The sequence below is a fragment of the Leucoraja erinacea genome, chromosome 29 (genome assembly GCF_028641065.1).
Source record: "Leucoraja erinacea ecotype New England chromosome 29, Leri_hhj_1, whole genome shotgun sequence".
NCBI lineage: Eukaryota > Metazoa > Chordata > Chondrichthyes > Rajiformes > Rajidae > Leucoraja > Leucoraja erinaceus.
In genome coordinates, this window is record NC_073405.1 from 26,918,441 (window position 1) to 27,173,866 (window position 255,426).

At 45.1% G+C, this 255,426-nt stretch overlaps 2 protein-coding genes across 6 annotated transcripts; both read right to left on the minus strand.

Annotated features, from left to right (window-relative positions):
* Window positions 1–4,069: 4,069 nt before the first annotated feature.
* LOC129711357 (PWWP domain-containing DNA repair factor 3B-like) lies at window positions 4,070–66,577 on the minus strand. Of its 5 annotated transcripts, none has more exons than XM_055658963.1 (14): window positions 66,317–66,577; window positions 49,725–49,839; window positions 36,915–37,003; window positions 36,060–36,130; window positions 31,428–32,675; window positions 27,662–27,790; window positions 25,600–25,670; window positions 24,365–24,450; window positions 22,974–23,034; window positions 21,518–21,593; window positions 20,879–20,929; window positions 17,038–17,483; window positions 10,047–10,135; window positions 4,070–5,107 (listed from the first exon to the last, which is right to left on the minus strand). In XM_055658963.1, exons 2-14 carry the CDS (start codon window positions 49,779–49,781, stop codon window positions 5,023–5,025), a joined length of 2,559 nt encoding a protein of 852 aa, XP_055514938.1. In that variant the 5' UTR covers window positions 49,782–49,839; window positions 66,317–66,577; the 3' UTR covers window positions 4,070–5,022. The 5 variants fall into 5 exon arrangements, with proteins under 5 accessions (XP_055514938.1, XP_055514940.1, XP_055514939.1 ...); XM_055658965.1 differs by having other exon boundaries at window positions 27,662–27,760; window positions 49,725–49,842; XM_055658964.1 differs by having other exon boundaries at window positions 27,662–27,763; window positions 49,725–49,842.
* A 12,670-nt stretch (window positions 66,578–79,247) lies between these two features.
* On the minus strand, window positions 79,248–221,420 carry LOC129711359 (calcium/calmodulin-dependent protein kinase type IV-like). The gene is made up of 11 exons (XM_055658966.1): window positions 220,578–221,420; window positions 169,830–169,908; window positions 152,644–152,706; window positions 133,060–133,142; window positions 130,770–130,842; window positions 113,113–113,203; window positions 108,895–108,969; window positions 90,112–90,187; window positions 86,070–86,196; window positions 84,419–84,571; window positions 79,248–82,728 (listed from the first exon to the last, which is right to left on the minus strand). Exons 1-11 carry the CDS (start codon window positions 220,697–220,699, stop codon window positions 82,582–82,584), a joined length of 1,089 nt encoding a protein of 362 aa, XP_055514941.1. The 5' UTR covers window positions 220,700–221,420; the 3' UTR covers window positions 79,248–82,581.
* Window positions 221,421–255,426: the final 34,006 nt, after the last annotated feature.

The following is a 255,426-nucleotide window of genomic DNA, read 5'->3' on the forward strand; positions in this document are numbered from 1 at the left end:
GACATAGACTGGAAAGCTTTGGCTGATTACAAAGAGTAGGACAAGGACAATGGTGTTAAGTAAATAGATTCATCAAATACAAAGGTATTGAGGGGAGGACGACTCAGTTGATTACATGAGATTATCTTGGGATAAAATATGTTACCCCAAATGTGGAAAATCATCTAGTTTTAAACAGTTGATGACCCGAGAAAGAAAGTTATGAAGGACCCAAAGGCAATAACTTTGGACTTTCAATATTATGTTGAAGGACATCCATTACAGAATGTGTGATGAGGAATCTAGGCGAGAACGAGAAGCTGGTGCGATTTGTGTGGGGGAGGGATGGAGAGAGGGGGAATGCAGGATTACTTGAAGTTGGAGAAATCAATATTCATACCACTGGGTTCTCATTCTCACCTAGCAAACAGCTAACAATGACCCATTTTCTTTATCATCGTTGCTTTCTTGCATATCTTTAATTCATTTGTTCAGTTAAGGGTCTGCCCCACTTGCATGAGATTGCGTGTGTTTGGGGCGACCAACCGGAAGCGGAGTTCACGCAAACTTCGCTTGTGACGTAATTTACGGCATGCTTACCAATCAGCTGGGCAGGAGGCTGGGCCGACTGAATTTGGGCGTCGGGCGGTGACGTCATCACGCAACGCCACGCGCTAGGCGTACGCGTAAAGATGCTGCGTACGACCGCAATGAGCCTGCGTGCCAACACACTGCATGTTGGCGCGCGAAGATTTCGGCTACTGCAAGAATTTGAGCCCCGCGCGATGTCGGGACCAGCCCCGCAAAACTCCGCGCTTCTAAGTGGGACCGGCCCCGCGCGGCCATAAAGTGCCCATACGCCTCAAGCGACCACGAGGTCGTGTAAGTGGGACAGGCCGTTGAATGTCACACCTGAGAATCCACATTAGTGTCAATTTGATGAAATTTGGAAGCAGGCTTGTGCAGCTATCGAAATGTTACCAAATTGAGCGGTCTCCTTGTAACATGCAGTCTTCATTGAAACTATGGCAAACTGAACATTAGTCAGCAATCAACACTTGAAAACAGAATGGGGTATGCATTTTCGAAACGTTACTCAAATACAACATGCATTGCTTCTCGTTAACATTTTGACAACTCAAAACATTAGCAACCAACAAAGAAATAACGTTGTTCAAGATGGAACTGCAGATGCTGGAAAATCGAAGTTAGACAAAAGTACTGGAGAAACTCAGTGGGTGCGGCATCGGAAATGTCCTAATTCTTCTGGGAACGGGTGCTCCCCTCCCCTACTATCTCACCAGGGTCTCTTCAATACCCCCGTAACACTGCACTCTCCCCATCCCCCCCACTCAGAACAAGGGCAGACTACCCCTAGTCCTCACATTCCCCTCCACTAGGCGTCACATACAACAAATAGTCCTCCGTCATTTTCGCCACCTCCAACGTGACCCCCAGCACTCGCCACATCTTCTCATCCCCCCCACCCTCCCCGTCTGCTTTCCGCAAAGACCTCTCCCTCCGTAACTGCCTGGTCAATTCTTCCCTTCCCACCCCGCACCACCCCCTCCCCGGGCACTTTCCCTTGCAACCGCAGATGCTACACTTGTCGCTTTACCTACCCCCTCGACTCCATTCAAGGACCCAAGCAGTTGTTCCAGGTGCGACAGAGGTTCACCTGCACCCCCTCCAACCTCATCTATTGCATCCGCTGCTCTAGATGTTGGCTGATCTACATCGGTGAGACCAAGCGTAGGCTTGGCGATCGTTTCGCCGAACACCTCAGCTTGGTCCGCATTAACCAACCTGATCTCCCTGCGGCTCAGCACTTTTCAACTCCCCCTCCCATTCTGAATCCGACCTTTCTGTCCTGGGCCTCCTCCATGGCCAGAGTGAGCACCACCGGAAATTGGAGGAGCAGCACCTCATATTCCGCTTGGGCAGTCTGCACCCCAGCGGCTTGAACATTGACTTCTCTAATTCCTGGTAGCCCTTGCTGTTTCCTTCCCTTTTCAGCTCTCTGTCTCCTCTTCCTTTTTTCTTAAATTTAATTGTAATGTGCCTCTGAAAAGATTGAAAAGATGGCTGTAGCATTCCCCCAGTGTGGCATTGGAGTGTCTGTAAAAACTTAGGGCCCACTCTTTGGATTGGCACTTCAATAAATAATCTTCCAACTCGGGTTCAGTTTAAACTTCCATTTAAACCAGCATCTGCTGTTACTTCTTAAACCAAAGTTTACATTCACTGCCTAAAAGATATTAACCTCTCCACAAAATTCTATTTGAAGAAGGGTTCAACCCGAAACGTTGCCTATTTCCTTTGTTCCATAGATGCTGCCTCACTCGCTGAGTTTCTCCAGCATTTTTGTCTACCTTCAATTTTCCAGCATCTGCAGTTCCTTCTTAAACATTCTATTTACATTCATCACTCCACCTCACTTATGTTCACTGTCGATTTAAGAGACAAATTAACCAGGATTTCTTTGACATTTTGCATCTTGGCTACATATTTTTATCTTAAGCTAAATTTGGAACAGTTTGCCTCTTTGCTAAGATCATCCATTTCATCAACAGACTCCCACTGGATAGCTCCGTATTTTGATTAATCCAATGGGTCATGACCATCTTGTTCTATTCCCTGTTGCTCATTCCTTCTCTCCAGAGATGCGGCCTGTTCCACTGAGTTACTCCAGCATTTTGTCTTCCTTGTTCAGTATTTGGTAATGGGCCAAGGCTCCCCGACTTTACCCCTGCATCAGTGTAAATCACTTTACCAGGATTTAGCATTCTCCTCTTTTAAAAAAAAATCTTTATTTATAGCTGTGCTGCTTTTCCGTCTCACGGGGAGGTGTGCAATCTGTTCTGAAACATTTATTGTTGCTCGCTATTTATTTAATCTGCCGCCTGGTGATTTTAAATTCATATGTGGCAGAGCTACTGTTACATCCAAGGCTTTACCCAAACCCAGAACTACAGCTGTGCTTCAAATGGACAGACACAGCTGCTTTGTTTCATTCCCAATTACTTTAATTTTCTTGTTTTAATAAAATTGCAGAATATGTATATTTGTGCAACAGAAGGTAAACTTCAGTAGAAACAAAGGAACTTCAGATGGTGGTTAATAAATAGAAGGACAAAGTGCTGGAGTAACTCTGCAGGTCAGGCGACATCTCTGGTTGACCTGCTGAGTTACTGCTGCAAATTGCATCCATTTGAAGGTTAACTTTAATTTGCGCTCTATCTTTCCTGAACTTGTGATACCTCGATTTATCTCCTGGTAACCAAACCCTTTCCCTTTATTCAGTTGCTTCTATTGTGTTTCCAATTGGGAACAAATGCAGAAGACCAGATCCACCCGCCCTAACACCAAGGCTCACTGAAAACACACATTTCAAATGTGTCAAATTGGGCATGTCAATAAGATTATTAATTTGCTCAGGTTGTTCACCACACTTAAGTCCCACCACATCCTGAACAATAACATTCAAGCCACATATTTATAATACCAGCAATGGCTCTATTTGGATTTTCATAATCACATGTTGGGAATGTTCTTAAATTTGCCATATATCTTCCTTTCTGTTGGGACATACTAATAATTGTGAAGAGGGCCAGAAGTTCATATTATGAAGGGGCTAATTGTGCAGTAACACAAATCGAGAAAACAAGTTAGAAATTTTAGACATCAAGGTTGTCTTGGCTACTCCAATTTTTGTCCCAATTAATGGCAGTCTGCAATAATACATTTGTGTAACATGTACAACAAAAATCAAAATCAATGCTTATTTTTCAGAGTAGTTTCTGTTCGGAGTTCCCATTGCTGATCTGATGTAATAGTCAATGGTCACTCTTGCTGTTCTCACCAGATATAATTCCAAATATCACGTAAGCTAGCAAAGAAATCCTGGCTCAGAAATCTACGATGGCCAGAAGCATAGCCAGCAACTAGGCATTCTAAATGTATATATTAGACAACCCATTCCTGTATATGGTCAGTAGAATGTCAGGCCTATGGAAATTTCATAATTAATTTCAGAAGTAGTTCTGTATAGATCCCATAGATCACATCACAAATTAAAACACAGTCAATGCAGAATTTAGATTTTTCTTAAAACATTGCATGTTGACGGATCCAGACAGATTATGAAATACAATTTCAAATAATCAGGAATCCATTTGACTTAAAAAAAAAACTTTACATGGCTAAAGAAAACTTTACATGAACAAAGAAAATTGTTGCAATCTCAAGATTAAAACGTTCAGTTGATGTCACACCTGCGAATCCACATAAGAGTGTCAATTTGATAAAGTTTGGATGCAGGCTTGTGCAAATATCGAATTGTTACCAAATTGAGCTGTCGGTCTCTGTGTAACATGCAGTCTTAATTTGAAACTGTGGTAAACTGAACGTTAGTTAAAAACTGAATGGGGTATGCATTTTCGAAACGTTACTCAAATCTAACATGCATTACTTCTCGTTAACATTTTGACAACTCAAAACATTAGCAACCAACAAAGAAATAACAGTTCAACTATCACTGTGCTGAGATGACAAAGTACCAGACGTGTCTCCAAATGCAAGATTATTGCCTGTGCGCTGCCTTCCTATAGTAGCATTTGCATTTCACGATTGATTAAAACCTTCTAAAATCAATGTTTCAGTCCAGGAGGAAATATTAATACTGCTCAAAAGCAGACACATCAACAATTCATTAATACTGAGCATAAGAGAATGGAAACAAAAATGATTTCAATTTATGCTGCACTTGCAAGAACATCAAGTTTTGTGAAATGTTATGGCTTGTCACTCAAAATTTAGAAAAAAATATAAAATCTTCAGGTTTAATTGAAGTCTTTTCTCATTACTAATCCTCCTCTGATAGGATATTTACAAGACTTTAGCCCCCAAGTTAGTTGTACAACCTTGATTTCAACAATTTATAACACAAATCTTGCTATCAAAAATCACATGACTTTGTTGCACAAAAATATGGATTTCATTCCCTTTTTATGTACAAATATTTTCATTTTAAGAATAAAAGCTTTAGCTTGTGGATTCCTCCTCATTCAAATGGCGTTGCTTCAGCTTCATTTCTTTCTCAATCTCCTTGTTAAAATGCTCAACTTCCCTGCAAAATAAGTGAAAAGGTTTACAATGTTATTTTCTTAACCCAGGAAAGTTCAAGGTACATGGCAAATAGATTTGATCATTTTTACCAGACAATGCATATACACCAGACTGCATCAGAGGAAGGGTACCAGGGAATGTGGGATTGCCCATATCTGTCATAGATGGGGTCCGCACGTGTAGGAAGGAACTGCAGATGCTGGTTTAAACCGAAGATACACAAAATGCTGGAGTAACTCAGCAGGGCAGGCAGCATCTCTGGAGAGAAGGAATGGGTGATATTTCAGGTTGAGACCCTTCTTCAGATGGAAATTCTACTCCAGCATTTTGGGTCCTCAAACGCGTTTTCTCTGTGCCTCATAGTTCTGCTCTCACTCCCTGTCCCCCCTGCAGACACAAGGACAGAGCTCCCCTGGTCCTCACCTTTCACTCCACCAGCCTCCGCATCCAACACATTATCCTCCGACATTTCCGTAACCTCCTATGGGATCCCACCACTAATCACATCTTCCCATCTCCACCCCTTTCCCGCCTTCTGCAGAGACTGCTCTCTCCTCCACTCCTTGGTTCACTCATCCCTTCCCACCCAAACTACCACCTCCTCGGATACTTTTCCCTGCAACCGCAGAAGATGCAACGCCTGTGGTTATACTTCCTCCCTCAACTTCTTCCAGGGACCCCAACAGTTCTTTCATGTGAGGCAGAGAGGATCACATGTAACTCTAATCTCATCTGCTGGCTCCGCTGTTCCCAATGTAGACTCCTGTACATCTGTGGGACTAAACTTAGACTGGGCGACTGCTTCGCTGGTCCATTGAGGCCTATAGGATGTCCCGATTGCCAAACATTTCAACTCCCCTCGCCATAGTGACCTTTCTGGCCTGGGCCTCCACCATTGTCAGAGTGAGGCCACATGCAAATTGGAGGAACAGAGCCTCATATGTTTAGGATACAGTCCTATAGGACATGTGAATGCATTAGGAAACATGTATAAAATACCAGACAAGGTGGTGCCGATGATGGCTGCCTCTCCAATGGTTTGTCTCATCTTTTTCCTTCTTTGTTGTATTTAGCTTGTTGTAAAACATGTGTTTGAGTGTACTTTTAGTTTTGTGTTATGTGGGGGGTGGGGGAAGCTTTTTAAATCTCTTTCCTCCACGGAGATGCAACTTTTTCCATGTCGTATAATCCATCCGCCTGCGGCCTAACATTGTGGAGCTGACGGCCTCTTGCTGGGGACCGACTTTGGGATCTTCAACCGCGGGAGCCTGCGGACTTTAACAATAGACAATAGGTGCAGGAGTAGGCCATTCCGCCCTTCGAGCCAGCACCGCCATTCACTGTGATCATGGCTGGATCATCCACAATCAGTACCCCGTTCCTGCTATCTCGGAGTGGCGGCGCGGCTCTGGCTGCAGCGGCTTACCGGCGGTCCCGTTGTCTTTGTGTTTTTTATGTTGTTTATTTTGTTTGTTTAGTCTAGTTTTTTGGTTTTAGCTTGCGTTTTGGGGGGGGGGGGGGTTGTTGAAAAACGGGGTTTGCAGTCTCTCCCATGCGGGGGGAATACAACCTTTTTGTCGTATTCCCCTTCTCTGCCTCCGTCTGCGCTGAGGCCTAATGGAGCTGACGACCTCGAGGCTCCGGAGGCAGAACCCGCCAGGACTCGCCCTGAGCTCGCTCCCGTGAGGGTGGTCCGGCTCAGGGCTGGAAGAGGCTGGGACGCTCCCGTGAGGGCGGCCAGTCCGAGTGTGGAACGAGGCTCCCGTCGGAGCGGCCAAGCTCGGGAAGGTGCGGCGCTAGCAGCCCGAGGGAGGTTCGGCGCCCAAGTCGGGGCGGCCCGGTCCGGGGGAGAAGCGACGCCCATGTCGGGGCGGCCCGGTCCGGGGGAGGTTCGGCGCCCAAGTCGGGGCGGCCCAGCCCGAGGCTGAAGACGGCGCAGTACTCACGTGAGGATGGCTGGGACGGTGTTCTGGCGGTGGTGGCCTGAGTCCGGGGTTCGGCCACGGACCAGCGGCTGCGTCTGCAGGACTGGTGGGCGGCAGCTTCAACCACCCCGGGCCGCGGTGTTTGAGCCACGGGACTGTTCTTAACATCGCCCGGGGGGGGGGGGTATCGCCCCAGCGCAGAGGGAGAAGAGGAGGGAAGAGACTGCAGACCTAAGACTTTTGCCTCCATCACAGTGAGGAGATGCTGGGTGGACTCACTGTGGTGGATGTTAATATGTGTTTATTGTTGTTTTATTGTATTGTATTATATGTATGACTGCTGCAATTTCGTTCAGACTTCGGTCTGAATGACAATAAAAGGCTATCTATCTATCTCCCCATATCCCCTCGACTCCGCTATCTTTAAGAGCTCTATCTAAGTCTCCCTTGAAAGCATCCAGAGAATTGGCCTCCACTGCCTTTTGAGGCAGAGAATTCCTCAGATGCACAACTCTGTGAAAGTTTTTCCTCATCTCAGTTCTAAATGGCTTACCCTTGGTTCTGGACTCCCCCAACATCGGGAACATGTTTCCTGCTTCTAGCGTGTCCAAATCCTTAATAATCTTATGTGTTTCAATAAGATATCCTCTCATCCTTCTAAATTCCAGAGTATACAACCCCAGCCACTCCATTCTATCAACATATGACACTCCCGCCATCCCGGGAATTAACCTGATGCACCTATGCTGCACTCCCTCAATAGCAAGAATGTCCTTCCTCAAATTTGGAAACCAAAACTGCACATAATGCTCCAGGCGTGGTCTCACTAGGGCCCTGTACAACTGCAGAAGGACATCTTTACTCCTATACTCAGCTCCTCTTGTTATGAAGGCCAACATGCCAATTATTCTTTACTGCCTGCTGTACCTGCATGCTTACTTTCCGTGACTGATGAACAAGGATCCCCAGATCTTGTTGTACTTCCCCTTTTCCCAACTTGACTCCATTCAGATAATAATCTGCGTTCCTGTTTTTGCCACCAAAGTGGATAACTTCACATTTATCCACATTAAACTGCATCTTCCATGCATCTGCCCACTCACCCAACCTGTCCAGGTCACCCTGCATCCTCCTCACAGTTCACACTGCCACCCAGCTTTGTGTCCTCTGCAAATTTTACTTTTAATCCCTTCATCTAAATCATTAATCTATATTGTAAATAGCTGCCGTCCCAGCATCGAACCTTGCTGTACCCCACTGGTCACTGTCTGCCAACCAATTTTCTATCCATATCAGCCCTCTACTCCTAATACCATGTGCTCTTATTTTGCCCACTAATCTCCTATGCGGGACCTTATCAAATGCTTTCTGAAAATACAGGTACACTAGATCCACTGGCTCTCCCTTGTCCATTTTCCTAGTTACAGCCTCAAGAAATTCCAGAAGATTAGTAAAGCATCATTCCCCCTTTGTAAATCCATCCTACCTCAGACCGATCCTGCTACTGCTATCCAAATGTGCCGCTGTTTCATCTTTGACTTCAGCATCTTCCCCACCACCGATGTCAGGCTAACTGGTTTATAATTCCCTGTTTCCTCTCTCCCGCCTTTCTTAAAAAGTGAGATAACATTAGCTACCCTCCAATCCACAGGAACTGATCCGGAATCCATAGAACATTGGAAAATGATCACCAATGTGTCCACGATTTCTAGAGCCACTTCCTTAAGTACCCTGGGATGCAGACCATCAGGCCCTGGGGATATATCAGCTTTCAGTCCCATCAATCTTTCCTGCCTAATGTGGATTTCCTTCAGTTCCTCCTTCACTGTAGATCCTCTGGCCACTAGTACATCAGGGAGATTGTTTGTGTCTTCCTTAGTGAAGACGGATCCAAAGTACCTGTTCAACTCGTCTGCCATTTCCTTGTTCTCCATAATAAATTCACCTGTTTCAGTCGACAAGGGTCCAACTTTGGCCTTAATTAATTTTTTCCTCTTCACATACCTGAAGCAGCTTTTACTATCCTCCTTCATATTCTTGGCGAGTTTACCTTTGTACCTCATCTTTTCATCCCGTATTGCCTTTTTAGTTATCTTCTATTGCTCTTTAAAAGTTCCCCAATCCTCTGGCTTCCCGCTCATCTTTGCTATGTTATAATTCTCTTATTTTTATACTGTCCCTGACTTCTCTTGTCAGCCACGGTCGCCTCTTACTCCCCCTGGAATCTTTCTTCCTCTTTGGAATGAACTGATCCTGCACCTTCTGTATTATTCCCGGGGACTGTGAATGAACACCGTGGAGCTTGCGATCCCGTTGTCAGGGATCGACTTCCGGAGCTCCAGCCGCGGGAGCCTGTGGACTTTAACATCGTGGAGCTCGCAGTGCCTGGTTAGGGACCGACTTTATGAGCTTTGATCGCCCCGACTGCAGATGGTTCAACTCCCCCGACCGTGGGATAAAAAGGAGGAAAGAACTTAAGACTTTATTGCTTTCCATCAGAGTGAGGTGGATGTTCATGTAAAATTTTGTGTAGTTGTGTATCTTGTTGCTTTTTTGATATGACTGTATGGCAAATCAAATTCCTGGTATGCTACAAAACATGCTTGGCTAATAAATTACGATGATAAGTCTTAGCTTCTCATCCATGATCGAAGAAATCTTTCATTTCATCGCTATTTCCATTTGAGAGTCTTATAAAGTTTCCCTGATTGATCAACCTCATTTTTTAAAGCCTTAGTATCATTGAAGTTTTAAATTAATGCTTAAATAATGTTATAAATATCTTTTCTCTTAATTAGCACCAAGCAGCTCTCAACTTCACGAGTTCCTGCTCTTTCGACTCAGTACAACCACACTTCATAAAACATAATGGACTTGTTGGGCCACTGATTTATGTCTGAAGAGATCAAATTGGGCACGTGGGCTGATGAAAACTAAGTGTCTTCTCTGTGAAGAACTCATTAGATAAAGTAATTAACATTTCACACGTGCTTGAATTACACAAGTGGCTCCTACCTTTCGCTGTGAAGAGGTCCTTTCATATATTTTTCCTCTGCTTTCTTAATGCTTATTTGTTCCACCTCTGCAATTGCACAAATAATGGCCTGTATTGAAAGATAACAGTGTTTTAGTTCCATGATGGTGCTTGGCAGTGGAGAAGTTGGTGATCGTAGAATAGGGGCGAATCAAACCGGACCATTAACCTAGATTACAGGAATGATTATCTAGAGGTACAAGATCAAAGTGCATCAAGGTAATTGGGACATTTTATTCCAGTTCAGTAAATACGTTCAGTAATACAAAACGCGGTGCCAGTAATTGAGATGAAGTTGATGCAATGGAACACAAATGAATCATTAATATTCTTTAAGACAGAATGAATAATGCAGCCATCTTTGAAAGTTAAAAACTGTGGAAAGCAGATAATGGTTTCTCAGCAGGTAAGGCAGCATCTGTGGAAAGGGAATCAGTAATGTTTCAGTTTCATGAACCTTTATCAGAAACAGGAAAGAGAAGACAAGTAGTTTTCAGCTGTGCAGGTGATGGAGAAGGCAAGAACGGAAAGAACAAAGATAATATCTTCCAGCACTTTTTTTATTAAGCCATCCTTATTCGTTCTGGGCTATATTTGTGACCTTTAAGTGATTCAGTGGAGAAAAGGTTGTCAAGCCACCTAGTACATTTGGGGATAGGGAATAAATGTTAATCTTAACCTAAACTCCTGCATCCTGTGAAGAAAATAAATCAAAATAGACACATTTCTGCTGTGCTGAGGAAGGGGTGGGGAGAGACTCAATGAGCACCAGTATCATAGAAAAGTGTGAGACTTTAGATTACATCATCTGAGACAATGATAAGGTAGATCTTAAGAGACACAGCGAGGAAACTGGCCCTTCGGCCCACCGAGTCTGTGCCGACCAGCGATCACCCTGCACACTAGCACTATCCTACACACACGAGGGACACTTTACAATTGTTACGGAAGCTAATTAACCTACAAACCTGAACGTCTTTCGGATAAGAGAGGAACTGGAACACCTGGGGAAAACCCACGTGGTCACAGGGAGAACGTACAAACTCCATACTGACAGCACCCGCAGTCAGAATCTAACCCACGTCTCGCCGTCAGGCAGCAACTTTGTGTCGCTCCTTACCATCTGGCTCTGTATGCTTGTTCGAGGTTGTGGGACAAGCAGAGACGGTACTAGATAAAAGTTTCAGGCGGCTGACAAATGCTATCAAAATTCACGCAAGATTCCCGGAAATTACCACCCATGACAGCAAAAGTAGTTAACTCAAAAGACAAAATTATTAAAGGAATCTACAGTTTTGCCTCATTACATCCAGACATTAAGAAATAAAACTTCAAATTGTACTAGAGTTCTACATTGCAATTACCGCATTTCCCACGGTACATAGTCTATAATTCCTCCACATGGTTCTGCTTTCATTCAAATTGTTTCCCTAGTCTTTATGGAAATAATTTGAATGAAAGCAGAACCAGGTAGAGGAATTCACATGCAACTAGTAAATATTTCTAAGAATATTAAATAATTTCATAATTTTTTTCAGAAACAGGAATTTTAATCTGGCTTGCCGGGTACTGATACGATTTGGTTCATATTCTGAACAGCAGCCCATTCGCAGTGCCTCATGGGAGTTTATGAATGACAATGGTTACCAACTGCATTATATAAACTGGACAGTGTTTCCCCCATCCATCTACAATGTTGAATAAGAAGGGGGAACAGGAAAAGGAAATGTGAAGGACTGGGAAAAAAAAGTGAAAATCAATGTTGTTGTGAAACAATTTTCACATAAAATCCAAACTTTAGAGCTCTTATCAGGTAAATGTTGAGAAGTGTCTGGCAATGCATACAGTGAAGTGTGATAATCTTTATCTTTATAATCTGCTTTATAGGGCTGATTTTCCTTAAAGAGATGAAAGGCTTGTATCTCAGGGCCATTGCTAGTGCAAAATGCAAGGGAATTATGAAAAACATGATAGAGTTGTGTCTCTTTTCTCAAGGACAGTTTACTTGCTTTTGAGATGCGGTACGTCTTGAAGACCAAGCCAACAGAAATCGGGCAATATGATGGCAGAGGAATTTTATGAAACATTTAAGAATTTAGTTAGTGAACACGACCTGACTGATGAGCAAATCTGTAACCCTGCTGCAAAACCCTGTGTTTCCGCCTTCCAAACAACTTTAGTTGAAGTGAACAAAATAGTTCTGTCCTGGGTTAAACAAATCAAAGATCGCTTGACCACGTGTGTGAATGTCACAGGAAGCATCTGAGTGAAATCAGTTGTCGTTGGGAAGTATTCAAAACAAATGTATTTCAAAAGGCACCACCTATTTCCTTGCTGATCATAAATCACAACGTGATGTCTGGATGGAAGCAGAAACTTGTTTGGCAGTTTTATGATATATTTGTACTAAGCATAAAAGAACATTTATTTAAAGGGGACTGCCTGAAGATAAATGTAGAAGCTAGGAACTGCAGATGCTGGTTTACAAAGTAAAGACATAATGCTGGAGTAACTTAGCAGGTCAGGCAGTATCCCTAGAGAACATGGATAGGTGCCGTTTTGTATCTGGGCTCTTCTTCAATCTGAAGGATGCGCACCTGAAGCGTCACCTACTGGTGGTCTCCAGGGATGCTGCCCGATCTACCATTACTCCAGCATCTTGTCTCTTTCCTGTCTGAAGATATAGCGGTTGTGTTGGCTGTGCAAACCCTCCTGCATAATAACTTGGGAATGGAAATATTTGTTACTTTTCTCTCTGCCAATGTGACAAGATTAATTCAGTCTGTGGATTAAAAAGCTCTATTGTTGGAATATTTTGACTGAAAATCTTGAATGTGTTTGTTATTTTTCATAAGGTATGATACAATGCTAAAAAGGAGTACCAGATGCTCTTCAAGGCTGACTGATCAAAGGGTAATTCAAGATTGTCGGTCAAAATATTCCATTGACAAAACAACTTTTTAAATGTGTCATTTGCATGAAAGCAGGTGAAGAGTGAAAATGGCAAAAATGGTGGTGAAAACTGCTCCTTGTTTAAGAAGGAACTGCAGATGCTGGAAAATCGAAGGTAGACAAAAATGCTGGAGAAACTCAGCGGGTGAGGCAGCATCTATGGAGCGAAGGAAATAGGCAACGTTTCTGAAGAAGGGTTTCAGCCCGAAACGTTGCCTATTTCCTTCGCTCCATTGATGCTGCCTCACCTGCTCTGAAAACTACTCGGCCATGTTTGAAGGGCCATGTGAGGTAACTTTAAGGATTTTGTGTGCGTAAAGATGGTGACTGTGATGAAATTATGGAATTATTGGATTACGGTTGTACTGAAAATCTAGTGAAAACTTTCGAGAAGTGAATGGCAGAACGTTGGCATGGAGGTCTCTGTTAGTGACATTAAATTCCGATGCCGTCATAGAAAATGTCCTGAATTGCAATAAACCTAAAATCAAAAGGAGGGATGAAGGGGAGCAGAGGGGAAACATCTCCTGGAACATTGCTGCTGGAGGACTCACTAACATTTTGAAACTTGAACAATAAAATTGCCGTACTACTCTAGCAGTAAAGCAGTTTCACCTTCATTCACACTTTTTGTCCGAGAGTGGAAGGTATGAAAGCAGAGATCTAATGAAGTAGGCCAGTAAATAGAAATCGCCTCAGCCTTTCGTCTCCAAAGGTTCTGTTGAACCTAATGAGATTCTTGGCTATCCAGAACAGAGATGTTAGTGAAAACGAATTGAATTGGGTTTTTTTCATGTTTAGAATAGTCATTTCTGTTTAAATGGTAGCCTAGACTAAAATTCTATGAAAAACCCATTTAAGGTTGTTTTGCTTTTAAGGAAAAAAAAGCCCCAACAGTAAATTCTATTTCAAGCACTATGTAAGATGTATGAAAAAAATGAGTTTATTTATGTCTATACACAAGGGACATACAGGCGAATTAGCAGTAACATCCTCTTTAAAGATTTGGTACATTATGTTGAGCAGTCACTTATTTTTGCAGAATTTTGCTTGGATTCTGTTTATAGTTTAGTTTAGTGTCAAGGTACAGTGAAAAGCTTTTGTTACGTGCTAACCAGTCAGCGGAAAGGCAATACATGATTACAATCGAGCCATTCACAATGTACATACCTTACACAATTGCAGTGTCAAATATTGTTAATTAAGGTGGCAAGTCTGTTTTCGCTAAGGAGACCACACCTGAAGTACTGTGTGCAGTTTGTCTCCCAAATTGAGGAAGGACATCCTTGCTATTGAGGGAGTGTAGTATAGGTTCACCAGGTTAATTCCCGGGATGGCGAGACTGTCACATGTTGATGGAATGGAGCGGCTGGGCTTTTGTATACTCTGGAATTCAGAATGATGAGAGGGAATCTTTTTGAAACGTATAAGATTATTAAGGGTTTGGACACGCTAGAGGCAGGAAACATGTTCCCAATGTTGGGGGAGTCCAGAACCAGAGGCCTTTAAGTATAAGGGGCAAGCCATTTAGAACGGAGATGAGGAAAAACGTTTTCACACAGTTGTGAGTCTATGGAATTCTCTGCCTCAGAGGGCGGTGGAGGCTGGATCTCTGGATGCTTTCAAGAGAGAGCTAGACAGAGCTCTTAAAGATAGCAGAGTCAAGGGATATGAGGAGAAGGCAGGAACGGGGTACTGATTGTGGATGACCAGCCATGATCACATTGAATGGCGGTGCTGGCTCGAAGAGCCGAATGACCTACTCCTGCACCTCTATTGTCTATTGAAATGACATGTGTAGTGGCCATTTGGCCTGTTTTGCATGTATTTGATGATGGCATGTGCCTTTAAATTTTACTGCCCGTTATATTGTGGGTGGGATTTATGACATGTTTTGGGGCGTGTTAGGAGCTTCGATGCTTGCGCAGAAGTTTAGTTTTTAGATTAGTTTGGAGAGACGATGGGGAGGGTTACCCCTTCGACCATGCGGGGTCCATGCAAGATCTAAAGGAGATCGTTCCAGTGTTACGGAGACACGAGGAGTTTTCTAATGTTTAAAGTAATAAGCTGGAGTTCGATGAAGATTGTAGTAATGTCGGAAGAAATTTGGATGTATCTTACAGTTTTCTATCAACAATAAAGCATTTATTCATCAAAAGACTGTGTTTTGAAGCTATATATGTGAAGAAGCTCTGAAGGTCTCAGTGAGTGAGCTCGCATGCTAATTTCCTGAAAGATATGAAAATCTGCTGCTACAACATGTAGTTCAGCAATTTAAAGATATGTAGAGTACTATTATACTATTGTATCCCACCCCCACTCGACATCAGTCTGAAGAAGGGTCTCGACCCGAAACGTCGCCTATTCCTTCGCTCTATAGATGCTGCCTCACCCGCTGAGTTTCTCCAGCATCTGCAGTTCTTTCTTAAACATTGTATGATGGTCAGTAATTTTCTTTGTGTAATTTTTATGTAAAAGCCTCCGCTTCCTGTGAAAGTTTCAAAGACTCAATTCTCAGAAGAATTAAGTTAGCGGGAGAAGGCAGGAGAATGCAGCTGAGAGGAAAATATAAATCAACCATGATTGAATGGCGGAGTAGACTTGATGGGTCGTAAAGCCTAATTCTGCCCCAATAACATGAACTTTTCTTCTCATCCGATTGCAATGCTTCTGCCTGCCACAGAGCTCCAGTTAATAAAGCCACGACTACACTATCTTTTCAGTATGTTTTTTAAAGTTAAACATTTTAGTTCTCTGCTTAGCACAAGTTATATGATCTCACTTTTCCATCCAGTGTGATGAGTAGCTGGAACACACTGCCCAACAAAGCGATGGAAGATGAGTAATTGATAGCATTTAAGAAGTGTTTAGATGAGCACCTGCATTGCCCATAGACCATGTGCTAGATAATGGGATGAATACTGCTGGTCAGCATTGACCTGGTGGGCAGAATTAAAAAAATATTTCAGCAAACAGCTTTTGAGTGCATTTCAGAACCTCCATTACCATGTGTGAAAAAATGCCTCCTGCAGTCAAATTGTCCCGCTATAAATTTCCTCTAGAAATAGCTTCTCCATATAAACCATATCAGTTTTTATCATTTTAACTGTACCACATGGATGCCTGAATTAGGAAATATTAGCTACAGGGAAAGGTTGAACAGACTTGATTTTGTTTGCTCTGGAATGCCAGAGGTTGTGGGGAGAACTAATAGAAGTGCATAACATTTATGAGGAGCATAGATAGGGTAGACAGTCAGACCCCCCCCCCCCCCAGATAGAAAAAAATAAATACTTGAAGTCATAGGTTTAAGGTGAGGGGGCGCAAAGTTTAAAGGAGATGTGTGGGGCACGTTTTCTTTTAAAAACCCAAGTGGTGGTGAATGCCTGGAACCCTTAGTTGGGAACCCTTAGTAGTACAGGCAGATATGATAGTGGCATTTAAGATACTTTTTGATAGGCATATGGATATGCAGGGAATGGAGGGATATGGATTAGGTTCAGGCAGGCAAGTGCTGGTCTTGGCATCATGTTCAAACATGAGAACAAGTGAACGTAATTGTAAATTAACCCAAGCATCAGCTTACTGAAATTAATGATAAAGTCTGGTCATATTCAAGAACCAGAGGACATAGGTTTAAGGTGACAGGGAAAGATTTAACAGGAACCTGAGGGGCAACCTTTTCCACACAAAGGGGTGGTTGGGTGCCTGGAACGAGCTGCCATAGGAGGTAGTTGAGGCAGGTACTATCACAAAGTTTAAGCATTTAGACGGGTACATGGATAGAACAGGTTTAGAGGGATGTGGGCCAAACGCAAGCAAGTGGGACTAGTGTTGGGCTGATAGGCCTGTTTCAACTGTGTATAACTATACAGCTGAGACTGTAAATCAATTTTCCTTTATTCTGAATGCTTCAGTAGTTTTTTTTTAACAGAGTGCTTTATAGTTTTATTTCCTTTCCATCAAGGCAAATCAATGAGGCTCGAACAATGCAGTTCATATAATTCAGTTAGAACTCACCTCTGGTAAGAGGACATCCAGGATAAAGCGGGACCTCTCGCAATCCACCAACAGCTCTGTGCCCACACTCATTTCATAGACGCTTTTTAAATAGTTGATCACTTTGTCCACCTGCCAGTCGTCTTCAAGGTAGGTGTCAATAACACTTGAGTTGCGGGTACGGGTTTTGAACTCCTCAAGCCACTTGGAGTGCTTTTTCCCTTTAATTATAGCTTGAAGGTGCTTCTCCACTCCCCTGGCCTTGACAATGAACTGCACTAGTTTTTCATTTGCTCGATCCCTGGCAGCTTTCTTCCTGTCTGGGAGCAGTTTCTTGGTAGGCTGTTGTCTGGTTGGTGTGATGTCGTATTCTGGATCAGAATGGCCTTCCACCTGACTTGCAATCGAACTGGATGGAAAAGTCATTAATGAAGGATCTTGTTCAAATGATTTTCGTACAGGGATACCTGCAAAATGTCAGAACGAGTTAAGCTTGGATAATTCTAAGCACAAAGACATTGCTATTATCAGGCAATTGAACCATCCTATCAACAACTAGCGAGTGGTCATGAGCTACTATCTACCTCATTGAAGACCCTCGGATTTTCTTTAATCGGACTTTTCCTTGCATTAAATATTATTCCTTTTATCCGGTATCTGTACACTGTGGATGGCTCGATTGTAATCACGTATAGTCTTTCTGCTGACTGTTTAGCACGCAACAAAAGCTTTTCACTGTACCTCAGGACATGTGACAATATACAGAGAGTAGGGATTAGCGGGTCCCTTTCAGAATGGCAGGCAGTGACTAGTGGGGTACCTACCGCAAAGCTCCATGCTGGGACCGCAGCTATTTACAATATACATTAATGATTTCGATGAAGGGATTAAAAGTAACATTAGCAAATTTGCAGATGACACAAAGCTGGGTGGCAGTGTGAACTGTGAAGAGGATGTTACGAGGATGCAGGGTGACTTGGACAGGTTGGATGAGGGGGGCAGATGCAGTTTAAGTGTGGGGGATAAATGGGAAGGTGATCCACTTTGGTGGCGGCAGGCAAAAACAGGAAGGCAGATTGGCCTTCATATCTAATATGGAGCAAAGAGGTCCTTCTGCAGTTGTACATGGCCCTAGTGAGACCACACCTGGAGTATTGTGGGCATTTTTGGTCTCCCAATTTGAGGAAGGACGCTCTTGCTATTGAGAGAGTGCATCATAGGTTCACCAGGTTACTTCCCGGGGGGTGCCTCATAGGTTCCCAGGTTAATTCCCGGGATGGGGAAGTACACCGGATATCTGGGGGCTCCTTGTTCATTAGTCAAGAATAAGTAACCACGTTAAGCAGGTACGGCAGGCAGTAAATGAAGCAAATGGCATGTGGCCTTCATAACAAGAGGAGTTGAATATAGGAGCAAAGAGGTCCTTCTGCAGTTGTACAGGGCCTTAATGAGACCACGCCTGGAGTATTGCGCGCAGTTTTGGTCTCCCAATTTGAGGAAGGACGCTCTTGCTATTGAGAGAGTGCATCATAGGTTCACCAGGTTAATTCCCGGGATGGCAGTACTGTCATATTTTGATATAATGGAGTGGCTGGGCTTGTATACTCTGGAATTTAGAAGGATGAGAGGGCATCTTATTGAAACATAAGATTAAGGGTTTGGACACGTTAAGAGGCAGGATGTTCCTGATGCTTGGGGAGTCCAGAACCAGGGACCACAGTTTAATAATAAGGGGTAAGCCATTTATAACGGAGATGAGGAAAAACTTTTCCACACAGAGAGTTGCAAGTCTGTGAAATTTTCTGCCTCAGAGGGCAGTGGAGGCTGGTTCTCTGGATGCTTTCAAGCGAGAGCTGAACAGAGGTCTTAAAGATAGCGGCGTCAAGGGGTATGGGGAGAGGGCAGGAACGGGGTACTGATTGTGAATGATCAGCCATGATCACATTGAATGGCGGTGCTGGCTCGAGGGGCCGAATGGCCTGCACCTATTGTCTTTTAAAATAATGTTATTGGAAAGAGCAATATTCACTTTCTCTTGACTGTAAAAAGCAGGTGGAGCAAGTGCTTGCTGGGTAACAATGCAATTTACAATTCTTTTTTCTATTTTGGTAATGAGCGAACTCCACTGAACTCCCAGTTTCACTCTCCTTTCTGCTCCAAGTAAAAATCTTTCCATTAATTGCATTTCCTTATATGCAAAGCATAGTGATTCTTTATTGGATTCTGTCTTAAAGTAATCTCACTGGGGAAGATCTGTCTATGTTAGATGAGAACCAAGTTTTATTCAGGCGAGAACCAGCAGGTGGATCCAGTGGCACTCTGCAAAATCCACACAAGCACTGCCATCTGGATAAGGCAGTTTGTGCTTAAATTGTGCTTAAATTTCTAAGTGCAGCTGACGGCAGGGGATTTGTGTGCTTCTTACTGGTTGCATACCTGTATCAAAAACAACCTACTCTTTAACCGTTATGCCTCTGAAATCCAATCACCACTGTCTATAAATCCCTTATAAATATAAATTCCTTAGACAGAATTACAGTAAACGAAAAAATCAAAAAACTGTAGATGATGTAAATCTGAAATAAATACAAAATGCAAAGAACAGCAGGACCAGCTAGAATCTGAGAAGAGGGATCTGCCCTGACAAAAGATCTAGGTCTCATAACATTAACTGCTCCACTTTGGAGGCAAGAACAGGAAGACAGATTATCTGAATGGTGTCAGATTAGGAAACGGGGAGGTACAACAAGACCTGGGTGTGCTTGTACATCAGTCACTGAAAGTAAGCATGCAGGTACAGCAGGCAGTGTAGAAAGCTAATGGCATGTTTGCCTTCATTGCGAGAGGAATCTGAGAAGAGGGATCTGCCCTGACAAAAGATCTAGGTCTCATAACATTAACTGCTCCACTTTGGTGGCAAGAACAGGAAGACAGATTATCTGAATGGTGTCAGATTAGGAAACGGGGAGGTACAACAAGCAAGGGCAGGGCAATCCTACTGCAAGGATTGTAGGACATGGCCCTGGTAAAACTGCTGGTAACTGCACTGGAATATTGTGTGCAATTTTGGTCTCCTAATTTGAGGAAGGACATTATTGCTATTGAGGGAGTGCAGTGTCGGTTCACCAGGTTAATTTCCAGGATGGCATATGATGAAAGAATGGGTCGACTGGACTTGTATTCACTGGAATTTAGAAGGATAAGAGGGGATCTTATCGAAACACCTACAGTTCTTAAAGGATTGGACAGGCTAGATGCAGGAAAATTGTTCCCCATTTTGGGGGAGTCCAGAACCAGGGGTCACAGTTTAAGAATATGGGGTAGGCCATTTAGGACTGAGATGAGGAAACACGAGGGGTACTGATTTTGCTTTCGCCATGATCAGTCATGGCTAAATCAGCTATGATCATATTGAATGGCAGTGCTGGCTCGAATGGCCAATTAGCCTACTCCTGCACCTATTTTTGTATGTTTCTATGTGCAGGCAGATGAGATCAGTTTAACTTGGCATGTTCACCACAAACATTGTGGACCGAAGGGCCTGTCCCAATGCTTATTTTCTATGCTCTATAATGCTCTAGCTATTTAATCATGACCTGGTAGATATCAGCAGGCTTTGGATTATATTTGGTCCTTTGTCTTGTTTGCTCCCAAGATGGTGAACTTAGATCTAAGCCAAAGAAAACTAAAATACTAATCATCTAAAGTCTAGAGAAAAATGGTTTACAAACTTCCCATTAATTATAAACAAAACAAAATCCTATTAACATGAGGTGATGTTCAATTCAACTCACCACATTGTAGAATATATTGAACCTTGGGTCACTTAAAACAGTAAAATTCCAAAGTCAAAAATACTTACTGAGCTCAGCTGTACAATATTCAACAAAGGAACCTGTGAAGGACCCACAACCTGCCAAGAAAGTTCAATACATAGTCAAGTGGACACATTTAAAAAAAAAAAAAAGTATTCAAGTTACTTCAACTGAATAACATTGCATTTTAAATTTCGTTGTACATGGCTCATGTTACAATGACAATAAAGAAACTATTCTATTACAGACACCTTCACTCGTTTCCTCTCTGATCATTCGGCAGACGGCCATCAGGGACAAGGGTGTTGCGACCATACAACTAGCATTCCTTCTTGTCAACCTCAATGGATTGGCAATCACATTCAAAACCAAATTAATATAAATGAAAAAACTTGTATTTTGGAAAATGCTGATATACATCCACAAGATACTACTCGGGATCAACTGGCAAGCATTTGGATGACAATAGAAGATAGCCTTCACAAAAAAAAAGCCAATTTTCATTTAGACAATTGTGTTACTGTTAATTTTAAATGTTATCTCCAAACTAGTATCTTTAATGAAAGTAGTACAAATTTGACAGTGTTTAATTACATCTAGAAATATTTATAGTTCCGAGCAATTGGATTGAAGGAAAAAAGACCACAATAACACTTCAAAACCTTTTTCAAAACCCTTCAACTCACCTCTTCTAATTCGATAGTCATCAATTAGAGCCACACACCAATCAATTGCATTCTTGTAAACGTGCCTTGCTGCAGCCTGCAAGAAGGTGGTCAGCAATTACAAAATGGTCAAATATTAAGCAAATCAAATCAAACTTTGATAGGTGGATGCTTGCCTAATCGGCTGCAATAGCAGTTAAAACTGGCATGTTCCTGTTAAATGCAAAAGGTGTTGGCACACATATTGATAATTGTGCTTGTTATATTGGAATTGTCTATATCAATACAACATCCTTGCTCTTAATATTTGTTTCCATGTGGTCACAATTTCCTATTATAGATACATACATAGACAATAAGTGCAGGAGTAGGCCTTTCAGCCCTTTGAGCCAGCACCGCCATTCAATGTGATCATAGCTGATCATCCCCAATCAGTACCCCGTTCCTGCCTTCTCTCCATATCCCTTGATTCCGCTAGCCCTAAGAACTCTATCTATTTCTCTTTTGAATGCATCCGTGATTCTCCACAGCATTCTCCACTGCCTTCTGAGACAGAGAATTCCACAAATCCACAACTCCGTGAAAACGTTTTTCCTCACCTCAGCTCTAAATGGCCAACCCCTTATTCTTAAACTGTGGCCTCTGGTTCTGGACTCCCCTGCATCTAACATGTCCAATCCCTCAATAATTTTATATGTTTCTATAAAATCCCCTCTCATCCTTCTAAATTCCAGTGAATACAAGCCCCATTCCTCCATCATATGACAGTCCCGCCATCCCGGGAATTAACCTTGTGAACCTACGCTGCCTCCATCAATAGCAAAAATGTCCTTCCTCAAATTAGGATGCTGCAACAGATTTTTCTTTATTCATCAGTTGTGACAAGATATTCCATGTTTTAGCATCACCTTGCTTTAAACCAATTCATCCAACTTCTTGACTCATTCACTAAAGCAGATATTAAATCAATACTTCAATACTTCAACTTGTCCCCATGTAACAATGGCACCAGGGGTTCCCAAGTTATATTATACATGATAGCTGCATCGATTTCTAAGTAAACTAGAAAACTATAACAGTCCTGTCCCTTCATTTCTTGAAGCTGCTAAATCATTGCTTCATGAGCACTGGCCTTTATGTGAACTATAAGCAGCAAACGTTAACATTTTATACGCAGTTAACGTTATCAGAACCCACTTCTTACCACTGTGCCAACTCATTTGCAATTTGTAGCAATGTAATTAACTGTAGTCAAAAACAAAAATCCTGGCTGCTTGCCAACAAGACTCTCATCATATGATAAATGTTTTTTTAGTGCACAGATCGGCCATCAAAATTTAAGGTTAAAACCCACAAGATCTAATTCATCCAGGAAGAGATCATAGAAACATAGATCAGTAGAACTATGAACATATTTAATTAGCTGGTTTAGATTAAATGTGGGAACAGAAGCAAAGTGAGATTTGTAAACACTTACTGTAAATTGATGTCGTTCCTCACAATCAAAGGGCTTTAATGTTCTTATGGACACGCAAAAGCTGTAGTATATAGAAAATAACAGGTATAATTCATTGCACTGTTACAATAAAGCTGCCCAATGTGTATTAGAAGACATGAACTCTCAAGCATCAAGCTTGGATCCAAACATGACCGTTAGTTTATGGGGAAACTATTACCAAGGTTCTACCAAGGTTCGTGGCGTTTTTCAGGTAAATCCTCTTTCCTACTATCCGTTTAATTAATTTGATCTTCTTGGATGTAGTGCCGTCCTTTTGGATTTTGTCCATATCATCTCAACTATTAATACTCTGGAATACTTGCCTGTCTACCAGAGATGCATGTTCTCAGTGTACTTCTCTACTTATCATATCACATTATGATAGATCCCCTGTTACTTTTCTACATTCTTCCCAATGTATGGACAAACCTTTTTGAATGATTGACTTTTTATTCTCCTTGATTATCTTCTACTCAAACTGTTTCCGTACTGATTTTCCAATGACTTTTTAAAGTTAGTGCTGTTATCTCCAAGCTTTGTCACGTGGATCAACAGTGACAGTTTGAGTGGTAGAGAGGGAGGAGTGCGCAGGAACTGATTTTGCACCTGGCCTGACTCAATACGGGGGGATGAATGCAGACTGCAATTCTACAGATGCGAGTTATGTTTATGCTGAGAACCAAGAGATTGACTCAACGGCCACACACACAAGCCAAGTATTTAAGCTTTTTCACAATTTTTCATTATTATAGGTCAGCCGATTTAAGCTTAGATTTAGCATGTACACTACTAGTAATTGTGGCATTAGTTAAGATGCCACCTAAAAGGTTACTAAATATATTGTCATGAATAGGGTATTGGTCATGAATAGATAAGAGTTAGGTCATTTTCAATTGTCAATCTGTATATAATGAGGCAGAGTGGGGCTTCACAGGGAAAAAGTGCTGGGGCCACAATTACTTATATGCCATATTAGTGATTTAACTGAAGGAATCACACACGCTGCTGCAATTCGATCTATGGATGGTAGAAACAGCTGGATTAACAACATAAGAGGATACAGAGCATGCAGAGATACAGATGGGACTAGTGAGTGGATAAAAAGCTGTCCGATGGAGTATGATGTGGGATAGGGAGAGGTTCTCAACTGACATGGTGAAAATAAGTGATTACAAATAATTAAAATAAGAGTGAGACTGCTAAGGCATCTGGTGATCTTTGTATACGAGACACTTAGTTAATGCGGGTACAGCAAATAATTAGGCACTAATGGAATATTTGACTTTAAAGTGCTGGAATATTAAAGTAGAGACATGTTTCTCAAAATAGCATCAATGAATCTCAAGCAAAAAATGTTGATATTCACTTACCCTTTTTTATTCCTTTCAACATCTATTATATTTTCATCCACAAACAATATGCTGGCCTTTTTGATCCTACTCTTTACACTTCTTACCTGTTGAAGTAAATGTTAAAATTAAAATTCATTGAAAATGCGAAAGTATGTTTTGCTGCACTTATGTGCGAAAAAATGCCATGAAAACAAGGGCAATAATTGTGTGAAATGTTTCCTTTCAATGAGTTGACTTTGGGCCAATCTGATCTGGAATTAAATGGTTGCCTATTACCACCACGCCCCCATATAACATTGCAAGCATTCCAATTTACCCTAAACAAAAATTATACAAGACAAGGGCAGCACAAATGATAATAGAACTGTTGCCTCTCATCACCAGTGAATTGGGTCAATCCCAATCTCTGACACGGTCTGTGGGAGTTTGCACGCTCTCTCCGTCACTGCATGTGTTTCCTCTAGATGCTCCATCTTCCTCCCACCTCTCAACCCACCATGCTGCATGTCTTCAATTGGCCATTGCAAATTGCCCTTGGATTACAGCTGAGGGATAGAACCTGGGAGGGAGGGAGGGGGGGAGAGGAAGTTGGATCTTCAAGGAGAATAACATGTGTTTGGGTATTAAAATGAGCACTTGGTGGCATGGACTCACTGGGCCAACAGGCTTGTTCCCATGTTCTGTGTTTAATATGATTTTTATTCATTTTCAACTTTAAAGGAACAACAGAAATTAGTCTTTAGAACACAATCTGTCTGTTGTCCACTTTCCCTCTTAATCCCTTTATCTTCATTCCTCTAATGCCCAAGGTTGGCCTCTTAATTCTAACGGTCCACATCTTTAAAAAAAAATTCTCAGCTCAGGACAAAATATCTAAAATCTTTCCTGAGACTACATCATCTGGTTCAGGACTCTCCAGCCATGAGAAACATTTATGGTCAAGCCCCCCTCAAAATATTGGGGATCTTAAGCCTGAACTGACTCTGAGGTTAAGTGGAGTGAAGAATTCCAATTCCAGGTAATTCTCACTAATCATCTCATGGCGAGACCAGAGTTGAAATACTTGGTATCAACTTTACAGCAAAGTGATTCACAAAAGCCTTCAATTCCACAGTAATCTGGTGCAAAGTCATAATTTGACACTATTTCAATGCAACTATTGACACATGCGGCACCTATTTCCAGAATAAGCAAAGATTTCGAATGCAAGACCAGAACATGAATTTGTTGCTGCGATTTCATTTCTCCCTCACCATTGCAGGCCAATATGGGTACTTTCGGAATTTACACCACACCAACATTCCTTCAGCGACAGACCACTGATCTGCAGAAGTAAACACAAGATAAATTAATTGGCTTTGAATTTGGCAGCGATTGAAAATGTCATGGAAATAATAATTAAACTCCATCAACTTCATTTCTTTTTGTTTTAAAAAGAGAAAGCATTTAAATTATTTGTTTTTCTTCCAAATCTTAATCTCGATGCATCTCAAGTATTTTTATTTCGGGATTTTATTGTTCAAAAAGTTAATATTTTTAGGACACTTAAAGATGCACTAACCAGATTCGGCATAGGCGTCACTACTCTATTGCAAACAGTTATCAGACTTACCTGTAACCTGAGAGTAGCAAACACAGCTTGGGAAATATGATATCAAGCTGGAGGAAACTGTGGTTGGTGAGGAGGATGCTGATGGACTTCTGGAGATGCAGACAGACTGTGTGAACAGGAGAATGTGGAAAATGGAATATAATGTGGAAAATAAGAATCCAATTTGGTCAAACCTTTTATAGTAGTGAGAGACTGAAAGGAGTTGGTGTTTAGGGGTTGTCTGCACATAATATGTCTAATATGTCTGCACATAAAATCACTGAAAGCTAACAGAAGGTATAACAAGCAATCGGGAAGGTAAATATTATGTAATCCATTATTGCAAGAGGATAGAGTACAAGTTTAAACACTTCTCGCTGTAATTATGGATCCCTGGGAGAACCACGCCAGGAATTTGTGTATTCTATTTCATATTTTCTTATACTGTTCTTTTGTTCTCCAACACGGCCAGGGGAACATATGAAAAACAAAAACAAGTCCCGGGGGTGATTGAACTGCATCTGACTGCGATATTGTTTATCCACAATTTTCATAACTTTAGCTTTCATCCCTGGGAATATAGATAATTGATGGCAAGAAATTCGTATTTTGGAAGGAATTGATGTTGGTGGAGAAAAACCTTTTCATTGACCAGAGTCACTCAAAGATTCAGACATCTTAAAAGCAGAAGTAGGCCAGAGACATGGCCGACCCGTGGTAGATGAGAACGTGGGGGAACTGCTGAGAGGGAAGAAGAAGGGGAATAACAATGGACCCGGAGTGGGGGGACCGTTGTGAGGGAGGGGTAGTGGGAGAATAAAGAGGGACCCGGTGTGGAGGAGGGGAACAAAGGAGGAGCCGGCAGGGGTCCTTCATAACTTGGTCATCGCCGTAGGTAGCTGCTATTTGCCCAACTTGGGTATACAAGCAAAGAATTTCACTGTGACTTGTCACATGTGACAATAAAGTATTCCAATCCAAATATTACGCTTTGTTGTAGTCATAAACAAGACTCTTTCAAGTTTAAATTAAATCTTGAACAATACCAAGAAATGATTAAAAAAAAACTACATTTGGTATTAAGGAACATGGAACAAAGGCAGGTTAATAAATAGTGGCTGAAGAAGAGCCCCAATGCAAAAAGTCACCTATCCATGTCTTCCAGAGATGCTGCCTGACCTGCTGAACAATATATTTTTTGAGTTAGTAAGAGTCAAGGTACAAATTAGTCATGATCTTAATGTATTGTGGACTTGCATATGATTCTACTAAGAGTGCAACACCAATTTAGCAGCCTGATTAATATAGAAAAACTCTTCATTTAAAAAAAATAAAAGATGTGACTATTGCACAAAAATACTTGTTCCATGAAACTGGGATGATATTAAACAGCAGGTAGTTTAAATTTGACATTAACAGGATGTCAGGGGTTATGGAAATAAGGCAGGAAAGGGTTGGGAGGGAAAGGTAGATGTCATGATTGAAGGCAGAGTAGACTTCATAGGCCAAATTTGGCCTAATTCTGCTCCTAGAACTTATGAAATTATAACAGTAGTTATTGCTTAGATATCACTTTTCCATCATATAAAATATGCCTTGCAACTTTAATATATTGAACAACAAATTATACTGTCAGCCCCAAGGCCATGGTGAACTGTGAGAGATGAGAGAAAAAGTTGAAATTATGATTTTTATACACAAAGAAATGGAGTTACAAATCTCACCTTGGTGCACCAGTATGCTTGGAAGGTTCTCGTCATCTTCTTCCTCCATAACCTCTTCTGTGAATTGGCTTGTTGAAAGGCAGTCTGGTGAACTAAACTCTACTGACAATAAAGAGGATGATTGTACTCCTGCAGAAAGTCCAAATATTTACATACTTAAAGATGATACTAGCAATGGACTGCCATGTGAAGTGCTATTTGGGCTATTTTCTTGAACTTGTACAACCTACCCTGAAGCACGTTTGTCATTTAATTCACCTTAAACTTTGAGTGAATATAGGCTGGTACTTTTGCAACATTTAATAAACGTTTAGACATTAGGACTAGCATTGATAGGGCATGTTGGTTGGCATGGGCAAGTTAGGCTGAAAGGATGACTCTAAAAGGATGACAATAATGACTAAACCCAATTGTTAGTTTATTATTTATGATTGATCAATTAATGATCTTAGTTCACCACATGCAGAGCTCTGATGTCATTTGAGAAAAGGTAGTTGCTTTAAGAAATAGCGCAGCAAAGGTTCAGGCAATTAATTCCAGGATCCTGAGGAGACACTATTATGAGGAAAGAATGCACAAGAGTGTATGGTTTCTGGAGTTCAGAAGAATAAGTAATTAGATGCAAGATTCTGAAGTGACCCAACAGCATAGCTGCTGCAAAGATGTTTCTTTAGTGGGAAAATCTGCAATCAGGTGGCAAAGACTCAGAATAAGGCTTTATCCACTTAAGTCTGAGAGAAGCAGGAACATTCGTAGTTTTTCCTCAGAGATCTTCGGTTTCCTCCCGCACTCCAAAGACGTACAGGTTTGCAGGTTAATTGGCTTAGTAAATGTAAAAATTGTCCCTAGTGTGTTGGATAGTGTTAATGTGCGGGGATCGTTGGTCGGCGCAGACCCGGTGGGCCGAAGGGCCTGTTTTCACGCTGTATCTCTAGACTAAAAATTAACAATAAAGATGCTGTTGATTGTCATGACTTTTTTGAATGGTCACATCTGTCATGCCTGATCCTATCTGAACGTTTGTGTACTTCCATGGCTGTGACATTCATTGAACCAAGATGGGTCGTGTGGTCCCAATTACTAACTGGAAACTAACACAAAGTCATGTAGATGGATGGCAGATGCCTGTGCCATTCTCTCTGCAGAGAATCGCTGCAAATTTAAAAAACAAGTAGACATTCAAGTTAACATAAGTCACTGGAACCATAGCTCTGTGCTAACTGGCACCTTAAGGTGGGGAAGATGACACTGAAAAAAGTCATATGTGCCTTTAAAGACCTCTGCATATTCCAGTTGAATGGATTCTTCACATAGTTTTACCACTAATTCCATCTACCATTAGTATTGCACTAATAGAGCCCACAGCAACATTGGCATGACACGACCATGCAAAACAGGTAGTATTACAGGTAGACAGGGTGGTGAAGGCAATTTTTGGCATGCTGGCCTTCATTAGTTGGGAAATGGAGCATAGAAGTTGGGACACTATGTTACAGTTTTACAAGCTGATGATGAGGCTGCTCTTGAAGCATTGATTTCAGCTTTGGTCACCCTGCTGTAGGAAAGATGGCATTAGGCTGGAAAGAGTGTAGAAAAGATTTGAGGATGTTGCCAGGAATTGAGGGCCTGAGCCATGGGGAGAGGCTGGGCAAACCAAAACTTTATTTCTTGGAGCGCAGGAGGCCGAGTGGTGAACTTAGAGATGTATAAAATCATGAAGGGAATAGATGGGGCAAAGAGTTGTTTCTCCTCCAGAGTTGGCAAATGAAGAATGAGAGGGCGTTGATTTAAGCTGAGAGGGGAAAGATTTAACAGAAAGCTGAAGGGCCACGATTTCACACTGATCTTGAGAGCCAGGTCTTACAAACATTTTAAATTTCTCTCATAACCTATAATTTGCTTTATATATCATAAATGTTGAACACGTCAGTTATGTAAATCTGCACTGTTACATCATTTAGAGGAAGTAATTGTTAAAGTTCTTTAACCCTTCACAGACAACCAAACACAAAGTAAAGCAAGATTCTTCTATTTCAACGTCAGGCGGAAGTTGGCAGTAGCTTCAGGATGACAGATTACATTCCCTCAGGGTCCAACTCACCGAGACAAAGGAGAGATAGTATAGTTATACAAATATCTTATCAGTAAACACTCCTACCATATCCATATATGGCATGATCGAAAGGTACTGCAGCTCTTTCGAACACTAGAAAAACTATGCCCACATCAGGCATATCCAATAACAAGTTATTACTTATCTCTACAATTTTGCACGGTTTTCCACAAACTCGGCAGTTTCCTTCTTTTAGCCTTGGACAAGCTCACGTTTTCTGCAGCAACGTTCCATTTCAATTAGTAAAAACAACTACAAAGACTCCCATTTTGTGTACTGCATTACTTATCTTTGTAATGTCAGTTATATACTACAACCTTGCCACGGTGTCCTTCTTTTCTCTGTACTTGCAAACACAATGCTGTTAAAAGGTTATTAATGGTCATCATGTAGGCTAGCCGTAAGCAAAACAAGTTCAAATTAAGGATGTTTAAGAAGGAACTGCAGATGCTAGAAAATCGAAGGTACACAAAAATGCTGGAGAAATTCAGCAGGTGCAGCAGTATCCATGGAGTGAAGGAAATAGGCAACGTTTCAGGCCGAAACCCTTCATTATGTCACCTATGCCAGAAATTAAAATTTGTGGTGATCTGTTGTGGAACAACCCCATTGAGGAAGACAATAGTGGTTTCCCAGACCTCGTTGCTGGTTGCGAAGGGACCGCACCATAACAGTTCAAGCTTCAGGGCCACAAAAATGTAGATCTGCCACAGCATATCAATAGTTTCAGGCATTGAGTCAGTCGGGGGTCGTCAGGGTACAGAGCCTCAGCATCATGTTTTTTTTCCCTTTTCAGTCTTTTGATTTGAATCAGTCCTTTGATTTGAATCCTGTCTCTCTGGTGCTCTGCATTAACTCTCGCACTGCTGGAGTCAATACTGCCCATCCTTCCTCTTCTGCCTCAGCCCTTTGTCTTCTTTCTCATCTTCCTTTTCAGTCTCCGAGTCACTATCAGTATATTTTCAGTCTCCGAGTCGCATATCAGTATCATTTTCTTCTGGGGATGCCCTTCCCTGTAGGGGTGCTGGAGACCCTCTCCCTACGGGATCTTAGTGGGGTAGCTATGGAGTCTATAGGTTTATAGGATGGAGTCGAGGTACGTAGAAATCATTTCCGTTGGACATTGGGTCTGCCAGGGCAGTTGTGTCTACAGATTTTGAGGAGAAGGTAACAACGGGCTGTGCGGCTGTGTAGATCTACTTATTTATGTTCTCCAGAGATGCTACTTGACCCACTGAGTTATTCCAGCATTGTTCCTTTTTGAGTATTAACCAGCATCTGGAGTTCCTTGTTTCTAGTGCTTTGCAAAGATGTACTTACATTTCCTAATTCCCAAAGCACATTTTACCAGCTCTGTGATGCTCAATGATTATTAGTGACTAACGATTAGCAGTCTACTTTAAAAAAAAAATCCAACAGTTAAACCAATTTGTTTGCTATCGATGGTGTAAATGGATCGGAGACACTGCATTTCAATAAGCAATTTTACTATTCTAATCCACATCAATATAATTTCTAAAGGTAATTTTACTTCAAGTAAAAAGAGGCAAAACATCCTTAAAAAAATCGTAATTTTTAGTCAAACATTCGGATTTTCATGTTGCTTTTGAGTATAAACAAGATTAATGTCACAATAGAAAGAGATAACCTTACCCACTTCATCGATTTCAAACAATGATGACCCAAGATGAGTTTGCAGCAATGTGCTAGATAAAGTTCCTTCTTCTTTGGTAATGGTTGAAGCATTGAATGTTCCCTCCTTACTTATTTCAGCAGCAGGACAGTTCGTCTGAGGGCTGTCCACATTAGTATGTTTCTGGTTACATCCATTAATAGGGCTCACTTGCCCATCCAAAGGCAACCCAAAAATAGTACTCATAAAATGCTGTTCTGGACTCCCTTCTTCTGCAGAGTCTACATTTGACCTGTTGCTTGATTTCACATTCGCATCCAAATCAGCTGAAGTCTTGCTGGCATTAAGGCACTCCTTAGATTCTGCACACTTTTTCCCTCGTTTCCTTTTCTGGTTTATTTCCCTGGTTTGGCTCAAATCATTTTTATTTTCAAACGGAATATTTCTTTGGCTGCTTAAAACGAGCGGGAATTTGTATGATCCAACGTGGCCGCATGTCCCACGTTTCGGAGTAGATTCTAAATAGCTACAAGAAATATCAGACCCCCAAACTTCCTCAGATTTACAGTTGGATGGGAAATAATCTGTATTTCCTTCACAGGTAGATTTACAAAACTTTGATTTCTGTCTGCCCTTTTTAACTTTTCCATTTTGATCTTTCTTTACTCCAGAGACTGTCGAACTACAGGCATGGATTGAAGACTCTTCCTCTTTTCGTAACCTTCCACATTTTTTCCCCAAAGATCTATTTTTTTCAGGTGTTGATTTCATAGGTTGTAGTGGCTGTTCATATTGTGGGGAGCTATTTGTTGAAGTATCTATCTGGGGATGGCAGATATCTGTTTTCACCCTTCCTCTTTTTCTTTTCCCCACACGACCACCTTCTGCCTTTTCGGCAATGTTTCTCGGAATTGAAGACTGGTTTAACGTGTATGATCGAGTCCACGTTCTCGTCTGTTCATTTTCTGGCGTATTTTTAACACAAGATGCTCTCCTGCTACTTTGCCGAGTGCATATGCTCCCCTGTTCCTGAAGCAAATGCATTCCATTTGGCTTCAAAGCTGTTTGTGTTCCATTAGAATTGAAAGCACATGCATTATTTTTAAGCTTCTCCGAATTAAACTCAGTCTTTGCCAATACAGGTTCTTTTATCGTCATTGGAGGCAAATAGGAGTCATTGCCAGCTAAAATGTTCAAGGCAATTCGAAGTGCCTTCCTGTAAGTCAATTCCTCCAAAGCTTCTTCATGAGTGAAGTGTTCTCTACACACTGTGTTTTGAAAAGGAAAAAGTGATATTGATCAGAAAAGGGGAAATAAAGCTACAAAACATATCATTTCCTCTAAAACAAATGTAATTAAAATCTTTGATGGCGTCTGTTGAAAAACGCACACATTTGGGAAGAAACATTGGTCCTTTGTACAGAACAAGTTAGGAATTAGAATCTGTCTTGAGATAAAAGATATTTATAATTTTATAATAATGATATTTAAACTTGAATTTAAGTGCAGTAAAGCCTCGCAATCACAGAGCTCTATACGACAGGGGGGGAAAGGGGGAAACTGCCTTTCAGGGTCCCTACCTGTTCGGAGAGGCAGCTTTTCTCCAGGCTGCAGCTTCGACCCGTCCTTGCGGCCTACCAGCGGGCCTGGAGCGGCGTTTCCTGTCGCGGACCGCCCAGAACCTCGGCTTCGGCGGCGGCACAGCGCTGGAGCGCTATCGTGGAGCGGGCGATGCCTTGCCTGGGTCGCCGCGCTGGAGCTCCGGTGAGCTGAGACCGCCGGGAACAACATCGCGGAGCTGCGGGACTGTGGAGCGGCCAGCTGCGCCGAACTTTACACCGGGAGCCTGGGATCTCGCAACGTGATCGCCAGTTGTGGAGCTCCATCCGACGCGGCCTTGTCAGCTTCGGAAGCCGCGGCCTCCAGTACGGAGGCGGCCGTTCCAGGGTTCCCATGCCGCTGTGAGGACTCTCCCGACTCCGGAGCACCACCACCCGGCGAAAACAGCCAGGAACATCGGGCCTCCGTAGAGGCAACTGTGGAGGCCTCAATAGGCCCGACTGTGGGTGAACTGGGGTTGGGGACTGGACTTTGTGCCTTCCCTCATGGTGGGAGCCATTGTGGGGGGATGTTCTTTGTGTTTAAGACTCTCATCTTGTGTTATGTCTGTATTCTTTTGTGTACTGCAAAATGGCAAAAAGCATTTCACTTCATTACACCTCAGTGTATATGAATGTGACTAATAAAAACCTTTGAAACCTTTGACAGATTTTGGTTATAGCAGACTGGGGTGTCCATTCATGGTGGTGGCTGTCGAGCAGCGCGCGGCAGAAAGACAGTGGTAGGGGAGGGAGCGAGCAGAAGAACACACTTGAACAGTGTTGCATTGGGCACGAGTTTACAGCGGCTGCCACAAAACGAGGTCCTGAGGTTTCAGGTGCAGAGCGTTGCACAGCACCCGTGTCGCCTTGCAATGCGTGCCTCCATCAACTGGTAACACAGCGAAACTCCCATTGCACACCACAGGCACCACGAGGTGGAGAGCGAGCAGCATGAAGGCGGCGTTAGTACCAGGACCGTCCCTGGCGCACCGTGAGCAAGGTCCAGGGCTCCACAGCTCTCTATCTTGAGAATTCCCCTTGGTTTAACCCCATCCTCAATGCTGCTTTTCTTCCCAACCAGCCTTAAGCTAGTTAAGATTCACCCACTTCACTTGTTTATAATAGACAATCGGCAATACTGGACACCACCTCCTCTCAAAAAAAGATTCAAAAGGTTATTTTATTGGTCACATACACCTAGGTGTAGTGAAATGCTTCTTGCCGTGCAGCACATAAAGAAAGAATACAGACATAACAGTAATAAAGAAATTTAAACATAAAAACATCCCCCCCACAATGGTTCCCATTATGAGGGAAGGCACAATGTCCAGTCCCCATCCCCAGTTCACACATAGTCGGGCCTATTGAGGCCTCCACAGTTGCCTCCATGGAGGCCCGATGTTCCAGGCCGTTCTCGCCGGGCGATGGTGCTCCGGCGTCGGGAGAATCCTCACAGCAGCATGGGACACCTGGAACGGCCGCTTCCGTACTGGACGCAGTGGCTTCCGAGCCAACAAGGCCGTGCCGGATGGAGCTCCGCTACTGGTGATCTCGTTGCGAGATCCCATGCTCCCGATGAAAAGTCAGCGCCGCCACCACCCTCAGACCCGCAGCTCCGCAATGTTTTTATCGGCGGTCTCAGCTCACTGTAGTTCCAGCGCGGCGACCCGGGTAGGGCATCGCCCGCTCCGCGATAGCGCTCCAGCGCTGTGCCGCTGCCGAAGCCGAGGTTCTGGGCGGTCCCCGACAGGAAACGCCACTCCAGGCCCGCTGATAGGCCGCGAGGACGGGTCGACGGTGCAGCCCGGAGAAAAGCTGCCTCTCCGACCAGGTAGGGACCCTAGAAAAGCAATTTCCCCCTTCCCCCACATAGAAAAGGCTAGAACTACAGAACAAAAAACTCAACTAACTAAAAATAAAAAATAAATAAAAAAGAGAGAAAAAAAACAGACAGCTGCAGGGTGGGCAGCCATACCATACAGGACAGTGCTCTCCTCTCCTCCCTTGGTCCATAATAACAAGGGTGTATTGTATGCTTAACAGGGTCGGAAATCCTGGTGGGGCGGGATATACACATGCCTCCAACATGCTTTGAGAGGTGGGGACAATCCCCCCCCCCATGTTTTGTAATCCGGAATTTATCAGACATTTTCTATGGACTGAATCGGCGCCCGGCGCGGCTTAAAATCAAACTGCTGCATCGAGGCGATCAAGGATCCCGATGTTGAAGCCCCCGCCGGCCGATGAAAGGCCCCGTGAACGGGCCGATTCAAGCCCCACGATTCGGGGCGGATGCAGCTGCTATTGCTGGTGCTCGGAGTCAGTCACCAACCAGTTCAGCTCCCGATGTTACCGTCCACGGCCGAAGGCTCTCGTGATAGAAATTGTGTGTCCCCCAAGTTTTGATAGCGATTTCCGTGCCTGATGTTCAAGATTATTAATTCCACAAATTGAATGTTGCTTTCTTCATTTGTACATATTAATAAAATGTTACTCCTCATAAGCACATTGGAGCATTGCATTGCAAGGTTTTAAATTTGAAAGTTTTTTGCAGCCATTTTGGCAACATTCTCATGCCAAAGACTTTCAATAAACAGTAAATTAATGTAAAAAGGTGATTGAATCGTCAGTGTGAACTGGCTGGGCTTGTTTCCATGCTGCATCTATCACCCCAAGACTGAACCCAAAGAGCTACATTGACACAACAGTGCAGATACCTTTCAAATGAAACATGAAACTGAAGGCTTTATGCTTTCAAGTGGGGGTAAAGTATCCCATTTTCATATCTTTGAGAGAGCTTGATGTGAACAAAGTGAATTAATGGAAGGAATATGAATAAGCATATCTCAAAAGAACTTTGATGGCTGCAAAGCACTTTGGGTCATCCAAACGTTGTGAGTGAGAAATGCAAATCTTTTCAAAACAAAAACATGCAAAACAATAATAGGAAAATAAAGCTTCAAAATTCAGTCAGTTGCATGTATATTCTAAATAATAAATTATAATTACGGCACTCCCTATGGTAACATCATTTCGAGAACAAGGACTCACCTAATCCACTGCTAATGGTTTTGGCTTGTTCTTCCTCAAATGGTCTTGTGTCTGTGCGATTAACTCTTAATCTAAAATACAAAATTAATGTTATACTCCATGGTTTTGTACGGTTAACATAGCGACAAATGAGCACCAAACTCAGGATAACCAATTTGCCATTAGGAATTTCAGTGAAGCTTTGTGGCGGTAAAAATTAAATTCTGTTTTTCCACGTGAAGTAACACGATTAGAGATTTCATCCTTCCAATGCCTGTGACTTTGGAAATAATCTTCCAAATTGATCATATGATTTGAACGATCAAGTAGGAATATTGCACGTGTGAAAAAGTTGCCTATGAATTGGTAAAAATCATATTAGCTTAGTAGCATCACCACATATATGCAACATTTTAAAATATCTATCCCAAATTGAAATCCGACTATCACAAATACATATTGCTCCTTCTCCTTTAATCAGTGCATGATGAGAACCCTTGTCACTATGAAAACGAATAAAATCAGATAATTCACCAGACAGTTTTTTCCTATTTTTTGCATTATTCTATTGTCCATTAACAAAGAACAAAAGTATCTAAAAATTCAATAATGATATACCCATCACCCATACTCTAATGCATAAGCTTTTTACAAAACTTTACATCAGGAGAATATTTGCTCCACAATCTATTTAATGTCAGAGCACAATACTATAGTTGAGAAATAAACACAACTTTGTCATATTGGGAAGAAAACAAGGTGCAATGATAAAAAAAATCCTGACGATTATCACATTTTCTAAACAAGCAGCATAATTAAATGGCCATGTCCATGACATTTGCATTGATAAAATCAAATTTAATTTTCAATACTTGCCTTTTATCCAAGCATATTATTTGGACATCTAAACAATCTGAATTTGTCTCGGGTGTTTCAGTGGGAGAAATGCCAGACTTCAGCAGTATCTTTTGTTAAAAAGGAAAACAAAATATGGGCAACATTATACATTTATCAACAGCACTCAAAATGTCATGCTTGAAAGACAAGTTCTAAAATTGAGCAAAAGCCATTACTGTAGTCTTGAACAATCAATATGGTGGTTAAGTCGGTTTGTCAAGGAAGACTCTCTCTAATTTCTACAAGTGCACAGTAGAGAGCATGCTGACCGGTTGCATCGTGGCTTGGTTCGGCAATTTGAGCACCATGGAGAGGAAAAGACTACAAAAATTAGTAAACACTGCCCAGTCCATCATCGGCTCTGACCTTCCTTCCATCGATAGGATTTATCGCAATCGCTGCCTCAAAAAGGCTGGCAGTATCTTCAAAGACCCACACCATCCTGGCCACACACTCATCTCCCTGCTACCTTCAGGTAGAAGGTACACGAGCCTGAAGACTGCAACAACCAGGTTCAGGAATAGCTACTTCCCCACAGCCACCAGGCTATTAAACCTGGCTCGGACAAAACTCTGATTATTAATAACCACTTTCTGCTATTTGCACTTTACCAGTTTATTTATTCATGTGTGTATATATTTATATCATGGTATATGGACACATTTATCTGTTTTGTAGTAAATGCCTACTATTTTCTGTATGCTTAAGCAAAGCAAGAATTTCATTGTCCTATACAGGGACACATGACAATAAACTCACTTGAACTTGAACTTAAGTTACTAGAAAGAATTCTGACCCACTGATCAAGGAATGAGTTTGGATACCACGTTGAGTGGTGTAATCTGCATACAGACAGCACCTGTAGTCAGGTTTGAACCTAGATGTCTGGCGCTGTACGGCAATAAATTCACCGCTTCGCCACTGTGCCATTTGCTTACATTGTTTTTGTTTGGGGGAAAGGAATCACAGCCAAAAATAATTAGTTCTATATTTAGCATAACTCCACAAAATTCCTCCCCGTTTCTTCACAAATCTGCAAGTTATATGAGAATCACAATTGTAGGTTACACTGGGTTAAGTTAGGAATGGTCTCAATTCACTCTTCCTTAATAAAAAGGCACCTCGGTACAGAAGCTAGAATGGCACGGAATTGGTACAATATACATTAAACACTACTGCTTTTTTTTTTTTTTTTTTTTTTTTTTTTTAAAGTACACTGCTGGTTAGAAATAGGAAGCCCTCATCTTCTGTTCCTTTGGAAACTAGTTCATCCCTTCAAACAGTAGCAGCAGCAATACCTGCCACTAATGAAATAATAGTAATGGTCCAAAATATACTTTGCTAAAGTAACCTCAACATTAGTGAAAGAGTTAATGTCTATTAACTCAGCTTGACCATTTTCTGCAAACCTGCATGTATGTGGGTATAACCGAACCTGGCAATTCTTGGAAAATCCATAAACATAACATTTACTGGAATAAGCTAACTGTAAGAGACACAGGCAGTTGTGACACAGAAAAATTATGTGACTTGAACAATATATAATAAATTGTAAAATGCTGCATCTTTGAGTGGAAGCACAGGGAGCGCTGAGTATAGTTGTATACTCTTTGCACAAGTCCTCCCGCTCCCGTCTGACGATCTATTAAAGCTCGTCTTGGTTTACCTTTAACCATTCGTGTTGTTGTCTGTTTTAAGCAGCAAACTTTATCATTGGGGTAGTCGGCAGGATCTCGCTGGGACCATCAACCGACGACTGAGTAAGAGGCCGCAGTTTGACCGGGACCGGATGGGGAGAAAAAGTGCACTAGTCGGACCCCTTGAGGACCGACCTCCCGCAAACCATCAGAGGTCCCCCATCAGATGATCTGGTTCCCTGCCAAGATACTTAGAGACAGACAATGAAGCTAAGACCAATTGTGTATGCTTTTGCTACCGAGTAAGTAGTCGGCAATTGGATAGAGCAAGCTAAAAAGGTTTGTCGTTAATTAATATGTTTTTACTATTGAGTAAGTAGTCAGCAATTAGATAGAGCAAGCTAAAAAGGTATGTCGTTAATTAAGAGGCCGGGTTGAGAGAAGCTCACGACTAAAAGTAAACATGGGGAGTCTCAGGGGAACACCCGTACAACACGTGTGTTATTTGAATCCTAAAAATAACAAAGATTATAGAATATTGTCATAAGTTAACCAAACGTTTGGGAGATGAATCTTGGCCAGGAGGAACAAGAGAAAATATACAGCGCGAGAGAGAAAAGATCTCAAGCGGAAAAAGAAAGCGCTGATAAAAAGAGCGAGGAACAAAAACAATTCGTAGTTAAGAAAAAAAACAGGTACAGGTGCACAACCTTTTATCCGGTGTTCCAGAAACCGAAAAGCTCCGAAAACCGGCCATGTTTTCCAGATGTCGTCTGCGCACCAAAGCTCGCGTTTGGCGCCAAACTTGACCCAAAACGACCCACGGTCAACCCAGGTCTGTACTACTGTAGCGGCTGCCTCCTCCCTGGAGACCGGGAGACGCTTAAACATCTGTAAATCATTGCTTAAATGTTAGTCAGTTAGTTTGGAGGGCTTTTATGTGAAGGGGGGGTGAAGGGGTAAACTTTAATTCTTAGTCCCCTACCTGGTCGGAGAGGCGGGGAGCGGTCAATGCCTTACCGGGTCGCCGTGCAGTAAGCTCCGCAGCGCTGTGGCCGTTGGGGCTGCGGGCGGCGCCAGTTGTAGCTCCGACCCCGGCAACTCTACCCCTGGCTGCGAGGCGCTCCAAATCCAGCGCGGCCCGCGGCCGGACACCCCAGCTCCGCAAATGTCGGGAGTCGGCAGCGTCGCAGCGCTGGGAAACCAGCGGGGAGCGGGCAATGCCTTACCGGGTCGCCGTGCGGCAAGCTCCGGAGCGCTGTGGCCGCCGACACACAACATCGCGGAGCGTCGCTGGATTTGGAGCCGCGCAGCCAGGGGTAGAGTTGCCGGGGTTGGAGCTCCAACCGGCGCCGCCCGCGGCCGGACGGAGCCCCCAACTCCGCGGCTCCAAATCCAGCGACGCTCCGCGATGTTGTGTGTCGGCGGCCACAGCGTTCCGGAGCTTGCCGCACGGCGACCCGGTAAGGCATTGCCCGCTCCCCGCTGGTATCCCAGCGCTGCGACGCTGCCGACTCCCGACATTCCCGGAGCTGGGACGTCCGACCGCGGGCGGCGCTGGATTTGGAGCGCCTCGCAGCCAGGGGTAGAGTTGCCGGGGTCGGAGCTCCAACCGGCGCCGCCCACGGCCGGACGGAGCCCCCAGCTCCGCGAGGTTGGGAGTCGCCGACCAGGTAGGGGACTAAGAATTAAAGTTTCCCCCTTCACCCCGACTCCACCACCACCACATAAAATCCCTCCAAACTAACTGACTAACATTTATGCAATGAGTCTCCCGGTCACCCGGGAGGAGGCAGCAGCTCCAGACTTTTCAAGCCGCCCGCGCTACCTACCTAATCTACGCTAAAAATCTTCCATTCTGAAATCCGAAAATGTCCGAAATCCGACAAGTGTCTGGTCCCAAGGCTTTCGGATAAAAGGTTGTGCACCTGTACCAGTAAATCCTCCAGAAACCCTAGGTCTGGCATGGATGAGGAACAAATTCGGGAATAGTGTAGACCAGCTCCCCCATATGCCCTGGCCACCAGTCCCTATAAGACCCCGTAGCGAGGGGTCTCCGGCCTCCCTACAGGGAAAGGCAACCCCAGAAGAAAATGATACTGATAGCGATACTGATAGGAAGATGATAAAGAAGGAAAAGGGCTGAGCAAGAAGAGGAAGGAGGAGCAGTATTGAATCCAGTAGTGAGAGAGCTAAACAAAGCAGAGCACCAGAGAGACAGGATATAAATCAACGAAGACTGAAAAGGAAAAAAGCATGATGCCGAGAATCAATGCTATGCTCAGGTAAATGCAGACCTTTTACGATGCAGAACTTTAACTAACAGTCTGCGCAGGGTCTGTACAGGCTGCCCCACAGCTCAGCAGTAACAGTGTACTGATGACCTTCTGTTTGCAAGTACAGAGATAAAGAAAATTGCTGAGAACATCGATGAGCTACTAAAATAAAGTACTGTCACTCTTGCCTCTGCCAAGGCACCGCGGCAATTCAATCCACTCTCATTCCAACAAGACGACTTTCACAATTTAAAAACAGTGCTGGCTACTGCACCAGCTACTCTATGTGACCTACTGCAAGCATTAATCCTCCCAGTCCACGTGGCCATTATTAAGTGCAATACCCATATGAGTGGCCGCAACAAAGCAGTCAACCATGAGAATGCCCTAGCTGTCATTACTGCCCACACAGCAGCTTGCGAATTCTGCCAGACAATGGAAGGTAAAGTTAATACAGAGGGACACCTCTGCCCATGAGAAACAACTATGGAAACAAGAGGGCTGAGCTATTGACTCCACAACGGGTCTTTGCCTAATTCCCCTTGGACAAGTTTGTGTACCTGATGCATTCTTACCCACCCTTCGAACCTATATCCACTCCCTTACACATGCTGGAAAGGAGGGAATGATTAGGATGATGGAGACATGGTGGCATCCAAAAATTCGGCAGGAGGCCCTAAAACAAGTCTACGATTGCAGGATTTGCTAGAAATCCAACCCAGGCAAACCTATTAAATTACCCCCCGCGGTAACACCGATGCCAGCACGATCATTTGAATGCATTCAGATTGATTTTATTGAAACGCCAAGGGCCCATTCCTATAAATATTGCTTAGATTTGTTTTAGATTAGATTAGTTTAGTCTGTGGTTTGAAGCCTTACCAACCACCAATAATACTGCTGAAACCACTGTGACGTTACTATTAAGAGATGGGCTACCTACAGTTATAAGTTCCGATAACGGCTCACACTTTATTGCTACTGAACAAAGAACCATGTGCATATTTTAATATCCAACAACAATTTCACTGTGTCCATCACCCACAGACTTCCGACAGGGTGGAAAGAGCTAATGGAGTCCTCAAGAATAAAATTACAAAGTCAATGGGAGAAATGGGACAAACTTGGATTAAGGCGTTGCCTTTAGACCTATTAGAAATGCGAGTAACCCCCCACAGTGCTACGAAACTATCACCTACAGAGATTATCTATGGTATACCCTTAAGGACTCCATGGGAGCTAGTAGACCCCATGAAGGTACTTTAGATTTACATGCACTGGGTGATGATATAATAACCTATGTTCATCAAACTAACCAATAATCTGTCAGCATAACATTTACAGGTGAAAGAATCAGAGCCGTTACCTGATGGAGACTCTGGAGAAAAGATCCAGAAAGTAGGAACTGATATGCACAGGTATAACCAGGGAGGTGGAGGATGGTGGCCATTTAACATGGGGAATCTGGGGAATGATAGTTCACTATGGGTCTATCATACTGCTTATCATTGTATTGATTTATGTACTGAAATGTTTGAAGCCTCTGCTATGCACAAATTGGGTACTGTAATGTTATCATGTTATGATAATCGTGACCCTTGCAATTCTTGGAAAAACCACAGAACATAACATTTACTGGAATAATTTTTAAGAAGGAACTGCAATGCCAGAAAATCGAAGGTAGACAAAAATGCTGGAGAAACTCAGCGGGTGAGGCAGCATCTATGGAGCGAAGGAAATAGGCGACATTTCGGACCGAGACCCTTCCTTCAGTCTGAGGAAGGGCCTCGACCCGAAACGTCGCTATTTCCTTCGCTCAATAGATGCTGCCTCACCCGCTGAGTTTCTCCAGCATTTACTGGAATAATCTTACTGTAAGACACAGGCAACTGCTTTTTGGAAAAATAACTAAGGCTATTATGTGACTTGAACAATATATAAGAAATTATAAAATGCTGTACCTGAAGTGGGGAGCGCTGAGCATAGTTGTATACTCTTTGCACTAGTGACCCCACTCCCGTATAACGATCGATTAAAGCTTGGCTTGGTTTACTTGTAACCAGTTGTGTTGTTGTCTGTTTTATGCTGTGAACAAACATTAGTACAGAGGCAAATATAATGGCCATGACAAATTCGAGCAGAGCCAGGTTACAATTGTTCTTTTGTTTCCTATCCGGAATCCAGTTTAATTTACAGGTTGTCAGCCAGGACAAATAATGGTATGTTCTCACAGCCTGAGATAGTTTTGATTTGTCCCCAGCAATCACAATGAAGGGAGGTCAGGGAATGAATACAAGTGAGGTTACTGGTTATCAATAACCAGAAGGGACACCAAAAACTGCACGGGTCTACCAGAACTACCCGCTGCACTACGTTTCAAAATTGCTATATTCAAAAATTTGTAGCTCTGGAGCTGACCATCTTCACTTTCATTTAGTTTCCATATTTCCCGAGCTCTGTAAAACCAGACTGACTATGGTTACATTCAAACACCAGCCTCCAATTTACAGCTTGAGAATCCGAGTCAACTATGATGCCACCTCTCCCTGACAGCATACAGGTCTCACTGCCCACTGCAGTAAAGATAATAATACGCATGAGTGTTGAAACTGGAGATGCGTTTTAGAGAAGTTCTTTTTGGCACACATTCTGAGGATGTTAACAATGTGGACCACATCCTTGGCATACAACCATTTTCTAGTGTCAACAGGAGCAGGAGATTCTCTGGAATATAAATTAATAAAACAATGTACAGACTCGTGTTAACTATGAAAAGATGAGCAAGTCTAGTGGGTCCAGAAAAGGCAGCTGCACCTGAGCATTTATACCCCAGGATGTCTCAAAACATTGCGTTTTCGTCATAGTTTCTTATTGCAACAATTATATAGCAAAACAGAAAGTTAATTTTTCATCCGGTGGGCGGCGCGACTCACGTCGCAGCAGCCTCTGCAGTGCGTTTGCCTTTTGGCTATACCGTTTTTATGGGGGGGGGGGGGGGGGGGGTGTGTGTGGTGGTGTGTGGTGGTGTGTGTGTGTGTTTGTGTGCGCGTGTGTGTGTGCGTGTGTGTGTGCGTGTGTGTGTGTGCGTGTGCGTGTGCGTGGACTTTTAAAATCTTTCCCCTGCACGGAGACACACACCATCATGGAGCTGGCCGAGTTCGGAGCGGGTCGAGCTGTGGTGGCGCTCGGCTGTGACCTGACCCCCAGGGATTCGGAGGCTTACCGCAGGTCTGGCAGACAGTAATATCGGGAGCACGGGTCCCTGGTGGTAGACCGCTTTTCTAGGCTTCTGCAACGGCGACTTCTCCCGCCCGAGTCTCGGGGTCGAGGATGACCTGGAGCGGGGCATTACATCATCGCCCCGCACGGCTTCAACGTCTGCGGGACTTTGCTAGCGCCCGCCGGGGGCTCCAACAAGACCCGGAGTGTGGCCTTGCATCACCCGGCGTGGCTTTAATGGCCGCGGGACAATTGCCATCGCCCGCCGGGGGCTTTGACTGACATCGGGAGGGGAATGGGGAGCAGGGGTGAGATATATGTGAGGGTTAAAAAGTTGCATATTACAAGGAGTAAATATGCATGCTACAATGTGAATCTTACCTTTTATGTATTTGTTAATCTTCCCCATGAAGCATGCAACTTCTATAGCACAACAGTTACAATATAAAAAGAAAGTTTAAGACAATGTTCCAAAAAAAAACAATGATTAAATAAAGAAAATGATGGAAACTAGAAATAAAAAACAATCTAATGGAAGATTTCCATAAATAATTTTCTTAGGTGATAACCCAGAATTGAAATTGAGTCACCTTGGCCTTTTGGATAACAGAATGCCATAAGTCACTCACTGGCTATTCATGGCATCTTCTATAAAGTGAGACTTGGGTTATCCACTTTGTGTGCTCATCTCAAACATGCTATTTTGATCAGTGCAAGTGACCTTGGGCTAGTATTCTCATTTGTATTGGTGATCTTCACAAAATGGAAGTGGCTTTGAGGCAAAGGCGATGAAGTAATCAAAAATCACCCAAATAAAATAAATCAAAGCTAATTATTCAAATAAACCATACATACATAGCATATTAGGCTTTGCTGGTTGAGTGGTAATTACATCCTAAGGTAAGTTGGACAACTATGGTTAAACCTATCTCCGTAGGACACGCTTACGTTAAGGGAATCCATGTTTCGAACAAAATAGGGCACTCTCAAAAACAAGGTGAGGCAACGCCATATTTTTCCTGCATAATTCTGCATCCTCACACCTCAATCTACTGAATTTTACTCAAAATGAAAACATTTTTAAAACTATTTACGCTTAAAATGACTACAGCAAATCCATGACTAGAACTACATAGTACACAAGAATCATATCTTAAGTCTGAAGAAGGGTCCCGACCCCAAACAGCACCCATTCCTTCTCTACAGAGGTGCTGCCTGCCCTGCTGAGTTACTCCAGCATTTTGTGTCTATCTTCGATCACATCTTAAGGAACCAAGATCAAAATTGCAGGGAAATCTGCACTTTTACAATCTTCACAAAATTAAATCATCCAATTCAAAATTTATATAATTCAACCGCACAACTACCCACACAAAATAAAAAGATCACAGTCACACACATGGCAACGTCACACATATTAAGTCACAAAATGTACATTATGAAACATTTGAAATTAGGGTCCAAGATATTTTTGTTATTCCCACGTGCTGAACAAAACTGTGCACATGGTATACGATGCGCAGTTGATTGAAGAACAAAACCCTAAAAAGACAGTGAGTGATAACAAAGTACTTGAAGAGGAGGCAATATACGTTTAAAGAAAACAAATGTAGGTACCTTTCATGAACATGGTGCCTCTCAGGACGGGGATGCTGCCATGTATTAATAAAAAGCCATCACTATTCCCAGGGATAATGTCTTTTTGAGTATTGGACATATTTAAGGAAAGGTGAAAAAGGACAAGAGAATTGAGAATGATACGAGGTAAAACTTATGTAGTGTGTGGTTGGAAGCTGGATAAGGGGAAGACAGATTTCACTGTGGCTTTCAAGAGGAACTTGGTGGGATGTCAATTGCCTACTTGCATTTGATGGACAGTGAAACTCTGATAACGCAGGCATCAGATTGGTCAGGAATCCTAACAGTACAGATTTTTTCTATTCCCTTTAAACTTATCAAATTCATTGAATCAAATCATTCATATTGTGTAACATGCAAAAATAAAGTAAAAGCCTGGTTTCAATAGGAGTAACATCTGAGGTTTGGCAATAAGCCCAGACTGCCAAAACGACAAAGGTGCCAGATTTTCAGAATTTTATTGCGGTTTAATACGACTTAAAAACATGAATGGCTTGAAAGAATATCTCTTTAGTATTTGAGCTACAGATACCGATGCTGTGCTAAGTTAGCCCATCTTAGTTGAATTTCGAATTAGGGGGCAATTCTTAGGCTTGTAGAGCGACTTCAACTGAATGGCAGCAGACTCATTTTAAAATGAAGGATGCAGAAGTTCAAGTGTAGCTCCAGGCAATGAAGCACAAACTAGACCAACACTTCAAAGACTGAAGAATCAATTGCACAAAATGCTTTCTTTTCAATGAGATATTAAAACCAGCTGAAACTATGCATGCAGCTATAAATACTGAGGAAATATGAGTGTAATAGGCGATGTGGCTTAGTCTAACTTACTCTATCATTCTATAAGATAACAATAAATCCCTGCATGGTCTCAGCTTCATTTGCCTATCCGTTTTTCATCAACAAACCATTTGCTCAATAAACTCTTATCAGCCTTGCGTGTAAGCGATAGTTCAGCTTAACAGTTCTCTGGGTAATGAGTTAGAAAGATTTAGGATCCCCGAAAGAAGAATTTCCTTTGTCTATCCGTCTCTACAATGCCTCTACTACCTACATGGAAGTAGTCTTCCAGCTTCTATCTGATCAATCCCCTTCACAATTGTATATTTCAATATCACTAGTCATCCTTCTACACTCTTGTCTGCAGTCTCAATCCACGCATCCCAGAAAAATTCATTCATCTCAGGAATAAACCAAGCAAAATAAGCGCTCAACACTAGTTTCTCCTTCCGTAAGAAAGATTAGAACTGTGCCCTGCACTCCATGATTCCTCTCACTGAGACATATTGGAAGAGATTCCTTGTTTTGCTTCCTGTTAATATCTTCCCAATCAAAATACTGATAGATTTATCTGACAAATTTTAGCTTTGCAAACCACCAAGAACTCTATCACATTCAATAGTGCTTAGAACAGAGTGGACGAGTGTGGTGCATGATGCTTTCGAATATACATAGGCAGTACACAAGAATCGCCGCCATAGTTACAAAAAATCAATGGATTGGAATGTTCTGTGAACTTTTGTAAATGTCAATGCCAAAATGTGGTGCCTTGGTGAGGTCAGCTGTACGATTTTACAGGGTTGTATGTAAAGCAAAGCATTTCACCATACCTAGGTACATGAGACAATAAAGTATCAGTAAATCCACAACTTGCATTATCAAATTCAGAGCAGTGGTTAGTACAAGAGTCAGAAAAATCTAGTCGGAGAAGATTACACCAAAACCAATCAGGAGGAGCAAGAAGATAAAGTTGCGAAATCAGAATTCTATCTGAGCAACTGATAATGAAACATATCTGGAAAGACGGAAAGGCGCAAAGAAGATTTACGAGGATGTTGCCAGGACTCTGCTTGAGCTACAGGGAGAGGATGGGGAGGCTAGGATTCTATTTCATTAAGTGTTTAGTTTTAGAAATACAGCACGGAAATAGGCCCTTCGGCCCACCACCGATCCCGCACACCAGCATTATCCTACACAGTAGGGGCAATTTAGTTCTACCGAAGCTAAATTAACTTAACCTGTACGTCTTTGGAATGTGGGAGAAACCAGAGCACCCGGGGAAAACCCACACGGTGACGGGGATAATGTACACGCTCCGTACACACAGCACCCGTCGTCAGGATTGAAACCGGGTCTCTGGTGCTGTAAGGCAGCAACTCAACGTGCGCTATCAGACTGTCCAATGTGCCACAAATCTCAGGAGGCTCATGAATCTTTTTGTAGACATGTATAAAATCACCATGGGAAATAGATGGGGCAAAAAGTATTTTTCCACCAAAGTAAGGGAATCAGGAACCAGAAGGTTTAGATTTAAGGTTAAAGGGGGAAGATTTACTAGAAACCAGAGGGGTTAATTTTTTCCCCACACAGGGTGGCAAGTATATGAAATGAGCTGCTAAAGCAAGAGGTTGAAGAAAGTACAATGACATAATTTAAAATACATTTGCACTGGTGTTAAAGTTCTATTCGCGCAAACCACATTAGTCACTTTAAGAATGTAACAATTCCTTTTCATTACATATATGCAGGAGTGGGAGAGAACACGCGAGTATGGCTACAAACTCGTATGGAAACAAAGCCATCCATTTAAACAATGGGATCAGGTGCAATTATGACCTTGCTCTAGTATCTTTGATGATGTTAACAGTCAGGCTGAAGAAAGCAATTTGATCTTGTCACATGATCATAATGGAGAAAGGAGACAAGCTGTGCATATCCAAAAAATGAATTGATGCTTGCAAAGCCTAATGTTTTTTAACCCTCAAAGTTTAAAGTCCAGCAACATGCATAGTGTTGTTGTGTAAAGTTACAAAATCTCTAATGCTTCATTTGGTTGATAGGGCACAGAGATAAGAATACAGGATCTCAGTTATCGTTTTGAGTGTGTCCAACATCCATTGAAATCATGTTTTGTTTCTTAATTTCACATTTATCTACATTATACTGCTATGCCCATTTCCTTCACCTGGACCCTACCCCTGATCCCTGCAGTACATTAGTCACAACCTGCAACTTGCAAACAGACCATCATATTCCGCTTAAGTAGTCCTCCTCCATCTGCTCATCACCCACAGCTCCCTACTTCAGCCCTCCATTTTTCATCCTAACCCCTCCCATTCCATCCACCCACCCACCACATTCCTCCCTCCGCTTCTACAGTTTATTCCCCACCTTCCTTGCTGATCAGATCTACCATTTGCATCCTTGTCTTCTCCACTTACCACCCTTGGTTAATATCGCCACCGTTCTCTCCCCACCTAACTCATCTGCCAATCAACCCATCCTTACCATAAATCACCAATCAGTTTAAAGAGTTCTTACCCAAAACATTCAGTACATTCCAGTCACAGATGCTGCCGGACTCACTGTTACTCGAGCACTTTGTATTTTGGTTCCAACATCTGCAATGTCAACACCTACACCTTGCCAGCTATGATCCAGCTTCCCAACAACCATTCCAGTAAGCCATCTTTTCCCACAACTCCAGTCTGAGGGTCAAGAGCCAAAATTGTTACATGTCCATTTTCCTCCATCGATGCCGCCTGATCAGCCGAGTTCCTCCAGAACTGATTTTCTAAAATGATTCCAGCATCTGCAGTCTCCTGTGCCTCCATTTATTCAAAGATGTTTCTGTCTGCCAACATCCACAATCTCATGTACTTTAATTTTCCATGTTCGCCTCACCCGGAGACCTTTGCAAGATCTTTCTGAAAGTCAAAACACTCCACATCCTCCAGTTCTCCCTTTAGCCTAATAGGAATCAGCAAAACATTTTTGACTGTTTTGGTGTACCAATTATGTTTCACTGAGAAGTACTGAGGAGTGAAAATATTAGGCAAGAGAAATGAATTAGAAAACGTATTTTCATAGGTATGCCAAGTGAAACGGGCAAAAGGATGACATAGAAAGTATTTTAGATATTTAGCATACAATGACTACGAGTATAAAATGTAAAGTCATTGTCAGCTTAATGGCACTACCTATAAGTAAATAAAATGCTGCATGAACAAGTTACTTACTCTTGCAGGCCACATTCGACCTTGCCAGCTGCAAAAGATGAACTCAAAGTCACTCATTGCTTATAATTTTTCAGAACACCATTTCCATGCAGTCAAAGGCTTGTTCCACCAACTGCTGCTGCTGCAAAAAAAAAAGATATAGAAACATTAAATATGATAGTCCCACAGTATTATTAATCCATTAAAATCCCAATTCATTCCCACATCAAAACATATTATATTGAGACACAAAATGCAAGGTGAATACTAAATTGGCAAGTTCTGACCAAAAATACCCACCGCTTTCAAAACCACGATCGCTCACAAAAGGTATAGAGGTATTTACACCAAACTCAATTGGTAAGCTTGGAAATTTTTAATTTTTTAAAAATATTTCCAGATCGCTTAGCCTAAAATAACAAGTGGAAAATGCCAGATTAAACAACACCAATTAGCAGTTAAAGATGGTCTCAAAAGAGAAGAGCCTTGAGCCATAGATCACAAATGACTGGAGATCAGATTATGCGGACAGGATATACTCTCAGAAAGGCCAACCCTTTTTCATATATATCACTGTATATTGGCAATCCTCATCAGGGCACTAAAGTTTGTTTATGTACACGACTTTCTATTCCACATCAGCACAAGTTCATTTTCAACTAATCTGTAAGGTAAAGCAATTTAAATGTTTCCTTTCATTCATGCTCACTATTCAAATTTAATTGTGGAACTCTGCAACCACATGTGTGCATTTCCTTGGGATGCTCCATTTTCATCCCACATTCTGAAGGACTACTTGTAGACCAATTGGTTGCTAATAAAAGATGGCTTTGGCCAATGTTAGCATATATATATACACACACACACACACACACACACACACAATATAACTCACAAAAGTAGCATCACAACTGCCTTAAATATCTACATTGTGACACGCCAAAACGAAAACCTGCAACTCAATGGCCAATCTGAAATTGGCAAAATCTGTGCGGTAAAATTGTTAAATCAAGGAGAAAAAAAATTGGAGACTAATTACATTGCTATGTTTCCTGGAACAATCGTTGTTTTAGTATTATTTCTGTCCAGTCCCTTGACTCTTTCGCCAATACATCAACAAATGTATTGTTGCTGCTTCCCGCACTAATTAAAATGTCAAGACTTTTGCAAACTATTTCTGCCCTGCTCTCATCTTCACAAGGTTCACCTCTGACTTGCCCCTTTACATTCTAGTCTTCTCCATCTCAGGAGACAAAGCAGCCGCCAACATCCAATACAAGCCCACAAGCTCCACAAACACCTTGATTATACTTCCTACCACTACTGGTAAAGTCCAATTTGCTTCAAGCAGATAATCATACAATAGAGTTAGTAATAAAGCAGTAACGTCTTTATTTCGCTCATGCGGGAGTGGGAGGTAACTCTGAGTATGATAACACAGATACAGAGTTCCTCGTGGTCCACACAAATATGTAATGTTCAAACACCGTCCTGAGATGCTGCCTGTCCCGCTGAGTTACTCCAGCATTTTGTGTCTATCTCCAACTTTAGACAACCTGTTACTTCCCGCTTTTGATACAAGCACTAATGACATATGGATATCAATTTTATGGCCACTATCTTCCACCCTGCCCTCAAATTCACCTGGACTATTTCTGGCACTTTTCATTTCCTGGATTTTCTAACCTAATAACGCCCCATTTCTCCTAAAAATGCATCAATTCCTTCTATAACTTGCATAAGTATATATCCCTTTAAATTTAAAACATCATTTTAGTAATGATTTAGTGACTTGCAATTCAAGACTTAATTATACAAAATATGCTCCTATAAATGTCCATTGCTGCAAAACCACAGAGCGTATTCACTGGAATTATTCCATTGCAAACAGCTGCAGGTGCAACTTCAGACAGTTCTGGTGAATCAAATTAACATTTTAAAGGCTAGTACATTCAAAATTCCAGATCATTCCACCTATCTGAATGGTGCCAGATTATTATATGAATGGTGTCAGATTAGGAAAAGGGGAAATACAATGAGACCTGGGTGTCCTTGTACATCAGTCACAGAAAGTAAGCATGCAGGTACAGCAGGCAGTGAAGAAAGCAAATGACATGTTGGCCTTCATAGCGAGAAGATTTGAGTATAGAAGGTCTGACTGCAGTTGTACAGGGCCCGGATGGGACCACACCTGGAGTATTTTGTGCAGTTTTGGTCTCCTGATTTGAGGAAGGACATTTTGTTGTTTAGGGAATGCTGCATAGGTTCACCACGGTCCTTGGTGAGTAAAATAGATGAACTAAGGCTGCGGATCACCACACACAGAAGGATCGCCGACTGCAACGCCATGGTATTCACGGAAACATGGCTCAAGGACAACATCCCAGACAACGCCATTGAGCTGGAGGGACGCACTGTCTTCAGGGCCGACAGATCAGTGGAGGACTCCGGTAAGACCAAGGGCGGCGGACTATGCATTTATGTGAATAATACATGGTGCACGGACACTGTTAAGATTGGTAGTCACTGCTCTGCTGACCTGGAATACCTGATGTTAAAGTGCAGGCCCTTCTATTTGCCCAGGGAATTCACATCAACTGTTATCACTGCAGTCTATGTTCCCCCGGACGCTAATGCCAGGCTAGCAATGGAAGAGCTGCAAGCTGCTATCAGCAAACATCAGTGAAGGTCTGGCCTGAGGGGGCTGTCTCTGACTTACAGGAGCAGTTTCAGCAGACAGACTGGAGTCTCTTTGCTACTCAGTCCACCTCCAATTCACAAGTGGACATCAACTCATACACCTCAACAGTTCTGGACTATATAAAATTCTGTACCGATAATGTCACTACCCACAAGGAGATAAAGACCTTCCCTAACCAGAAGCCGTGGATGAGCAGGGAGGTCAGACTCTTACTGAAGGCTCGCGATGCCGCTTTCAGATCTGGCGACGCTGAGGGATACAGCTCATCCAGGGCCAATCTGAAAATGGGAATTAGGACTGCTAAACTCAATCATAAACGGCGGATTGAGGAGCATTTCCACAACAACTCTGACCCCAGGCGCATGTGGCAAGGAATCAAATCCCTTGCCGATTATCAGAAAGTTAACACCCCTCCCCCAGACAACGCCACCCTGCCTGACGAGCTAAACCACTTCTATGCTCGCTTTGACCGGGACACCAAAACCCCAGCCATTAAAGTTGCTCCACCCCCGAATGAACAACCTCTCAGCCTCTCCACCTCTGCTGTACAAGATGCACTGAGCAAGGTGAATGAGCGCAAAGCTGCCGGCCCCGATGGCATCCCTGGCCGGGTGCTTAGGGCATGTGCTGGACAACTATCCCCAGTCCTCGCCGACATTTTCAATCTCTCACTGGCCCAGGGTGTTGTCCCCACTTGCCTCAAGACATCAACCATCGTGCCAGTGCCCAAACAGTCAGCTACAGGGAGTCTCAATGATTTCCGCCCAGTGGCACTCACCCCTGTCATTGCAAAGTGCTTTGAGCGGCTGATCTTGGCTCACCTCAAAGCCTGCCTCCCCCCCACACTGGACCCCCACCAGTTTGCCTACCGGACCAACAGGTCTACAGAGGACGCCATATCGGCGGCCCTACACTCTGCCCTGACCCACCTGGACTACAACAACTCCTACATCAGGCTGCTGTTCATTGATTTCAGCTCTGTCTTTAACACCGTCATCCCAGCCAGCTTGATCACCAAACTCAGTGGACTTGGCATCTCCACCTCCCTCTGCAACTGGACACTGGACTTCCTCACTAACAGACCACAGTTATTGACCACAGTCTGTTAGGGTCAATAACCTCACCTCCTCCACTATAACACTGAACACCGGAGTGCCACAGGGCTGTGTGCTCAGCCCTCTCCTCTACTCCCTCTTCACCCACAACTGCATCCCAAAGTACGGATCCAACGCCATTATTAAGTTTGCTGACAATACCACGGTAGTAGGACTGATCAGCGACAACGATGAGTCAGCCTACAGGGATGAGATCCAGCACCTGACCACCTGGTGTGCCAACAATAACCTTGTCCTCAACTCCAAAAAGACGAAGGAGATTATTGTTGACTTCAGGCAGACCAGAGGAGGCAGTCATACCGCCATCCATATAAACGGGACTGAGGTGGAGCGCGTCTCCAGCTATAAATTCCTCGGAGTACATATCTCGGAGGACTTGTCCTGGTCCCTCAACACCTCCAAGCTGATCAAAAAGGCACAGCAGCGCCTTTACTTCCTTAGGAGGCTCAAGAAAGCCCACCTGTCCCCCCAGATCCTGACCAACTTTTACCGCTGTACCATAGAGAGTATCCTGACCACCTGCTTCACGGTATGGTACAGCAGCTGCACTGCTGCGGACAGGAAGGCACTACAACGGGTGGTGAAAACCGCGCAGCACATCATCGGTGCCCCGCTCCCTGCCATGGATGCCCTCCACCGAAAACGGTGTCTGAGACGGGCTGGGAAGATCATCAAAGACCCCTCACACCCCAACCATGGACTGTTTGCCCTCCTCCCATCAGGGAGGCGGTACAGGAGCCTCAGGTCACGTACAGTAGGATGAGGAAAAGCTTCTATAACAACACAATCACACTGCTGAACTCGGAGTCCCGACGATAGATTTCTCTGGTCCCTCCGTCCCCTTTGTTTAATCATTCTGTATTTCCTGATTATTCTGTATCTTCCCTCTTTCTATTTTTTTTTTGTTTTTCTTTATGTACAACTACTACGGACTGACGCAAAACTGCATTTCGTTGTACTGATACTTGTATTTGTGCGATGACATTAAAGTTGAATTGAATTGAATTGAATAATTCCCAGTCTAGCGGTGATAAGGCTTTTCTTCAGTAGATTGATACAGAAAGGCAAGTCTAGGCTTGCCTCGGGTTGCTGTGCATTGAAATAATGACCAATGACTTTAAAATTTGTCTACCAGTTCACGAGGAAGCCCAGATTAATCCCAGTAAGGGTATTGAGATAATGTCCGATGCCTTTAATATGTAAAATACCGTGTACCAATGTCCGATGCCTTTGAGATGTAAAGTCCGGTACCACATGACAGGATGCCTTTGATGCAACTGATGTAAAGAGACAGCTCAGACGCATCCTCAGGGCTCTCGCTTAACATTTTTTCCCTGTTGCCAGCCGGGCAACCTTTGCAGCTTTTTAGGTTGCCAAATGACAGTTTAGTTGGTCATTTCAGATGGCTTGCATGACGCGTGCTCGGACGAAGTGCGTAGTTACCAGTCGGAATTATGCTCAATTAAGCATTCACATATTATTTCTGCTTCAAATAAAGTCACAAACTAACAAATTCACCAATCAAGACATGATATATACCACAATGACATGCAGCAAAATTATAATGCAGTATCTCAACTCTTTTTACACATTGCAATTAAAGCAATTTTTATTATATCTTTCCACTTCCAAACAAAAATGTGGTTGGATTATTCATCGTATGATCAACCTGTGTCAATAAATCCTGGACCTTGATAACATATATGCTTAACCATGCACACTGCAGATTGATGCAAGCATGCTTTCTGTGAAGGACCGAAAATTATGACATGGCCATAGCATGGGTCGTTATTGCTATTAGTATAGAAACACTCTCGCTTCCCACATAATTTACCCACAACAAAATATACAGGTTGCAAAGAATTTTCTAAAGGCATTTTATGATAATAGCTGTTAAAACTGACTATACCCATCTGAGAGGTTAAACATTACACTAACTAACAAGAGATGGCCAAAGGACATAAATGCAGCAAATGTTCTTTTGGTAATATATTTAAAGGTGTCAAGACACCACATTACCGGACATTCAGATTAGATGTATGTGTTGTGAACAGCAATGAAGATACTCAGTTTGTAAGGAACAATTTAAAAAAAAATTGTTGATAAACGCTTTTTCCATCATTCCCACTTCAGAATTAACTTTAAAATTTCAACTGAAATATCTCCTGACCAAATTTGTGATGTATATGACTGACTGTAGAAGTAAAACCTGGATAAATCCAACATATAATTGTGAATGTTGTTCAGTAAATAACTACAGTACTGATAATCCATATTAAGAGCATTGATTCGCCATTAAAATGAATTCTGTAATAACGTGTCAAGTGACAATCGAACACTGCGGTTTTAATGTGTCACGTGTTCACAATTTAATTAATCCATCTTTATGGATTAAAACAAATAATAACATCGGGAATTAAAACATATTTGATCGCATTCCGTTATCAAACACAGTCGATGTTAGCTCTGAAGACATTTCCAGCACAATAGGGTTGGGGGGGGGGGGTGGTGAATCAGTGCAGGATTGAAAGATGGCGGTGGGGGGGGGGGGGGGGGGGGGGGCGTGAGAAGGCAATCGGTGTAGATTGGGGCAGGGGAATTAGTGCGTGTTGGTTGGAGTAGGTAAAATTGTGAGGAGCGAGCGCGGGGATGACAGTGGATGGAATGGGGGGGGGGGGGAATCTGTGCGGGAGGGAGGGGGGGAGCAGTGCGGGATGAAGGGGAGGAACAGTGCAGGATGGATGGGAAGGGGGGTCAGTACAGGATCAATTGGGGGGACCAGTGTAAGATTGATGGGGAGTGGCAGGAGAATCAATGCGAGATGGATAGGGAGATCAGTGCAGGATGAATAGATGGGGCCAGATTATTATATGAATGGTGTCAGGTTAGGAAAAGGGGAAATACAATGAGACCTGGGTGTCCTTGTACATCAGTCACAGAAAGTAAGCATGCAGGTACAGCAGGCAGTGAAGAAAGCAAATGACATGTTGGCCTTCATAGCGAGAGGATTTGATTATAGAAGGTCTGACTGCAGTTGTACAGGGCCCTGATGGGACCACACCTGGAGTATTGTGTGCAGTTTTGGTCTCCTGATTTGAGGAAGGACATTTTGTTGTTTAGGGAATGCTGCATAGGTTCACCACGGTCCTTGGTGAGTAAAATAGATGAACTAAGGCTGCGGATCACCACACACAGAAGGATCGCCGACTGCAACGCCATGGTATTCACGGAAACATGGCTCAAGGACAACATCCCAGACAACGCCATTGAGCTGGAGGGACGCACTGTCTTCAGGGCCGACAGATCAGTGGAGGACTCCGGTAAGACCAAGGGCGGCGGACTATGCATTTATGTGAATAATACATGGTGCACAGACACTGTTAAGATTGGTAGTCACTGCTCTGCTGACCTGGAATACCTGATGTTAAAGTGCAGGCCCTTCTATTTGCCCAGGGAATTCACATCAACTGTTATCACTGCAGTCTATGTTCCCCCGGACGCTAATGCCAGGCTAGCAATGGAAGAGCTGCAAGCTGCTATCAGCAAACATCTATCTGCTCACCCAGAGGGGGCATTTATTGTTGCGGGTGATTTCAACCACTCCGACCTTAAAACTGTACTCCCCAGGTTCCATCAGCATGTTTCCTGCCCAACCAGAGGAAACAATGTTCTGGACTTAGTTTACACTAATATCACTGAAGCCTACAAAGCCCTCCTCCTCCCCCACCTTGGACAGTCCTTGGACAGTCTGACCACCTCTCCCTGTTCCTGCTCCCCAAATACACACCTGGAGTCTCTTGATCAGACCACCTCCAATTCACAAGTGAAACCTACCATGAGGACAGTGAAGGTCTGGCCTGAGGGGTCAGACTGTCTCTGACTTACAGGAGCAGCTCATCCAGGGCCAATCTGAAAATGGGAATTAGGACTGCTAAACTCAATCATAAACGGCGGATTGAGGAGCATTTCCACAACAACTCTGACCCCAGGCGCATGTGGCAAGGAATCAAATCCCTTGCCGATTATCAGAAAGTTAACACCCCTCCCCCAGACAACGCCACCCTGCCTGAGCAGATTCAGCAGACTGGGAGTCTCTTTGCTACTCAGTCCACCTCCAATTCACAAGTGGACATCAACTCGTACACCTCAACACAGTTCTGGACTATATAAAATTCTGTACCGATAATGTCACTACCCCCCACAGGAGATAAAGACCTTCCCTAACCAGAAGCCGTGGATGAGCAGGGAGGTCAGACTCCTACTGAAGGCTCGCGATGCCGCTTTCAGATCTGGCGACGCTGAGGGATACAGCTCATCCAGGGCCAATCTGAAAAGGGGAATTAGGACTGCTAAACTCAATCATAAACGGCGGATTGAGGAGCATTTCCACAACAACTCTGACCCCAGGCGCATGTGGCAAGGAATCAAATCCCTTGCCGATTATCAGAAAGTTAACACCCCCTCCCCCAGACAAAGGGCCACCCCTACCTGACGAGCTAAACCACTTCTATGCTCGCTTTGACCGGGACACCAAAACCCCAGCCATTAAAGTTGCTCCACCCCCGAATGAACAACCTCTCAGCCTCTCCACCTCTGCTGTACAAGATGCACTGAGCAAGGTGAATGAGCGCAAAGCTGCCGGCCCCGATGGCATCCCTGGCCGGGTGCTTAGGGCATGTGCTGGACAACTATCCCCAGTCCTCGCCGACATTTTCAATCTCTCACTGGCCCAGGGTGTTGTCCCCACTTGCCTCAAGACATCAACCATCGTGCCAGTGCCCAAACAGTCAGCTACAGGGAGTCTCAATGATTTCCGCCCAGTGGCACTCACCCCTGTCATTGCAAAGTGGACAGGAGGGAGAGGCCTCGGCGTGCAGGAGAGTTTGGTTTGAAAGCGTTTATCGCCGTTAGCTAGTTTGCAAGCAGCGGCCGCTATCAGGGAGGAGGAGATGGTTTCGCTGCTGCTGCTGTGCGGGACCCGTCATTTGCTCCGACACCTCTGAAGCAGCTGCACCATAGATCCTATAGCTATAGGATTGTTGAGCTGCACCGCTCGGCCCCGCACCTTGCTGTTGGCTGGCGGAGGAGGAGGGAGGCGGTGGCGAGGAGTTCCCAACAGCCAAGGCAGCGGCGCGACGTTGTCAGAGGAGCGCTGACCTTCCTCCCCACCTCGCCCCCCTCTCTCTCTCTCTCTCTATTGTATGCCCCCTCCCTCGTGGTGACCCCCCCCCCATTTGTTTTAGTCCATTATCCTGGGACCCCTCCTCTCCATCCTGCACTAATCCCCATTCCCGCCTCTATTCAGTCCTCATTGATATCCCCTGTGCTCCCCCAGCATCCCCATCCGCCCCCCCCCCCAATCTATTCATCCCGCGCTGATCACCCTATCCACCTCGCATTAAAAAAAAACCCTCCCGCCGCCGCCCTCCGCCCGCCACCCCCCCCAGCGGCCGCTATCCATCTTACACTGGTTCCCCAATTCACCCTGTAGTTACCCCTTTCCCCCAACGGCCAAGGCAGCGGCGCGACGTTGTCAGAGGAGCATTTGACCTTCCTCCCCACCTCGCCCCCCCCCATCCACCCTCTGGGGTCCTACACTTCTCCTCCATCCATCCTGTACTGATCTCCCATCCATCCTGTAATAATCCACGCATTCATCCCGTACTGACCCACCCTCCATTTACCCTGCACCTTGCCCTCATTCATCTCCTGCAGTGACCCCATTCATCCTGCACCGCCCCCCCCATCCTGATCCACACTCCCGTACTGCACTGACCCCCCTGCACCCCCCCCTCCATTCCTCCTGCGCCCATGATCTCCCCCCCCCCCCCCCCCCCCAGTACTGATCCTCTGATGGGGGGGGGGGGGGACAGTCTGAAGAAGGGTCTCAACCCGAAACGTTGCCTATTTCCTTCGCTCCATAGATGCTGCCTCACCCACTGAGTTTCTCCAGCACTTTTGTCTACCCCATCCATCCCGTACTGAACCCCCCCACTCAATACCACTGACATCCCCCGTGCTCTCCCCTCACAATTTTACCTACTCCAACCAACACGTACTAATTCACCTGCCTCAATCCATCCATTCTGCACCGACTGCCTTCTAACCCCCCCCCCCCCCCCCCCAATCTATCCACCCCGCACTGATTCACACACACCCCCCTCCCTGACCCTATTGTCTTGGAAATGTCTTCAGAGCAAACATTGACTATGTTTGATAACGGAATGCAATCAAATGCGTTTTAATTCCCATTGTTATTATTTGTTTTAATCCATAAAGATGGATTGATTAAATTGTAAACACGTGAAACATTAAAACTGCAGTGTTCGATTGTCACTGCTCCCGTTGACACGTTATTACAGAATTCATTTTAACGGCAAATCAATGCTTTTAATATGGAGTATCAGTACTGTAGTTACTTAATGAGCAACATTCACAACTATACGTATGCATATATGTTACCATGGTCCAGGATTTATTGACACAGGTTGAGTATACGCTGAATAATCCAACCACATTTTTGTTTGGAAGTGGAAAGAACTAATAGAAATTGCATTAATTGCAATGTGTAAAAAGAGTTGAGATATTGTATTATAATTTTGCTGCATGTCATTATGGTATATATCATGTCTTGATTGGTGAATACGTTTAGTTTGTGAGTTATTTGAAGCAGAAATAATATGTGTGTAGACATGTGTGCTGGTGAAACTCAGCGGATGCGGCAGCATATATGGAGCAAAGGAAATAGGCAATGTTTCGGGCCGAAACCCTTCTTCAGATGGGTTTCGTGATTTTGTCTACCTTCCAAAGACATGCAGGTTTGCTGGTTATGTGGTCTGTGTAAATTGCCCTGCTATGTATAGAGGGGATGTGAAAGTCGGATAATATAGAACTAGTGTGATCGATGTGGCCTCGATGGGCCTGGTTACATGCTCTAAAAAAACTAAAATGAAAACAGGCCCTCCCGCTCACCAAGTCATCACCATCACAACCCACCATCAGCATGATTGTCTATCACCCATTCACACTAGTTCTATGTTATCCCATTTCCTCATTTATTCCCTGCATATTAGGGGCAATTTACAGAAGCAAATTAACGAGACCCTTCTTCAGACTGAAACCCGAAACTTCACCCATTCCTTCTCGGTAGGCGGCGCGACTCTCGTCAGCAGCGGCCTCTGCAGCCCGTCTGCGTTTTTATTATTTTTTGTCTATGTTTTTATGTAGTTTTTGTTATTTTTTGTTGGGGTATGTGTGTGGGGGGGTAGGGGTGGGAGGGAGGGGGTAACTTTTAAATCTCTCCCTGCACGGGAGACCCGACCTTTTTGTCGGGTCTCCGTTGTCGTTGGGGCTGCAACGTGGAGCGGCCACCAACATGAAGACTGGGGGCTCTGGTGCCGACTACTCACCTCACCGTCGCGGAGCTGGCCGAGTCCAGTGCGGGTGGAGCGACGGTGGAGCGCTGCTGCGGCCCGACCTCCGGAGATTCGGAGGCTGCAACTGCGGGTCTAGCGGACGGCGGCACCGGGAGCCCGCGGGTCCCTGGAGGGAGACTGCTTTTCAGGGCTCCCGCAACGGCGACTTCTACCGCCCAAGTTGCGGGGTTGAAGATCTCCTGGAGCGGGGCCTTACAGCACCGCCCCGCGCGGCTTGGAATGGCCGCGGGACTCTGCTAGCGCACGCCGGGGGCTCCAACATCAAGAACCCGGTGTGCGACCTTGCATCAGCCGGCGTGGCTTTAATGGGCCGCGGGACAATCGCCATCGCCAGCCGGGGGCTTTGAGTTTGACATCGGGGGGGGGGGGGGGAAGTGCAGTGGAGAGATAAGTTTTTTTGGCCTTCCATCACAGCAATGTGATGGATGTTTATGTAAATTATGTTGTGTCTTGGGTCTATTTGTTTGTAATGTATGGCTGCAGAAACGTCATTTCGTTTGGACCTCAAGGGGTCCAAATGGTAAATAAATTGAATCTTGAATCTTGATCTTGATCTTCAGAGATGCTGCCTGTCTCGCTGAGTTACTCCAGCATCTTCGATCATGTCCTATTGTCTCTGTGGATTTTGCATATTTTCTCTGTGACCGTGTTTCCTACGAGTGCTCTGGATTCCTTCCATACCTCAAAGACATGTGGGCTTGAAGGTTAATTTTCCTCTGACGATACAACATATGTACAATTCCTTCCTGCACAGGACAAGATATAACCTGGGTCTCTGGCACTAAGGCAGTAGCTTTACAACCGCACCACTGTGTCGCACTGGTTTTAGTTACTTAAATAAATCAAGTGAAAAGGACAGCATCATCAAATGTGGTCATTAAACTACCAGACCACCACATATAGGAACAATCTGGCATACACATCTTTCCTTCAGATAAGGAAATTTTTTGCTTAGCAACTCTGACTGTATGTGACTATCAGCACACCAATACAACTGAATAAGCTTCTGAAATAGTCAGATACATAAGAAATTGCAGATGCTGGTATCTTGAGCAAACATTAGAGCACAAGAGGAACAGCGGTCAGGCAAAATTTGTGGAAGAAATGGAGTAGGCCAATTCTTTGGAAAATGAACCAAAACGTCACACACGTGGTCAGATGTCACCACAAAGTAATACATTCAAAAATTCGTGTAAGAGATTAATATTATTCATTGCTATTTTCCTACCTACAGAACTATAATACATGTCTGCTAAAGATATGAACATTTTAGCTTTTTAAAATTGTATAATGCTTCTGTGTGGCGTCACACATGTGACCAGTCCCATTTTATCTCTGACCCCAAACAAACATTGTCTGCATGCATCCATCCACCCATCCCTCTATGTCTCTATCTATCACTAAAACTCTCATATTGTTTGTTAGTGAGTCTGCGTGTGTCTGTCTGCGTGTCCGTCATGCCCTGAATTACACCAAAACAGTAGAAACATAGAAATTAGGTGCAGGAGTAGGCCATTCGGCCCTTCGAGCCTGCACCGCCATTCAATATGATCATGGCTGATCATCCAACTCAGTATCCCGTACCTGCCTTCTCTCCATACCCCCTGATTCCCTTAGCCACAAGGGCCACATCTAACTCCCTCTTAAATATAGCCAATGAACTGGCCTCAACTACTCTCTGTGGCAGAGAGTTCCAGAGATTCACCACTCTCTGTGTGAAAAAAGTTCTTCTCATCTCGGTTTTAAAGGATTTCCCCCTTATCCTTAAGCTGTGACCCCTTGTCCTGGACTTCCCTAACATCGGGAACAATCTTCCTGCATTTAGCCTGTCCAACCCCTTAAGAATTTTGTAAGTTTCTATAAGATCCCCTCTCAATCTACTAAATTCTAGAGAGTATAAACCAAGTCTATCCAGTCTTTCTTCATAAGACAGTCCTGCCATCCCAGGAATCAGTCTGGTGAACCGTCTCTGCACTCCCTCTATGGCAATAATGTCCTTCCCCAGATTTGGAGACCAAAACTGTACGCAATACTCCAGGTGTGGTCTCACCAAGACCCTGTACAACTGCAGTAGAACCTCCCTGCTCCTATACTCAAATCCTTTTGCAATGAAAGCTAACATACCATTCGCTTTCTTTACTGCCTGCTGCACCTGCATGCCTACCTTCAATGACTGGTGTACCATGACACCCAGGTCTCGCTGCATCTCCCCCTTTCCCAATCGGCCACCATTTAGTACACGATAGGTGGTCCAAACATTGTCGCGCTTTCTCACCATTGTCCTGTGGTGTGGTCTATCAAGTTTTGTTCAGATTGATGGCAAATTTTACAAGTTATTTACATTTAAAACTATTTTTTCTCACTGAGAAAAATCCAAATCAAATTCCTGGTCCTGCCCGCAACAATGTTGCAAATCACAGGCCATCGAGTCCTGGCAGCAAGTGCAATTTGATTTATTTTTCCAGGCAGCAAGTGCAATTTAATTTATTTTTCCTGGCAGCAAGTAAAATTGGATTTTTTTTAAAAGTTTATAATGTGGGTGGGTGAATAATGGGAAATGAGCCACCCCTGCGCAGTTGGGGGCCATGAGTGAGTGGTGGAATATTGCATTGGGTGAACGGGTGAATGGTGGAATATTGAGGAAGGGGTTGTGTTGGAGGACCAGGCTTCCCGTGAGGGCTATGGGCGAGTGGTGGAATATTGTGTTGGGGGGACCAGGCCTCCCATGTGACAGGTATCCAACGGGTCCCACTTGGTCTAGTAACATATAAAAATGTCACTTGATAAACTGAAAAAAATGAATCATGTATAAAGTACAAAACAATATACCTATAATGTTTTCAGAATTAGATGTATTCCACAATTTTTCATCTCTTTGGTCACACACGTGACTAAGAATGGGCCAGTATCAGGTTGGGACCCTTCTTCACATAAGGCTGAATGATCTTTAATATAAGAAAATATTAAATGGATTCCTGGGCCAGCTTACAACTTATATTTTAGTCTCTAAGCAGGCTATTCTCCAGGAGATCGATACAAAAAGACAAGTCTAGGCTTGCCTCAGGTTGCTGTGTATTGAGAATGACCAATGTCTTTAAAATTCATCTACCATTTAATACAATACCTTTTATTTGTCATTTGAACCTCACATGAGGTTCAAACAAAATTTGGGTTCTGCAGCCATACAAGAAAAGAACCAAGCCACACACCAACACAATTTACACAAACATCCATCACAGTGAGTCTCCTCCTCACTGTGATGGAAGGCAAAGTCTTGTCTCTCCCCTGCTCTCCACTCCTCTCCCGAAGTCGAGGTCAAAGCCCCTGGCGGGCGCTAGCAAGTCCGCGGCCACTCAAAGCCACGCCGGGCGATGTAAGGCCCTGCCCCGGGTCTTGGTGTTGGAGACCCCGTCGGGCGCTAGCAAGTCCACGGCAATGCATTTCGTTGTCAATGTATTTCGTTGTCTCTGTACTGTACACTGACAATGACAATTAAAATTGAATCTGAATCTAAAGCTGCGCCGGGCGTTGTAAGGCCCCACTCCAGGTCACTCTCAACCCCGCAATTCTGGCAGGAGAAGTCGCCGTTGCCGGTGCCCCGCAAAGCAGTCCCCCACCGGGGACCCGTGAGCTCCCGGTGTCACCATCCACCGGAATCGGGTCGCAGCAGCGCGCCGCCGCAGCTCTCCACGCTCCGAAGCTGGCCAGCTCCACGGAGGTAGGTCCGCAGCTCCACGGAGATGGGTCCGCAACTTCACAGGCTCCGTGACTTGAGCCGCCAGGTCATTCCGGTTGGAGGCCGCTCCATGGCGCTAGGCCGCAACGGCAACGGAGACCCGACAGGGAAAGGGTCGGGTCTCCATGCAGGATTCAGATTCAGATTGCAGGGAAGTGATTTAAATGTTTCCCCCACCCAGTCCCCACATATACATATTTAAAAACCCGCTACAAACAAAACCCTCAACAGGACAAAAAATTTGATGAGAGAGGAAGCCCAGATTAATCCCAGTAAGGGATATTGAGACAATATCCGATGGCTTTGAGATGTAAAGTCCGTGTACCACATGACAAGATGCCTTTGATGCAACTGATGTAACGAGACAGCTCGGAAGCATCCTGTAGTAACGTGTATTCTCTGTACCTCTGACCATGACTAATGTTTGTGGTGTGCTAAGGTGACAAAAAAAACTATATAATACCATGTAATTCTGTTGTTTGGGGAAGTGGACTGAGGACAGCCAAGTGTCTGTGTTGCTCACTTGGCTGGGGTTTCCTAACCACTTCCATCGGCCGATAATAAGTAAAGTTTTGAACTGGTCAACCAACCGTATTGTGAGTTGTCTGTTTATTAAAAAGCTAACCTGTTTGTTTAATTAAAAGTAACTTTTTCACACACTGATGGACTTGGGGAGGGGCGGAGAGAAAGAACGGAGAAATATGGAAGTGGCGGGAACAGGTCAAAGTCTGGCAAGTAATAAGTGGAAGATAGACAAAAATGCTGGAGTAACTCAGCATTTCTGGATAGAAGGGATAGGTAGAGTCTTGACCTGAAACATTATCCATTCCTTCTATCCAGAAATGTTGCCTGTCCCGCTGGTTTACTCCAGCATTTTGTGTCTATCTTCAGTTTAAACCAATTGAAGCACTGTAGTTCCTTCCAACACAAGTAATAGGTGGATACAGATGAGGGGGTGGATGGTCAGCAGATGGTTGAAGTGACAAAGGATAGAGATGCAAGTGTGACAATGGGGTGTCAGAACAGGGGAGGGTGAAGCATATAGGCAGAGGGAGGCTTTATTCAGTTTTTAAATAGCCATTTACCTCAGGGTGCAATCAAGAGATCAAATGGTCAAAACCAAAGTGCAGGGTGAACTCGCGGGAGGGCATGGAGAATGTTTGACCCTAAATGTTACCTACCCATTTCCTCCACAGATGCTGCTTGTTCACTTACTCCAGCACTTTGTGTTTTGCTAAAAGTTTCAGCATCGGCAGTTTCTTGTCAGGATAACAACATACACATCCTGCAAAAAAAACTTTTCCGTTCCAGTACTCGGGTACAGCAACATTTGACTGGTTACATGCAGAACAAACTTTTCATTGTATCTCAGTGTACATATGTCAATAAAACTCTAAACCTAGAACTTGGTAACAATGTAAACACACCCTTTATCATAAATTTACAAATGATTAATTTCTGACGAGAAAAGAGCCAGTTGTAAAGGGATGGGTTACTCCAGTATTTTATGGCTTTCTCTGGTAAACCCGAATCGAGATTTTTTCACATTAATAAACTGGATGAGAACGATAACCTGCAGCGAGCGAGTTGAGCAAAGTGAAAGTTGTGAGGAAGAGTTAGTTTACCCAGTGGCTCGCAGTCACCGAGGGAGGCCGAGCGGCTCAGCTCCAAGCCCTGGTCATCAACGCGCCGTCCTCGCACCACGGCCCGGCACAGCGCCCACAAACGCGGCAGCAGGACGACGCAGGCAAGGCCTCCTCTTCTGTGATCGGCGCGGCGCCAACAAGCGAGTCCCGGCCAAAGATACGGTCCCGGCCGCGGGGACGGAGTCATGGAGGAGGGAAGGGAAGGCGGAGCAGCCTTCCGGGTCACGAGGGCAACCGGGTCACACCCCCTCCCCCCCCCTCCCTCCTTTTCAAATTACGTCACCCAACGGCTGGCCCGCGGTACGTGACGTGACGTGACGGCCGCCTCCCACTCTCTCCCTCCCTCCCCACGTGACGGCAGTCTCGCTTTCTCTCTCCCCCACACACGTGACTGCCGCTGTCCCTCGCTCTCCCTCGTGACGCTCTCCCTTCCTTACCCACGTGACGCCCGCAGTGCCTTCCCGCTCCCTCAGCCCCCCCTCACGTGATAATGGCCAAAGATCTTTGATGATGACCGCCGCCGCCTCCTCTCTCCCCCCCTCCCCACCCACGTGACGGCCACTGCGCTCCCTCTCTCTCCCCCCCCGGCACGTGACAGCGCCTCCCGTCCCGCCCACCATCAAGCCCCCCCCCCCCCCCCCCCCCCAAGTCCGCGACTCCTGTTGGTCCGGCAACACGGATAATACGGCAATTAGACTGGAACCAAGGGTGGTGGGTCTGCAGTCTGAATCAAAATCTTTGGAAAACAAAATCCCAACACATTTTTGAGATTACAAAGGTGCAGTGTAAAAGCTTGTGTTAGTGTGCCATCCAGTCATATCAGATCATATTTTGTATAATGAATACCATCAAGCTGTACAGAGTGCAGAGAGAAAAGTAACAGTAGCAATGTTACAACATTTTGAGATTTTAAAAATCAAGTCTGAAATTTATCCCATCAGATAAAGCATAAAAAGAAGTTTAATTTGACACCTAATCCACTTTCATATCTTCAGTATTAAAAAGGTTATGGACATTTTCATACTCGGAAATTAGCATCTTGTTCCCTATTGATTTTCCATTGACTTAACACAAAAGCTGTGATCAAGAACAGTCTAAAGCCCATAACTTTATTAAAAATTAAGAGAACTGAAAGAAATTTTCAGTTATTATAGATTGAAGCATTCTGAAACAAATATTAAACAATCTTACCTGGATGACCTGAAATTAAAGCATATAATTAGTTAGTTACCCAATTGTAGCTAATCCCAAAATTCAATTACTAAAAATAAACAGCCTACCTTGCCTTGTCCTCTACATGAGATCCGTCCCATTGTCGGGTTTCGCGGCTTTAGAGGATGATTTTTAATATACTATAACAATTAAATAACCCAATTTAGTTTAAAAATACCTGCAGCGAATGAATTTCGCAGCGATTTTCGTCAGCAACTAAGTAGGCTGAAAAACATCGATTTCAACAGCCTAGAGAAAATCGCGTTTTAAACCCGCCCCCCTCTCAAAGGTGCCAAAGTCGCGCACACGGGCAGCGGCAGAACTGCAGCGCCGCTGAAGGTAAGTTTTGCAACATACCTAGTAACAAGTACAAGGATTATAGTATTACAGCATTGTAACGATACAGATATATGAAAAGGGTGGCACGGTGACGCAGCGGTAGATTTGCTGCCTTACAGCGTCGGAGACCCGGGTTCGATTCCGTCTACGGGTGCTGTCTGTACGGAGTTTGTATGTTCTCCCCGTGACCGTGTGGGTTTTCTCCGAGATCTTTGGTTTCCTCCCACACTCAAAAAGACGTACAGGTGTGAAGGTTAATTGACTTAGTAAATGTAAAAATTGTCCCTAGTCAATGTTCCCTCTAAGCTGTGCTCGTGTGGGTGCGCAGACGTTTTGCAACCAGCGCACAAAGAAAATTTATGTGCTCACAAAAAAATCTCCGCTATAAAATGTCTCCAAATTTCAAAATCCCCTGCCCAATCCGGCACCGGGGACAGCTGCAGCCCGCTCTGGTATCAACGGGGAAATCATCAATCCTTCCGAATCTTCTGAAATTGTAGTCGGCAGGGCAGTACTCTGCATATCGCCAACAATCGAACACTTTTGCGAGCCGCATCCGGTCCGCGGGCACCACAACCAATCCTCTGTGGATTAGAGAGAGGAGAGAGAGAGAGGGGGAGATAGAGTGAGATGGGGGGGGGGGGGGGGGGGGGGGGAGTTAGAGTGGGGTCCTGACCGAAGATCACCGAGCTCCGCACAATGATCATTGGTCTTGACTGGATGGGTAATGGGGGGCAGGGCAATGGGGGGTAGAGGGTGATGGGGAGGGAGACGGTGATGAAAGGGGGGTAGGGTGATTGGGGGGGTGGGGTGGGTGGAGAAGGTGATGGGATATAGGATCAAATCTTAACTGAATACACAACTTCCATCAAGTGTTTTTGTATTTCTACCAATATAATATTTGTATAACATGGCAATACAGTTTTATTAGCTATGAGAGAGAGGCTGTTGCAAAAATATCGTGAAACAATTTCAGGTTTATATTTGCACAAGAATTCAGTGCGCACACACATTTGTAACAGCATAAAAAATTGCACAATCCAAGGTTTCCGCGCACACGAGCAACTAAGAATTAGAGGGAACATTGTCCTTGTGTATGTAGGGTAATTTGTGGGGATTAGTTGGCGCGGACCCGGTGAGCTGAAGGACCTGTTTTAGGGTTGCCAACTTTCTCACTCCCAATTAAGGGACAAAAGGTCAAAATAAGGGAAAAATTCTCGACGTCAATTCTTTGACCGACTCGGCCGTGGCTGGGTGAATAATGAGATGGCCCGAGTGCTGGACTGCACACAAAGCCCAGCTGAGGAGCTTTGGCCAATATGGGACAAACTAATTTAACCCAATGTACGGGATGTCCCAGCCAATACGGGACAGTTGGCAACCCTAGACTGTTTCTGTGCCGTATCTCTAAGCTAAACTAAGCTTAACTAAAGAAAAGGTGTAAGGTTCGTGATGACGTAATTTGGAAAATCCGGATTGCACCTAAATTAAGTACCTAAGCACCTAATAAAGTAGACTGAACACAGAGGGGGAGCAGCTATTCCAGGGTATGGTAGTAAGCATTTTCAAGTCGGATGAGAGAAGAGGGAATGAACAGGGTGCGAGGGATAGACAAAATTCCAGAGTAACTTAGTTGGTCAGGCAGCATCTCTGGAGATAATGGATAAGTGTCATTTTGGGTCGGGACCCTTCTTCAGACCCATTTTTTAGACCTTTCGAGGGTGAACGGGATAATTGATTGCTTTTCTGAGGCAGTCTAGTGTGTGTGATAGACTGGGCTACATCCACAATTGCAATTTCATGGAGAAACAAGGAACAGCAGATGCTGGTTTACAACAAAAAAGAATGGAGTACTGGAGGGCTTCAGTAACTTTCAAGTCGGTTGAGCAAAGAGGGAATGAACAGGGTGAAAAGGGTAGACATAAAATTCCGGAGTAACTTAGTGGGCAGACAGCATCCCTGGAGAGCATGGATAGCTGACTTAATATCTTATTCTGCAATTTATTGGCATGATTCATGTTATTGGAGCAAAATAAACTTGGCATCACACCCTTTGACATTTTTTCATTTATTCACAAGGAGGGAAATGCAACAGAAATTGATATGGTGAATGCACAGACATTTTACAGTGCATTCAGAAAGTATTCAGACCCCTTCACTTTTTCCACATTTTGTTACGTTACAGCCTTATTCTAAAATGGATTAAATTCTTTTTTTTTATCAGCAATCTACACACAATAGCCCACAATAAAAAAGTGAAAACAGGTGTTTAGAAATTTTTGCAAAATAATTAAAAATAAATAACTGAAATATCACATTTACATAAGTATTCAGACCCTTTACTCAGTACTTTATTGAGGCACCTTTGGCAGTGATTACAACCTCAAGTCTTCTTGGGTATCACGCTACAAGCTTGGCACACCTGTATTTGGGTAATTTATCCCATTCTTCTCTGCAGATCCTCTCAAGCTCTCTCAGGTTGGATGGGGAGTGTTGATGCACAGCTATTTTCAGGTCCCTCCAGAGATGTTCGATCGGGTTCAAGTCCGGGCTCTGGCCGGGCCACTTACGGACATTCACAGACTTGTCACAAAGCCACTCTTGCGTTGTCTTGGACGTGAGCTTTAGGTCGTTGTCCTGTTGGAAGGTGAACGTCTGCCCCAGTCCGAGGTCCTGAACGCTCTGGAGCAGGTTTTCATCAAGGATCTCTCTATACTTTGCTCCGTTCACCTTTACCTCGATCCTGACTGGTCTCCCAGTTCCTACTGCTGAAAAACATCCCTACGGCATGATGCTGCCACCACCATGCTTCACCGTAGATATGATATTGGCCAGGTGCTGAGCAGTGCCTGTTTTCCTCCAGATGTGACACTTGGCATTCAGGCCAAACAGTTCAATCTTGGTTTCATCAGGCCTGGGAATCTTGTTTAGGTGCCTTTTGGCAAAATACAAGCGGGCTGTCATGTGCCTTTAACTGAGGAGTGACTTCTGTCTGGCCACTCTACAATAAAGGCCTGATTGGAGGAGTGCTGCAGATATAGTTGTCCTTCTGGAAGTTTCTCCCATCTCCACAGCGGAACTCTGGAGCTCTGTCAGAGTGACCATCGGGTTCTTGGCCACCTCCCTCAATATGTTAGTAAGTCTCTATCCTAAGGCCCTTCTCCCCTGATTGCTCAGTTTGGCCAGGCTCTATGAAGAGTCCTGGTGGTTTCAAAGTTCTATTTATGAATGACGGAGGTCACTGTGCTCTTCAGGACCTGCAATGCTCCAAAAAATGTTTTATACCCTTCCCCAGATCTGTGGCTCAACACAATCCTGTCTCGGAGGTCTACAGACAATTCCTTCATCTTCATGGCTTGTTTTTCACTCTGGCATGCACTGTCAACTGTGGGACCTAATATAGGCAGGTGTGTGCCTTTCCAAATCATGTACAATCAATTTAATTTATCACATGTAGATTCCTATCAAGTTGTAGAAACACCTCAAGGATAATCAATGGAAACACGATGCACCAAAGCTCAATTTTGAGAGTCACAGCAAAGGGTCTGAATACTTACGTAAATGTGATATTTCAATTTATTTATTTTTAATTATTTTGCAATAATTACTAGACACCTGTTTTCACTTTTATATTATGAGGTATTGTGCGTAGATTGATGATTAAAATTTTAGAATAAGGTTGTAATGTAACAAATGTGGAAAAAGTGAAGGGGTCTGAATACTTTCTCAATGCACTGTATGTCGTTTTATTTGATCACGTTCTGCACAATGATTCGATCTGTGGGATTAGTGGTTGAGAGTCTGGCTTACATGTTATTGCGGAGCCTGTGGCGGATACTGACAATTTTTGTAAGAGCAGCCAAATTAAAGAAGAATCCTCTATAATTCCTCCCAGTACTAAAGTTGAAGGATTTTGTGATGTCAATTCATTGAGGTCAATTAATGTGGAATCTCAACTACAGGATTGATACCACAATACAGCTCACCCCCTCCATGACACACGTCAATCTGAGGAATACTATAGCCTGGGACTGGATGTCAAGTATCCCGACAGTCTTTGGGAGGATGCTACTAGCTAGAGACAGACAGAGTGAAATGCTGGAGCCAGGAGAACAAAGGAGCGCAGTGAGAACGGTCTCGTCATTGGCATCTGGAGCAGAGCTGAATGTAACTTCAAGGCTATGGCAGTACAGCCTTGAGAAGATAAGGTGCCTGGAACGGATATTTTGCAAACTAACTCTATAATGAGAAGGAGAAATGAACAGGCAACATAATTAAGAACTCCCTAGCCTGATACAGAATGAAGATGTGTTTTGTTTATTCAGCCCTTGGAGGAGTGACAGCTTGAAAGGATTGACTGTAAAGCCACGAGAACCTTGAGTTAGAACAAAGATCTTCCTTTCCAAGATTCAAGGAAAATTAGTATAAAAGAGGGGCGGTCCGAGACATCGGCAGCGACAACCCAGGAATAACCATCACAAGAAGGAGGGACCTGAGTTAGAAGCTCAGAGAAGACTACCCCCTACCAACAGAGTGGAACTGGCCAATTCATTCATACAGTTTATATCTGACTACAAGTCATGAGTTTTATGTTTTAGTTTAAGAAGTGATAAGTTGAAATAGTAAAGTAAATGAGAAGTTATTAGAAGTCAATTGTTTGCATGCATGTTTAAAGTTTCTCGAATGTTAATAAAGATTAAGTTGTACTAAACTAAACTAAACCTTGGTTTAGAGTCTTTTGTTCGACACGTTAGTATGGAGTAGCGATGAAGAGGTGGGGCCTCGTGGACAGGGCGAGTGTGGGGACCCAACTTGGGCAATGGAGCACCAGTTGCCCCAAACACCGGCCACCGAATGGTGAATGAGGTCTAATTGACCTGGACGATGACACGTTGGCCTGGCCCGCCTCAATGGAGCTGTAGCTCTAAAAGACATAGGACAGAAGAGAAGAAGACACGTAAGTTGATACCGTATAGAGGTAATAGGGTCAACAGTACTTTCAGCAACAGACTGGTTTGACCAAGGTGACCAAGAACGCCACAGGAGATCTGTTGATACCCTATAGAGGTAATAGGGTCAACTGTACAACTCCTCCCCCTTGTGTCGTGGGGTAGACTGACCCCGGGCTTCCCCCCCTTCCCAAATTTTTGCACATCCCCAATCCTTTCCACTCATCACTTTAATTTCTTCCTCCTTCGCTGCTGATTAAATATGATTTTTATTACGTGCAATCAATTAAACCAAGATAATTTAGGATTTACGATGTGCAGATGTAATCAAGTTAGTGAACTTGGAGTTACCAACCCACATCGAAATGAAAATGTTATGACATTCAAACAAAGCAACCAAAAGCTGTTTTAGATTAAATCTGCAGATGCAATCAGTCTGAAGCCAATCAACTTGCAATCCGCTTCTTCCATTTTCTGACCCCTCAATTGCAAGCAAATAATGAAACTGAAGATGTGCTTAAGAACATGTAAATGTAATCAGAAACCAGTCAGCTTGGAGTCACCTTAGTTTAACTGTAAAAGTGTGCAGATCTCTCACATTCCAATCATTCACCCTGCATTTTAGTAATCGCTACCTTTGTTGCATTGAACCTAGCAATGATTGGGGTAACATAAAGTGAGCATTTGACGGCACTGGACCTGTACTCGCGTTTAGAAGGATGAGGGGAGGCCCTCATTGAAACTCACCGTATAGTGAAAGGCCTGGATAGAGTGGATGTGGGGAGGATGTTTCCACGAGTGGGAGAGTCTAAGATCAGAAGCCATAGCATCAGAATAATAGGACATACCTTTAGAAAAGAGATGAGAGGAATTTATTTAGTCAGAGGGTGTTGAATCTGTGGAATTCATTGGCACAGACAGCTGCGGAGGCCAAGATATTTTTAAGGCAAAGATTGACAGATTCTTGATTAGTCAGGGAGTCAGGGGTAATGGAGGGAAGGCAGGAGAATCGTATTGAGAAAGAAAGATAGATCAGCCATGATTGAATGGTGGAGAGGACTTGATGGGCCAAATGGCCTGATTATGCTCCTCGAACGTATGAACATGAATTGAAATGTTATTTTAATCTTACATATTTTAAAGATTGCTTTTTGTAGGGTTTTTTTTGATATTCTTCCAATCCAGCCAGCGTGCTTATACATAAGTAATTGCATTTATTTAAGTTTAAGACTCTATTTTCAGGTTTAATTTTGCCACCCTCAGACTGAATGAGGTTAGATTTTAACGAACAGGCCCGCTGCAGAAGTGATCGCATAGCCTCACAATGCTGCCTTTAGGCAAGATGAGAAGCATTTATTTACAGTGTTGAATCTGTGAATTCATTGGGACATACAGCTGCAGATGCCAAGAGAATTTTTAGGTTACACATTGAAAGCTTCTTGAGAAGTCTCAGCGGGGGTAAGCAGGGAAGGCATCTATCGAGCGAGAAAGAAATAGGCAACGTTTTGGGCCGAAAGGACTTCTTCAGACTGATCGGGGACTGGGGTCGGTGGTATGAACATGAATTGAAAAGTTAGGAGTAGCTTACATATTTTAAAGATTGCTGGTAGGGGATGGGAGGAGCCACTTAGCAGGTAATTGCTGATTTAAGTTTAAGACTCCATTTTCAGGTTTAATTTTGCCACCCTCAGACTGAATGAGGTTAGATTTTAACGAACAGGCCCGCTGCAGAAGTGATCGCATTGCACATTGCTGCCAGGCAAGGCTGCATCAACACTTTTCCTCAATCTTTCTTGCTGCAATGCTGCACTGAAGTGTGGCTGATTGAAAGGATAAATGGGATTAAGTTCCACCCAAGTGGCCTCCAGTGCAGGACTACGGTCACCTTAACTTCAGTCAGAGAGGTACACATTCAACGACGCAATCACTGAAGCTTGCAAGAGATTGGGCTTGCAAGAGATGTCTCGACCAACCTGCCCTATGACAGCAAAGATCTACAATCATCCTGGAAATGATTTTCAACCTGATATAATTATTCTTAGAATAATAAGCGCAAGTCCACCACAGTCAACCAATCTCTTCGGAAGGAACGAAGGATATTATAGGTCCAGGTACTGAGGCCCTATCCAAGAAGGGACAGAGCCAGCTGTACTTTTTGAAAAGGCTCTGCTCATTCAACGTCTTCAAGATTCTGCAGATGTACTACCAATCGGTGGTAGCCAGTGCCATCTTCTACGCTGTTGTGTGCTGGGGCAGCAGGGCGAAGGCCATGGGCACCAACAGGATTAACAAATCTGTGGCAATGAATTCCACAGTTCACCACCCTCTGGCTTATGAAATTCCTGCTCATCTCCTTCCTAATGGAATGTCTTTTAATTCTGAGGCTGTGGCCACTGGTCCTAGACTCTCCCACTAGTGTAAACAGCCTCTCCACATCCACTCCATCCAGGTTTTTACCAGGCTGGGACAGACGGCAACAGCTTCACACCTTGTCCCAAAGCTTGTGTCCTGTCCTGCATCACCCAAGGCAGCAGTGACGTTATAGGAGAGGGCAAGCACCGTAACAAAGTCGCTCACGATGGTTTGGGTAACATTCAGGAATGTCTATGCATGTCACATCATGAATATTACTGAAGAAAGGACTTGACCCGAAATATAATCTATACCTTTTCTTCAAAGATGCTGTCTGATCCACTGAGTTACTCCAGCACTCTGTGACATGTCTCCTATCCATGTTCTCCAGAGATGCTGCCTAACTCGCTGAGTTACTCCAGCACTGTGAAACGTCACCTATCCATGTTCTCCACAGATGCTGCCTGACCCACTGAGTTACTCCAGCACTTTGTGTATATTTTCCCTTCACCCATCTGCCCAAGCCCACCCTCCCCCCTCCTTTCCTGTTCCTTTCCACCCATAAACCTCTCTCTGCCTTTACATTTCACTGCTCTTTCAAATCTGCTCTACTTATCTACATGCATTTTTCTTCTTAACTTTTTAGTCATTGAGTGGAAACATGCAGTCATGCAGTGTGGAAACAGGCCCTTCAGCCCAACTTACCCACACCGACCAACATATCCCATCTACACTAGTCCCACTCACATGCGTTTGGCCCATATCCATCTAAACCTGTCCTATCCATGTACGTGTCCAAATGCCTCTTAATCATTAGGATAGTCCCAGCCTTAACTACCTCCTCTGGCAGCTCGTTCCATACATCCACCACCCTTTGTGTTAAAAAGCTACCTCTCAGATTCCTGTTAATTTCTGAAATATTGGTCATAAATTTGGTGCAAATGCTCCAAAATAAGGCTCAAAATGCATCTTAGAGCATCTAAAACCCCTGAGCTTCCAGGGCCCTGGACCCTGGCTTCAAGGGACTTCACACTTCTCACTCGTGATGTGCGCAACGCGCATATTATTTCACATTAACATTTTTGTAATCTTGTCATACCACCCTCCCTTTTTGAAAACCTTCGTACGGACCTGTATGGTGACATAGGTATAGGAACCTGAAAACTGTAATGTTCAGGTTCAGGAGCAGCTTCTTCCCAATAACCATCAGGCTATTAAACACTACGAACCCCAAAGTACGAACTGTCTTGATTGCTCTAGGGACTAGTGGCTTTGTTTTTTTCTTTGCACCATGTTGTCTTTTAAAAAATTTATTTGAACATAGTAGGCGACTTAAATAAGTTTGCCCTTACGTAAACAATTCTGCAGTCGGTCCCTAGTGCAATCAAGGCAGTTTGTAATTTCCACAACTGTAAGCATCACACAAGTTTACATCGGAAACAAGCCGTAAAATGGCGGTGTTGCCTACCCCAAATGCCGCACACTGCAGAAAGTGGCCCGGACGCCACTGAGAAAAGTTAATACTCTCAGTGAGTTATTTCTGGCAGGGGATGGGGGTATGGATTCTGATTTGTATAAAACCTGCCTTACGTAAGGGTTCACAGGAGGTGACCCTTACACAAACCGGGGAGTACCTGTACTACTAGTCTAACTCTTGTCGACACCTGCTCAGTAAACAAGACCAGCTGTATTTTTTGAGCTCCGCTCCTTCAACATCTGCAGTAAGATGCTGCAGATGTTCTATCAATCGGTGGTGGCCAGTGCCGTCTTCTTCACTGTTGTGTGCTGGGGTAGCAGGGTTAAGGTCGCGGACGCCAACAGGATTAACAAACTCATCAGGAAGGCTGGCTCCGTCCTGGGGGCAGAGTTGGATTCCATGGGAGGTGGTCTTGGAGAGGAGGATGTTCCTCAAACCGCGGAGCATCTTGGACATTACAGCTCGCCCCCTTCATGACACACTAGTCAAACTGAGGAGCACCTTCAGCAACAGACTGGCTCCACCAAGATGCAGTACAGAACGCCACATTCTTTCCTGTGGCTATCAAACTGTACAACTCCATGTGCCTATCCAAAAGCCTCTTAAACGTCACTATCGTACCTGCTTCCAGCGCCGTCCCTGGGCAGTACGTTCCATGCCCCCACTACTCTTTGTGTAAAATCAGATGTTGATACAGTATATCAAGTGCAATACTATTATATTTCAATGTAATCACTCCTCAGGCAAGTGTTCCATGAGTGTTTTTTATAACTGCAACTGCAAACAAATTTAGAGACCTGGAGTCATGAACAATCTTATTTTGCAGTTTTTATTTCTGATTATAGATAACATAATAATGCTTGTAGCTGCTTTCACGTTTCTGCAGCGAGCTCTTAATCCATGCATCAAAACAAGAACCACAAGACCATTATCTGGCATCCCTTGATATTCCATTTAACGAGTGCAGTTAGGTAGCCAGCATGGTGGCAGAATAAAAATAGATATTTCAGAGAAGGTGATCAATGCAATAAAAACATTAAATGCGTTAGAAAGCCCAAGAACAAAAGAAATATTTGAAGCACATTAAAAAATCTTGCAACTTGCACAAATCAAAGTAAAACATAACAAATTTTCAGCTGCATATATGCGTTATCAAATTTTAACAGTACCATATTATCCTCAAAATCCTGCCTCTAACTAAATTAAACAGTCACTATAAGATATCATCAACAGTATATTGCCTAAAGAAGATTGCAGTAAAAAGATGGTTGTATACAAGATATGTTCTACACAATACTGCTAGAAAGTCTTCAGTAAAAGCCAGGGAAAAATATTCTTCTCACACTGAAGTAATGCATTGTTCCATATGGATCATTCTCAGTTAAAAAGCCATTTCACTAATTATAAATATGCATAACATGCCAAAAATTAAAGTTGTTGATAGAAAGTCCATTAAAGACATGCAAATAATCAGTAATTAACACTACATTTCTGTCCGATATAGTTTTATTTCATTATTATATCATTATTGTGGCACAATAACAGAGAATGACCAATTTGACAAAATTATGTTAATGCATCATCACACTAATTTAATTTTCGCCTTACAGATTAAAATGCAACAATTAATATACTTAGAAAATCAATTTCTAAAACATTGGCATTATCTAGTTAAGAAGAAAAGCATTTGCAATCATTTATGTATTAACCAAAGATTTAGTTGTGGATTTTGTAAAACGACCAACATATAAAAGTGAATATTCTCACTCATTAATATTCTCTGCTAATACAATACGGTTTGAAATTTTGATAATTATTTACATGAACTACCTGTTTTTGCATAAAAGGCATACATTGTTAATGAAGAGAACCACATCTTATGGAACTTCAGTATATTCAAATAGGCGGGAATTTTTGTGAGAATTCCTTCATCTACTATAATCCAAGGAAACAGCCGTAAAAATTGAGTAAAATTGGGAATATTTTGGATTATTTGGCAAATGAATACAGAACATGTTTCCCCCTAAATCAAACATAAACTTCTGCTGGAGTTTTCAATGATTTAATTGTATTTTTAAGATGTTTTTTCAGCCTGAGGTTTTCATGGCTTTGATGTGCTTTGTGACATTTAGTTTATAGATAGTACGTGGAAACGGGCGCCTTGGCCTATCGAGTCCACGCCAACCATCAATCACCCATTCGCACTAGGTCAATGTTATCCCACTTTCGCATCTACTCCCTACACTCTAGAGCAGTGGTTCCCAATCTTTTTTAGCTCATGGCCCCCTTGGGATCTTTTAATTTTTCTGTGCCCCCCCCCCCCAACATTATTAGCGGAAAAAAAATACTTCAATATTATAATACCTTCCATAAAAATATCAGTCTACTAATTGCACATATATTCTCTTTTATTCTATTCCACAAACATTAAAAATATTTAAATTACATAGATTTAAATTTATTAGAACTGAAATTTAGGAGGCAACAGGATGGTAGCACTGTGGCCCCCTTCATTAAACCCGTAGCCCCCTAAATCCCAAAGTTTTTCTGTGGCCCCCTAAATCCCAAAATGTTTCTGTAATCTGCCATGGCCCCAGGTTGGGAATCACTGCTCTAGAGGGCCAATTATCATACAAACCTGCACATCTTTGGGATGTGGGAGGAAACCGGGGCATCAGAGTAATCCAACACGGTCATAGGGAGAACGTGCAAACTCCACCAAGGTCAGGATTGAACCTGGGTTTCTGGTGCTATGAGGCTGCAGCTCCATCAGTGCACCACTATTCTGGCCTTGTGCCATTGTGCTTCCATTTATAGAACAACATCTTACTGTTCACCACTAGGTTTAACAATGTGGAAAATATACTTTCTAGACTGCTGGCATTTTAGGATGTAATATGTTACCAAATTGTAATACATGAACCTTGACATTTTAAGGCAAATATTTGAGTGGCACATTCAATGGCTGCACAGGATCACTTACACTTTAGCCCAAGAAGACATGTACTATTGATTCCTGCCCCTACCGCCATTCATTTCTATTAATGTACAGGTAAATACTCTCAGGTAAGTATACGTAAATATGCAAGGGAAATACTCTCTCGCCTCTTCTGTTCTCACCTAATCCGTATCTGTAAACAGTCGAGTGTGAAGCCCTATGTGGTACGATTTATGTCTCATTGAGACTTTCTAACAGAATAACCTAGATATGTGGAAAGTTAATGGTACTTCACAAGTCTTAATAATATATTTTTTCTTATACAAATTTCTAATATATTGTCCAGAACTTGAAAAGAAGGAAAGAAGGTTGATTTAATAACTAGACTGTACAGAATTATAACAATAAATACACACTTGTGACAAACAAATTACACAAAAAGAATTAAGTTTCAATGATGCCCATAGGTGGAACAGAGTTATGCTAGCTTTGTATTTATTGATATGGAATGGAGATATTATTAACAGGATAGGTTATTAAAATGGGGTCTGACTGCAGTCGATACCTATTAGACTATCACTTTTAGCAACCAACTGTTATACTTACTCTAAATTTACAAATTTACTAAAATTTACTTTTTAAGACAACTTAAAGAAATTTAAAAAAAATCAACTCGAGAAGCATTTGTCTAAAACAGAGAAGTGGCTTCTCTTGAATTGGAGTTGATGGTGAAAACAAGCCTGACAAATCACTCCATCAACTTAATATCAATCTAACCATTCACTAAACATTATAAAATGAAAGCAGAACATTGTACTCATGCACTGGGTCAGACAGCAACCAAAAGACTGGTTATCTTTAGATGAAGAGTTTCTCATATATAATGTCAATATCTTCACTCATTTGGCTTGGAATAAGATTTGGGTTTAAGTTATAAAATGTTACATCGTGAAAGTCAAATTCAAAATAGGGATGGTTAATCCTTCGGCTTCAAGGAATTTCTTTCTTTGATTTTTTAAAGCAAAATACTGAAATGTTTCTGAACCAAAAAATGATTATTAATCAAGTAATTCCTTGATTTTTGAATATTCAACATAGTGTCTTCAATTTTTGAAGCTTTTTTTTGGCCACAACGAATAGCTTGTCAGAGCAACACACAGCACCAAAATGCCTAGAATGTATTTTGTTAAGCTTTCTTGATTTATAAAATTTCCCTCAAGTATTTTCATGGATAACATATTGGTCAGGTGGACGAATTGCTTACATATTCCAAAAACTCATGAGAGGAATAGACACAGGGTAGTTTCTTGCCCAGGGTAGGGGAATCGAGGACCAGAGGACATAGGTTAAAGTGAAAAGATATCTGAGAATAGGAATCTGAGGGGTAACTTTTTCACACAAAAGGTGGTGGGTGTATTGAACAAGTGGCCAGAGGAGGTAGTTGAGGCTGGGACTATCCCAATGTTTAAGCAACAGTAAGATAGGTACATGGATAGGACAGGTTTGGAGGGATATGGACCAAATGTGAGCAGGTGGGACTAGTGTAGCTGGGATATGTTGGTCGGTGAGGGCAAGTTGGGTCAAAGGGCCTGTTTCCATGCTGCGTTACTCTATGACTCCAGACATACCGTGTAATGTTAGATTTTATTTCTGAACCAGTGGCCCGCAAAGCAACCTAGCTGGAAGGGGAGCCACACCAATCAAGTATTATTGATTGAGAGCTGAATTAGCTAGACCGAGGCAGTTGGATAAAGAGGGTGTGCAAAGCTTTTGGAATTTCTTGTTTCTTTTTATGAGTAACAAGTGGAGGCCCAGAGCAATGTTTGAAATAATTAGGGGGCAGCTAAACCTTTCTAAGTTGGCACAATCATTTAGCACTGAAAAACAATGAAGTGAAGTATTGATCCTGCTGGAATCTTTATTTTAGTAATGCTGATTGGTAAATTAAAGGTTCACTCTTGATGTCACAAGGTGAGAAAATAATTAAATAAGATAATACCATATCAGTATTCTGATTGTCATATTTAATGTAACATCAAGCCGTTTGTTATTTTAGAATTGATCAGGTCATTATCACATCAGTCTCTGTAAGAAGACAGGAGAAATGAACATTGGTGTGTGTGATATTGCAGAATACAATACCCACAATAGGATGTACTGTGTCGAACCATGTGCCATGAGTATTATATAAATAGGTACAGAGCTGATAGTAAAATAATCAGGTTTTGCTTTGAGAAGTGGCAAGGAATGCTAAACCTGAGAGAATAGGGAAGACCTCGAATCTTCAAAGGTATATTTCCCTCTTTCAAGTGAGAGCTAATCTGCTGTGTACCCTCAACATTATTTGTTTTTATTCCAGATTTTTACTCTTATCTAATTTACCACTACTTTGTGGCTACTTAATGATTAAAATAATGTAAAGTACGTTTCGCAATATTTGCCTGTACAACTATTATTTTTAGTCTGCTTTCACTCCAAGTGCTCTCTGTTCAAACTAATCCTTTGGAGCAATTTGACATGGATAAACATTGCCATTGAAAGAATCCATAGTAGTTTTGCAGTAAAGCCCTTTCCTCCTTGCTTGTTTTAATCAATTAAATTAACAAATTCCATTTGCCTCGAGGACAAAATCTCTGCTATTAAAAATATTTTCATGGACATTGCATCCAGTAAACGAACTGTAAGATATTTGGATACTAAAATTGCAGTCATCTTATATTTATGTATTATACTATCGTGGATCTATATTAAGTACCATAGCATAAAATACTATAAATATATACACATCTTCGCTCATGATTTGAAAATCTGCCGTATTCATTCTACTAGAGGAAGATGCACTTTTTACATCATTCTTTTTTTTGCAAAATATGCCATTGATATTGATGTGGAGTACAGCTCCAGTGAACATTGCCAGCATTCTTTTCACAATTTCTCATGCGGCAGACAGTCCGTGAAAGTAATGTCGAGGGTTTGGCTATAAATTCTGCCCGTTTTCCTCGTTGGGACTTTGCTCCGGCTCAGAACTGGAAGTGTGCCTTTCTTTGGCGCTGTCATGATTGCTATGGCTGTGGTTGCTGGCATTTCCTAACCGGCTCGAGGCCACGACGGCCTTCACAGCTGCCTGCAATGATAAGAAAGGACAGATGCAGACTCAATGCAACTTTTCACCTAAAAGGCAACACCTACAGTTTTTTTTAATTAGAGATACAGTGTGGAAACAGGCCCTTCGGCCCACTGAGTTTGTGCTGACCAACAATCAACCGTACACTAGTTCTTATCCTACACACTAGGGACAGTGTACAGAAGCCAATTAACCTACAAACATGCACGTCTTTGGAGTGTGGGAGGAAACCAGAATACCCGGAGAAAATCCACATTATCACAGGGAGAATGTACCATCTCCGTGTAGACAGCACCTGTAATCAGGACCGAACCCCGGTCTCTGGCGCTGTGAGGCAGCAACTCTACCGCTGCGCCACCGTGCCGCTTAAAATGCAATATATCAGCAGTCCAATAATTCAGCAGTGCAATATACCCCAGTACTGCACTGGATTGATCTAAGGAGCATGATTTGAATGCCTGATCTTCTGGTTAAGAAATGAGAGTGCCACCAATTGAGCCATCTCTGACAATGTATTATGGAATTTACTCCCATTGATTGAACTTTATAGTTTCAGAATATTTTGGTCTTCAGAATACAGGTCCACCAACGATCTTCCGGCAACTGGTGGTCTGGCATCTCCTTTAATCATGGGACAAAATTACAAGAACGCACACGAAATCCCGCTTGTAAGTGTCCCCCCACCTAGGTTGGGTGAGGCGGCCGAACTCAACCTCATCGGAACCTCCGCGGCCGATCGGCGGGTCGAATCTGCCTCTTGCGGCCAGAGCTCTGGAACTCTGGACCGGCTGTCTCCAGCGGTTTCGTTCCCATAGCTGATTTAGGAGGCTGGCTATGCAAGACGGTATCTCGGTGCCTATGGCCGTGACTTCTTTTGGATGGGTCCACCAAGGCTTTGGAACCTTGCACGCCAGGAAATCGGTGTTGGAACTGTATTTTAATCCAATGCAACTCTGCAGCATCAGCAATGAACCATTCTGGAGTCAATTCAAATAATGTAGATAAGAGTCAGAGTGATAAGGTGTGGAAACAGGCCCTTCGGCCCAACTTGCCAACACCGGCCAACATGTCCCAGCTATACTAGCCCCACCTGCCCACGTTTGGTCCATACCCCTCTAAATGTGTCCTATCCATGTACCTGTTTAACTGTTTCTTTAATGTTGGGATAGTCCCTACCTCAACTACCTCCTCTGGCAGCTTGTTCCATACACCCACCACCACCCTTTGTGTGAAAAAGTTACCCCTCACATTACTATTAATTCCCCTTCGCTTTAAACCTATGTCCTCGATTCACCTACACTGGACAAGTCTTCTTCTTATCGAGTCCACACACAAGATTAGTAGTTGTTCAGCCAGAACTGAACACACGTCTTGGCATCTGCACACAATGGTGCTCTGGGCAAGCAATAGGGCATGAATGTTGAACAAAAGGCATAGAGAATAGTCCCTGGACACACAACAGTCAACGAAGTACAATGTTAGTACTTCAAATAAGAAGAGTAAGGTAACATTACAATTAATTCCTACTATGAGACTCTGTGTATGTGTGTGTGCGCGCTTGTGATGGTATGTGTGCGTGTGTGTTTCTTAGCGGGTGTGGTGCATAGGCATTTAGTCCAGGATGGAAGTGTGTACCTAACATTTTATAAAAAAGATATTTTATGGCCCCTTTTATTGTATATATACTCACTTTAAGCTTGCGCCTTGCATTAAATTCTTGCATTTTCTTCTGTGCATTGTCCATGTGAGCAACGTTGGCTGCCTTCCCAGTCACCCAGGGATGCTGGAGAGCCTGCTGAACAGTTTGTCGTTTCTGTGGATCTTGCACTATCAGTTTTCTGACCTGTGTATAAAGACCCAAGAGCTTAGAATCCCCACAGTTCCTGATTCAAAGCATGAGAACTTACACAACAAGCCGAGCAGTAATGATTTTCTTTAGTAGAAAGAACAAGGAGGCGGATGAACTCAGTGGTCAGGCCGTATTTTTGAAGGGAATGGACAGATGACGTGGTCGGGACCGTTCTTCTAACTTCAGAGTCTGAAGGAGGGTACCGACCCGAAATGTTGTCTGTCCATTTTCTCCACAGGTTTGTCTATAATGAAGACAGACACAAAGTGCTGGAGTAACTCAGTGGGTCAGGCAGCATCTCTGGAAAAAATGGATGGATGTGGCTTTTCGGATCAGGGCTGCCTGACCCGCTGAGTTACTCCAGCACTTTATGTCTACGGTATAAACCAGCATCTGCAGTTCTGTTCTGCACAGTTTGTCCATACTGCCTGACCCGCTGAGTTCCTCCAGATGTTTGCTTTTTGCTCGAGATTCCAGCATCTGCAGTTCCATGTGTCTCAAAGATTTTTAATATGCTGTTTACTTAATTCACTGGAGGTATCATCTTTTTTTTTAACCTTTTATTTATTTTATTCATTCCTGATTTATTTATTTATTCGTTATTCAAACAGTTTTTTTTAACTGATTAGGGGTGGAAGAATTAGAATCATCCACAAGGCTGAATAACAGTTTGGAGAGATTCAAAATGCATTTCGATGGTAAAAGAATTAGATGTTAGAGCATCGAATTTCAATGTTCTTATAGGTCAGCAGTTTGGCAGTTCAGCAATCTCAGTGTTTAGAGACCTTTGGTTTACATTGCAGCCAGTTCAATTTCACCCAACCAAATGATTAATTTATGCAAGGTACACAAAAATGCTGGAGAAGCTCAGCGGGTGCAGCAGCATCTATGGAGCGAAGGAAATAGGTAACGTTTCGGGCCAAAACCCTTCTTCAGATTAATTTATGCAACTCCCTCCAATACACTTTGAGCAAAATCAGACCAAATTGCAAAAGATACGGGAATTGCAGATGCAAATTACAACAATGGCAAACACAAGCTTCCTCATTGTTTCTTCTCGACCTATGAACCATCATCAAGTCAAGTTAAGTTTATTTGTCACACATACAAGATGTGCAGTGAAATGAAAGTGGCAATGCCTGCGGATTGTGCAAAAACAACAGAACAACAAAACAGAATAGAACTGAACCAGTATTTACATTTTAGATTTTTGTTTTTAAAAGACACAACACAACAGTAAGATGTCTGCACGCACATAACTGTAACCAAATTGATCAGAATGCCGGTATTCAATTAATGGTACAATCTTCATCTCCTCGTAAAGTGAAGTGCAAGGGCATGAATACTGCTTTATTAAAGCAAAATATTAAATACAAACTCTTTTGGAGATGCATTACAATGAATCAATGCTTTTGAACAGTTTTCAAAGACCTTCACTCATTTAAAAGATATACTGTCCTACAATGGTGTCTCAGATCGCAGTAATATTTACCAAATCTTTTGCATTTAAAGACACATCGTCCCACCAGGGGGAGACAAACTCATAGTCACAGTTTAAGATCCTGCTGTACATGTACTGATCGCCACGGGCATCAAAGAACGGTTCAAATCCACAGAGCCTGGGAAAGAAAGAAAGATACCCGGCAGTCAGTACTTTGAAACAAAGTGAAATCAAAAAGCAAATGCAGTGATTGAGACAGAAGGATCTACCACACAGGATTTTTCTAAATTATGGTACGGTATACATGTAGAAAATTAATAACCCATTGATATTGAATCAAATATACTATATAAATATATTAAAATTGATTCCATATAAATGAAATGGATCACAGTTCTCCGATCAGTCTTACTGTCTCCGACTACATTTTATCTCTGCTTCTTCTTCTTCTTAAGCCCTTTGCTCCTCGAGGGAGCATAGGCCATTGACAAATGTCCTCCACCTCATTCGATTGTTGGCAGTTCTTTCGAGGTCTCCCCTGTTGAGCCCACTCTCAGACATTTCTGTCTGGACACGTCTTCTCCAGCTGTTACTGAGGCGACCTCTTTTCCTTTTTCCTTGGGGGTTCCATTTCAGGGTTTGTGGCAGGTTTCCTGAGGCTGTGTCCAATCTAACTCAATTTTCTCCTTTGAATCTGTAGGTCAATGGGCTCTTGGCTTGTGTTTTTCCACAGGCCTCGGATTTCTATGGTGTTCCCTTCAAAAAGCTGGAGAAATCTCAGCGGGTTCAGATCAGCATCCCCTTTGCGAAGGAAATAGGCAACGTTCCTTATCTATCGAAACCCCTCTTCAGACTGATCGGGGGAAGGGTGGGACAAGAAAGGGAAAAGGAGGAGGAGGAGCCCGAGAGCTGCCTGACCCGTTGTGAGTTACTCGACAGCAGGGGAGTCTCTCTTTGGTTTAAAGGAGACAGCAAGGAGACACAGAACTTCTCCAGGACTAACACAATTGGGCAGAATTCGCAGTTTGGAAGGTGTATTCCAGGGATGCTGCAGACTCCCCACTCAACGAAAATATGAGTACGTGGGCTGTTCCTCCAATTTTCGGGCCCCTTTCTAACCGTGGTCATGGAGGAAAGACCCATAGGAGACGGAAGAGGTTACTTCCACGTAAAAATAGGGGTTAGTTGAAAAATGCTGAGCCACCTCATTTCAGCTTGGTTATTGCGGATATGCAAAATGTTGATTACACTGCGAGTCGTGTCGGGTTGGGTTACGGAAATGGATGAAAAAAAAGGCCCACGTTCCGTTCCGTTGCGTACTACACGTCAGCCCATTGCATTTAGAAGGAGTGGTCTATCTTGCTCCGCTATAGGATCTTTGGTCTGTAGATAGTCCAACCCGAGGAGAGATATATTGGTGCTGGGAAACTGGTCTGGTCAGGTGACTGGTGTTTCAGTGAAAGAATACTTTAGGCATCCAATACTCTTGCCTCCCTATAGTTTACATCTCCTCTGGACAGATCAGCTGAGATTAACAAGATTTTGCAATTCTTTGTCATCCAGGACCACTGGGCTATTTAATCATTCTTCACTTTATTACAACCATTGTGCTCTCCATCCTTGCCTCTTCTCTACAACCTAATGCATGCTCAATTTCTTAAGGCATGCTCAATCCTTCTTCAGACTGCAGACTCCAGCACATGTGTCCTTTTGATGTTAACATCGTAGGCTACCTCTGTTAGACCTCTGGATATAACAAAATGGCAGAATAAAAGTAGATAAGGTGTAGGAAGTACGTGATATTCTGTTCACTAATTTTAGCAGCAGATCTGCTGAGATGAAATGCTCGACTAACAAAAACGTTGAGCACTTTCTACGAGACACCTCCATCACAGTTTCTGTACTTTCAGTCATATTGCAGCGATCAGCAGTCCAACCTGCTGCATCAGCGAGCCTTATTGTGGATCCATGATTGTGGAGGTGTGGTCTTTGTAAGCAGATGTAGGAGTATCGGTGCAGCATTGTGCCATTTGCTGCGTGGATTCAACTGGGTTTGGAGTATTGTGAGCAGCTTAGTGCCCCGTATCTGAGCAAGGATGTGTTGACGTTGGAGAGGGTCCAAAGGCAGTTCACAAGAGAATGATCCCAGTAACGATTGGGTAACATATGATGAGCGTTTGACGGCACTGGCCCTGTCCTCACTGGAGTTTAGTAGCATGAGGGGGGGAACCTCATTGAAACTTAACGAATAGTGAAAGGCCTGGATAAAGTGTATGTGGAGAGGGTTTCTCCACTAGTGGGACAGCCTGGGACCAGAGACCATAGCCTCTGAATAAAAGGGACGTATCTTTAGAAAGGAGATGAGGAGAAATTTCTTTAGTCAGAGGGTGGTGAATCTGTAGAATTCGTTGCCACAGAAGGCTGTGGAGGCCAAGTCTATGGATATTTTTAAGGTGGAGATTGATAGATTCTTGATTACTACGGGGGCCAGGGGTTGTGGGGAGAAGGCAGGAGAATGGGGTTAAGAGGGAAAGATAGATCCGTCATGATTGAATGGCGGAGTAGACTTGATGAGGCGATTGACCTAATTCTGCTCCTATAACTTGTGAACATAAACTCTTCCACACTGACTTGACACATTTAATGGCATTTGCGGGTAGCTGTAGCCTGAAACTTGATGCTGGGTAAGCAATGACTGTCCTTTAGGAATGTTAATTGAATTTACAAATTCACCATTCACGTTGGTGAGTACCTTGTCCAGCACCAGATACACTTCAGCATGTACGGTTAAGTAGGTGGTGTTGGTGCTGGGCTGCTTCTTTCAGATACTGATAACGGTGAGGGCAAAGGAGACACACTCGTAAGACCCTGTCCTCTTTGTGATAATAGAATGGATTCATAGTTATACAGCCTGGAAAGAGGCCCTTCAGCCCATCTTGTATTTGCCCATCAGATGCCTCGCCATGCCCATCCGTTTTGCCTGCATTTGGCCCTGATTCCTCTCAAACTCTTCCTATCCATCTCCTTGCCCTAATGTCTTTTAAATATTGCTTAAGAATGGCACGGTGGGGCAGCTGGTAGTGCTGCTGCCTCACAGCGCCAGAGACCCAGGGTCGATCCTGACCTCGGTTTCTGTCTGTGCCGAGTTTGCATATTCTGATTCTCCTTATGACCGCAAGGGTTTTCTCCGGGTGCTCTGGTTTCCTCCCATCATCCCAAAGACGTGCAGGTTTGTCGGTTAATTGGCCCTCTGTAAATGACCCCAGGATTTTTCGGAAGTGGACGCGAAGATTGGAATAACGTAGAATTAGTATGAACAGGTGGTCAATGGGAGGCATGAACTCAGTGGGCCGCAGGTCCTGTTTCCATGCTGTTTCTTCCAATTGATTAATTGTAGCTATATTTGTCACTTCGCCCTCCTCTAACAACTCATTCCATATATGCACCATTCTCTGTGTGAAAAATCTACCCGTCAAATCCCCTTTAAATATTTCCCCTCTTACCTTAAATCTGTGCCCTTTAGTTTTGGACTCCCCTCCCCTCTGATTATCCATGACTTAGGACCTCATAAGCCGGTAAAGCTGCTATTTCACAGTGCCAGAGACCTGGGTTCAATCCTGAATTGTGTGGAGTTTGCATGTTCTCCCTGTGACCGTGTAGGGTTGCTCCAGTTTCCTGTCTTCTCGGGTCTCTGGCGCTGGAAAGGCAGCAGCTCTACCGCTGTTGTTCGTTGTGACCAACAAGCTTCTAATTTAGCTGTCATTCAGCTTAAATTCAAAACTGTGGTTGAATTAATTCTGCATTTTCCAAAGGATGCTTTTAAATAAAGAACTTTTATTTTCTCAGTTGCCGAGACAGCCTTTATCTGCAGGGTTTCACTATTATGCAAGTATTTCATCAGCTTCAGATGAATTCAGCTGACTGTATAATAACACCAGCAGTTCAAATTAGTAACAGTGTGAACCCAGGCCCTAAGGCCTGGCAGCTTTAGGTTTCTTCTGCTTTGACATCCACAGTTTGAACAAAACATATTGACAATTAATAGGTGGCTTCAACACCAGGGTTATCATGGTGCATATGTCTCCGTACTTACAAGATGTAGGTAATGACTCCAACAGACCACATGTCTACCTCAGGTCCATAGGTACAGCCTCGCAGAATCTCAGGTGCTGAAACAAAAGGGAAAAGGTGGGAATCAGTATCTTGTGGCTTCGTTCATACAGTCTGATCTCTCATGGTTCCCTCATTAGTTTAGAGATACAGCACTGACCCTTGGGCTCACCGAGTCCACACCGATCATTGATCACCCGTTCACACTAGTTCTACGATATCCCACTTTCTCATCCACTCTCTGTACACCCCTGACAATTTACCTACAAACCTGCACGTCTCGGGAATGTGGGAGTAAACCGGGGCACCCGGAGTAAGCCCAACCGGTCACAGAGAGAACGTGCAAACACCACACAGACACCAGCACTCGAGATCAGGATTAAACCCAGGAGCCTGGCACTGTGAGGCAGCAGCTCTACCAGCTGCACCATTGTGCCGCCCATTTGGAAACAAATCCATCAGGATCATGATAATTTTATTACAGATTATTTAATTATTTGTATGAATTCCTCAGTGGGTATGGTGGGATTTGAACTCAGGCTTCTTTGCTTTTGTCGTTGATCCTCCAAATGGTGGTCCATTGATGTAACTTCTGTGCCACCAAGGTGCAAACATTTAATATTGAATTTATTCTCTAAACTATTCAGTGATTTGTGGGGTTTTTTTAACTGCAAAAACATATGGATGGATATGTTGAACTGATGGATCCAAGTCTTTCACAAGTCTGCAGAAAAAGGGAGCAAGGCAGAATAGTGGGAACTATAGGCCGGTTAGTCTGACTTCAGTGGTTGGTAAGATTTTAGTCCATTATAAAGGACGAGGTTACGGAGTACTTAGAAGCGTGTGCGGACGTGGCGCCGACAGACGGGAAGCCGAAGCAAAGAAGTCAAAGCCAAAGAACCAAATGGAAACGTAGCCGAAACGCCAAAAAATGGAAAGAGTGTGAAGACGAAACACCTGCTAACCGAAAGGATGTGACGCCTAAAAGGCAACTAACCGAAAAGCTGCATCGCCTAAAAGCAAACTCATCGAATGGCCGCTCTGTCAAAATGCCACCTACCCGAAAGGCGGCGTCGCCTACAGGCCAACGGACCGACTGCCGCTCAACAGAAAATTCCAATAATGGACATGACGTTTCCGGGGGGCGGGACTTGTCAGCGATTGGTCCAGACCCCCGCATCCATCACATTACTGTGGAGGGATGAAAATTGTCCCACACCTCCGCTCCACCCGACCCACAGCCCATGGAGGGTGGCCGTAGGAGAGTGGGGGCTGTCCCGAGGGATGCGCATCTTCGGCCGCTTACAACTTGGTGCTTGGGTTCAGACTGCCCAGTCACCTATGGCTTGTGTGTAAAAATGACCCCCATGCTCCCATCTCCCCCTTCTCTCTCCCCCCTCTCTCTCTCTCTCCTCTCTCTCTCTCTCTCTCTCTCCCCCCCTCTCTCTCTCCCCCCCCCTCTCTCTCTCCCCCCCCCCCCCCTCTCTCCCCTCCCTCTCTCCCTCTCTCCCTCCCCTCTCTCTCTCTCTCCCTTCTCTCTTTTCCCCTTCTCTCTTTCTCTCTCCTCTTCTCTCTCTCCCCCCTCTCTAAGTCATAGCCTCAGAATTAAAGGATGTTCTTTTAGGAAGGAAATGGGGAGAAATTTCTGTCAGAGGGTGGTGAATCTGTGGAATCCTTTGCCACATAAGTCTGTGGAGGCCAAGTCAGTGGATGTTGTTAAGGCAGAGATAGATAGATTCTTGATTAGTACAGGTGTCAAAGGTATATGAGGAGAAGGCAGGAGAATGTGGTTAGGAGGGTGAGGTAGATCAGTCTTGATTGAATGGTGGAGTAGACTTGATGAGATGAATGACTTAATTCTACTCTTTTTCCTTATGACCTTTCGCAGAATGTGAGTGTTGCTTGCTAGTTCAGCACTTACTGTTGATCTCTAATTGTCTTTAAAATGAGTGACTTGCTCAAAGCCAGGTTCAAGAACAGCATCTTCCCAGCAACCATCACATGGTTGATCACTCCACAGCATTTACCTCAGCAACTATGGACTTCTGTGGACTGTTCATTTGGTTTCATCACGGACTGGTATTCACACGATAATATCAGTCTGGTGTTGATATATTGACTTTTGTCTGAGTGTATTATGTTTATGGGCCTATTAAGATGCTGCAAATAAGAACTTAACTATTCATTTGTTGGGACATATGACAGTTAAACACTCTTGACTCACGGCTTGAGTTATTTCCAACTAAAACCCCTGTCCCACGCTACGAGTTCATTCCAAGAGCTCTCCCGAGTTTGCCCTGATTCGAACTCGGAGATTTACGGTAATGGCCACTCGTCGGTACTCTGGGCTCTCGTGGACATTGTTCAACATGTTGAAAAATCTTCACGAGTCTTCCCGTGCTTACCTGCCATTAGCGAGTCTTCCTGAGTACCTGCCATTAGCGTTATGATCCGCTAAGAGACGTCCCCGAACTCCGACGTGCCCGCTACGTTCATTCTCTGTGCTTACCACGAGTTTGATTTTTTTTAAACTCGGGAGAGGTCTTGGAATGAACTTGTACCGTGGGACAGGGCTTCTAATGTGTTGTGTGGAATCTTTTCCAAAAAGGGACTGAAGAAGGATCCTGACCTGAAACGTTACCTATAATTTTCCTTCAGAGATGCTGCCCAACCCGCTGAGTTGTTCCAGCACATTGTGCCTATCTTTGGTATAAACCGGTATCTGCAGTGCTTTGTTTCTACAGGTTAAGACCCTTAACAGCATTGATGTACAGAGTGATCTTAGGGTCCAAGTTCATGGCTTCCTGAAAGTGGCAACACCATTAGATAGAATGGTAAAGAAAACAAAAGATAAGCATGCCTTCATCAGTCGGGGCATTGAGTATAAGGGTCAGGAAGTCATATTGCAGATATTTGGGACTTTGGTTAGGCTGCATTTGGAGTATTGTGTGCAGTTCTGATCGCCCCATTATGGGAAGGATGCGGACGGAGGCTTTGGAGAGGGTGCAGGTTGTTTACCAGAATTATGCCTATGTGGAATCTTTTGCCCAAAAAACAGGGTCATGTCAATAGAGTTCCATCCATAAGGACAATGGTGGACACAGATCTATCAGTTTCATAATCATTTTATTCCAGATTTAATAGTAAGATTAAACGAGTACTTACCAGTATGAAGTTTGATCTGTATTTTATGAGGAGTTACGGTGAGGGATTAAGTGAAGACCCCAGCTCCAGTGCGCATGCGGCATACTTCGAAGCAGCGGTGTGAAATCACAGAATAGACACAATATTTGAAGTAAGATAGTAAAGATCACGAGACATCAGTTTATTAGCTTGATCTATATAATGAGGGTGGGAGCGGCGGGCACTTAATCCCTCACCGTAACTCCTCATAAAATACAGATCAAACTTCATACTGGTAAGTACTCGTTTAATCTTACTATTTTACTTCGGAGTCACGTGAGTGATTCCGTGAAGACTTCAAAGGTCTGTGATTTCAAACCGTGTAACAGTTTTTATTTCACTCACTGCCGAAGTTTATGAGGGAGGAAGTGTTATCGTAATCACCAGTGGATCTGCTTTCAAAAGAAACAGAAAGGTATTTGTTAACAATAACAACATAACAGAGCTCCTCTGAGCTTAAATTAATATTGCAGTTTGTAATATTCTCCTGCAATTAAATCAGGTTTATCAACGGTTTATAATAAAAAATGTTCTGAACGCCGTTTCCTTGACCATTCTGTTGTATTGAAAATGTGGTCAACCGGAACGTCCATTCGTTCAGCCGCTGATACCAATGCTGCCCTAGTGGAATGGGATTAAATGTATTATTATCTATTCCGGCAGCTTTCAGTACCTGTTTGAGCCACCTGGAGTGGTTAGGCTCGTACCCCGTCTTGGGTTACTGTGGTTGACCCATAGGCTTTCATCTCCCTCTAAGATTGTGGGTTGTGTCTATATATAGTAGTAGATGGGTCACCACACTCAACCTGGACTCTGGTGGGTAGGCCCGGAATCCCACCAGTGAATAGGGCGTTCCTGGTCCATAAGCCATATAACGACTACAGCACGGAAAAACACAGGCGATCTCGACCCTACTAGTTCGTGCCGAACTCATAATCTCGCGTAGTCCCATATACCTGCGAGTTAGATTTTACCAGACCTAAATATGAACGTGATGCGTCTGGGGTAATCACCATGTTATCCAGTCTAGTTTATGGAGTGACCGGAATCTTGAGCGTGTACGAGAGCCATAAGCATGAGCGTTTTTTAAAAACATAGATTAGCAAGCTGAGGGATCTGGCTGGTGCCATTCTCTGAGATATGTCAATATCACACCAATATCCCATACATGGGTATATACCTGGGTGTTTGGGGCTTATATCATAGTTGCCCTTCATAAGTTTACCTTCAGTGGATGGGATCCCATGCTCTGTTGACATGCTGTTTTAGATAAGCAGATAAGGCGCTCCATGCTGTATTTACGGCACTGTAACTTACTTTTTAGTCATGGTGTAGATGTTCCAGGAACTTCAATACGTCAGTGGTTGAATAGTTCGGGATGTTGTCCCTGCGTCGTGGCAGTATTTTACCCATGTTAACTTTTAGTGACTGTTCGCAGGGATGCCGACATGGTGGTAATGGTTCCTTTGGATAATCCCAGTCCCTGGTAAGGTCTATTCAAAACCTGCACCCAGGAGTTAGATGTTCCCCTGGCATGGGTGGCTTGTGCCTGATACTGGGTTGAGTCAGCAACCATGGTCCACTAGGGAAATCCATAGGTGACTCGCCCACCGTGTCGTAATGAACTGGGAACCATGGCTGTGTAGGCCGGTCGGGCATGACCAATATCTCGGAGACAGATCCCATCTGTATTGTAAAGTGCCCGTCTGATGAGGCAGAAGGGAGGAAGGCAAAGCAAAATTCCCCCTTCCAGCGTGTAGGCATCTATCGCTGCTGCCTCTAATCTGGTTCGTCAGTCACATACATAGGTTACTGGTGATTCCGTCTTGTGCAACCAATTGATATCTGGCTTTCAAACTGCTTAATAACTTTAGCAGATATTTTGGGTTTGACATCTATTCAATGTAATCATAAATTTTACCCCGTGACATGGTGTCTCCCACTGTGTTCTAGCTTCCTAGGACATAGGCAGCTGATAGTTAAAATGTCTTTTGACACACCATTGCCAGATTTGTTTGACCAATTTGTTGCACAATAATGATTATTATGCTCCCCATATGGTTGATATAAGCCACCACCATAGTATTATCAATCCGTAACCACATATGTACGTGCTGCATTTGAAATGGATATGCTCTTTAGCCCAATAGGCGATCACCAATCCCAAGTAGTTGATGCCCGGTATGTGTAGTAACGATGTTTGTGACTTGGTCCATCTGTTACCTGTGCTGGATATGGAGTTTAGTTGCTCCCCAGCCTAAAGTACTGGCATTGGTTTTTAAATAACCAAGTTGGGATTGGTGATGATAATAGGGCTGAAAACTATGCCAACTATATGTCTGCCCACCACCTTAATTGTGATATAGCTTCAGTGGGTACATTCATGATTTGATTATAGTGACCCAAGTATCTTGGCAAAGTAACAGTCATATGGACGGAATTATTATTGAAGCCCAGATAATCCTTGGTAGTAACGCTTCAATTCTGGTTTATCTGGGCGTGGGATGAACCTCAGCTTTAGGGAGCTGTTTCGTAGCTAGAACTGCTGCCACAGCTAATTCCTTTGTTTCCCCTAATATGAGGATATCATCCAATATGTGCCATGATGATTATGCTTGTTTTCTTAATATTTTCATGGCCATTTATAATAGTTTAGGGCTGAGGTTTAGACCATATGAAATGCTATATGCTCCCATGGTTGCCCTAACCGGGATATCCATGATCCAGGTAAATATTTAGGTATCTATAATGATCCTAGTGTATGGGTATAAGATAGTTAGCATCTTCCATATCAATGCTCCCCATAGGTATCCTTGGGAGATCAGATGTCTGGCAGTGACAAAACCCCGTCTCCATCTTAAAGTGGATATACTCAACAGATTTATTTAGTGATATTAGATCAATGATGATGCTACATTCATCATCTTTTATAGTTTTGGTGAATATATTCGATACAAATTCCAATGGTTCATTTTTACTCCCATGATCCGTTTAGTAATGAGCCTGTTTAGTTCAGCTTGCCTTCTCACTTCTCTTTTCTTAGAGGGAGAAAATGCCCTTTGGGCGCATTGCTGAACTGGCGGTAAAATGCCCAATTTGAATTCGTTTTTATCCTCTAATACTGTTGAGTATATTTTAGTTATTTGTGACAGCATCCCATGCTTTATCCACAAGTGTGAATGCCCCCCCCCCCCATGCAGTTAGTAGAACACCCTGTTTTAGTGTAAACTGGGAGGAACCAGACTACCTACCTCCATGCTTGTTGTTTTTCATGAAGGCGTAGTTTGCTGGTATGCTGGTGCTGTCGGTGGGGCGGCGCATCTTCCCACGGCTCCGCTCTGGGCCCCTGTCTAAAAAGAACTATGGGGGATGTGAAGCGGTCACCAGGCTTTCACCAGTCCTTGTTTGATATCGCTGGTGGATGCCGAGGGGTGCTGCCAGCTGGGTGTTGGATGCGATGTCCTGCTCGTCCCATAGCCTGCCTTCATGAGGCGCACAGGTTTAGCTGCCTCTCTTCCCGCAGCAGCGGTTTGCATAGCCCCATATATTCGGGGTTGCGGGCAGGTCTATATGCACCATCGTTCAGTCGAGTATCCCAAATATGGGAACATCTTAGGCGTCAGCACCCTGGTAGTGCAAAGGGATAGTCCTTATCCTGGGAGAATATAATCCGTGGAAAAGGCGAGCAAAGGTGGTAACATCTTGACCTTCTGTAGAATTCGCTGCTTGTCTGCGAGTCTACTAGACCCAGCTGCCTGCGGATTTGCCTCTGGAAAGGCCTGCTCCTGCAGGGCTTTTGTTGGGAAGATGGTCGCGTGGAGGAGTCATGTAGTGGCCCACGACACCCAGTAGCTCTTCCTGATCCTGCTCCCCTGGCATACTGCTGTTCTCGTCCGCCTGCCCAGCGCTTAAGCCAGCCCAGCCCTGGCCTCCTTAGCTCGCCTCTAAAAAGGGAGCAAAAGGGGTGCGCTAAATTGGAGGAGGCATAGCTCAAACTCCGCTGTTGCATCAATCCCTCGACAAGGGAGATGGCTAGTGCAATAGCACTGGGGTAGGAGTCAGCTCCCTTGGCATTCAGCCAGTGCCCCTTTTCTCCTGGAGGTAAATTCCATGCCCTCCTCTGGCTTGGGGAGACAGATACTCTATTCTTGCTGTCTTCAACCTGTGCCAGTTTTGGAGGAAGTTGTAGAACCTGTAAATTGGTAAGATTTTCCCCTTACCTGTATGTAGAGGCTGCCTGCCGTTTTTCAGGCGGCATTGTGGCGGTTCCCGGGCGGTGATTCTCCTGGTCAGGAGTCTGCAGGGCTGCCGGTCGGGTTTTAAAATTTCCTGCCGGTCCGCTGAACAGCTGTTTGGTAACAGCAGCGGACCGGCATTAGCGCAGCTCCTTGCAGCGGTCCGCAGCGTTTGCGGTCCGGGTAGCACCTTTTCCCCGTCACTGTCGGCCCCACGCTGGAGTCGAAACGGGGCCCGCTCACCATGCCTCACTTTGCTCCCCCTGGAGCAAAAACCACAAGGCCCGATTAAGGTAAGTACTTACCTCACGTCCTTGGATGCGGGAGCGCCCGACTCCCGGTGGCCGCGTTCTGCACGCTGTGCGATTATGCCGCATGCGCACTGGAGCTGGGGTCTTCACGGAATCACTCACGTGACTCCGAAGTAAAATTAGTTGTACAAATGCCTCAGCTGCTATGGTGAGATTTGAACTCATGTTTCTGAGCCTTTACTCTTAGCCCTCCAAATGGTTGTCCATTATTGTGACCATTATGCCACTAATTTACTTTAGTTTAGAGATACAGTGCGGAAACAGGCCCTTTCACCCACCGAGTCCACTCTGACTAGCAAACCCCACACACTAACGCTGTCCTACACACTTTTGGGACAATTTACAATTATACCAAGCCAATTAACTCCAAAGACATACAGCTATGTTGGTTAATTGGCTTGGTGTAAATGTAAAATTGTCCCTAGTATGTGTAGGATGGTATTTATGTGCCGGGATCGCTGGTCGGCGTGGACTCGGTGGGCCGAAGGGCCTGTTTCCGCGCGGTAATTCTAAACTAAACTAAACTAAATTAACCTACAAACCTGTATGCCTTTGAAAAAACCCACGTAGGTCATGGTGGGGAGAACGTACAAACTCTGTGCAGACAAGCACCTATAGTCAGGATCGAACCCGGGTCTCTGGCGCACTAAGGCAGTAACTCTACCACTGCACATCCATTAGATTATTGTATTTGGATTCAAATGAACTTGAATTCCCCCCCCCTCACCCAATGTTAAAGTTGAAATATACATCTATATCATCCATGTCAGGATGTTTACTGGAAAAAAATGCACGTAATACATATTATAACCTCACTTTGGCATTAGAGAGGGAGGATATTCTTAATTTTGAGAATTTCTGTTTTCTTAAGGATTATTGGTGAGAATAGTTTTATGTGATCAAAACGTAGTAACTCTTGCTGTCCTGCTTTCTTGAAGACTGTGGGAAGCCATTTTCCAACCATTTGGGTTGTACAGAGGAAATGCAGGACATTGACTGGGAGTAGAAACCGTGAGCATAATCCCTGTCATCTCCCTGCCTGTTCCAGCTCAAAACATAAAACATTGAACCTGACAATCTCCTGGTCCATACGATTCAGACAATCATCGTCGATAGCTCTGGACCACAGGGGAGAGGCACATGGATTAGATCTTTAATGACTAGCACTTAAAGAAATGAAGGTTGCCCCCCTTTCTCATTGACCTGATCATTGACTGTTACTTTGTTTAAGAAAGAACTGCAGATGCTGGAAAGATCGAAGGTATGCAGAAATGCTGGAGAAACTCAGCAGGGCGAGGCAGCATCTATGGAGTAAAGGAATAGGTGACGTTTCGGGTTGAGACCCTTCTTCAGACTCAAAATCCCTGTACACAAACATTATCATACACACTAGGGACAATTTACAATTTTTACCAAAACGAATTAACCTACAGAATGATACGATGCGATAGAACTTTATTTATCTCAGGAGGGAAATTCAACAAACCTTTACGTCTTTGGAGTGTGGGAGGAAACCGGGGTACCCGGAGAAAACCCATGCAGTTACAGGGAGAATGTACAAGCTCCATACAAACAGCACCCATAGACAGGATCGAACCATGGTCTCTGGCGCTGTGAGGCAGCAACTCTACCAGTGCACCACCTTGCTGCCCCTAGTTCTATGTCATCTCACTTTTGCATCCACTCCCTACACACAGGGGGCAATATACAGAGGGCAATAAATACCGAGATGGAATTGAAAATGGACCATTTATAAGTGTAGAGAATCATAATTTATAATGTGAGCACCTAAGATGTTTTTATTTTTCATAGAACATAGAAAAGTACAGCACAGGTACAGGCACTTCATCCCACAATGTCTGAACCAAACATGATGCCGAGTTAAACTGATGTAAACTGCCTGCACGTGGTCCAAATTCCTCCATTCCCTGTACAACGAGATCTTGGAGTCCTTGTTCATCAGTCACTGAAAGTGAGCATGCAGGTACAGCAGGCAGTGAAGATAGCTAATGGCATGTTGGCCTTCATAACAAGAGGAGATGAGTATAGGAGCAAAGAGGTCCTTCTGCAGTTGTATGGGGCCCTAGTGAGACCACATCTGGAGTATTGTGTGCAGTTTTGGTCTCCAAATTTGAGGACGGACATTCTTGCTATTGACGGAGTGCAGCATAGGTTCACAAGGTTAATTCCCGTGATGGCGGGACTGTCATATGTTGATAGAATGGAGAGGATGGGCTTGAATACTCTGCAATTTAGAAGGATGTGGGAGGATCTTATTGAAACATACAAGATTATTAAGGGATTGGACACGCTAGAGGCAGGAAACATGTTCCCGATATTAGGAAAGTCCAGAACCGGGGGCCACAGTTTAAGATTAAGGGGTAGGCCATTTAGAACGGAGATGAGGAAAAAAATTTTCACCCAGATTCAAAATGTGGAATTCTCTGCCTCAGAAGGCAGTGGAGGCCAATTCTTTGGATGCTTTCAAGAGAGAGTTAGATAGAGCTCTTAAAGATAGCGGAGTCAAGGGATATGGTGAGAAGGCTGGAACGGGGTACTGGTTGTGGATGATCAGCTATGATCACATTGAATGGCGGTGCTGGCTCGAAGGGCTGAATGGTCTACTCCTGCACCTATTGTCTATATCCATGCGCCAATGTAAAAGCTTCTTAAGCCACTATTGTATCTGCTTCCACCGCTACTGAAGATAGACACAAAAAGCTGATGCAACTCAGTGGGACAAGCAGCATTTCTGGAGAGAAGTAATGGGTGACGTTTCGGGTTGAGACCCTGGTGCATCACTACCCCTGGCAGCACGTTCCAGGCACCCATCACCCGCTGTGTAATATTACTTGCCCCCCACATCTGCTTTAAACTTTGCTCCTTTCACTTCAAAGCTACGCTTGCTAGTCTATATTTTTCTGTTTTCCCGTAACCCAAAATGTATCTCTACACTTCCCCGTCTCTTATGTGAGTTGACGTTGAAGTCACCCACTCTAATTTACACTTCCTTGTTCCTGCCTCCTGCTGTTCATTTCACAAACTGATTGATTGGTTAAGGTGTTGCCTTTAGCTCGCCTCCTGTGAACAAACAAACAAGGAGGTGGTGTTATTTTGTAAAATAATTAGATCTGCACTGGAGCTAAAATTAAAAGCCTGACATCCGTCATTGGGATAATGTATTGAGTGCATCATTATTGAAGACGGGGCTCGACATTTAGAAAACGACATTACAATCAAGGAGAGTGTCTGAAGACGTGTCTCTGCTCGAAACGTCACCCATTCCTTCTCTCCAGAGATGCTGCCTGTCCCGCTGAGTTACTCCAGCCTTTTTTGTCTATCTCTGGTTTAAACCAGCATCTGCAGTTCCTTCATACACAAGGTTTTATGATGCCTGCCACATTTATTGAAGTTCACTGAGGATTTAACATATGGATACAGGGGAACTAGTGTACTGTAGATTCAACCATGAGAGTCGGCGGAATGCTGCTGTATAGAGGGAAAAAGTGGTGAGCACTGCCCAGTCCATCACCGGTTCTGACCTCCCCACAATCAAAGGGATTTACCGGAGTCACTGCCTCAAAAAGGCAGCCAGCATCATCAGATATCCACACCACACACTCACTTCACCCCTGCCATTGGGAAGAAGGTACAGGAGCCTGAAAACTGTAACGTCCAGGTTTAGGAACAGCTTTGTCCCTACAGCCATCAGGCTATTAAACACTACAACCCCAAATAAGCTCTGAACTACAATAGACTATTATTGTTATTATTGCACTGTTATTGTTTGTTTTTTGTGTGTACACATGTGTACATGTGTGTGTGTGTGTATGTAGGTATATTATCTATAAATATGTGTATTTGTGAGTATGTGTGTATATATACACACACTTAACTTTTTTCTCTCTCGTTTATTATATTGTTTACAGTGTACTTTGTTTACATATTCTGTTGTGCTGCAGCAAGTAAGAATGTCATTGTTCTATCTGGGACACATGACAATAAAACACTCTTGGCTCTTGTTCTGCAAGCCCACATAAATGATGTACAGAAAATTAAAAAGCTGCTAAAAGGCAAATAATTAGAGAGGTAAAATAAATGTTTGGTACTGTTGCAGAGAGCGTTGGAGTGGTAAAGTTAGTAAATCTTGCTACAACTGAACCACACGTTGAAGTGACGAAGACACAAGAGTCTCCAGAGTGCTAGAATCTTGAGATAGAGGAACTCAGTGGGTCAGGCAATACCTGAGGGACATTGGAGAGAGAGCACCTGGAATTCAGGTGCACGGTTTTGGTCCCCTTACTTAAACCAGAATAATCTTCCTTTGGGTGCAGTTTAGACCAGATTCCTGGGACAAAGGGTTTTTTTCTAATGAGGAATAGGAGAATAAATTTGGCCAATATCCAACTGAATTTAGAGGAACGAAAGACGATCTTATTGAAACATGTACGGTCCTGTGCAAGCAGATGCTGAGTCAAGAGTCAAGAGTGTTTAGTTGTCATGTGTATTGACAATTGTGGGCGGAGACTTGATCTCAAGTATCCCAACAGGCTTCAGGAGCATGCTGCTAGCTGGAGAGAGACAGAGAGAAAGGCTGGGACCAGGAGGACAAGGAAGCACTGTGAAAATACGTGATTGTCATCTGGCGAGAGCAGAGCTGAAGGTAACTTCTTGGCTATGTGTTGTGGCCTTGAGAAGATAAGGTGTCTGGGAACGACCATTTTGCAAAGGGGACTGTATGATGAGAATGAAATTCGAAGCTCAGAGAAGACTACCCCCTACCGACAGAGTGAATCTGGCCAACTCACTCACTCACACGGGTAGTATCTGAGTCCAAGTCATGACTTTTGTGATTTAGTTTATTAATTGATTAGTTGGAGTAGTAAAGCTGATAAGTTATTAGCGGTCAATAGTTTGCATGCATGCTTAAATAACTCAAAAGTGTTAATAAAGATAAAGTTGTACTAAATCTTCGTTTGGAGTCTTTTCGTTTGACACGTCAGTTGATACCCGACAGAGTTAATAGGGCCAACACCATGGACAATGAAATTCTTGCTGCAGCATAAACCGAATAACACGTCATTTCCCATGAGAGGGGAGCTGGAGCAAGGAGGCCAGGTTCCAGAATGGTGTTTATTCATGAAGGAGGGGGATAAGGAGAAATTACTTCAATATCTTTGGAATTGTCCAACCCAGACAATAATAGGGACAAGAATCAATGAATATAATCAAGATCGAGAAAGGCAGACAGCTGGACTTCAGTGGAGTCCAACGTTATAAAGGTAAGGATAGAAAAGTGGAGCAAACAGCAAGATCAGATAAGTCAGAATCGCATTGAACGATGGAGCATGATAGCATCCTCCTGCTTCTTTGTTGTACTGTCTGACTTTCATGATAAAATTAAGTGGAAGGCATTTAAGATTTCAAGATGGTGCTGGCTCTTTGCGTTCTGTCCTGGTACCGACATTTGTCTGAGAGGATCATTTTTCTATGGAGTGGCAGCAAGGTTTATAAGGCCTGATCTTTTTCAGGTTTAACTGAAACCCACATCCCCCACGAACAAATGTTGAAGATCTACCTGGGATTTTCTCAGTGAAGCTAAACCATAGTGCATTTACATTGGCATTCATTTTGATTTAAGGGATGGCATGTGTGGTGCTTGAAGTGTTCCCATCAGCACCATGGGATGAGTCATGGTCGTGGAATTCCATGGGATGGTTCATGAGTCGTGGAATTTTCTGCCTCAGAGGGCGGTGGAGGCAGGTTCTCTGGATGCTTTCAAGAGAGAGCTAGATAGGGCTCTTAAAAATAGCGGAGTCAGGGGATATGGGGAGAAGGCAGGAACGGGGTACTGATTGGGGATGATCAGCCATGGTCACATTGAATGGCGGTGCTGGCTCGAAGGGCCAAATGGCCTACTCCTGCACCTATTGTTTATTGTCTATTGTCTATTGGTCATGGTGTGATGGTTCTGGGAGAGGATGGGAGAGGAGAAAGATGGTAAGGAATGGGTGAGAATAAATGAGTGTTTGGGATTGAAAGGAAATACACCTGATAAAAGTATGTAAAATTATGAGAGGCGTAGGTAGGAAAGACAATCAGAAATAGACACAAAATGGTGAAGTAATTCAGCGGATCAGGCAGCATCCCTGGAGAAAATGGTTAGGAATCAGAAACTTTTTCTGGGCGGATATTTTTAGAATACTTTCTGAAGTTGTTAATACCCAATTGGATCCCGACTCAAAACAAATAATATTAGGAATTTCAGAACAAAGCCTAAAATTTACAACAAGCCAAAGAAACTTCCTTGATTATAGTATAGGTGCACAACGTTTTATCCGAAGATCCAAATAACGAAAACCTCCGAATAACGGACATTTTTTCAGTTCTTGAAGAAAGGTCCTTGAAAACGTTCACCGAGGGCGGCTCGCAGAGGTGACAGCGGAAACTCCGGTCGGTCCTCGAAGAAATGGGAACTAAATCCCCATTCATAAAAGAGAAGGTGAGGGTATATTGCGCGGGAGGGTTAATAATTGACAATATGCTGCTGTCTGCCCGCTGAGTTAAAAAGTTCCCACGGTAGACTCATGATACACAGTGTATCGTGAGTCTTGCGTGGGAACTTTTTAAAGTCAGCGGGCAGGCAGCAGCAGATTGTCGCTCCCTTCAGTTTCACCCCACCTACACCCCTCTGCTTCCCGGCCATGTGTTTGACCCCTTCCCTCCCCTCTCCAGCTCCCCGCCCATTGCACCGGCGCGGGGGCTTTGTACTGTCTTCACGTTGGCAATGCCAGCATACAATGCCAGTCACCGGAGACGTCAGGACCAACGGGACATCGACCCCCAGGCCCACTGCAAGCACGGAGATCCCAGAGACCCACAGCTAGCAGCAGCCCAGCCCCGTTCCAACTCCAGAGGAAAACTGCAAACTGGCCGGAGACATCAGGCCCACCAGAAGCTGCTCCCCGATGGGCCGCTACGGCGACAAGTGGCAGTTCGCCCACAGCCCGAGCTGTGCCCCCTCATCGGGACACCGACCCCCAGGCCCACTGCAAGCACGGAGATACCAGATCTGCAACTCCAGCCCAGCCCCGCTCCAACTCCACAGGAACACGCTCCCCGTAGGGGCAGAAGCTGATGGTGTGCAAGGTACGTCTTGTTCTTGGGGTCGCGCAGCTCGGGCTGTGGGCGAACTGCCACTTGTCGCCGTAGCGGCCCATCGGGGAGCGGATTCCTCTGGAGTTGGAGGGGGAGGGGGGTATTGTGCTGTTTGATCGCCCCCTGCTATCCCAGGGACAGGGAGACAGGACGTTCACCGAGGGCGGCCCGCAGAGGTGACAGCGGAACCTCCGGTCGGTCCTCGAAGAAAGGGGAACTAAATCCCCATTCATAAAAGAGGAGGTGAGGGTATATTGCGTGGGAGAGTAGGAATCCCAAGACATGGTTGAGTGAGCGTTCACCGAGGGTGGCCCGCAGAGGTGACAGCGGAACCTCCGGTCGGTCCTGGAAGAAAGGGGAACTAAATCCCCTTCATAAAAGAAGTGGAGGGTATATTGCCCGGGAGGATATATCGCCTACCTGGAAGAAACCGGACATTTTTTCCAGGATGTCGTCTGCACACCAAAGCTCACCAAAGCTCACGTTTGGCGCCAAACGCACATCGCCTCTGCTGCACATGGATATAAGAGTGTGAAAATGTCGCCTAAGGGCATGTAGCCCCGCTAGGGTGACATGAGTGCGAGAGGTGATTCAATGCTGTGGTCACATTTACAAATTCAGGAATTCATTCAACACACTGCATTTCATACAGACATTTATTCTGCAAGAAAAAACTACATTGAAGACTCAAACTCGCGACCGAGGAACTGCCGGGATCAAGGCGCAAACTCGCGACCTTGCGGATATGAGCCGAGCACTCTACCACTGAGCCAGCCATTAAAATCTACGCTAAAAAATTTCCATTCCGAAGGCCGACAAATTCCGAATTACGAAAAGTGTCTGGTCCCAAGGCTTTCGGTTAAAAGGTTGTGCACCTGTATATTAACTGGGAAAAAATTAATATAAAAATTTTGGACAAGTCCAACAACCCCCACAACCTTACATTTGGAAAGAACTAGACTTGTCTTAATTGACAAACAAGAATTATTTGCTAGAATATGGTCTCCATTTATTGACTTTTTGAAAGGGTAAATTGGTTCAGCACGGAAGTCTGACTAAAGCATGAACCCACGATTAGATGAATAGATGTGTTTTATAATCTACGGACCTATCTCCAAAGTTGTATTATTGATCATTTATTCTATTCTTTTTTATCGTGGTTTTTTCTCTTCTTTGTCACTATCTATATAAAAAAATAAACAAATAGAAGCAGAGATAATATATAATTGATGAATGAGGATCCCTATTACTCTGATAGCTGGAATCCCATCTATTAACAATATGTCATTGATATACTAAATGTGTTTTGATTATGATATGTACATGCTTCTAATAAAAATATTATTTAAAAAAAAAACGTTTTCCAAGGAGATGTGCGGAGTAAGTTGTTTTACACTCAGAGTGGTGTGTGGCAGGAACACACTGCCAGGGGCGCTGTTGGAGGCAGATTTGGTAGTAGTGTTTAAGAGGCTTTTAGATCGGCATATGAACACGCAGGGAATGGAGGGATAGGCACCAGGTGCAGGCAGAAGATCTTGGCATCATTTTGAGCATAGGCAAGGTGGGCCGATGGGCCAATTCATGTAAACTTTGTTGAGGAAATCAATGACACACACCTTGAACTGGTCTATCACTGTTTATAGGGAGATACTAAGAATGAGAGAGAACATATTGTGGCTCTGCTGAGGGATATAGCTGTGCTTTATAGTGATTGAATTCTAATGTGTAGCTTAAATCTTATTTTAATTCAGCAAAAATATCCTATTCTTGCAAAAGATATTAAAAAAAGCCTGAACTGAACTTAAAATAAAACTCAAAAGAGAGCCTTAATTATGCATGTAACATTTTTCTGAAATGAACAGCACAGAATAAATGTATCCCCACCTGCTCACTTTGGAACCTGAGATGAATGCAAGGGGAGAGAGCGAGAGACACTGTAAAAACTCATGTCATAAGTGATAGCAGTAGAATTAGGCCATTCGGCCCCTCAAGTCTAATCCACCATTCAATCATGGCTGATCTATCTCTCCCTCCTAATCCCATTCTCCTGCCTTATCCTCATAACCTCTGACACCCGTATTAATCAAAATCTATCTATCTCTGCCTTAAAAATACCCACACTTGGCCTCCACAGCCTTCTGTGGCAAAGAATTCCACAGATTCACCTCCCTCTGACTAAAGAAATTCCTCCTCATCTCCTTCCTAAAAGAATCCTTTAATTCTGAGGCTATAACATTTAGTCCTAGACTCTCCCACTAGTGGAAACATCCTCTCCACATCCACTCTATCCAAGCCTTTCATTATTCTGTATGTTTCAATGAGGCCCCCCCTCATTCTACTGAACTCCAGCGAGTACAGGCCTAGTGCCGACAAACACTCATCATAGGTTAACCCAGTGATTCCCAACCTGGGGCCATGTGGCCCATGGCAAATCTCAACGGGGGCCACAGAGAAATTTGGGGATTTAGGTTCAATGAAGGGGGCCACGTTTTTTCCGCTAATAATGTCGGGGAAGGGGGGGGGGGGCACAGAAAAATTTAAAGAGGGGGCCATGAGCTAAAAAAGGTTGAGAACCACTGGGTTAACCTACTCATTGCTGGGATCATTCTTGTAAATCATGGATTATCTTTGCTCTGGACTGCCTGGTTCCATCTGGGTTATAATCCTTTCCCTGTTACAATGACTGTTAAACTGTGACAGGAAAAAGATTAGAAAGAAGGCAGCAAATCCGACACTTCTCACAGATAAAAACAAGCTGTTTAACACAACTTCCATATGTGCTTGTGTCACACTTCCCTCAATGTGCCGAGTACGATACACATCAACTCCGAAAAATAAAAGGCCTGGATAGCGTGGATGAGGATGTTTCCAGCGGTGGGAGAGTCCAGAACCAGAGGGCACAGCCTCGGTATAAGGGGATAAGGGGACATACTTTTAGAATGGAGATGAAGAAGAATTTCTTTAGCCGTAAGGTGGTGAATCTGTGAAATTCATTGCCACAGACGGCTGTATTTTTAAAGCGGAGATTGATAAGAGTGCTTGATTAGTAAGAATATCAAAGGATACGGGGAGAATGGGGGAGAAAGGGGTTGAGAGGGAAAAATAAATCACCCATGATCAAATGGCGGAGCAGACTAGATGGAATGAATGGCTTAATTCTGCTCCTGTCTTAAGATCTTATGAGCTAGAAGTCTGAACTGGGAGGACTGGAACCACAGCTGGAATCCTTAAGATCTTATGATATATCCAACCTCGGCATTCAGCCCTTTTAAGGTGCAGAAAAAAAAAGTTCAGGTCATGGAGCACAAGTAGGCCATTCGGCCCATCAAGTTTACTCCACCGTTCTATCATGGCTGATCTCTTCTTCCCATAACGCTTGACACACCGACTAATCAATATGAAGCTCAGTGAAATCTTTGATGAATTGTTTAGTTTAGAGAGATGCAGCATGGGAATAGGTCCACCGACTCCATTCCAACCCGTTCACACTAGTTCTATGGTATCCCACTTTCTCATCCACTCCCCACACACTACAGACAATCTACAGAAGCCAATTAACCTACAAACCCGCATGGCTTCAGGAAGTGAGAATAAACCGTAGCACCCGGAGGAAACCCACGTGGTCACTGGGAGAACTGTGAATTCCTTACTTCCTTCTGTCCTAATAAACAGGGCTTCAATAACCATATAACCATATAACAATTACAGCACGGAAACAGGCCATCTCGACCCTTCTAGTCCGTGCCGAACACGGACTAGATTGGAAGACAATTTATCCCTTTGGGAGCAGAAGGATTCTCTGGTTAAGCTCCTTGAGTATCTTTGCATCCAAATGTCATGAGTTTTGTTTGATATTGAAAATACTCTTATTCCACTCACCGCAGTAGCCCGGAGTGCCACATACTGTCTTCATGGTAACCTGTTCGTTCACAATTTTGGATAGACCAAAGTCAGCTAAAAATAAAAAGAAAGATGAATTAAACTGAAGCAAGTGGAGTCAAGGAATCCATTCATCACAGAAGCAGGACCTTTGGCCCACCCTGTCCGTGCTCACCATTGAGTACCCATCTGCACTGATTCATGTGTCTGCACTTAGACTGTATGTGTTTGAAGTGCTTGTAGAGCTAGACTATACAATGTTAAATGTAGTGAGGGACTCTGTCTCACTGTATCCTCAGACAATGCAGATCAACCACCCTTTAGGTGATAATAATTCTTCCTAGATGTGGCACGGTGGCGCAGCAGTAGAGTTGCTTTCTCACAGCGCCATAGACCCAGGTTCAATCCTGACCACGGGTGCTGTCTGTACGGAGTTTGTACTTCTGTATTCCCTCCACTTGATCTGCCTGGGTTTTCTCTGGGTGCTCCAGTTTCCTCCCATGCTCTAAAGACGTGCAGGTTTGGCAGTTAATTGGCATTTGTAAAAGTGTAAACTGTCCCTAGTGAGTGTTGGATAGTGTTAGTGTGCGGGGATCGTTGGTCAGCGTGGACATAGTGGGCCAAAGGAACAGTTTCCACGGTGTATCGCTAAACTAAACTAAACTTAGGTCCTGGATTCCATGGGTTTCAACTTATTGGACTAGTCTTCCATGTGGGATCTTGTGAAGACCCTACTGAAGTCCACACGGACTTCATCAACCGCACTGTCCTCAACAGTACACTTTAACTCCTCTTTAAACACTCCATACAGGATCACTCCCCAAACAATGCCACTAAATACTTTGGTTAAGCAGTCACTCCTAGCATTGGTTAATCCTCTCCTCAGGTTTGTTTCGTATAAGATAGACACAAAAAACTGGAGTAACTCAGCAGGTCTGACCAGAATCTCTGGAGAAAGAGAATGTGGCGTTTTGGGTCAGAACACTTCTCCAGATTAAAAGTAGAGGTCGGGGGAAACAAAAACGTGAAGTGAGGATAGGCCAGGACAAATCAGGACCGCCAACAGATGGCCTCGAGAAAAGCTTTCCATTGGACCTCGGTACACGTGACAATAAACTAAACTGAACTGAAAGAAGGATGGAGCCCATAATGGGCCATTGTTGGCTGGGAAAGGTGAGATAACAAGAGGGATACAAGGTTGTGAACAGTGGAATTGGTGGGATGGCTCGGGTGGGAGACAGATGTGGTGGGTAGGGGGATGGGAGTGGAGGGAATACAGAAGTTACTTGTTTCCAATAACTTCTCTACCACTGACATGTCTTTGGTTAGCACTGCAGACTTCAGTTTTAGCACTTGTATGGTTACTTATATTAATTTGTTTAAGAAGGAACTGCTGATGCGGGAAAATCAAAGGTAGACAAAAATGCTGGAGAAACTCAGCGGGAGCAGCAGCATCTATGGAGCGAAGGAAATAGGCAACGTTTCGGCCCGAAACGTTGCCTATTTCCTTCGCTCCATAGATGCTGCTGCTCCCGCTGAGTTTCTCCAGCATTTCTGTCTACACATTAATTTACCATATTATTGATTATCATATATTTATCTTTGCATTGTTGTGTTTATGGGCTCCTTCAGCCTCCGCAAGTGAGAATTGCATTGTTCTGTTGCCGGTCATATATGATAATTACACACTCTCGACCCATGACAAGTAAATGGCAAGCTGTAAATCAGAAAGGAAGAAAGTGCCCACCATTGAGGATCAAGAGATCCAAGGGCATTTAGCATCTGCTCTCAGCCTTACTCCAGGGCTAGCAGGGCAGCTGACACTGTGGAAAATGTTAGCTTGGATAAGTATAATTCATCTTCATTTATTTTAATATCTTCAATGATTTGTCAATGCTTCAATGTTTTCAATTAGATCCATTTAAATTTTTATATAGTAGTCATACAGCATAGAAACAGGCCCTTCGGCCCAATGCGTCCATGCTGACCATGATGCCCAATCTCTTTCTGTGTGGAGTTTGCACGTTCTCCCTGTGACCGCCAGCGTTGCCTTTGGGTGCCCCATTTTCCTCCCACATCTCAAAGACGTGCGGGGTTGTAGGTTGTGTAGGAAGGAACTGCAGATCTGGTTTAAACCGAAGATAGACACAAACGGCTGGAGTAACTCAGCGGGGGTTGAAGAAGGGTCTCCACCCGGACCGTCACCCATTCCACCTCTCCAGAGATGCTGCCTGTCTCGTTGAGTTACTCCTGCTATTTGTGTTGATCTTCGGGCTTGTAGGTTAATTGGCCCCTGTAAAAATCACCCCTTGTGTGGAGAAAGTGGATTAGAAAGTGGGGTAACATAGAACTAATGTGAACTGGCAATCGATGTTCGGCATGGACTCGGTGGTTTGAAGGGCCTGTTTCATGCTGTGTCTCTGAACTAAACTGAAGTGAACTGGGTGTTTTTTTTAAAGAAAACCTTCAATGATGTGACAGAGTAGCTGACTTACATTATGAGAGTTTTCTTTTGGGAAACAAATTTCCCATTGTCAGGCATTTTCTTGACTTCTATAATGATTTATAGCCACAGAAATTCACAGAGTTGCATTAAAACATCTAAAAACGTGAGGCAGGATTTCCCTACTGATTCAATCGGAGAAGATATTCAGCCACTGTAGAACAAAGCCAGTCAGCCTGGCTTCGATATGAGGTTACATTAATGTAACAGAGCTGGTATTTTGCTTCATCCTTTTGCCCTTGGATTGGGAGCTCTCTCCTGTTTGTGAGCTGACTATTACTGGTAGTAGTGTTGCCAACTGTGCCGTATTAGCCGGGACATCCCGTATATTGGGCTAAATTGGTTTGTCCCATACGGGACCGCCCCTTATCCCGTATTTGACTGTTGCTACTCGGGTCGAGGGGACTGTCGGATCGGTGCGCCGTGTCCAGCCCCGCCTCACCTGCCCTGACGTAGTGCAGCCCATGGGATGCAGTAGCAGCGTCTCGCCCGTGGCCCTGTCGGTCGGTCGGCCCGGCCAGTTATCCGACCGTCGGACCTTCGCTTACCGGCGTTGGGGGGTGTCGGACTTTGCGTGCGACGTCATGCGGCCCGGACTAAAACCCCTCAGCTGGCCCTCTGTCTGGGCTTAGTGTTCAGTCCAGCACGCGGGCCAACTCATCATTCACCCAGCCACAGCCCAGTCAGTCAACGAACTGCCGTTGGGAATTTGTCCCTTATTTTGACCCCTTGTCCCTTATTTGGGAGTGAAAAAGTAGGCAACCCTAACTGACAGTAAGAACTTAAAATTGTATTAAATACCAATGGGGCAAAAGGACTGGTTAGCACTTGGGTGGTAGATCGTCTGGGAATACCAGGTGCTGCTGAGGGCAGATCTGGTCGCCCAGCTATAGGAAGGATAACATTAAACTGGAAAGGGTGCAGGAGACGGCTGGCACAGTGATGCAGCAGTAGAGCTGCTCCCTAACACCGCCAGAGACCTGGGTTCGATCCTGACTACGGGGGCTGTCTGTACCGAGTTTGTACGTTCTCCCCGCAATCTCGTGGGTTTTCTCTGGGTGCTGGTTTCTTCCCAAACTCCAAAGATGTACAGGGTTGGAGGATAATTTGCTGAGTAAAATGGTAAATTGTCCCTAGGGTGTAGGATACTGCTAGTGTGCGGGGATCGCTGGTAGACACAGTGGAATGAAAGGCCTGTTTCTGCTCTGTATCTCTGAACTAAATTAGACTAAAAAATACTTCCAGTCAGCCAGTATCTACGGGGGGAGAAACAGAACTACATTTCAGATCACCGAACCTCCAGAAAATTTGTGATTTAAAATGTCCTCTTTGCCGTCCAACAATATTGACAATATTAGGGAAACAGGCCCTTCGGCCCACGGAGTCTTTGCGAACCATTAATCACCTGTTCACACTTAGTTCCATGTTATCCACTCCCTACACATTAGAGAGTAAATTTACAGAGGGTCAGTTAGCCCACACACCCGCACGTCTTTAGGATGTGGGAGGAAGCTGGAGCACCTGGAGGGAGCCCACATGGTCAACGGTGGGAAATGTGCAAACTCCACACAGGATGAAAACCCCGGGTCTCTGGCGCTGTGAGGCAGTGGCCCATCCAGCTGTGCCACTGTGCCGCCCACATTGTGAAATAACAACTGGTTCACCTGAACTTCAGAAGCAAAGTGTACCTTAAATTAGGTTAAACTAAGGCTTACCTATTTTCAGTGGAGCTGCTGATGAAAGGTCTGCATACAGTAAATTCTCTGGTTTGAGGTCTCGATGAACCACCCCATTCTCATGCAAGTACTGAAAGGAATTTGAGAAAGAAATTAGTATTTTACAACTAACAATTAAAAAAAAATCTAATTTTGTATCTGCACAGGCTTTCCATGGAAGAAAAACCTGGACTTATACAGCAACTTTCAAGGCACTTTGTGACACTTAGCAATCAGTGAAGTAGGTACAGGTACTATTGCAATGTTTAAGAAACATTTAAGGGCCTGTCCCACTTGGCCGTCATTTTGCCTCATTTACGCGTTATATGTAAATTAGGTTGACGTATCATGATGCATGCGCTGCGCATACGTTGCGCATGGTGGGGCGTGGAATCGTATGCTGTGGCGCGCGGTATTGCACGGCGCTCCAGGAAATCCTCACGCGCCACCTGCGTGATTTATCGCGTACGCACTCTGACGCATTGGCGTCGCATGCTAGCGTCCCGACGACTCACGTGTATCGCGCTGTGACGCATGAATACGTCCTTGCGTCAACGTCCTGCCGTGCACCACAGGGTATTCTAATGACGTCACGCGCACCAGACAGCTTTGCTGACGCGTGATTTGAGCGCGACATTGCGCATCACGACGCGTCGACCTATTTTACATATGATGCGTAAATGAGGCGCAAATGATGGCCAAGTGGGACAGGCCCTTTAGACAGGTACATGCATAGTTTTAGAAGGATATGGGCCCAATGCAGCCATGTGGGACCAGTATAGATGGGATGGTGTGGCAAGGTGCGTCGAAGAGCCAGTTTGCACACCATAAGACTCTACGACTCTAAGCACGTGTTAATTTGCAGTAATATTGGAGACTTAATCGATTTGTTCTCAGCAAATTCCCACAAGCTTCCATGTGATAAAGGCCAGACTAATCGTGAGGAACTGGAAATTTCCACAAAATGTCTTTGGATCCTTTCCAGAAAATGTCAGGCTCTGAAAACGGACCTCAATCGCGAGGCAAAGATGTTAATCCCACTCCTGGTACAATAGTCGCAGAGGAGAAGTGGAAATGCCTTCTGCTTAACTCTGGAAATGAAAAATTAAGATTAGTAATGCCAAGCATGTAATCAGTGAAAGCAACGCTGATTGCTTCCACTAAACCCAACTTGTGAGGTCGTTCACAAGTACTGACCTCCCGACCATCGCAGGGATCTCCAGGGGACACTGCCTCAGAAAGGCAGCCAATATCATCAGAGACCCACACTGTCCTGGCCTCACACACACACCCACACACTCCTACCATCAGGAAGGACACTCTCTCCCATTTTCCAAATTTACAGGACAATTTAAATAAAAACATAAATAATGGAATGTAGTTTATTTTAGTTTAGAGATAACCGTGCGGAAACAGGCCCTTCGGCCCACCGATTCCGTACCGACCAACGATCCGTGCACACTAACACTACAAACTATGTAGAGACAACACCCATGGTCAAGTTGTAACCTGGGTCTAACGCAGCAATGCCAACTCTGCACCACCCTGCTGCCCCAAGTACTTGGCAAACCAGGCAGCACATGTGGAGAGAGAAACAGAGCCACAGGTCCGCCACTCATCTTCTGGCACCCTTGGCTTCAGAGCCTTTCTGGATTATCCGTCTAGCTGGACCAACAGAGGTCACGGCCTCCAAGAGCGGTCCAACAGTACTGGAACGGTCCACTTTGGCCATTCAGGGGGCATCTTCTTTGCTGCCGTGTGCTGGCGCAGCAGAGCGCAGGCCACGGATGCCAATAGGATTAACAAACTCCATCAGGAAGGCTGGCTCCATCCTGGGGGTGGAGTTTGTTTCATGGGACGTGGTCTTGGAGGGGAGGATGCTCCTCAAATCGCAGAGCATCTTGGACAATACAGCTCACCCCCTCCATGACACACTGGTCAACCTGAGAAGCACCTTCAGCAACAGACTGGTTCCACCAAGATGCAGCATAGAACAGGGGATCCTTCTTCCCTGTGGCTATCAAACTATATGCAACTGCTCCCCCTTTCTGTCGTGGGGTAGACCGACTCCCCCCCCACCTCCCACCCCAATCCTTTCCGCTCGTCACTTTAATTTCATGTTTCATGTATTTTGTGTTTTTATGACTGTCGGCAGATTAATTTCCCTCCTGAGATAAATAAAGTTATATTGTATTTTGTATTGCTTCGTATACCGGCCCGCAACGTCAGCGGTGAGACGATATTGCCGACTATTGGATCACTTTAGAACGAGAGATCTATGGCTAGGATAGACACAAAGTGCTGGAGTAACTCAGCAGGTCAGGCAGCATCTCTGGAGAAAAACAAAGGGTGATGCTTAGAAACATAGAAAATAGGTGCAGGAGTAAAGGTGGCACGGTGGCGCAGCGGTGTAGTTGCTGGTTCAATCCTGACTACGGGTGCTGTCGGTGTGGAGTTTGTACGTTCTCCCCATGACTGCGTGGGTTTAAACTTCAATCAGACTATGAAGGTCTACTCCTGTGGTGTGCATGAGCCTGGGGCCATTGTCATAGAATAGAGCTTTGAAACTTGGCTGCTCCACTGGGAAACTATGTCAACCTGCTTATTCCTTGCAACTATGAACAAGCCATTTAGGCTTTAGACAGATATACAGCGTGGAAACAGGCCCGTTAGCCAACCAATTATCCCCGCACACTAGCACTATACTACGCACTAGTTTACAATTTACAATTTTTACCAAAGCCAATGAACCTAAAAACCCGTACGTCTTTGGAGTGTAGAAGTAAACCGGAGCACCCGGATAAACGCTGTCGCAGGGTGAATGTGCAAACTGTGTAGGGGCAGCACCCGTGGTCAGGATCGGAGCCGGGTCACTGGTGCTGTCAGACAGCAACTCTGCAACTGCACCAATGTGCCACCTCCATCACACACAACTAACCCTCGCTCATTTGGAGCTAAAACCCTTCTCCTTCCTCCAAATGGAAATGACAGAACTATTATGAAGAAGATGGCTTTATTCTCACAGCCCCGTCACGGTGAAGCCAATGTTCATAGGGTCGCTGTTACCCCTAACACTCTGTTGAAATACAGCTCTGGCCCTGAGCAAATCACTTCCTTCCTGCTCTCCACTCCACTGCAGCCTTCTTCAGCCTTGGACATGTACATGGATAGGAAAGGTTTAGACTAGAGGTATATGGGGCAAACGTGGGCAAGTGGGACTAGCGTGGATGGGGCAGCATGGTCGGCATGGACAAGTTGGACGAAGGGCTTGTTTCCATGCCGCGTTACTCTGTGACTCTATTTCCTGTGGTTCTTATTCACCTACTCTGGGTAAAAGACTATTCACCCCATGTGTCTTTCTTCCTATGTGTCCCACTGTATTTCCCGTCCCCTCCCACGTACCAGAATCCAGCTGTCTCCTGCACCTCCAGCCTTCCTGCTCGTTCCTGTGTTTCGCCCCCCCCCCATGGAACAGCGCAGGAGACTGATCGAGACAGAGATAAAAAAGTCCCTGGCACAGCCCTCAGCTGTAACTGTGTCGAGAAACCCACACAAATCTTGTTGATTTGCAGTGAAAGTCTGCCGGGGAGAATGTGCATTTGTCAACATGACACTTAATCACAGCAGCATCTGTCAAGTTACATAAGTGTGTGTAAGATGCAGGGTGGACTCAATTCCAGTGCTGTGGATGGTTTCTTTCAACTTGTGCTTGTGTGTCCCCAAATTTGCAATGGGAGCCTGAACTGGCACTAATATCTTATTATTGAAATAAAGAACTTAGCGCATCAAAAGAAAATGCAGATTTTCTCGATATTCTCATTTCATGCGATCTGTGCCTACATATTCCCCTCTGCTTCCTGCATCTCTCCAATTAATAGTTGCCTAGCAACGGCCTGCATTGTCCTGCAGTCTCCAAATTGAATGGTTGCCTAGAGGGAACGGCAGATGCTGGATTGTCCAAAAAAGCAGTCTCAGCGGGTGCAGTAATGTGAAGGAGATGGAACGTTGTTGAGTTCAATGGTTTCGTACAAACGTTGATATCCCTCGCTCCATAGATTGCTGCACCCGCTGAGTTTCTCCAAAACCATGTGAAATTGTTGAGTATCCGTACAAGTTGATACTCACAGATTAAAAACTAAAATATCCGCAAGTCTCCATTCTCACAGTACCGAGGAAGCAATTTCCCCGTGAGAAACAAACCATCCTCATGGGCGGCACGGTGGCCACAGCGGTAGAGTTGCTGCCTCACAGCGCCAGAGACCCGGGTTCGATCCTGACTACGGGTGCTGTCGGTATGGAGTTTGCATGCTCTCCCCGTGACCTGCGTGGGTTTTCTCCGGGATATCCGGTTTCTTCACACACTCCAAAGACGCACAGGCTTGTAGGCGGATTTTTGGCGCATAGCTGACATTTTGGTTTGGACTCAAGAGGCAAGTTTGTTTTATTGTCAATGTCCCGATACAGAACAATGAAATTCTTACTTGCAGCAGCACAAGTGCCCTGTAAAAGCATAATAAACAACAGAAATAAATAAAATACAAACAAATAAATAGCAGTCCTCCAGATTTTGTGATGTGGAGGTTATTTGTTCTAAAGAAGGACCCCAACCCGAAAGGTCACCTATTCATGTTCTCCAGAGATAGAAACATAGAAAATAGGTGCAGGAGTAGGCCATTCGGCCCTTCGAGCTTGCACCGCCATTCACTATGATCATGGCTGATCATCCAACTCAGTATCCCGTACCTGCCTTCTCTCCATACCCCATAATCCCTCTAGCCACAAGGGCCACATCTAACTCCCTCTTAAATATAGCCAATGAACTGGCCTCAACTACCTTCTGTGGCAGAGAGTTCCAGAGATTCACCACTCTCTGCATGAAAAATGTTTTTTTCATCTTGGTTCTAAAGGATTTCCCCTCTATCCTTAAGCTATGACCCCTTGTCCTGGACTTCCCCAACATCGGGAACAATCTTCCTGCATCTAGCCTGTCCAATCCCTTAACAATTTTGTAAGTTTCTATAAGATCCCCTCTCAATCTCCTAAATTCTAGAGAGTACAATCCGAGTCTATCCAGTCTTTCTTCATAAGAAAGTCCTGATATCCCAGGAATCAGTCTGGTGAACCTTCTCTGCACTCCCTCTATGGCAATAATGTCCTTCCTCAGACTTGGAGACCAAAACTGTACGCAATACTCCAGGTGTGGTCTCACCAAGACTCTGTACAACTGCAGCAGAACCTCCCTGCTCCTATACTCAAATCCTTTTGCTATGAATGCCAACATACCATTTGCTTTCTTTACTGCCTGCTGCACCTGCATGCCTACTTTCAATGACTGGTGTACCATGACACACAGGTCTCGTTGCATCTCCCCTTTTCCTAATCGGCCACCATTTAGATAATAGTCAGCTTTCCTGTTTTTGCCACCAAAGTGGATAACCTCACTGCATCTGCCATGCATTTGCCCACTCACCCACCTTATCCAAGTCACCTTGCAGCCTCCTAGCATCCACCTCACAGCTAACACTGCCCCCCAGCTTAGTGTCATCCGCAAACTTGGAGATGTTGCATTCAATTCCCTCGTCCAAATTATTAATATATATTGTAAATAGCTGGGGTCCCAGCACTGAGCCTTGTGGTACCCCACTAGTCACTGCCTGCCATTCTGAAAAGGACTCGTTTATTCCTACTCTTTGCTTCCTGTTTGCCAGCCAGTTCTCTATCCACATCAATACTGAACCCCCAATACCGTGTGCTTTAAATTTGTATACTAATCTCTTATGTGGGACCTTGTCGAAAGCCTTCTGAAAGTCCAGATATAACACATCCACTGGTTCTCCCTTATCCACTCTACTCAGCACTCGTGAGTAAGGCAAGGCAGCGCCTTTACCACCTCAGGCAATTGAGGAAATTCAGAGTGTCTCCGAGGATCCTCCAGTGCTTCTACGCAGCGGCGGTGGAAAGCATCTTGTCCGGGAACATTACCATCTGGTTCGGGAATTGCTCTGCCAAGGACAAGAAGGCTCTGCAGAGAGTAGTGCGTTCGGCCGAACGCACTATGGGAACTTCACTCACCCCCCTGCAGGAACTATACAACAGGAGGTGCAACTCCAGAGCAAACAAAATCATGAGAGACCTCTTCCACCCCTGCAACAGACTGTTCCAGCCGCTACGGTCAGGCAAACGCCTCCGTTGCCGTGCAGTGAGAACGGAGAGGTTGAGAAGGAGTTTCTTCCCAGAGGCAATTCGGACTGTAAACGCCTTTCTCACCAGGGACTAACTGTACAGAACGTTTTTCCTTCTATTATTTATTATGTAAAATAATATGTGTGTTATGATTGTGTTTATAATTTGTTTGGTTGTTTTGTTGTTCCGCGAGCATTGCCACTTTCATTTCACTGCACATCTCGTATGTGTATGTGACAAATAAACTTGACTTGACTTGACTTGACTTGACTAGTTACATCCTCGAAAAATTCTATAAGATTCGTCAGACATGATTTACCTTTTATAAATCCATGCTGACTTTGTCCAATGATTTCACCACTTTCCAAATGTGCTGCTATCCCATCTTTAATAACTGACTCTAGCAGTTTCCCCACTACCGATGTTAGACTAACTGGTCTGTAATTCCACGTTTTCTCTCTCCCTCCCTCTCTATAAGATACTGCCTGCCTGAGTTACTCCAGCACTTTGTGCCCTTTTATGCAAACCATCATCCTTGTTTCTATGTTACAAAGTCCTACATGACCCAGAAATGGCCAACCAGGCCTCTCTCAAGACGACTTGGACTAATTTCCTACTGTGCTATATTCCTGAATTGCTAGGTCAATGTGTCAAAGATAAAGCTGAAAATAGAAAGTGTTGCTATTTGAGATCATTGCGGGCAAACATATTCCCAGTCGATACCCAATAACGCAATCATCCTACAGCCCAGCAGCATGAAGTCATACAGTTGTGCGGAATATAAACCGGCCCTTTGGCCCACAATATTGGGCTTGTCCCATTTGCTTGCATTCTGCCCACAGCCCCCCTAGAACACAGTTCCAGCGATCATCAAAACCCATCAGTTCCCCTGAAATCCCTGCAATTTATCAAGATCACTTCCGAATGCAATTCCATATGTATTTTATATCCACATTTCCCAGAATAATGGATCCTCATCGATGATCTGTTACTCACCTTATAGAGAGCCACTCATACTAAATCCCCAGGGCCAGATAGGCTGCATCCCAGGGTACTTAAGGAAGTAGCTCCAGAATAGTGGATGCATTAGTAATAATCTTTCAAAACTCTTTAGATTCTGGAGTAGTTCCTGAGGATTGGCGGGTAGCAAACGTAACCCCACTTTTTAAGAAGGGAGGGAGAGAGAAAATGGGGAATTACAGACCAGTTAGTCTAACATCGGTAGTGGGGAAACTGCTAGAGTCAGTTATTAAAGATGGGATAGCAGCACATTTGGAAAGTGGTGAAATCATTGGACAAAGTCAGCATGGATTTACGAAAGGTAAATCATGTCTGACGAATCTTATAGAATTTTTCGAGGATGTAACTAGTAGCGTGGATAGGAGAGAACCAGTGGATGTGGTGTATCTGGACTTCCAGAAGGCTTTCGACAAGGTCTCACATAAGAGATTAGTATACAAACTTAAAGCACACGACATTGGGGGTTCAGTATTGATGTGGATAGAGAAACTGGCTGGCAAACAGGAAGCAAAGAGTAGGAGTAAACGGGTCCTTTTCACAATGGCAGGCAGGCCAGACTAGTGGGGTACCGCAAGGCTCAGTGCTGGGACCCCAGCTATTTACAATATATATTAATGATCTGGATGAGGGAATTGAAGGCAATATCTCCAAGTTTGCGGATGACACTAAGCTGGGGGGCAGTGTTAGCTGTGAGGAGGATGCTAGGAGACTGCAAGGTGACTTGGATAGGCTGGGTGAGTGGGCAAATGTTTGGCAGATGCAGTATAATGTGGATAAATGTGAGGTTATCAGATTCAGATTCAATTTTAATTGTCATTGTCAGTGTACAGTACAGAGACAACGAAATGCATTTAGCATCTCCCTTGAAGAGCGACATAGCAAACGATTGGAATAAAAAAAAAAATAATAATAATAATAATAAGTGTCCGGGGGGGGGGGGTGATTGGCAGTCACCGAGGTACGTTGTTTTAGCAGAGTGATAGCGGCCGGAAAGAAGCTGTTCCTCGACCTGCTGGTTCGGCAACGGAGAGACCTGTAGCGCCTCCCGGATGGTAGGAGGGTAAACAGTCCAATTATCCATTTTGGTGGCAAAAACGGGAAAGCAGACTATTATCTAAATGGTGGCCGATTGGGAAAGGGGGAGATGCAGCGAGACCTGGGTGTCATGGTACACCAGTCATTGAAGGTAGGCATGCAGGTGCAGCAGGCAGTAAAGAAAGCGAATGGTATGTTAGCTTTCATTGCAAAAGGATTTGAGTATAGGAGCAGGGAGGTTCTACTGCAGTTGTACAGGGTCCTGGTGAGACCACACCTGGAGTATTGCGTACAGTTTTGGTCTCCAAATCTGAGGAAGGACATTATTGCCATAGAGGGAGTGCAGAGACGGTTCGCCAGACTGATTCCTGGGATGGCAGGACTGTCTTATGAAGAAAGACTGGATAGACTTGGTTTATACTCTCTAGAATTTAGGAGATTGAGAGGGGATCTTATAGAAACTTACAAAATTCTTAAGGGGTTGGACAGGCTAGATGCAGGAAGATTGTTCCTGATGTTAGGGAAGTCCAGGATAAGGGGTCACAGCTTAAGGATAAGGGGGAAATCCTTTAAAACCGAGATGAGAAGAACTTTTTTCACACAGAGAGTGGTGAATCTCTGGAACTCTCTGCCACAGAGGGTAGTTGAGGCCAGTTCATTGGCTATATTTAAGAGGGAGTTAGATGTGACCCTTGTGGCTAAGGGAATCAGGGGGTATGGAGAGAAGGCAGGTATGGGATACTGAGTTGGATGATCAGCCATGATCATATTGAATGGCGGTGCAGGCTCGAAGGGCCGAATGGCCTACTCCTGCACCTAATTTCTATGTTTCTATGTTTCTATACCAGTCAGGTAGGTTGCTTAACTGGGGACCTAAATTGAATTGGAAGGTACAGCATGGAAACAGTTTACCAAGTCTATGCCGACCATGTTATCCCACTTTTGCATCCACTCCCTGCACACTAGGGGCAAGTTACAGAGGCCAATTAACTCACAAACCCGCACGTCTTTGTGATGTGGGAGGAAAGTGGAGCACCACGAGAAAACGCACGCGGTCACACGTGGTCACAGGGAGAACAGAAAGCAAACTCAATCTAGCGTTTATTTCAAGAGGGCTTGTATACAAAAACAAGGATGCAGTGTTGAGGCTCTATAAGGTGCTGCCATTTGAAATATTGTGAGCAATTTTGGGCACCATATCTGAGGAAGGATGTGCTGGCTCTGGAGAGGGTCCAGAGGAGGTTTACATGAATAATCCCAGGAATGAGTGGGTTAACATATGATGAGTTTGCCGGCACTGAGCCTGTACTCGCTGGAATTTAGAAGGATGAGGGGACACCTCATTGAAACATACAGAATAGTGCAAGGTTTGGATAGAGTGTATGTGGAGAGGATGTTTCCACTGGTGGGAGAGTCTAGGACTAGAGGACATAGCCTCAGATTAAAGGGCGTTCTTTTAGGAAGGAGATGAGGAGAAATTTCTTTAGTCAGAGGGTGGTGAATCTGTGGAAATCTTTGCCACAGCAGGCTGTGGAGGCCAAGTCAGTGGATATATTTAAGGCAGAGATAGATAGATTCTTGATTAGTACGGGTGTCAGAGGTTATGAGGAGAAGGCAGGAGAATGGGGTTAGGAGGGAGTTATAGATCAGCCATGATTGAATGGTAGAGTAGAATTGATGAGCCATTTGGCCTAATTCTACTATTCCTTATGACCTTATGAGAACGTACCAACCCCACACAGACAGATGAGGTCAGGGGTCAACCAGGGTGTCTGGCGCTGCGAGGCAGCAACTCTACCGCTGCAAGGCCACAATTACAGCCGCCGTTGAAAGGTCATACACCCGAGATGTTTTTCTCTCTCCTCAGAACTTGCCCAGCATGTTCTGCCTTTTCTCAAAATGTTTCATTCCGAGTGCCCACTGGCTTTTTGGGGGGGGGGGGGTTCAGACAAAACTTCCATTCTGCAGCCCTGTAGTTGCTCCTGTCACATCTGGAGACAATGTGTCCCAGTGAATTCCCTGCCATTCACACAGGCTTCATCCCTGACTCTCAGAAGAGGTAATTAAGCTTTTGTTTCAGCTTGGTCAGACAGAGTAAAAAAAAAGAAAACGGTTCGATACAGGTTGTCTATTTGTTTTGCCCCACTCTTGCAAGTTCTACTTTGGGACTAGCAGGGATTCTAAATTATACACAATTAAAATGCAGCCAGGAATCGAGATATCTGTGAAACAAAAAACAGTCCAAGTTTATGTAACCGTGGAAAAACATGAAATAAATTAACTGGTGGGTGGATGAAGCTTTAATCCATGCAGATAATGCTTAATATCCAACCAATCGGCCTCATATATAAAGGATAATTATTGTGCTTTGTAAGATATTAAAACCACCTTTCTCTGATAATGCAGTTTACAGCAGGCCATTATGACCCATTAATATTCAAAAACTATTCCAGTTCTTCTGTGGGGTTCAGTCTCCCTGGTAATAAATTTGATTTATGGACCTATGAAACACGAGGTAAAATGGAGCCTGTCCTTTGAGGGGAAAGAATGGTTTCACTTCCATGCAGCCGGTGGTAGCAAGCGTTGTTTGATGCCTGGAGTGACTGTCTCCGAACTTCACTAGTTAGTACAGGGCACAAGGAGGTTCAGCTGACTCTACACCCACTCGCAGTGGAACGGCCAGGAGCTGTGAGTAGTCAAATCTCCAGTGGTTTACAGCACAGACCGCTGAAGGACACATTAAAGGACAGGAAACCCTACAGATGGGTTTAGCAGTGTGATGGGCACCAGAGACCCGGGTTCGATCCTGACTACGGGTGCCGTCTGCAATGGAGTTTGTACCTTCTGCCTGTGTCCGCATGGGTTTTCTCCGGGTGCTCCGGTTTCCTTCCACATTCCAAAGACAAACAGGTTTGTAGGTTATTTGGCTTCAGTACAATTGTCCCTAATGTGTAGGATAGTGCGAGTGTACGGGGATCGCTGGTCGGTGCGGACTTGGTGGGCAGAAGGGTCTGTTTCCTCGCTGTGTATCTAAACTAAACTAAAAGCTTCATCAGATGTTTTCCACACATATAATGCCTGGTGTTCACCCAAGTCAATGTCCAATGGTAAATGAAAATCAAAAGTGGCAGAGATAGAAGATAGACACAGCATACTGGAGTAACTCAGCAGGTCAGGTAGCATTTCCGGAGAACATGGACAGGTGACGTTTCAAACCAGAACACGGCCTCAGACATATTTTAGGGGGGAAAGGAGGCAGATATGATAGGAATGGAAGGCATTGCCAAGGGTGGTTGTGGATGCATATACAATAGGAGCATTTCAGAGGTTTTTAGATAGGCACATGGGTATGCAGAGAATGGAGGAGATGGATCAACTTCATGCAGATGAAATTAGCTTATCTGGGCATTTCAAAACTAAACTAAGGTTTCCTTCCATATACCAAAGACATGCAGGTTTGTACATTGATTAGCATCTTATAAACTATCTCCAGTGTGTAGGATAGAACTAGTGTACGTTGATCATCAGTCGGCGTGGACTCGGTGGGCAAAGGGTCTGTTTTCATGCTGTATCTCTAAACCTAAACACAACTACTCCACACTAATCACTTCTCTCTGGTAAATAAATCCCAAACATTCATGACCCTTAGACAGAAGAAACCCCTCCTCCTCTTAGTTCTAAGTGATTGACTTTTTGTACTGAGACCATGCCTGCTAGGTCTTGTAGCTCCCTTTGGGAGAACATCCAAACTAATCTCTGTCTTCTCAAGCCCTCTCATTCATTTACACTCCAGATTGTACCTTCATGTGTTATTTGTCAAGGGAATGAGCCAGCGTTCCCAATGCTGAAGATGGCAGAACATAAACTCAATGAAAAACACATTGAGTGCATCCCGCTGGCAGTGTCGTGTCAGTGGACAATAAAGTTGAAAAAAATCACACGGTGGATCACTGCAGTGTTTCGCCATTAGGGATTAATCCCTCAGGGTTAGCATTTAAGAGGCTTTTCGATGTACGCATGGATAGTCATGGAATGGAGAGATATGGATCATGTGCAGATAGAGGAGTTGACTTTAATTTGACATCATGTTCGGCACAGATATTGTGGTCGAAGGGCATGTCCCTGTGCTGTACTGTTCTATGTTCTGTTCTGTGAATGCTGTTCGTGTGATATCATTAACCATTGCAAGACCAAATCTGAGGAAGGACATTATTGCCATAGAGGGAGTGCAGAGAAGGTTCACCAGACTGATTCCTGGGATGTCAGGACTGTCTTATGAAGAAAGACTGGATAGACTTGGTTTATACTCTCTAGAATTTAGGAGATTGAGAGGGGATCTTATAGAAACTTACAAAATTCTTAAGGGGTTGGACAGGCTAGATGCAGGAAGATTGTTCCCGATGTTGGGGAAGTCCAGGCCAAGGGGTCACAGCTTAAGGATAAGGGCGAAATCCTTTAAAACTGAGATGAGGAGATCTTTTTTCACACAGAGAGTGGTGAATCTCTGGAACTCTCTGCCGCAGAGGGTGGTTGAGGCCAGTTCATTGGCTATATTTAAGAGGGAGTTAGATGTGGCCCTTGTGGCCAAGGGGATCAGAGGGTATGGAGAGAAGGCAGGTACGGGATACTGAGTTGGATGATCAGCCATGATCATATTGAATGGCGGTGCAGGCTCGAAGGGCCGAATGGCCTACTCCTGCACCTAATTTCTAAGATCATTTATTTTGGGAGGTTAGAGCATCATACAGCACGGAAACAGGTCCTTTGGCCAAACTCGTCCATGCCAACCAAGATGCCCCATCTAAGGTAGTTCCAGTAGGCCGATATCCCTCTAAACCTTTCCTCTCCATGTACGTGTCCAATGTCTTTTAAATCTTGTTACTGTTTCTGCCTCACTACTTCCTTCGGCAGTGCATTCCAAATACCCACCACCCTCTGTGTGAAAAAGTTGCCAATTAAATCTTTCTCCTCTCAAACCTATGTCCAGTTTTCGATTCCCTAACACCGATAACAAATATTGTGCAATTGAGGTCTTCGAAGACCATGCAGGTCATAAAAATCTCTTTACCAAAGTATTAAGGTGATAATCATTATTGAATTTATTTAATTGTCATTAATTATGATTTATTGTATCTTTTTGGTTATCTTTAAGTAATGTGTTTACAGGCCCGTTATGCTGCTGTAAATAAGAATTTCATTGTTCTATTGTTGGTACATGTTACAATTGAACGCTTGACTCATGAACAAGAACATGTTCTCTTCATAACAACATAGAAAACATGAATAGTACGGGTTTAGTTTAGTTTAGTTTATTGTCATGTGTACTGAGGTACAGTAAAAAGTATTTGTTGCGTGCTAACCAGTCAGCGGAAAGACAATACATGATTACAATCCAGCCATTCACAGTGTATAGATACGCGATAAATGGAATAACGTTTAGTGCAAGATAAAGCCAGGGGTGTCAAGGGTTATGGGGAGAAGGATGGAGAATGGGACTGAGAGGGAAAGATAGATCAGCCATGATTGAAAGGCAGAATAGACTTGATGGGCTGAATGGCCTAATTCTGCTCCTATCTCATATGGACTTCCTTTAGACAGCTCATTCTATGTACTTACCACCCTCTGTCTGAAAAGAGGGCCCATTTAGTTGTCTGAAGGAGGGCCCGGACTCGGAAAGTCACCTATCTGTGTTCTTCAGAGATTCTTCCTGACCCGCAGAGTTATTCCAGCAATATGTGTGTCGTTTTTTGTAAACCATAATGACACTTTAATATTTGAAAATATTTTGGTTCTGTTTCTACAAGTGGAAGAGTCTAGGACCAGAGGCTATAGCCTCAGAATAAAAGGATGTACTTTTAGAAAGGATATGAGGATTTTCTTTTGTCAGAGGGTGGTGAATCTGTGGAATTAATTGCCACAAATGGCTGTGTAGGCCGTGTCAATGGATGTTTTTAAGGCAGAGGTTGACAGATTCGTGATTAGTCCGGGTGTCAGAGTTCATGGGGAGAAGGCACGAGAATGGGGTTGAGAGGGAAAGATAGAACAGCCATGATTAAATGGCGGAGTAGACTCGATGGGCTGAATGGCCTAATTCTGCTCCTAGAACTTATGAACTGATGGTTCTGCTATGTAAATTATGCCGTGGTTCCATCAGCCATGAATGTTAGCACAGGTTTGAGGAGTTAACGCCTCCAAATCCTGTTCCTATCCTGGGAAAATGATTTCTAGGACAGTTCAGGTAGGGAGGAGATAATGCGATCCCACCCTCATTTTAAATGGCTAAGAATTTTCCGTTCTATCAGTACAAAAATCTTAATTCATTAGTGATAGGAGTAGAATTAGGCCATTCGGCACCAAGTCTACCCCGTCATTCAGTCATGGCTGATCTATCTCTCCCTCCTAACCCCATTCTCCTGCCTTCTCCCCATAACCTCTGACACCCGTACAAATCAAGAATCCATCTATCTCTGTCTTCAAAGTATCCACTGACTTGGCCTCTACAGCCTTCTGTGGTAAAGAATTCCACAGATTCACCGTCCTGACTCAAAATTTCCCCTGCTCTCCTTCCTAAAAGAAGGTTCTTTAGTTCTGAGGGTGTGACCTCTAGTCCTAAACTCTCCCACTAGTGGAAACATCCTCTCCACATCCACTCTATCCAAGCCTTTCACTAATCTGTATGTTTCGATGAAGTCCTCATTCTTTTAAACTCCAGCGAGTACAGGCTCAGTGCTGTTAAATTGTCATCATAGGTTAACCTACTTATTCCTATTTAATTCCCCAATCTGTGCAACCACACATTTATTTCAGGAACCCATTCTGCAAAGTAGAGGTTGGAACTGTATTAGAAAAATAGAACAGTGTAGCATAGCAACAGACACTTTGATCGACAGTCCTTGCTGCCAAGTTAAATTGATCTCATCTGCCTGTACGTGACCCAAATTCCCTGCATTTCCATGTGCCCACCTAATATTCTACGGATAGAGTTATCGAGTCATACAGCGTGGAAACAGGCCCTTCAGCCCAACTTGCACACACCGACCATCTACACTAGTCCCACCTGCCTGCTTTTGGCCCATACCCCTCCAAACCGGTCCTATCCATGTACCTGTCTACATGCTGCAATAGTACCTGCCTCAACTACCTCCTCCAGCAGCTTGTTCTATATACCCTGTGTGAAAAAGTTGTCCCTCAGGTACATATTAAATCTTGCCCCTTTCATCTTAAATCTACTTAATTGAGCTACTGTGGGTAAAATTACATTCACCCAGAACCAGGGGCCACAGTTTAAGAATAAGGAGTAAGCCATTTAGAATGGAGACGAGGAAACACTTTTTCTCACAGAGAGTGGTGAATCTGTGGAATTCTCTGCCTCAAAGGGCGGTGGAGGCTGGTTCTCTGGATGCTTTCAAGAGAGAGCTAGATAGGGCTCTTAAAAATAGCAGAGTCAGGGGATATGGGGAGAAGGCAGGAACGGGGTACTGATTGGGGATGATCAGCCATGATCACATTGAATGGCGGTGCTGGCTCAAAGGGCCAAATGGCCTGCTCCTACATCCTATCTATTCCCCTTATGACCTTATTACATCTCTACAAAATCACCCCTTAACCTCTCGCACTCCAAGGAACAGTCGTAGTCTGCCCAGTCGCTCCCTATAGCTCAGGCCCTTGAGTCTTGGCTACATTGAGACTGTTCCACCATTTAATAAGGTCAGGGTGATGCAATTATAACATGAACTTCCTATTCCCATTTATCTTGGTTACTCTCCACCTTTTGCTTCTCAGAAATCTAAAGATATTCAATGGCTTTGCCTCACTAACCTTTTTGGCTGAGAGTTCCAAAAATCCACAACCCCCAGAGGAGAAATGAAAATCTCTTCATCCCTGTGTGTATCTCCACTGGTCTAGGAATAGATCAGTGGAAATACAGGGAACTGCAGATACTGGTTTACAAAAAAAAACCGACACAAAGTGCTGGGGTAACTCAGTATGTCAAAGTTTAAAGGAGATTAGCAGGGCGGTATTTTTTTACACAGAGGGTGGTGAGTACCCGGAACATGCAGATATGGGTGATGGTTGAGGTAGATACGTTACTTTGGATAGGCATATGGATGTGAAGGGAATGGAAGGATATGGATTATGGGCTGGGAGATATGTGATGGTCTTGGCATCATGTTCGGCACAAACATTGTGGGCCGAAGGGCCAGTGCTTGTGCTATACTGTTCTATGTTCTACGTCACACAGCAGTTCTGTAGAACATGGATAGGTGATGTTTCGGGATCGGGAACCTTCTTCAGAGTTTGAAGAAATGATGCCGACCCTTAAAGTCACCTGAAGTGAAAGGCATGGGGTCAAGGAAAGAGCGTTCACATCGCGGCCCTGTTTCCACCGATCTTTCCGCCACCATGCACAAGAAGCGCAAGACAGACACCATTGTGCAGATGCCGAGTAGTGTGTTCAGCTCTGGATGAACAACTTCTAATCTTGTATGTGAACTCGATAAGAAGAGTGAAAGGCATCAGGTGCTGCCGGGACCGCTGAGTTACTCCAGCACGTTGTGTCTTTTTTTGTAGGAAGAGGCCATTCAGCCCTTCATATCTGTGCTGGTCACACTTTCCCACTGTGCATGGTATGGCCCTCATTTGTTCATTAGTTCTTACAGGAGCAGAATTAGGCCATTTGGCCCATCAATTCTACTCCGCCATTCAATCATGGCTGATCTAATTTTCCCTCTCAACCCAATTCTCCTGCCTTCTGCCTCCCTGACACCCCTGCTAATCAAGACTGTTATCTCAGCCTTTAATCATGCATTGGTTTGCTCTCCACGGCATCCAAGCTTGTTTCTTTTTGACTTTCTTTAACCTTGTTTCCTTACAACTGTTTGAAAACAAAAACCTGATATACACAAACCAAATAAATATGCAAGAGTGCAGTCATTAGAAGGGGTGTCACAGTACTGAAAATTGTTTGTTACACAAAAAAGCTGGAGAAACTCAGCGGGTGCAGCAGCATCTATGGAGCGAAGGAAATAGGCAACGTTTCGGGCCGAAACCAAGGGTTTCGGCCCGAAACGTTGCCTATTTCCTTCGCTCCATAGATGCTGCTGCACCCGCTGAGTTTCTCCAGCTTTTTTGTGTAACCTTCGATTCTCCAGCATCTGCAGTTCCCTCTTAAACACTGAAAATTGTTTGTTTGTTTGTTTGGTACCATGATTTCTTAGCAACTAAACAGGAAGCTAAATCGCTCCAACTCTCATTGAGTGGAGCACTCTGACTCAGAACAAAGCAACTCAGCGGTGCTTCCCGACCGCAAAATGTCACACATTAAATTGCCTGGTTTGCAAGAGAGAGGTTCTGGGGAGGAGGGTGAGGGAGGTGAGAGGAAGAGTGAGGCCGATAGAGAGGTATCCAACATGACTCACCTCCACAGCTTCCAGGATCTGTTTCACAGCATGAGCTGCATCCCGCTCGCTGTAATATCCCTTCTCCACAATCCTGGGGAATGCAAACAAACATCATTTGCACATTTTCTGAATTTTGTTTTTGAACGCTATGGACCAGCAATGTGATCAAGACGGCCATCTGGTCGGTGGGGGTGCTGCAAGCCGGCGACCTGTCAGCAGCATGTTAGTTTTTTTCAACTTTTTAATTTTTTTTAGTATGTTTTAAAGTGTGCTTTTAATGTTTCTTTGTGTGGGAGGTGGTGTGGGGGGGGTGAGGGAGGAACCATTTTGGTCGCCTCCCCCATGGAGAGGCGACTTTTTCCAGGTCGCCTCCCCCGTGGCCTAACAGCAAGGATCGGTGCGGCCTTTCCCGGAGACTGAAGCCGCGGTCTGCAGAGCTCCAACCGGCGCGGCGTCTGCAGCCCGGGATCTCACGTTGGGGACCCGGGAGAAGAAGAAGCTCCATCGGCCTACTTCTACCACGGGCCCCGCGTGGACTTACCATCACCCTTGGAGGGAAACTTCGACCGCCGGCCCTGCAGCCATGGTCTCCGGTGGGGAAGAGCAGACTCTGGACTTACCTGGACCGTTACCAGTCTGCACATCTGGACGCCCGCAGCAACGGCAGCGGAGGGTTGAGGTCCTGACTACGGGGGAAAATCGAGGAGGACTGGCCAATTTTTGTGCCTTCCATCACAGTGATAAATGCTGTGGTGGATGTTTGTGTTAAATATTTATTGTGTATTGTGTGTCCTTTATCATTGTACCGCTGCTGGCAAATTCATTTCACTTGCAATTTATGTGCACTGTGACGAATAAAACTGTATTGTATTGTATCTTTGGACTCTGAACGTGACATCTTCAACCGAGTGCTCTGCGCAAAAGTGCGTGGCTTCACTTCAGTTGCTCCCATGACCCTAAGAAGAGACCATTCAGCCCTTCATGCCTGTGCTGGTCATTCACTGTTTGTTTATTATTACTGTCACGTGTACCGAGATAAAAGATATTGTTTGCGTGTGATCCAGTCAGAAAAATAATCCATGAATATAATCTTATAACCAAAACAAACTCATGGCACAGTGGAGCAGCGGGAGAGTTGCTGCCTCACAGCGCAAGAGACCCATGTTGGACCCTGACTACGGGTGCTGTCTGTGTGGAGATTGTACCTTCTCCCTGTGACCATGTGGGTTTTCTCCGGTTGCTCTGGTTTCCTCCCACACTCCAAAGATGCCGTTTGTCAGTTAATTGACTTCTGTAAATAGTAAATTATCCATAGAGTGTAGGATAGTGCGAGTGTACGGGTGATCGCTGTTTGGCACTGTCTCTCTGGGCCAAAGGTCCTGTTTCTCCGCTGTATTTCTAAAGTCTAAAGCTTTGAGATACTGTTGTAATGAGTGTAGTTTAACATTTTAACTAAGTCGTTAGACCATTCTGGTTCAGATAGATTTGATATCTCCCACACTTACAGCACTTGGAGCCTGAATCTAATTAGATCTGATTGTATCTGCCTTTCACTGATGTAAACACAAGTTAGTTCACTCAACCAAGACGTTCATATTCCCCTCGATAGACATCTGAGAAAGTAACCAAGCCACTTCCCTATTTTAAAAAATCAAATCCAGATTTAATCTGTGAAATGATGATTTAGTTTTGCACACTGATCCACACTCTGCTAGCTCATTTGGGGAATGAAGACTGAAGAATTGTCCCGACCCAAAACATTGCCTGTCTATTCCCTCTATGGACGCTACCTGACTGACTGAGTTTGTGCAGCACTGTATTTGGCTTAATAAATACAGCTCCCTGTATCATCCTATTAGTTTAGTTTAGCTTAGTTCAGAGATACGGCATGGAAACAGGCCCTTCGGCCCACCCGAGTCCATGCCGACCAGCGATCCCCGCTCACTAGCACTATCCTACACACGGGGGGCATTTAACAATTTTTACCAAAGCCAAATCAACCTACAAACCTGTGGAGTGTCTTTGGCGTGTGGGAGGAAACCGGAGCACCCGGGGAAAACCCACGTGGTCACGGGGAGAACGTGCAAACTCCGTACAGACAGCACCCGTGGTCAGGATCGAACCTGGGTCTCTGGTATCGTAAGGCAGCAACTCTACCGCTGTGCCACCGTGCAGACTCCACACCGACTGAATTTTTATTTTTCGTTTCATCTTCCTCATAAACCTCCAGAAAGAAAACTAGCCAGTGCCTGGCTGCTTCACAAAGGTCAGACATTTGAGAACAGAGTCTGGTATCAGTTGCACGTACCTGTCAAAGAGCTCCCCACCAGTCACCAGCTCCAGGATCAGGATAATCTCTGTGGGGGTCTCAAAGATTTCCTTTAGTTTAATCTACAGGAACAAGAGAAATAATGATTATAGATTATAGTTCATTGACTTAAATCCTATTGACCAAAATTGCAATGCAATGTGATGGATGTGTCGTCTGACAAAATGGCAGATTAGACATGTAACCTATAGACACAAAAAGCTGGAGTAACTCAGAGGGACAGGCAGCATCTCTGGAGAGAAGGAATAGGTGATGTTTCGGGTCGAGACCCTTCTTCAGACATCACCCATTCCTTCTCTCCAGAGATGCTGCCTGTCCCGTTGAGTTACTCCAGCTTTTTGTGTCTATCTTCGGTTTAAACCAGCTTCTGCAGTTCCTGCCTACAACATGTAACCTGCTGGCCTTGTTTAGAATGTAGAAACAAGGAAATGCAGATGCTGATTTACAAAAAAACGATACAAAGTGCTGGAGGAACTCAGCAGGTCAGACAGACCTCTGTACAACATGGATAGGTGAATAGATGTTGTTTTGAAGGGTCCCGACCCAAAACGGCACCTTTCCACTTTTTGCAGAAATGTTGCCTTATTCCAGCTGACTCCATTTTGTGTCTACCTTTGGTATAAACCAGTGGGTGCAGTTTCTTTTTATTACATCAGGTAATGTTTTGGGTTGGGATCCTTATTCAGACTGATTGTAGGTTGGGGAGAAAGCTGGAGGAGAGGAGCTGGGGAGAAAGCTGGAGGAGAGGAGCTGCCACATTTTGTCCCGCCTCTCCTCCCTCCCATCTTTTTTCCGCACCCCCCCCCCCCCCCCCCCCCCCCCAATCAATCTGAAGTAGGGTCCCGACCCGAAACATTGCCTATCCATGTTCTCCAGAGATGCTGCTTGACCTGCTGAGTCACTGCAGCATTTGTGCCCTTCCCCATCCTTGTTCTGAGCCCATTCACCACGTTCTACGGTAAAACATGAACATTTTTGTTTGTTATCGCATCGGTTTCAGACATTCAAAAAGCGACTGTAAATTCCTCCAAGGTACGCTGATGGATTACACCCACAGAGCTGGGCTGCAATCCAACAGCACGCTGAGCCTTGGCCAAGTTAGATCTCACAAAGATCAACGTGAAGCAACGGATGTTTGGAAGAATTGCAAACGTAATTTTTATTGATCTATTTATCACAGTTACTTTCAGTTGTTCTTAAGCTTGTGCATCTTGCCTGGTGCTGGATTCTTTCTCATAATACTTTAATCTTGTTGAAATAGACAACAGTCCCTACAGTGAAGATGTGGATCACAAACATGTCCGAAACACTACATTTGGAAAACATTAGGCTTGTATTGGCGGAAAAACCAGATCAGTTTCTCAAGCCATGGACACCCTTCACCGAATTCTTACAAGAATAGCATGGTGCAACACAAATTTACATTTAAATCCGATGCCGGGTTTGGTGAGGTGGGTGGGGGGCCGAGGGGCAAGGTATATCTCCACCTTTCAGATTCAGATTCAGATTCAATTTTAATTGTCATTGTCAGTGTACAGTACAGAGACAACGAAATGCATTTAGCATCTCCCTTGAAGAGCGACATAGCAAACGATTTGAATAAATAATAATAAGTGTCCTGGGGGGGGGGGGGGGGGTGATTGGCAGTCACCGAGGTACGTTGTTGAGTAGAGTGACAGCCACTTCTTTTTCTTCTTTCTACTTTCTATATCTTTCAGCCACATTACTTTGGTAGTTTAGGGGTCTTTCTTTTGTTCTTTTTCGATCTATCTTATCACTTTTCACTTTTTTCATTTCTTGTTTTCTTCTTTTCTTTTTTCATTTTCAAAGTTTAGGTTATAAGGTTGCAAATGAAGCTATTCAATAATTGTATAATTTTAGATGCCGAATGTTTTACAATTTGTTTGTACAATTGTTTCTAATAAAAATTTAAAAAATATAAAAATAAAAAAAATAAAAAACTTTAATCTTGTCTACCTGCAGGATGGCACAGTGGTGTAGCTGAGAGATCTGCTGCCTCACAGCAAAAGAGACTCGGGTTCAATGGATATACGAAGGGGAAATCATTCCTGACTAATCTTCTGGAATTTTTCGAGGATGTAACTAGGAAAATGGACAAGGGAGAGCCAGTGGATGTAGTGTACCTGGACTTTCAGAAAGCATTTGATAAGGTCCCACATAGGACATTAGTGGGCAAAATTAAAGCATGTGGTATTGGGGGTTGGATCGAAAATTGGTTGGCAGACAGGAAACAAAGAGTAGGGATTAACGGGTCTCTTTCAGAATGGCATGCACTGATTAGTGGGGTACCGCAAGGCTTGGTGCTGGGACCGCAGCCATTATACATTAATGATTTCGATGAAGGGATTAAAAGTAACAAATTTGCAGATGGCACAAAGCTGGATGGCAGTGTGAACCAAATATACTATGGTGTGAACTGTGAGGAGGATGCTATGAGAATGCAGGGTGACTTGGCCAGGTTTGGGTGAGTGGGCTGATGCATGTCAAATGCAATTTAATGTGGATAAATGTGAGGTTATCAACTGTGGTGGCAAAAACAGGAAGGCAAACTATTATTTGAATGGTGTCAAGTTGGGGAAAGGGGAAGTACAACGAGATCTGGGGGTCTTTGTTCATCAGGCACTGAAAATAAGCATGCAGTTACAGCAGGCAGTGAAGAAAGTTAATGGCAGGTTGGGCTTCATAACAAGAGTAACGAGTATAGAAGCAAAGAGGTCCTTCTGCAGTTGTACAGGGCCCTAGTGAGACCGCACCTGGAGTATTGTATGCAGTTCTGGTCTCCAAATTTGAGGATGGACATTCTTGCTATTGAGTGCAGCGTAGGTTCACAAGGTTAATTTCCCGGATGGCGGGAATGTCATATGTTGATAGAATGGAGCGGCTGGGCTTGTATACTCTGGAATTTAGAAGGATGAGAGGGAATCTTATTGAAATATATAAGATTATTAAGGGATTGGACACGCTAGAGGCAGGAAACATGTTCCCGATGTTGGGAGAGTCCAGAACCAGGGGCCACAGTTTAAGAATTAGGGGTAGGCCTTTTAGAACAGAGATGAGGAAAAACTTTTTCACCCAGAGAGTTGTGAATCTGTGGAATTCTCTGCCTCAGAACACAGTGGAGGTCAATTCTCTGGATGCTTTCAAGAAAGAGTTAGATGGAGCTCTTAAAGAGAGCGGAGTCAAGGGATATGGGGAGAAGGCAGGAAATGGGTACTGATTATGGATGATCAGCCATGATCACAGTGAATGCGGTGCTGGTCTGTACGGAGTTTGTCCAATCTCCCCGTGACTGCGTGGGTTTTTTCCGGATGCTCCGGTTTCCTCCCATATTCCGAAGGCCTATTGGTTTGTAGGTTAATTGGCTTTGGTAAAAATTATAAATTTATCCCTGGTGTGTAGGATAGTGCTAGTGTACGGTTTGGTCGCAGGTCAGCGCGGACTCGTTGGGCCGAAGGACCCCTTTCTGCACTGTATCTCTAAAGCCTGAATTGCGCTCTCGTGAATTTGCCAGGATTAAAGGAGGCCCACCTGTACTTTTCCAGGTGCCGGAATATCGGAGGTGGACCTGTACTTTGTTTGCATCTTTACTCCCATTGCATTGAGTCAGGAGCACAAAGGAAGAGTGGATTATCAGAGGTGTCAAAGATACAAACCAGAGAGTGAGAGTAAAGATTAGATGTTCATGGTGAGAAAAGGTGAGCAGTGGCGCTGTACAACAGTCAGCCCTGGGACCGGAGAGAGACACAAAATGGTGGAGTAACTCAACGGGACAGGCAGCATCTTTGGAGAGAAGGAATGGACGATGTTTCGGGTCAAGACCCTTCTTTAGACTAATGTCAGGTGTGAGAGAGATACATAGATAAGGTTACCTGAGGTGTGAAAACAGGAAAAAGGGCATGGAGATCAAGGAAAATGTAGAATAGATCATCGTGAACTGGGAGAGGGCAACAACAAAGCAAACATAGATGAAATGTAGTCAGAGACAGTAAGACTGGTCAGACAACTGGGAAGGGGGGAGGGATGGAGAGAGATGGAAAGCAAATGGGCCTGGGACCATAGTTGTTCTCTATTTAAATTAACGATTTGGACTCTGGTATCAATTTCTGAATTTGTGGATGATACCAAATTGAAGTGACTGTCAAAGCTGAGGAAGATGGCAACAAATCACAGCAGGATATTAATAAAGTAAACATATGGAATGGAAAAAATAATCAATATAGATAAATGGGATCTAGAATGATTTAGTAGGAAAAGCAGGGAAGGACACTTACTACTTTAAAATTGAGTTGGGTTAAAGGACCTCAGAATACAAATACACCAATTACTAGATGTTTATTGATTGATTGAAAGATACAGTGTGGAAACAGGCCCTTCAGCCCATCAAGTCCACGCGGACCATCGATCACTCGTTCATAGTAGTTCTATATTATCCCAGTTTCGCATCCTACACAATGCGCATGAGGGGCAATTTACAGAGGCCAATTAACCTAGAAACCCGCAACTCTTTGGGTGGCAGGAAACCAGAGCACCCGGAGGAAACCGAAATGGTCACAGGGAGAATGTGCAAACTCCACACAGACAGCATGCGAGGTCAGGATTGAAACCAGGTCTCTAACACTGTGAGGCAGCAGCTCTACCAGCTTACAAACTGTACCAGTTGCCTTCCTATAGTAGGTGACCGAAACTGAACACAATATTCTATGTCCTTATACAGATGCAACATAACGTCCCAACCGCTATACTCAGTGCTTTTCTGATGAAGGCTAGCGTGCCAAATGCCTTCTTCATACCTGATCTCCCTGTGGCTCAGCACTTCAACTCCCCCTCCCATTCTGAATCCGACCTTTCTGTCCTGGGCCTCCTCCATGGCCAGAGTGAGGACCACCGTAAATTGGAGGAGCAGCACCTCATATTTCGCTTGGGCAGTCTGCACCCCAGCGGTATGAACATTGACTTCTCTAATTTCAGGTAGTCCCTGCTTTCTCCTCCCCATCTCAGCTCTCCCTCAGCCCACTGTCTCCGCCTCTTCCTTTAAGTAAGTAAGTAAGTTTATTGGCCAGGTATTCACATACAAGGAATTTGCCTTGGTGCTCCGCCCACAAGTAACAACATGACATACAGTGACAGTTACGACTGACTCAGAAAACACTAAACATTAATAATAATAAAACATTAATGATAGAAACATAGAAACATAGAAATTAGGTGCAGGAGTAGGCCATTCGGCCCTTCGAGCCTGCACCGCCATTTAATATGATCATGGCTGACCATCCAACTCAGTATCCCGTACCTGCCTTCTCTCCATACCCTCTGATCCCCTTGGCCACAAGGGCCACATCTAACTCCCTCTTAAATATAGCCAATGAACTGGCCTCAACTACCCTCTGTGGCAGAGAGTTCCAGAGATTCACCACTCTCTGTGTGAAAATGGTGCGATAAAACACCATTGATCAAGCATGTGAACCAACAAAATACCGCCCAAAATTCTTCCCCCCCCCACCCTCACATCAGTCTGAAGAAAGGTTTCGACCCGAAACATTGCCTATTTCCTTCGCTCCATGGATGCTGCCTCACCCGCTGAGTTTCTCCAGCATTTTTGTTTGTCTTCTTCATAACCCTGTCCATCTGTGACACTATTTTCAAGGAACTATGTACTTGTGCTCCTAGTTCCCTATATTCAACAACACTACATTACACTGGGAAGGTCCTAACATTGATTTGATGTCCCAAATTACACACGTCCAATTGATTTTGCATGTTCTCCCCCTGAGTGTTCCCGTTTCCCCCCACATCCCAAATACACGCTGGCATGTTAAGTGGCTACTGCAAGTTATTCCATAGCAAAGGTAAATGGCAAGAAGACTCAAAGGAGAATTAAGGGGCATGTGTGTGAGAGAGCAGTTGATCAGGGCTGCAGAGGAATAAGGAGGAGGGAATGGGACATGATATGGCTCTATTGGGAACGAACATGTACCCGATGGGCCAAATGGCCTCATAATGTATTGTGGCAAGTTAAGTTATAGCCTTAAGTTAACTGGAGGGACTTTTATGTCAATCTAGTTGGTTCATGTTCATCATTACTGTGGTTGAACACAAAATGCCGGAGTAGCTCAGCGGGTCAGACAGCATCTCTGAAGAAAAAGTATAGGTTCATTATAACTGTGTGTAGGATAGTATTAGAGTGCGGGGATCGCACACTGACTGAATCAGTCTGAAGAAGAAGGGTCTCGACCCGAAACGTCACCTATTCCTTTTCTCCAGTGATGCTGCCTGACCCGCTGAGTTAATCCAGCATTTTGCAACAATTTGCAACATGACTTGAGAATTAAGGGACTGAAGTTTGGGGGTAACATGAGGGGGAACTTCTTTACTCAGAGAGTGGTGGCTGTGTGGAATGAGCTTCCAGTGAAGGTGGTGGAGGCAAGTTCGTTTTTATCATTTAAAAATTAATTGGATAGTTATATGGACGGGAAAGGGATGGAGGGTTATGGTCTGAGCGCAGGTATATGGGACTAGGGGAGAATACGTGTTCGGCACGGACTAGAAGGGTCGAGATGGCCTGTTTCCGTGCTGTAATTGTTATATGGTTATATGGTTATAATCTTCGGCATGTATAAACTAGCATGTGCAGTTCCTTCCTACACATTACTGTGGTTAGCTTTTTTTAAAAACATAATTCCACATTTACTTAATGGAGTTTGAATAACCCCAGCTATCATGGCAGGATGGGAACTCCTTTCTCTGGATGAGTGATCCAGAATTTCTGGCTGTAGGTCCAGCAACAACTGTAAATCCTGTGTAATCCGAAATCATCACCCGTCCAAGTTATTCTAAAACACATTCTTCATCTCCGGCTCGATCATTATTTCTGGCATTGCATCTTGTTATACTCCTCCATGTAAAAATTATTCATCCAGCTAGCCGACCACTTCTCTCAACTAAGCTTCATCCTACATCTGTGCCTCAGTCTGCAGCACACACTCACTGGAAACAGATAGACTCTGCCTCACTCCATGGCAATTTAAATTGAATGAATAAAATCACCCCTTCACCACCTTTCGTCTCACAATAACTGCACACGGTGAATGGTTATCGCTTAACCTGAAGATTTATTTCAGAGCTGCTTTTTCAGATAATCACTGTGTCCACATGGCTGTTGGCCTTATTTAGGTATTACCATCACTGTATTATATATTTTTTCATTTTTAGCTTAGCACAGTATGTTTTCTATGGTGCATTTGAAAAGGTTTGTAAGAGTTATTGGAGCCAATGTATTTTCACAAAAGGGTAAGTACAGAAATGCAGGTGCAAGAGATTTTAAATAAAATAGAAACAAAAAATTGGATTTACTCAGTAGGTCAGGCAGCAACTGAAGAGGGAGATACAGTTACATTTTCAGATTGTGTAGGGAGGAACTGCAGATGCTAGTTTAAACCCAAGATAGACGCAAACAGCTGGAGTAACTCAGCGGGTCAGGCAGGATCTCTGAAGAAAAAGGAATAGGCGACGTTTCGGGTTGGGATCCTCCTTCAGACTGAGTCAGGGGAAAGGGAAAAGAGAGATATAGACGATGATGTAGTGAGAGATAGAACAAATGAATGAAAGATATGCAAAAAGTAACGATAATCAAGGAAAGGTGCAGCCCACAATGGTCCATTGTTGGCTGTGGGCTAAGCGTTAACGAGTTATGCAGACAGTGAAACTCAACAGGACGACAGTGAAACTAGTACGCTGACTCGGGTGGGGGAGGGACGGAGGTGAAACCTTTCAGATTGACGGCGTTTCACAGGAAACAACGGCTGAACTTGTTTGAACGCGCGGGTGAATCTTTGGATGTCATGAGCACCGGGCTCTGGGGTATCATTTGGATGGTCTTGCACTTTCCCGTCTCTTCACATATTTGCTTCACCAAAAATAGTCAAGTCAGTAAGAGTTTTAATCCATGTAATTTCCCTTGGGTTGCTGACAGATGCTCTGCTGGGATAAATGTGAACTCGTTTAATCTTGTCCATGTAAAATGAAATAATATCATTGGTGCACTGTAAAAAAATTGCAACTAGCTTCAACCAAGGCGGTACAGTGGCACCGCTGGTAGAGCTGCTGCCTCACAGCGCCAGGGACCCAGGTTTGACCTCGAACTCGGGTGCTGTCTGTGTGGAGTTTGCAAGTTCTCCATATGACTGAGTGGGCTTCCTCCTGGTGCTCTGGTTTCCTCTCATATCCCGAAGACGTGCGGGGGTTTGTAGGTTAATTGGCCCATGTAAACACAAACAAAGCCCCTAGTGTGTAGGAAGTGGATCCAAACGTGGGATAACAGAAATAGAGTGAATGGGTGGATCGATGATCTTCGATGGCTGAACGGATGTAGCTCTAGAACACAAAAACTAAAATCTCAAACTAAAGATAGACACAAACTGCTGGAGTGACTCAGTGGGACAGGCAGCATCTCTGGAGAGAGGGAATGGATGACGTTTTGGGTCAAGACCCTTGTGCAGACTGAGAATCAAGGAAGAGGCAGACATGGAGATATGGAAGGGTAAGGTGTGAAAACGAGAGATCAAAGGGGACTATGAGAAGGAAAATGTAGATCATTGTTAGATAAGGGGAAGGTGACAACGAGACATACAATCAGTCACATTTAAATTAAATTAAAACTAAAACCCTGCTGTAGCCATTCGGTGGAGAAATACTGGTGAGGAGGCAGATCGAAAGGTTCCAATCTCACCATCTGGGGAGTTTGAATCATTTCCATGATTAGATTACTAGATTCTCATAACAGGTCCACTGGTCTCTGTTAGCGACGGAAATCTGCCGTCCTTTCCTGCCCTGCCCACTTAATTTGCAATCCATCTGGTGATTTTTGCAAGTCCAGTTAACCATTCAGCCCCTTTTTGATCATGACGAAGCGATCTATTCAAGTCAAAGAAAATGATGGATGAGAGCAAATGTTGGCCTTTCCAGAGACAACAGCCCATCAATGAATAAAACAGATGCTATCTCCACTGGCCCTACACGCTGCTCTGGACCATCTGGATAGCTGGGACACATACGTCAGTTTGTTATTCACCGATCACAGCCTGTCGTTCCCATTTAATTCATTACCAAGCCCAGGACCTGGGCATCTGCAGCTCCCGTTGCAACTGGATCCTTAACGTGCTCATCAGCAGAGCACAATCAGAAGAACAAAGACAGCATCTCCCTCTCGATCATCTTCCTCCAGACTCCTGATTAGCACGGGTGTCAGGGGTTATGGGCAGGAGAATGGGGTTGAGAGGGAAAAATAGATCAGCCATGATTGAATGGTGGAGTAGACCTGATGGGCCGAATGGCCTAATTCAGCTCCTATACCCTATGGACATGAGCTCTCAGTCACCGTCCATTGCAGGTGCACCTCAAGGCTGTGTATTTAGCCCCCTGTTCTGGTGTCTCTGCACCCGTGACTGTATGGCTAAGAGCAGCACCAATGCCAGCTATAGATTCGCCCACTGACACAAAGAGACACAAAAACCTGGAGTAACTCGGCGGGACAGGCAGCATCTCTGGAGAGAAGGAATGGGTGACGTTTCGGGTCGAGACCCTTCTTTGGACTGGTCACCATTGACATCACTGTTAGTCGTAGTCGTAGAGTCATACAGCGTGGAAACAGGCCCTTCAGCCCAACTTGCTCAAACCAACCAACATGTCCCATCTACATTAGTCCCACCTGCCTGCATTTGGCCCATATCCCTCTAAACATGTCCTTTCCATGACTTGAGAAAGGGGAACCACATGCCGGTTTTCCTTGGTGGATTGATGTGGATAAAGAGTTAGCAGATTCAAACTCCTGGGTATAACCATCACAGGTGACCAGGCCGGGATCCAGCACACGGGTGTAATCCTGAAGATGGCACGCCAGCGGTATGAAGATTGATTTCCCTAATTTCAAATAAAGCTTGCATTACCTCCCTCGCCTCCCCTCCCCCGCCACCCCTCCCCCCACCCTAGATGTCTCCACCGTTTGCATCCAGATGTTCCTTCGTTATCACCCGTCCCACAGCCAACAATGGACCATTGTGGGCTCAACCTTTCCTTGGTCATGGGTGCCGGCTCTGATTTGTTCTGAACCTTTCCATACCTCTAGTTTCCCTCTCCCCTGAACCTCAGTCTGAAGCAGGGTCTCGACCCGAAACGTCAACCATTTCCTTCTCTCCAGAGATGCTGTCTGTAGCCGCTTAGTTCCTCCAGCATTTTGTGTCCATCTTCGGTGTAAACCAGCATCTGCAGTTCCTTACTACACCTTTATAATTGCAATGGGTTTAACTCGACTAATTAATATTTCCACATTTATTTTACCACCCAACTATTTAATATTATCCGCATGGCTGCCTGCTCACTAGAGCACAGGTTTCTAAAAGTCAGAAAGTACTTTCAGGGACATTACAGCCTCCAGGTCTGAATAAGAATGTACATGGAGCAGAATTATTTCCACTGGGGCACTAAAGTAATAAATATCATGCAATTTATTAAAAGACTCTTAAACTATCAAAATTGTCCACATATTGTAAAAGTATGATATTTAATTAAGTCCACTGACATTGAGTTCTCTTGGAATAACTTTACAGTACAAATCTATTTCATGGAATTTATGGCCCATTGAGTCCGCGCAGACCAGTGATCCCCGCGCGCTAACACTACTGCACACACTAGGGACAATTTGCAATTTTTACTAAACCAATTAACCAACAAACAATGGACAATAGGTGCAGGAGTAGGCCATTCGGCCCTTCGACCCAGCACCGCCATTCAATGTGATCATGGTTGATCAACCCCAATTAGTACCCCGTTCCTGCCTTCTCCCCATATCCCCTGACTCCGCTATCTTTGAGAGCCCTCTCTTGAAAGTATCCAGAGAACCGGCCTCCACTGCCCTCTGAGGCAGAGAATCCTTGTGGGGGAAAACCGAAGCTCCTGCAGAAAACCCACACAGGTCACGGGGAGAATGTACAAACTCCGTACAGACAGCACCCAGTCAGGATCGAACCTGGGTCTCTGGCACTGTAAGGCAACAACTCTATCGCTGCGCCTCTGTGTCGTCCTGCAGAAATGAGTCCTCAGCCCATTACATACAAGCCCTGACACAGAACAATGCAGACTGACCCATCCACTCGCCAGCTCTCAGTGGGTCTATTACCAGGTGGGTTTCTGTACGTCAAGATCTCATGTAGCCACTTTCCAAATGTGAGGAAGGCTTCTGCCCCCACTGACCTTTCAGCTAGGGTGGCACGGTGGTGCAGCGGTCGAGTTGCTGCCTTATTTGCTGCCAGGGACCCGGGTTCAATTGTGACTACGGGTGCTGTCTGTACGGAGTTTCTACGTTCTCCCTGTGACCACGTGGGTTTTCTCTGGGTGCATCCGGTTTCCTCCCACACACCAAAGACGTGCATGTTTGAAGGTTAATTGTCATGGAACTGGTGTACGGCAATCGCTGTTTGGTGTGGATGCGCTGGGCCAAAGTGCTTGTTTCCACGTTGAATCTCTAAACAAAACTAAACTCTGTCCTCTAGCTCTTGATTCCACAACCGTGGGATAAAGATTATGTTATTTAACATTATAGAGTTTTGAGGTGATAAAAATCTTCCTATTAAATATCCTCTCTCCTTAAACTATAAAGTTCAATGTCTAAGTTAGACACAAAATGCTGGAGTAACTCAGCAGGTAACGCACCATCTGTGGAGTGAAGGAATGGGCGACGTTTTGGGTCGAGACCCTTGTTCAGACTAAAGAGATGCTGCCTCACCCATTGCGTCACTCCAGCATTTTGTGTCCACCTTCTATTTAAACCAGCATCTGCAGTTCTTTCTTACGAAAAGTTCCATGTCTACATTTGGCTGAGCTGCGATACTGAACTCATTTAAATGTTGTCAGATTTGAAGCTGACGAAACATTCTTCATCACACCATTGCAAATCAACAAGAGTTGTTCCAAGTGTGGAAAGTTGTCCTTGGCTGACAGTTCAAATGGAGAACTGAGAGAACGGCTGCACTTTGAGAATGTTACGCCCACAGAAAGCGCCACCCTTTGGCGAATGTTATACGGGGCCACCACCCATTTTCCAGAGCCTTTCAGGATTATCCATTTTGCCGAACCAAACAGAGGTCGCGGCCTCCCAGAGGAGTCTAACGGTACCAGAACTGTCCACCGAGGCCGCCAGGTGTCCGAGATACTGGCCCACAAAGTCGGAGTTGGAAGTCGGCTACAGGAAAGGATGAGCCGACGTGGCCAGGCTGGAGTTCCAGGGCCTCGGCCACAGGGAGCAAATTTGACCCATCGATCGGCAAAGATGTCTCAATGAGGTCCAGTTCGGCCGCCTCACGAAGGTGCCCGACCACCAGTTGCTATAAAATCGGTGGTGGACCTGTATTGCCAATGACACTAATGGAAGAGAAGTCGAGAAATCCACCAAAGGTTGATCCATCACAGGCTGAGGAGCATTAAATATTAGAGACATACTTTAGCATTTCAAACACATTGTTCGCCCTTCAGTGATATTTACATTATTCAACAGGAATCTACAATTTAGAATCAGATCATTTGCCAACTGGTCATAGAAACGTAGAACCATAGAAAAATAGGTGCAGGAGCAGGCCATTCAGCCATTCAAGCCAGCACAGCCATTCAATATGATCATGGCTGATCATCCAAAATCAGTACCCCGTTCCTGCTTTTTCCCCATATCCCTTGATTCCTTTAGCCTGAGGAGCTAAATTTAACTCTCTCTTGAAAACATCAAGTGAATCGGCCTCCACTGCCTTTTGTAGCAGAGAATTCCACAGATTCACAACTCTGTGTGAAAAAGTTTTTCCTCATCTCAGTCCTAAATGGCCTACCACTTATTCTTAAACTGTGACCCCTGGTTCTGGACTCCCCCAACATCGGGAACATTTTTCTTGCATCTAGCTTGTTCAATCCTTCAAGAATTTAACATGTTTCTATAAGATATCCTCTCATCCTTCTAAATTCCAGTGAATACAAGCCCAGTCGACCCATTCTTTCATTATATGTCAGACCTGCCACCCGGGAAGTAACCTGGTGAACCTACGCTGTACTCCCTCAACAGCAATAATGTCCTTCCTCAAATTAGGAGACCACAATTGCACAAAATACTCCAGGTTCGGTTTCACCAGGGCCCTGTACAATTGCAGTAGGACCTCCTTGCTCCTAAACTCAAATACATGCCATTAACTTTCTTCACTGCCTGCTGTACCTGCATACTTACTTTCAGTGACTGATGTACAAGCACACCCAGGTCTCATTACACCTCCCCTTTTCCTAATCTGACACCATTCAGATGATAATCTGCCTTCCCGTTCTTGCCACCAAAGTGGATAACCGCACATGTATCCACATTATACTGCATCTGTCCACTCACCCAACTTATACAAGCACCCTACACCCTGATAGCATCCTCATCACAGCTCACACTACCACCTAGCTTTGTGTCATCCACAAACTTGGAGATGTCACATTCAATTCCCTCTTCTAAATCGTTAATATATATTGTAAATAACTAGGATCCCAGTGCCGAGCCTTACGACACCTCACCAGTCACTACCTGCCATTCTGAAAAGGACCCTTTAATTCTTACTCTTTGCTTCCTGTCTGCCAACCAGTTCTCTATCCATGTTAATACCCTACCCCCAATACCATGTGCTCTAATTTTGCACTTATCTCTTGTGTGGTACCTTATCAGAGGCTTTTTAAAGTCTAGATACACCACATCCACTGGCTCTCCCTTACCCATTCTACTTGTTACATCTTCAAAAAATTCCAGAAGATTAGTCAAGCATGATTTCCCCTTCATAAATCCATGACAGATCCTGTCACTGCTCACCAAATGCGCTGCAAAAATATCTTTAATAATCCGTCTTCCCCACTACCGATGTAAGGCTAACTGGTCTATATAATTCCCAGTTTTCGCTCTCCCTATTTTTTTAAAAAGTGGGGTTACATTGGCTATCATGCAGTCCACAGGAACTGATCCAGAGTCGAGAAAACATTGGAAAATTATCACCAATGCATCCACTATTTCTGGGGCTACCTCCTTGAGTACTCTGGGATGCAGACCATCAGGCCCTGGGGATTTATCTGCCTTCAGTCTCAACAGTTTACCTAACACCATTTCCTGACTAATGTGGATTCCCTTCAGTTCCTCCCTCCCACTAGAACCACAATCCCCTGGTATTTCTGGGAGAAATGTTTGTGTCTTCCTTAGTGAAGACAGAACCAACATACTTGTTTAAGTGTTCTGCCATTTCTTCGTTTCCCATTATAAATTCACCCATCTCAGATTGTAGGGGACCTACATTTGTCTTCACTAATCTTTTCCTTTTTACATATCTAAAGAAGCTTTTAGTCAGTTTTTACATGCCCCGCAAGCTTTCTTTAATGCTCTTTTCCCCCCTCTGGTTTGCTGCTTCCTCTGGCCAATTTATATGCCTTTTCTTTGGATATAACACTAGAATCTACTGAATCCCACGATAGAAAGCAAAGAACAAACAAGACTTAGCTGAGCCAGACACCTTGTGTCACGTTTATTCCAGAAGCTCCTTTTACCTACAGGTGCGTCTGCCCGTGGAGTTGTTATTGAGCTCTTGTGGCTGGGCCTTCCTGTGAGGCTGCTGGGGAGTCGCCAGCGGTGACAGGCTGTACGCAAAACCAACGTGGGCGTGAAGGCACCACAACATTATCCTTGACTTCCCTCGTCAGCCACGGTTGAGCTGCCTTCCCCAGTTTTATTCTTTCGCCAGACAGAGATGAACAATTTCTGGAGTTCATCCATGTGGTCTTTAAATCTCTGCCATTGCATCTCCACCGTCAACCCTTTAAGTATAATTTGTCAGTCTACCCTAGCCAATTCCCGTCTCATACCTTCAAAGTCTCCTTTATTTAGGTTCAGGACCCTAGTCTCTGAATTAACCGTGTCACTCTCCATCTTAATGCAGAATTCCACTATATTTTGGTCACTGTTGCCCAATGGGCTTTGCACAACAAGATCGCTAACTAATCCTTCCTCATTACACAATACCCAGTCTAGGATGGCCTGTCCCCTAGTCAGTTCCTCTACGTATTGGTTTAAAATTCCATCCTGTATACATTCCAGGAAATCCTCCTCCTCAGCGCTGCTACCAATTTGGTTGGCCCAATCTATATGTAGATAAAAGTCACCCATTATAACTGCTGGACCTTTGCTACACGCATCCCTAATTTCCTGTTTGATGCTATCCCCAACCTCCCTACTGCTGTTTGGTGGTCCGTATACAACTCCAACAAGCGTTTTCTCCTCTTGGCTATTTCTCTGTTCTACCCATACCAATTCCACAGCATCCAAGCAAATGTCTCTCCTTGCTAATGCATGAATCTCCTCTTTAACCAGCAACGCCACCCCACCTCCTCTTCCTTTCTGTCTATCCTTCCTGAATATCGAATACCCCTGCATGTTTAGCTCCCAGCATTGGTCACCCTGGAGCCATGTCCCTGTAATTCCAACTATATCATATTCCTTAACTACTAACTGCACATTCAATTCATCCACCTTATTACGAATTCTCCTTGCATTAAGGCACAAAGCTTTCAGGTTTGTTTTTCTTATCTCCCTTCTACCTTTTGCTTCTGTCCTCCTTTTATGTCCCTCTGTCTCCTTGCATTGGTTCCCATCCCCCTGCCCTGTTAGTTTAAACGTGACCTTTCCTGCACTCTCTTCCCCATTACCTGCGCGGATATGCTTCCACAGATACGTGGTTGACTCCATTCCTCCACTGTTTAGTTTAAACCCACACGTGTAGCACTAGCAAACCTGCCTGCCAGAATGTCGGCCCCACTCCAATTAAGGTGCAACCCGTCCCTTTTGTACAGGTCACCCCTGCCCCTCATATCATTGAACATAGATTATAGAAAGTACAGCAATACAGCACGGGGACAGGCCTTTTGGCTCGTAATGTCCATGCCAAACAACATGCCATGTTAAACGTAACCCTTCTGTGTGTGATCCATATCCCTCCATTCCTGGCATTTCCACGTGCCTGTCCAAAATCCTCTTAAACAGCACCATCGTCCTTGGACACTCTAACTCAGCTGGTCAGGCAGCATCTCTGGAGAACATGGATAGATGACGTTTTGGGTCGTGACCCTTCTTCAGACTTCAGGTCCTGTCCCGAAACGTCACCTGTCCATGTTCAACAGAGATGCTGACTGACCCGCTGAGTTACTCAAGCACTTTGTGTCCAATAACGATAGTGATGTTTAAGAGGCTTTTGAATACACACATGAAAATGCAGGAAATGGAAGGATTTGGATCACGTTGCCGGAGATAAGATTGCTTTTCGGGTCGTCTCTCCGGTTGCTCTGCGGCCTAACATCATGGAGCTGGAGGTGTACTTACTATCGGGGCCAATCCCTTGCCTGGGATCACTCCGACTGCGGCCTGCGGATATTACCATCAAGGGCTCGCAGTCTTGGGAGAGACTGAGTCTGGAAGCTCCAACGAACCAGAGGTTCGACCAGCCCGACCTGGGGTCCGATCACCGGCGCGGGGGAGCTGAGATCCCTCCTCGATGCTGGAGTTTGATCGCCCCGGTGCAGAGTGCTCGACCGCCGGCTACGGGAGTAAGAACGTCCCGCCAATGGAAGGCTCGAGGTCCCCAACCGTGAGAGAACAAAGAAGGGATGAGATTGAACGCTTTTCTCGCCTTCCATCACAGTGAGGAATGTGGAGGAGTCACTGTGGTGGATGTTAATGTTAAAATGTATTTTTTGTGTTCTGTTGCTTTTTATTTGTATGACTGACTTGGCAAATAAAATACCTCGTATGTTGCAAAATATATTTGGCTAATAAAGTATTATTGTATTGTATTGTATTGTGCAGGGGAGATTAGATGAACTTGCCATTTTGTTTGGCATGGCCATTGTGGGCCAAAAGGCCTATTCCCGTGCTGTGGTGCTGTACTTTCTATGATCACTGTATAATTGTATCATTGACCAGTTAGAACATGATCTGATTCTAAATTGTAGATTCCTGTTTAATAATGCAAAAATCACTGAAGGGTAAAGAATGTGTTTGAAATGCCAAAGTATGTCTCTAATATGTATAGCTCTTCAGCCTGTGATGATTAACCTTTGTTAGATTTTCTTTATCTTTTTTTACGTAAACTAGAATCTGCAGTTCCTGGTTCCCACCATCGTTGCTGCTTCCACCAGTTCCAGGCGCCCACTCCCTCTATGTTAACAAAACACCTTCACACAAGTGAACTTCAACTGTCTTTTCATTGCAGCAACTCAAAGTACGTAAGTATGGTAAGAAATGTAAAAACATATTTGTGAAGGTGCATGTCTATAGTGCCCTTGGTTTATTCTTTGCTGCATTCAGAGCATTGAAAAACACTTCAGCTGCGCAGAACGAGTGTCCCTGAGAGTATTAGGAGAGCGCATGTATTAGTTGAGTGTAGTTTAGAGAAACAGGCCTTCGTCCCACTGGGTCCGCACCGACCAGCGATCCCCGCACATTAACACTACCCTACACACGCTAGGAACAATGTACATTTACACCAAGCCAATTAACCTACAAATCTGTACGTATTTGGAGCATGGGAGAAAATCGAATATTTCGGAGAAAATCCTCGCAGGTCACGGGGAAAACGTCCAAACTCTGTACAGACAGCACCCGTAGTTCGGATCGAACCCGGGTCCCTGGCGCTGTAAAAGGCCTGTCCCACCAGCATGCGATTGCATGCGTCTAGCGCGACCAAACATGGTCATTTGAGGCGTACGGCCTCGTGGGGCCAGTCCCACTTCCAAGCCCGGAGGCGTATGGAGTTGTGCGGGACATCATACTCACCAATCAGCTGGGCAGGAGGTGCGCCGACTGAATTTGGACGTCGCACGGCGTCGGGCGGTGATGTTATCACGCAATGCCACGAGCTAGGCGTACAATGTCAAGACGCTGCGTACGACATCAAGATGCTGCGTACGCCCGTCGAGACGCTGCCTACGGCCTCAATGCATCTGCGGGCCGACAAGCCGTTGTCGCGCGGGATTTTCGGACAGTGCAAGATTTTTGGAGCCACGCGTGATGTCGGGACCAACCCCACACAACTCTATACGCCTCCGCCGATCGAAGTGGGACCGGCCCCGCGAGGCCATACGCCTCAAGCGACCACGTTTGGTCGTGCTAGACGCATCCTATCGCATGCTGGTGGGACAGGCCCTTAAGGCTGCAACTCTACTGCTGCCGACCAGCGATCCCCGCACATTAACACTATCCTATACCCACTAGGGACAATTTTTACATTTACCAAGCCAATTAACCTACAAACCTGCACGTCTTTGGAGTGTGGGAGGAAATCGAAGATCTCGGAGAAAACCCACGCAGGTCACGGGGAGAATGTACAAACTCCATACTGACAGCACCCGTAGTCGGGATCGAACCCGGGTCTCCGGCGTGGCATTCACTGTAGGGCAGCAACTCTACCACTGGGCCACCGTGCCGCCCTTGTCATCAACCCGGGAGATGACCTGAGGCCAGAAGCCAGCTCTCAGACACCTCCTCCTACTTACCCCTGGACCATGACCCCACAGATGAGCACCAGGCCATTATCTTTGACCATCTCTGATTTTATCACTTCTGGCTGCCTGCCCTCCTCCACCTTATCGATCCCCAGCCCCGCATGGCCCGGTTTTACCTTCTCGTCAAAATCCATAAACACAACTGCCCTGGCCGACCCACCGTTTCTGCCTGCTGGTGCTCCCACTGAAATAATTCTCATGTACCTCGATACCATCCTATCCCCCCTGGTCCAATCCCTTCCCACCTATGTCCAAGGCACCTTACAGACCCCTCGTCTTTTCTATGCCTCCGGGTTTCCCGGCCTCCAATCCTTGTCTTTACTATGGACGTTCACGGAAGGGTCACCCATCCTTTTTCTCTAGAGATGATGCCTGACCCACTAAGTTACTCCAACACTTTTGTCTATTTTCAGTACAAAACCAGCATCTGCAGTTCCTTCTTACACATCTCTCTGAAGTGGTGACACAGCAAGAGCTGCATAGTGGCACAGCGGTCGAGTTGCTTCCTTACAGCGCCAGAGACCCGAGTTCGATCCCGACTACGGGTGTTGTCTGTACGGAGTTTATACGTTCTCCCTGTGTCCGTGTGGGTTTTCACCGGGTGCCCCGGTTTCCTCCCACATCCCAAAGACGTGCAAGTTTGTCGGCTAATTGACTTTGGTAGAATTGTAGATTGTTCCCAGTGTTAGGACAGTATTAGTGTACGGGGTGATCGCTGGTCGACATGGACTCTGTGGGCCGAAGGGCCTGTTTCCGCGCTGTATCTCTAAACTAAACTAAACTAAACTAAACTAAACTCGTCCGCCAAAGAGCCAGCCTAGATTTTGTACTCCACACAGAATTTGACTTCACAACTTTTCAATTCAGGAGCAAGAATGGTGTGATCGAAGCCACAGGGATTGCAGAAGGCAAACTGCTGTTTCATTAAAAGCTCGAGTCACTTACAATATTTGGATGGGAAAGTCGCAGCAAAACACCAATTTCAGTTCTTGCAATCTTCTTATCGATCTGGAAAAAAAATCAAAAGGATTCAGAATCTTCATGGAAATATTAATAAAAGATATTGATTAGACAACAAAAACCTAATTGAAACCTGCCATGGACATAACTCAGTGGGTCAGGCAGCATCTTTGGAGATAAGGAATAGGTGACGATTTGGGTCGAGACCCTTCATCAGACCTGTCATGTTGGATCAATGAGATCGACATTTTCCTTGAACCTCCGTCCCCTTTGATGTATCGTTTTCACACCTTACCCTTCCTTATCTCATTGTCTCCCTCTTCCCTGTCTCTCAGTCTGAAGATGGGCCTCGACCTGAAACGTCACCCATTCCTTCTATCTGGAGATGCTGCCTGTCCCGCTGAGTTACTCCAGCATATTTTGTCCATCTTTAGCGTAAACCAGCATCTGCAGTTCCTTCCGACACAATGAGTTTATCTATTTAGATGAGGCAAAATTAAGGGATGTGGTTCAATTCCTGCACAGTGTTGAGTATCTATTGAATTGAAAGACAAGATTGGATAATTCTCTGCCCTGAGAAACTGACTGTGACTGTTCACTTAATCCATGCCCCTCGTGATCTTGTATAATAAGGTCACCCCTCGGCCGCCTGCGCTCCATCAATGGTAGAAACAAGCATTTTCCATGCAAATCCATTTTAATAGACTTTGCCAGAGTGATCCCACACAAGCTGGAGAAGCAGCACATCATATTCTGTTGGTGTTGTTTACAACCCAATGAATATTGAATTCGCCAATATTAGGTACCACCTCCAGCCTTCTCCTCTTTCTTTGGTTTAGTTTAGAGATACAGCACGGAATCTTTGGCCTGAGTCCGCACCGACCAGTGATCCCCGCGCACTAACACTATCCTACACACACCAGGGACAATTTACAACTATACCAAGCCAATTAGCCTGCAAACCTGCGCGTCTTTAGCGTGTGGGAGGAACCTGGAGCACCCGGGGAAAATCCATGCAAGTCACGGGGAGAACGTACAAACTCCGCGCTGACAGCACTTGTAGTCAGGATCAAACCCGGGTCCCTGGCGCTGTAAGGCAGCATCTCTACCGCCGTGCCATCGTGTCGCCCTCTTCCTTGTGTGACGGGTTTACCCCCATTTCTCCCGCTATCCCCGCCCCTTTCCCCTTCCACCTTTATCCTTCCCCTGAAATACTTCACATTTCACTCCTCTCCTCATCTAACGTTTGGGCGGTCACGGTGGTGCAGCGGTAGAGTTGCTGCCTTACAGTGAATGCAGCGCTGGAGATCCGGGTTCGATTCCGACGACGGGAGTTTGTACGTCCTTCATCCCCGTGACCTGCGTGGGTTTTCTCCGAGATCTTCGGTTTCCTCCCACACTCCAAAGGCGTGCAGGTGTGTAGGTTAATTGGCTTGGTATCAATGTAGTAATTGTCCCTAGTGGGTGTAGGATAGTGTTGATGTGCGGAGATCTCTGGTCGGCACGGACCCAGTTGGCTGAAGGGCCTGTTTCCGCTCTGTATCTCTAAACTAAACTAAACTAAACTAAACACCCTTTTGTCTCCTTTCCATCTCTAGCCTTTGTTCAATCTAAACTCCCTCACCCGATATCCACCTATCATTTGTCCCACCCATAGCCTTCTCCCTACTACAACAACAGTCTGAAAAGTCCTGACCCAAAGCATCGTCTCTCCATCTCCATGTACTTCAGAGATGCTGATACAAGGAACTGCAGATGCTGGTTTACAAAAAAAGGACTCAAAGTTCTGGAGTAATTCAGCGGGTCAGACAGCATCTCTGGAGGACATGGATAGGTGACATTTCGAGTTCGGACCCTTTTTCGCTGGTAAACCAGCACCTCCGTTTACCCGTATACAATCGACTTTACACTGTATAAATTGCAATTATACCAAGGCTCTTGGATCTGATAATAATTTATCAATAAAATAATGCACGGATGGTACTCCTGTGTGAATAGAGGAGGAACAGCAAAGGCTAGATGAAATGGTTTTTATTTGTGAATAACCTATTTTGTCTTCTAAGTACATCTAATTTTGGAATGGACTCCCATTTCAAATGACATCTGCCTGAGGTAATTTTCACCTACAGAAGTTGTTTGAACAATCACCAATAAATAGGACATGGGTATCATCAGTGGAACACTTCAAAAATATCTTTGACCTAATTTTTCAGGTTACAATGTCCTGGACATGATTTACTTTCACATGGAACGTGTAGAACTATATATAAAAAATAACAAAACGCTACTGGAAGCACAAGTTTAGCAATTTCTGGAATCCCAATCATAAAAGCAAACTGCAGGGAGAACTCAGTGGGTCAGGCAGCATCCGTGGAAGCATTGAATTCTCCAATTTTAGGTAACTCATATACCCCCTCCCTCAACCTCCGTTTATTTCCCCCCCTCCCTTCCCTGTGTGCTGGAGAAACACCCATTTCTCCAATCCCCTCACCCCCCCCCCTTTCCAACTATATGCCTTCCTCTGGCTTCACAATTTGTGCCTCTTCCATCCTTCTCTCCGACTTTTTATCCTGTCATCTCTGGCCTTTGTTCAACCATCTGCCAATAAAAATGCCCCCTTAGCTGTATCCACCTATCACTTGCCAGACTGTTCCGCCCCCCCCCCCATCTCTCTCCAGCTCCCCCCCCCTCACCACTCCTGCCCCCTCACTATAATCAGTTTGAAGAAGGATCCCGACCCGGAACGTCGGCTGTCCCTGTTCTCCAGAAATGTTGTTTGACCCACTGAATTTTGGGCACCATATCTGAGGAAGGATGTGCTAGCTCTGGAGAGGGTCCAGAGGAGGTTTACAAGAATGATCTCAGGAATGAGTGGGTTAATCTATGATGAGCGTTTGACGGCAGTGGGCTTGTACTCGCTGGAGTTTAGAAGGATGAGGGAGGACCTCATTGAAACTTACAGAATAGTGGAAGGCTTAGATAGAGTGGATGTGGAGAGCATGTTTCCACTAGTGGGAGAATCTGGGACTAAAGGTCATAGCCTCAGATTTAAAGGACGTTCCTTTAGGAAGGAGATGAGGAGGAATTTCTTTAGTCAGATGGTGAGGAATCTGTGTAATTCTTTGCCGCAGAAAGCTGCAAATACTAAGTCAATTAATATTTTTAATTTAAGGAATTTTATTGAGCCAGCAAAAAATGGGTACAGATTATGTTGCCATATCCAAGCTCATTTTTTTCCAAATGTGCATATCAAAACAGACCATTTGAGTATTATACAAACAATATGGACGTGCATTTTTATAAAAACACAAAATAAATAAATAAATAAATAAATAATGAGTGAGAGGAAAAAAAGATAATAATAATAATAATAATAATAATAATAATAATAATAATAAAAAATAAATACATATGTAAAGTGCAGAAGGTGACTGCAGTACATAGGGATAGTCAATGAATATTTTTAAAGCAGAGATGGATAGATTCTTGATTAGTACGGGTGTCAGGGGTTATTGGGAGTAGGGGTTAGGAGGGAGAGAAAGATCAGCCATGATTGAATGGTGGAGTAGACGATGGGCCGAATGGCCTAATTCTGCACCTATCACCTATGACGTAATGAACTGTGATTCCAATGGAAAGGAATTCTATCATTGGAATTTATTGCCATTCGCTAATAAACGATCCCAATTCAGACTCTGGTTATAATGGTTGGTATTGGTTTCTTATTGTCATGTATACCAAGATACAGTGAAAAAACTTTGATTGGGTTCTCTCCAGGAAAGTCAAACTATATAATAGATAGTGCAGAAGATAGAATAAATAGAGCTCAGAATATAGTGTTATTGCACAAGGAAAGTGCAGATTAAAAAAAAGTGCCACGATGAGGTAGATTTGGGGAATTCATGTTTTATAACTGTCTATTGGGAGAGGGGAGAAGAGGGTATGACTGGGGTGTGAGTGGTCATAGAGTCATACAGCATGGAAACAGGCCCCCCACTTTAAACCTATGTCCTTTACTTCCCAACTCCCCTACTGGGCAAGAGACTCTGCGTTTCCCCAATCTATTCCTCTCATGATTTTCTATTCCTCTCATGATTTTAAATCTTTCATTCTGTCTTTGATTATGTTGGCTGCCTTCTCAAGGCAGCGTGAGGTGGATTCAAGGGTGGCTGGAGTCTGGTTTAGTTTAGTTTAGTTTAGTTTAAAGATACAGCGCAGAAACAGGCCCTTTGGATCACTGGGTCCGTGCCGATCAGCGATCACCAACACTATCCTACACACACATGGGACAATTTATAATTTTACTGAAGCCAATTAAACCCACGGAGGTTACGGGAAGAACGTGCGAACTCCGTACAGGCAACACCCGTAGTCAGGATCGAACCCGGGTCTCTAGTGCCAAAGCGTGCAATTCTACCGGCCTTGTCTGTGTGACAACGGCCATGTTGAATTTCCTTCACTTCCTGAAGAGGTGGAGACATTGGTGTGCTTTCTTGGCCAGAGCATCAATACAGTTGAAGTAGAATAAATCTTAGCCTGGAAGTATCAGTTGGGATCATCCTTGCTTCTGTTATGAGTGCAAGACTAGGATTTACAATGATTAGCTTGGAAACACAAAGGAACTGCAGATGCTGTAATTTTGAGCAGAACACAAAGTGCTGGAGGAACTCAGTGGGTGGGACAGCATCTGTCTTCTTCTTGCGTATGGCTTGCACAGCCTAAAGTTGGAAGACAACTTGTTCTATTTGATCTTATTTGGTTGTGCACGCCAGGTTGATTGCATTCGTCGAAACATGGCGGGCCACGTGAAGGTTGCAATCTCCCACCCCACAGCATCTGTGGCGGGAATGGACTGGTGACGTTTGGGGTTGGGACCCATTCTTCAGACTCCTTGAGCTGAATACAAAGTGCTGGAGGAACTCAGCAGGTCGGGCGGCAGCTGTGGAGTCTGATTTAAGGGTCCCAACCTAAACCTTCACCTGTCCCTTCCCTCCAGAGATGTTGCTTGACCCGTCGAGTTCCTTCACCACTTTGACTTCTGATTCCGATCAACTTGTTCAGTGTGCACTCAGGTCTGAAGAAGGGTCCCAACCCCGAAACGCTACCTATCCATGTCCTCCAGAGATGCTGCTGGACCCTCTGAGTGACCCCAGCACTCTGTGTCCTTTTTCATAGAACAGTCCAGCACAGGAATGGGCCCTTCAGCCCACAGTGCCCTTGCTGAACACGATGCGTGGTTAAACTAATCTCCTCTGCTTGCATGTGTCCATATCCATCCATTCCTTGTGGCACGGTGGCGCGGCAGTAGAGCTACTGCCTTACAGCGCCAGAGATCCGGGTTTGATCCTGACTACGGGTGCTTGAATGCACGGAGTTTGTACGTTCTCCCTGTGATCTGCGTGGGTTTACTCCAAGATTTTCAGTTTCCTCCAACGCTTAACATGCTTACTGGTTTGTAGGTTAATTGGCTTGGTGTAAATATAAAATTGTCCCCAGTGTGTGTAGGGTTAGTGTTAATGTGCGGGGATTGCAGGTCGGTGCGGATTTGGTGGGCCAAAGGGCCTATTTCCATGCTGTTTCTCTAAACTAAAACTAAACTAAACATTGAGGTACGCTTTTTGGGGCATTGATGTTACCCGTTTTCAGGAGATTCCAACAGAGTATCTGGCAGAGTTCCGAAATGTCACTTCCTTTTAATTCATTCATGGGCAGCAAAGGCCAACAGTCGATATCCATGTGTTGGAAGGAACTGAAGACGCTGGTTTAAACTGAAGATAGACACAAAAAGCTGGAGTAACTCAGTGGGACGGGCAGCGTCTCTGGAGCGAAGGAAAGGGTGAAGTTTCAGCTCGAGACCCTTCCTCAGACTGAGGTATCCAACCTGGACTTTGTCAGATGGACGTTTAATGACCATGGCATTATTTTTTAATGTGGAGTCACGCAGAGGCCAAACCAGGCAAGGAAATCAGGCTTTCTTCTCTCAAGGCCATTGGTGACCCAGATGGACTACCTGTGGTCATGTTCATGTGATAGGAGCAGAATTAAGACTATTCGACCCATCGAGTCTACTCCGCCAATCCATCATGGCTGATCTATCTTTCCCTCTCAACCCTATTTTCCTGACTTCTCCCCATAACCCCCGACACCCGGACTAATCAAGAATCTATCAAACTCCACTTTAAAAATATCCATTGACTTGGCCTCCACCGCCTTCAGTGGCAATGTATTCCACAGATTCACCACCCTCCGACTAAAGAAAATCCTCCTCATCTGCTTTCTAAAGAGATGTCCTTTTATTCTGAGGCTGGGCCCTCTAGTCCAAGACTCTCATCTTGGTTATTCATGAATGGTGAGCGACTTGAACACGCTGCAACAACATGGTTGAGGCAGATACGATAGTGACATTTAGAAGACTTTTAGATGGAGGCATATGGATATGCAGAGAATGGAAGGGTATGGGTTATATGCAGGTCGATAAGTAGTCTTGGCATCGTGTTAGGAACAGACTCTGTGGGCCGAAGGGCCTGTTCTTGTGCTGTACTGTTCTATGTGCTATGTTGCAAATCTGTATTGTTGGAGGTCAGATGATATCCAGAAAAACAAATCTAAAGACTTTAAATTCAACACTTGGATGTCACGGTGGTGCAGTCTTGGTGGAGTTGCTGCCTTACAGCGCCAGAGACCCGGGTTGAACCTTGACTACGGGTGCTGTCTGTGTGGAGTTGGCACGTTCTCCACGTGACCTGCTCGGTTTTCACCGAGAGCTCCGAAGAAGTACAGGTTTGTAGGTTAACTGGCTTTGTATAATTGTAAATTGTCTCGAATGTGTGTAGGATAGTGTCGGTGTGCGGGCATCACTGGTCGGCGTAGACACGATGGGCCGAAGGGCCTGTTTCCGCACTGTAACTCTGCACTGAACTAAACATGAAAACCCTTGAAACAAAACTGTTTGAAGAGCTGAAACCTAACAAGAATAGGTATGTTCGGACACACTCAGCGAGCCATCCTGTGAGGAGAGAATGCCGCGGTGAGTTGAAGACTGAAGTGTCGGCTTTAGTTCTCTCTGCTGGTGACTGTTTGCCCTGCTGAGTGTTTCCAGTGTCTGCTGTTAATATTATAATGAATGCCCTGTCTACTCAGGATTTACTGGTTCAGCAACAGCCACACTTGAAACACACTTCACAGACTCTAACAACACTTTGGGACATCGTGAGATTGAGTAAAACGCTAATGGAATTCCAGTCTTTTATCATATTAGAGATCCACCGATATCATCCAAAGAGCAGTGCTCTCAGCGTTCAATCGGTTCACTCTAAACAGATGGTATCTGTACAAACGCTTATTCATCTCTTTGATTTTTGCGCTATCTATCGTATGTAAAATAGCTAATATGTTCAAAAGAACGACTTCTATTTATACATTGCCTTTCAAGCTCCATTCAGGATGTCAAAGATGCTCTAACACCAATAAAATATTTAGTTATAGAGTCATAGAGCATGGAAACAAGCCCTTCAGCCCAAACTTGCCCATGCTGACCAAGAAGCCCCCTCTATACTAGTCCCACCTAGTCCAAGTTTGGCCCTGATCCATAGCCTCTATTTTCAAGAGTATATTTTGATGTGATCCACGACACACAGCTACCAATTTGTGTACAGCAAGCTGAGCAAAACAACAATTTGTTAGAGAAGAGATATTCTGTTTTGGGGAATGTTTAGACTTGACTTTAGAGATACAGTATGGAAACAGGCCCTTCGGCCCACAGAGTCCGTGCTGACCAGCGACCACTCCACACACTAGCACTATCCTATACTAGGGATAATTTACAATTTTACCAAAGCCAATTAACCGACAAATCTGTATGTCTTTGGAGTGTGGGAGAAAACCGGAGCACCCGGTGAAAACCCACTTGGTCACAGGGAGAACGTACAAACTCGGTATAGACAGCACCCGCAGTGAGGATCGAACCCGGGTCTCTGGCACTGTGAGGCAGTGCTCTACTCTTGTGCCACTGTGCCGCCCCTTATCCTGCTGATGGATAATTATATTGGCTGGGACAGTCAGGGCTCTTCTAAAAGCAGTAACAAGGGACCTTCTAGATCCAGTAGAATGAACATCCCTGACACTGAATAATCCCTGCATAGTTATATATCCATCCACCAACATTGTCTGGTAGCGCAGCCACCTCTCAGTTCCATAGACCTGGGTTTGTTCAAAAACCTCAGGTGCTGTCTGTGTGGAGTTTGCATGTTCTCCCTGTGACCACATGTATCCTAAACATGTGGGGGTTTGTAGGTTAATTGACCTTATAAAACCTCTCCTATGTATTTTTAGGAAATTGGGATACTACGGAACTAGTCTGAATGGGTCTGAAGGTCGGCGTGGACATGGTGGGCTGAAGGGCCTCTTTTCATGCTGTAATTCCAAAGTACACTACAGTGTTTGACGGCACTGGGCCTGTCTGTACTCGCTGGAGTTTAGAAGGATGAGATGGGACCTCATTGAAACTTACTTAATGAAAGGCCTGGATAGCGTGGATGTGGAGAGGATGGTTCCACTAGTGAGAGAGTCAAGGACCAGAGGGCAAAATCTCAGAATAAAAGGACGTACCTTCAAAATGGAGGTGGGGAGAAATTTATTTAACTGGAGGGTGGTGAATCTGTGGAATTCATTGCCGTAGAAGAGTGTGGAGGCCAAGTCATTGGGTATTTATAAAGCTGAGATTGGCAGATTCTTGCTTCGTAAGGGCATCAGAGCTTATGGAGAGAAGGCAGGAGAATGGGGTTGCGAGGGAAAGATAGATCAGTCATGATTGAATGGCGGAGTAGACTGGATGGGCCAAATGGCCTAATTCTGCTTTAACGACTTATGAACTTGTGAACTACTTTATTCTTGTTTGATTCAGCCCAGCATTTTCTTTGTGATCAGAGGGGTATTTTTGGCTGTCAGTAAATTGACTGTTAATCTGGATTACATCCTGGAGGAGGCCTTATACTCACAACAAAGGCAAGGAAAATCCCAGCTAACACTCACGGGCCAGGAATTATCTTGCTACAACCACAGTGTCAGAAAGTCATACGACACAGAAACAGGCCAGACGTGCCCAAGGTGTCCCATCTCCATTCGCCCCACCTGCCCATGTTGTCTCATACACCTCGAAACTTTTCCTATGTCGGGAGTTGTCAATCTGTGGAATTTCCACCCAGAGAGTTGTCAATCTGTGGAATTCTCTGCCACAGTCGGCAGTGGAGGCAAATTCGCTGGATGATTTCGTTAGATATAGCTCTGAGCGCTAGCAAAATCAAGGGATATGGGGAGAAAGCTGGAACAGGGTACTGATTTAGGATGGTCATATTGAATAGCAGTGCTGGTTCGGAGGGCCAAATGACCTACATCTGCACCTATTTTCTATGTTTCTATCCATGAACCTGTCCAAATATATTTTAAGTATTGTTATAGCATCTGCATTAACTGGCAGCTCGTTCCATATACCCACCACCCTCTGTGTGAGAAGGTTGCCCTTCAGGTTCCTATTAAATCTTCTTTCACCATAAACCTACATCTCTTGGTTCTAGATTCCCCTACTCTGGGTAAAATACTCTGTGCATTTACCCTACCTATTTCCCTCATGATCTTGTGCACCTTCATAAGATCACCCCTCATCCTCCTGTGCTCCTTGGAATAAAGTCCTAACCTGCCCAATATCTCCCGATAGCTCAGGCCCTCAAACCCTGGAAACATCCCCACAAATAGACACAAAGCGCTGAAGTAGCTCAAAGGGTCGGGCAGCATCTCTGGAAAAAAAGGACGGCTGATGTTTCGGGTCGGAACCCTCTTCAGACTCAAAGGTTTCCGACCCTAAACGTTGCCCATCCTCTTTCTCCAGAGATGCTGCCTGACCCGCTCAGTTGCTCCAGCACTTTGTGTCTATCTTTGGCATAAACCAGCATCTGCAGTTCCTTCCGACAACATCTTCGTAAATTCTGACCTTTCTGTCCTGGGCCTCCTCCATGGCCAGAGTGAGCACCACCGGAAATTGGAGGAGCAGCACCTCCTATTCTGCTTGGGCAGTCTGCACCCCAGTGGCTTGAACATTGACTTCTCCAATTTCCGGTAGCCCTTGCTGTCTCCTCCCCTTCTCAGCTCTCCCTCAGCCCTCGGGCTCCTCCTCTTCCTTTCTTGTTCCCGCCCCCCCCCCCACCCTGCATCAGTTTGAAGAAGGATTTTGGACCGAAAAGTTGCCTATTTCCTTCGCTCCATAGATGCTGCCGCACCATCTGAGTTACTCCAACACTTTTGTCTATCCTCGTAAAATATTGACTGTGCAAATGGGAAAGCAACTAATTTGCTGGATTAATTCCCCAAAAACGTTCAGGACTCACAAGGGTTAATCAGTGCTATTTCATTCAGTAACGTGTGCTGCATCGAGACTGCAGCAAGAACATGGAACTTTAGGTCTAGCTCAGACCTGAATATTGAATACTCTGCAATGGATCAGCAGAAATACGTACCTGGCACACTGAGAGAAAACCAGATATAACCACTTGGCTAAAGCAACCTGTTCAAATTTAATAAACCGAATAATTCCAATCAAACCAAGAAAATAACTGTAACAGACTTCTTGAGTTAACTTGTTAAGCCCTTGTTAAAGCTGCCTCTCACAACACTGATCAGAACATTGTTGATCAATTGTGTTTTGTGTCCAGTGGGATTTATGTTACTGTGCAGACTACAAAATAGTACATTGACCAAGTTTCCTCTGGGCACCAATAAAAATAACAATTGATAGGTGCTACAATGTAATTCTAAAGTCATTCCTCTAAACCGTTGCCAGAAGCACCATGTGTCAGGTGGGTCTGAAGGGTAAAAAATAATATTAAGCCAGCAAGATAATTACTGTTTTTAAGAAGGAACTGCAGATGCTGGAGAATCGAAGGTACACAAAAAAGCTGGAGAAACTCAGTGGGTGCAGCAGCATCTATGGAGCGAAGGAAATAGGCAACGTTTCGGGCCGAAACGTTGCCTATTTCCTTCGCTCCATAGATGCTGCTGCACCCGCTGAGTTTCTCCAGATAATTACTGTTGCTGAGGTAAGTGGCACGTTTTATTGCTGAACACCACATTGGTCGACCAAATACATGTTTCAAAGCAGCTGGGCGTCTTTCCTTCATACATAATTTCACGGGGACTGACCCCTCCACTATCGAAGGGATTTACTAGATTTGCTGCCTCAAAAAGGCGGCCAGCATCATCGGAGACCCACACCACCCTGGCCGAATTTCACACCTGCCATCGGGAAGAAGGTACACGAGCCTGAAAACTGTAACGTCCACGTTCAGGAAGATCTCCTTCCCCACTGCCAACAAGCTATCAAACATAAACCTCCAAATAAGCTACATGGGGTGATGGTTTTGTCTTTTTGCACTATTATTGTTTGTGTGTGTGTGTATATATATTTTTTCTCATTTATTGTATTGTTTCCCGAGTACTATGTCTACATATTCGGTGTGTAAGAGAAGAGTTAGACTTAGCTCTTAGGGCTAACGGAATCAAGGGATATGGGGAGAAAGCGGGAACGGGATACTGATTTTGGATGATCAGCCATGATTATATTGGAATGGCGGTGCTGGCTCGAGGGGCCGAATAGCCTTCTCCTGCACCTATTTTCTATGTTGTGTTGCTGCAAGTAAGAATTTCATTGTTCTGTCTGGGACACATGACTTTGGAACACTCTTTGTCATAATTCACTGTCCCCTTGCATATTATTGTACCGAGTCACTTTTACCCATCGCTGTGCAGCTGCACACAAGGTGCTTATTAGGTCCCGTCTCATATTTAAACCTTTCCCTTTGATCTCTTTTTGTTTTCTTTCTAAAATCTTCACCAGTCTCACCACATGGGCACAGTGGTGCGACTGGTAGAACCACTGCCTCACAGCGCTAGGGAGCCAGGTTCCATCCAGAGCTTGGATGCTGACTGTGTGGAGTTTGCACCCTCTCCCTGTGACAGTGCGGGTTTCCTGCCGGTACTCCGGTTTCCTCCCACATTCCAAAGACGTGCAGGTTTGGCCTTTGTAAGACTGACCCTAGTGTGCAGGGAGTGAATGAGAAAGTGGGATAACATATAACTAGTCTGAATGGCTGAGTGGTCGGTGTGGACTCAGTGGGAGAAGGGCCTGCTTCCACGCTGTATCTCTGAACTAAACCCTCTGGCTCCAAGTTCAGGAATTTCCTCTCTAATTCTTGCGCAGTTATATCTGAGATGGAAGTCACAGCAACAAAGGAGCAGGACTTTGGAACAGCTTACCAAGGGTGTAGAGGAAGTGAACACTGTGGATACGTGGGACTGCTTTGGTTTACAGTTATGGTTTCTATGTCTGATGGGTTGATTAAACTTTGGAAGACAGATTCAGATTCAGATTCAATTTTAATTGTCATTGTCAGTGTACAGTACAGAGACAACGAAATGCATCACCAAACGTTTAGCCTGGCAATTAAAAGGAAATGGATTTTGCTGAGCTCTTAGCTCATGCTTAGATAATGGTACGGGAGGAGCAAGTCTACTAAGAAGCTTTCTGTGTATCAGAAACAATAGATTTGACATTCACAAACATCCGCTGTGATATCTGCATTCCATTCGCGTACAGTTCTGGGTACTGTGTTATAGGAAAGATGTTGCCGAGCTGGAAAGAGTATAGAGAGGATCGCTGCCAGGACTAGAGGGTGTGAGCTACAGGGAGAAGTTGAGTCGCCTGGGACTCTATTCCTTGGAGGTTGAGGGGTGATCTTATAGAGGTGTATCAGGTCATGAGAGGCATAGATCGGGTAGATGCACCTCGTTTGGGTAGATCCAATAGATCGGGTAGATGCACAAGAGTCTCTCGCCCAGACTAGGGAAATCGATGGCCAGAGGACATAGGTTTAAGATGAAGGGGAAAAGATTTAATAGGCATCTGAGGGGTAACTTTTTCACACAAAGTGCGTTGAATGTATGGAACAAGCTGCCAGAGCAGGCAGTTAAGGCAGGGACTATCACCAACATTTATGAAGCAGTTAGACATGTAGATGGGTGGGACAGGTTTGGAGGGATATGGACCAAATGTTGGCAGGTGGGACTAGTTTGGCTGGGCCATGTTGGCCGGTGTGGGCAAGTTGGGCCAAAGAGCCTGTTTCCACTCTATGACTCTATCTCTTCAAAGTGTCTGGGATGGGTTCAAGAGTTGGGGCATGTTGGACTCAGCATTTCTGAGAGTCCTACTGCTGACATCTGGGGTGGCACGGTGGAGCAGCGGTAGAGCTGCTGCCTTACAGCGCCAGAGACCCGGGTTCGATCCTGACTACGGGCGCTACGGTTTTGTCCAACATCTCAAAAACGTGCAGGTTAGTAGATTAATCGCACTCTGTAAATTGCCCCTCGTGTGTAGAGAATGCGATGAGAAATTGATATAACATAGAATTACTGTGAATGTTGGCGAGACCAATAGCAGGCTCGGCGATCGTTTCGCTGAACACCTCTGCTCAGTCCGCTAAACGCTTTAACTCCCCCACCCATTCCCACACTGACCTTGCTGTCCTGGGCCTCCTCCATTGTCAGAGTGAGGTCCAGCACAAATTGGAGGAACAGCGCCTCATATTTTGCTTGAGTAGCTTACACCCCAGCGGTATGAACATTGACTTCTCTAACTTCAAATAGCCCTTGCATTCCCCCTCTCTCCATCCCTCCTCCTTCACAGTTCTCCGACCAGTCTGGCTGTCATGTTATCTGTTTGCTTTGTTGCTACCTTCTCCCAGCTAACAATGATCTATTCCACATTTACTATTCTACTTGAGCTTCATCCTCTTTTTCACACCTTACACTTCCTTATCTATGTATCTCCTTCTCCCCTGACATCAGTCTGAAGAGGGGTCTCGACCCGAAATGTCACCCATTCCTGCTCTCCAGCGAGGCTAACTGTCCCGCTGAGTTACTCCAGCATTTCTGTGTCTATCTGCAGTTTAAACCAGCATCTGCAGTTCCTTCCTGCAAATACATGGAATGTTATTTCCCTAAAATTTAAAAACCTTTCTGTGTTTCCTACTTGATAATATTAATCAATGGGACTTCAATGGCCATTAAATACTCTTGGGATAATTTAAAGGGCACAGTGGTTTAGGTAAAATGGAGAATTTAATGGTCTAATTTTTGTTCATTTATCAGAAAAAAGATGCAAGAAAATAGATAACATTTCAATATACTTTTACATTAAGCAGATACAATGAGGGACGTTGGAGAAACTCAATGGGTGAGGCAGCATTTATGGAGTGAAGGAATAGGTGATGTCTCGACCCGAAACATCACCTATTCCTTCGCTCCATAGACGTTGCCTCACCCGCTGAGTTTCTCCAGCATTTTTGTCTACCTTCGATTTTTCCATCATCTGCAGTTCTTTCTTAAACAATGAGTGAAGTTAATCACTTCTAAAAATGTGCATCATGCTCATCTCCTTGTCAACAAGTTTAGTTTAGTTTAGTTTTTAGTTTAGTTGAAAGATACAGCGTGAAAACAGGCCCTTCGGCCCACCGAGTCCACGCTGACCAATGATCACCCGCACACTTATTCTATCCTACACACTCGGGACAATTTTTACAGAAGCCAATTAACCTACAAGCCTGCACGTTCTTGGAATGTGGGAGGAAACCGGAGCACCCGGAGGAAACCCACACGGTCACGTACAAACTCTGCACAGACAGCACCTGTAGTCAGGATTGAACCGGTGTCTCTGGCGCTGTGAGGCAGCAACTCTACCGCAGCGCCTCCGTGCGGCCCAGAGGGACGGAGGTGGAACGTGTTTCCAGCTTCAGGTTTCTGGGGGTCAACATCTCTGATGACCTCTCTTGGACCCACAATACCTCAACACTGGTCAAGAAGGCTCACCAGCGTCTCTTCTTCCTGAGGAGATTAAAGAAGGTCCATCTGTCTCCTCAGATTCTGGTGAACATCTACCGCTGCACCATCAAGAGCATCCTTACCAACTGTATCACAGTATGGTATGGCAACTGCCCTGTCTCTGACCAAAAAGCACTGCAGAGGGTGGTGAAAACTGCCCAACGCATCACCGGCTCCTCACTCCCCTCCATTGAGTCTGTCCAGAGCAAGCGATGTCTGCGGAGGGCGCTCAGCATCGTCAAGGACTGCTCTCACCCCAACCACAGACTGTTTACCCTCCTCACATCCGGGAGGCGCTACAGGTCTCTCCGTTACCGGACCAGCAGGTCCAGGAACAGCTTCTTCCCTGCGGCTGTTACACAACTTAACTCTGCACCTTGGTGATTGCCAGTCACTCCTTCCCCCAGAAAAATTGCCCTATTGCCAATGTATGTACATATATATATTTTTGCTGTTCCATTATTCTATGTTCGCTCTTCTGGGTGAGATGCTAACTGCATTTTCTTGTCTCTGTACTGTACACTGCACAATGACAATAAAGATTGAATCTGAATCAAACCCATGTATCTGAGCTCTTTGCTACCAGTTTATCTGTGAATAGTCACTAATTAAGCAGAAAATTGGAATTGGTTGTTCTTCACCTATAACCCCACTCCTCCAAATGTGCACCAGAGTGGACCTTATCCTTGAGCAAGTTGCTAATTGAACCAAGATGAGTTACAGTTACTTCAGTTCAGTTCAGTTTACTTTATTGTCAGGTACATCGAGGTATAGCGAAAAGCTTTTGTTGCGTGCTATCCAGTCAAGCTCAGAAAACAAAGGAGTGAACATTCAGCTTTCAATCCCTTAACGCTCTGCTCAGTATTAATACAGGAAGGGGAACATTGAACATAGTGAAATGTGTACCTTATTCTGAACGGCATCATTTGGAGGTAGCGAAAGGGGAAGACAAGAAGGAAGAACCGTAAGAGAACAACAAAACCAGGGTAAGCGGAGAATACCCACTACGGGTGTTTAACTATGTAAGCAGAACGGCAGCCAATGTTGAAATTGTCGTAAGCTGAAGCCAAGCCATGCAAAGCTGGGTATGACAGGTCTTTAGACAGCGTCTCTGGGGAACACCATGCCGCGGGATTCTCGCTTCCACCCTGCCATCTGGTTCCATTCTGATACATGCTGATTCAGAAATCGCACATTCGCATTCGGTACGTGTGTGAACTGAGGCTCTAGCAGGACGCTTAATGTCGACGCACTCCATGCCTCAGCTTCATCATGCCAGCATCATTTGTGTGAGAATGAAAGCCACGCGGTGTAGAGTCATGCAGCACGGAAACAGGCCCTTCAGCCCAACCAGCTCGTGCCGACCCATCTGCAATAGTCCCACCTGCCCGTGTTTGGCCATATCCTCTTAAACCTTCCTATCCTTATACGGGGTTCTAATTTTGGATGATCAGCCACGATCATATTGAATGGTCATCCCCAATCAGTACCTCATATCAGGATAGGAACGTTTAAGAGGATATGGCTCGAAGGGCCGAATGGCCTACTCCTGCACCTATTTTACATGTTTCTATGTATCTATGTATCCATGTACCTGTCCACTTCCTTCGGCAAGACATGGGCTCTCATATCTAAGGAAGGATGTGTTGACGTTGGAGAGGGTCCAGAGGTTTACGAGAATTATCCCAGGAATAATTGGGTTAACATATGATGAGCGTTTGACGACACTGGGCCTGTACTCGCTGGAGTTTTGAAAGATGAGGAAGGATCTCATTGAAATTTACCGAATACCGAAAGGCTTAGATAGAGTGGATGTGGAGAGGATGTTTCCACTAGCGGGAGAGTCTAGGACCAGGGGTCATAGCCACAGAATAAAAGGACGTACATTTAGAAAGGACATTTATTTAGTTAGAGGGCTGTGAATCTGTGGAATTCATTGCCACAGATGACTGTGGAGGCCAAGTCAATGGATATTTTTAAGGCGGAGATTGGCATATTCGTGATTAGTACGTGTGTCAGGGTTGTAGTGGGAAGGCAGGAGAATGGGGTTGAGAGGAAAAGAGAGATCAGCCATGATTGAATGGCGGAGTAGACTTGATAGGCCGAATGGCCTAGTTCTGCTCCTAGAACGTATGAAGGCATGGTAGGCAGTCTCTGCCTCTTCAAGTGATGATTACATCTCCACTGGTATAGTACAGCCAATGCACAATCAGATTAAAGACTCAAAAGTAGAAACAACTTTCATTTACAGTTTTCTGCAGGACCTTTGCCGCATATTGCCTTTGAGTTTGCTTTTCTTGGCATCTATACACGATGGACGTAGCACCCCTGTCGGGAGAGAGAACAAGGCAGGTTAAAATAAATCCTAATCCATGGGGAGTTATGTTAGAACCTCATTATCATTGAACTGCATTTACATTGTTCGAGCAAGGTGTACATTTGGCGTTAGTGAGCAGACCTGGCGTATGAACATAGAACAGGACAGCACAGGAACAGGCCCTTCGGCCCACGGACATACAAGATGTATCAAGCAATAGACAGCTATTGCACGAACTGCACTTAGAACGTAGAACATTACAGCACAGGAACCAGCGCCCCAGCCCACAATGTTTGTGTCAAACATAATGCCAAGTTAATTTGTCTGTACATGATCCATATCCCTCCATTCCTTGCACTTCCATGTGCGCCACTATCGTATCTGCCAACCCTGGCAATGTGCTCCAGGCCCTCACCACTCTGTGTACAAAGCCTTGCCCTGCACATCTCTATTGAACTTTCCCCCTCTCACCTTGCAACTATGCCCTTTAGCATTTGATATTTCCAAAGGTTCAACTCGATCTATGCCTTTCATCATTTTACGCACTTCTACCAAGTCCCCCCTCAACCTCTGATGTTGATGACAAAATGCAATTAGAGCATACACTTCGAGGGAACCAGAATATAAAAGCAAGGATGTAATGCTGAGGAACTATTCGTCGTTGGTAAGACCACATTTGGAATACTGCGAGCAGTGTTGGGCTTCGTGTCTGAGGAAGGATGTGGTGGATTTGGAGAGGGGTCCAGAGGAGATTTACGAGAATGATCTTGGGAACGACTGGGTTAACATATGAGGAGCGTTTGAAGGCTCTGGGCCTGTACTCGCTGGAGTTTAGAAGGGGGATCTGAATGAAATCTACTGGATAATGAAAGGCTTAGGTAGAATGAATGTCAAAAGGATGATTCCAGTAAAGGGGGGAGTTGAGAACTAGAGGGCATAGTCTCAGATTAAAAGGACATACCTTCAAAATGGTGGTGGGGAGAAATTTCTTTAACCAGGTGGTGGGGATTCTGTGGAATTCATTGTCACAGATATCGGTGAAGATCAAGACATTGGTTATTTTTAAGGTGGAGATTGATAAGTTTTTGATGAGGGAGAGTGTCAAAGGTCACGGGGAGATAGCAGGAGAATGGGGTTGAGAAGGAAAAATAGATCAGCAATGATTGAATGGCGGAGTAGACTCGATGGGCTAAATGGCCTCATTCTGCTCCTATTGTCTTAATATCTAAAATAATCCATGGCCTCTAGTGATGGATGTTTCCACCCTGGGGAAAAGACCAGTATTGTCTATCCTATCTAGGCCTCTCATGATTTTATATCCTTTAATCAAGTCTCCCCTCAACTTCTGACGTTCCAGCCAAATAATCCACGTCTACCCAACTTCTCCCCGTAGCTGAAAGCCTCTAATCCAGGCAGCATTCTAATAAACCCTCACGGCACCCTCCATGTCTAAAGGGCCTGTCCCACGAGCATGCGACTCCATGCGGCAAGCGCGACCTAACCAGAAGCGGGGGCCGCGCGGAGGTCAAGTGAGTGATATGAAGTTCGAGCGAAGTCCGCGGGAAGTTCGCGTGTGACGTACGGTGTCGAGGCGGCTGCGGGCCGGCAGGCCGTTGCCGTGTGGAATTTTTGAATGCAGTCAGTTTTTCGGAGCCCCGCGCAATGTCGGGACCAGCTCCGCACAACTCCATACGGCTCCGGCGATCGAAGTGGGACCGGCCCTGCGAGGCCGTACGGCTCAAGCGACCACGTTAGGGTCGCACTTGCCGCATGGAGTCGCTTAGGTCGCGCTGGCCGCATGGAGTCGCATGCTCGTGGGACAGGCCCTTTAGCCTCCACATCCTTCCTGTAATGGGGCGACCAGAACTGCACGCACTACTCCAAATAAAATGATATAATCAGTCTGCCTGGGCCTACCTGATCTCCTGGTTGCCAAACATTTCCATTCCCACACTGACCTTTCTGTCCTGGGCCTCCCCCATTGTCCGAGTGAGGCCAAACGCAAATTGGAGGAACAGCCTCGCATAGGCCGCTTGGGCAGCTTACAGCCCAGTGGATTAATATTGATTTCTCTAACCATCAAGAAATCCTCTCTCTCCGTCCCTCCCCCACCCAAGTCGTCATACCAGCTTCCAAGTCGTCTTGCTGAGTCTCATTGTCTGTAACTCGTTTTCACCTAGCCCACAGCTGCCAATGGCCTGTTTCCTTTATCATTGTTATTTTGTTGCATATGTTTAATTTGTTTGTTCGATATCTCTCTACACCACTGTCTATGTCTCTCGTTTCCTTTTCCCCGACTCTCAGTCTGAAGAAGGTTCTCGACCCGAAACGCCACCTATTCCTTTTCTCCAGAGATGCTGTCCGACCCGCTGAGTTACTCCAGCTTTTTGCGTCTATCTGCGATGCTACGACTGTTCACTTTTCATCAGTAATATTCTTCACATCGAGTTCCAGAGCCAAATGGATACCCAGAGGCGAGTCTTTTAACCAGTTAATTAACAACCAAAATTAATTCTTTCTGTGATTTATTACAGCATTACATTCATTCTACATTGCTAATTGTTACACCCCACAGATATGGATGTTTGTTGAACACATTAATTGAAATTAGCAGCTCAATTTCCCCAATCTTGACGTACCACAATCTTCTTCATATGAAAACCTTCCTATGGACTGAAATTACATTAGGTGATTTGCAATGAATAGTAATTCAAATGTTCATATAAAACTCATTACACCACTACTTTAATGAAAATCTCAACTCTTAAATAAAATTTCATGCGGGATCATTAATAAATCCGCACGGGGTTAGTTCAACCTTTAAGTCTCCACTGAATGTAAGAACATTTTGGAAAATCAAATTATGTACTTAACAACCACAGATCAAGTCAAGCACAAAATTTGAAAGCAGAGATTAATGTGATATTATTCATTTAACATTACTTCCAGTGGAAAATGCAACACTGGGGATTTATATGATTATTTATGGAAGCGTGCATTTGGCACACATGCAGCGTGGAAACAGGACCTTCGGCCCACAGAGTCCACACCGACCTGTTCTACGTTATCCCATTTTCACAACCCTTCCCTATTCACTGGGGGCAATTTTTACGGAGGCCAACGTGGGAGGAAACTGGAGAACCCGGGGGAAACTCACATGGTTGCAGGGATAACGTGTAAACTCTACACAGACGGCACCCGAGGTCAGGATCGAACCTGGGTCTCTGGCGCTGTGAGACAACAGCTCAACTAGCTGCACCACCGTGCCACCCCACCAATTCTTCTACAAGTCAATCAATGAGTCATTTGGTGAGAGTTTGCTGTGTGCATTGGCACCCGTGCACCCCATCCCGCACTGGGGCGCAGCGGTAGAGTTGCTGCCTCACAGCGCTAAGTACCCGGGTTCGATCCTGACTACGGGTGCTGTCTGTGTGGAGTTTGCACGTTCTCCCTTTGACTGTGTGGGTTTTCTCCGGGTGCTCTGGTTTCCTCCAACACTCCAAAGACGTGCAGGTTTGTAGGTTCATTGGCTCCTGTAAATTCTCCCGAGGGTGTTGGATAGAACCAGTGTACGGATGATCATTGGTTGGTGCGGATTCGGTGGGCTGAAGGGCTTAATCTCTAAGCTAAAACGAAAACTAAAACTAAAACTAAACATCAGTGAACACTTCAACGGAGCTTCATTGCCCGCATGTAACTGGGGACATCTTGAAGCTTTGACAGGCAATGCAGAAGCACAAGGCATACTGCTCCAGTTTGGTCATGATCACCAAGGTCCACAGTGTTGAGCTATGCTGGAGAAGCACCTGACTAAACAATGGTGGGAGGCCAAATTTCCAGGCCAATCCTTGATTGTTTTCTAACAAGCGATCATAAGGTCATGTCATGTTATAGGAGTAGAATTAGGCCACCTAGCACATCAAGTCTATTCCGCCTTTCAATCATGGCTGATCTATCTCTCCCTCCTAACCCCATTCTCTTGCCTTCTCCCCATAACCTAGAATCTATCTATCTCCGCCTTAAAAATATGCAGTGTTGCGTCGGTAGATTTGTTGCCTTACAGCGATTACAGTGCACACTGCACCATCCATCCGGGTTCGATCCCGACTGCGGGTCCTGTCTCTACAGAGTTTGTACGTTCTCCCCATGACCCGCGTGGGTTTTCTCTGCGTTCTGCGGTTTCCTCTCACACTCCAAAGACGTACAGGTTTGTAGGTTAATTGACTTGGCATATATGTAAAAATAGTTCCGAGTGTCTTGATGTGCGGGGATTGCAGGTTTGTGCGGACGCGGTGGGCGTAAGTGCCTGTTTCTGCGCTGTATCTCTAAATTAAACCAAACCACTCCACTCGCTCCTCATTTAAAGCCTCGTTCACAGTGAACGAGGGTTCAGCCTTAGCCGCCGCATCATCCGTAAGCAGATTTGAACATGATTTAGTCAAAACAAATCAACGGTAAGTAAGGCCTTAGGCCGGATAATATCTGGAAAGGAAATGATCAAGAGGTGGAACAGGTCTGGGAATGAGATTAAATAAAGCCGTCTGGATGCCTGACAGAGAGCTTGGCCTGGAATTGCTGCCCTGTTATTGTGGAAAAGCATCTATAAAACAAAATAAAACTGAGTGAAACAAGGTAGTTAATTTGTGAGCTTCTGTACGTGATTATACAACAGTGCACTCATTTATCATCCCTTACGGTCGAATAACAAGACTCAGATCGGTCGATTGATCGAAGGACACACCATGGAAACAGGTCCTTTAGCTCACTGAGTCCACGCTGCCCATCGATCACCCGCTCACACTAGTTCTCTCCAGGGATTCTGCCTGTCCTGCTGAGTTACTCCAGATTTTTGTGTCTATCATCAGTTTAAAGCAGCATCTGTAATTTCCTTTCCACACACTAGTTCATTGTTACCCCACTTTCTCATCCACTCCCGACACACTGGGGGGCAATTAAGCTACAAACACACAAGTCTTTGGGATTTGATAGGAAACTGGGGCACTCGGAGGGAGAACGTGCAAACTCCACACAGACACCGCCCGAGGTCAGGATCGAACCCAGGGTCTCTGGTGCTGTGAGGCAGCAACTCTATTGGCTGTGCCACTATGCCTGAAGAAGGGTCTCGACCCAAAACGTCAACCATTCCTTCTCTCCAGAGATGCTGCCTGTCCCGCAGAGTTACTCCAACATTTTGTGTTTATCTTCGATTTAAACCAGCATCTGCAGTTCTTTCCTACACATTATGCCGCCCCTGATATGGATCCAGTTGCGGTCATGGCAGGTTTTCTTTTCCACAAGTAAATTTATTACATACATACAAAAGAAAACAAACGTGTACAAACTGTCCACTTTCCACACTCTCGGGACAATTCAACAGTCAGTCAGGCCTTAGGCTGGATACTATCTGGCAAGGAAATCGTCAGGAAGCTAAATCAGTCTGGGAATGTGATGAAATAAAGCCCTTGTGATTAATTGTACGGAGGCCATTAAAGTACAAACCCGCGTGCCTTTGGGATGTGGGAGGAAACTCCGTATAGACAGCACCCGTAGTCAAGACGGAACCTGGGTCTCTGGCGCTGTGAGGCAGCAACTCTACCACTGCACCACCGTGCCGCCCTTGTGATGATGGCCAATGTTTGCGGCAGGTTCCTGGTGGTGTAGGAGTATTGTCAGGGGGGACTCTGACAGGATTGGTCAATTATCTGTTGTGTGATGGCAGTATGGACCTCTCGCCAGGAATTCTTGAGATTGTGTCAATATTTAATTGAGACTCTGGGAGACATTCTGGTCTTTTGACCCTGAGAAGCTCATGTCTTTTTCTGCAGCACCCCAGGAGAGTACATCAATATTTGCCGGTGTTGTCGAGAGCATGTTACTGTTCATGTACTGGGCTCTGATAAGAACACAAACTGCTCGTAGTTAGAAAGCACTTTCACTGCAGTAGAACATCCTAATGGACCTGTCCCACTTAGGTGATTTTTTAGGCAATCTTGTCGCCAGGATAACATAGGTTGTCGCCGTTTTTTCAGCGACATGCTACGACTATGACAGGCGGCGGCAGTAACCTGAAAAATCGTCAAGTGAGACAGGCCCATGAGTCGCTGCTCACTGTGCTGTCTAAATATTCAAGAAGGGATCACAGAGACACACAGCATGGCCCTTTGTACCCCCTTCCTCCTCACATCCCAGGGCCTTCAACGTTCCTTCCAGATGAATGTGTGATTGGTTTTCATTTCTGTCAATTTAATGTATCATACTTGATGACCACATTGGAAAGACCAAAGGCAGACTGGGAGGTTGCTCTGTGTTGCACCTCAGGACGGCAGTGTGACGCAGCGATGGAGCTGCTGCCTTACAGCGCCAAGTGTACGAGTCAATGTTAAGGCCCTGTCCCACTTTCACGACCTAATTCACGACCTTTTCCCCTCAAAGCCATTTTTCATCAGGCTAGAAAAACGCCCTGACCCACTTGATGCCACGAGTACCTACGAATAGCATCACGACATGCTACGACCTACCTACGACCTCCTACGCTAGGGTCGGCCTACCACGGCTACGCTTGGGTAGGCCGACCCTGCAACATCGCCAGGACAACGGGCCTTCATGATCAGGCCAAGAACCCTGCACTTACTGCAACTGGGGCTTGAATATTACGGCAAACTGTTGATTCTGCACACTATTACAGTGTACTACTGCTAATACACTTGTACTGTATGTGAGGTGCTTATCTGATATGTATTTAAGTGGTGATGTATACAAAATAAATGTCACTGTACTTCGGTACATGGGACAAATAAAGTGCCGTACCAGTACCGTAATATAGAAAAAAGGAAAGCTGATGGAAAAGATTCTGAAACGCAGATGCTGAAACAGCTAAATACGAAGCCAGCTATTGAAAGACAAATAAATTTGCGGATGTGCGAAGAATCTTCAGATAGTGGGGTGGTCAGTGCCCGCGATGGACCGGGCAGTGCCCGCCACTCTGTGTGACCTCCTTAGTTCCCGGGTGTTTGAGTTATTGAACCAGTGCGTGATGCAACCAGTCAATCTTCAGACGCGTGGGGTGGCACGGTGGCGCAGCAATAGAGTTGCTGCCATACAGAGGCCTGGGTTCGATCGCGACTCCTTTTGGAGTGTTAGAGGAAGCCGGAGGATCCGGAGAAAACCTACGCGGTCATGGGGAGAATGTACTAACTTTGTTTGTACGTTCTCCCCGTGACCGCGTGGGTTTTCTCCGGATGCTCCGGCTTCCTCCAAAAGGAGTGTAGGTTATTAGGCTTCGGTAAAAATTGCAAATTTTCCCTAGTGTGTCGGATAGTGTTAGTGAACGGGGTGATCGCTGGTCAGCGGGGCCTTGGTGGGCTGAAGGGCCTATTTCCACAGTTTCTCTAAAGGCTAAGGTGTGCTGGGCCCAACAACATTGATGCAATTATGAAGAAAGCACATCAACGTCAACACTTTCTTAGAAGATTGAGGACACTCGGCATGATGATGAATGTTCTCTTCACCAGGCGCATGGTAGAGTTCAACAATTCAAAGGCCCTGGAACAAAGGACATTGCAAAAGCTGGTATACACTGCCTGGTCCATCGCAGGTATTGGCCTCCCCCCACCATCAATAGGATCGATAGGAGGCAATGCCTCAAAAAGGGAGCTAGTATCATCAAAGGCCCACACCAACCTGGCCATGCTCTCATTTCAATTTTACTATTGAGAAGAAGATATGGGAAAACCAAGACCACCAGGGGGCGGCACGGTGGCACAGCAGTAGAGTTGCTGCCTCACAGTGCCAGCAATCCCGGTTCGATCCTGACTACGGGTGCTGTCTATACGGTGTTTGTACGTTCCCCCTGTGACCACGTAGGTTATCTCAGTGTACTCTGGTTTCCTCCCACACTCCAAAAAGATGTACAGCGTTGCAAGTTAATTGTCTCTAATGTGTGTAGGATAGTGGGCCGATAGAATAGTGGACTCGGTGGGCCGATAGGCCTGTTCCCACGTTGTATCTCTAAACTAAAACTAAATTTACTTAATGCAATGGTAGTTCCATGTATAGTAATGTTTTATTTCAGGATCGGCACATCGAAAGGATTGATAGGAGGCGCTGCCTCAAAATGGCAGCTAGTATCATCAAAGACCCACACCACCCTAGCCATACTCTCATTTCATTCTTACCATCAGGAAGAAGATCTGGGAAACCCCCCAGATTTCAAAATAGTTTCTTCCTAGCAACCGGCAGTCTCTAGAACAGTACACAATATTCACCTCAACTTTGAACCCTGGCCTGTCTTTGTTTACACTGAGGGCTTCAGGTTATTTTTTGTACTAATATTGGGCTATTTAATTTATAAAATACCCCAATATTAGTATTTTGCTCATCACATATTATCTATATGTATTTATCTATATGTATTACAGGCCTGTTAAGCTGGCACAAGTAAGGATCTCATTGTTCCATTGTCAGCACACAAGGTAATTAAAGACTCTTGATTCTTGAAGTTGAGGGTTACTGAGGTTGGGATTTGCAAAGAATGGAAAACTTTGAAAACATCAGAGGTATTACTGGTAATAAAAAAAGGAACTGCAATGTTGCTCTATATCAACGATGGATACAAAATGCTGGAGGTAGCATCTCTGGTGAAAATGGACAGGTGACGTTTCTGGGTCTGATCTGACAAAGGGTCCTGACCCAAAACGTCACCAATCCATGTTCTCCAGAGATGCTGCCTGACCTGCTGGGTTACTCCAGTATTTTGTGTCTCTCACTGGACTAGCCTTTAATTTAAGTCAGTGTGTGGATGGGTGATTCTTCTTCCACAGAATACTGCAATCTAATTGTCTTGCTGATAATTTGGGTAATCTTCCCAAATGTGTGTGTTTGCAAACATCTTCCTTCAACAAGCAGTGAATCACAACTGATGGAGAAAACCAATACGATAAATTATTGTCATGGGGTGTGTGGAGGAAGTTGGCTGGTTTGGAATAGTTTCGAGATACAGCGTGGAAATAGGATGTTCGGCCCACTTTATCTGTGCCGACCAATGATCACCCGTTCACACTCGTTCTATGTTATTCTAGTTTTGCATTCTACACACTGGGGGCAATTTACAGAAGCCAATTAACCTACAAATCTGCACGTCTTTGGGATGTGGGAGGAAACTAGAGCACCCGGAGGAAACACAGGGAGAACTGTGGGATGATGTTTATAAAACACTTCACGTTAGACAATATGGACATAGGGGTCATAAGGACATAAGGATTAGGAAGAGAATTAGGCCATTCGGCCCATCGAGTCTACTCCACCATTCAACCATCTCTCCCTCCTAAACCCATTCTCCTGCCTTCTCCCCATAACCTCTGACACATGTTCTAATCAATAATGTATCTATCTCTGCCTTAAAAATATCCACTGACTTAGCCTCTACAGCTTTCGGCAACAGAATTCCACAGATTCGCCACCCTCTGACTAAAGAAAGTTCTCCCAATTTCCTCCCTAAAAGAATATCCTTTAATTCTGAGGTTATGACCTCTAGTTCTAGACTCTCCCACTAATTGAAACATGGCACAGCAGTAGAGTTGCTGCCGTGCACGGCGGAGACCCGGGTTCGATACTGACTTCGGGTGCTGTCTGTATGGAGTTTGTACATTCTCCCCGTGACCGCGTGGTCACACTCTAAAGATGTACAGGCTTGCAGGTTAATTTGGCTTGGGTAAAAATTGTAAATTGTCCCTAGTGTGTAGGGTAGTATTAGTGTGCAGGGATCGCTGGTCGGCGCAGACTCGATGGCTCAAAGGGCCAGTTTCCACTCTGTATCTCTAAACTAAACTAATCTAAATAAACTAGAAGATAAAGTCCATTGAATGAAGAAGTCATTTTGTTTGCACATATGACTACCTTATGACTACCAATTGGATCTTGGACTTCATATTCATGAGCCTGCCTTCATCAAGGTGTGGAGAGAGTCAACATGTTCAAGTTCATGGGAGTGCTCAACTCTGAAGTGTTCTAGACACAGCACATTGATGCAATCACAAAGAAAGCTCATCGATGCCTCAACTTCTTTCGAAGATCGAGGATATTTGGCACATTGCCGAATACACTTTTGAACTTTTACAGATGAACGGTAGGGAGCGGGCTGACTTGTTGCACCAGGGCCTGGTCTGTTAATCTGAACGCTCAGGAACAAAGGAGGTTGCAGGAAGTGGCGCTCACTGCTTGGCCCATCATGTGTACCGACCTCCCCACCACCAGAGGTATTTGTAGGGGCCACCGCCTCAAAATGGCAGCCAATATCATCAAAGACACACACCACCCTGGCCCCACCCTCATCTCGCTGCTACCATCCGGAAGAAAATACAAGAGGAACCTGAGAACTGTGACCATCAGGTTCAAGAACAGCTTCTTCCCAGCAACTATCAGGCTTTTGAACAATCCCAAACACGACCCTACCTCAGCAGTTAGTGTGAGTTGCACGACTATCTTTAGTTCTTCCACTATTATGGTGTGGTTAGCTGGAATTATTACATTTGGTGAGGTTACCAGATTATTAATTTATTGATTATTGTATATTCATCGTTGCGTTAAGATAGACACAAAAACCTGGAGTAACTCAGCGGGACAGGGAGCAGTTCTGGAGAGAAGGAATGGCTGACGTTTCGGGTCGAGATATTAATGAATCTATAGATTCATGACAATGTTATTGTTCCATTCCCAGTGCATATAACAATTAAGTTCATGTCATAGGAGCAGACGTAGGCCATTCAGCCCATTGAGTCTACCCCACTACCTCCCCATGACCCTTTGACACCCATACTAATCAAAAATCTGTCAAACTCTGTCTTAAATATACCTATTGACTTGGCCTCCACAGCCGTTTGTGGCAATGAATTCCAAAGATTCACCACCCTCTACATCTTTCTTAAAGTGCGTATTTTTATTCTGAAGCTACGGCCTCTGGTCCTAGACTCTCCCATTAGTTGAAACATTCTGTTCAAGAAGGAACTGCAGATGCAGGAAGATCGAAGGTACACAAAATTGCTGGAGAAACTCAGCGGGTGCAGCAGCATCTATGGAGCGAAGGAAATAGGCGACGTTTCGGGCCGAAACCCTTCTTCAGACTGATTCTCTCCATTCTCTCCACATCTACTCTATCCAGGCCTTTCACTATTCGGTAAGTTTCAATGAGGTACCCCCTCATCCTTCTTAACTCCAGCGAGTACAGGCCCAGTGCTCGAGTAAACACATTCTTGACACTTTCCTGACATGGGTAACTTATTAAAAGTAGAATTGTGTCATTTTTCTACAACAGTGAACTGCATTTTCAGCAAAACAATGCCAAGAATCTAAGATCAAAATTTTGTTTTTTAGTTTTAGAGATACAGCGCGGAATCAGGCCTTTCGGCCCACTGGGTTCATGCCAACCAGCAAACCCCGTATATTAACACTATCCAACACACACTAGGGACAGTTTTAACATTCACCAAGCTAATTTAGCTACAAACCTGTACATTCTTTGGAGTGTGGGAGGAAACGGAAGATCGTGGGAAAAAACCCCACGCGGTCATGTGGAGAACGTACAAACTCTGTACAGACAGTGCCCGTAGTCGGGATCGAACACGGGTCTCCGGCACTGCAAGCGCTGTAAGGCAGCAATTCTACCGCTGCGCCACCGTGCCACACTGTAACAACTATGAACAATGGTAAGCTCTTACTTAATCTCCGTGTCTGGACTTAAAAGGTTTATTAAATTCTACTCCAATTAGTTCAAATGTTTATTTGTCTGCTATAACTTACAGTTATAGTGTCAGTCAGCGTGGAAACAGGCCCTTCAGACCAACTTATCCACATTGCGACAGATGGCGCAATGGGCTAAGTGTTCGGCTGGCAACCTGAAGGTGGCTGGTTCGAATCCTGCTTGGAGTGTGTACTGTCGTTGTGTCCTTGGGCAAGACACTTCACGCACCTTTGCCTGGGACTAGAGATGGAAATTAGCTACTGATTGGCTACAATCTTGCATATTTACATGCAAATGTTAATTAATATGCACTGTCCCTATAAACAAAACATTATTATTATTATTATTATTGATCAACATGCCCCATCAACATGTCCCATCTGCCTAGTTGGGCCCATATCCCTCTAAACCAATGTGCCTCTCTAAAATGGTTCTGAAATGTTGCGATAGTACCTGCCTCAACTACCTCCTGCAGCAGCTCGTTCCATGCACCTACCACCCTTTGTGTAAAAATGTTGCCCCTCAGGTTCCAATTAAACCTTTCACCCCCCCCTCACCTTAAACCTATGTCGTTATCCTTATGTAACCCAACTACTAAAAATATATCACCATGGTTACCGAGTTTCCAGCAGCTACCAGAGATCTAATCTCTGGGTTAGAAGTATGAAATACAAAGAGCGATAAATAATAATGACATTATTTCTTACTTTGTACTGTTTTATAAATTTAATGCAATAGTGGCAGATGTTGCTGCCATCGACTCTTCATTAGTTATCTCGTTGTTGGATGTAATTGGTTGCATTACTCGAACAAACACCCTTCCTGTTTCCAGTTACGATAAAGCAAGCGTATCTGATATTTCTATTCTAAAAAAACCCACTCGGAAGGCCATTATTTACCTTATGGAACATGAGATAATATCAGCTAACAAAGTACTAGCATGTACTAAATAAATAACATGATTTAATTTGGCAGAGACATTGAATTAATGCCCCTTAAGTCTATATCCAATATAAACTTGTCATTCACATTTTCAAACCCTTCCACCCTTCTGTAAGTTGCTCTGGTTCTGCAACTTTTGAGGATTTGAACTCATCCTGCGCTCACAGTGTTCCTGAATTATGTTACTGCCGTGTTTATGCGATTTAAAAACTGAGTTGCTGAGGGACGTCAACTCCCAGGACCATGGCAAAATAATCAAATAACAGAGATGAGGCATTGGAGAGGGTCCTGAGGAAGTTTACGACAATGATCCCGGGGGTGATTGGGTTTGATGGATCTGGACCTGTACTCGCTGGGGTTTGGAAGGATGAGGGAACATCTCATTGAAACTTACCAAATAATGAAAGGCCTGGATAGAGTGGTTGTGGAGAGGATGTTTCCAGTAATGGGAGAGTCTGGAACCAGAGGGCACAGCCTCAGAATAAAAGGACGTACCTTCAAAATGGAGATTTCACATTGAAACGTACCGAATAGTGAAAGGCCTGGATAGAGTAGAAGCGGAGAGGATGTTTCCACTAGGAAGTCACCTGGTGAACATTGGTTGCCTTGCATGTGTTTCCTTTATTAGGAAGGGAGAACAGATTGGAAAACAGAATTCCACTGCAGTCTCACCATGGCCATACATGAGGGGGGACCTCATTGAAACGTAGAGAATAGTGAAAGGCTTACATAGAGTGGATGTGGAGAGGATGTTTCCATTAGTGGCAGGGTCTAGGATTAAAGGTGATAGCCTCAGAATTAAAGGACGTTCTTTCAGGAAGGAGATGAGGCGGAATTTCTTTGAATGAGGGTGGAGAATCTGTGAAAATTATTTGCCACAGAAGGCTGTGGAGGCAACCCCAGTGTATATATTTTAAGGCAGAGATAGATATATAGCTTCTTGATAAGTACGGGTGTCATAGGTTATGGGGAGAAAGCAGGAGAATGGGGTTAGGAGGGAGAGAAAGATCAGCCATGATTGAATGGCGGAGTAGACTTGATGGGCCGAATGGCCCAATTCTGCTGCTATCACTTGATCTTATGATTGCAATTAGACAGCTTTTCTCAAAGTCTCTTGCGATAAAAGCCAATATGGCATTAGCTTAATTGCTTGCATGCCCACACATTATCCTTCAGCGATCCATTAGTAGGGGCCTGCAATCTTCCCTGTGCATCAACATCTCACTCTCAAGCAGCTACCAAACATTCTGTATTTCTTTTCTATGTCTAAAAAAGGTGGTTAAAAAGCAATTTTCAAATGGGTTCCTTCAATAAGAGCAAAGAGGTTATGCTTCACTTCTATTGAAACAGTTTGCAAAATACTTTCAAGAACTGCAAGAAGTTGGGAAATCAGACAAAATAGTCCATCCCGAAACGTCACCCATCCATCTTCTCCAGAGATGCTGCATGACCCGCTGTGTTACTCCAGTACTTTGTGCCTTTGTTTTGCAAGCCAGCATCTGCAGTTCCTTGTTTCTACATTTTGACTGCTCCACTGCAAAATGTCCTCGAGTCTGTAAAAGAGTCCTGACCCAAAACATCACCTACCTATGTTCTCCAGCGATGCTGTTTGACCCGCTGAGTTACACCAGCATTATGTGTCTTTGTTTAGACAAAACGGCATTGTTCATTGCGAGGGGATTTGAACTCAAAGGTAGAAAGGTTGTGCTTCATTTACTTAGGGCAATGGTAGTTCCATGGTTGGTACTGGTTTTACTTAAAGGATCTAAACATCTGAACAAAGGGGAATATCATCATTGCATCTACCACGCCAAGCCCCACTAGAATTCTACATGTTTCAGTGCGATCACCACTCATTCTTGCAACACTGATGAAGGCAGATCCTGTCTGCTTGACCACTATTTGTCGGACCCCCTCCCTCCCTTCTTCCCCCCTCCCCCACTATCCCCCACTGTGAAACTTTATTTCTGCCCCTCACATCACAAGTAGACCCTTCCTTGATGATGATTCCAAGCCTGCACACAATATTCCAGGTACAGTCTCATCAGAGCTCTACATATCATGACTGTAATATACCTCCAGCAGTACCTTCAGCAACAGACTGGTTCCGCCATGATGCAGTACAGTGCAGATGGGCGGTCATGGTGGCGCAACAGTAGAGTTGCTGCCTTACAGCGAATGCAGCACCGCAGACCCGGGTTCAATCCCGACTACAGGTGCTGTCTGCACGGAGTTTGTACGTCCTCCTCATGACCTGCATGTGTTTTCTCCGAGATTTTTGGTTTCCTCCCACACTCCAAAGAAGTACAGGTTTGTAGGTTAATTGGCTTGGGAAATGTAAAAATGGCCTTAATGGGTGTAGGATAGTGTTAATGCGCGGGGATCACTGGTCGGCGCGGACCTGGTGGGCTGAAAGGTCTGTCTCCGCGCTGAATCTCGAAACGAAACTGAACTAAAAGAACGCCACAGGAGATCCTTCTTTCCTGTGTCTATCAAATTATACAACTCCTCCCCCTTGTGTCGTGGGGTAGACTGACTCCCCCCCCCCCCCCCCCCCCCCCCCCCCCCCCTCAATCTTTGCCTATCCCCAATCCTTTCCACTCGTCACTTTAATTTCATGTTTCATGGATCTTGTGTTTTATGACTGTTGGCAGATCAATTTCGCGCCTGGGATAAATATCGTATCGTATCGTAAATCCACACACCTTTCTAAGGCCAGAATATCCTAGCTAAGATGCAGAACCAGAACCGGTCATATTACTCAAAGGATATATGGCCCAAGAAGTCCATTTGGTCCTCTCGTTCATGCTCCATGTCAGCCTTGTTTTCTCTCATCTAAACCAGTGTAAGCCCATCCTATCTCACTTGCTTATCGATCTCCTCTTGAATGCACCGCTACTATTTGTCTCACTCATGCCCCAGTGGTGGTAAATGCCACACCCCTGAGCAATCTTTACCAGTCTAGCTTTTATTCCAAATTCCCATTGGATTTCACACAATTTGCTAGTATTGATTGTGCCCTGTTTATACGAGCAGATGTGGTGGATGCAGAATTGTGCCATCTGGCCCACCGTGTGTGCTCTGCCATTCGATCATGGCTGATCTATTTTCCCCCTCTCAAAACCCCATTCTCCAGCCTTCTCCCCGTAACCTTTGACGCCCGTTTATGCTCTATCCCACGTGCAAACATTCTCCCTATATCCTTTCAAACAAAAGCTTCAATCATTTCAAGGAATTGAGTTATCAAGGGAAAAGGGGTACATGAAGCTTGATCTGCTTACCTTTTTTTAGAGATATAGCGTGGAAACAGGCCCTTCGGCCCACCGAGTCCGCGCCGATCAGCAATCCCCACACATTAATGCTATCCTACACACTCTAGGGACAATTTTACATTTGCACCAAACCAATTAACCTACAAACCCGTACGTCTTTGGAGTGTGGGAGGAAACTTAAGATCTCGGCGAAAATCCGCGCAGGTCACGGAGAGAACGTACAAACTCCATACAGAGAAGCACCCGTAGTCAGGATCGAACCCGGGTCTCTGGCACTGTAAGGCAGTGGCTCTACCGCTGCTGCACCGTGTTGCCCTGGTCTACAATGAGGGCATCGTACAGCAGTAAATCATTAATTAATGATTCCAGACATCACACTAAACAACAGAGTAATGAAGCATTGAGAATTTGGAATACATTTACTTCCTACAGTACAGTATATGATTTAATTGATATTTCAGTCAGTCGTTCCTTTGTCTGGAGAGGAGTTTATTCTACAATGTGCCTGGCTCCTTTGTGAGACAGTTTCCTCTCCAATGCCCAGACGCAGCGGGGAACCCATCAATCCCCCACCTAATTGCTAACTTGTGCTTCTGAATTAAAGTCCCGTGAGGCAGAGAATTGCTCCTTGTGGCAGCATTAGCAGGAAGATAGAGGATATTTATCGTGATTTGCGCTCTAGCTCAAATACTTCAAAGTCACTTTTGCACGAAAGGTTTGAAATGACCCTGATCTAAAAAAACCCACCAAACGTTATTCACCTTATCATGTATCTACACACTGTAAATGGTTTGAGTGTAATCATGTATCGTCTTTCTGCTGACTGGATAGCACGGACCAAAAAGCTTTTCATTGTAAACTGAACTAAACTAATTCTGAAAATCATAAGAAAGATGAGTAATTTGTGATATGTCAAGAGAGTGGGAGAGAGTGTTTTATTGTCATATGTCCCAGATATAGAAATGAAATTCTTACTTGCTGCAGCTCAACGGAATATGTAAACATAGTACACTGTAAACAATATAATAAATGCTAGAGAAAAAGTTCAGTGTATATATACACATACTCACAAATACACACATATACCGTGTATGTTTACGCACACATAATAACAATAATAGTCTATTGCAGTTCAGCTTATTTGAGGTTGTAGTGTTTAATAGCCTGATGGCTGTAGGGAAGAAGCTGTTCCTGAACCTGGACGTTACAGTTCTCAGGCTCCTGTACCTTCTTCCCGATGACAGGAGTGAATGAGTGAAATGGCCAGGGTGGTGTGGGTCCCTGATGATGCCGGCTGATTTTTTGAGGCAGCGACTCTGGTAAATTCCTTCGATGGTGGGGAGGTCAGAGCCGATGATGGACTGGGCAGTGTTCACAACTTTTTGTTTAACCCAGCGGCATGCATGCTGGGGAAACATGATGGGAAAAGAGGCCAACATAGTGAAGGGAACTTAAGGATGTTAGGAGAAGGAATAAATTGAATAATCATGCGGTTAGATTCCACGGCATCAATGACACAAAGTGCTGGAGTAACTCAGCGGGTCAGGCAGCATCTCTGGAGAACATGGATTTTGGATCAAGACCAGGCTATTGGGGCAATAAAACTGAGCATGAGATAAGGGTTTGTCAAACAAATAGGAGGATGGTTGTTCAATTAATTATGAGCAAACAGAAACTTGACGGTTACTCTAAGAGAGAGGAAACTAGGATGAATGATCACAAAGAAAAATTGATAACTGATGAATTATTTAAAAAAAAGGTAATATCCGTGTGTACACATTGAAGAAGAGAATAGAAGAGGCTGTGGCTGCCGCGAATCTTTGAAACACTTTGGGTTCTCTCACAGTGTTTCCTAGTGCCTACTGCCAAGTCCTTGAATAACCCGACTTGTTTGAGAAACTCACCACTGCTCTACGAGATGTTCCTTGTGTCTGTTCCTATCTGAGTTGTAATTAAGAGGGCAACTGGCCCCCATGTGATAGCCAGATTCAGGATACAGGTTCAACACACAATTCCATCCAACAATCCATTATTTACACCAAACAATGTCAAGTCATGAGTGTTCAATTGTCATTTGTACTGACAACAGAACAATTACATTTTTACATTCAGTAGCATCCAAGAACGCAGGAAATTGCGGTGAATTGTGGACGCAGCCCAGACTACCACAAAAACCAACCTCTTTTCTACTGACTCCATTTATACCTCACGCAGCCTCGGCAAGGCCAGCAGGATAATTAAGGACGAGTCGCACCCTGACCACTTCCCTAGTCTCCCCTCTCCCATTATGCAATAGATACAGAAGTGTGAAAACACACACCACAGATTCGGGGACAGTTTCTTCCCAGCTGTTATCAGGCAACAGAGTCATCCTACCACAACCAGAGAGTAGACCTGAACAACTATCTACCTCTTTGATGACTCTCGGACTATCCTTGATCGGACATTACTGGCTTTCCCTTGCACTATACGCTATTCCCTTATCATGTATCTTTACACTGTAAATGGATCGATTGTAATCATGTATTGAATTTCTGCTGACTGGTTAGCACGCCACTAAAGCCTTTCACTGTACCTCGGCACACGTGACAATAAACTAAACTGAAACTGAAATAACAGGCCAGTAAACTCATTGTACATAACATATAATAAGCACAAAAAAAACCAATACATAATTCTAGTGCAAAAATAATAATAATAATAATAAATTTTATTTATGGGCCCCTTTCAAGAGTCTCAAGGACACCTTACAAAAATTTAGCAAGTAGAGGAAAAACATGTATGCGGAATGAAATAAATAGTAGAGACATGACTAGTACACAAATTAAAGACAGAATTCAATTCAAAACACAATATGAGGCAATTCAAGCACAGATGAAAAGGGAGGGGGACGTGGGCTAAGGATAGGCAGAGGTGAAGAGATGGGTCTTGAGGCGGGACTGGAAGATGGTGAGGGACACGGAATTGCGGATCAGTTGGGGGAGGGAGTTCCAGAGCCTGGGAGCTGCCCTGGAGAAGGCTCTGTCCCCAAAACTGCGGAGGTTGGACTTGTGGATGGAGAGGAGACCGGCTGATGTGGATCTGAGGGACCTGAGGGTTGGTAGGGGGAGAGGAGGTCAGTGAGATATGGGGGGGGGGGCAGATGGTGGAGGGCTTTGTAAGTGAGGACCAGAATTTTGTAGGTGATCCGGTGGGAGATGGGAACCCAGTGAAGTTGTTTGAGGACTGGAGTGATGTGATGCCAGGATTTGGTGTGGGTGATGAGTGGGGCGGCTGTGTTCTGGACCAGTTGGAGTCGGTTGATGTAGGTGGAGCTGATGCCAAGGAGAAGTGAGTTGCAGTAGTCCAGTCGGGAGGAGATGAAGGCATGGATGAGTCTTTCAGCAACGGGGGGTGAGAGAGAGGGTCTGATTTTGGCGATGTTGCAGAGGTGCAAAAAGGCCATGACATACTTAGTGCAACCACAGACGGTCCACAGTTCATAGATTTGTTAGTGTTTTGCAGTGTTCAAGAGCTTGATGGTTGTTGGGAAGAAGCTATTCATGAATCTGGTGGTCACGGTTTTTAGACTCCTGTCCTCTCTTCGCAATGGTAGGGGTGAAATGAGAATGTGGCCATGGTGGTGTGGGTCTTTGATGATGCAGGCTGCCATTTTGAGACAATGTCTCCTACAGATACCTCCGATGGTGATCCCTTCGAAGATCCAAACAATGTACTGTAAATACCAGAGATGGACATAAAATGCTGGAGTAACTCAGCGGGACAGACAGCATCTCTGAGTAGACTTTTTTGGTCAAAACGTCACCCATTCGTTCTCTCCAGAGATGCTGTCAGTCCCACTGAGTTACTCCAACATTATGTGTCTATCTTCAGTATAAACCAGCATCTGCAGTTCCTTGCTACACAATGTAAATACCAGGCATAGTGAATAAAATGATTTAGAAGAGGCTTGTATTTGTCGGCACGGAATTTAGACATGGGTTATGTTCCGTGAACCCTTATGTAAGTCAGACTTGAAGCAAGTTTGAATCACCATCCCCTGCCCAAAATAGCTCACTGAGGCTAAAGATGTGTGTTGACCTAAAATATCACCTATCCATGTTCTCCAGAGGTGCTGCCAGGCCTGCTGAGTTAAGGCCTGTCCCTCTTTCACGAGTTATTCACAAATTCTCAAAATCGCAGGATATCCGTAATGAGTCCGTAGGAGGTTGTAGGAGTTTGTAGATATATGGTAGCGGCTCGTTATGCCAGCCCTAGGTACTCATGGCATCAGGCAAGTCGGGACGTTTTTTCCAGCCCGATAAAAAAATTGCAAAATGCCAGAATTAGTTTTAGGTTTGAGATGCAGCGTGGAAATAGGCCCTTCGGCCCACTGAGTCTGCACCGACCAGCGATCTCCGCACACTTACACTATCCTACACACACAGTAGGGACAATTGACATTTATACGATACGATAGAATTGTACTTATCCCAGGAGGGAAATTGGCCTGCAAGATACATGAAATGAAATTAGAGTGACGAATGGAAAGTCCAGGATTGGGGATGTGCAAAGATTGGGGGGGGGGGGGGGGGTGTGGGGTGGGGGGGGGGGGGGGGGGGGGGGAGTCAGTCTACCTCACGATAGAAGGGGGAGGAGTTGTAAAGTTTGATAGCCACAGGGATGAAGGATCTCCTGTGGCGTTCTGTACTGCATCTTGGTGGAACCAGTCTGTTGCTGAAGGTGCTCCTCAGGTTGGCCAATGTGTCATGGAGGGGGTGAGCTGTATTGTCCAAGATCCTCCGCAGTTTGAGGAGCATCCTCCTCTCCAAGCCCACCTCCCATGAATCCAACTCCGCCCCCAGGATGGAGCCAGCCTTCCTGATGAGCTTGTTAATCCTGCTGGCGTCCGCAGCCTTCGCCCTGCTGCCCCAGCACACGACAGGAACTTGGCAGGATGTCTTCCACATCACAGGAACCCTCTCCAGGCTCAGGCTCAGGTTGAAGACATGCTAGAGGACTCCGCACAACTAGCTGGCACACGTCTAGAGTACCCTCGGGCTGGCACCACCGGGACCCGTGGCTTTGCCTGGGCGGAGTCTGCTCAGCTCCTTCCTCACCTGCTCAGCCTTGATGGTCAGGTGCGACAAAGAAAGGGCAGAGGAAGTGGAGCAGGGGCATTGAGGGGGGTGTCTGGTGGGCAGAGGCCCCTCCATCAAATCTGTTAAAAAACAGTTTCAGCTTGTTGGCCCAGTCCTGATTGCTTTCCCTGTCGAGGCCACTGTAATACTCCACACCGCCCCACACCGCTCCGCACATCCCTCATGTGGTTCTGCTGAAGATTCAGCTGCAGCTTCCTCCTGTAGTCCTCCACTCGTAGTGTCACCTCCAGAACGTCGTGCACCCGTTCCACCTCTCTGTCGCCATTCCTGAAGGCTCTCTTCTTCTGGTTGAGCCAATGCCAAGCCAATTAACCTACAAGCCATTTTAAGAAGGAACTGCAGATGCTGGAAAATCGAAGGTAGACAAAAATGCTGGAGAAACTCAGCGGGTGCAGCAGCATCTATGGCGCAAAGGACATAGGCAACGTTTCGGGCCGAAACCCTTCTTCAGACCTACAAACCTGTACGTCTTTGGAGTGTGGGAGGAAAGATCTCGGGGAAAACCCACGCTGGTCACGGGGAGGACATACAAATTCCGTACAGGCAAGCACCTGTAGTCAGGATCGAACCCAGGTCTCTGGCGCTGTAAGGCAGTTACTCTGTCAAGCCACCATTTACGCAAGTTCGAGTTCATGCAAGGCACCTATTGTGTAAGTCGAGAAGTATTTGTATATTGTACCTTAAGGCCCTGTCCCACTCAGGCGATTTGAGGTGACTGCCGGCAACTGTGATAGTCGTGGCAGGTTGCTGAAAAAACAGCGACTGGCCCCCACCTTTGACGTAAAATTTGAAATAGAATCATCACTTTAACAACCAAAAAAACCGAAATCACCACCGGCAACAACCTACGTCACCTGGCAACAACCACGACAGCGCCCACGCCAGGAGAAGTCAAGCTACGCTCATTGGCGTCAAACCCGCTGACTGTCTCCGAGAAATGTGCAACATGTTGAAATTCCAGCGGTGACCAGAAAGACGCTACGACTCTTCGGGCGACTGAAGAGACTACTCACGACCATACAGGCGATACCCCAGCGACCATGTGGCCACAGCCTAGTCACCGCAGTCGCCTAAAAAATCGCCCAAGTGGGACAGGCCCATTATATCTATTAAAGTGCATTTGAAGTGAAGTTATTGTGAAGTGTGAAATTTGTATACATTGACCCGAAACATCAATAGATTCTTCCTAGGTACACAAAAAAGCTGGAGAAACTCAGCGGGTGCAGCAGCATCTATGGAGCGAAGGAAATAGGCAACGTTTCGTCCCGAAACGTTGCCTATTTCCTTCGCTCCATAGATGCTGCTGCACCCGCTGAGTTTCTCCAGCTTTTTTGTGTACCTTCGATTCTCCAGCATCTGCAGTTCCTTCTTAAACAATAGATTCTTCCTGACCTCCTGGGCTTTTCTGCTTGTATCTACAATGTAATAATAACCACATAATCAGTTCCAGGGATAGACACAAAATGCTGGAGTAACTCAGCGGGATAGGCAGCATCTCAGGATACAAGGAATGGCTTCTTCAGACTGAAACCTTTGAACCTTTGAAACAGTCTCGACCTGAAACGTCACCCATTCCTTCTCTCCAGAGATGCTGCCTGTCCCGCTGAGTTACATCCACCATTTCGGTTTAAACCAGCATCTGCAGTTCCTCCCTACATCAGTTCCAGGGATTTTGAATGCGGAATAAACCACGGCCAGGAAGCTGGAGATAGCCTTCCCTTCCAGTCCCTAAAGCAGTACTCTGGGATATTTACATCAATCTCAGAGAGCAGACGGCACTTAAATTACGCTTAAGTCTGATAGTGGGAGTCTCTAACAATACAGCTGTCTCTCAGAATCTCAGAGGAGCAGCAGCCTGGGATTTTGTTCTTCTGCCCCAGGAGTGGGATTCAAACCTGCTATGTTGCTACTCAAAGCCAAACAGACACTAAGCTCTGAATGACACTAATAAACCACAATATAGATAATATAGTTATTGCAGGTGTAAGTGAGGCCAATCTGGACGGAGTGTCGTTTATCCTGTACTCTACAGAATCCGGTGTTGTGCCAAACAGCACCAACACCTGAGTGCTGGCACGGTGGCTCAGCGGTAGAGTTGCTGCCTCACAGTGCCAGAGTCCCAGGTTCGATCCTGACTACGGGTGCCGTCTGTGTGGAGTTTGTGCGTTCTCCCTGTGACCATGTGGGTTTTCTCCGGGTGCTCCGGTTTCCACCCACATTCCAAAGACATGCCGGTTATAGGTTAAAATTGGCTTCGGTAAAATACCCCAAGTGGGTAGGATAGAACTAGTGTACGCATTGATCGTTGGTTGGTGTGGACTCAATGGACCGAAGGGCTTGTCTTGATTAGAACTTGTGTCAAGGTTTATGGGGAGATAGCAGGAAAATGGGATCAGGAGGCAGAGATCAGCCATGATTGAATTGCGGAGTGGACTCGATGGGCTGAATGGCCTAATTCTACTCCTATAACTAGTGAACTTGTCTCTGTGCTGTATCTCTAAACTAAACTAAACCAAACCACAACTTATTTCCTCCACACTAAGAAAGGCATGAATGATGATTTTATGAGACTTTGTTGGGGCCACATGTGGAATATTGTGTTCAGTTTTGGTCACCCTTGTGTAGAAATTATATTATTAACCTGGAAAGAGTGCAGAGAGGATTTACGAGGATTTTGCCAGGACCCAAGTGCCTGAGCTATAGGGAGAGGTTGAGCAGGCAAGACGTTAGTCCTTGGAGCGCAGGAGGATAAAGGATGATCTTATAGAGGTGTATAAGATCATAAAAGGGGAATAGACAAGGTAAATGCCCAGAGTCTTTTACTCAGAGAAGAGAAATCAAGAACCAGAGGACATGGGTTTCAGGTGAGAGGAGAAAGAGTTGATAGGAACCTGAATGACAACATTTTCACACATCAGGTGGTGGGGGTATGGAATGAGCTGCCGGAGGAGGTAGTAGGAGGCAGGTGCTATCACAACCTTTAAAAGGCATTTGGACAGGTACATGGATTGGAAAGATTTAGAGCGATATGGGACAAACGCAGGCAGGTGGGGCTGGGGCATGTTGGTCTGTATGGGCAAGTTGGGCCGAAAGGTCCATCTATAAATGTATGACATGTGATGGGCCTGAGCATATATTTACAAGAGGTCCGACCACTTCAAAATCCTATCCCATGCAAGGCCCAGGGCACATGTGTGATTTAGAGCAGGACTTGCGTGCTCAAGTGTGTGCAGATGTCCATGCTACATGTGCCAGAGCCATTCACAGGGTATGTATGTACAAGGTTTACCAGAATGCTGCCTGGACCAGAAGGTTTCAGCTACAAGCAGAGGTTCGATAAACATGGATTGTTTTCTTTGGAACATTGGGGGTTGAGGGGAGACTTGATATAAGTATATCAAGTTATGAGAGGCATAGATAAGGTAGACAGTCAGAACCTTTACCCCTTGGTGGAAATGTCCAACTCTATGTTGTCAAGCCGGAAAGGGTACGGTGAAGATTTACGAGGATGGTATCGGGCTTGAGGGTCTGAACTGTAGGGAGGGTCTGATCTATAGGGTCTGAGCTACTGGAAGAGGTTGAGCAGGCTGGAAGTCTATTCCTTGGAGCGCAGGAAGATGAGGGGTGATCTTATAGAGGTGTACAAAATCATGGGAGGAATAGATCGGGTAGGTGCATGGAATCTCTTGCCCAGAGTAGGGGAATCAAGGACCAAAGCACATAGGTTTAAGTTGAAGGGGAAAAGATTTAATAGGTATCTGAGGGGTAACCGTTTCACACAAATATGGAACGAGAAGCTAGTTGAGGCAGGGACTATCACAACATTTAAGAAACAGTTAGAAAGGTACATGGATAGGACAAGTATGGAGAGATATGGGTAAACATAGGCAGGTGGGACAGGTGTAGTTGGGTCATGTTGGCCAGTGTGGGCAAGTTGGGTCGAAGGGCGTGTATCCACGCTGTATGAATGTGACTAGAGGGCATAGCTGTGAGGTGAGAGGGAAAATAAATTGATGTGCGAGATCTTGTTGGGCCGTTTCATCTCAGAGAAGATACTTCCAAGAGTTCAGCTCACCCTCAGCATAGCAATGATGACTCAGCCTCGACGTTGGTACCAGAGTTAGACTTCCACTCAAACCCACATCACTGCTGTCATGACAAGGGCTTGGACGAGAATTATTGACCAAAATAAAAATGAATCAACACCTGATTTGGTGAAAATAAAATCCCCGGAAAAATGTCGTGGTTATGATCTTGATGTTGGTTCTAACACGTGTGCAGGCTGTTTCATCAGTTACTATCCATACACCATTACTTACACTTCTCTGTCCACGTCGAAGTTTTAGAAAGCGGTTTGTAATCTGTATTGTAATTATATTTAGCTCCCAACATCACGGTTGTCAGAACTGTGCAAGTCATAAACTATCACAAGTCCAATACAATCTCCAAGCAGCAAAAAGAGATAGAACAGTCGAGAGTCTGAGGCCGAGAGCAGCTCTGATCAAATGTTAAATTATGAGAGGCATAGATAGGGTAGACAGTCACATCCTTTCTCCCCAGGGTGGAAATGTCAAAACCAGAGGGCATAGCTTTAAGTTGAGAGGGGCTCTTTAAGCTGAGAGTTAAGTTACTAGGAGATGTGCGGGGGGAATTTTATTTTTCATGGAGAGAGTGGTGGTTGCCTGGAATTCGCTGCCAGTGGTGGCGGTGGAGGCAGGTACGATCGTGGGATTTTAAGAGGATTTTGGATAGGCATATGGATATGCCGGGAATGGAGGGATATGGATCACGTGCAGACAGAGAGGATTACTTTAACTTTGCAATGTGTTCATCATGGATATTGTGGGGGCAAAGGGCCTGTTCCTGTGCTATCCTGTTCTGCGTTCCAGTACAATATACAGACCCATCCAGTCCATGCCTGTTTAGTTGAGAGATACAGCGTGGACACAGGACCTTAGACACAGGGTCTGCACCAACCAACAATCACCCCTGGACCAGGCACAGTTTACAGAAGCCAATTAGTCTACAAACCTACATGGCTTTGCAAAGTGGTAGGTAAGCAGAGCAGCTGGAGAAATCCCACGCGATCACGGGGAGAACGTACAAACTCCGTACAGACAACACCCATAATCAGGATCGAACCTGGGTCTCTGGCGCTGTGAGGCAGTAGCTCTAACAGCCTTTGTGTGAAATTGTGCTTAGATTGGGCATCTTGGTCAGCATGGACTAGTGGCTCCATGGCACGGATAGACTGAAAGATTTGTTGCTTTACTCATAACTGTGGCATTTTCCATGTATAGTTTAGTTTAGTTTAGAGAGACTGCGCGGAAACAGGCCCTTCGGCCCACCGAGTGCGATCATACTAACCCTGTCCTACACCCACTAGGGACAATTTATATTTATACAAAGCCAATTACCCTACAAACTTGCACGTCTTTGGAGTGTGGGAGGAAACCGATCTCGGAGAAAACACATGCAGGTCACGGGGGTGGGGGAGGACGTACAAACTCCGTACAGACAGCACCCATTGTCAGGATCGAACCTGGGTCTCTGGCGCTGTAAGGCAGCAACTCTACTGCTGCGCCCTTTGAGGCCTTTTGCAATGTCATCTGTGGGCGAGTTTGGTGGGGTAACTTAAATCCTTCTTTCCCATCATTTACTCGATCAAACAAGAAAATATCCAATATGTCAGTGCCATGAACTTGACCTATTTATCTGTGGAATTCTCCGCCTCAGAAGGCAGTGGAAGCCGATTCTCTGGATGCTTTCAGGAGAGAATTGGATAGAGCTCTTAAAGATAGCGGAGTTAGGGGATATGGGGAAAAGGCAGGAACGGGGTACTGGGCCCGTGATGATGAGCCATGATCACAGTGAATGGCGGTTCTGGCTCGAAGGGCCGAATGGCCTACTCCTGCACATATTGTCTATTGACCTTCGCTGTAATTTGGCAATTGAGAAGAAAAACGACACACAAACGGAAATGAATAGCACTTTCTCCCCGCCGAGACCCAGCACAATGAGCGATAGAGGAAATAGAGTTTCTTATCCCCCTTTGTCCTCCCCGCATTCATCTTTACATAACGGCTCTGCTTTTCAACATGTCCACTTTTTATAAACATGTTGCAATTTATCCTGGGCTTGTCTGTGTCCAAGCTTCATTGTCGCCTTGTCATTTGAGACCAGGTGTTCCCAACTTTCTCCAAGCCGGCTGTGTAATTGAGATGTACAGATGGTACAGTAATCTCGGAAAAACAAACACACTTGTAATTGTTTTATTGTCAAATGCTTCCTTTTTTATTAGTCAGAAGAGGGAAATGGGATTATCTCGCAGCACCATCCTGTTCTTGAAATGTCAATCTCAATTTTGCTGTCAAGCAAAGACTAGAAATTAACCAGAGAAAAACTCACTCCCTTTTTTGTGATAAACATGCAGAGGGATGGATCAAACAGTTTTGCAGGGCTGGGCAAAAACAGGAGGAGCCAAGGATAAGAGAAACATAATGCTAGCAAAGAAAGGGGGCGGCACAGTGGTGCAGCGGTAGAGTTGCTGCCTTACAGCGCTTACAGCGCCAGCGATCCAGGTTCGATCCCGACTATGGGTGCTGACTGTACAGAGTTTGTGCGTTATCCCCGTGACCACGTGGGTTTTCTCCGATATCTTCGGTTTCCTCACACACTCAAAAGACGTACAGGTTTGTAGGTTAATCGGCTTGGTATAAATTGTAAATTGTCCCTAGCGTGGGTGATTAGGATGATGGCAATGTTCGGAGATCGCTGGATTCGAGGTAAGGACACGGTGGGCCCAGGCCCCTGTGTGTCCGTGCTGTATCTCTAAACTAACGTAAAACTATAAAATTATTAAGAGGTGGAAACACAAGAGACTGCGGATGCTGGAATCTTGAGCAAACAAACATCAAGTGCTGGAGGAACTCAGCAGGTCAGGCAGCATCTGTGGAGGGAAACGGGCAGACAATGTTTCAGGTTTGGGTCCCTTCTTCAGACTCATAATGCGGAGTAGTGGTGGGACAAATGGCCTATTTCCATTCTTTATGGCTCGCTGTGAATAAAAACAACTGATGTCAAGAAGGGCACGGGGGCACAGCAAGTAAATCTGCTGCCTCACATTACCAGGTTCGATCCCGACCACGGGTGCCATCAGTATGGAGTTTGTACATTCTTCCCCGTGACCTGCGTGGGTTTTCTCCGGGAGCGCCAGTTTCCTCCCAAACTCTAAAAACGTTTGTAGATTAACTGGCTTGTGTAAATTATAAAGTGTCCCTAGTGTGTGTCTAGTGTACGGGGTGCTGGTGTATGGGGTAACCGCTGGTCGGTGCGGACTCAGTGGACGAGGTGCCTGTTTCCGCACAGTATCTCTAAAGTCTAAAGTCACTGTGGGAATGATCACCAGATTCATCAATACCATCTGCGCACTAATAGCCAGAGACAGAAATTAACACCAGATTTCAACTAATTAACTAGACATAGGCAACTGCCAATGGAAGAGTGATGAGCTGAATGTGAAATGCCTTGGGACGTTTAGCCATATTAAATCGATGTAGCTGACGTTTTACCCATAGAATACTTTCCACTGCTTATACAAACCACAATTGCAAAATGTAGATAACATTTATTTTGGACTCTTGTAGTAAACGTGAAGGTTAAATGATTAAACCTTGAGCCTATATTGTGCACAGTCCAATCGTTTGTTACTTTATAAAAGGCCTTGTTGAAAACCAAATGTTTTCCCTTTTTAAAGAGCAGATTTGTGAAATGGGCCTGGATAGAGTGGAGGTGGTGAGGATGCTTCCACTGGTGGGAGAACCTAGGACCAGAGGCCACAGCCACTGAATAAAAGGACGTACCTTGAGAGAGAAGTTAAGAAGGAATTTCTTTAGTCAGAGGGTGGTGAATCTGCGGAATTCGTTGCCACATAAAGGGGCAGCATGGTGGCTCAGCGGTAGAGTTGCTACCTTACAGCGCCAGATACCCGGGTCCGATCCTGACTACGGGTGCTGTTTGTACGGAGTTCCCCATGACCTGTGTGGGTTTTCTCCAGGATCTCCGGTTTCCTCCCACACTCTAAAAACGTACAGATTTGTAGGTCGAAGGTACACAAAATTGCTGGAGAAACTCAGCGGGTGCAGCAGCATCTATGGAGCGAAGGAAATAGGCGACGTTTCGGCCCGAAACGTCGCCTATTTCCTTCGCTCCGTAGATGCTGCTGCACCCGCTGAGTTTCTCCAGCAATTTTGTGTACCTTCGATCTTCCAGCATCTGCAGTTCCTTCTTGAACAGATTTGTAGGCCAATTGGTTTGGTATAATTGTAAACGTGTCCCTAGTGTGTGTAGGATAGTGTAAGTGTCCTGTTTCCGCGCTGTATCTCTGAACTAAACTAAACAAAAGGTGGCTGTGGCCAAGTCAATGGATACTTTTAAGGTGGAGGTTGACCGATTCTTGCTTAGTACGGGTGTCAGGAGTTTATGGGGAGATGGCAGGAGAATGGGGTTGAGAGGGAAAGATATGGCGGAGTAGACTTATTTCTGCTCCAAGAACATAGAAATGCCGCTAACACTGAAACGATGCAAGCAAGGAGTAGCTTGGGAACATGCTATGACTGTGAATGAGCTCCCCTGATGGATTTTGACCAAAGTACTGTGGTTGTGATACTCAATCACCTGCTGAGTTAAAACTACACATATCTTTGTGATGCATCACTGGCCTGCTATTACAGTATAAATAACCCTGGTCAGAAAGTTATTTATATTCAGATCATTCATTAGGAGACTGATAAGGGGCCAGAGACTCAGCAAATGTTCACTTTATCAAAGCCTAGATGCATAAAACTCAAAAGGTTCTCAGTGGCATTCCCATTCCCATTGATATATGGGTCCGATAAGGAAGGAAAGGCCTCGCTGTCATATCTGATGGGGATCGCTCAAGTGAAACTGAAGAAAATTGGCACGATTTATGCTGGTCCCAGCAAATATTGTTCATCCAGTCATTCATCAACTGATGGTTTAAACTGAAGATAGACACAAAACGCTGGAGTAACTCAGCGGGACAGGCAGCATGAACCTGGTTGCTGGACACTTTAATTCTCCTTTCCATTCCTGCACAGACCTTTCTGTCCTTGGTCTCCTCCATTGTCAGGGTGAGGCTAAACGCAAATTGGAGGAACAGCATCCCATATTTAGCTTGGACAGCTTACAGCCCAGTGGTAAGAATTTCGATTTATCTCTCTTCAGGTAGCCCTGGCATTCCCTCTCTCTCTCTATCCCTCCCCCTCCCAAGTCACACTAGCTTCTCATATACACCCTACAAACAGCTAACAATGGCCTGTTGTGCCTGTTTCCTTTAACATGGTTACTTTTTTGCTTATCTTTCATTGTTCTTCATCTCTCCACGTCACCGTCTATGTCTCTCGTTTCCCTTATCCCTAACCAGTCTGAAGAAGGGTCTTCATCCATTCCTTCTCTCCAGAGATGCTGTCTGTCTCCCACTAGTGGAAACATCCTCTCCACATCCACTCTATCCAAGCCTTTCTCTATTTGGTATGTTTCAATGAAGTCCCCCCCCCTCATTCTTCTAAACTCCAGCGAGTACAGGCCCAGTGCCGTCAAACGCTCATCATATGTTAACCCACTCATTCCTGGGATCATTCTATGAGCTATGAACCTGGACCCCGCGATCCCTCTGTACATCAATGCCGTGAAGATTCTCGTCCTCGACGGCATACTTTCCCTTTCTATTCAACTTCCCAAAGTGCAACACCTCACGCTAGCTCAGATTAAACTCCATCTGCCATTTCTCTGCCCATATCTGTAACCAGTCCATATTCAACTGTATCCTTTGACAACCTTCCTCATTGTTTGCTACTCCACCAATTTTGGTGCAGTCGGCAAACTTACTACAGAACACCACTGGTCACTGCTCCTTCCACCACCACCATCTGACTTCTATGGGTAAGCCAGGTATAAATCCAAATTATCGAGTCACCATGGATCCCATGGACCATAATCCTCTGGATCACCCTACAAACAGGGACTTTATCAAATGCCTAAATAAAGTCTGAAGAAGGCTCTCGACCCAAAATGTCACTCTTTCCTTCTCTCCTAGGATGCTGCCTGTCCCACTGAGTTACTCCAGCATTTTGTGTCTATCTTCATGTAGACAACATCCACTGACCTACACTACTCAATTGCCTTCTCGAAAAACCTCAAGAGCTGTTCTAGATTGTCTGTTGCATTGTCTTAAAAACAGGTACATAACTCTATTGTGTAGGAAGGAACTGTACATGCTGGTTTACACTTGAAGATAGATAGAAAATGCTGGAGTAACTCAGTGGGTCGGGCAGCATCTCTGGAGAAAAGGAATAGATTTTGTTTCCGGTTTAGACCCTTCGAGAGTAACTGTATTGTCTAATAATATCGCATTAAAGGTACACCACACATATTGGTGTATACACGCATTGTAACATTTTAGGAATCAATCCCAGAGTTGTATTAGACTGCACATTATAGTTCCATTGCCAAATACAAAATACTGTAATTGTGAAAATATGAAAAGAAACATTACATCCTGCACAAACTAAGTAAGTCAGGTACCATCGAAATCTAGGTTAATATTTCAGATCAACCACTTCATCAGATTCTGACTCATTCTGAAGAAAGGTCATCGACATAAAATATGACACATAAGGGACTTCACATGCTGTAATCGTAAGCAAAACACAAAGTACTGGAGGAACTCAGCGGGTCAGACAGCATCTTTGGATGGAATGGACAGAGGACGTATCAAGTCAGGGTTCGGTTTCAGATTTGGAAGTGTCCCGGCCTGAAACGTCGCCTGTCCATTCATAGAAACATAGTAACATAGAAAATAGGTGCAGGAGTAGGCCATTCGGCCCTTCGAGCCAGCACCGCCATTCAATATGATCATGGCTGATCATCCAATAGGTGCTTCCCTCCATAGGTGCTGCCTGGCCCACTGTTCCTCCAGCGTTATTTGTTTTGGACCCGAAATGTGAACTTTGTATCTCTCTCCACAGATGCTGCCTGATCCGCTGAGCATTCCAAGAACCCTTTAGCTGTTTGGGGAATGGATGAATTAAAGATATAAATGAGGGTTCAAACAGGTTACAAACTAGGGGTTTTGGTTTTAGTTTTTAGTTATAGAGATACAGCATGGAAACAGGCCCTTCAGCCCACACCGACCAGCAATCCCCGCACATTAACACTATCCTACACACACTTGGGACAATTTACACCTATACCAGCCAATTTACCTACATATCTGTACGGCTTTGGAGTGTGGGAAGAAACCGACAATCTCGGAGAAAAGCCACGCAGTCACGGGGAGAACATTCAAATTCCATAAAGACAGCGCCCGTAGTCGGGATCGAACCCGGGTCTCCAACTTTACCGCTGCACCACTGTGCTGCCTATTCTGGGGAGAAGGCAGCAGAATGGGGTTATGAGGGGATGATAGATCCACCATGATTGAATGGCAGAGTGGATTTGATGGGCCGAATGTTCCCAACTCTGCTCCTATCACTAATGAACATGAACATATTATGACACATAGCAGATTGTGGAGAAGTCCATCTTCACAATACACGAATCAGAAGATTGACTGGTCGATAAGAGCCCATTACTGTGCAAGGATTAGTAATGAGGCAACCTTCTCAGCTCCATAATAACGCATCATGGCGCCTCTGACAGGAGACAATGTAAACAAGCTACCGGAGTAACACGTACAGAAGATAGCTGTCACATCCTTCACACCAAATCATTCTGAATGAACTTAAATGCATTTGAAGGGACAAATGTATTAGCAGGTCAGGTTGAAGCAATTGCCTGCTGTGTTATACAGCGAGAGTTGGGCTCTCAACCTCTCTCGGACAAACTGCCTTCCTAATCTCATCCTTGGTAGGTGTTGAATGAAGCCCCACAGTGGAGGAAGCATGAATGGAAATGCTGCTATTCACTTGCACTGATCATGAGATCCATCCACCTGCTGAGTTTCTCCAGCATTTTTGTGTAATTGCACTGATCAGAGCTGTTCTCTAATCATTATTGCCAGGCTCCAGGGATATATTTTTTTCATTCATCGATGGGACTTCCTTCTTAAATTTCAAGTATATATTTTCTATACATAAAATGTTTAAGACGTTATCTTATGTTGTACATTTGTAATGGATTACACGTGACTATTGTATCTGCCTCCACACCAGCCCCGGCAATATGTTCCAGGCACCAACTACCCTTCAGTGTAAGATAACTAAAAACGGTGGTGCAGCGGTAGAGTTGCTGCCTTACAGTGCCAGCGACCAGGGTTCGATCCTGACTATGGGTGCTTTTCTGTACGGAGTTTGTTCATTCTCCCAGTGGCCTGCTTGGGTTGTCTCCGGGACCTCCACACTCCAAAGACGTACAGGTTTGTAGGGCAATTGGTGTGGAATAATTGTAAATTGTCCATAGTGTGTGTAGATTATGCTAATGGGCAGGGGATTGCTGGTCGGCGAGGATTCGATGGGCCGAATGTCCTGTTTCCCCATTGTATCTCTAAACTAAACCAAATTTACCCTGCACGTGGATTATAATGGATTATACTTCACTCCAGCAGCAGCGGGCGGGCCAGCGCAGTTAAGGCCTCGACGTGATCCCCTGAGTGTAGCTGTACACGCCATTTGGATATACACTTACTAATATATACACAGATGTATACCTTGCACCCCTTTGCTCATCCTTTCAAAATACGAACTAGTGTATGGGTGATCGCTGGTTGGCATGGACTCGGTGGGCCTGTTTTCAATGTGGTATCTCTGAAACTAAAACTAAACTAAATTCAACTTCAAGATGCTGCATCAATAACCTTAAGGTAACCTAGATTTTGAGTCCCATCTTTAAGACACAGAACTCTTACATAAAAGGAGATAATTGATGTATAATTCATATCAAAGTCCCTGAAGCATTGTAAAAGTCAAGTGAATTATCTGGAAAAAAAAATGATTAATGCGTTCCGAGTTAAAGCCAATTATACGCTGGCAAGTGTGCACTTAGATAAGGGAGTATTTAGGTCATCTAATACAGGAAAAGAAAGACTTGTACTTTCTCAATCTCAGACATCATATAGAACATACAATGAACAGTACTGCACAGGAACGGGCCCTTCATCCCACTATGTTTGTGCCGACATGATGCCAAGTTAAACTGATCTCAAATGCCTGTACATGATCCATGCCCCTCTATTCCCTGCACTTCAAGAGTCAAGAGTGTTTTATTGTCATGTGTCCCAGATAGGACAATGAAATACTTGCTTGCTGCAGCACACCAGAATATGTAAGCATAATACAGAACAGGAGAAGAAAACAAGTTCAGTGTGTGTATACACATGCACACATACTCTATAAATAAACAAATATATTTGTTGTCATGTTTAATAGCCTGATGGCTGTAGGGAAGATGCTGTTCCTGAACCTTGATATTATACTTTTCAGGCTCCTGTACCTTCTTCCCGAGGGCAATGGTGAGATGAGTGTGTGGCCAGGATGGTGTGGGTCTTTGATGATGTTGGCTGCCTTCTTGAGGCAGCAGCTTCGATAGATCCCTTCGATGGTGGTGAGGTCAGAGCCGGTGATGGACTGGGCAGTGGTCATAACTTTTTGCAGTCTTTTCCGCTCCTGGGCGTTCAAGTTGCCGAACCAGGCCACGATGCAACCAGTCCGTCTGCTCTCTACTGTGCCCGTGTAGAAGTTGCTGTGCTGATGTGCTGATCCAAAAGCCTCTTAAATGCCTCTATCATATCTGCCTCCGTCACCACCTCTGGCAAAGCATTCCAGGCCCCCATCAGTTTCTGTATTAAAAAAAACTTGCCCCGCACATCTCCACTATAATTTCCCCCTCTCATCTTATACCTGTGTCCTCTAGTAATGGGTGTTTCCATCCTGGGAAAAATGGTCCACCCTATCAATGCCTCCCAGAATTGTATATACTTCTTTCAAGTCTTCCCTCAATTCATGATGTTCCAGAGGAACCAATCCAAGCCTATCCAACTCTCCCTGTAGCCGTAACCCTCTGATCCAGGCTGCATTCTGGTAAATCTCCCCATGCACCCTCTCCAAAGCCTCCGCATCCTCCCCGCAATGGGGTGACCAAAACTGCACGCAATACTGCAAGTAGTCATAAAACAATTGCACCAAATGAAACATCTCTGAGCTGTCGTCGTTGGTATGATGTGGAAAGCAGAGTAGCTGGATCCCACATGACATATAATGTAATAATCACCAAGGGAAGAGAGATCAAGCAGTGGCTCATAAGATGGATAAACAGGACAGGCTGGATTAAATTAGTCGGCACAGTGGCGCAGTGGTAGAGTTGCTGCCTTACAGCGCCAGAGACCTGGTTTCGATCCTGACTACGGGTGCTGTCTGTACAGAGTTTGTATGTTCTCCCTGTGACCACGTGGGTTTTCTCCGGGTGCTCCGGTTTCCTCCCACACTCCAAAGCCATATAGATTTGGAAGTTTAAGAGGGAACTGCAGATGCTGGAGAATCGAAGGTTACACAAAAAAGCTGGAGAAACTCAGCGGGTGCAGCAGCATCTATGGAGCGAAGGAAATAGGCAACGTTTCGGGTCTGAAGAAGGGTTTCGGCCCGAAACGTTGCCTATTTCCTTCGCTCCATAGATGCTGCTGCACCCGCTGAGTTTCTCCAGCTTTTTTGTGTAACCTTAGATTTGGAAGTTAATTGGCTTCAGTTGGAATTGTAAATATGTTTGAATAGTGTTAGTGTGTGGAGTGACCTCTGGTCATCACAGACTCCATGGGACGAAGAGCTTGTTTCCGTGTTGTATCTCTAAAGGCAAACGTCTTAAGTCTAGATTAGAACGTAAAGCATAGAGCGCAGGAACGGAATATTTGGCCCACATTGTCCATGCCGAACATGATGCCAAGTGCAACTAATCTCCTCTGCCTGCACGTGGTCAATGTCCCTTCATTCCTGATTATTTGCTTCTGTGTTGAAAATCCCATGTCCTACTTTTAGTGACAGTTAATTATCGTTGCTCCAGAAAACGTATCTAAAGAGTCAAGTCAAGCAGCCAGAGTGTTTAACTGTTGTATGTACCAGCGCTAGAACAATAAGACTGTTACTTGCTGCGGCTTTATTGGCCCATTCGATGAGGAGGAACTTATTTTACCAGACGGTGGTGAATCTGTGGAATTCATTGCCACAGATGTTTGTGATGGCCAAGTCAATGGGTTTATTTAAAATGGAGATTGATAGGTTTTTGATTTGTAAGGTGATCAAAGGTTATGGGGAGAAGGCAGGACATTGGGTTTGAGAGGGAAATATGGACCAGCCACAATCGAATGGAGGAGCAGAGAGGCGGAAAGAGAGAAACGCGGGGAAGAGAGAGATGGGGGGGGGGGGCAAAGAGAAAGAGGAGATAGAGGAGATAAACGCCTACAAATTTTTTTTTTTTACGTACGGCTTCAATTGGAAAATACAGTCAAAATCTTATGCATCGTTACACAATCTCCAAATGAGCTATTAATATCATAACAAACCATAATTACTTTTGAGAAAGATAGGCATAAAATGCTGGAGCAACTCAGCGGGTCAGAGAGCATCTCTGGAGAAAAGGAATGGGTGACGTTTCAGGTCGAGCCCCTTCTTCAGACTTCTTTCAATCTGAAGAAGGGTCTCGACCGGAAACATCACCTATTCCTTCTCTCCAGAGACGCTGCCTGACCCGCTGAGTTACTCCAGCATTATGTCTCTTTCTTTGGTTTAAACCAGCATCTGCAGTTCCTTCCTACACTTTTGAGAAGGTTGCCTCAGTACTAAACCTTATTAATTAATATTTTAATCAACATTTCAACACGTTTATTTTGATTTTTTTCAAGTTTGAATGTTTTAGTTTCCATGATCATCAAATGCGTGGATTAAAAAACTTTATTTAGTACTGCATAACATTTTCAAATATGAATTATAATTTGCTGCCGGTCATAATTCTTTAATGTGGCTGGCTGTTCTGAAAACATTCTGCCAACACAGCTGCAAATTGACTGGGAATCTCCTTGGATTGATGCCGTCTGCTGTACATACATTTTCTTGCTCATTCCCTACATTACGACACCATCTACACTTTGCAAAAGACTCCGGTGACAATAACTCACATTGGGATCACACATGGGGTTGAAGATACTGGAATCCTCAGTACAAAAGGGTGGCACGGTGACGCAGTGGTAGAGTTATAGCACCAGAGTCACAGGTTCAATTCTGACTCTGGGTGCTGTCTGTATGTAGTTTGTATGTTCTCCCTGTGGCTGCATGGGCTTTCTCCCGGTGTTCCGGTTTCCTCTCACACTCCAAAGACGTGCAGGTATGTAGGTTAATTGGCTTCTGTAAGAATTGTAAAGTGTCCCTAGTGTGTAGGATAGTGCTAGTGTACGGGGTCGCTGGTCAGCGCGGACTCCGTGGGCTGAAGGGCCTATTTCCGCGCCGTATCTCTGAACTAAGCTAATTTAAATCCTGATAGTCCCCACAGTTCACACTGTGAAGCCTTTACCACCATTGCTAAATATCTCTAATGATCAAAAACGTTTAGTTTAGTTTAGTTGATTGCTACATGTATGGTACAGTGAAAAGCAATTTTGTTACGTGCTAACCAGTCAGCAGAAAGACTATATATGATTACAATCAAGCCATCCACAGTGTACGGATACAGGATAAAAGGAATAATGTTTAGTGCAAAATATAGTCCAATAAAGTCTGATTAAATATAGACCGAGCGCCCACAATGATGTAGATGGTAGGTCAGGACTGCTGTCTGGTTAGTGATAGGATGGTTCAGCTGCCTAGGATTACTCATTATCATCTTCCCCACAACCAACAATGGACCATTGTGGGCTCCATCTGTCCTTGATCACCTTGTTGGCTTTGATGTCCTTCTGCATATCTTTCATTAATTTGTTCTTTGGACCTTTCCATATCTCTCGGTTCTATCTCCTCTGAGGAAGGGTCTCCACCGGAAACGTCACCTATTTTTTTTTCTAGAGATGCTGACAGACCCGCTGAGTTACTGTAGCTTTTTGTGTCTATCTATGGTTTCTGACACATAGCTTGATCCAGAAATACAGTCACGGGACGCTGGAACTGTGTTTACGACCAAAATAAGCTTTACAAACAAGCTTGTGGCTACACATAAATTGACAGCACGGTAAAAGGTGCATTTATAAAAAATCCATTACCAGTGGTCGAATGAGAGATGTTTATGATGACATTCTTAGATCAAATAACAGCTTGCAAAGATCTAGTCTGCAAGGTAGATGCAGCTTGGCAGAGGTAGAGATGCAGGTCCTCTACTGCACCACTGAGGGAGAGAGTGCTGATATATCAGTCCTATGCTGCACAATGGCACACCTTGCTGAGCAGCTGCCTGACAACACCAGAGACCCAGTTCAATCCTGACCTCGGGTGCTCCGATTTCCAACAATGCGTGAATTGATAGGTTAATTGGGTACTTTAAGTTATCCCTAGTAGGTAGGTGAGTGATGTATTCAGGGGAGCATTCATGACAATGAGAGAATAAAGATGGGATTACGTAGGGTTAGTGCAAGTGGGTGGTGGATGGTCGGCATGCACTTAAAGGGGCTGTCCCACTTGGGCGACCTAATCTGTGAGTTTTGGACGAGTTTGCTCTCGACTCATACTCGCAGCATGGTCGACACGAGGTCGTAGGTGGTCTTTGTAACTCTCCTTCATGCTCGAGAGTAGTCCACGTGTACTCGAGGCCTCAGCGCGGCGTATTTTTCAACATGTTGAAAAATGCCCGCGAGTAAAATAAGGTCGCCATGGAAAAAATCGACACTTTTTTTACTCGTAGGTTTGGTCGTAGTAGGTTGTGGTAGGTCTGCATGTTAGTCGTAGGTAATCGAGGGTAGTCAAAAGTAGTCGTAGATAGTCTTCATCATAATCGATGGGAGGTCGAAGGAGGTCGTCTTCACTCTCCACTATTCGGTGTCAAATTTTCCCGAGGTTAGTCGTAGCTAGTCGTAGCTGGTCTTCAACATAGTTGAAGGAGGTCTTCAACATGTCATTTTTTCAAACTTCTAAATTCGCCAATTTGGTCGCCCAAGTGGGACAGCCCCTTTAGAAACATAGAAAATAGGTGCAGGAGGAGGCCATTCGACCCTTCGAGCCAGCACCGTTCGCCATTCAATATGATCATGGCTGATCGTCCCCAATCAATAACCCGTGCCTGCCTTCTCCCCATATCCCTTGACTCCACTAGCCCCTAGAGCTCTATCTAACTCTCTCTTAAATCCATCCAGTGACATGGCCTCCACTGTGGCAGAGAATTCCACAAATTCACACCTCTCTGGGTGAAAAAGTATTTTCCCATCTCAGTTTAAAATGGCCTCCCCTTTATTCTTAAGGCCCTGTCCCACTGTACGAGCTAATTCAAGAGTTCTCCCGAGTTTCCCCTGATTCGAACTCGGAGAATTACGGTAATAGCCGCTCGTAGATATTCGGGGCTCTCGTGGACATTTTTCAACATGTTGAAAAACCTTCACGAGTCTTCACGAGCTTACCGCGTTTCCCGAGTACCTGCCGTTACCGTTACGAGCCGCTAAGAGACGTCCCGAGCTCCGATATACCCGCTACGTACATTCTACGTGCTTACCGCGAGTTTGATTTTTTTTAAACTCGGGAGAGCTCTTGAATTACCTCGTACAGTGGGACAGGCCCTTTAGACTGTGGCCCCTGATTCTAGACTTCTCCCAACATTGGAAACATTTTTCCTGCAGTGTCCAGTCCTTTTATATTTTTATATGTTTCTATAAGATTTCCTCTCACCCTTCTAAATTCCAGTGAATACAAGCCCAGTCGTTCCAATCTTTCCTCATATGACAGTCCCGCCATCCCGGGAATTCACCTCGTGAACCTACTCTGCACTCACTCAATAGCAAGGATGTCCTTCCTCAAATTAGGAGACCAAAACAGCACACAATACTTCAGATGTGGTCTCACCAGGGCCATGTACACTGCAGAAGGACCTCTTTACTCCTATACTCAGATCCTCTCGTTATGAAGGCCAACATACCATTAGCTTTCTTCACTGCCTGCTGTACCTGCATGTTTACTTTCAGTGACTGGTGTACAAAGTACACCAGTGTATTGTACTTCCGGTGGCGCTGGTGTCAGTAGCCTCCACCTACAGCCCGGTATCTTTTTGTTTTTTTGTTTATTTAGTTATGAAAAAGTGTGTTTTTTTGTTGTATTTATGTGGGGGAAGAGGGCACGGTGCAGGGGATACCGTCCTTCAGCCGCTTCCTGGTGAGGACGCGACTATTATTCGAGTCGCGTCCTCGCCCCCCCCCCTCCCCCCACAGTGGCCTACCTACCTGGATTGGTGCGGCCTTTCCTGCCGGGATCGACCGGAGCTCCAGCAGCGGCGGGACAGCGCTTGAACATCGCAGGGCTGGCGATGCCTTACCGGGGGTCGCCGTCTGGAGCCCGGAGTGCTGGACCTGCTGCACCGACATCCTGGAGCTGCGGTTTGCAGAGCTCCCAACGCGGGCGGCGCTGACTAACAACGCGGGGTCCTGCGACTCTGCCCGGCTCGGCCTGTGGACTCGGGAGCTGCGGACTCCAACAGCGGGAGGCGGCTGATCAGGAGGTCCGGGCCGCTGAGGAGGAGGATGCTCACCGTCGGGGTTCGGCGTCGGCGTTCCACCAGCCTGGCGTGAGGGCCTGAACATCGGGCCACCCGGGGCTGCGACTGCGGGTGCTCGGAAGGCCCCGACCACGGATGAACACGGAGGGGAGGCTGGCTGGACTATGGTGCCATCCTCACCTTGGTGCCATTTATGTTATGTTGTGTCGTGGACTTTCTGTGTTTGTGCTTTTTTAAAAAATTCAATTTCAATTTTATTTTTAATGTCTTATTATTATTTATTATTTATTTATTTTTTTAATTCATTTTTTTTTAATTTATTTTTTTATTTTTTTATGATACTGCCTGTAAGGGAAATTCATTTCGTTGTCTCAAATTGAGACAATTACAATAAATTTGAATACAATACAAAATTTGAATACAATACAAAGATACCCAGGTCTCGTTGCATTTCTCTTTTCCTAATCTGACACCATTGAGATAATAATCTGCCTCCATGTTTGTGCCACGAAAGTGGATAACCACACATTTATCTACATTATACTGCATCTGCCATGCATCTGCCCACTCACGCAACCTGTCCAAGTCAGCCTGCAACCTCCTAGCTTCCTCTTCTCAGTTCAGACTGCCAACCAGTTTTATGGCAACTGCAAATTAGCAAGTGTTACTTTTGATTCCATCATCTAAATCATTAATATATATTGTAAATAGTTGCGGCCCCAGCAACGAGCCTTGCGGCACTCCACTCGCCAATGCCTGCCAATCTGACAGGGACCCGTTTATTCCGACTCTTTGTTTCCTGTCTGCCAACTAATTCTGTATCCATGTCAATACCCTACCACCCATACCATGTGTAATTCTGCCCACTAATCTCCTGTGTGGCACCTTATCAAAGGCTTTCTGAAAGTCCAGATACACTACATCCACTGGCTCTCCTTCATCCATTTTACTTGTCACATCTTCAAAAAGTTCCAGAAGATTAGTCAAGCATGATTTCCCTTCATAAATCCATGCTGACTTGGACCAATCCTTTCACTGCTATCCAAATACGCCGTTATTACTTCTTTAATAATTGACTCCAGCATCTTCCCCACCTCTGATGTCAGGCTAATTGGCCTATAATTCTCTGTTTTCTCTCTCGCTCCTTTCTTGAAAAATTAGATAACATTAGCTACCCTCCAATCCACAGGAAATTATCCTGAATCTGTAGAACATTGGAAAATGATCACCAATGCATCCACGATTTCTAGAGCCACCTCCTTGAGTACCCTGGGATGCAGACCTAAAGAGAAGCTTTTGCTATCCTTCTTTATATTCTTGGCGAGCTTACCTTCATACTTCATCTTTTCACCCGTATTGCCCTTTTTGTTACCTTCTGATGTCCATTGAAAGTTTCCCAGTCCTCTGGTTTCCCGCCGCCCTTTGCTATGTTAAACACCTTATCTTTTAGTTTGATACCGTCCCTAACTTCCCTTGTCAGCCACGTTTGCCTCTTATTCCCCTTAGAATCTTCCTACCTCTTTGGAATCAAATGATCCTGCATCTTCTGCTCCATGCCCAGAAATTCCTGCCATTGCTGTTCCACCGTCATTCCTTTTCCAGTCGATCGTGGCCAACTGCTCTCTCATGTCTTCATAGTCCCCTTTGTTCAACTGCAACGCTGACACTTCCCAATTAACCTTCTCCCTCTCAAATTGCAGATTTTCTATTGCAATTCTATTGCTGTGTCTATTTTCCATCTTTCCGATGCAGTTACACTGTAAAGGCCTGTCCCAAGAGCATGCGACTCCATGCGGCAAGCGCAACCTGGGCCTGTCCCACTCTCCATGCGGCAAGCGCAACCTAAAGGGCCTGTCCCACCAGCATGCGACTCCATGCGGCAAGCGTGACCTAACGTGGTCGCTTGAGCCGTACGGCCTCGCGGGGCCGGTCCCATTTTGATCGCCGGAGCCGTATGGAGTTGAGCGGAGCTGATCCCGACATCGTGCGGGGCTCCGAAAAACTGACCGTGTTTAAAAATTCCGCGCAGCAACGTCCTGCCGGCCCACAGCCGCCTCGACACCATGTCACTCACTCGTCCTCCGTGTGGCTCCCGCTTCTGGTTTGGTCGCTCTTGCCACATGCAGGCGCATGCTGGTGGGACCGGCCCTTTAGGTCGCGCTTGCCGCATGGAGTCGCATGATCGTGGGACAGGCCCTTAAGACTGCCGTACCTCCGTGGTGGATGTGAAATATCCCAAGACATTCCAACAAAATAATAGGAGTTATTGATTGACTGCATTGATTGATTGGATGGTAGCGGGTGGAAACCTGCCCTTTGGCCCACTGGGTCCACGCCAGCCATCGATCACCCGTTCACACCCAGTTGTTCCACTTTCCCATCCACTCCCGCCACACTCAAGGCAATTTACGGAGGCCAATTAACCAACAATCCCGCACGTCTTTGGGATGTGGAAGGAAGCCGGAGCACCCGGAGGAACCCAACAGGGAGAACGTGCAAACTCCACGAGGTCAGTCTCTAGCGCTGTGCAGCAGCATTTGCACCACTGTGCTATCCTTATCCTGAATAATTATCCATAAAAACATTCCTAATTAGAGATTATCTGTTAGCTACAAATATTGGTACTGGAGGGATTGTGTTGCGGAAGGAGGTTTCTCACATTATAACAGTGACTGCACTTCAAGAGTAGTCTATCGCCCATAGAGCACTCAGCAGCACTCTTGAACGAATGATGTGGTGGTACTTAAAAGACCAAACCACACCAGTCACTTGGTAACATCCTGTGTTCCATTACTAAGGGCAGCCAGATTATGAAAGCAATTAGTGGTGAAGCATTCAAACTTGAATCGGTCGCATTTACTGTGCAGGAAGGAACTGCGGATGCAGGTTTAAACCGGAGATAGACACAAAAAACTGGAGTAACTCAGCGGGACAGGCAGCATCTCTGGAGAGAAGGAATGGGTGACGTTTCAGGTCGAGACCCTTCTTCAGATTGGATTTACTTTATGTTCAGTCAAGATCAAGATTACCGTGGCATTATGTGTCTACCAGGTGAAATAGAATGACTTTGTTTATCTTAAGTGGCAAAGAAAATATACATAAAGTGCTGGAGTAACTCAGCGGGTCAGGCAGCATCTCAGGAGGACATGGATAGACAATGTTTTGGGTCAGGACTCTTCTTCAGACTGATTGTAGTGGGGGTGGGAGGCGGGAATTAATGCCCCTGTCCCACTTAAGAAACCTGAACGGAAACCTCTGGAGACTTACTTTGTGCCCCACCCAAGGTTGCCGTGTGGTTCCCGGATGTTGCAGGTGGTTGCCAGAGGTTGCAGGTAATGGAAGCAAGTAGGGAGACTGACAAAAACCTCCGGGAACCGCACGGAAACCTTGGGTTGGGCGCAAAGTCTCCAGAGGTTTCTGTTCAGATTTCCTAAGTGTGACAGGGGCATAAGTTGGGTGGGAGTGGGTCTAATGCTGATGGGAACAGGCGATGGATTCTTATTTTGTGCCGGAAGGAACTGCAGATGCTGGTTTGTGCCCAAGATGGACACAAAATGCTGGAATAACTCAGCAGGTCAGGCAGCATCTCTGGAGAAAAAAGAATGGATGATGTTTTGGGTCAGAACCCTACTTCAGGGTTTTTTTTCTAGAGTGGCAGATGGCTGGATAAAGGCCAAAGACAGGAAGAAGCCAAAAGGTGTGAGATAAGAAGATAAGGCGAGAAGATGCGTGGAATGTGAAGCCAGAGGATAGGATAAAAGTGGATATATTTGCCGAGTTACTCCAGCGTTTTGTGTCTTATTTTGTCAAACCAGCATCTGCAATTCCTGGTGTCAGCAAATAAAATATTCTCGCCACTAGCTCACTAATAAAGAAAATGGACACTAATCAACAATTACTCTCACCAAAAATTACAGACATGGTTGCAATACCATAAAACATCACACAATGATACATTCTTTGAACCTGATTCCTGAATGCAAAATTGCTTATCTACTTAAATTAAAAGAAGCAAATGATCAAACACAAGTCACAAATCAATAAGTATCATAATCATAGTCATATACCATGGAACCAGGCCCTTCGGCCCAACTTGCCCATACCAACCAAGATGACCCATCTCCACTAGTCACACCTGCCTTCATTTGCCCCGTATCCTTCTGAACCTTTCCCATCCATGTACCTGCCCAAATGTCTTTTCAACATTGTACCTCCCTCAACCATCTCCTCTGGCAGATAGTTCTATATACAAACTTTATCTGAAAAAGGTGCCCCTCAGGTTCCTATTAATCTTTTCTCACTCATCTCAAACCTTTATCCTCTGGTATTTGATTCCCATACTCAGATGTTCATAGGAGCAGAATTAGGCCATTCGCCCCATCAAGTCTACTCCGACATTCAATCATGGCTGATCTATCTTTTCCTCTCAACCCCATTCTCCTGCCTTCTTCCCATAACCCCCAACAGCCATGATAATCAGGATACTGCCAATCTCCACCTTAAAAATATCCATTGACTTGGCCTCCACAGTCATCTGTGGCAATTAATTCCTCAGATTCACCACCCTCTGACTAAAGAAATGTCATCTCCTTTCTAAAGGTACGTCCTTTTAATCTGACACTATGGCCTCTGGTCCGAGACTCTCCCATGAGTGGAAACAACCTCCCCACATTCACTCTATTCAGGCCTTTCATCCTATTCTGGATAAAAGTGTGCATTCATCCTTCATCCCATGGAACAAAGTCATGGCCTGCCCAACCTCTCCCTATATCTCAGTCCCTCGAGTCTTGACAAGTGAAGCATTTTAACTGTGATGAGCTGATTGTGGGAAGAGAACATCTGATGTGATCCCACTCACTCCCCGATAGCCCGTTAGCAGGAAACCAAGTTTCAGGGAAGCAGATAGTTAGGCTAAATATGTTGAGCACTTGGTATGGGCAATGCTTGGACCTTAAGTCAGGGCACAAAGATTTCACAAGCTCGCTAGATCTTGCCAGGGAAACTAAGATGGCTGCTGGGGTATGAAGGTAAATCAGACAGTACCGCAACTTGGCAGCTGCTGGCTTAAGTGACTCACGGATGGTGTTTTTCCACAGGATTTCTCATGGTTTTATTTTCCTTCACAATGTTTTGAGCAGCCGTGCTTGCTATCAACACCTTGGTCTTGTCCCCCTTCGCAGTTACACAGTCACACTCCACCACGGCTGCTGTACGGATACCCTTCGCAGCAGTGCATGGGGCCACTGTGCATTGGGCGGCACAGTTTAGTTTAGTCTAGAGATACAGCATGGAATTAGGCCCACCGAGTCCACGCCGACCAGCGATCAACACTATCCTTAACACACACTAGGGACAATTTACATTTACACAAAGCCAATTAACCTGCAAACCCTGTACGTCTTTGGAGTGTGGAAGGAAACCGATGATCTCGGAGAAAAACCACGCAGGTCACGGGGAGAACGTACAAACTCCGTACAGACAGCACCCGTAGTCAGGATCGAACCCGGGTCTCTGGCGCTGTGAGGCAGCAACGCTACCGCTGCGCCAACGTACCGCACAGCCGGCATTGTTGCTGCCTCACGGTGCCAGAGACCACGTCCTAACTTGCACCAAGTTCCATTGCCTCATTACCCTTCTGCTTGCTGACCTATATTACCCCCATGGCAAATCTCCACCTTGATGCAACCTTCTCATCCTTCCTGTCAAATACTTCCATGATCTCCCTAAGTCCTGGCCTTCAGCAGTCAGAGTATTGAGTATAGAAGTTGGGAGGTCATGCTGCAGTTGTTTAAGACGTTGGTGAGGCCGCATTTAGAATATTGTGTTCAGTTCTGGGCACCGTGTTATAGGAAAGATGTTGTCAAGCTGGAAAGGGTACAGAGATGATTTACGAGGATGTTGCCAGGGCTAGAGGGTCTGAGCTATAGGGAGATGTTGAGTAAAAAACTTTACAAAAATGTATCCTCCTCTCCTCGTATTTCCTATTAGGAGTTGGCGTTAAACTTTGCTTGATAAATATCCTGCGAGCAACTGAGGATGTTCTGCTGCAGTAAAAGTGCTTTCTAACTACGATCTATTCTTATTGTTATCGCAGCACTTGTCAACAGTAATATGCTCTCGAGAACACCGGCACAAATCCTGCAAATATTAATGTACTCTCCTGGAGTGCTGCAGAAAAAGACATGAGCTTCTCAGGGTCAAAAGACCAGCGCGTCTCCCAGAGTCTCAATTAAATATTGACACAATCTCAAGGATTCCTGGCGAGAGGTCCAAACTGCCATCACACAGCAGATAATTGACCAATCCTGTCACAGTCCCCCCCGACAATATTCCTACACCACCAGGAACCTGCCGCAAACATTGACCACCAGCACCAGGGCGGCACGGTGGCGCAGCGGAAGAGTTGCTGCCTCACAGCGCCAGAGACCCAGGTTCCATCTTGACTACGGGCGTTGTCTATACGGAGTTTGCACGTTCTCCCCGTGACCTCGTGGGTTTTCTCCGAGATCTTCGGTTTCCACCCACACTCTAAAGACGTACAGGTTTGTAGGTTATTTGGCCAGGTATCAATGTAAAATAGTCCCCAGTGTGCGTACGATAGTGGTAATATGGTGGTCGATGTGGACTTGGTGCCTGTTTCCGTGCAGTGTCTCTAAACTAAAAACTAAAAAAAAACAGCGCCTGGGAATGTGAATCTTGTAAATATGGATACATTTGCTGGGGTCATCTGCAAATATTGACAGACTCCCAGGACTCACATTTCCTCAGCAGTTGAACCGTGAATGAGGACGACACTTCCAGTCTTAAACACACAATAACTTCACCACTGAAATTCCGCCGAGCTTTCACCGAAGCAAATTTCAGGATAGCTTACAATAGACTAGTGCTCCATTATCATACCGATAGTGTTAGTGGTCTAGGAACAATATTTATTATACCTCACGCTGCCTCGGCAAGGCCCGCAGCATAATCAAGGACGAGTCGCACCCTGGCCACTCCCACTTCTCCCCTCTCCCATCAGGAAAAAAGTACAAAAATGTGAAATCCAGATTCTGGGACAATTTCTTCCCAGCTGTCATCAGGCAACTAAACCATCGTACCAACAACTAGAGAGCAGTTCTGAACTACTATCTACCTCACTGGTGACCCTTGGACTATCTTTGATCAGACTTCCCTGGCTTTATCTTGCACTAAACATTATTTCCTTATCAGGTATCTATGCCGTGTAAATGGCTCAATTGTAAGCATGTATTGTCTTTCCGTTGACTGGTTAGCACTCACCAAAAGCTTTTCACTGTACAATAGACAATAGACAATAGGTGCAGAAGTAGGCCATTCGGCCCTTCAAGCCAGCACCGCCATTCAATGAGACCATGGCTGATCATCCACAATCAGTACCCCATTCCTGCTTTCTCCCCATATCCCCTGACTCCGTTATCTTCAAGAGCCCTATCTAGCTCTCTCTTGAAAGTATCCAGAGAACCGGCCTCCATCAGCCTCTGAGGCAGAGAATTCCACAGACTTACAACTCTCTGTGTGAAAAGATGTTTCCTCATCTCCGTTCCAAATGGCTTACCCCTTATTCTCAAACTGTTGCCCCTGGTTCTGGACTCCCCCAACATCGGGAACATGTTTCCTGCGTCAAGAGTGTCCAAACCCTTAATAATCTTATATGTTTCAATAAGATATCCTCTCATCCTTCTAAATACCAGAGCATACAAGCCCAGCCGCTCCATTCTTTCAGCATATGACAGTCCCGTCATCCCTGGAATGCTTGGTACATGTGGCAATAAACTAAACTAAACTATTTTGACAGCACGTTAACTCAGTAAAACATTTGAAGGAGCTTCAGAGGAGCAAATTAATTTTGTTACCTAGCCACGTTCAATCAATTCACTGAATCAATCATTTAATTGATTGAATCAAAGATTGAAACAGACCCTTCAACCACTGATTCAATGATATTTGATGGTCACGTGTACCTGCTCACACTAGTTCCATGTTATCCCACTTTCTCATCCACTTCCTACACACTAGAGGCTTTTTTTACAGAGGCCAATTAACTTAAACCTTCACATGTAGTTTAGAGATACCACAAGGAAACAGGCCCTTTGGCCCATTGGGTCCACTCCAACTATCGATCAACTGTTCAACTAGTTTCACGGTATCCCACTTTCTCATCCACTTCCTGCTCGCTAGGAGCATTTTTTACAAAGGGCAATTAACCTATAAACGTTACAATGGGCTGTACGGTGGCGCAGGAGTAGAGTTGCTGCCTTACAGCTCTTGCAGCGCCGGAGACCCGGGTTCGATCCCGACCACGGGTGCTGTCTACATGCAGTTTGTAGCTTCTCCCCGTGACAGCATGGTTTTTTTCCCCCAAGATCTTCGGTTTCCTCCCACACTCCAAAGACATACAGGTATATAGGTTAATTGGCTTGGTGTGTGTGTGTGTGTGTAAATTGTCCCTAGTGTGTGTCGGATAGTGTTAATGTGTGCGGGGATCACTGGTCGGTGCGGACTCAGTGGGCCAAAAGGCTTGTCTCCTTGCTGTATCTCTAAACTCAACTATACAGCATGGAAACAGACCCATCGGCCCACGGGATCCATGCCGACCATCAATCACCCATTCACACCTAGTTTCTTGGTTTCTTGGTCCTCCAAAATATTCCAAATGGAATTTAAACTGGAGGTTCTATGTCATCTCATTTTCTCATCCACCCCCTACACACATATTACAGGCAATGTTTACAGAGGTTGAATAACCCGCAAACCCACATGTCTTTGGGTTGTGGGAGGAACCGGGAGCACCCGGAGAAAAACCAAGGCGGTCACAGAGAGAACGTGCAAACTCTGCATAGACAGCAGCCGAGGTCAGGATCGACCCTGGGTTTCTGCCCCGACCCACTTTAGGGGTGGATGATTATAATCCTGGACAACAAATTAGCCATAAGGAGCATCTTTAGAAGGAAGAAAACGACTAAGAAGAGGTTTAGGGATGGTATTCATAGCTTAGGATCTTGGTTGCCGACAATAATAATAATAATAATAATAATAATAATAATAATAATAATGATAATAATAGATTTTATTTGTATAGCGCTTTTCAAGGACTCAAAGTCGCTTTACATGGCGAGTCAAGTCAATAAATAACAATACTATTGTGGAGGGAAACCTGCTGTTAAAAACAATGCATGGACACACAGAAGCAACAGATACGGGGTAAAATTGGACATCAAACTCCGGACATAACATGGGGAGGGGGGGAGCAGAAATTTGAGGAGTGGATTCACTAACATTCAGGAATCCAAAACAAAACAAAACACATGACATTTTAATGCAACATTAGCAATCACAATGCAAATGAAGCGAGCGAACCGCGCTTTTGCACAACAAATTCTGAAGCTTGCTTTTGCGTGAAAGGCATGTGTCAAAATACATCTTACAAGTGAACTGAGGTGTGTGTCAGACCTCATGAGTAGCACTTGGCAGCTGCTTTAGTTGAGACACACATTCTATCTAAACGTTGCAAAAATCAAACACAACAATATTCGCTACATTTCCCATTATATATCCTTTGCAAATGCCCTACACGTTTTATACATAAAGTTTCCAGAGCAGCGCTGCAGATGTATCCAATACAAGCACAACCCCCCCCCCCCCCCCCCACACACACACATTAAAATGCATTTATACATTTTAAAATTCCAATTAGAACGAGGCATGTCAGCATTAAAAAATAAATCTCACGGCGCATATTTAATGACTGTAATTAACAAAGGCAAGAAGCAGGTCGATTAATTATCAGGCGTTCTGTGCCCGCAGGACGACAGCGATTCAGGCTGCAATCAGTTCCCACATGCCCCAGGCTGCAGATACACCCCCACATTGATATTGCAGTACAGTACCTTCCTAATTCCTGTGCCACTGTGTAGTAATCTTCAAAGGCTATCTCCCTGTGAGATCCATCAATCCAGTAATCGCAGCTAGTTCCAGACTTGGAAGCTGGCATGATAATCATGGACAACATGGGTATCTTTGCGCTGTTATTGTCTTCCAATCTTGTCTGGTATTCCTCTTATTAGCTTGCATATATATATATATATATATTAAACAAAGCTGGCGATCCAACAACGAGTATTCTACTTTTGCATTCTTGTCAATAAGCAGATTTTTTTTTTTTAAGGATTAATTTCTACAAAGGAAAGCGCAACTCTTTATCTTCCCCACCCCTGAAAATAAAATTGACACTGATTTCAACAAGCTTGAGAGAGAAATGCACCTGCCGTCTTTTTTTGACACTGGCCAAGCTCTCCGCCCACTCCCCTTCACTGGTGCAATGACGTCCACTGTAGGACAAGTCTACTCCAGATCTGCCCAGCGTTTGGAGGGCTTGCTAGTCAATCAAAGGACTCCATGGCAATCCGGGACGAGGAGGTGGTGTTTGACTACAAGCTCTCTTAAAGCTGAAGAGTTGCAAAAAAAAAAAAAAACCCCTGCAATTAGTAATTGTGTAGGAAGGAGCTGCAGATGCTGGTTTTAAACCACATAAACGCTGGAGTAACTCGGGCAGAATCTCTGGAGAGAAGGAATATGCTTCATAATTCAGTATGCAGAAGGGTCTCGACCCGAAACATCACCCTATTCCTTTTCTCTAGAGATGCTGCCTGTCCCGTGGAATTACTCCAGCATTTCATGTCTATCTTAGATTTAAACTAGCATCTGCAGTTCTTTCCCACACCTATTTATTTTATCCAGAGATGCTGTCTGACCCACTGCGTTACTCCAGCAGTATGAGTCTATCTGCAATTAGTAATTTCTCTGCTGTGATGAAATATATATTTTTAAGTATTAATACATTTTTCAAAGAAGTGATGAATAATTATGTTTCAAAAAATGGACTTAAATTGTTGAAACTCTTTGCAGCCCAGATTCCAGATTCCGTTTTGCTTTTTTTTCCTTCTTTAGTTTAGGGGTGTTTTGTTTTTACGTTTTTTCTCTTTTTTTAATCTCTTTCTTTATCTTTTCGTTTTTATACATATGTTCTCTTTTAAACACGTAATTATATTAACATAGAGACCGGGAGGTCTATATTCAATATGTATTTTGACACTAGACTCATATTTAGGTTATACCTGCCATTAATGTAATCCTGATCCCTAGTCAAGTCAAGTCAAGTTTATTTGTCACATACACATACGAGATGTGCAGTGAAATGAAAGTGGCAATGCTCGCGGACTTTTGTGCAAAAGACAAACAACAAAACAACCAAACAAATTATAAACACAATCATAACACACATATTCTTTTACATAATAAATAATAGAAGGAAAAACATTCTGTAGAGTTAGTCCCTGGTGAGAAAGGCGTTTACAGTCCGAATTGCCTCTGGGAAGAAACTCCTTCTCAACCTCTCCGTTCTCACTGCATGGCAACGGAGGCGTTTGCCTGACCGTAGCGGCAGGAACAGTCCGTTGCAGGGGTGGAAGAGGTCTCTCATGATTTTGTTTGCTCTGGAGTTGCACCTCCTGTTGTATAGTTCCTGCAGGGGGATGAGTGAAGTTCCCATAGTGCGTTCGGCCGAACGCACTACTCTCTGCAGAGCCTTCTTGTCCTTGGCAGAGCAATTCCCGAACCAGATGGTAATGTTCCCGGACAAGATGCTTTCCACCGCCGCTGCGTAGAAGCACTGTAGGATCCTCGGAGACACTCTGAATTTCCTCAATTGCCTGAGGTGGTAAAGGCGCTGCCTTGCCTTACTCACCAGTGCTGAGGCGTGTGATGACCATGTCATATCCTCAGAGATGCGGACTCCCAGATATTTAAAACAGTTCACCCTATCCACAGGATCCCCATTTATACTCAATGGAGTGTACGTCCTCGGATGATGTGCCCTCCTAAAGTCCATGATCAGCTCCTTCGTTTTTTTGATGTTCAAGAGGAGGCTGTTCTCCTGGCACCAGAGTGCTAGATGTATGAATATCACTGTTATGTTTATCATAACTTTTTTGTTCTTTTGTTTTTGCTTTAGAAAAAAACTAATAAAAAGATTTTAAAAGAAAGAAAGAAAGAAAGATTGACAGAAGTCAAGAAAGTAGGGATACAACAAAACATAAAAATAAGAACAGAATTGAAGGGAATGAGGACAGAACTGAAGAACATAAGGACAGAATTAAATGGTGAATGGTTGTTTTTAAAAAAAGAATAATTTATCACAGAAAGACACAAAATGCTGGAGCAACTCATCGGGACTGGCAGCATCTCTGGAGAGAAGGAATGGGTGATGTTTTGGGTTACCTTCTCATGCCTCTAGTTTCCCTGTCGTAACTGTCGTAACTGTCATTGTATATCATGTCGTTACTTGGGGGCGGAGCACCAAGGCAAATTCCTTGTATGTGAATACTTGGCCAATAAACTTACTTACTTACTTACTTACTTACTTAAGATAAGATGTAATGAATAAACATGTTTTGCAAAGGACAGAACTCAAGAAAATAGCGGTAGAACTAAACAAAAAAATAAGAATATGATTGAAGAAACTGAGGACCAGCAGACTTCGACCCCCACCAATTCGCTTATCGCCAAAACAGATCCACAGAAGACGCCATCACCGTAGCTCTCCACTCTGTGCTGAGCCATCTGGAGCAGGGGCAGAGCTACGTCCGGATGCTCTTTGTGGATTTTAGTTCAGCCTTTAACACAATCATCCTGGACATCCTCATTGGTAAACTGGTCACTCTCGGCCTCCCCACTGTCACATGTGCCTGGATTAAGGATTTCCTCACAAACCGGCCCCAGACTGTGAGACTTCGCCCCCACCTCTCCTCCACTCGCAGGTTGAGTACCGGTTCCCCACAGGGCTGTGTGCTAAGCCCCCTCTTATACTGTCTCTACACCTACGACTGTAGTCCGGCCCACAACAACAACCGCATCGTCAAATTTGCTGACGACACTACTGTGGTCGGACTTATTTCAAAGGGAGACGAGGCAGCCTACAGAGAGGAAGTCCTGAAGTTGACAACCTGGTGCTCAGAAAACAATCTGGCTCTGAACACCAGGAAAACAAAAGAGCTCATTGTCGACTTCAGGAGGCACAGCACCGACTTAGTCCCCCTACACATTAACGGCGAGTGTGTGGAGAGGGTCAACACCTTCCGGTTTCTCGGCGTCCATATCGCGGCTGACATCTCCTGGACGGACAACACGACAGCGGTCATCAAGAAGGCTCAGCAGCGGCTGCACTTCCTGAGGGTCCTCAGGAAGCACAACCTGGACTCTAACCTGCTGCTGACCTTCTACCGCTCGTCCATCGAGAGCCTGCTGACATACTGCATTACAGCATGGTATGGCAGCTGCACCATGGCAGACAGGGAGAGGCTTCAGAGGGTAACCAGGACAGCGCAGAGGATCATTGGTTGCCCTCTCCCCTCCCTGATGGACATCTACACCTCCCGCTGCCTTAGCAGGGCAAAGAAGATCACCAAAGACAGCTCCCATCCTGCGTTTGGACTGTTCGACCTGCTGCCCTCTGGAAGGCGCTATAGGTGCATCAAATCCAGGACAAACAGACTCAGGAATAGCTGCTTCCCGAGAATTATATCTACCATAAATTCAAATCCACACATGCACTGACTACACCGCCCAACACGGACTTCCATCTGTATATATGTATATATGTATGTAGCGCCGTAGAATTTGTGCACGTATTCCCCCCCCCCCCATCTCCCTTCTGTTTTGTTTTTCTGTTTCTTGTTTTTTGTGTAAAATTGTATGTATGCACTGAGTACGAGCAGCTTTCAGTTTCACTGTACATGTATAGTGACAATAAATGGCATATCTATATCTATCTAAATTTAGGAACTCCTCCACTGTTGAGTGAGGCCAAATGCAAATTGGAGGAACAGACCTCATATGTTCCTTTGGACGGCTTTCAGCTTCTAGCGAGCTAACGGCCATCCACACTTCAGTAGAAGTTGCGGTCAGTGTTGTACATGGCATTGTAAGGAATTTGTTCCCGTTGGAAACCAGCACCATTGCGTCGCTAATATTTTCAACGATGATGAATGAATGAATGACGTTTACAAACCAATGGTATGAATATTGCCTATTGATTTCTCTAACTTCAAGTAACCTTTGCATCCCCTCTCTCTCTGTCCATCCTCCACCCTAACTGCGCACCAGTTTCACAGCCGTCCTGCTGAGTTTCACGGTTTGTATCACTCGTTGTCACCTTCTCCACAGCCAACAATGGATCATTGTGGGCTCCGCCATTCCTTGATTATCGTTGCTGGTTTTGATTTGTCCTTTTGCATACCTTCCATTCATTTGTTCTATGTACCTTCTCATGCCTCTAGTTTCCCTCTCCCCTGACTCTCAGTCTGAAGAAGGATCTCGACCCAAAACATCACCTATTCCTTTTCTCCAGAGATGCTGCCTGACCCGTTGAATTACTCCAGCATTTTGTGGTCTATCTCCGGTGTAAACCAGCATCAGCAGTTCCTTCCTACAATGAAGAAATTAAGGCAGAACTCAAGAAAATAAGGACAGAACATTGAATTTGAACACTGACAAAAAAAGAACAGTCAATAAAAAAGAACTCAAATTTTAGGGATATCGAATTCTACAATTTTAGATAACTAACCAACAAATAGCCCCTCCCCCCATTTCCCCCCCTCTCTTCCCTTTGCCCCATTTCTCCCTTTCCCCTTTCCACCACACCCTTCCATCTAAATTCCTTCCTCTGGCTTCACATATTCTGCTTCTTCTCTCCTTACCTCACCGCCTTTTGTCTTTTCATCCCCGGCCATAGTCCAACCATCTGCCAATCGAAACACCCCCTCACCTGTATCCATCTGCCACTCGCTAGGCTTTGTCTTTCATCCAGTTTTCTTCCCCGACTACAATCAGTCAGAAGAAGTGGCATGACCAAAAACATCACCTGTCCATGTTCTCCAGAGATGCTACCTGACCCGTTGAGTTAGTCTCTTTTTTGTAAACCAGCATCTCCAATTCCTTATGTCTCCAAAATAGTAATAACTTTGCTCTGAAATAAAAATAGTAAATGATAGAAATAACGTTTAGTTTAGTTTAGTTTAGAGATACAGCGTGGAAATAGATCCTCTGACCCACCGAGTTCGCACTGACTAGCGATCCCCGCACATTATCACTACACTAGATACAATTTAGATACACACACTAGTTACAATTTATACTTATACCAAGACAATTAACCTTTGGAATGTGGGAGGAAATCGAAGATCTCAGAGAAAACCCACGCGGTCACGGGGAGAATGTACAAACTCCGTACAGGCAGCACCCGTAGTGGGGATCAAACCCGGGTCTCCGTGCTGTGGCAGCAACTTTACCGCTGCGCCACCGTGTCGCCCTTGGCAAGTTGGGAGAGAGACTTTTAACTTTTCTCTCAATAGCCTTTCATTACAATTGAGTAAAGTTTAAAATCAAATGCGTGCAGGGAGTGAGTGATAAAATGGGGAAACAGAGAACAATGTGAATGGGTGATGGATGATTGGCATGGACTCAGTGGATCGAGAAGCCTGTTTCCATGCTGTATCACTAAAGTTAAAACTAAACGTAAAAATAAACTAAACACAAAATACAGGAGTAACTCCCAACTTAGGACGGCACAATGGCACAGCGGCAGAGTTGCTGCCTTACAGCGGCAGAGACCCGGGTTCGATCCTGACTATGGGTGCTGTCTGTACAGAGTTTGCACGTTCTCCCTGTGACTGCAAGGGTTTTCCGTGGCTGCTTTGATTTCCTCTCACATCCCAAGGCCGTGCAGGTTTGTAGGTTCAATGGCTTCTGTACAATTGTCTCTTGTGGTATTGGATAGAACTCGTGTACGGGTGATGGACTCAGTGGGCTGAAGCACCTGTTTCCACGCTGCATCTCTAAAAGTAAAACTAAAAACTGAAACCCAGCGGGTCAGGTAGCATCCTTGGAGGACATGAATAGGCAACGTTTCGGTTCGGAACCCTTCTAAAAAGATGAAGAATGATCCATGTTCTCCATGGATGTTCCCTGAACCATTGAGTTACTCCAGCACTTTGTGTTTTTATTTGGTGAAAACCAGCATCTGCAGTTCCTTATTATACTAAAAGTTCATGTTCATCAGTCATAGGATCAGAATTAGGCCACTCGGTCATCATGTCTACTCCACCATTCAATCAGGGCTGATCTATCTTTCAAGCTCAACCCCATTCTCCTGTCATTTCCCCATAATCCTTGACACCCCTCACTCAGGGCCGGATTTACGCATAAACTAGACAAGCTTAAGTTTAGGGCCTCGAGATCCGGGGGGGCCTACTCACCTCGCTGCCTCACCGGACCCATCGAACCTCGCCGCCCCACCGACCATCCGCCCACCGGTGACCCTGGCCACTCCACCGCCACTCCAGCAGACCGCAGCCATCGCCTTACTTGCAGCCTGGACTCAGCACCGGGCCTGAAGTTTCCACGCTGCAGACTCCCACTCCCCCGGGTTTGACTGCGCTGGGTCCTAGTGCTAGTCCCCCAACCCTGGTAATCTCAGTGGCTGTTCCACTGGGTCTTCCCCATTCCCCTCAAACCATGTGACTCCAGCTCTTTCCCACCCACACTACAGTCCTCATACCGCCCCTACCCCCTGACCACCCACCACCCCTCCAGGTAAAGCATTGCCCGCGGTGAGTCTGCGGTGAATCCAATATGTATTTTAAAACCAACTGTTTACTGACAACATACAGTAGGATCTAAAAGTGTCACACTGTTACTGTCAGGTAGTCATGCTCCTCTAGGCGTGGGGGTGGGGGATTGGGAGTGGGGGGGCTCACAAGTGAAATAGCATAGGGCCTCTCTTCATCTAAATCCAGCCCTGCCCTCACTCATCAAGAATCAGTCAACCTCCGCCTTAGAAAGGACTATTGATGGCGTCCACAGCATACTGGGGCAAAAAAACAAAACATGTTTTAAATTGTGGAGAAGGGGAAGGGAGTGGAAGGAATTTCTGGGATAGGGTGGAGATGAGGAGAGGCAGAATGACACGAGAAGTGAGAGATAGTCGCTGAAGGCTTGTTAATCACAGTTGCTCTGTGTGGGGGTGGAGGTGTATGTAGCAGGCGATATAGATGAAGAAAAAAACAAAACAACGCTGGAGCTGTGAGATTGAAAAAAAAAAAGCTTCAGATGCTGGAAATCGGAAATAAAACAAGTGGCGGTCCAAATACTCAGCAAGTTTAGTTTAGTTTAGTTTGGAGATGCAGCACGGAAACATGCTCCTCAGCTCACTGGGTCTCCGCACTGATCAGCGATCCCCGCACACTTAAAAAAAAAAATTAATAATAATATTTATTCAGATATTAAAATAATATATACAGTACAGTAAAAAAAAAACGAAACAGAACCCACCATCATAATACATGACAAACAATAAACTATTAGACAACGTAGACAAAAGTGTTGGAGAAACTCAGCGGGTGCGGCAGCATCTATGGAGCGAAGGAAATAGGCAACGTTACGGGCCGAAACCTTGTGGTTTCGGCCCGAAACGTTGCCTATTTCCTTCGCTCCATAGATGCTTGCCGCACCCGCTGAGTTTCTCCAGCACTTTTGTCTACCTTCGATTTTACAGCATCTGCAGTTCCTTCTTGAACTATTATACAACTATGTTACACTCCTTGTCAAGGATGCATTCAACCCCCCGCGGTGCCCAGTGGTCCCGGAAATTCCCCAGGGTCCCCGTGGGCAGCGCGTAGACCCCCTCCAACACCATCCGGGCACGGGCGTAAAAATCCCCGCACACTAGCACTATCCTACACACACGAAGGACAATTTACATTTATACCAAGCCAATTAAACTTCAAACCTGTACGTCTTTGGAGGGCGAAGATCTCGGAGAAAACCCGCGAGGTCATGGGGAGAGCGTACTAACTCTGCACAGACGAGCACCTGTAGTCAGGATCGAACACGGGTTACTGGTGCTGTAAGGCAGCATCTCCACCGTGCCACCTGACAGAGAAATTTCGACATAGGGAAAAATGCAGACAGGTTGACTTTCACTAAAACTGGAAAGTGGGTCAGCTGTGTATCTGAAATCGTTCATCTTGAATTGTTCATGAACGTGGAGGATTGAGGCAGCTTGCATGACGGAAGGTGAAATGTGGTCAATGAGGTTGCAGCGGGTCTTGCTTGGAAGAAATCGTGAGTCAAACAACGGGGAAGCAGGCCCTTCAGCCCAGCTTGTCCATGCTGATCCTATCCAAGCTCGTCCCATTTGCCTGTGTTTGTCCTTCTAAACCTTTTCTATCCATGTACCTACCCAAGAGTCTTTTAAATGTTTTTACAGTACCTGCCTCAACTACCTTCTCTAGCACCTTGTTCCTCATACCCACAATTGGCCAAGTGAAAACGTTTCCCGTTTCCTTAAACCTACATCCTCTGCTTCTAGATTCCCCCATCCTGGGTTGAAGACTTTGTGCATTCACCCTATCTGTTCCCCTCGGGATTTTATAAAACCTCTATAAGATCACCCCTCAGCCTCCTGCAGTCCTGCACTCCAAGGAATGAAGTCCTAACCTGCCCAACCTCTCCCTGTAGCTCACGACCTCAAGTTTTGGTTACATCTTCACAACATCGTTGAGGAGTGTCGGAGGTCAAAGGAAGACAGGTCAAAGTGGATGGGAAGTGATGATAGGCATCTGGAAGTTCAGGGTTGTGCTTTGGACAAAGAGGTCATTCTGCATATTAGTCTCCCGACCCGTGTTTAATTTCCTTGGTTCAATGGTTCATAGGGTCATAGAGTGATACAGTGTGGAAACAGGCCCTTCAGCCCAACTTGCCCATGCATGCCCCAGCAACACTAGTCCCACCTGCCTGCATTTGGTCCATATCCCTCCAAACCTGTCCATCCATGTACCTGTTCAACTGTTTCTTAAACGTTGGGATAGTTCCAGCCTCAACTACCTCCTCTGGCAGCTTGTTCATACACCCACCACCCTGCAGTGGGGATTTATAGTGAGGAGCACTAACTGCAAGTGAATATTGGGTCCCTGGTTGGTGTCAAGTAGGTACAGAAACAGGTGTTGCATCCCTTGTAGCTTCTTGGGAAAGTGAAATGAGATTCGATGAGCAGGTGTTGATGAAGATGGAAGAGCAAACTAAATGTAGTCATACAGCACGGAAACAGGCCCTTCGGCCCAACTTGCCCATGCCAACCAAGATGCCCCATCTACACTCGTCCCACCTGATAGTTCAGGAGTTCAAGAAGGGACTGCAGATGCTGGAGAATCAAAGGTAGACAAATTGCTGGGGAAACTCCAGCAGCAGCATCTATGGAGCGAAGGAAATCGGCAACGTTACGGGTCGAAAACCCTTCTTCAGACCCAGTTCAGAAGCTCTGTTCTACAGATAGGATCCCACAAGTTTTGCAGAATCCAGTGTTCTCAGCTGTTGCTTGATATCATGTGGACCAAACCCAAAGAGTACAGTCATAGTCATACAACCTATGATCAGGCTGTTTGGCCCAACTTGTCCATGTTGAACAAGACGCCACGTCTACACTAATCCCACCTGCCCACGTTTGGCCCATATCCCTCTAAACTTTTTCTATCCGAGTAGCTGTCATGGATAGAATGTGAGTCCAAGGAAAACCCTATTCTTGTTTTATTTCGGAGATGGGGTGGGGGGAGGAGGGGGGTTGGGGAAGAGTAGAAATACGACAAGTAGAGGAGATACAGTTGCGCACATTGTCAACTGTGGTGGAAGATACATTTAAACATTTGCTCACAGGTCCCACACAGAAGCTATATAGAAGAGAGACACAAAACGCTGGAGTAACTCAGCAGGACAGGCAGCAGGATTGGGTGACGATTCGGGCCTGAAGAAGGGTCTCAACCTGAAACATCAGCCATTCCTTCTATCCAGAGATGCTGCCTATCCCGCTGAGTTACTCCAGTATTTTGTGTCTAGCTTTGGTGTAAGCCAGCATCTGCATTTCCTCCCTACAGAAGTTATATGGTTTAGCAGACATTATCAAACCAACAACTGCCTAGATAGGCACGTGTGCTGTTAGAAGCACATTGTCTTGAGAGACGCCGACCACTGGTTTGGTCGTGGCTATGTCACGGCAACCTTCAGTAGCTCATGAGGTTCAAAATGCTAAGCTCTGGGCTCCATGAGAGGGTTTACGAGAATTATCCTGCAGAGGAATGTTTGAAAGTTCTGGGAACGTACTCGCTAGCGTTTAGAAGGATGAGGCGGAAATCTCATTGAAACCAACCAAATAATGAAAGACTTAGATGGAGTGATAGGTGGATATAGGTGAAGTGGGGGGGGGGAGTTAGCACAATTAAAGTTTAGAGGTACAGCGCGGAAACAGGTCCTTCGGCCCACCGAGTCTGCGATGACTAGTGGTCCCCGCACACTAACACTATCCTACACGTACAAGGGACAACTGTACATTTACACCAAGCCAATTAACCTACAGACCTGTACGTCTTTGGAATGTGGGAGGAAACCAAAGATCCCTGAGAAAATCCACGTCATCACGGGGAGAGTGTACAAACTCCATACAGACAGCACCCCAACAACTCTACCGTTGTGCCACCGTGCCGCCATTTCTTATTCAAAACGATGATGCACTTTAGATGCTCCCCCCGGTCCCAAGCTCTATATTTTTCTATCTCTGGCTGAAGTTGGTCCCAGATTCCCTGAGCAATTTCTTGCTGAAATATAAGATGTTTGGCTCAACTGTAACACGTCTGCTTGTGTCTGCAAAGGTCAGACAGTAGATGATTAACACAGTTTGCCTCGCCATTGGTGTTGACAGAATTACGTAGAACATAGAACATTACAACACCAGGACAGGTCAACAGTTCAATGGAGCTTTATTAGCCTCATATGCAACTGCACAACGACATTCTTTCTGCATATAATGCACATGCGGGCGCCACCATTTTTGGAGCCGTTATTCAAAGTCCAAATTCCGGTCGGCCCGCGCGCTTGATGCACTGGAGCAGTTCCCGCGAACCGACGTCGTCTCCTCTCCTCGCCCGGCCATCTTTGTGTCCCGGGGGCGCCCCCTGCAGCTGACCTTGAAGGCGCTGGAGGCATTGCCCCGGTTCACCCACTCCTATCGCCCAACACTTCAGCCCCCTCCCAGTCCCACAGACCGACCGACCGACAAAAACAGGTCATTTGCTCCATAATGTCTGTGCCGAACATGATGCCAAGTTAATCTCCTCCACCTGCATGTGAGCCATAGCTCTCCACACCCTGCATATCCTTCCCTGGTCATCTAATTTTTTATCCCACAGTGGCGTTGGAAAACTGTTTAAAATAGCTCCTGGTTCAAGGATTAAGTGCCAGCACTTCTTTGGAGACCAATCTATCTCAAGCCCTCTCCCTCCAAACAAAATATTATATTGATGGGGCAGATAGACACAATGTGCTGAGTAACTCAGTAGGTCAGGCAGCAACTCTGGAAAAAAGGAACGGGTGACGTATCCGGTTGGAATCCTTCTTCAGACTGAAAGATATTGGGGGGAGGTGAGGGAGCTGGAGGCAACAAATAGGCCAGAACAACCCAGGGCTGGCAACAGATGATCTCAGGAAGGATGGAGCCCATAGTGGCCCATTGTTGGCTGGGGACAATGTGCTAATGAAAGGGAAACAAGGATATGAACAGTGGACTTGGTAGGATGACTAAGGTGGGGGAGGGGTGAAGAGTGTGGGGTGCTGGAGTGCTGGAGGGAATGCAGGAATTTACTTGAAATGAGAGAAATTAATGCTCACAAGTGATAGGAGTAGAATTAGGCCAATTGGCCCATCAAGTCTACTTCACCATTCAATCGTGGCTGATCCCATCTAACCCCATTCTCCTGCCTTCTCCCCATATCCTCTGACATCTGTACTAATCAAGAATCTATCTATATTGGCCTTAAAAATATCCACTGCCATGGCCTCCACAGCCTTCTGTGGCAAAGAATTACACAAATTCACCACCCTCTGACTAAAGAAATTTCTCCTCATCTCCTTTCTAAAAGAACGTCCTTTAAGTCTGAGGCTATAACCTCTAGTCCTAGACTCTCCCACTAGTGGAACCTTCCTCTCCACATCCACTCTATCCAGGCCTTTCATTATTCTGTATGTTTCACTGAGGTCCACCCTCATTCTTCTAAACTCCAGCGAGTACAGGCCCAGTGGCGACAAACGCTCATCATAGGTTAACCCACTCATTCCTGGGATCATTCTTGTAAACAAGGGTTATAAGCTATAAGCAAAACATGAGAGGCAGTTCTTCCAATTGGCATGTGGCCTCACCCCAACAGTGGAGGAGGCTCAGGACGGAAAGGTCAGCATGAAAATGGGAGGAGAAATTAAAATATTTGGCAAAAGGGAGATCGTGTAGCTCCAGGAGCTCTTCAACCCCGCAACTCGGGCGGGGGAAGTCGCCGTTGCGAGAGCCCTGAAAAGCGGTCTCCCTCCAGGGAGCCGCGGGCTCCCGGTGCCGCCGTCCACAGACCTGCCGTTGGAGCCTCCGACTCTCCGGTAGCAGCAAAAGCAGCTGCAGTTCCTCCCGACACCTGCTCCGGATGGATGGCCTTCGTAGCATTTAGTCTCTTTCAACTCGAAACGACACTCCCGACTATGTGCCTATGCAGGGACATAATAGACCCAATAGACAATAGATGCAGGATTAGGCCAATCGGCCCTTCGAGCCAGCACCGCCATTCAATGCGATCATGGCTGATCATCCCCAATCAGTACTCCGTTCCTGCCTTCTCCCCATATCCCCTGACTCCGCTATCTTTAAGAGCTCTATCAAGCTCTCTCTTGAAAATTTCCGGAGAATCGGCCTCCACCGCCCTCTGAGGCGAAGAATTCCACAGGCTCACAACTCTTTGTGTGAAAAAGTGTTTCCTCGTCTCCGTTCTAAATGGCTTACCCCTTATTCGTAAACTGTGGCCCCTGGTTCTGGACTCCCCCAATACCCCACATATTAGATAAGCCCTAACAAACTGTCCTCCCCCTTCCCTCTCTCTCCACACACTCACCTTTCTCCTCCTCCCTCTCCCCTTTGCCCCACCAGGACTAGCATCCATCCATTTCTCTCCTCCCTCTCCCACTCCACCTCCATTCCTTCCTGTCTTCACAATTCACAACTCTTCTATCTTTTTGTCTTCTATTTTTTCATCGTTGGCCTTTGTCCTACCATCTACTTATCAACTCCCCCCCACCCTTCCCTCCTAACCTCTTTCAACTTATGACCCTCCATGCTATATCCAGTCCCTTCTCTCTTCCAGCTTTCTTTGCACCCCCCATCTCCCCCCCCCCCCCCCCCCCCATAATCAGCCTGAGGAAAAGTCCCGAATAGGAAACATCTCTTGTCCATGTTCTCCAGAGATGCTATCTGACCCACTTAGTTACTCCAGCACTCGGTGGCTTTTTTTCATAACATTAAGGATTACTTCAACTTGCCCCATTCCTATGAAGAAAAATTGCTTAATCACTTTTGCATACAAAGTTACTAAGCTCTTTTAGTTTAAGTTAGTTTAGTTCAGAGATACAACGCGGAATACAGGCCCTTCGGCTGACTGAGTCTGCACCGACCAGCGACGTCCTCACACAAGCACTATCCTACACATACTGGGGCCAAATTACCATTTTACCAAAGCCAATTACCCGACAAACCTGCCCATCTTTGGAGTGTGGGAGTAAACTGGAGCACCCGGAGAAAACCCACGCATGTCACGGGGAGAACGTACAAGCTCGGAACAGTCAGCACCTGTAGTCAGAATTGAACCCGGGTCTCTGGCGCTGTAAGGCTGCAACTCCACCTCCATGCCACCATGTTGAAGGATCTGTTGTTCAAACAATGCAGGTCCTCATCCCATGCACTTAAAATACCCCACATTTCAAAAAAGAACAGGGACGTCAATCCTGTTGCCCTGGCCAATATCTATCTCTGTTTTAACACTACCAAAATGTTGTCAGGGTATCTCCTGCTGTTGGTTGTGGGTGTTCTGGTGTTCTCAAACTGGCCACTGTAGTTCCTACTTTACACAAGTTACCATACATCAGTTGAATTCAGTTTAGTTTATTATCACGTGTACCGAGGTACAATGAAAAGCTTTTGTTGTGTGCTAACCAGCCAGCGGAAAGACAATGCATGATTACACTCCAGCCGTTCCCAGTGTACAGGGGCATGATACAGCAGGAGATAGTTAGTGGCTGTGGGACAATGGGGATGTGCAAGGTGCTATGAAAATGCAAACTGCTCTTCAGTTGGCATCTCACATATGTAAGGCTTGAATGTTTTTGTTGCACAGCTTAAAAATCAATAAATAAGGCACAGGCAAAGGAAAAATCAATACCTTAAATGTAAATGTAAATGAGTGTGGGAGGAAACCGGAGCACCCGGAGAAAACCCCTTGCGGTCACAGGGAGAATGTTTCCCCCCCCTCCCACCCCACCCCACCCCCACAACACCCCCCACTCTGTACAGAGGCCGCTGCTGGCCAGAGCCGCGCCGCCTACCGGATTTGCGGATCAGCAGGAGATAGTTAATGGCCCAATGGGGATGTGAAAGGGTGCTATGAAAATGCAAACACCCCTTAAATGTAGTCAGCATTGATCCGTGGTCTCGCGCTGTAAGGGAGCAACTCTACTGCTGCGAAACTGTGCTGCCCGTGTCCAAAGACATTCACAGATACATGCAAAGGGATATTTTAAAGGACATGGGCCAAACGTGGGCAGCTGGGACTAGTGTAGATGGGCCACGTTGGTCCGAAGGGCCTGTTTCCATGCCGTATGCCTCCATATGGACTAGTGGGTAATCCTTTCTGTAGAGTCTGGGTCGAGGCAGTGAACCATCAGACAGGGGTACAATTGTGACTATAATTGTGAAATAAGTTATTGTGACTTTGAATCTGCAAGTGATATTATTACCGACGTCAATTGAAAGCCTGAAAATGGATGCATCATATAGAGAGTGCAGTCTCTCAATAACCCCCTCCCCCAAAAAAACTGTTCTGCCCAACACTAATAAAAGACACAAAATTAGCCAAAGCAGAACTAAAAAAAAAGTAAGCCTGCAAATAATGCCTTATTCCAAAGGTTCTGCTTAAACAAAGGCTGGTGTAATCAGCCTGTGGACAGCAAGGATCAGTGACTGTGAAGGTTGCGGGTGGTGAGAAGGCTGGAATTACTGTGTATTTGGCATTGTAATTACATAACTAAACCGCTCCTATTATTCCAAGCTGCAGTAAGCATTATTCCTGATCTGAATTTCACTCAGGGCAATTCTGATTTTATAGCCCAATATTAAAAATTAAAAAAAAAAGTTTATTAGGGTTGAACATGGTCAGTTTTTATTTAGTCTATTATTCATGGCAGCATCTGCTGTGATCATCCTTGACCAAGCTGCTACCAACCAGTTGTCTAATTGAACAACAGCCAGACATTAAGGGACCATCTCTAAATTTCCTACTCCAACTGATATGAAAAACTCAGTCACAACCTCATGTGATTTATGGGCATTGGAGGATAGAACTCGGAGTATAGAAAGATACAGCATATGGCGGCACGGTGGCACAGCGGCAGGATCCCGGGTTTGACCCTGACTACGGATGCTGCCTGTACGGAGTTTGTACGATCTCCCCGTGACCGAGTGGGTTTTCTCCGGGTGCTCCGGTTTCCTCTGACATTCATAGAAACATAGAAACATAGAAATTAGGTGCAGGAGTAGGCCATTCGGCCCTTCAAGCCTGCACCGCCATTCAATATGATCATGGCTGATCATCCAACTCAGTATCCCGTACCTGCCTTCTCTCCATACCCCCTGATCCCCTTAGCCACAAGGGCCACATCTAACTCCCTCTTAAATATAGCCAATGAACTGGCCTCAACTACCCTCTGTGGCAGAGAGTTCCAGAGATTCACCACTCTCTGTGTGAAAAAAGTTCTTGTCATCTCGGTTTTAAAAGGATTTCCCCCCTTATCCTTAAGCTGTGACCCCTTGTCCTGGACTTCTCTAACATCGGGAACAATCTTCCTGCATCTAGCCTGTCCAACCCCTTAAGAATTTTGTAAGTTTCTATAAGATCCCCTCTCAATCTCCTAAATTCTAGAGAGTATAAACCAAGTCTATCCAGTCTTTCTTCATAAGACAGTCCTGACATCCCAGGAATCAGTCTGGTGAACCGTCTCTGCACTCCCTCTATGGCAATAATGTCCTTCCTCAGATTTGGAGACCAAAACTGTACGCAATACCCCAGGTGTGGTCTCACCAAGACCCTGTACAACTGCAGTAGAACCTCCCTGCTCCTATACTCAAATCCTTTTGCAATGAAAGCTAACATACCATTCGCTTTCTTTACTGCCTGCTGCACGTGCATGCCTACCTTCAATGACTGGTGTACCATGACACCTAGGTCTCGCTGCATCTCCCCCTTTCCCAATCGGCCACCATTTAGATAATAGTCTGCTTTCCCGTTTTTGCCACCAAAATGGATAACCTCACATTTATCCACATTATACTGCATCTGCCAAACATTTGCCCACTCACCCAGCCTATCCAAGTCACCTTGCAGTCTCCTAGCATCCTCCTCGCAGCTAACACTGCCCCCCAGCTTAGTGTCATCCGCAAACTTGGAGATATTGCCTTCAATTCCCTCATCCAGATCATTAATATATATTGTAAATAGCTGGGGTCCCAGCACTGAGCCTTGCGGTACCCCACTAGTCACTGCCTGCCATTGTGAAAAGGACCCGTTTACTCCTACTCTTTGCTTCCTGTTTGCCAGCCAGTTCTCTATCCACATCAATACTGAACCCCCAATGCCTTGTGCTTTAAGTTTGTATACTAATCTCTTATGTGGGACCTTGTCGAAAGCCTTCTGGAAGTCCAGATACACCACATCCACTGGTTCTCCCCTATCCACGCTACTAGTTACATCCTCGAAAAATTCTATAAGATTCGTCAGACAAGATTTACCTTTCGTAAATCCATGTTGACTTTGTCCAATGATTTCACCACTTTCCAAATGTGCTGCTATCCCATCTTTAATAACTGACTCTAGCAGTTTCCCCACTACCGATGTTAGACTAACTGGTCTGTAATTCCCCATTTTCTCTCTCCCTCCCTTCGTAAAAAGTGGGGTTACGTTTGCTACTCGCCAATCTTCAGGAACTACTCCAGAATCTAAAGAGTTGTGAAAGATTATTACTAATGCATCCACTATTTCTGGAGTTACTTCCTTAAGTACTCTGGGATGCAGCTTATCTGGCCCTGGGGATTTATCGGCCTTTAATCCATTCAATTTACCCAACACCACTTCCCGGCTAACCTGGATTTCACTCAATTCCTCCAACTCCTTTGACCCGCGGTCCCCTGCTATTTCCAGGAAATTATTTATGTCTTCCTTATTGAAGACGGAACCAAAGTAGTTATTCAATTGGTCCGCCATATCCTTTTTCCCCATGATCAACTCACCTGTTTCTGACTGCAAGGGACCTACATTTGTTTTAACTAATCTCTTTCTTTTCACATATCTATAAAATCTTTTGCAGTCAGTTTTTATGTTCTTTCATAATCTATTTTCCCTTTCCTAATTAAGCCCTTTGTCCTCCTTTGCTGGTCTTTGAATTTCTCCCAGTCCTGCGGTATGCTGCTTTTTCTGGCTAATTTGTACGCATCATCCTTCGCTTTGATACTATCCCTGATTTCCCTTGTTATCCATGGATGTACTACCTTCCCTGATTTATTCTTTTGCCAAACTGGTATGAACAATTTTTGTAGTTCATCCATGCAGCCTTTAAATGTCTTCCATTGCATATCCACCGTCAACCCTTTTAGAATTAATTGCCAGTCAATCTTGGCCAATTCACGTCTCATACCCTCAAAGTTACCTTTCTTTAAGTTCAGAACCATTGTTTCTGAATTAACAATGTCACTTTCCATCCTAATGAAGAACTCAACCATATTATGGTCACTCTTGCCCAAGGGGGCACGTACAACAAGATTGCTAACTAACCCTTCCTCATTACTCAATACCCAGTCTAAAATAGCCTGCTCTCTCGTTGGTTCCTCTACATGTTGATTTAGATAACTATCCCGCATACATTCCAAGAAATCCTCTTCCTCAGCACCCCTGCCAATTTGATTCACCCAATCTATATGTAGATTGAAGTCACCCATTATAACTGTTTTGCCTTTCCAAAGACCTGCAAGTTTGTAGGTTAATTGGCTTCTGTAAATTGTAGGTTACCCCAAGTTTGTGTAGGATGGTACTAGTGTACAGGGACCGCTAGTCGGCGGGGACACAGTGGCCGAAAGGCCTTTTTCTGCGCTGTGCCTCTAAACTAGACTAATCTATATCTATACTATTACTAAAACTCTCATCTTGACCACTTGTGTTGTAAATAGATTTGTGCAAAGACGCTACCCTATATCGCTAGGTGGTGCCGTTGTAGAGTTGCTGCCATACAGCACCAGAGACCCGGGTTTGATCCTGACTACGGGGCTACTTGCACGGAGTTTGTACTTTTTCTCCTTGACCCTGGGTGCTCCGGTTTCCTCCCACACTCCAAAGATGTAGAGGTTTGTACTTCAATTGGATTCCGGAAAATTATAAATTGTCCCTAGTGTGCAGGAAGACAATGTTAGTGATCGCTGGTCGGCTCGAACTAGGTGGGCCGAAGGGTCTGTTTCTACCCTGTATCTCCAAAGTCTAAAGTGTAATTTGCAAGTTCATACGTTCAAAAGTAATGGGAGCAGTAGTAGGCCATTCGCCCCATCCAGTCTACTCCACCATTCAATCATGGCTGATGTATCTTTCCCTCTCAACACCATTGTCCTGCTTTTTCCCCAGAACCCCTAACACCAGTATTAATCAAGAATCTGTCAATCTCCACCTTAAAAATATCCATTGACTTGGCCTCCACAGCCGTCTGTGGCAATGAATTGTACAGATTCACCACCCTCTGACTAAAGAAATTTCTCCTCATATAATTATTTAGAAACCGAAAATAATCGAAAACTATTGAATTTTCTCCAGTTAAAGAAGGATAATTGCTGTTGACAAATTGTACTCATTGGAGTACAAAATTCATCAATGATATTCCCAGCTGCAAGCTGGATTGACAGCATAGTTGCCTACCATCTGCATTCTGTCTAGTTATTGTGTGTAACCTTATTATTAATTACATTCTCTTCCACCAAGTAGTTCAAGTGGCAATGACTTAAAACAACATACAACTTGGTAAAATGCATTCTTAGTTTAGAGATACAGCGCAGAAACTAGCCCCTCGGCCCACCGAGTCCGCTCTGATCAGCGATCCCCGCGCATTAACACTATCCTACACACACCAGGGACAATTTACATTTATACCAAGCCGATTAGCCTGCCTTCTCCCCATAACCCCTGACACCAGTACTAATCAAGAATCTGTCAATCTCCGCCTTAAAAATATCCAAGACTTGGCCTCCTTTGGAGAGTGGGAGGGAACTAAAGAGCTTGAAGAAAACCCACGTGGTCACATGGAGAACGTACAAACTCCATACAGACAGTACCCGAAGTCGGGATCGAACCTGGGTCTCTGGCGCTGTCAGTACTGACAGGCAACAACTCTACCGCTGCGCCACTGTGCCTTCTAATTGCCGGGTATCATAGAATGGTTACAGTAAGGTAGAAAGCCTTTTGGCCCATTGACTCTGTACTAGCTCAATGCAAAAGCAATGCAGTTAGACCAACTCACACACACTCTCCCCACAATACTAGTTCCATTTGCCTCCAGTATAACAACATTTGAAAGACATTTAGACAGGTACATGGATAGGAAGGGTTTAGAGTGATATTAGCCAAATGTGGGCATTTGGAATTAGTGTAGATAGGGCTTCTTGGTTGGCATGGGCACATTGGGCCAAAGGGCCTCTTTCCATACAGTATGACTATAACTTTGTAATCACCCTTTATGGGCGACTATTTGCATACCTGGGATATGTAAAAAAAAGAATTTCACTGTGACTGGACCATCGAAACAATAAAGTGTTCATTCATTCATTCACTCTACTAGGGGTGATCGGGTAGAGGTGTACAAGATCATAAGAGGATTAGATAGGGTAAATGTCTTTTACCCAGAGTGGAATCAAGAACCAAAGGACATAGGTTTAAGGTGAGAGAGGAAAGAGTTACTGGGAACTTGAAGGGCAACCTTTTAAACACAGAGGATGGTGGGGGTATGGAACGAGCTGCCAGTGGAGGTAGCTGAGGCTGGTACGGTAGCAACATTTAAAAGACATTTGGACAGGTACGTGGATAGGAAGGGTTGAGAGGGATATGGTCCAAACATGGGCAGGTGGGAGTAGTGTGAACAGGGCATCTTGCTCGTCGGGCTGTTTCCATACTGTAAGACTCAATGACTATGACTGTATCATTTAGGTTTGGTCCACGTGTTATCGAGGAGCACTGGATTTTGTAAAACTCTTCCCAGCTGTTATCAGGCAACTGAACCATCCTACCAACAACTAGAGAGCGGGCCTGGGCTACTATCTACCTCACTGGAGACCTTCGGTCTATCTTTGATCAGACCTTACTGGACTGTATCTTGTGGTAAACATTAGTTACGTGATTCCCCTTTATCGTGTATCTGTACACTGCGCTCGGTTGTATTCATATATTGTCTTTCCGCTGACTGGTTAGCACGCAACAGAAGCTTTTCACTGTACCTCGGTGCACGTGACAATAAGCCAAACTAAACTAAACTTGTGGGATCCTATCTGTAGAACAGAGCTCCTGAACCATCAGTGCTTCTCACCATTTCATTCACAACCTGGCTTCTGTCCGATACTGTGGAAAACTGCCCAGATACAATACACCCTGCTCACAAAGAGAAAATCAAAGCTAATGAGCTAATTACTGTCCACTCCCAAACACCTGTGGAATGATAGAAGCTGCCAAGTGTTTCCATGTGATTTCCAGCCCAGGATCAGAGGACGTAGCCTTAAGGGCCTGTCCCACTTACGCGACCTTTGCAGGCGACTCTCGGCACCCGTGATAGGTCGTGAGAGGTCGTGAGAGGTCATGAGAGGTCTCCTATGGTCGTGAGAGGTCACCCGCGACATGTTGCCAGGGGTCGCCTGTATGGCCGTGAGGGGTCTCCAAAGAGTCGCAGCGTCTCTCTGGTTGCCGCTGAATTTTCAACATGTTGAAAATTTCGGCGACCTATCACGGGTGCCAGCAGTACCCTGTAAAGGTCGAGTAAGTGGGACAGGCCCTCTGGAATAAAAGGATGTGCCATTAGTAAGGAGATGAGTCAGAAAGTGGTGAAGCTGTGCTTTTCATTGCCACAGGTGGCTGTGGAGGCCAAGTCATTGGGTAGTTTTCAAGATGGAGATCGACAGGTTCTTGGACAGTGAGGGCGAGAAAGGTTTCGGGGAGTAGGCGGGAGAATGGGGTTGAGAGGGAAATGGCGAACTTCTGCTCCAATGACTTATGAACTTTGGAACCTATGTGGTCGCTACTCACAAATAACTCGCTGCTGCCACAGTGTTGCGTTACTTACTCCACATCCCATCGTAGCCTTGGTCCCGTGTCCACAACTCCAGAGGTGAGGCGAGAGTGACTGCCCTTGATACCAAGGAAGAACTTGACCAAGTGTGACATCTAGTGTGAAGTGTGAAAATGCACACCTCCAGATTCAGGGACAGTTTCTTACCAGCTGTTATCAGGCAGCTGAACCATCCTGAACTAGAGAGCAGTCATGAACTACTATCTACCTCATCGGGGACTCTCAGGCTATCTCTGATTGGACTCTACGGGCTTAACCTTCCACTTAAGCGTTATTTCCATATCACGTATCTGTACAGTGTGAATGGCTCGACTGTAATCTTGTATTAACTTTCTGGTTAACATGCAACAAAAGCTTTTCACTGTACCTCGGTACATATGACGATAAACTAAACTACAGAATTAAAGAGCTAAAGAACTTTGAGGAGCACTGGTAAAACTGGTAAAATCTGCACCAAAATCACGATTAGCAGATCACCTTTGACTGGTTTAGTTTACTTTAGTTTAGTTCAGAGATACAACGCAGAAACAAGCCCTTCGTGCCCACCGACTCTGTGCCGACCAGCGATCCCCGAACACCAACACTGCCCTACACACACTAGGGGCGATTTACAATTTTATCAAGCTAATTAAGCCACAAGCCGTTCGAGTGTGGGAGGAAACCAGAGCACCTGGAGAAAACCCACCTGGTCGCGGGGAGAATGTACAAACTCAGTACAGACAGCACCTGTAGTCAGGATTGAACCTGGATCTCTGGTGCTGTGAGGCAGCAACTCTACCGCTACAGCACCGTGTCGCCGTGATCTCCTGGTGCGCACCAGTTTTAATAAATCGCCCGTTACTTCGAACACCCTTTCCTTTGAATACCATTGCTGCAAGAGCAGGTCCAAGCCTATGTGTTGTGTGGTGTGTGACCCACCTCCCAACACCTCCTGGTCATTCCAAGGCATTAATCCCGAGTGTGATGCAGTAATCTTCACTCGCTTAGAAAAGCGCATCTCCAACAAGACTCACGAAGATCTACGTCATCCAATGTTAAAACCATCTGCTTGATTGGCACATGGTCCATTATAAATATCTACTGTCTCTGCCACCAGTCCACTGTGACCACAGTGAGCTCACTCTACAGAGTGCACTGCAGTTACTCACACAGGGTTACTCTGACACTCCCTCCCAAACCCACAAAACTCTGTCACCATGGCAGCAGACAAGTGGACCACCAGCATCTTATAGTTTATTGCCAAGAACCACATCATCCAGATGAAAGTATCTTGCCATCCAGGAACTCCCTTCTACACAATACACTGGGGCTATCTTCACCACAAGGGCAGCACGGTGGTACAACGGTAGAGTTGCTGCCTCACAGCGCCAGAGACCCGAGTTTGACCCTGACTACGGGTGCTGTCTGAACGGAGTTTCTACGTTCTCCCTGTGACTGCGTGGGTTTTCGCCGTATGCTCCAGTTTCCTCCCCCACTCCAAAGATGCACGGGTTTGTTGGTTAATTGGGTCTCTGACGCAGTAGGGCAGCAACTCTACCGCTGTGCCACCGTGCCACCCACTTGGCTAGATCTCACTTGGAATGCTGGCTTGGCATTGCATCGTGAGTTGCTCGGCAAGGCGGTTGTACCTTTATACTTTATTTCTACAGAGGAAGCGTCCCAGCGCATCTAGAAGATGTATATTTTTCACACTGAAGTCTGGCTCAGCCAGTGGCATCTAGGAGTAGACTGGGTGACAACCAAGAATAGTTTGGTGACTACTGGAGAGACAGTTGACGGCACGGAAAGACAGCACCCGGGACAGGCTGGGTTAGCACCCCATTCTGTGTCTTTCATGAGAAACACACCCAATAAAGCTACGGAAAGGCCTAATTAACCACCATGGCCTAAAAATCCATCAGGCGAGAATGAAATGCTTGGAGATGGAGAAAGAGGTGCAGCGCACAGGCCTTGAACCTGGTGAGACGCAGGAGGAGCCCGGCCAGGACTCACCCCACAGAGCCCAGTCCATCCACGCACTAGAATCTCCCAAACCCTGCATTAAGTTAGCAGTTATTAAGATGGCTGATCCGTGGGTGGTTGCTGCTGGGACGCAAGTCGGGGCCTGATCAACCCCGGCTGGGTCGCCTGGGCGAAGGTGTCTGATGTTGTGAGACCCGAAACACCCGCTGACCCCAGGTCACATCACCGAGGATGCGTCCCAGCGCACCTAGACGATGTATATTTTTCACACTTAGGCCTCTGAATCTTCTCAACCTGGCATAACATCAACGGTAGAGTTGCTGCCTTATAGCGCCAGAGATTCTGGTTCAATCCTGGCAACGGGTGCTGTCTGTATGGAGTTTGCAACAAGTGCTCCAGTTTCAATTGCTACGGGTGCTCCGGTTTCCTCCCACACACTCGAAAAATGTGCGGGTTTGTAGATTTATTGGCTCCTGTAAAGAGCCCCCCAGTTTGCAGGATAGAACTAGTGTATGGGGTGATCATTGGTCGGCGGGGACTCGGTGGGCCGAAGGGCCTGTTTCCACGCAGTACCTCTAAACTAAACTGAACCAAAACTAAATCACAATCATCACTCAGAATTCCTGCTCTCAGTCCCACTTGCTCATTTGGATCGGGTTTTACCGACAGTTTCAGAGTAACGTCTGGGAGGTGGGAGGAGGTATGTGCAGACCCCCACCACTGCTACACACATCTACTTCCTCCACTGTAAACGTTGCTGGCAGCTTGCAGCCCCGCTGACGTTAGTTAGTTAGTGGAAACATTCCATCAAAGCCTGGCTGCTACTAATTAGCGCTTTGCAGTTTTGTGAAATGAAGCGGCTGATCTTCATCTCCTGGCACAGAAATTCACAGTGTGACGCTGCTGTGCCTCGGAGAGGAAGAGTGGGCGGGTGGGAATCCACATTAATTCAGTGTGGCAAATCGAACGCTGACTGGTCGGACATTCCTACCTCTTTTCCCATGAGCGTGTCTGTCTGTACCCTTTGTTGGTGCAGGTCCACCACCCATTTTCCGGCACCCTTGATTCCGGAGCCTTGCCGTGCTATCCGTTTTTCCGACAGGTGTTTTCAGTTTTTCCCAGATTCCGGCCCGCAAAGTCGACCTTGGAAATTCGTTTGTGGGAACGGATCTGCCGGATCTGCCGGAATTCAGAGCCTCGGCCACAGGGGTCAAGTTCCACCCTCCGATCAGCCACAGAAGTCCCAATCAGGTCAAGGTCAAGGTCTCGGTGCCAGATTTTTGGGGGGAATTCCAAGTGTGCACTCGTAATTTTGTCCGGATTGAAGGAGGTGCCGGACCACCAGTTGCCTGACAATTGGTGGTGGGCCTGTACTAGACGCATTTAAGATTCCCTTCTGTGAAAGGTGCAAATAAAATACACCTTTCTTCATTGGATGCCCTGCCATTTCTCGCAATGTCTCCCTTAGAAAGAGCAGACCAACAAACCTGAGAATTGTACAAAATGAAACATCAAGGAACCATCTTCACGACCAACACGGTCAGGAAATGGGATTCATTTTTGAAATTTCTTTCACTGAGTTTAGTTTTAGTTTAGTGAGACAGCATGGAAATAGGCCCTTCAGCCCAACAAGTCCACGGCGACCAACCATCACTCGTTCACAAAAAAATGCTGGAGAAACTCAGCGGGTGCAGCAGCATCTATGGAGCGAAGGAAACAGGCAACGTTTTGGGCCGAAACCCTTCGGTTTTGTCTACGTTCGCCCAAAACGTTGCCTATTTCCTTCGCTCCATGGATGCTGCTGCACCCGCTGAGTTTCTTCAGCATTTTTTTGTGTACCTTCGATTTTCCAGCATCTGCAGTTCCTTCTTAATCACTTGTTCACGACAGTTTGATGTTATCCCACTTCCTCGCCTGCTTGGCATCTCGAATAATTCCAAGAGATCTTTAACTTGATTATTAGATCATTAGACAAAGGAGCAGAAATCAGCTAGTAGGCCATTCCAGTCTGCTCTGCCATTCGATCATGGCTGATCTACTTTTCCCTCTCAACCCCATTCTCCTGCCTTCTCCCCGTAAACTTTGACACCCTCAATAACCAAGAACCTATCAATCTCCGCTTTAAAAATACTCAATGTCTTGGCCTCCACAGCCGTCTGTGGCAATGAATTCCACAAATTCCCCATCCTCTGGTTAAAGAAATTCCTCCTTATCTCCAATCTAAAGGTACGTCCTTTTATTCTGAGTCTATGCCCTCTGGTCCGAGACTCTCCCACTAGTGGAAATATCCTCTTCACATCCACTCTATCCAGGCCTTTCATTATCCTGGTTTCAAGAAGATCCACCCTCATCCTTGAGTACTCCAAGTACTCCAGCGAGCAAAGGCCATCAAATGCTCCTCATATGTTAATCCAATCATCCCTGAGATCATTCTCAGTTCAGTCACTTTAGTTTATGGTCATGTGCAGACCGAGGTGCAGTGAAAAGCTTCTGTTGTAAGGGAATAACGTTTTAATGTCACCAATGAGGTAGATATTAGTTCAGCACTGATCTTTGCTTGCGGTAGGATGATTCAGTTGCCTGATAACAGCTGGGAAGAAACTGTCCCTGAATCTGGAGGTGTGCGTTTACACACTTCTGTATCTTTTGCCTGATGGGAGAGGGGAGAAGGGGGAATGGCCAGGGTGTTCACTTGTCTTTGATTACGCTGCTGGCCTCGCCGAGGCAGCGTGAGGTGTAAACGGAGTCAAAGGAAGGGAGGGTAGACAAAATTGCTGGAGAAACTCAGCGGGCGCGGCAGCATCTATGGAGCGAAGGAAATAGGCAACGTTTCGTCCCGAAACGTTGCCTATTTCCTTCGCTCCACAGATGCTGCCGCACCCGCTGAGTTTCTCCAGCAATTTTGTCTCCCTTCGATTTTCCAGCATCTACAGTTCCCTCTTGAACATCAAAGGAAGGGAGGTTAGTTTATGTGATGGTTGGAAACCTCGTAAATCTCTTCTGGACCCACTCCAACTCCAGCACATCCTTCCTCAGGTGTGGGGCCTAAAACCGGACACAACGCTCCAAATATGGTCTGACTAATGCCTTGTAAAACCACAGCATTTCTTCCTTGCTTTTCTATTCCCAGTCCTCTAAAAAATGAATGCTAACGTTGTGTTGTGAGAGCCGGCATCTCCGCCAGAGCAACTTTCCCTCGGAACTACAGTGCTGGCGATGACCTTTGCACTCATGCCCGTGGAGCGGGATTTCAATACACAGCCAGGCTGGGGCGGCACAGTGGCGCAGCGGTAGAGTTGCTGCCTTACAGCGAATGCTGCGCCGGAGACCTGGGTTCGATCCTGACTACGGGATGCTGTTTGTACGGAGTTTGTACGTTCTCCCCGTGACTGCGTGGATTTTCTCCGAGATCTTCGGTTTCCTCCCACATTCCAAAGACGTACAGGTTTGTAGGTAAATTGGCTCGGTGTATGTGTAAATTGTCCCGAGTGTGTGTGGAGGATAGTGTGAATATGCTGGAATCCGTGTTCGGTGCGGACTCGGCAGGCCGAAGGGCCTGTTTCAGCCCAGTATCTCTAAACTAAACTAAACCATCTGAGCCAGAGTTGACAACAACCATGTCAGCTCAATGGTTGAATGGTTCAACAGTTCGTTATTGTTATGTGTGTACTGCACAGTGAAATTCTTTTTGCATAACTCACACATGAGCGCCATTTACAAAAGTCCATGCGGTCGATGTACTGGAGCGGATCCCATTCCAGGCGCGCCCCAGGCTGCAGCAGGGCCTCCACCGTCGCCCTCGACCGGCTCGGCCCTCCAACCCACGTCCCTCTCCTCGCCCGCCCGCCCCTGTGTCCCGGGGTCACCTCCTGCAGCCGACCCTGAAGGTGCTGGAGTCAATACCCCGGTCCCTCTCCCAATGGCCCACTCCTTGCGTCCGTCGTCACCAGCGACTCCCTCCCCCTCAGCTCTCCGGGGGCCGAGCTCCGCGGCTTCCGCGCTTCCCCCCACCGCAGGCCGCGGCCCACCGGGTCCTTCTTCACGAGACACCGTGTTTGATTCACACCCCCGCCTGCTTTGCCCTCTCTGTTCTCCCATCCCTGTACTAACCTTGTAGGGCTGAATGGACTGACTGCCCTGAGATTCCTAATCCCACTGACAGGTAACAAGGTGGGGACAAGGTGTGCTTGTCCCCACCTCATGATTCGGATAACTGCACGAGACACTTAATAACTATTATAACTATAAGCTTTAATAGTTTAGCAATTATTTTGCCAAAATAATAAAGTTAAGGATGATTTTTTGCGCACCGTCTCGCAGAGGAAGAGTTGCTGTCTTACAGCGTCATAGACCCCAGTTCTATGGGTGGGTGGAGTTTGCATGTTCTCTCTGTGACCGCGTGGGTTTTCTCCAGGTGCCCCGGTTATCTCCCACACTCTAAAGACGTGGGTTGTGTTTTCTGTAAATTGTCTCTAGCGTGTAGGATAGTGGCAGTGTATGGGGGGGGGGTCGCTGGTCGGCACGGACCTGGTGGGCTGAAGGGCCTGTTTCCCTGCTGAATCTCAAAGCTAAACTTCCCAGAGAGCCAATTTGAGCTAATTGCCTAATTTTGTTAAATGCAGCTGCAAGTTAAGGCCTGCCACATTTTACCATGATCCAGTCTGTCTACGCTACCCTTCCATTATAGACGAGGCTCTCAGCAGGGCCTCCTCGATATCCCGCAGCTCCGCTCTTGCTCCCCCTCCCCCCATTCACAACAACGACAGTCCCCCTTGTCCTCACCTTTCACCCCATCAGCCGGAGCATAAAGCACAGAATCCTCCGACATTTTCGCCACCTCCAACGGGATCCCACCACTGGCCACAACTTCCATTCTCCACCCCTTTCTGCTTTCCGAGGACACCGTTCCCTCTTCAACTCCATGGTCAACTCATCCCTTCCCACCCAAACCACCCCCTCCCCAAGGAACTTTCCCCTGCAACCGCAGGAGATGCAACACCCGTCCCTTTACCTCCCCCCTCAAATCCATTCAAGGACCCCAGCAGTCTTTCCAGGTGAGGCAGAGGTTCACCTGCACCTCCTCCAACCTCATCTACTGTTCCAGGTGTTAACGTCTGTACATCGGCGAGATCAAGCGCAGGCTCGGCGATCGTTTCGCTGAACACCTCCGCTCAGTCTGCCTTAATCTACCTGATCTCCCGGTTGCTCAACACTTCAAGTCCCCCTCCCATTCCCAATGTGACCTTTCTGTCCTGGGCCTCCTTCATTGTCAGAGTGAGGCCCAGCGCAAATTGGAGGAACAGCACCTCATATTTCGCTTGTGTAGTTTACACCCCAGCGGTATGAACATTGACTTCTCTAACTTCAAATAGCCCTTGCTTTCCCTCTCTCTCCATCCCCTCCCCTTCCCAGTTTTCCCACCAGTCTTTCTGTCTCCGACTAAATTCTACCTCTGTACCACCCACTCCCCTGACACAAGCCTGAAGAAGGGTCTCGACCCGAAATGTCACCCATTCCTTCGCTCCAGAGATGCTGCCTGTCCCCCTGAGTTACTCCAGCATTTGGTGTCTACCGTCTGTTCTACTCAGTGGGATGAGATGCCGGTCTGTTGCTACGGAAATTGGAAGCTTTGAATTCTGAATCAATTGGCAATGTGACAAACGCCCAAATCAGATGAAAAACAGTCACCCATTGGGTAGTCGCAGGAAATTAAACTGGCTTCTGGCTGGTGAACTCATAAGGAAAACTTAGACTGCCCCCTCTTGGTCAAAGGGGAAAGATTTGAGGAGAAAGATCTTTCGAGAAAAAGATTACAATTGTGTGTAGCCAGAAATGCTGGAGAAACTCAGCGGGTGAGGCAGCATCTATGGAGCGAAGGAAATAGGTCGAAACCCTTCTTCAGAATCTTCTATACAATTGTGTGAGAGGGAATGAATGTACTTCATTATCTCATCGGTGGCTCAGCGGTAGAGTTACTGCCTCACAGCGCCAGAGAGCCGGGTTCGATCCCGACTACGGGTGATGTCTGTACGGAGTTTGCTTGTTCTCACTGTGACCGCGTGGGTTTTCTCCGGGTGCTCCAGTTTCTTCCCACACTCGAGAGACATGCGGATTTGTAGGTTAATTGGCTTATGGAAAATTATAAATTGTCTCTTGTGTGTAGGATATTGCTAGTGTAATCGCTGGTTGGCGTAGACTCGGTAGGCTGAAGGGCCTATTTCCACACTGCATCTCTAAAGTCTAAAGTCATTAATAACCACAAAGTAAAAAAATACCATCCTGCCATCCAAATAAATGTTATGGGTCTGTAAGAGATTTTTTTCAACGATGTGATTATGTATGTTAAAGATAGATCTATCTATCTATCTATCTATCTATCTATCTATCTATCTATCTATCTATCTATCTATCTATCTATCTATCTATCTATCTATCTATCTATCTATCTATACATAACTAAAACTCTGATCCAGTTATCTTCCGGTTTGGCGGTCATTCTATTTGCACAAAAACAGTACGCGATAGCGCTACGATTTTTCTCCAGCTCACTCACCGTTCCGATCAGTGGAAGCTGGTAAGAGTTATCGTGGTTTAAAAATCTTAAAAACCGCGCATGCGCAAATCGATTGCCTCTCCTGCCATTCAGCACCGCGTGGATTGGTCACTTCTACTGTCACTCTGTGGGACGGTCCACCCCTTCCTGCGCCATCGCGTCTTTACTGCAGCTGCGGGAGCCTCTGGATGGCCGGCGGAGGTCTCCAACCAGACACACTTTTCGTGGGGGAGGGACCGGAAAGGGTCCGACCCGGCCCGACCCGGCCCAACCCAGCCCAGTCCAGTCCAGCACAGCCAATGAGGAGTCAGAGATGGCGCCGATGTCGCCAAACGGAAAGCGGAGACTTTGATCCCGGCAGAGGAGAACGACCAGCGACCAGCGCCCGCTGTGAATCCTCATCCCACCCCCAACCCTTTCCCCTCTGGTCCCCCTCGCTGGCTCCTGCCCCCCCCTCCCCGTGATACTGCACTCTCCCCCATGGCTCTTCCCCGTTTTTTCTCCGAGCTCTCTCCCGCCTCCTACCACCCCAGCCCCCATAGCCCTCCCCCCCACAACCCCTCCCTGCCCCCCACACCCCCCCTGCCCCCCCCCCCACAATGCCCCCCACAGTCACCCACACACCCCCCACACCCACCCCCCCCCCCACACCCCCCCACCCCACGCCCCCCCCCCCACACAGTCACACACCCTGCCCCCACACCCCCCCCCCCCCACGCCCACTCCCCCCCCCCACAACCCCCCCCCCACACACAACCCCCTCCCCCCACACACCCCCTCCCCCCACAACCCCCCCCCCCACACACAACACCCCTCCCCCCCCCCCCCCCACACACCCCCCCCCCACCCACAAACCCCTCCTCCACAACACCCCCCTGCCCACAATCCCCCACAAGCCCGTCCACGCACACCCCTCCACCAAACTACATCCTCCCTCCCTCCACACCCCCCCCCATAGACACACCCTCCACCCTACACCCACCCCCTCCCCTCCCACATCCCTCCCCCCCCCCCCTCGCAAACCCCTCCCACCAACATACACACTCCCCCCCCCCCCCCCCCCCCCACCACCACGTGGTGACTGGGCACTTAGTCTAGTATATCTGCAGATTAAACAAAATGCTGGAATAACTCAGTTCCCAGCATCTGCAGTTCCTTCCTACACATCATATATCAACAGTAACATTCATATTCCTTTTTTAAAATTACATTGTAATTTTCAGCAAAGAAGATACTTTTAGCACATGGTCATTGTTGTGATCAAGGCAACTTTATGTTAATTTATACGCAATCAGCTTTGTTAAACATCAATGAGGTATTGAGAGATAGTCATCGTCCAAGAGTCCTGAGGCTACTGTGCAGGATGGAACTGCAGATGCTGGTTTACACAGAACATAGACGCAAAACGCTGGAGTAACTCAACAGGTCAGGTAGCATCTCTGGAGAAAAGGAATAGGCGACATTATGAATTGAGACACTTCTTCAGAATGAGAGGTGCAGTCTGAAGAAGGGTCTGGCAGCATTTCTGGAGAGAAGCAATGGATGACGTTTTGGGTCGAGACTCTTCTTCAGACTGAAGAAGAGTCTCGACATGAAACATCATTCATTCCTTCTCTCCAGACATGCTGCCGGTCCCGCTGAGTTACTCCTGCATTTTGTGTCTATCTTCAAATGACGCCACGCGCTCCAGACGGCTGTGCGGACGCATGATGACGCGTGCAAGTGTTGCACGGCTGTCGTGCGTCAGTCACTACCCGCCTGTCGCGTAAATGACGGTCCAAGTGGGACAGGCCATTTACTCCAGCTTTTTGTGTCTATCGTCGGTTTAAACCAGCATCTGCTGCTTCTTCCTACACAGCACATGACTGCAACTTCTTTCCTACACTTCTTGCACCATTAACATCCCAGCCCATCTGCTATAGGATCTTTGGTTTGTCAAAGATCTTATAGCAGCTATAGGATCTTTGCTGTTTGTTATGGAGATGTACAACTCACTCTTCTCACACAGTTAACACCTCCCCTGTTGTTCTCTGGTACATGAATAGCTTGTAATCCTGCAAGTGAACCGGTACCATTGAGTGCTCTCAAGGGCACACGCAATGACCAGGGCTAGGCCAAAGATCTTGCTCTAGTGTCTTTGAGCTAGGCTTTGATACCATCTGATCTCGCCGTCGATTCCTGCTTACCGACTTCGATGAATATCAAAGATAGACACAAAATGCTGGAGCAACTCAGCGGGACAGGCAGCGTCTCTGGATAGAAGGATCGGGCGACGTTTCGGGCCGGGACTCTTCTTCAGACGGAGAGTCAGGGGAGAGGGAGAACCACAGAGATAAGGAAAGGTAAGGTGTGAAAATGAGAGATCAAAGGGGACAAAGCTCAAGGAAAATGTAGATTAGATCATTGTTAACTGATGAGTATCATATTGGCCTATTGGCATTGAAAGCCTTTCACTTGCCTTGACTAACAAATATTCAATTCAATGATACGTTATGGTCACATGCATCTAGGTACAGTGAAATTCTTTGCTTTTGTATACAATCCGGTGATGCTGTCTGACCCGCTGAGTTACATCAGCTTTTTGTGTCTATCGTTGGTTTGTGTGTGTTTGTCTGAGTCTAATTGTGGTGGTGCTGCAAGCATGATATCTCACTGTGCTGGTGTGTTACTTGTGCAAATGACAACAGCAACGTCACCTTATAAAATAAAAACAAACACATTTTGAAATATCCAAACGACTGAACAAAACCCTACGAGAAAATATATGTATTTTACGTCCTGAGCTGGGGAAGATTGGGTTAATGTAGGAAGAGCGTTTGTGGGCATCAACTATACCGCTTTGCTACTGTGCTGCCCTTTGCTGGGCTATGACAAGAGGCAGGGAAACAAGTGAAGTAGCTGAGAAGCTTTTTTAAACATCTCTTCCATTTGATTTCTGTACAGTGACGCAGCAGTAGAGGTGCTGCCTTACAACGCCAGAGACCCGGGTTTGATCCAAACTTCGGGTGCTGTCTGTACGGAGTTTGCACTTTCCCCCCGTGACCGCGTGGGTTTTCTCCGGGTGCTCCGGTTTCCTCCCACATTCCAAAGATCTGTGGGTTAGTCGGTCTATCAGCTTCTGTAAATTGTCCCTAGTGTGGATGATAGAACTAGTGTACGGGGTATAGCGAGACCTGGGTGTCATGGTACACCAGTCATTGAAGGTAGGCATGCAGGTGCAGCAGGCAGTAAAGAAAGCGAATGGTATGTTAGCTTTCATTGCAAAAGGATTTGAGTATAGGAGCAGGGAGGTTCTACTGCAGTTGTACAGGGTCTGGCCAGCAGAGACCACACCTGGAGTATTGCGTACAGTTTTGGTCTCCAAATCTGAGGAAGGACATTATTGCCATAGAGGGGGTGCAGAGACGGTTCACCAGACTGATTCCTGGGATGTCAGGACTGTCTTATGAAGAAAGACTAGATAGACTTGGTTTATACTCTCTAGAATTTAGGAGATTGAGAGGGGATCTTATAGAAACTTACAAAATTCTTAAGGGGTTGGACAGGCTAGATGCAGGAAGATTGTTCCCGATGTTGGGGAAGTCCAGGACAAGGGGTCACAGCTTAAGGATAAGGGGGAAATCCTTTAAAACCGAGATGAGAAGAACTTTTTTCACACAGAGAGTGGTGAATCTCTGGAACTCTCTGCCACAGAGCGTAGTTGAGGCCAGTTCATTGGCTATATTTAAGAGGGAGTTAGATGTGGCCCTTGTGGCTAAGGGGATTAGGGGGTATGGAGAGAAGGCAGGTATGGGATACTGAGTTGGATGATCAGCCATGATCATATTGAATGGCGGTGCAGGCTCGAAGGGCCGAATGGCCTACTCCTGCACCTAATTTCTATGTTTCTATGTTTCTGTTTCTATCGTTGGTCGGCGTGGACTCGGTGTGCTCAAGGGCCTGTTTCCACGCTGTTTCTCTCAACTAAATTGCCAACTAAGTTGCCCTCTTGGTTGATGATACCGATGCAGCCATGAAACAGATGGTACTGATACAGAAATCTCCGTCTCCCGAGAAACCACAGAGGTCCTGAGTAAACGCAACCGTCCAAGGACAATTGAAATTAATCTCCACCCTTTTCTGCTTGGGTTTGAATCCAGGAAATAGGTATCCATAGGAACTAGACCGAGGAAATCAGTCTTATGAAATCTCTCTCTCACGCTCAGCACAATTTTAGCTTACTGAAGCTGAGGAGAATAATATGTTTATTCTGTGCATGTAAAAACTGTAAAATAGGCAGGTCGTTTTTGCGCACAATATCCTGGATACTATTAATAAACATCCTATGTGCTGATGTTGAGACGTTTTATTTATGGAATGCAGAAGTGGCAGAATTTATGGTCCAATCCAGATCATTCCTTTGAATAAATACATTTAAAAGTCAATCTCATTGGTGGGTTTGGAATCACTTGGTGGTTAAATCAGGTTAGTACAACAGATTTGTTTACTTTAGTTTAGTTTAGTTTAGTTTAGTTTAGAGATACAGCGTGGAAACAGGCACTATGGCCCACCGTGTCCGCGCCGACCAGCTATCACTGTACACGTGCACTGTCCTACACACTAGGGACAATTTACAATTTTTACCGCAGCCAATTAACCTAAAAATCTGTACGTCATTGGAGTGTGGGAGGAAACCT

Bases quoted from the DNA above. Each gene is read 5' to 3' on its own strand.
- LOC129711357 (XM_055658963.1), bottom strand. From the start codon at position 49,781: ATGAGTGACTTTGAGTTCATCTTTTGCAGCTGGCAAGGTCGAATGTGG. The intron at 32,676-36,059 runs GTGAGTCCTTGT...TTCAAAACACAG, and splicing joins AACCATTAGCAGTGGATTAG to TGTGTAGAGAACACTTCACT. The intron at 10,136-17,037 runs GTGAGTTCTAAC...CTTTCAATACAG, and splicing joins TGGATGTCCTCTTACCAGAG to GCCATTATTTGTGCAATTGC.
- LOC129711359 (XM_055658966.1), bottom strand. From the start codon at position 220,699: ATGTTGTCCATGATTATCATGCCAGCTTCCAAGTCTGGAACTAGCTGC. The intron at 90,188-108,894 runs GTGAGTGGAATA...CTTTTGTTTCAG, and splicing joins TGGCACTCCGGGCTACTGCG to CACCTGAGATTCTGCGAGGC. The intron at 86,197-90,111 runs GTAAGTACGGAG...TTTCTTTCCCAG, and splicing joins GGAGTCATTACCTACATCTT to GCTCTGTGGATTTGAACCGT.